The following is a 288,358-nucleotide window of genomic DNA, read 5'->3' on the forward strand; positions in this document are numbered from 1 at the left end:
AATGGAACACGAATTGCGCTAGAGTAAACTCACAAAATGTATCTGCTGCAGGGAACACAGTACAGGATTCATTAATCAGATCAGAACTTGGCAAGAACAAGCAGGCTCAGAGCCTCAGCAGTGCACTATACAACATTATATGTTATTTATACTTTGCAAACAAAGAGCCACTGACTTCTTTGCATCAGGCAGTCATGTCAAAGCCTCTCCCAATATGGAGGGGTGGGGCATGTGCCCCTTTCAGCACACAGCCTACAGCAAGATATCTCGAAGATCTGTGTGAAGAGCATGGGCAAACTAGAGAGGTGGGTCCAGCCAAGCTGGTCTAGACATTGAGGGCCTAGTAGTAACATGACACCTAGCACAGTGATTATCACCCTATCCCACACGGGGATAGTAACGGGACTACTCGCATGATCCACACTCTGATATCTCTGTGAATATTGGCCTGCGTGGCACCATTAGAGAGTTGTTAAGATGGCTTTTAAACCACACCTAGAGGGTACCACATCGGGACAGCTCTGAATATTAGCCCTGCCGCGCCGAGATGGTACTGTGATCATGGATACAAAAAAGGTAGCAGGCGCCCCTCTTGAGAATAACACAGCATGATAACCTGTTCAGTGGTTTTTAACCACTTTGAGAGTTCACAGTCATCTGCTTTTTGCTCACTGCACCTTTCACAGATGGGAAATATCCATTTGCATATCAGTCTTTGTCCCGCCCACAATGTGATCATTGACCCTGACATTCAGGGACGGTGCTGTGAACAGCACCACGCGTCGCACCACACAGATTTGTTTGTTTCTGTAAGTCTCTTCCAGGGAGAGCCACATTAGGGACAACCACTGAAACACCATAGCGGTTTAACCCTAGTAGACCTACCAATCGGACATCCCCAAACTCGAGGCAGCGACTGAATCACCCAAGCGATATCACCATACTACACCACCCCAACAGACAGAGCCCAAGCTAGTACGCACAATCCCTCACACCCAGTCCAACCCCACAAGACAGCCGGACCAAAAGCACAAAAGACCGACTCTGCAACAAGGAACCAAACAAAACCTAACAGAAAAATGTTCAAAACTCAAAATGCTGCGAAAACGAATTGGACCAAAGGAAAGACAAAGAGCAGAAAGAACAAACCCGATTGAACACAACAGAAAACTCACAACTGCAGAACACACTCCCAAAGACAAGAACGATAACAGAACTGGCACAGAGAGAAAGAGAAATCTCTATACCTAACACCAAAACGCGCGAATAACCACTAACCAGAAAAAACCGACCCGACGTACAAATCAAGTACGACCAACAGCCAAACATAGCCACCCCGAAGAACGTACAAAACTAAAGATAACCAGAACATAATCAACGCCCTAACTCCTTAACATCACCAAAAAAAAGAGGACCCTCCGCTCGACAGCCACAAAATTTAGAAGAGGAGCCTGATGAAAACAAAAACCAAAGACTGAACCTCGAAGAGCTCTTCGATGACAGAGACACAACTTTACCAACACCTCAACTAGAGATCGACTTGGAAGGAAACCTAAACACTAGTCAGAAGACACTGTTGACAATAAGGCACAAACACAACTATACCTTAAAAATCCACTGCAACTCAATAAATGCAAGATCCATGTCAAAACACTCAACAGAGATCTTCGACCTTCTCTGCGATAACGGTATCAACATCCTATTCATCACAGAAAAATGGTTGAACGACAATTACAAAATCACACTCCAAATCTGCCTCCCTACCAACTTCAAATGAGTTAAGTTAAACAGAAAAAACAAAAAAGGTGGCCTCGCAATAGCATTCAAAGATCACTCGAAAGTAAAAACAGATGAACCTCATTATGAACTGCGAATCCATAGTCATACATCTATCGGCAAATCCAAAAACAAACCAAATGCATACTGGTTTACAGACCATCGACATACGACACAACCTTTGTCGACAACTTCATAGAAGCCATCACAACATAGCCATTCAACACAAACATCTGATAATCCTGGGGGACTTCAATTTGGTTTGAAGAAAAAGACGCCAACTCTCAAAACTCACTAATCAGGCAACTAAGAACCATGAAACTACAAGTACTGGTCAAAGGGGCAACACACTCGCCAGGACAAACCTTTGATGTAAATTTCGCCAAGAATAAAACTTACAACCACTGCTCCACCAATACAAATACTTTGGAGCGACCACCTCATCATTCCATTCGTGATCACACTATCAACCAAAGTCAGCACCCAGCCCCTCAAGCTCCCAACTAACACAAAAAGAAACTGCAAAACCGTCAAAGCAAGCAGCCGATTAGAACTGGAGAGGACTACACCTTCAACCGCAGAACTGGAGAAGGCAGACCTAGAGGGGAAAGTGGAGCTACTTCATAAATGGATTGCTGGTACAATCGAAAACATTTCCCTGGAAAAACCTTTTATCCTCTCAAGGAAAAGAGCAACAGCAAAATGGTTCACCCCACTACTTAGTACCATGAAAAAAAAACAAGAAGCTGGAATTAGAATGGAGCAAAGAATATGACCAAGAAAGGAAAACCCAGTTCCAGAGACAAATCCGATCGTATAAGAAGGAAATTCAAAAGGCAAAGAAAAGGCATTAGGATGACAGAATCACCAATGCCACCAACACACAGAAAGAAATGTTCAGCATCATAAACTAAATGAGAAACCCACCAGGTTGCAACAACACCCCAATACCCTCGTAGAAATTATGCAACAACTTGGCAGACCATTTCAAAAACAAAATCAAGGACATCCGACAAAGCATACAAAACAGACCAACCAACCCTAACACTCAACCAACTGGACCCGACGAGGAGCCACAGCACAAACTCCAAAACTTCCCGGAAATATCAGTAGAGACATTCGTCAAGCTGGTTAAACACAGCAAGAAAGCATCACCCATGGACCCCTACCCCGCTGACATCTACAAATCAATCCTCGCTCAAGGAACGCCATCAGAATACTACAGAAATCTCTTCAACCTATCGCTCACAAAAGGGAACATACCACGATCCTTCAAATCAGCATACTTTAAACCACTTCTAAAAAAACACAAGTAGGGACATGGAAGACCTCTCCACCTACAGACCAATTTCAAACATTCCCTACCCGGAAAAAACTCCTAGAAACATACATATACAAACTAACCCAATAACACGTAGAAAAGCACCAGTTGCTAGACCAAGCACAAGTTGGCTTCAGACCTGCAAGAGGAACAGAATCAACACTACTTTCCATCTGGGATGACCTAAAAACAAACGCAGACTCCAACACGACCTCAGCCCTGCTTCTGCTCAACATCTCGGCAGCTTTCCGCACAGTAAGGCATGACACCCTAATCAAAACATTACAAGATATAGGTATAACGGACATGGCACTACTCTGGACTAAATCCTTTCTAGCAGACAGAACAGAATGAGTACGGATAAAACCCTTCAAATCTACTCCACGAGTTAACGACTGAGAAGCACCACATGGATCCTCACTATCACCACTATATTTCAACATCTACCAGACGCCGTTAATCAGGATTTTAACAAATACAACATTACATGCTACAACTACGCAGATGACACTCAAATCATTTACAAAATGGAAGACACGCAAGCCGATCACTCAACTCTAGTAGAATGTCTAATAGAAATCTATGACTGGATGAATACCAACAACTTAAAAAATTTACCCAGGAAAAAAAACAAAAAAACGATTATAGCCAAAAACCAAGAGAACACCACCTACATTCCCTGCCCAACGGAACTGGGAACCGCGCCCCCCCATCTAAGGTAGTAAAAAAACCTGGGAGTCCTAATGGACAATGCTCTAACCTTAGAACCACAAGTAAACACGATAACTAAGAAATGCTTCTTCCTCCTCCATTCAACAAGAAGCCTATCTTTCCTCTCCACCCACAAAACACTGACCATCGTCGCTCTCGTCATGTCAAGAATTGACTATACAAACAGCCTCTACCTCGTGATGCCGGAGCACCTACTGAAGGAAATTACAAGGCATCCAAAATGCAGCAGCTAGACTCCTCCGCAAACTATTTAGTAGCAACCACATCACTTCAGCGCTAAAATTGCTACACTGGCTTCCAACCAAACATTGTATCAGGTTCTAAACAATGTGCATAACGCACAGGGCAATCAGCGGGCAGGGAGCAGAATTCCTACAAAAGAAAATAATCTACAGGCCAACCAGACACCTCAGATCAAGCAATGAAACCCTCCTGGAAGCAAAACCATACGCCAGGAAAAAACTAGGGGGCTCCTCTTTCTCCCACCTGGCTGCAAAAACCTAGAACAACCTCCCAAAAGAAAAACACCAAAGACCACCTAAAATTTAGAAAACCTCGAAAAACCTGGCTCTTCAACACTTTGGAACCAAACTGAAACGATGGAAACAATTAAACAGTAAACACAAAGAACAGAATGACAGAATATACAATACACCTAGGACCGACTAAGGGAAACTCCTAAAAGAACAAGAAAGACGATGCTAGGTGGAACACAACGCGAGTGACAACCCCATTAGGACAGAACAATAACAAACAACTCAGAAAGGGCGCAGGGTACAGGCGTAGGCCGCTAGTGAACCGATCCGAAAGGACTGGGTTGCAGCAACGACAAACTGGGATTAATGGGTGGCCAAACAAAAATCAAAACACAAAGAGTAGCTGACTTAGCATAATGATAGAGAGATGAAACAGCCTTATGCTGAAACCTAATCACAGAAAGGAAGACAACCTTGCTAAATCACGAAGGAGACCAAATAGGAGTGTGTATTTCTACTAACAATGCTACTAAACCCCAAAAACTACTAAAAACCCCACCACTCTTCACATACCTCTCACACTCTAACCAAACACAACCACACCTCTTAAAACCGCAGCAACCAGCACGCACTTCACCACACCGCAACAACCCCAATCACAACAGCACATGACAGACTCAGAACCAAATACCACACCAATATGCTCAGCGAACATTGTTAAACGAACTGAAGCCGCCAACAGTACTCGGGTACCTTGCTCTTCTCCAAACTTTGTCCTACTAACACGCATAATCCTAACTTACCCCCCCCCCCTTTGTTTCAGATCCGCCAGAGCGCCAGGGGACCACTCCTGTGGTGATGGTGCGTGGTAAATATATCCTTTAACATTGACAGGCCGGGGGGTCCTTGGGAACAACACTCATGATCTTAGCCACGGACAGCGTCCAGTGACAACACCATGCAATCCTATGCCCGCAACAGGAAAGCTTCAGTGCAATGTCAGTTTTAGCCCCTTGATGGAGAACTCGAGTTTTGTCCGACATCTATCCTCTGGGAACTTTCCACCGTTACCCCCGTTACAGGAAACAACTGTGTAACACGCTGCATTTATTTATTTATTGGACATTTGTATGGCACCTATACACAAGTGTTTCCAGGTACCACAAGATATGTTGGGGGTGGGGGGACAAGGAGGTAAGTGCAGGGGGCGGGTAGAGGGAGAAATGCAGGAGCTGGGTGTCCAAAAGGAAGGGGGAGGGCAAGTGCAGGGGGTGCCAAAATGGCAAGTGCCATGGGAAAGAGGGGGGAAGAGAGGATGAGTGCGGTGGACAGGGTGGACCAGGTTATGGCTAGTCTGGGGAATGGAGCCCGAGGGCAAGTGCTGGCAAGGGATGCTGGGGAGACTGGCAGGTGGGTGCTCTGGCCCCTGTATGACTCTGAAGGGACTATGCCCCACTTGCAGCAGTAGAGGGAGAGTTGGCACGGAGAGGGTAGAAAGCGGAGAAAAGGAAAGTCTCGAGAAGTTTCAGGATTTTAAGAAGATCCTGCTCGAGTCTGATGGGAGCAGGGTGGCTGTTCCAGAGGGAGGAACCACCGAGGAAAGGGCGCTACCTCCCACTCTCTGCTTGGTGAAACGTTTGACCTGCAGACAGTTGGAGCCAGAGGAACAAAGGACTCTGGCAGAGAGGTATTTACAGAGGGAAAGCTGGATGTAGAGAGGACACAGGCCCCAGACAGCTTTGTGGATGATGCAAAGGGTCTTGAATTTAATCCTTGCATCACTGGGAGCCAGTGGAGAGATTTTAGGGCTGGAGCGATGCGGTCTATGGGTTTCAGACCAAGGATAAGTCTTATTCTGTATTAGTTGAAGGGGCCACAGGGAGGAAAGAGGCAGATTGAGGAAGAGGCTATTGCTGTAGTCCAGCCTAAAGAGAACCAGGGCTCTGGAGACGTTGAGCTTTTTTTTTTAAAAAAAGAAAAAACAATGTTTTATTTATTTGTATTTGGTTTATGCAAAAACCTTTACAAACATATGTTTTGAAAAAACCACAAAGTCATAAAAAACCATATAAATATACATTAATATCACATTGTCTATAAAGGATATTATGAAAAGTGCATAATATTGCAGATACTCCTGCATTCTCACAACAATACAATTATTTCGAGAGAAAATGTGCTTGCTATTACAATTTTGCAGAGTAGAGAATTCGATAAAATGTTTCTCACATGCTCATTTACCAGTAAATGTCATCACAGTTTCCATCAACATTGCGTCCGCCATGAGTACATGCTACAAGGATTTCTCGAAGGGCAATTAAGATTTTGCAAAAAATCTTAAAACCAATGACGTGTCATAATATACCAGTTCAGAAGTGAGGAGCATCACAATTTTCATTGACATGCGCAACAGAGATTGTTCTCAGCTATTTCCTCTCGACAAGAAGTTAAATCTGCATTGATTGCGTTTAAAAGACGTAATAGAGAAAGAACAAGCACATTTTTTACCACCCACATACATCGTGTCCAAAGCAGTTCGCTGTAGAAATTAGATGTCCCAATATTAACTTTTCCCAGAGTTACAGTTCTAACATTTTCATAGTGTGGACAATAAATCACAAGATGTTTTAATGTTTCTATTTGTTCTTTATGCCCACAGAAACGACACGTTCCAGAGTTCAAAATGGCACCTAAATTCCAATGCCTGACGTGCTCGCTGGTGAAAAGTTGGTTAAATTTGAACCTCATAAACAGGGCTGAGCTTTATCACATGGAAAGCACAGGAGAAACGACAGTCTCAGCAACCTCTTTCTGGTAAAAAGGGCATATTCCTGATACATAATATAGCCTCCCAATGCCTCAATAGTGAAAGATCAATCAAGTTCATATAGTTTCCTTTTTGTATAAGCTGGATGTGCGATAAGATCATGTGAGGTGATAAGGATCTTATTCAAAAGCTGTTTCATTCTTGTATCAAACTTGAATATAGAAATTGAATAGGTATCAAGAAGCATCTTCGATAGATATTCATAAAGAGAATTGCAAGGTGGATTGAACATTCTCGTAGTTATTCAATTGTCTCCAATGAAACCGAGAAGACAAGCAATAAATGTCCAATTTGTGCCTTAAAACCGAGTTAGGCAAAGACTTGGCCATTCCCAGCGTAGGCTTCCAGATTTGTCCATGTACTGAATCCAATATGTGGTCTATATCAAGGAGGCACATATCTAGCCCATATAAAAGGATAGATTCTATCTTGAGAGTGTAAAATGTGATGGCCGGGCTAACTGAGTATTTACAATACTTTCCATAAATGATTTTTAGCTGTGAAATGAGAGGTCTTGTTTTTTGACTTGGGGAGTTTTTCAACATTGCAACTGATGAGACATTGCATAGATTGTATCCCAAAAAGCGTAATTCAAGAATAAGCTAGATTGTTGAGCCGTCCAATGTCCATTTGAAAGAGGTGTCATTTTCCTACCTGAAAAAAGTATGATTTTCGATTTGCCTGTGTTAGCGTGTAAATTATGTTGGTGGACATAGATGGAAAAAATGTTCAATTTATTATGCAGACCATACAGTGTCTTATCAAAGAATATAAGGTTTTCTGCAATGGCGAACCAATGAAGACGGAGCTGACCAAGCCTAATGGGAAAAGTAGTTGCATGTTGCTAGATTGTATCCAAGTCACATAGATAGAGATTAAAAAGAGTTGAAGCTAAATTGCACCCTTGCTTGACTCCTATATAGGACTGAATCTTATCTCTTAAAGTACCTTGTTGATTTATCCGAACCCTATAACAGGAGTGTCGATGCTACATAACAATCATGTTGGTAATAAAGGAAGGGATACCCATCTTTGCCATTTCTTTTTTACCAGAGATGGTAGCCTATAACGCAGTCAAAAGCGGAGGCCCGCCATTCGTTTTCTTAGCTGTTTCTAGAACATGTGCAAGCACAGTTGCATTTAGGGAAATCCCCACGTTCTTGCGGGACCCAGTTTGATAGTGGGAAAACAAATCATGAGCTTGAATAAACCTGTCAAGATCTTTAAGTAGCAAGATGGTAAATATCTTATATGATGCATCTATGAGCACCATGGGTCGGTAGTTGGATGGTTCGGACGGATTTCCTTTTTTGTAAATGGGAATTATTATGGAAGTAATCCAGGAGTCGGGAATACGGTTGGATTTGAAGATAGTTTCGAATTTAACTTTGGAGGATGCCGGACCAAAACACGGCATCTGATTTGGTTACACAAGAAGGTATCCTATTGGGACCTACCGCTTCTGAGAAGTTAAGTTTGTTAATGGTCCATTGGATGTCCTCCACTGACAACGTTCCAAAGTAGACCAAATCGGAATTTGGTAAGAAACTTGAGCATGTGATGAGGGTAGCCGTAAAGCCTGTGCCAAATGCTGTTGCCAAGCCTCGGCTGAAATAGATGAATTCATGGTTGCCGGAGAGTGAGTAGTGGTACTTTTTTTTATCAATGTCCAAATTGACTTTGAATTGAGCTTGCAAAGATGATAAATCATTGTCTGATTGTCGGCAATATACAATTTAAGCTTGAGATCCATCATTTTATTCTTGTATGTCTGATGTTTTTTTAAGTTTTCAATAACATTTGCGCGTATAGTGATCCATTTTTATCTCCCTCAAACGTTTGTTTTTGAGGTGTTAAGTTAGCCACCTCGACCAGGAAGTTATGTTTATGATGTGTACAGATCCTTCCTTGCTAGGATATTTCAATAAGCAGAGACTGAATTGTAAAATGGTTACAAGTCTCCATATGCTGAACGTCTGTAGCAGAGTACAGCACATATTCAACAGAAGATAATGTATCCTTTATCTGTGCAGCAAGTTGTCTGCACAACTTCATGTTCCAGTGAACAGATCGAAATGGTCGATCAAATTCCAGAATTGCTAGTTCAGGAACTATTCCTAAATGTTTACATTCAACTGACACCTGCAGTGAAATAACCACGTGATCACTCAATCCAACCTCAGTTGTTGTGATTGGTTTATGGGTATTGAGTAGATTTACAGATACAAAAAAGTAATCTATCACTGATGGGTGAACATCTCTTTGCCAAGTGAAAGAGGATTTTTTGTTGTCCATTTCAACTATTTGGCTATCCCAAGCCTTGAAATAATTGATCCAACTACAACCTCTATAAGAGGAAGAGTGTTCATATTGCGTAATTGTGTGATCAAGTTGGTTACTAAGCAAATCAAAATAAGTTGAGTTAAAGTCGCCACCTAGGATTATCTCATAATTGGGATTACGCATAAACGCATTCTCCAGTAATGTATCAAGATGGTCAAAGATCGCAATGATGGACATCTTAACAGGATTCCAGTACACACATATTAGTAGAAATATGATGATCATCAAACTGTGTGCAAAATTCAATGGCCAGCCGTTCTTCAGAGGATAGTATAGCTTAGAGTGAGCATTCAAGTTGTTGTTTACAGGCACTGCTAGGCCACCAAAAGGTTGCCCTGAAAGTCCTCTATTAGCCGATGCAGTATAGGTGGTATATCCATCTATGTAACAGTGTTGTAAACACGTGGTTTCCTGAATGAATATTATAGATGGTACTTCGAACAATTTATGTGCATCCAAACATGTAGATAATTTCTTAAATCCACATGAGTTCCAAGAATGGAAGGGGATGCCATTGTGGCTGTGGGTTAGAGTAGGAACTGTTTAAAGTCAACATTGTTTTAAGTAAGGATTCCGCCAGAGACCAATCCTTCATATTAGTAGCAATGGCCGCAACCTGAGAAATGAGCTCAGCACTAGGCAATGTCGAGTTATCATTAGTGCCAGACAAACTACTTCCTTCCTCAGCAGCAAGTGACTGAAAATATATGAAGGAGAGTGCCTCTTCCTTCGATTGAGATAGTGACAGGTGCAAACCCAGATGCGTCAGATCTACTTGGTGATCCCAAATCAATTTCAGAATGAGAAACAAATGAAGTTGACAAATCGTTCTATATTATTCTGTGACGACAAATCATTCTATATTATTCTGTAATCCATTCTATGTCATCTGAATTGAGGATCCTCAAAGAGGAGATCCGATTGAAAATATTGAGAATACATTAGCGATTTAGTCTTGAGGATCCATTGATTTTGGGATCACTGGACCATCCCATGATTGAGTTCATCTCTTCATTAGTGGAGGCTAACGTGGAGTCTATTGAAACAAGACTGGAACCGTCATTGACTGTTGAAATTGCTTCTTTCACAGGCTGTGATTTTGAGCATGAAGGAAGGTTGGACTCGGAGGGAGCGAGACTGTTAAGGGAAGGAGCAGCTATTTTTGGGGCTGATAAAAGGTTGACTTTTTAGATTGCCCATCACTGGAGTATCGTTTGAAGTTAGAGTTGCAAGATCCTCAGTCTAGTCTACATTTGGAGTATTTTGACTTTTTTTCTCTTTTTCTTGGACACAACAGTCGTTTTTGAAGCGGTAGAGGAGGAATCCTTTGGTACCTGTAAAAGAGATTTACTTTCTTCATTCAACTGCTGAAGATCAAGTAGCTCGTCATCAGTGGGGAGACTTCACAGCTTTTTCAGATTGGTATTATGGCCAGTAATCTTGTACATCACTTGATCTTTTTTCCTAAGGCTTCTTTGAAGTTAATTTTGTTATTTCTTCTCTTTATGGCTCTAAGCTCTAATCTTTTGATTTTCCGGGACAGATATTGAGAGGGAGGAGTGGGATCTTTCAACAAATGCATGTTATCTATACAAATCTGCACATCTGGATCTATTATGGTTTCAGAAGCGTTAATCAAGCGGGACAGACTATTTGGATCATCACTCACTGAGTCCGGTGCAACTATGTCACCAGCTTGATATACAAAGCCATTACTCTGTATAAGGATGTTGGGCACCTGAGGAGATTGCACATGATTTTGTAATTCAAAAATCTTTTTGGCATTGATATTTATACAATCCACTCTCAAGGTGCATGGACATATTGAATAAGACAAGGCTCCAGAGCAACAGAGGCATACAAGGGTTTTCCCGGAGGTGAAATTGTTTTGGAGGCCTGTGTCGCAAAATTATATGCCAGTTTTATTTCCATTAGACAAGCCAAAGAAGCGGGAGAGGTCGTTTTAGTTTCCAGCCTGGGAGTGGATTTTAGCAGCAAGAAAGTTTGAGTACATACAAATCCCACCAATCTATTTAACTTTGCCAAGATACCTGATAAAGTGGATTTCATATTCTGAATTTCGTAATGTGTTGTATCGAGTCCTTTGTCCAACCAATTCCAAATTTGTGTCAGGACTGGAAATTAGTAGGTTTGCGAGGTGTTATAGATTGGTCTGGACAGGAGGCGCATGGTCATAGGATACCCCTTGGTTATAATTCGGAAGGGCATTGATGTTAGAATGGGAAGCCTCCTCCAAGTTAATTCCCTTTAATTCATATGGAGAATTGTTTTAGCAAGGGTAGGGGAACTAGCCAATGGGGCAATCGGATCCCTTGTAAACAAAGTTAGCGAGGAAGGGTAATTCATGGCAGAGCGTTTCGTAACGTTCTTTCGATGGGATGTTCCAACAACGTATTCCACATCTATGACAGGTAATGACCACAGCTGTGCTGCTTCGGAAAATCTTCGGCAGAGGGCGTCCTGCGTCGATACGTTGTTCCTCGAGGGCCTCCGTCGAGGGTCGACGTCACTGGATGTTATATATAGGACGCACAGTCCCCGTAGCCTCAGTTGTAGTTTTTTCCCCCAGAACGTGTGGCACCAATCTCCTGCCAGTATGACTGCAGAAAGCCTTGCAGAAAAGGAAGCTGCAATCGCAAAAGAAATTCTTAGTAGCGGGGCAGCCTGGGAGGTTTCGATGTGGAATACGTCGGAGGAACATTCCATCGAAAGAATAGCAGATAAGCTAAGTAACTTTTTCTTCGAGGTGATTGTGTCCTCCGACGTATTCCACATCTATGACGGACTCCCAAAGCAGTACCAACGTCTGGAGGTGGGAAAAGAATGTACAATTTATCATTTTAGAATGCCCAATCAAATTGCTGAATAAAGGACTGCCTTACCAAAGGCCAAATCCTGCCTATGGATGGAGTCCAAGGAATAATGTCTCACAAAAGTATGGACAGAGGTCCATGTGGCTGCTTCGCAAATATTGCGAATCGGAACACCCCTCTGTAGGGCAGTGGAGACAGCCACATCCCTAGTAGAGTGAGACCGTAAGCCTACTGGAGGGTCCTTTCCCGCCAAACGGTAACGCTCAATGATCATCCAAATAATCCATCTAGAGAAGGTCTGCTTGGAAACAGCCTGAGCCAAGTGTCTTCCAGCATAACCAACAAAGAGATGATCGTCCACTCTGACCCGGGACATCCGTGAGAGATAGAAACTCAAAGCTCTTCTAGGATCCAACCTATGGAGCCTCTCCTCTTCCTTACCAGGATGTGGAGGAGGATAAAACACCAGAAGATCACCTTCTGGCCCAAATGGAATTCCGACACAACCTTCAGAAGAAAAGAAGGACGCACCCGCAGGACAACCCTGTCCCTATGGAACACAGTAAAGGGTGTCTTGGCAGAAAGGGCCTGCAACTCACTCACTCTGCGTGCGGAAGTAACCGCAACTAAAAGAACAAGTTACTCTCTTACCTGGCAACGTTCTTTCGATGGGATGGTCCGACGACGTATTCCATATCTATGACAGTAATCACCACAGCTGTGCTGCTTCGGAAAATCTTTCTGCGTCCTGTGTCGATGACGGCGATACGACGTCTTCGAGGACCTCCTCCGACAGCCGACATCACTGGATGTTATAAGTAGGACGCACGACGCCGGTAGCCTCAGTTGTAGTTTTTTCCCAGAACGTGTGGCACCAAACTACTGCCAGTATGACCACAAAAAGCCTTGCGGAAAACGTAAGCTGCAATTGCATAAGAAGTTCTGTAGCGGGGAAGGCAGGGAGGGAGCGATATGGAATACGTCGTTGGACCATCCCATCGAAAGAACGTTACCAGGTAAGAGAGTAACTTGTTCTTCGAGGGGATTGGGTCCTCCGACGTATTCCAAATCTATGACAGACTCCCAAAGCAGTACCAACGTAAGGAGGTGGGAAAAGAATTTAGAATATAGAAATTTAGAATGCCCAATCAAATTGCAGAGTAAAGGACCGCCTTGCCAAGAGCCAGATCCTGCCCACGGATAGAATCGAGGGAGTAGTGACGTACAAAAGTATGGACCAAAGCCCAGGTGGCTGCATCACAGATGTTACTAATAGGAACACCCCTCTGCAGGGCAGTAGAGGCAGCCATACCCCTGGTAGAATGGGCCCGCAAGCCTACCGGAGGGTCCTTACCCGCCAAGCGGTAACATTCAGAAATTGTCAAGATAATACATCGAGACAAAGTCTGCTTAGTAACAGCTTGTCCCAAACGCCTTCTAGCGTAACCAGAGTTGATCGTCCACTCTGACCCGGGACATGCGTGAAATATAAAAGCTTAAAGCACTCCTAGGATCCAGCCTATGGAGCCTCTCCTCTTTCTTACCAGGACGCGGAGGAGGATAAAATGCCGGAAGAATAACCTTATGACCTAAATGAAATTCCGACACCACCATCGAAAGAAAGGAAGGACGAACTCTAAGGACAATGCTGTCCTTATGAAACACAGTGAAGGGTGGCTTAACTGAAAGTGCCTGTAACTCACTCACTCTGCGAGTGGAAGTGACCGCAACTAAAAATACAGTTTTAAGGGTCAACAGTATCAAAGGACAAGAATGCAAAGGCTCAAAGGGAGCACCCATTAGAAACTTGAGAACAAGGTTCAGATCCCAACCGGGAACCTGGAACGGTGATGGAGGGAATACATTAGTGAGCCCTTTCAGAAACTGAGAAATTAAAGGGATTTTAAAATAAGAACACTCCTCAGACGAGCGCTTAAATATAGACAGCGCCGCCAGGTAACCTTTAACGGTACCCACTTGCAGGTCCTTGTGGGCCAAAGAAAGCAAAAAAGACAGAACCACAGGAATGTCACATGAAAAAGGATCCACATTCTTAACCCTGCACCAGTCACAGAACTTTCTCCAACGGCAACAGTACAGGGACTTTGTTGCCGGCCTTCTGGCCGAAAGCAACACCTCCAACACGTCTTCAGGGAGGTCCCAATCCTTATAGCTCAACCTTTCAGAAGCCAAGCGTGAAGGTTGAGTGATCTGACCTCTGGATGGAGAACCTGACCCCTCTCCCGTGAGAGCAGATCGTCTTGGTAGGGAAGACGACGTGGAGGGCAGATGGACAAGTAGAGAAGTACCGGGTACCACGTCCTCCTGGCCCATGCCGGAGCAATGAGGATCATCCGGGAACCGAACCTCCACAACTTCCGCAGCACTTGCGGGATGACGGGGACTGGAGGAAATGCATACAGCAGTGGGAATGACAACTCCACCACGAACGCGTCTCCTAAGGCTCCTCTTGGAAGAAATTCCCACGAGCAGAACCTTTCGCACTTCCGGTTGACACTGGAGGCGAAGAGATCCACTTGAGGGGTCCCCCAAAGGGCGAAGATCTCCAGGAGAATCTCCTGAGCCAACTCCCACTCATGAGAGATCGCGCTCTGCCTGCTCAGAGCATCCGCCGTCTCGTTTTCGTCTCTGGCCAGATGAACTGCCGAGACCGAAATCTCCTGCTGGATTGCCCAGAACCAGAGCTGCATCGCCTCCCTGCACAGAGGAAATTACCCTGCCCCCCCTTTTTGTTGAGGTAGTGCATGGCCACTGTGTGGTCTGTCAGGATCAGGACATTCTTTCCTCGCACAGTTGGCAGAAAAGCCTTCAGGGCAAGCCTGACGGCCCTCAGCTTCAACAGATTCATATGGAGTCTGGACTCCGACGGAGACCAACGACCGCTGACTGTCAACTCGTTGGCATGAGCTCCCCATCCTGTGAGGGATGCGTCCATCACGATCGTCACCTCCGGCCAGGTTAGCCAAAATGGAGCCCCCTTCATCAGATTGCCTTCGACGGCCCACCACAGAAGGTCCCGGGCGACTGACGGCGGAACTTGAACGGGGTCAGACATCCTGCCGGAGGACTGTGACCACTGGAGTTTGAAAGCCCATTGCAAAGATCTCATCCGCAAACTGGCCTCTGGCACCAGAAGAATGCAGGATGCCATGAGGCCGAGCAACCTCAAGAACTCGAACGCTGGGAGACTCTGGGCATGTTGAAACTTGTGCACTATCTGCTGAATATGAGCCCTCACCTGGGGAGGAAAACACTGCCCCAGGGATATGTCGAGCACTGCTCTGATGTACTTGAGCCGCTGTGTTGGCGTCAAATGGGACTTCTTTAAATTGAGGGAGAAGCCCAGCCTGTGAAGGGAGTGGCAGGTGACTGACAGATGATCCAGGACTTCGGGAGAGCGCGCCCTGATCAACCAATCGTGTAGGTAGGAGTAGACATTAATCCCCCCCTTTCCTGAGATACGCTGCCACCACCACCATGAGCTTGGTGAAGACCCTCGGTGCGGAGGTCAATCCGAACGGCAGAACCGGAAACTGAAAGTGCGAGTCGCCAACCGCGAACCTCAGGTGCTTGGGGTGGATTGGCACATGAAAATAAGCGTTCTTGAGGTCTAGAGACACCAACCAGTCCTGGAGTTGAAGGGCCTGGAGGGCTTGAGAAAGAGTAACCATCTTGAACTTGTCCTTCCGAAGGAGCTTGTTCAAACCGCGCAAGTCCATGATGGGTCTTAATCCCCGGTCTTTCTTTGAAATCAAAAAATAAGGGGAATACCATCCCTTGTTCCTCTCCGTTACAGGTACCAGTTCTATGGCACCTTTCTCCAGCAGGGATTGAATTTCCTGCGCAAGGAGCGGATCCGAACTCTTCAAAGAGAGGTTCCCTGGTGGATTGTCATGAGGCCTCTCCCGGAAAGGAAGACAGTAGCCGTGGGCTATGATCTCCAGAACCCACACATCTGAAGTAATGGCCCACCATTCTACCAGATGCTGCGCCAGACTTCCCCTCCCCCCCACCACTGGCGAAGCACGAGCCTCATGACTGAGCAGAAGCGGCTGCGGCGTTGCCCGAGGGCAAAGAGGCAACTGCCCAAGCGGCCTAGACACCTCGAGTACCTTGTTTTCCACCTCTGGCACTCCTACGGTGGCCCCTTTGACTAGCAGCTCCTCTCGCTTTACTAAAGGATGAGTAATAACGAAAGGAACCTCCCCTCCATTGCTGTCTCCTAGGATGAAAAGGGAGAGGTTGGCGAACTGCAGCGCTCAACAACTTCGCTGCAGCTTTTGAATTCTGCAACCTCTCAAGGCTCTCGTCAGCCTTGCTGTCAAACAGATGGACACCATCAAAGGGAATGTTGAGAAGCCGAGATTGCACATCAGGAGCAAACCCTGACTTCCGCAACCATGCAAACCTGCGTATCATGGTGCTCGCAGCCATGGACCGACTGACACAGTCTGCCGTGTCCAAACCCGACTGAACGGCTTCACACATGGCATCCTTGCCATCCTGCCCGAGGGCTAGCAAACCATCCCGTTCCTCCCCTTCAGGAATATGCTCAGCCCCCAAAGATGCACAATTCCACAGAGTGTGAGTGAATCTTGCCAAGGCAGAAACGGAGTTGGCTGCTTTCAAAGCCATACCCCTAGATGAAAATACCTTCTTCGCCCAACCATCAAAGCGCTTATCGTCCCTATCAGGAGGGATGATAGGGAACGCAGCCTGCTTTGCGGGGGCCGTAGCCGCCTGCACCACCAAACTCTCCAGAGTAGGGTGTGTCGACAAGTAGCAGGGGTCACTACTGGCTGGACGGTATTTTTTTGGAAGCAATTTATTCACTGCCGGGAGACTCTCCGGAGCAGCCCAACCCGCCGCCAGCCTTCTTTGCAAAGCGATATGAAATGGCAACACCGGTTCAGTGGGTGGACCTTGGTCCAGGATGTCCGTCAGATCATCCTGATCAAAATCAACTGGTAGAGCAGACCACCCCAAGTATTCAGTCACCCTCGACATGAGACGCCTATAAGAGGATTTGGCATGTGTCCACAGCTCAGGCCAACCAAACTCCATCTCCGGAGAGGTGTCAAGACCACTCGCATCATGCAGGGACTGACGGAGTTCCTCCAACTGACTGTGCACAGACAAGGTAATCAGGAACATCAGGAGGCACAACCGACTCCTGCTCAGACCCTTCCTCCACCTCTGAAATATAATCCAAAGGTTGGAACAAATCCAATCTGGGAGGAGGAACAGAATAGGGCTCAAGAACAGGCCTCAGAGATTTGCTGAGAGCCTTCCTCGGGATTTTCCACAGCCCTCCGGGGCACCTCCAGCAAACTCTCCACAAACAGCGTTGAGGCCGCCGATGGATTCGGGGTCGACGTCGACCGAGGCGTTGACAACCTCTTCGAGGCCGGAGCGTCGAGAATGTCCCTCGACGGACACTGCGCCGATGGCGTCAATGCCTTCCTCGAAGGCTTCACAGGTTCCGACGGTCTCGACGGTGTCGAGGACCGGGACCTGGCACGGCTATGGCTATCTCCCTTGTCCGAGTGGGACCTCGACGGCTCCCAATGATCGCACTGACCGCCCAAGCCTGTTCCTTTCCGGCTTCTTTCAAAGGCGCGGACGGAACTGTGCCTTGTGATTCGAAAATCGCTGAAATCTGCCGGCGGAATTAATCCTATTCGGCCGGCGACAAAGACTTGGTGGGACAAGTTATCCGTCTAGCTGAGTCCTTCTCCGACGAAGACAGGGAAGGCGACCGGTGACATCGCTTCCTAGAATGCCTTGACGAGGCAGAGGAATGGCGGGAACCACTCCTAGACCGAGCCCTGGACTTTCGCCGACGCGGAGAGTCACCCCTCGAGTCATCAGTCGAAAGCCCAGCAGACTTCGACTTATGGGGCTTAGACACCCTACCTACCCTCAATTTCTTCTTCCGTTCCCAATAGGCCTTAGATGTCAGGGACTGACACTCCTCGCAGTCGTCGGTGGCGTGGCTTTCGCTGAGACACCAAAGGCAGATGTCATGCGGGTCCGTGATGTACATCTTTGACCCGCAGTCCCGACACTTCTTAAAACCCTACTTCGGGGTAGTAGAAGACGACCAAGACCTATTCGCACAGACGAATCGAGCACGCCAAGATTCCAAAGCAAACACGTACGGGCTCACTCTACTAGGTGTGTGGCTGCCTCCACTGCCCTACAGAGGGGTGTTCTGATTCGCAATATTTGCAAAGAAGCCACACGGGCCTCTGTCCATACTTTTGTGAGACACTATTCCTTGGACTCCATCCATGGGCAGGATTTGGCCTTTGGTAAAGCAGTCCTTTATTCAGCAATTTGATTGGGCATTCTAAAATTATAAATTGTAAATTCTTTTCTCACCTCCAGACGTTGGCACTGCTTTGGGAGTCTGTCACAGATGTGGAATACGTCAGAGGACACAATCCCCTCGAAGAACAAGTTACTTACCTCATCTGGTAATGTTCTTTCGATGGGATATTCCTCCGACGTATTCCACATCAAACCCTCCCAGCCTGCCCCACTACAAAGAATTTCTTATGCGATTGCAGCTTCCGTTTCTGCAAGGCTTTCTGCAGTCATACTGGCAGGAGATTGGTGCCACACGTTCTGTGAAAAAACTACAACTGAGGCTACGGGTGCCCTGCATCCTATATATAACATCCGGTGATGTCGACCCTTGACGGAGGCCCTTGAGGAACAACGTATCGACGTCATCGACGCAGGACGCCCTCTGCCGAAGATTTTCTGAAGCAGCACAGCTGTGGTCATCACCTGTCATAGATGTGGAATATGTCAGAGGACACAATCCCCTCGAAATAGCTGTGTTATAAAGACGCACCTCATCAATATGGTCAGGAGGAAAAAGAGTGGGGGTGCAAGGCCCTAACGACAGTCTAACTCGCTTTCCTAGTTCTGCCATGACCGCTGGGGCTAACATGGAGCCATCCGAAAGCGAGTTGTTGAAACAATCATCCGGCTTTGGTACCTGAGAGAGGTTAATAGAGTTACCTGGGATGTGGCAGGCATGTCCTGTACCGGGAAGTCTACCTCACAGACCTCATGTAAAGAGCAAGTTAAGCATTCCTTTTGAATGACGAGGCATGAGGTACCTGAGCACAGGCAAAGCCGGATGCAGGGACAACACCACTGGAAAGCGATAGCGACTTTTTGGTTGTCACTGTCACCTCGCAGCTCGGTGTGTCAGCAGCACTGCCAGACTTGAACCTGGGTGTCAACGCCAAATCATTAGATAGACTGTCGAGGTGCACAGTGTCTTGGAGAACTAAAGAGTCTACTTTGGGTTCTGAAACAAGGTTTCTACCACTCCGTCCTCTGACCATGATGTACCAAGGAAGTGGGACTAGCTACAGAGACCCCTTTAAATAAAAAAATTGTGTTTTTCATTTTTTTATTATTAGAATCGAGTTGCAGTAGTTAACGTAGACACTATGCTTAGGTCCGTGTGAGGCCCTTAATCAAAATGACATTAGTAGAAACACGACTATATTCAGATGAAAAACTAAGGTCATTGATTTTCGTTGCTCGTGAAAAACTTGTGAACCACAAACGAAAGCTCCAAACGAGTAGTTGGTTGTTGTAACTAGGTTCCCACGGGGTCCTATTCCAAAATCAACTATAACAGTAGCACCACAAACTGGACACAAACAGCCTCACCAATACGTGTTATGAACCACCGTGCAACAAAAATGTAGTTGCTGCAGTTGGTTCGCATGACTGCAGAGTCAAACACTCATTTTTGTTGCAAAAAGACCGAGTAAACCGCAATGTAAAATAAAGTTCATGTTATAGTACAAAAGATTGACACAAGCAACTTTAAAGAGATGACCCCCACACCCAGAGATTCCATTGAGTCGTCTCACTGTTTAAGTATGCTGGGCAGGGGTTCAGTGCGGTACAAGTAACGCCCTGTGTTTGCTTTAGAAACTAGTTAGGTTTATTGAAAATCACAGTTGTTAAAGATACCACGAGACGTGGGGGCAAAGTAACAACATAATCAACAGCAGCTGGAACCAACAGCTGCTCTCACTTACAACCTTTGGTTGCTTACGAATCCCCAGCTGAGCAATGCAGCAGGAGTTTGAATGCTGTGATTCTTACCGTAACCATAGGCAGAGACTAAAGACTGACAGCAACTGTGTTGACAACTAGAGAGACGAAATAAAATACAATAAGAAGATCCCGCACACAGCCGACGCTGCATAACAGCCAAACAGGCACTACTGGGCACTTCCTCTGTGTGCGTGCGTGCCTGCCTCTTTGTAGTGCTGGCTACGGTAGGTGGGGCTGGTGCTAAAGTAAAAAACTAAAATAAACATACTTTAGCAAGAACTCCTTAAGTGTGGGTGATGTTATTTAGAAAGGGATTATTAAGAAGTCCAATAAAGTCATTCACTGCCAAAGAGGAGCTGAAATTCACTAAGAATACCATTCAAAGTCCACGAGGGAGAGATCACGGTGACAGCTCCCACAGCCAAACAGGCACTTCTGGGCACTTCCTCTGTGCGCACGCACGTGCCTCTTTGTAGTGCTGGCTACGGTGAGTGGGCAGAGCTGGTGCGCCAAAGAGGAGCTGAAATTCACTGAGAATATAATTCCACTAGGGAGAGATCACGGCGACAGCTCCCACAGCCAAAAAAAGCACTTCTGGGGAAGGTGAGGAAAGGTAGAATGCACCGGAGGAGGTGGCGATGATAGTTGGCAAAGTCTGTGATGTGTGGAGAGAAATAGAGAAGTCCGAGATGAACCCAAGATTGTTTGCCTCACAAGTGGGTGAGGGGAGGGGACCCAAGGGGGCTGGGCAGAGAGTGGGGGGGGAGAAGGAGCGGGTGTCCCAATGAGAAGGATCTCTATCTTATTGGCATTAAGGCAGAGATCACTGACAGAGCACCATGATTGAATAGCAGTCGGGTATGAGAAAGGAGGGGGAGGAAGTAGAGTATGGCAGCCTGAAGGAGAGCTGTGTGTCATCTGCATAACACTGAAAATGAGGGGAGAAGGTGGAGATCAAATGGGCAAATGGGCCAGGTAGATGTTGAAGAGTCATGGCAATAGGATAGAGCCCTGAGGGCAGCACTGGTAGAGGGTGAGGTGGAGGAGAGAAAAAGACCCATTTGCACTTGTGAGGGTCTGTCTGAAAGGAAGGAAGTCGACAGTGCCGGTCTGTAATGCCTAGGGTATCATGGAGCCGGTTTATGAGGATGGAGTGGTTGACTGTGTCAAAGGAAGAAGAAAGATTGAGGAAGATCAGAACAGATGGAGTGTTAAGAGTCCAGGTGTTCACTGGTGTTCAGGAGAGATGTTTCCGTGCCTCTGGATGCCCTGAAACCAGACTGGTGGTCACGGAGGCAGCCATCCGTTTCAGTGTAGAGGGTCAGTTGGGGGATGACCAGCTTCTCCATGACTTTTCCCAAAAAAGGGGTGATGGAGATAGGGCAGTAGTTAGCCGAGCAAGAAGGGTCAGCAGACTGCTTTTTTATGAGAGGGTGCACAAGAGACTGCTTAAGAGGTTGAGGGAAGGAGCCAGTGGCAGAGGAATGTTTGTAGAGGTCTGCCAAGGCTGGAGCAAGAGAGGCAATGTTGTCCTTGATGGTTCTGGAGGAGCGGGAGAGGAGACTTTCATAGAGCGGACAACTCTAGAGATCTTATCTGGTGCAATGGGTGGCCAAGAGAGGAGCGGGAGATGGCGGCCAAGGGAGGCAAGAGAAGGGGGCATTGGAGCAGATGACAGAGGACGGGATTTCCAGAATTCTGGAGGAGAAGTAGGCAGCCAGTGCAGTGCAGAGGGCCTGGGAGGAGGAGAAGGAGAGAAGTTCCTTGCAGATTTTAAAAAGTTCAGCTGTGTTATTGGTGACTCCAGAGTTGCAGGCTTGGACATGAGCCCTCTTCCTGGAGCAGATGGTGAGACAATAAAGCCTTTGGAGTAGGCAGGAGAACAGTTTCTCAGAGGATGAGCTAGATGCCTGCCACTTCATCTCTGCAGCTTTACACTTGCATTTCAGAGCTGCCAAGTCGAAGTTATACCAAGAGTTGCATTTGGAGGCAGGCTTCATGTGGATCCTCATGACGGAGGCAAGGATGTCCATGGTGTTAAGAGATAGGGAGACAGAGGTTAGTTAGAAGAGTCAGAAGGAGAGTCAAGTGAAGGGAGAGGAGGAGGGATGAAGGAAGAGGCAAATACAGCGACTGACACGCTTCATCAGTTGAATAACGGGGAAGGAGACTGGCAGTGCGGGCAGAGGCATCAAAAGACAGGGGAGGTCAAGGTGGGGAGAGAGGTCAGATCAGGAGAGCGGTAGTAAGAGGGTTAGAGAATGGGGTGTCTGTTGCGATTAGAACATCCAAGGTGTGTCCGGCAGAGTGAGCTGGGTCAGAGGGAAGGATATTGAGGGAAAGAGTCAGCAAGATTGTGAAAGCATACAGTAGCCACATCAGGAGAGTCGAGATGGATGTTGAAGTCCCCAATGAAGATACGTTTGGGGGAGGAGGCAAGAAGAGAGGAGGACAGGTCCGCCCATTCTCAGAGGAAGAGGAAGGTCGTTCCGGGGGGCCTGTAGATGGTGGCGAGAGTAAGAGAGAAGGTAGGCGATACAGATAGCCTGTGGTGATGTGGAGGAGTGCAGCAAAACAGGCCGCCAACCTCTCCAACAGATGAGTGTTCGCTGAGAGGGCCACAAGCAGCTGTCCCCAACAGCACTCCAGATGCAGGTGATGAGAATACGCTGCGGGAACCAGTCGCAGCTGGAGCCAGGGGAGAAACCCTATTTGAGATGGGACTACCAGCACCAGAGCTGTGAGAAGGCAGGAGGGAACTGGGAAAAGGAAAGGGAGGAACAAAAATCAAAAGGGGAAAAACAATGAACAAATCTAATTAACATGAAAAAGGCCTCAGTACGACCAGTGCAGAGAAAACACTGGCAGGCAAGGCTCATGGAAGTGCTGCATGTTAAATGGAAAATATTTTTGGCTAAACAAAAAGGTTACAGTGCCATTCTCCTGGTACGGAGCTCCCAAATGTATTAAAGAAAGTGCTTAGGATGTAGGAGGAAGACATCTGCTAACATCACTGACATACTGATGGGCAATAGAATACACAAAAAAACTGAAGGAAGCTGTGACTGGTTAAGAGCGATAACAAGGCACTGGGCCACTGACAACTTCCAGCCCTGAACAAAGCCGGCCACCTTGGCGCTTCAAAGTAAAGAACAGTGCAAGTGAGAGGGCACAAAAGAACGAAAACAGAAGTCACCCCTTCAAGCCCTATACGTCACCAGTAATCGAACCTTGAAAATACCAAGAATGTCACTCCGTATCTGCCATGCCTGGAGGGAAGCGCATAAACATATTGGCCGGAGAGCAAAACCAACACTAGCCCAACCCATATGGTACAACACACACCTCTCAGAAATACAGAGAATGGGCTGTTTCGAAAACTGGAAAAGCGAGGGATAACCACACTGGCACAAGTGATCCAAGAGGGACGCATACTAGAATTCAATACTCTCCACGACAGATTTGGTCTGAGACCGATGGACCGGTTCTGGCACGCACAGCTGGCTCAGGCCATACACACCCAATTCCCAGACATATCCACTATTCCCCTCTGCTCCCCCCAGAGACCAACACTCTTCTGCAACGTATCCCATCCAAAGTCACCTCTACGCTTTACCAAGCCCTCAACTCTTTCGGAACTAAAGAACTCACTAAGCTGAAAGGGATCTAGACTACCTTGTACCGGAAGATTGGGTGGACGCACGGATGTTCCCCCGAGAGATAGGTATCAAAGCCAAACTCAGACTGATACAACTCAGAATACTCAACCGCTCCTACTACCCTCGCACAGCCCTCGCCAGATGGGGAGGGACCGGAGATGTGACATGTCTCCGATGCAAACGGGAGACGGGCACCTTTTTTCACATGATATGGGACTGCAAGGTGCTACAAACCTTCTGGGAGAAATGCATCAATATAGTGTCCAACATACTAGGAGCACCAATTCCGAAGGACCCCAAAATGATACTCTTGGGAATCTGGGGGGAGGTCGACCTCACCAAACATGAAAAGTCGTTCCTAGCGATTGCACTGGGAGCAGGGAAACGGCTGACCGCTGCAACCTGGGGCTCGGCAGACTCTATATGCTTGAATCGCTGGATCAATGAACTGATCAGGTGTGCATCTATGGAACGCTGCATCTACAACGCGCAGGGCTTCCCCCGAAAATTTGAAAAGATATGGGGGAAATGGCTAGACATGTACTGAGAGATACCCCCTTCTCCCCACCCTCCCATCTCCCACTACCCCACTTTTCTCCCCCCTTTCCCCCTCTCCTCATCCAGGGACATACCACATTGCCAGAACTACCGCCCTTTTTCTGACCATCAGGTGTACTCAGGACACCCCTATGATTTTGTTTACCGCCATAATTTTTCTTTTCTGATGAATGCCTATGTTTATGATGTTTGTTGTTTAAACTCAAATAAACAGTTATAAAAAAAATATTAAAAAAAGACATACTGCTGAAAAAAAAATACAATTTATTTAAAGGCAAAAACCTCTTCCATACAAACATAGTGACTTGCCCCTGAAGACTTCCTTTGAACGTGGAAATCACTTTGGTATTTTTACAACATCTACATATTTCTTAAAGGGAGGAATTGGGGGGTGTTGTGTGTCCCCAAACTTCGACTACAACTGAAATTTAAATAAACACTCCCGGCACTGAATGAGTTAACTGTCCACTTTTTAGGAGGATACAAATATGGTGTACAGTCCTCTTCATAAAGCCTCAGGATGAAAAAGCTCCAGCACACGCTTCTCCTTCACTGTTACTTGTGTCAATCCTTTCCGAAATCTCTTTGAGTAATGAGCAGTAACATTTTGCAGCCTTTTTGCTAGAGGAAAAGGCAAATTCTGCATAGATGTCCCGTAGCGAAGGATGCAACTCTGGTCTTAGTAACTTAGGGAAGGTGGCAAGAAAGAATGCACCACATCTGATGTGGTCTTGACCTTGTGCTTCAGTTTTTACTCGATTTTCCCACTGCACAGTAAATCGTAACTCCACTCGTCTCACTGGCCGGCTGCGTCACACTCGCTTCTTCGCACGCTCATCCTGTGTACCACAAAAAAGATAAATCACACAAGAAGCTGAGAAATACTTCTGAGAGTTTCTTTCACCAAGCAACTGGGATAATGGTTCGCTTGAACGACAGTTTGATCATTACAGAAGTGGGGAGAATTAGCTCACATGCAATACCAACAGGTTTATTATAGCTTTCAATTCTCAGTGTCTACAATAAACATTTGATGGTCTATGCCAAAACATATATAAAAAGGTACAAACTTGTCCCCTGTTGAACAACAGCCCACCCTGCTATTCACCATCATATGAACATCAAATATCCCCAAGGAACAAAAAAACATTCTTTAGATCACAGTATTTTCCAAGATATAATTAACATTTTGAAAAATACACACTATATATTACAAAAGCATTATTAATGAGGACCTTATGATTGCTTAGCACTGGACATATTAGGTGCTCAACATCAATGTTATTTATTTTTGTAATTGTTTTATGGATTATATAATCTAAAATAAATGTATCGACTCCATGCCTTTCATCTATTTTTTTTTAAATTGTATTGTGCATTGGTAAGGCGCTTATACAGCAAGAAATTGTGTTTCAAAGCGCGCACAGGGCGAGGGGAGGGAACATGGGACAAAGGCAATGGGATACAATAATGGACATGATAGAGGTGGTCCTACTAGGCCTTGTGAGCATTTGGATTGTGCAAGTGCAAAGAGAGGGAGGGGAAGGGGGTGGAGGGGTAAGTGCTAGGAAATTCCCCAAAGGGGGAAGTGCCAGGGAGTGAGTTGGCCGGAACTGGTAAGTGCTTGGCAGAGGTCACATAGTAAAGAGTGGTCATCTGCGGATACAGTAAGTGCAGTCCTGTGAGGGAACACAGGACAGTGGGTGCCCAACAGCAAGTGTTGGGAGCAGGAGGGGCTGACGGCAATTGTGAGGAAGGCCCGGACCCAGAAGGATACATAAGGGCCAGGGCCACCAATCTCAGCGACTGAGGGGTTTAGCACGGGGGGGGGTTAGGGGAAGGAAGAGCAAAGTCTTGAGGTGGTTCAGGAATTTGAGGAGATCCGGCTAAAGATGAAGGGGGAGGCTGTTCCAGAGGAGCGAGCCAGCCGAGGAAAGCGATCGGCCTCCAGTTCTCTGCTTAGAGAAGTGCTTGACACACAGAGTTGGAGCCGGAAGAACGTAAAGATCCGTGGGGAGAGTAAGTATCTGGCGAGAGCAAGTTGTATGGCCATGGCCCCAGACAGGCTTATGGATGATGCAGAGAGATTTGAATTCGATCCTTGAAGCAAGTGGGGAGCCAGTGGAGAGATTTTAGGGCTGGAAAGATACCGTCCCTGGGGCTTGAGGCCAAGGATAAGTTTTGCAGTCCTATTCTGGATAAGCTGGAGGGGCAGAGAGAGGAAGAGGGTAGATTAAGGAAGAGGCTGTTGCATTAGTCCAGCCTAGGAGTACCAGGGCTCTAGAGAGATTGAGCTTCTGGGGAGGTGGAGTTGTAAGTGGGCCTTCTTGGCAAGGTTCATGATGTGAGGGTGGGAGGAAAGGAAAGAGGAGTTGAAGAGGACTCTGAGGTGGCCAAAGAGCAGGGAGGAAAGTGGGAGCGGCAATCCCGATAGGAAGAATCTCAGTCTTGCTGACATTGGGGATGAGATTGTTAGAGGCACACCAAGACTCAATATCAGAAAGGCAGTCAGGAATGCTAGAGGAAGTAGCAAGAGTGTCAGAGGGAAGTTTGAAGAAGAGTTGGGTGTCATCTGCATAACACTGGAAGTGGGGGGAGAAGGTGGAGCGTGACAGACATTAAAGCGCCAGGGTGAGAGTTTGGAACCCTGGGGGACGCTAAAGGTGTGGGATAGAGGTGGGAGAGGAGAAAGAGCCCAAGAGAACCTGGGAGGGACGGTCGGTGAGGAAAGAGGTTAACCAATCCAGTGCCCGCTCTGAGATACCAAGGGTATCATGGAGCTGTTTTATGAGGATGGATTGGTTGACCGGATCAAATGCAGAGGAGAGATCAAGTAGAATGAGAACAGTGGGTGAGTTAGAGTACAGCGGTGTGACCAGCCCACAGGTGGTGATGGTCCTGCAGGCAACCAAACAGCTCAGTATGCTGAGTCAGTTGTGGGAGGACCAATTTCTCCAGGTGTTTCCCAAGGAAGGGGGTGATAGAGATGGGGCAATAGTTTGCCAGACATGAGGAGTCGGCAGAAGGCTTTTTTAGGAGGAAGTGCACAAGAGTGCTTCAGGGAAGAGGGGAAAGATACAGTAGTAAGAGTGATTGCAGAAGTCAGCAAGTGCAGGGGCAAGGGAGCCGATGATGTCCTAAATGGTTCTGGAAGAACAGGTGGTGGGGGGCCGGTTTGGAGAAGACCTTCATAGAGAGGACAACCCTAGAGACCTCATCCGATGTGATAGGAAAGAAGGAGGAGAGGGAGGATGGGAGGAAAGGGGTGGCAGGGGGATTGGACGGGGTAAGCAGGAAAGGGGGGGGGTGAGTGCTCAGGATGTCCTGAGTTTTGCAGTGAAGTGGGCGGCCAGTGTAGTGCAGAGGGCCAGAGAGGGAAGAAGCGTGGTGGAGACTGCGGAGGGATTGGCTAGTACCTTGCAGATTTTAAAGAGTTCAGCCGTGTTGTTGGATGCACCAGAGATGCAAGCCTGGATGTGGGCCCTCTTCTTGGAGTGAATGGAGAAATGATATTGCCTTTGGAAAAGGGGATAGGTCAGTTTGTCAGATGATTAGCATGAGGTCTGCCACTTCGGTTCTGCAGCTCTGCATTTGCGCTTCTAGATCAGAATTGTACCAAGTGTTATGCTTGGTGGCAAGCTTCAGGCGAATCCTGGGGCAAGGATATCGAGAGTGATGGTGAGGTGGAGTTTGCTGACAGCATCGTCAGCGGTAGAGTCTGCAGCGGGAATGAGAATGGCAGAGCTGGGGGAGGTGAGGTTAGGGAGCCGAGAGGGCCAAGATGAGAGAGTAGTCTGACCAGGAGAGAGGGGTGATGTGACGGGGAAGAGCAGAGATCAGTGTAGATTAAGGCATCGAGAATGTGTCCAGACGAGTGGGTAGGACCAGAGGGGAGAATAAGGAGGGAGAGCGAGGTGCCAAGGTCACGGATGAGGGGTTGCTGTAATTGAGGAGTCAAGGTGGATGCTGAAGTCACCTAGTAGAAGAAGTTTAGAGGTAGATGACAGAAGAGAGGAGGAGAAATCTGCCCATTATGAGAGGAACAATGTGATGGAGCCAGGTTGTCGATAGATGGTAGCAATGGTCAAGGAGGAGGTAAGAGAGATGACCAGCTTGCAGACCGGGCTCTCAAAGGAGGAGTATGGCTGGGTGGGTATAAGGGAAGAAGGAACCCACTCAGGGAAGATCAGGGCAGCCCCACCGCCATCCCGGTTGGGGTGCGGTCTAGAGATGATTTGTAGCCATCAGAGAGAAGGGAGTCAAAAGCAGTGACTGAGCTGGCCTTGAACCATGTCTCAGTAAGAGCGAGGATGTCTAGGTCAAGCTCTTCAAAGAAGAGGCAGAGTGTTTGATTGCAAAGCAGGTATTTAGCATAGCCAGATGAAGTAGGTCTGTCGTTTAAGGTTTTCCTGTGAGGGGTACTGCGGCGTGGTACCCCAAGCGGAGGAGGGGGGGGCAGAGAGAGAGGAAGGAGTAGCAGGCGCAGGAAGGAAGTTGATGAGATGGCAAGCATTGGTCAAAGAGGAGGAGGTTGGGTTGAGGACATTAATGATACATCTGGATGATTAGAAGCCCGCCAAGAGTACTTCCCATCTAGTTCAACCATTAATGGGTGAGGATAGGACAGGAGAGAGAGTAGAAATAAGATGACGAGTCCAGAGATCTGGAGAGGGAACAGAAAAGAGGATATTGGTGACAATCGGTCTGGAAGTTGCAGTGACTTAGGTATCTGTGATGGGTAGTTCAGGGTTAATGGTCAAGAAATCTTTTTTAAACGTTTTCCTTCCAAACTTTGTGGGAGAAGGGGGATAGGTGATAGTATAGCAGTTAGAATAGATAGAGGAGATGGTGAGTGCCATAGGGGTGGCAGAGAGATGGAGGATAGAATAGGAGGCTGTATCTACAGTTCAATCTGGAGTTTGGGCCAAGAAAGAATCGCATCAAGATGAATTAGTTAGGCGAAAAATAATGTATGAAGCAAACTTAAAATTGAGGCAGGGACATGGTGTTCTCCCATGATGGTAGACCCCAACACACCTAACCCACAACCACCCCCACCCCACACCACCCACACCTTTACCTGTAAATACAAGGACAATATCTGACTGGGGTGCAGCAGTGCTCTTCTAAATGAATCACCTCCACCCACTTCCCAACAGTAATCTAAAAATACAGCGCATTCTGATTCCACATACTACTTCCCCACCCGTGCCAATTCACCTCCATGCATTTTTGGCAATTCCTAACTCCTTGACCTGCCTTCCTCTGAGTGTATACCTGTTTTCCAGCTTCATCCTATCCCTACAATTGCTGCACTTTCTCAACTAACATTTCCTACCTATCTTGAACTGCACCTTTATCAATACGCCTTCCTCATCTTGCTCCTAACCATGTTCACATCATCTTCTCTACCTTCCACAATGCACTTAAGTCACCTCCAACCCTTGTTGTCAGGTTTACATGGGATTTGGAACATAGAACCATGAGAACGGCTAACCCACCTCCCTCACTCCCCCAGGACATTATGGCAGAAACTGAAGATTGGTGCATACAGATAGAGTAGTTGGGGCAGGGCATGTAGGGTGGGAAGGCAAACAGTTGGCACACAAGTTGTAGTGCTCCCTTATAAGATTGATGAGTTGTGTAGAGTATGCTTCTTAAAATGAGACTGCACAAATTAATCTGCACCTGGCAAGGGTGTGTTTAATGACCCCTCTTGCTTTTACATTTACCACCCTGCTTCACTACTGAGTCCATGCACTTTTCATCCTCAACCGCTGCTTCTGTCCTTCAGCCTCGCAGATTGTGTATTTTGGTCTTCCCTCCATGTGTACATACTTTTGGGGTGATTGGAACCCCCTCATTGACCCCCTCTCCTTTCCCTTCCCTACCTCTCCAGGGGTTTCTAGAGTCCCTCCTGTTTCACAAACCCAGCTTGTGCTGGCACAACTGGATTGTTTCTGGCTGCCTCCTAAGACTATGCACCCTGCGGTGTCGGACAGGCTAAGACATATGCCGCAATCTGGGTGGGGCGGAAGGAGGGAGACCAGCTGCCTTACTGCACTATAACCATTCAGGCACTTATTCTCCCTCTCTCATTGCAGAGAGCCTATGCCTACAACCATAGATTGATGCACTGGTCCCACTCCCCCTCCCCTGAAAACCTAGTAGGGATGAGTTGGACTCCCACCTCGCGATTTAAGTGGAAAGAAAACCACTTATCTTCTGGGCACCTCTGAACCCGACTCAGATCCTAGCACCCATGTCATCATTAAAATTCCAAATTCGAAAGTCACTTTCAAACATCATTAGTGTTCATCTCTACCTTCTATACCTGCCACACAAGTTACTCCTCCACATTCTTCCTACCTTACCTCCCACCCACACTAATCTAACAACCTCACTGTTACATTGGTTTTTGTACTACCTTCTGTGGAGGAACTACAACAATTATTGACCTTAAGGTAGGCAAACATATATGAAAAGAAAGAGAATTCAAACCTCTCAAAGGTAGGTAACATGGACAGGGCAAGAAGGCAGAAGTAGCAGGTCAACACAAAGGTACAAAAATTCACCACTACACTGAAAAATATACACATTGTCACACATACAAATCTATCGGGTGAAAGTAGTACTTAAGGTATAATATACAGTATTACAAATATTCTTAGTATATTTTCTTTAAAAACAGCAATGGTCTTAAGGGACTCTCCTTATCCCACCGCCTACGTGGGGGTCCACTACCACAAGCAAGTACCCAACGTAATTTAAAATGGGATGAGGGGAGAACAAGGAAAGCACATAACAAACAGCTAATGCCCCCTCTGGGCCTGCACAATAATGTAGTGTCCCAAAGACAAGCCACCCCCTATTATATATGGTAGGGCCTAGACCAGGGGGCTTAGGACCTACATAGGTAAAGGGTAAGCAGGAAAGCAACCTAGAGACGTTTAACCAGCTGTCATACAGTGTAGAGAAGGAGCCAAGTGCCCCCACCTCAAGCATCACTCCCATGTTGCCTATATGTTGGGAACCAGAGTGTGGAATATGTGCAGTGCCAGTGTAGATGCCAATACCAAGGTGAATCCTGGAAGCAAGGTTCCCACTGAGAAAACCATACCTGCATACACGACAATATGATGGATATTTGAATGAAATCCCAGAGGAAGTGGGAAAAGTGAGCAAAAGGGAAGATTGGTGACATCACACGAAGCAGGGCTGACGCACCCAGAAGAGATGAAGAGGCAAGAGAAAAAGCATTCTATAGGTGTTAAGAAAATGTCTAAGATAAGCAACAGTATGAGATCGAGATGAAGATGTTTATGCTACAGAAACTATGAAAATATCAAGTCCTTTCACACTTGTACAGATGCAAGAAACCCAAGCAGACAAAGGCCCTCATTACAAGTCAGGCGTTAAGGGGTTAACGGCGCCGTCGGCGCTGTTAAACCCTTAACGCCCGATTCACACTTTAACGCCTGCTTTTTGCAGGCGTTAAAGTCCAAGGCGCTAAGCGACCTTGGTGCTAATTACAGCACTGTAATTTACGGTGCCGTAATTAGCGCCTTCCCCATCCCCATTATGCCCAATGGGGCAAAAATGGGAATGGGGAAGGGCAAATGGTGAATGGGGAATTACCGCCCCACTCACCTTGGAATGGGGCGGTAATTCCGCCATCCACCATGGCGGAATCCGGCATGGACCATGGTGCTAATAGCACCATGGTCTACCGCCTGACTTGTAATGAGGCCCAAAGTATTAAGGCTAGCTATGTAGTGAATAGATTGCGGCATACGTCAAATATATATGTATAGAAGTGAATGAAGTATGGACAATTCCACTATGCATTTTAGCAGAGCTGGACCCAGAGAAAGAAAGGCTTTTCCAGGGTGTCGCAGTTGAAAAGCAATTGAATTACAGAGGTGAATCAAAAAGGCGAGGCTGGGCCAGTACCAAGAAGCCAATGCCGCTCTCGGCCTGAAGGATCAGACAGTGGATACAAGTGTGCAAAAAGAACAAACTCCTGTTCAGAAGACAGGCACGAGAACAATGAAGACGTCAGAGGTCCATTAAATAAGAGTATTTTAAATGCAGCAGAACTCTAAAACATGTCACGTTGAGTGAAAATAGATTATCATGACATGCTACGGCAACTCCAGTAGACAGAGTATGCTATACTCCCTCTTTGTGTAACCAATGGGACGTCATGTATTTGCTGACGTTCGTAGTGACCTGCTCTAGAGGAGGGCTTAGTTGTCCCACCTGAGGTTAGAGACGAAATCACTTTCCCAACAAGTATGGAACGTATACCTAGATGTTCCCTCTAACCCCATCATTTTCTCAAATAGGTTTTTATAGTGTACTACGTAGGATGACGTTAGTAATGACAAGTTTTTACTATATAACCTGCTTTTTTTTAATGAAACTTGCTGAGCGAGAAGATCGAGAGAATTGTCTATGTTCGTTATAACTCCCCGTTTAAGACAATTGCAAATAAAACAGATGCGATTTGCCAACTTCCTGAGTTAGTTTGATTATGGATGTTTGAGTATCTTCTGCACCCCCATCCATCTCAAAGTATTGCTACCACGTTTTGACACTCTCCTCCATGCGGGATCACCTCAGACATCCCCCTCTCTAAACCTCTCACAACTTCTCTCACTTGGACTGACCACTTTCTTCTCTCCTCTCATTTGAAACTCTCTATCCCTCAGGCAAAGCCACTCCCACCCAGCACTGCCTCTTACCTTCTCGGGTCATTCGGCCCATGAAGCGTGTGCCAGCGGATGCCTTTGCCTCTACTTTCTCTGCTCCTCTTACTCCTCTGGCCGACTCACACCCTGACACAGCCCTTTCTAATCTGCATCTTTCTATTTCCAACACCCTGGACATCCTTGCCCCTGTCATGAGAATCCGGCTGAATCCTCCCTCTAAGTGCAACTCTTGGTACGATTCCAACCTCGCCGTCCTGAAATGCAAGTGCAGGGTGGCTTAGAAGAAGTGGAGGGCTTTGGGCGCATCCTCTGACAAACTGGCCTGCGGCCTGCTCCAAAGGCAATACAGATTCTGTCCCGACCAATAAGAGAACACACATTCAACCCCGCTCCTCTGCGGGCCTTTAACCATACGGACAAACTCTTAAAATATGCAAGAAACTGGCCAATCCTGTTGCAGTCCCTACCTCTCCTTTTTCCTCCGAGGCCCTCAGTACGGCTCTGGTCACTCACCTCTCTGCTAAAACTCAGGACATGCTGTCCTCCATTTCCTCTTCCTCTCTCTGCCCCCCTTTGGTCATCTCTCCCTCTCCTCCTCCATTCTCCTCTTTCTCTCCGACAACACCGGACGAGGTTTCTAGACAAGTCCGATCTATGAAAGTGTGGTGCAAACAGATGCTCCCCTGCTCCAACAGAACTTTCTAAGACCCGATTGACACCCTCGCTCCAGCCTTGGTGGATTTCTGTAATCACTCTCTCGCCACTGGACCTTTCCCCCTCTCCCCTTAAGCACTCCCTTGAGCACCCCCTCAAGAAGCAATCTGTCGATCCTACCTGGCCGGCAAACTATCGCCCAACCTCCATCACCCCTTTCCTGGGCAAACGCTTGGAAAGGCTGGCCATCTCCCAGCTTACTCTCCACACTGAATCTGCTGGTTGTCACCATGACCATCAGTCTGTCTTCAGAACACGGAAACTGCTCTCCTGAACACCTTTTAAAATCTGCTCTCCAACCTTGATTCCAGCATTCCTTCTGTCCTCATCCTCCTTGATCTTTCCTCTGCTTTCGACATGGTCAACCACGGCATCCTGATCAATTGACTCTGTGAGAACCTGGGCATCACGGATCAGGCCCTGTAGTGGTTGACCTCCTTCCTCTTGGACCGCCCCTCCCAGGTCCAACTTGGTCCCTTTCTCTCTGCCTCCCCTCTCTCTACCTGTGGCGTTCCCCAGGGCTCTATCCTCTCACTCTGATTTTTCAACCTCTACTTGGCCCCTTTGGCCCACCTGCTCTCTACATTCTCCTCTAACTTCAGGCTCCCCTCAGCCTCGCCTCCTCTCCTGCTCATTTTTGTTTATTCACAATTCAGAACTGATGCGCCGCCAATGATCTCTGCCTTAATGCCAGTAAAACAGAGAGCCTTCTCATTGGACCCCTGCCCCTGCTTTCCCTCTCTCACTTTGGCCGCCTGCCTTGGGCCCACTTCCTTCACTTTCCCGCGAGGCAAGAAACCTTGGTGTCATCTTCAACTTCACTCTCTCTCTCTCTCTGCTCACATCTCGGACATCGCCAACAAGTCCCACTACCAGCTGCACCTCCTCAAAGGGACTCTTGCCTTTCTCACTTTCCCCCAGAAGCTCGTTGTCTCAGAGCCTTGGTTCTATATGCTGGACTACTGCAACAGCCTCTTTCACAGTCTGCCTTCCTCTACTCTGCGCCCTCTGCAACTAATCCAGAACAGGAATGCGAGACTTATCGTGGGCCTCAAGCCCATGGACCATATCTCTCCAGCCCTGAAATCTCTCCGGTGGCTGCAAGGATCAAGTTCAAGTCCCTTTGCATTGCTAACAAGGCATTCTGGGTCCACGGACCACACTACATCCAACGCTCTCTTCCAAAATACCTTCCTTCTCGAGCCCTTCACACAGCTACCTCCAACTCTCTAATGGTTAGGCGCTTTTCCAGGCATGCATCCCTCTGGAATGTCCTACCTGGTACTCTCAAACTTGAGCCAGACCACCTGAAGTTCCGCAAACAGCTCAAAACCTTTCTCTTCTCCTCTGCTTTCTCTCTCTCCCTCCGCTGCTGACCTATCGGTCTGCCATACTGAGTGGTTGCTTGGCTACCCAGAGTTTCACTGGATCCAGGCTCTTCACTTGCACGATCTGAATGACATAAGTCCTAGTAAGATCGTTTGACTTGTCCTCCCTCTGTCTTCCCTCTTTTGTCTTGTCGCGCCTAGAAACACTTTTGTATAGGCACGTTACAAATTACTTATATCATATTATAGCTGGAAATAGTCATAAAAAATCCCTAAGCCCTACATCAGCACTCCACATTAATTTCTACCATCTGGGTCATGGTAAACAAAAACACAAATGGATGCATGAAAATCAATCATAGCCCAACCTAGAGGGAAGGAAACACTTGCAAACCATAGGCAAAGACGTCCAGAAATTAATATATTTTAGCAACAGTTATCTTAGCAATTCACTTCATGGAAAAATACTTACAAAGCCAGCAAAAGTTGGTTGCAATGTCAAAATACATTCACCATTAAGAAATGCAAAGCATGGCTTTAATAATGCATTAAAACACACAGGTAAAAACTAACATTCTAATTCTTGGTCCAGAGCTCACTGAACCCCCTGTGGGTAAAGGAAACATGCCCAGAGGCAGGCGAGACCACCCAGAGACACTTAAGGAGAGTCCCAAGACAGGTTGAAAGTTCCCTAAGAACCAATGGGAATAGTGTCATCGGGCCATCCGCTTTAGTGGAGGTAAATCAGTTCTACCCAATAGGTACGGATTCTGTGGCAAACAACCTAAGTGAGGACCCAAAGAAGAGATCCAAATGTTGACGGTCTAACCAGAAGCCCCAGAGGAAAATGCAGCAGAGCAGGCGGCCTCTCCAGTATATCTGTATGGGAAATGCAGTTGAGACTTGCCTTAAAAGCACCTAGACCACGAACAAGTTACTAGACCAGAGGATGAGTATCACAAATAACACAGCCCAAACAGTGAATAATCACACACCCCAATAACCAAAAGGTATGTACCCATTTCAGCAGTTCCGACAAACACAGTTCCATCACAGCGAATGCCGTACATGGCTCAGCTTCTAGATGCCGTTCCCAGGACCCGGTGCCCAGGGGCTTGCACCCTGGGCCAGCAACGACCCAGACAACCCAGAAAAGGAACAAAGGACCTTCTTATGGCATCGACGTTTAAGCCTTTAAGCCTGGAGCAAAGATTACAGCAAGGAAGACAAATGGAAGGTGAGGGAACCTGCCCAAATTACTCTAGGGAGCTTACTCAACAAAGAAAGCAGGCAGCGCAGCAGAAAGCTGTTAAATTGGATGGTGGTATACTGTCACATCAGACTCAAGGGATTTTAGTATTGCACATCTCCTGTTCAGGCGAGACCAGATTTTGATTTTTCGCATTAAAACACATCTCTCTGGGCTTAATGATGATAATACATTGGGCATCTTTATAGTCTGTGTGTGGCTACTGTGGCCTTGTATACTCTAGGTGGAGTCTCATGTCAGAATCCATTTTCAGAATGTCTCTTGCATATAGGGAAAAAAAACACTTGTTTCGTTTTCCATCTTGTGTGGATTAAGGTGCTGTTTTGACTTGGTTTCTGCACTCCTCCCAAATAATCACTGTGATTAGGTGACGGATTTGTCTACTTTTCCATATACATTTATATTGCTTGTGATGTGGGAGATTCCTGTGAAAATGGCCGCTGCCATAGCGCTACAGACCTGCAATTGCTTTTGAGGCTGTATGAGTTGAGTCATGTGATCGCGTGTTCACATGATTGCTCGTACCCTTTCAAAATGGATTTTCCGGCATACTTCTGCATTCTGCCGGGACGCTGTGAAGCTGGAGTTTTTTCAAATGGATTTGGTACATACTTTGATCTGGTAAAGACTTTCTGCACGTTGGAATGCTGTTTGGATGTTCTTTTGAAGATTAGAAGTATTCGCTATTGAGTGCGGCACTGATATATGTTTGGCTTCCTATCTAGACGGAAGTGGGCCGGCACATGCACTATATTGAACACTTGCTGAATAGACAGACCTTAGAGGTTCGCTTTATGCCATTCAGATTTGTTTCTTGTTTGCATCTGTGATGAGAATTTGATATTGAGGACTTTTGTGTCCATTATAGACTCCCGCAGGTAGAGGGGACGCCAGACATAGCCTGGATGGCTGTGTTTTTCCCCTCCAGAAAATGATGTTTTCACAATAACATGAGTAGTGACAATATTTTAAATACAAAAGCATTTAAAAAACTGGTATGATCTATTGTTATAGTTTGCCTTTGTTACGCTTTCATGTAGGTTTGTCAATGTACTTGTTTTAGTCAAAGATTGATGTTTGACATTTGCATTGTAGGGGGGCCACTTGTTCACTGCTTCTCTGCTACCAAGTTAGTTTTCTTGCACTGAAGAAGGCTGGGCCATGGGTACAGTTGATGGCCTCATAACAGCCGAAACTCGAGTAGGCATCTGTCTTTGAAGACGTGTTGTCAATTGGAAAAACTGTTCCCCTTTTTGTTTGCAATCCTATGGCAATAATTAAGCATTTGTTGCTTAGACTTTTACAAATAAGGATGGTAGTCATTTGTATTGCACACTTTGGACCTCATATGGGTGCGCGAGTTGATACACAAGTACAAATAGAGGTGTTCATTGAGAATGTCTGATCTTTTGACATGTAGCTGGGGTGGTTTTTGGTTGTTCGACTTTGTTAATCTCTGTCACTTTCTGGGGAAGGTTGTAGTTTCTTTCAATTATATTTGGATCATGTGAGTTTCTTTCTGCATTGTGCATATTCATTTGTACGGTTGGTTATGTGTATTAATATGTAATTCTATGTGTTTTAATGACTTTCTTCTACATGATTTTGATCTGCACATAAAAATAAAAAAATGAATTTTTCTTCATCTGTTGCAATATTGTTGTACTACCTTCTGTGAAGGGATCATGATGCAAGACAGAACAGATACAAAGTTCATAACAAAACGGTTTATGAACTCAAATGTCAGGCCCAACTTGCCCTATGCTCGGGTAGGATTTCCCTACCTGAACGAAACTACGTAAAGTCTGCGTCTAAGAGTACAACATAAAAGTCTGTGTCCAAAACCTATCCGTGCCCTCACAACTAAAGCTAAACAATGTGTAGGGATGGCAATCATAAAAGAAATGGTGTTCAACACCAAGTTCCGAGCTTCTTCCAGCTCTTAACTTCCTCCTCAGCTCCCATTCCCCAAGTTCAAGAAAGTTCCACAAAGGTCTTGAGGTTACCTTTCCCAAGTTCAAACACTACAGTGCAACACAACCCTCAGGGTTCCAATAACCAAGTTCAAATGAAAAGGGTCTTGAGGTCCCATCCTCAAGACAGCATTTGCAGTTCATGAAGTCTCAGGGTTCCCTTCCCCAAGACTTCAATGTAGCAACAAAGTGTATTTCAGTCTTTCACAGTTCAACTTAACTAGGTCAACCTGACCTTCCTCCTGGTTTGCGGCAACAGCTCACTTACAGTGCTCCTTCTTGGTTTGTTTCACAATGTTTTTGTCTTTCACCATGCAGGTCTCATTGGTCTAGGTGCAGTTGTCAGACCACACGATCCACCCATTACAGGTCACGCAAATAAGACCCCATGGCTCTTCAGCCCACGCAGATTCCTATTTATTCCCTCCTGTGTACAGATTCACACTTTCTTGGCTTCTCCTTGCAAGCCTCTTGGCTTTATGTGTAGACTCACACTCCCTTGCCTTCTGCTGGTCAGCCTCTTTGCTTTGCCACAGTGGGTCACATCCTCTGCCAGTCTTTGGCCTTGCCGTACTATAGTCCTGCATTGAGTTCATATGTGTGGTGGTGTTCTTTCTTCCCCCACCTTTCTCTGCACAACCACTTGAGTATGCAAGCAACATTTCCCCAACAGTTCTTTAAACAGTTCCCAACACGCTTCGCTTTGGCAATGCGCAGGTGAGGTTGGCTCTCTTATTCCGGGTCGTTTTAGCTTTGTATTTTTGGGATACAATGATACAGTCATTCGATATAAGTAAAGCATACGTGCAAGGAGCTTTCTTCTCGCCGAAGGTCTTAATGAGTTTAACAATGGCTTGCTACTTTGCTGCTGGTCGCGCCTACATTTTCCACACACAGATTGATTCAACTATGTTTCTGAACCGCGTGATTCTGTTTTACAGGATATTCGCATTCGCGTGCAGAGAGGTCCAGCGTTTTTCCATCCACAGAAACTCACCGGCGTTGCAGCTTGGCTCTGCTGTGAATTCCAATCAGTGTTCAAATCCCTGCTGATCCAGTTACTACAGAGACTTTGCCTGCTTCTCAGATACTCCAGTGTTCAGTTAACCCCCATAGGTAACAAGCATCTTCTACCTTTTTGGGAACGGCCCAGCTTGGCACCAGTTCCCGCTGTGCGAGTACTGCAGAAGGGAGCTTCTGCTCCAACGCCAGTCACAGGACTCGATCCCAGCCTCAAGAGGGTGTTAGCAAAAGCGCACTGTAAGCCTCTCCTGCCGTGTAGCTTCACCTGTGTGTTTTCCCAACCCCCCCACCCCCCCTCCGTTACACAGCACACCTTCTTATACGGGATATACTGATTAAGTGACACCAGGTGTGGGCCCTTGAATTTAGTTTCCCAACTTTGATAAGAGTAGTTAGTTGGACATGCCTGACCTTCACGGTCATCTTCCTCGCCCCAGTACTAGAGTGGTGAAAGGAGTTACCGCTGTTAACTACGCCTCCTTGTCTCAGTACTATAATGGGAAATGGGTGGGAAAATGAGGGGAGATGTTTGACGAAAGCCCACAAAGGCCTAGGGAAGGACAGTTTCATTGGAATAGGAAAAAGGGGAATTACACATCTCACCTGTCTCCCCCTTGAACCTTCCTTTCTTCACCCTCTTTCTGGTGCTTCTAGATTGGTGATTTTCTTGTCTATTCCTTGGTATGTGGGGCAGGGATAACAATACCTCATAATTGCCCCTGGGATAGGAGGTTCTTCCTGGAATGGGAATGCAGAATACTGCGTCTCGCCTGGGGCATCCCACCATCCATCCCCAAGGACCCTCCACCCAGGTGATCATCCCTGGCTTCTCTTCCCCCAGGGTCAGGATCCAAAAGTGATGGCATTTCCATGGCCACCTGAGAAGAGGACACAAGGGAGCAGTGCGTATTAGAACAAGTTTTGGTGGGTTGCATCCAATTTTCTGTTGCTGTGAGAACCGTTCCAGGACAGGGACAACGGCTGGAGGCACCCTCGGACATCCTAATATGGTGGAGTGTTTTAGTCTTGGAACCCGTAATGACAATATAAGTGACCTACAGCCAAGTGGAAGCTCCTGTCGGAATTGGTGGGATGCAGTGGTAAATGTTCCCTAAAAACTGTGCTAGAGCGGAAGGCTCAATCCAGCAGATATGGGTAGGCAGCAGGAGTCTTCAGAAAGCCTGAACTGGACTTCCAGAAGCAAGAAATCAAGAAAGGGAAGCAGGGACCAGGCAAGTGCTTGCGCACAGAGCAAAAAGAGGATGACCAGAGGCCAGGCCATCAATCACTAGAGGGGGTTTGAGGCAAAGGATGAGGTCGCTAACACCACTGGTTGGTCAGTACAACTGCCACAGTCTAGTCCAGTCAAACAGGAAGTGAGAAGGAAAGCTTAAGGACTTATGACTGGCCAGAACCACTTCAAGCCGATATGGAGACTGCCATTGTGGGTTCACAAAGAGCCCACATGGTCAGAATGGCCTTTGTAAGGCCACCTTGAGGTTGCTCTGAACAAAGGGAGCCCTAAACTACAAAATGAGAGAGAACAGGATTTAAAAATATGTGCTAGTCCCCCAAAGGCTACCAAAAAGGCACTCTGGGCTACCAATACAGTAATAAAACTTGCACCCTTGCTGAAGCCAAAGTATAGCTGCCACAACCTACTCCCTAAAACCAATATAATCATATTATCACCTCAGGGCAAAGATTTGGTGCATGAAAGATACCCCCGGGAACGGGTGCCTTATGGTTGACCAAATACCATACACCTTAAGTGATGTAAAAAGGGTGTCAAAGGCAGGGGGAATTCAGGATAAGTTCCTCTAGCCACCAACCTCTGGCCACCAAAAAGAAGTCCCTAATCCTGGAAAAAACAAAAAAAGTTGAGACCGAACAAGTGATTTGGGGTTGAATGCCCAAAGCGGAAATTTTCGAGGAAGAAACGACTTCGAAAAAATAATCTTCAGTCGTTTCTTCCTCGAACATTTCCGAGTTACCCAAACCCCTACCCACACCCCCGCCCCCAACACACCCCTACCCACCCCCCACTTACCTTGCATTCCGTCTCCCCGTGTCCCTGCAACGCCTGTTCCCTTTCACTTGCGTGATCGGGAATCAGTGCCGGAGGGTCCTTTCCTTTTTTTGTCATGTCAGCTGCAACCCCCACTCACTATACCGTATAGGGGTAGCGTGGGACACCCCTGCAGCCTTTTCATTTTTTTTGGGGCTGGCTGCGGAGGACACCCCTGCAACCCCCGCTCACAATATAGTGAGCAAGGGTACGGGGACACCCCCGCAACCGCAAATGCGTGATCTGGTCGAACCTTTCAGCCATTCAGAATTTTTGAACGTCCGAAAATTGGCCAAACACGTATTCAGACATTTGTTTTGCTCATTTTGGCCTAAATGTTAAAAGTGGACCAAGAAATTTCAAAAATAGGAATCATGTCTTAACACTCAACTGCACACCATCTATTCCACTGGCATTCGCCTACAGTGCTTTGTACCAACGAAACCACTCAACTATCTACTGTCTCTACTCACCCCTCCCCTTCTTTGCCAACCCCCTCCTACAACACAGTCATCCACTATCTGGACCCAAACTGGCTTTCCAAACTCACCAGATCACTTCTTACCAAAAGGCTCTACACATCTGAGCACCTAACCCTACACTTCTCCTATTCTACACCAACTCAAATTCTACCACTATATTCACCCCACATCCTTACCAATTTTCCACTGACCCATACTGCCACATTAACCATGGAGCTCTAATCCCAGTCATTAACACCACATCCCTTCCAATCCAATCATTACAAACTCACCCAACTATAGCCTCACCAAAATGTGCTCCTATATCTAGAGTACTGCAAACTTTCCCCAAGAGAAAGCACTCACCAATACTATCCTCTGCAGCTCACTTAAGGCTTCCTCGTATCGCCCCACCAAAGATGGCTTCAGGTGCTCTCTTTTTACTGTTTGTCTCTGGAGCTCCGAGATGCCAGCATTCCTCATCATCTTCAAGAAGGACGCCTCCTGTTCAGTACAGACACAATACAAGGAAAAAGATCAGGCAAAGAATGTGTCCATAGGTCATCGTAAGAACACACACATACATACATATATACGACACCTGTAAACATCTTTCTGTTGCTTGTATCTGCTTGGATTCACATGCTTTGCATAGGCCGCCATCTAGTGGTTGGTGCGCGTATTACATGATTTATTTTTGATTTCGAAAAGGGAGGTAGATGGGGCGGGTTTGTAATAATATCTCTATTGTGACGTGTACTGTACCCATGATCCTTCAAGCGCCAAGGTCCTTGGATTGTTTCATTTCGGCCTGAGGTTGCGTGAAGTGTATAGTGAAACATAAATGAGAAGAGGTTCACATTAAAAAGAAGTTACTTTCTTACCTGGTAACGTTCTTTCGATGGGATGTTCCTCCGACGTATTCCAAATCTTTGACATTGATTACCACAGCTGTGCTGCTTCGGAAAACTTTTTTGGCTTAGGCATCCTGCGACTATGACGTCGATACGCTCCCTCGAGGACCTCCTCTGACGTTCAACGTCACCGGATGTTATACGTAGGACACAGGACGCCCGTAGCCTCAGTTGTAGTTTTTTCCCCCAGAACGTGTGGCACCAATCTCCTGCCAGTATTACTACAGAAAGCCTTGCGGAAACGGAAGCTGCAATCGCATAAGAAATTCTGTAGAGGAGCAGGTAGAGAGGGTACGATGTGGAATATGTCGGAGGAACATCCCATCGAAAGAACGTTACCAGGTAAGAAAGTAACTTGTTCTTCGAGGGAATTGTGTCCTCTGACGTATTCCACATCTTTGACAGACTCCCAAAGCAGTACCAACATACGGAGGTGGGAAAAGAATTTTGGATTTTTTTTCTTCGAATGCCCAATCAAATTGCAGAATATAGGACTGCCTTACCAAAGGCCAAATCTTGCCCATGGATGGAGTCCAGGGAATAGTGTCTCACAAAAGTATGGACAGAGGCCCATGTGGCTGCTTCACAAGACTACGAATGGGAACACCCCTCTGCAGAGCAGTGGAGGCAGCCACACCCCTAGTAGAGCCTGTAAACCGACTGGAGGGTCCCTGCCCGCCAAACGGTAGCATTCACAGATTGTCAAAATGATCCACCTGGAGAAGGTCTGCTTGGAAAAAGCTTGACCTAAACGCCTACCAGCGTATCCAACCAAGAGCGGATCGTCCACTCTGACCCGGGACATCCGTGAGAGATAGAAACTTAAAGCTCTCCTAGGGTCCAACCTATGGAGCCTCTCCTCTTCCTACCAGGGTGTGGAGGAGGATAGAACACCGGAAGAATTACCCTCTGACTCAGATGGAATTCCGACACAATCTTCGGAAGAAAGGAAGGCCGTACCCTAAGGACAACCCTGTCCTTAAGGAACACAGTGAAGGGTGGTTTGGCGGAAAGTGCCTGCAACTCACTCACTCTGCGTGCAGAAGTAACCGCAACTAAAAATACAATTTTAAAGGACAACAGTCTCAAGGGACAAGAATGGAAGGGCTCAAACGGAGCTCCCATTAGGAACTTTAAAACAAAATTCAAATCCCATCCCGGAACCTGAAAGGCGACGGTGGAAACACATTAGTTAGCCCTTTTAGAAACTGAGATATCAAAGGGATTTTAAAATAAGAACATTCCTCAGACGAGCGCTTAAATATGGACAGCGCCGCCAGGTACCCCTTAATGGTACCCACATGCAGGCCCTTGTGGGCTAATGAAAGCAAAAAAGACAAAACCAAAGGAATGGAACATTGGAAAGGATTCACATTCAGTACCCTACACCAGTCACAGAACTTTCTCCAACGGTACAGGGATTTCGTTGAGGGCCTTCTGGCCGAAAGCAACATCTCCAGCACATCTTCAGGGAGGTCCCAATGCTTATATGTCAGCCTTTCAGATACCAAGCATGAAGGCTGAGAGAATGGACCTCTGGATGGAGAACTCAACGCCCCCCCCTCCTGTGAGAGCAGATCGTCTCGGTAGGGAAGACGACGTGGAGGTCAGATGGACATGTCTAGAAGGTCCGGGAACCACGCTCTCCTGGCCCATGCCGGAGCAATGAGGATCATCCGGGAACAGAACCACCGCAGCCGCCGCAACACCTGCAGAATGACAGGGAGTGGAGGGAACGCATACAGCAGTGGGAAGGACCACTTCACTACGAAAGCGTCCCCTAAGGCTCCTCTTGGAGGAAATTCCCGCGAGCAGAATCTTTCGCACTTCCGGTTGACAATGGTGGCGTAAAAAGATCCACTTGTGGGGTTCCCCAAAGGGCGAAGATCGCCAAAAGAACTTCCTGAGCCACCTCCCACTCGTGAGAGACCGTGCTCTGCCTGCTCAGAGCGTCCGCTGCCGCATTTTCGTCTCTGGACAGATGAACTGCAGAGATCGAAATTTCCTGCTGGATGGGTCAGAACCAGAGCTGCATCGCCTCCCTGCACAGTGGGAGTGACCCCGCCCCCACTTTATGTTGAGGTAGTGCATGGCCACTGTATTGTCTGTCATAATCAGGACATTCTTCCCCCACACAGCCGGCAGAAAAGCCTTCAGGACTAGCCTGACAGCCCACAGCTGTAACAGATTGATGTGGAGTCTGGACTCCGATGGAGACCAACGACCGCTGGCTGTCAGCTTGTTAGCATTAGCTCCTAAACCCGTGAGGGATGTGTCCGTCACAATCAACACCTCCGGCCATGGTTGCCAAAACGGAGCCCCTTTGAACAGATTTCGTTCGACAGCCCACCACAGAAGGTCCTGGGCGACCGAGGACGGAATCTGAACAGGGTCCGACATCCTGCCGGAGAACTGCGACCACTGCATCTTGAGTGCCCACTGCAGAGATCTCATCCGCAGCCTGCCCTGCAGGATGCCATGAGGCCGAACAATTTCAAGAAACCGAACGCCGGGAGACTCTGGGCACGTTGAAATTTGTCCACCATCTGCAGAATGTGGTGAGCCCTCACCTGGGAGGCAAACACTGCCCCAGGGAGGTGTCTAGCACTGCCCCGATGTACTGGAGCTGCTGGGTAGGTGTCACATGAGACTTCATGTGAGGGAGAAGCCCAGCTTGTGAAGGGAGTGGCAGGTGACGTACAGATGATCCAGGACTTGCTCGGGACAGCGCACCCTGATCAACCAAGTGTCCAGGTAGGGGTAGACGTGAATCCCCCCTTTCCTGAGATGCGCTGCCACCACCACCATCAGCTTGACGAAGACCCTCGCGGCGGAGGTCAATCCGAACGGCAGGACCCGAAACTGAAAATGCGAGTGCCAGCCACGAACCTCAGGCACTTCCTGTGCTTGGGATGAATCGGCACATGAAAGTAAGCATCCTTGAGGTCGAGTGACACCAACCAATCCTGAAGTTGAAGGGCCTGGAGGACTTGAGAAAGAGTAACCATCTTGAACTTGTCCTTCCTGAGGAGCTTGTTCAAACCACACAAGTCCATGATGGGTCTCAATCCTCCATCTTTTTTCGGGATCAAAAAATAAGGGGGAATACCATCCCTTGTTCATCTCCGCTACAGGTACCAGTTCTATGGCACCTTTCTCCAGCAGGGATAGGATTTCCTGCGCAAGGAGCGGATCTGGACGCTTCAAATAGAGCTTCCCCGGTGGATTGTCGCAAGGCCTCTGCCGAAAAGGAAGACAGTAGCCGTGGGCTATGATCTCCAGAATCCACACATCTGAAGTAATGGCACGCCATTCTACAAGATGCTGCGCCAGCCTTCCCCCAACCAGTGAACCATGGGACACGGCCTCATGACTGAGCTGACGTGTCTGCGGCAGTGCCTGAGGGCAAAGAGGCAACTGCCCGAGCGGCTTTGGCACCTCGAGTACCTTGCTTTCCACCTCTGGTACTCCTACATTGGCCCCTTTGACTGGCAGCTCCCCTCGATCTACCAAAGGAAGAGTATTATCAAAAGGAACTCCCCTCCATTGCTGTCCCCTAGGACGAAAAGACAGAGGTTGACATACTGCAGCGCTCAATGACTTCGCTGCAGCTTTGGAGGTCTGCAACCTCTCAAGGCTCCCATCACCCTTGCTGCAAAAAAAAGACGGACACCATAAAAAGCACTGTTCAGAAGCCGGGACTGTACATCAGGAGCAAACCCCGACTTCCGCAACCACGCAAACCTGCGCATCACGGTGCTCGCCGCCATGGACCGGCTGACACAGTCTGCCACGTCCAGACCCGACTGAACGGTTTCACACATGGCATCCTTGCCATCCCGAACGAGGGCAAGAAAACCATCCCGTTCCTCCCCTTCGGGAATATGTTCAGGCGCCAACGACACACAATTCCATAGAGTGTGCGTGAATCTTGCAAGGGCACAAAACGGAGTTGGCTGCCTTTAAAGCCATACCCCCAGAACAAAATACCTTCTTCGCCCAGCCATCAAAGCGTTTGTCGTCCCTATCAGGAGGGATTGTAGGGTATGCAGCCTGCTTTGCTGGGGCCGTAGTCGCCCGCACCACCAAACTCTCCGGAGTAGGGTGAGTAGACAAGTAGCAGCGGTCACCCGTGCGTAGACAAGTAGCAGGGGTCACCACTGGCTGGGTGGTATTTTTTTGGCAACGACTTATTCACTGCTGGGAGACTCTCCGGAGCAGTCCAAGCCGCTGCCACCCTTCTTTGTAAGGCCATATGAAATGGCAACACCGCGTGGACTTTGGTCCAAGATATCGGTCAGGTCATCCTGCAGAAAATCCACACGTGGAGCAGACCACACCAGATACTCAGTCACCCTCGACATGAGGCGCCTGTATGAGGAGTCAGCATGTGTACCAGGCTCAGGCCTGCCAAACTCAACCTCAGGGGAGGTATCAAGACCACTGGTCTCATGTAAAGATTGACAAAGGTCTTCCAGTTGCCTATGACCAGACAACAGGTCATCTGGAACCTAAGAAGGCACAACCCCCTCTTCATCAGACCCTTCCTCCACCTTTGAAATGTACTCCAAGGGTTTGAACAAGTCCACCCTGGGAGGAGGAACGGAGTATGGGTCAAACATAGGCCACACAGACTTGCTGAGTGCCTTCCTCAGAGCTTCCACAGGTCTCCGGGGCACCTCTGGAAAATTTTCCTCAAAAGTTGCTCTATGGCGGCGATGGAAGAGGCATCGATGTCGACCGTGTCGCCGACGAGTTCGACAACGGCTTGGAGGCCAGAGCACTGAGTGTGTCCCTCAACGGCCTCTGCGCCGATGACTTCCTCGGAGCCGGAGCCTTGAGCAAGTCCCTCGACGGACATGGCGCTGATGCCTTCTTCAAAGGCCTCACAGGCTCCAACGATCTCGATGGCGGCGAGCACCGGGACCTTGAGCGGGCATGGTGGCGATCAGCCTTGTCCGATCGGGATTGTGACGGTTCCTGATGATCACGCCGAAGGTGGCCCTAGCGCGTTCCTTGCCGGCTTCTCTCGAAGGCGTGGACGGAACAGTGCCCTGCGGTTCAAAAAATCACCATCATCTGCCAGCGGAATTCCGCCCATTCGGCCGGCGATGAGCGTTTCGTGGGACAAGCCACCCGCCGTCTGGCAGAGTCCTCTGATGAGGATGGCGACTGGTGACGGCGCTTCCGTGAATGCCTCGTAGAGGCAGAGGAATGGCGGGACCCACTCCTGGACCGAGACCCCCTGAACTTACGCCGACGCAGAGAGTCGCCCCTCGAATCATCAGTCGAAAGTCCAGCGGATTTCAATTTACGGGGCTTGGAAACCCTACCTACCGACAGCTGCTGCTTCTGCTCCCGCAAGGCCTTTGACGTCAAAGACTGGCATTCATCGCAGTCATCGGTGGCGTGGCTCTCGCCGAGGCACCAGAGGCAGACGTCATGCGGGTCCATACGAGACATCTTGGAACCGCAGTCCCGACACTTCTTGAAGCCCGACTTCGGGGTAGCAGAAGACAGACATATTTCACGAACAACAATAGAAGAACCGAGGCGCACCGAGATTTCGAAGCGAACATGTTCATGGAAAAAAACAAACTGAGGGTATGGGTGTCGTGCGTCCTATGTATAACATCCAGTGACGTTGACCGTCAGAGGAGATCCTCGAGGGAGCGTATGGACGTCATCAACGCAGGACGCCTATGCCAAAAAAGTTTGCCGAAGCAGCACAGCTGTGGTAATCAATATCAAAGATGTGGAATAGTAGGGGCGTGGCTAACTGCGGGATGAGGTAGACGTGCTTCTGCTCGGCTCCCGCGGCCGCACTACAACATCCTGTCAAAAAGCCTGATTTTTGAACACTACATAAGCTGAAACCATCTCCATGCCCAAGCGAACACCCTTGGGCACACTCGGACCGAAGATCGGGGGAAACCGCAGTGCGACCTGCTGCAGACGTCCGAGTAAAACTTGCTGGCGAGCGGAGCCCGGCCTGTCTTTAAAATGGCCGCGGGCGGGCTGGACTGTACGCGCTGAGCGTATGAAATGAGGCTGTGATGAGGAGAAATCCAGGAATCCAGCCCGCGGCAGCCCCGCTATTCGTGGCGGAGGGAGAGTGCAAACCCGGCTGGGCTCCGGGAGTCCCGATCGGCGAGGATGCATCTTGCGTACCGACACGGACGGAGGCGCTGCGAGGGAGTCCACGGAGGAGTGGAGTCCGGATCTCCCTACGCCTGCACCCACCTCCTGGGGACCCCGGAGGGAGCAGAGGTCCGGAACGGTGCCGGCTGGGAAGCCAGGAGGGCCGGCCAAGGCGAGGTAGGCTGAGCCCCCCACGCGGGCCCTGCCCCCTGACAACAACGGCGGCAGCTGGCAAGGTGGCCCAGAGAGAGGCAGGGGCCGTGGAGGAGCTGCTCCAGACAACGCGGCTCTCCCCTGTCCAGTCCCGCGGGTGCCGCTTGCTCAGTGACACACACGCAGACCTGCGGGCTGGAGCAGGAGCCTGTATCCCTGCGGCGGAAGAGACCTTGATATAGAAGTGAACCGCGGCCCGGCAGCGGGTGGCTGCAGGGCACGGAAGAAGGCCACCTGGAGACCTGGGCCCAAGAGCAGAGGAGGAAAAAAAAGGGCCTGGCACACCGAGGAGGTTAAGGGGACGGGAGGCACATGTGGAGGGGTGGCGCCAAGCCAAACAACGCCCCACACAGCGCAAATGGCATTTTGAATGAGATAGCGTGCAACACCCTCAGTCGACCAGCTGCCCCAAAATGGGGCAGAGTTAGTGGCGGTCTCAGTGGGACAAGACACTGCACTTATCAGCAGGCCCCCCCAACATCAGGACACACTGGCCTGCCTTTGGGGGATAGACTGAACCTGGTGCTTGTTATGTCAAAGTCTAAACTGCAACCCCCGCGCGTGTGAATTCGTAGTGCAACACCCATTACAGGGGGGCCAATGCAACGAAACGCTCAATACCCAATGGCACTATGGGGAAGGATAAACCGAGGAAGCTTCCTACACAGAGCAGAATGGACCAGTACACCATTCCCCCACCCCAACCCACTGAACACCACCTGCTATCATCGGAAGAGATGGAGGCAGACCAGGGTATCTCGCTGAAAGACATCATGGCCGCCATAGCTGACTCTCGCACGTCCATGGAGCAAAAAATGGACGGTATAAGTATGGATGTTTCCCTCCTCAGGCATGACCTGCAAAAACTAACGGCATGCACAGGAGAGGCGGAGCAGCGCATATCCACCACGGAGGACAGGGTGAACAGCATGCAACAACAGCTCCATAACCCGACAGCCAAGCTGAAGGTGTTGGAGGACAGAATGGAAGAGGGAGAGGGTAGGGTCCAGACGCAACAATGTGCGCATCCTCGGTATACCCGAAAAGGCGGAGGGCGCCTGCATGGAACTATTTCTAGAACAATGGCTTTCTGACCTGTACGAGCCCGACGCCTTCTCCAAGTTTTTCTCCATAGAGAGGGCGCACAGAGTACCCACGAACAGACCACCGCCTGGGGCCCCCCCACGAACTGTAAAAGCGAGATTCTTAAACTTCAGAGATCGCGACGCCCTACTGCAACATGCGCGTGCCAAAGGAACTGTCACGTTCAATGGCTCCAAAATCGCCTTCTTCCCAGATTATACACGGGAAGTCCAAAGAGCAAGACAACTCTTCGACCCCTTGAAAAGACAACTGCATACGAGGGGAGTTAAGTACGGACTGCTCTTCTCCGCACAACTCAAGATTTACCACAAAGGGACAACAGTCCATTTCAGTGACCCCAGGGAAGCTTGGCGCTGGGCTGAGCAGAACATAGATGGAGATTGGTCGGCCCCCCGCAAAAACAGGGGGAGAAATCGCAGACCTCCGCCAACCAACAGCCAGAACCCCGACGACCACCAGCGCAGGATCTGCCGGAAGACCCGGGGGGATGAACCCCCTCCCAGAAGGGCCCCCCCCCTACAATGCCTGCCAATATTCCATGGCCATACTACGATACCCAAAGCAGGCAATAGATCCTCTCTACAGCACACACATATATGTAATAATAGGCAGCATACACCCACCTGTAGCAGCCGCGGTGAGCCCCGAGCCCTACAGTAGAAGGAGAGTGCAATAAACCCCAAGTGTTGCACACCGGTAACTCCCCGCGGGGACCACCTTTAGAGGAGTAACGCCCTCCCTTTAGGCCCCACCCATCCAGGGGAAGATCACTTTCACCTGACATTCAGTTTAGTGCATGTTAAGTGTCCGGTTGACACCATAGTTTCGTTGTTTGGGCGACCGATGCTTCTAGTTGGGAGGAGTATGGGGTGTGGGGTTAGGGGTTTGTTAAGGACAGCTTCAATAGGGACCAATCGAAATCATAGGGGCATGTGGCTGGAATGGATGTCAGGACCCCATGGGCATGGCTCCAACAGGCGTATATCGCCACCGGAGGCAATGAGGGCCAATACCAATACATGCTCACATGGCAGATGACAATAGTAAGGCGGACGCCCTCAGAACACTAAAGCTCATGTCTTGGAACGTAAATGGCCTGGGCAATGCCAACAAGCGTCGCTTGGTGCGCCAATTCCTGAATAGACGGGGGCTGATATAGTGTTCCTATCTGAGACACACCTCGCAGGCACTGAATGTACCCTATTCAGACGTACGAATTACAAGCTAGCATTCCACTCGGGCTTCACGATGGGATCAAGAGGCGTCATGTTCTTGGCACACAAAAATCTTCCGCCCCACCTTTACACGGTGACCCATGATACAGGCGGCAGATACATATATGTGACGGGTGAGTTGTGGGGACAATCCGTGGCACTAATAGCAATCTATGCACCACCAACCCTCCTACAGCCACTACTCACCGACATTACCCTGCTAATCGCTAATGATACCTCCAACTGCATGATAGTAGGTGGCGATTTTAATGAAGTCATGAATGTTACCCTGGATAGATCACACATACGTAACAGGAATCCCAACATCCCCACCAGGCTGGCCACATTTGCCAACGCACTCGGCCTTTGCGACATGTGGAGAGAACTCCACCCAGACACTAGAGCGTACTCCTTCCATTCGGGAGCACATGCTTCGCTCTCCAGATTGGATTACTTCTTCACTCCCGCAACTGACCTATACAGAGCACGGGAAATAAACATACTGCCTAGAGGCATCTCCGACCATTCTCCGATTTAAATGTTACTCACGACATCCCGGAAGATCCCACTGCAGTGCTGGCGCCTGAACAGCTACCATCTGGGAGACCCTGAGCTGGTTGATAAACTGCAGGAAACTACTAAAAATTATTTCGAGCTGAACACACAGGCGGGAACAAACCCTGAAACGCTGTGGGAAGCCTATAAAACGGTCCTAAGAGGCGAGTTAATATCTTGGACAGCGGCCAAAAAGAGGCAGCATTTGAGCAATATCCTTGAAGCAGAGACTCAAGTCAAACAAGCAGAGGAAGGTCACAAACGAAAATACGCCAGCCACTAACCGGGCACTGCTACTAGCACAAAAAAGATTGCAAAGCATTGCGATGGATGATGCTAGACAGGCACACACTGCGGTGAGAGCAAGGATCTATGACACAGGCGATAAGGCAGGCAAGATGCTGGCGTGGCTGGAAAGGAAGGAGCGGGGACGCAGCCATGTCCAGAGACTCGAAGCAAAAGGATTGAATACAGGAGTAACAGATCAGAAAATAACCCAAGGCTTCGCGGAATACTACACTGAGTTATAAAGTGAACCCACAACTCCGATGGACGCTACGGTCATGGATCACATTGAAACCCCTGCCTTAAATGAGGCACAACGGCAACAGCTGGAGCGGGAGATCACAGAGGATGAGATCTTGAGTGCCATCTCCGGTCTCCAGTCCGGCAAGACCCCTGGCCCAAATGGCTTCCCGGTGGAGATATGGCTTAAGGTAGGCACTAATGTGATAGCGCCCCAATTACTGCGAATGTACCTCCATGCACGAGAAAAGGGCATTCTCCCTCCATATCTGCGGGAAGTAACAATAGTAGTGATACCCAAGCCAGACAAGCCCCCAGAGAGATGCAGCTCGTACAGGCCCATTTCACTCATTAACTCTGAGACCAAAATACTCGCAAAACTGCTAGCAGACCGATTACAAAAGGTAATCCCCGCCCCGATACACCCGGACTAATGCGGCTTCATGCTACAAAGATCAACTCGCATGAACCTCCGCAGGCTATTTTCAGCGCTGGAAAGGGCCAACAACATACAGGGGCCACTAGCCCTGTTAGCAATTGACTTTGAAAAGGCCTTCGACGCGGTGAGATGGGAGGCCGTCTGGACCATAATGCGCCCTATGGGCTTCGGTGAAACCTTCATGAGTTGGGTGCGACTGCTGTATGAATCACCGGTTGCTAGGACCAGGGTCAACGGCTGGCAATCAGAACTCTTCAGGCTCGGAAGAGTACAAGGCAGGGCTGCCCACTACCGGCCATGATCTTCGCCATTGGCATCGAACCCCTCGCGATCCTACTGCGAAACACTCAAACCTGGGAGGGCTTCCGATGGTCCGAGAGCTGGGAAGACAGAATATCTCTTTATGCGGATGACCTACTCATCTACTTAAAGGACCCAAACGCCTTGTGTCCCAAGGTTGTGCAACTACTGAGGCAATATGAGGTATTTTGCGGATTACGCGTGAACTGGTCCAAATCCATTCTTTTCCCTATAAGGGGCACCCCGGTGGTGGACCTAGCGCCGGGCCCCTACCAGATCGAGAAGGAGCAGTTCAAATACCTGGGTGTACATGTCACGACGCAACTCACGGAGTACACAACATTGAACCTCTCCCCCTTGATAACAAGATTTGCGGATGACACTCGCCACTGGATCTCCTTGCCGCTGACGCTGCTGGGAAAATGATTTCCCGTCCCAAGTTCCTATACATCCTGCAAAACGCACCTTTGTACATTCACCACCAGGACTTCCATAAAATTGAATGCATCCTCCGAAAACTGCTCTGGAAAGGAGGACACCCGAGAATCGCTCTTGCCACTCTTCAGAGGTCTATCTGGGAAGGGGGGATTGGGTTGCCCAGACTGCAATCATACTACTGGGCCGGCCAGATAGAAGTGGTGAATGATATGCTTCATGGTCGACAGGGGCCTACCACACATCAGGGGCCTCCATTGTAACACCACGGCGAAACCAATAGAGCTCCTCTACAGGGACCTGGACCGACCTCCGAAACCAGACATGGCGTCCCACATAATGAGAGTTTGGAAGGAAGCGCATGATACTTGGGCTGGGGAGGGAAAATAACTAGGGCCCAACCGTTGTGGAACAACTGCAACCTCCCTGAAGTACGAAAGCTGCCAAGATGGCCCGAGTGGACCCAACGCGGTGTTTCCAATGTCGGAGATGTCGTGCATGAGGACAACCTAGCGAAGTTCGAGACATTGCAAGAGAAATTCTCCCTGCCAGACACAGAAAGGTTCCATCATATGCAACTGAGCCATGCTTGGACGGCCCATACAAGACCTGCCGGAAAGCTCCCCTCTAGAACGCAACATAGTCCTAGACAGGGTGGAGCGGAAGGTTACCTCCACAATGTACAATGTAATAACCTCCTTCGCGACATCGGAACTTTCCAGTCTCAAAGCAAAGTGGGAACGCGATGTAGGCCAGCTTCTGCCAGAGGATTGGGTGGAGGCCCTGATGTACCCGCGAGAAACAACTATCTCCTCAAAGCTCTGATTGGTCCAGCTGAAGATCCTGCACCGCACCTACTACCCGAGAGTGGCTCTCTTCCGCTGGGGCAGGGCCTCGGATGCAAGATGCCTGCGCTGCAAGCGAGAGGAAGGTACCTTTTTCATATACTATGGGAGTGTGGTAATATCCAGCAGCTCTGGCAGAAATGCTGTGACAAACTATCCAGAGTTTTGGGTAAACCGATACAGAAGTGCCCGAAGCAATTGCTTTTAGGGATCTCCGGTGAATCTGACCTCTCCCGCTATGAGAAGCTGCTATGGTCCACTGCGATGGCGATCCTCAGGCGAAACATTGCACAATTGTGGGGCTCGGAACGCACACCCAGTTACGATCAATGGGTTACGGATGTGGACATATGTGCAGTAATGGAGCACCGTGTGTACAAAGCAAGAGGTTGCCCGCAAAAAGCAGAGAAAATATGGAAAAGGTGGGAGGAAGATGACTGAGGGTCATGGGCAAGTACTGTAGTCGATGAGTCTGTGGGAGGCCCACTAAAGGGGAAATATTGAATCTGTTAAGTGCACCCTATGTCACAAGGACATCCAATGTCAATTCCGACGTAATGTTGTACCATGGTCCCTGAAGCTGAATTGTTAATGTTATTGTTTTCTTGTCTGCCTCGCTCTTCCCCTGCTATCCCTCCTCCTCTCCCCTCCCCCCCCTTCTCCCTCCCATGTCCCCTACCTGGAGCGTAGAGAGATGAATGTAATGTTTAAATTTGAAAATGAATAAAATCTTTGATTAAAAAAAAAAAAGATGTGGAATACGTCAGAGGACCCAATCCCCTCAAAACATGTTGTCTATGGTACCTTCTAATCTCAAAAACAGGAGGAATGGTGAGCGCATGTGAATCGAAGTAGATATAAGCATCAGAAAGACGATAACAGGCATTTAATGTTTGTTTTCTGAGGCATGTGCGCTTGCTTAGAATCACATGCTTTGCATAGACTAGCAGGCAGTGCCAGGTGAAAGTGGTGAGTTCATATTTATTTATTGGTCATTTGTAATGCGCCTATACACAAGCGTTTCGAGGCGCAGGAGGAACAGAGGCATTTACCCTTCTAATAGAAGTGATGGCTATAAGGAGTGCGGTTTAGAAAGTGATATCTGTGAGGCTTGCTTTATGCATAGGCTCAAAGAGAGGGCCAAAGAGCTTACTTAAGACAATATTTAAATCCCAACCATGGGGTGGGTTTGCACTAGGAGGATAAAACCTTTTAACCCGCTCAATGAAGGCTTTAACGACTGGAATCTTCCACCAAGAAAGCTTGCTTTTGCATATGCAGACAGTGCAGCTAAATGGACTTTTAATGGATTAAAGACCAGACCCGAGCCTAACAAAGTGAAGTAGATAGTGCATTATATGTGAATGCGAGCAGTCAATTGGGACATTGGACTTTCTACGCTAAACTACACATCTTTTCCATTTGTTAAAGTAGCAGTGCCTAGTGTATGGTTTACGGGCTTCTTGAAATATTTCCATGCATTCTTTAGGCAAATTAAGGTGACCGAACTCTATGACTTTAGTATGAGCCAAGATGGTAGTCCGAGGGTGCAGATGTAGGGTTAACCTTTGATTCTGTGACATGTTGTAAGGGCATGCTCGCTTAGCAATGGTGGGCAAGTGAACATTTTGAGAAGGTGGCAATACCACGTCTGACGTGCCCACATTGGAGCATCTAGAATCATTGTTAAGTGCTCCCCATGCATTCTGTGGATTACTTTGTTCAAGAGTGGTGTTGGTGGAAAAGCATATGCAAATATCTCTGACCATCTCATCTACAGTGCGTTCCCCCTGGATCCTTTCTGCGGGAACCTGGATGCGTAACTTTGGCATTTTGCGTTTTTCTTTTTTGTCGAACAGATCTATGTTTGGATGCCCCCAACGTGAGAAAATGCTGTTAATGTTTGAATGTAACTCCCAACTTGTGTGCTGAAGGTGGATCTGCGTTCCTGCTTAGTGTGTCTGCTAGGCAGTTGTGTTCCCCTGAACATTTTGAGATAGGAGGTAAATTCATCTCTGGAGGCTCCTCATCAAAATCTTCTGTGCTAGTGTGAACAGATTCAGGGAGTAAGTACCGCCCTGTTTGTTGATGCAAAACATGGAGGTTGTGCTGTGTCATAATAAGTGCATTCTTCCCAATTATGTGTTATTTGAAAGCTTGTATTGCATTGTACACTGCCAGCAATTCCAGAATATTGTACTGTTTTTTGGCAAGTGAATGTGTCCGCATGACTTGCGCTGTGAGGTGGAGGCAATGGGCTCCCCATCCTGAGAGAGATGAGTCGGTTGTGATGTGTTTTGGGGGGCTGACAAAGGGTTTTCCATTTAACAAGTTTTCCTTTGTCCACCACTGAAGTGCTAACGCCACTGTTTGTGGAACCTCCACTAGAATGTCCTAATTGCCTTTCGTCTGCAACCATTGCTTGGCTAACCACCTTTGCACTGGACGCATGCGTAGCCTTGCATGTGGCATGATGAAGATGCATAATGCCATCATGATGAGAAGGCACATTTCAAAACAAGGAATCTGCCTTAGTACGCTTTGGAGCTTCTCGTTGGAGGGGAAGAATAAAGTGTCTTTTGTCTGAATTATAGCCCTAGGAACTGTTTTTCCTGACTGGGTACTAAGCTCTGCTTTTTTTCCATTGATAGAGAAGTCCAGTTGATGCAGAAGATTTATTATTTTCTGCGTATTTTGTTAGCACTTTTTTAAATACTCGGGTGGGCTGATGCGATCCCAAAGGGAAGCACCTTGAATTGGTTTTGCGCAGACCATACTTTGAACCTTAGTTTTGGTGTGCTGGCAGGAATGAAATATGAAAGTATGCATCTTTCATATCCAGTTTTGCCATGGAGTCTCCCCTTTTGAGCAAAGGGCCGACTTCCTGCAATATTGTCAGCCTGAAGTTGAAGTCTGACATATGGGATACATTGCTCACCGTAATCGTATTTCTGATGCTTGTTTCTGCTGGAGTCACATGCTCTGCATAGGCCGACATCTAGTGGAAGCTGCAGAGTATTGCACATCAAGTTTTCAAAGTTTGAAAGGGGACGTCGACAGGGCGTGACTAATATCCCTATTGTGACATACCCGGTAGCCATGATCCTTCACGCATCAAGGTCCCTCAGATTATTTGTTTCTGACAAGCGGGAGTGAAAATGTAAGCGTGAACTGAAAGGAGAGACCATGAGGTGTGAAAGATCTATGCTTCTTTCACAAGCATCTTATACTCCATGCAGGTATGAAGGGCAGGCGCAAGTTAATCTAAGCAGATACAAGCATCAGAAATACGTCTATGGTGAGTAATGTACCCCTTCTGAGGCTTGTGGATCTGTTAAATGCTCTGCATAGATGAGCAAGTAGTTTTAGTAGAAGGAGGTGGGTTATTAGAAGGTAGCGCTGCAAAGAGATGTTTCAGCACCGCTTCTCCCACCTGTGTATTACCCCTATAATGTGTGTCCAGACAGTAATGTTTGTAGAGAACTCAAGTGGCAGCCTTGCAAATGGCATCTAGAGGCACCTTTGCTATGAAGGCTAAAGTTGCCCCAGTTCCTCGTGTTGAGTGTGCTCTGGGCTTAAAGGGCAATGTTCTCTTGGCAAGAGAGTAACAGAGTTGGATGCAGCTGACAATCCATTTAGAAATCGCTGCTTTAGAGACAGGGTCCCCTTCTCTTCCAGAGGCTACAGATACAAAGGAACAATCTGTTTTCCTGATCAACTGTCTTCTGAAGGTAGAACATGACAGCTCTGCGTACAGTGTATGTAGACGTCTTTCTGCTGCGTTTGTTGTGTTCTGAAAAACGCAGGAAGCTCTATAGTTTGTTTGACATGGAATTTTGATATGAACTTGGGTGAGACGCGAGGTTGTGTGCATAGCACCACCTTGGCTTTGTGTACAACTACAAAGGGGTGTTGTTCTGACAGAGCTTGTAGTTAGCTAACCCTTCTGATAGAGGTAACTGCTATGAGGAATTTGTCTTGTATGTTAGATGTTTAAGGCTGGCCTTGTGCATAGGCACGAAGGGGGCCCCCCATGAGCCTTCTGAGCACGACATTAAGGTCCCAGCCAGGAGTAGGATTAGAGATGGGAGTGTACATCTTTTTGACACCCTCCATAAAGTGATGTACAAAAAATGGACCTCGGTGGTGAGATTGGAAAGATACAACTAACAAATTATTTTAATATAAAAATAAATGCATTACAAAATACACCAAGATACAAAACCATGCAATTTATAAAAATAAATCACAATTTTGACATCCCATTCATTCCACCTTTCATACCCATACTCACAATCGCACAACCAATGTAAACTTGGACAATACTAAAGGTCAACCCTTGCGTAGAACCCTTTTTATATATCCACACAGTATTTAGTTTTTCCACATCCGTATCCCCTAATGCCGTGTTTCTCTGTACAATAGCAACCCAGGCTTATTGGCAAAGTCTTCATATGTTTTAGTCGGCAATTAGGGCTTTCAAATTCAGCCTGATGTGGTTTCAACCTTCTTCAGGACGTATGTAAGGCATAAGTCTTCCCTCACACTCATAACACACTCTGGTGGAAGATGTCTTCCAACATTAACTCTAAAAAAAAAAAACGAACAAAATCCAATTACAATCCAACCTCTTTTCATTACAACTTACGCATATTTCAATTATGCATATAAATCTTTCGTAGTTATATGTGTTTGCACTCACCTCCAATATAGACTAATGGGGGTACCGCAAACTCAGGACCTAATCCACAGTGCTCCAGGAGTAGGCACAGAGTAAATCAATGGCTCTAAAAACAAGTATAATCTGTATAAATGTAAAGACTGGCTACATTTACATCTAGCAATGCATCAGTGATGTTAGGCATCCACCTTCTCGGTAGGCACTTAATCAGATATCCCAATCGTATATGTGGAGTCAGTCAACGAATCTTGAGACCAAATAGCCTGCAGATGGGTCAGACATGGTAAATTATATCCAATTGTCCGCCTTCCTTATAGGGCCGGTCACAGAGCACCAGCAAACAAAGACACTTAGTTCTAGCTTAGCTGTCTCTAGAACAGAGCTATCAAGACGGCATGTCGAAAGATGACGTGAAAATGAATAGGACAGTCACCTTTCTGTTTGTAATAGGGCATTTTATATTGGGGCAGAGTGTTATGCGACCACCGACTGGGAGGGAACGTGGATCGGTCCGTCATTTCGAGGCGGGGAGGCTGCAGCTCTGCCTCATCCTTTGCTGTGTCAAAACGCATGCTGTTGGTACTGGTTGGATGTCTGTACATGCAGGCTGTAGAAGGAGGCACCAGACATGCTTGCTCCAGCTTGGCCTTGTTTTCCAGAGCATTGTGCCCAAAAGCTGCAGCGTGTTTTGAACGCTCCCCTTGGAACAAAGGGCCTGTTGGAAATCTGACCAAGAGTCTTGATTGTTTCATGCTCCAGTTTCAGCAGATCGTCAACAGCTTTGCCAAAGAGGAGACCCTTCTTGACGGGCAAGTTCATTACTGCCGCCTGTGTCTCCGGCTTAAATCCTGAGTCTCTAACCCAGGAATGTCTTTTCAGAAGAGTACCCTCTGCAATGACCCTTCCCAAGGTGTCTGTGGAATCCAAGACATTTTTAAGGATGGGGAGACCTCTTTACCGTCGGTAGTGATCTTAGGAAGGTTTGAGCGAGCTGTTCCGGTATTGAGTCCAGATGCCGTGAGACCTCATCCCACCGGGTGCTGCTGTAACTGGCAAACACAGTGGTGTTTCTTATTCTGCTGAGGTATGCAGCAGATATCGTGATACGCTTACCCAGTATATAAAGTCTTTTGCACTCTTTGTTGGGAGGTGCCTCAGAGGTTGAGAGTGGAATAACAGTTCTCTTTCTTGTAGTGGTCACCACCGAAATGACCTCTAACGTAGAGGGTATCTGAAAGAGAGAGCCTGAAAGATTTTTCCACCCTTGTGTTAACCGGTCCAGTAAGGGACGGGATAGACTGGGATGGAGAGACCCTTTTCTTGATGGACTCCAGGAGTGGAATAGCCTGGCTAACAATCTTTTTCTCGTTGAGAATATCTTCAGTGAAGTTGGTTCCCACAGGACTGGATTTTTCAGTGTTGATGCCTAAATGATGAGCAGCTTTTTCAACAGCTTATTGTAGAGAGGTTGGTCTGCAATAGGGGAAGAGTGACCACCATCTCGCTATGGAGGGTCAACATGGATGAGGTCTGGGTCGTCCTGGTCCTGAAAGTAAGTGTCCTGACCATCTTGGCTGGGGCCACCTTGAATATCCACCCACATGTCCTGTCTTCTTGTGTGGACTGCATGTCGCCATAAGGAGATCCTTACAAAGGCTCCCTGGGTGGTAGGGCTGGGGCAGGGAGAGAGGGTGTTGACGACACTGGAGGAGGTATGGGAGGTTGCTCATGAGGTCTACATAGAATGACATTTTACCCATGGTGTCCTCAAATTAAGAAAATTGGGTCCAGGGGATAGCAGACACAATAGATCTTGCTGGCTCTGGAGTGACCTTTGGGGTTGGCATCACGTAATAATGTCCCCATACATAATGTCGCCGGGAAAAGCCATTGGTGACATACAAGGAACGGGCTGCGGGGATGCCCCCTGCTCCAATTTACAACAAAAGAAAAAGAAGAAAACAGGGGTTGCAGGGGTCTCCCCTGCATATTAAATGCAATAAGGGCTCTGCAAAAAACTGCAACTTTTTTGTCTGCCAACATTTTTTGAGGGGACATTATTACATGGAACCTTTGGGGTTACAGGAGGTGCTTCTACTGGGCAAACAGTAATAGGGGTGTCCTCCAGGCTCTCCCTAGGGTGCTTTTTGTTGAGGACAGAGGCGAGGGCCTTAGTGTACAGAGGCCTGCTTACCCTAAGCAGAAGGCTCCTTGCGATATTTTTCTGGGCGTGAAGGTAATTTGTGTTTTTTCAACAGCTGTTTCGGCATCTCCGCCACAGCAATCGAACAGTGTTTATGCAAGCCCTTCGACGGAGAGTCTGCATGATCACCTTGTGGTAAGCGAGTACGCGGAACCACAGCGGGCAAGATCGGCATTGAGTCAGTGGGCCGAGAGGTGGCAATCGATGGCGTGCGGCCTTCCATCTACGGGACAGCTGGGCGTATGTGTCTAAGGGAGGAAGTGTGTGTGTAAATGCCAGCATCGACAGAGGCCTTCCTCATAGCAGCGCTAAGCGACTGCTTGTCGAGGCTGGGGCCAGGCGGGAGCGGGTCTATTCCACAGTGGTGTCCTCAAGCTCCAAATCGGTGTCTCATTAGAAAATGCTGTCAGCCGTTTCCGACTCAGCCGACATGGCGTATGCCACCCATTGTTTGGACCACACTTATCGCTAGCCATCCCGGACAAATACTCTACCCTCAGAGCTGATAGACCCAACGCTAGGGGAGGAGGCATAGCGATCATCTCCAAATCTTCCTTAGACTTCAGATCAGCCTCCTCAGTGTCATTCACAACCTGCGAGATACTCACAGCCAAATTGCAAACTTCCCCCACAAGTACAATCACCTTCCACCTCATTTATAGACCCCCAGGAAGAAGACTTCACATCTTTCAATGCTGAAAACTCCAAACCCTCAGCACAAATTATTATCCTCGGGAACTTTAACCTTGGTTACCAGGACCTGAACGACGCACATGCTGCATCCCTACCTAATGTCCTAACAGACCATGACTTCGCACAACTCTATGTCCACCCCACCCACCAAAAGGGCAGAATCCTTGACTGGGTAGCGACTTACAACTGCAACACAACCTGTAAGAACCCCCAACCCCTGACATGGACAGATCATCACCTGATCCCTCTTGAGGTCAACATTAATCATGTACTCCCTAAAAAGTGCCCCCTGGCACCAGCCTGTCCTACCAGGAACAAACGCAACATTACTGCCTAAGCCCTACTACCCTTGGTCCTACCTACCCTCAACGCTCTCCCAGCCAACGCTGATTTAAACCTACTGATTGACACCTTCAATGACTGCATGGCTAATGTGATGGACACCATTGCCCCCCGAAACTGCGTAAAGATAAACCAAAAGCTCATCTGAACTCGTGGTACACCCCCGAACTTAAATTACTCAGAAAAAAGAAAGCTAAAGCACAACTCACATGGAAAACCAACCCCTCTGCAGAAAACAAATCTAATCTCACGTATATATCGTCTCTATACAAAAGTGAGATAATTTGCACCAAAAAAGATGCATACAACACCAGGATTGATCAGGCAGGGTCCTCCACTAAGGAATGATTTAAAATTCTAAAAGAACTAGAAAACCCCAACTCACCACCAGACACCTGCTTGAAAGACAAACCCTGGTGCACCAGCATTCAAAACGCCCTCAACAACAAAATCACAGGACTCCAAACCAAAATTGAGGACAAACGCCAACAACTCTCCAATAACAAGGTCACCAACCCTGGCTTACCTACGCCCAACACCACCAGATCAGGCTTCACGTTTAATAAAGTTACCACTATGGAAGTTCAAAAAATCATCACCTCCTTAAAACCATCGAATTGCAAAGGGGACAGCTGTCCCGCCCAGATCATAAAGGACGCAGCTAGAGAGCTTTCCCCCTTCATCACCAAACTTATTCACCTATCTTTCATCATCAATAACTCAGTCCCCAGCCACCTTAAACAATCATGGGTTCTCCCACTCTTGAAAAAACAATCCCTAAACCCAGCCATACCCACCAACTACAGACCTATCACCACAGTCCCATTCTTATTTTTAAATCCTGGACAGTCACCTACATCGAAATTCAGGAATACCTGGAATCCAACCAACTGGAATACGTCAATCTGGCTTCAGACCTCAACACAGAACAGAAACTGCCCTTGTTGATCTCAAAAGTCAGATTGATGAAATTAAAGACAAAGGCAATGCCGCAATCCTACTCCTCCTAGACCTCTCAGCGGCCTTCGACTTGGTCGACCACAAACTTTTTTGCAGCCACCTAGCCACCGCAGCTCACTTCTCCTCCTCTGCCATCACATGGAAACAATCCTTTCTGGCAAATAGAACCATGCGGGTTTTCTCAACAACAGCTGCAGCAGACCCCATCCCCATTTCATGCGGGGTCCCACAGGGCTCCTGTGTATTCCCCACTTTGTATAACATATTTACAAAGCCTCTATTTGACCAACTGGACCGTCTGGGTGTCACCTACACGAACTATGCAGATGACACCCAGATACTCCTCACTATCACAGGCAACTAGCAAGCAGATGACAGCCGGATCAACAAAATATTCTCCATCATTCACGCATGGATGGCCTCTGCCAGAATGATGAGAAGACAGAGCTCCTCATTGTCGGCTCCCCCAGCAACCTAACTAAACTTAATCCCAACTACAATAACGTCACACCATCCCCATTGCCAAAAGCCTGAAAACCCTCGGCTTCTACCTTGATGCCAATACTAACCTCTCCAAACAAACCAATATGATCGCCTCAGCCTTGGCCTACACTGGCAAGCTCACTAGGGCTCGTAGACCTTTCCTCAAACTGGACTATTGCAACAGCCTGTACCTAGGTGCTAACCAATCCATAATTAACAAATTACAGGTACTTCAAAATAACGCACTGCGCGTAGCCCTCAACATTCCCAGGCGAGAGCATATCTCCACTGCTAGGAAATCTTGAAAATGGCTCTCCATATGCCAGAAAATTGATTTGAAAACCATCTGCCTCACGTACAAGTCCCTTAATCACCTAGCCCCACCATATCTAACTAATAAATTCACCATGAAACTAGCCACCAGAACCACTAGATCTTCCAACACTCTATGCTTGACGGTGCCCAGATTCCACTTAAAAAGAGCTGGAGGGGATAGCTTCACAGTACTTGCCTCCCAACTCTGGAACACCCTACCATTCAACATCAAAACTATCGAGTCCTCCCAGATCTTTAGGAAGCATGTTATCAGCTGGCTCCTGAACAAAGAGTAGCACCACTGACACCTGGCTTCTCTTCCCTCTGCTCGGTAAACTGCTGTATGTGATACTAAAGTACCACCCAGACATACGCGTTCACCTCCCACTGCTTAACTAAGTCTGTACATTCTGTAAATGGCTGTATGTTGAAATTGTATATTGCAAATTGTTTATTGTTTAAACATATAACTGTAAATTGTATATTTCACAATTATGTAACCGTCTTCTTTAAGCCCCCTTCTACCTGTGGGTTTGGAGCGCTATACAAATAAATAAAAACAAACAAAACAAACACCTGGAAGGCAGTGGTTACAAATTGTTAACCCACGGAAATGTTCTGTTGCACCTGGGACAGGACTTAAAAGGGGTGTGATCCATAGTGGAGGGGGACACTGAGGAAGCAGGACAAATGTACTAGGGGCAGGAAATGGGGGTCTGCATTCTTCATCAAAGAAGGATACATCTGTCCGCCCCACTCGCCCTACCGGGTAGGCCAAAGCCCATTGTTGGAACAGAATGTCTATTTCGAATGCCGGGATCAACCATCGAGATGTTTGGGGAAACAGCCGTTGAATTAGTGTGTCAAGAGGTTTGTGTACATTTTAACTCTTAAAGTAGCTAAAGCCACAGACTCTGAAATAACTTGCCATCATGGTGGAAAAAAATAATCTGAGGGACCTCGACGAGTGAGGGATCATGGGTACAGGGTACGTCACACTAGGGATAATATTACAGTCACGCCCTGTCAATATCCTTTTTACAATTTTGAAAACGTCATGTGCAATGCTCCGCAGCTTACACTAGATGGCGTATGCAGAGCATGTGATTCTAAGCAGATCCACAAGCCTCAGAAATATATGTTTGCTGGTCTCAGATCGCATACTGGCTTTTCGGTCTATTCTTTCTTTGAAACAAGAAAGTACACACAAAAAACACACTTTTGTTTACCTCTGATGGTGGGATGAGCACTATGGATCCCTTCTCTAGAAGTGCTTCTATTTTGGCTTGTAGAATTTGCTGCTGCTCCAAAGGTATTCTCATGAGTCTTGGTGGATGATCGGGAGGTAGTTCATTGAATTCGACGCAATGCCCATTTCTTAGTGTTGACAACACCCACTTGTCCAATGTGATCCCCTCCCATACTTGGGCGATTAGTGCAATACAACCACCTACCAGGGTGCTATGGGAGGGGACCTGAAGCGGGGAGTCGCTGTTTGGTAGAAGGCGGTCAAACCTCGAGTGGCTTGGCCTCTACTTCTGCTACACCCTCTTCTGAACTGTCTGGGGAATTAAGATTTGGATCTAGACAATTGACCCTGGTTGTTATACCAACGAGCTGAAGCCTGCACCCGAGATAGCCAGACTGGCCGAGGATCTTGTGTAACCTTAACTACAAAACTATTGCGGTTGGAAAAGGAACCTCTTTGTTGAAAGGATTTATTAGAAATGTGTCCCAAAATGTAAACATCTCATGCTCTTTTTTGCGGTTTCTAGAGCATTATCTACCAAACATGACACTCATCTACAAACATGTTTAGCACTGTGTCCTGCTTTTCTGGTCTAAAACCAGAATTCCTTAGCCACGCATGGCTAGGATTAGTGTAACCTCTGCCACTATCCTACCAGCAGTCTAAGCGGAATCAAGTGTGTACTTGATAATGGTGGTTGTCGTTTGTTGTCCCTTCGTTACTGTCTTTAGTATTTTAGACTTATGTGGCCCATGGATGCCGCTAACAATGTCATCTACATGGTCACATTCTGTTAAAACTTGCATAAGAGTAGTATTATTTGCAATATGCATCTGGAAAGCAGCTGATGTAGCTACCTTCTTCCCAACAGCGTAAATCCTTTTACTCTCTTTATCAGAAGGCGCCTTAGGTGTCGATAAGGGGTCTGAGCTCTCTTATGGATAGTAGTAGCTACCAGAGAATCCATCCTGTTTGATAAAATAAAAGGAGGTCAGTAGGTGCTGCATTAAACCGCTTCGCAATACATGAGTCAACAGCTCTGGTTTGGGCTGGAGTTGAAAGGGACAGCATTACTCTCCTTTTAAGAGATTTCAATAATGGAATATATTGAATTATCTGCTTCTTCTCATGGAGAATATCATGAATGAATGAATTCAGGGTCCTCTTCCAACTCATGGGTGTCAATTTTGAAATAATCAGCAGACTTTTAAAGAAGATTATTGTAGAAAATGTGATCATCAATGGGTGATGAAGATACAGGACCATCAATGTCTGGGGATGGGGTACTATAATCATCTGGTTCAGTGCACGGATCCTCACCTACAAAAAGCTCATCCTCCTCATCTGCATCCAGTTCAATTATGGACTCCTCATGATTGGGGTATATTGAAGCTCCTTTAAATGGAACTTCCTCCTCCGGTACCACATGTTTACTTTTTATGGGATGTTTATCTAAAAAGTCCATGAAGGAAAATTTTGTCTAGTATTTTTTTCAAACGTATCTTAGTCCAAGCACCACTAGTAGGAGTGGCTTGCAATGAAAAAAAAAATCACACATTCCTACTGACTTTCTTGGGATTGTTTCTTTTTCTTTAGTGTATCTACTAAAGTAAAGGTGCTACTTGTGCATCCTGACTTGGGTGTTTCTGTCTGTTTCGGCACATGCTTTTATGCAGGTTTAGCTATTTTCGGCGAGGAACTAGGCATACACGGCATGTGTGTAGTTTAAGCAATATGCTTAAAGAGAATCAATTGAGGTTTTAGAAGCCACCGAGCCACTTGCTGAATATGTGTTCCACTTACACCCATTAATGAAACAGTCATTGTCGGCATTGTGCGTTGGTGAGGGAGAAAAAGTATGCTTCTGTTTGCTTGGCGCCGGTGTACTATGCACCGAGCCGAACCCCTGAGTGGTCTTTAATGTTTGCGCTGATCGCCAGCGTAAGTCTCCATAACAGAGCGGGATTCCTGCCGTTCGGAGCTGGGGCTGGCACTTGGGAATCTTCTGAATCCCTATCCACATTCCCTCAGCGTCACTAATGAAACCGGGACTGTCTTGCTCACCCTCAGACTCCTCTGCGCCAGTGGGGTATTCCATAGATGCCTCCACTTGCATCACATAGGCTGCCCAGCAATTTGATCATCGATCCTTAAGCGTCTCCAGTTGACGAGCTTACACAGAAGACTATGGGTACACAACGGTGTATCCTTCCAGGGAATTTTCTGGTTACAAGAGGGACACAATTTAAAAGGAGTCTTCTCCATGGTCAACGCTGGAGGACATTGAGGCACTATAATATGGGGGAAATGTGTGGAGACATTCTTCTGCAATATGTTAAGTGTCTCCCCCTCCCCCCACCACTTTCCCTACTGTGTAGGCTGTCACTGATGCTCTAGAACACTCGTAAGCTGCAAATTTGCTGTCTAAAGTCATCAGGTACGGCTGAGCGTGCTTGGCAAAGAAGGTGATTCGAAGTAGAATAATGTATATTATTAGTTAACTTTAAATGCTCGATCACATGCAATGAACTCTGAAATACTAAAACTCTGAAATGTGACCAACCCAAACCATTTAGGACCGCGACAGGTGAAGGATCATGGGTACAGTACACGTCACAATAGGGATAGTATTACCATCATGCCCAGTTTACGTCCCTTTTTTCAAAATGAAAATAATTCATGTAATATTCTGCAACAACCACTAGATGTCGGCCTATGCGAAGCATGTGATTCTAATCAGAGCCACAAGCCTCAATAATTACATACAAAATATTTGCTAAGGGTGTCTGCCCAGTCGCCCATGTACACACGCACAGCTCGCTCTCAGCCCCTCTTCTTCAAAGGTTTTGGGGCCAATTGGGACCCTCTATCCCATAATTGAATAATATACACTACATGCCACATTAAAATAATCAGGCTGTCTGAATGGGTATATTTTGTTAACTGTTACACTTTAAAAATTAAATATGTATTGATCACATTGTGCATGCTGTTCTTCAAGCATCAACCTTTCTGATCACAGACATGTTTGTCAAATATAAAGAAATGTGAAAAAAAACGTATTTTCCAAAATACTGGATTTAATGCAAAGCCACCAGGAACCCTCATTAGTGCTATTTGTCTCCCCCTCTTTCCGCAAAGTGGTATTTCAAAAGAGTACAACAGGAGTGTACTAATCTGTCCATCTTGAAATGTTAAACTTTCAGAAAATAATGTGTATGTTTCTTCCAGGTTTGGATAATGTGCTTGGCTCAGTAAGATCAGTGTAATACTATTATAAGAACTAAAAGATATAGTGGTAGTGATAACCAGCAATGAACATTGTAAATTAAAAAAAAAAAAAACAACATGGTTAGTACAAATAAAAATGTAATTTACTTTTTTATTTTATTTAAATTGCGCTTGGTTTCATCAAACCTTTGCAATATAACCATTTACAAACAATTCCATCATAATCCAATTATCATTCAAATTAATACAATAATTCCCTTAAGAAAAACAATAAAATGTAAAATTAGGCAACAAAATAAAACCATAACTACCCAATTTCAGTTTATAAAATTCACAGATTGTAACTATTACTATTAGATGACACATTTTCAAAAACCTAACAGCTACTTATTCATTCTTTTTTGAGAATGCAAACCATTTCTTCTCTTAAAATATCCCTTTCTAAGAAGGCGGGACATGCTCAGATTAAAAACAATGATCTGTTTGTTCTGTGAGAACCAAGGCAATCTTTAAATGTATGTGCTGGCCACTGAATGCATAAACAATTATTAATAAAAATAGAACATAAAAAGTATAGTGGTAGACTGTGCTGTATGAGCCTCTGGAAACTTATGTGGTCTTTCAGAACCCCAGCCCCACCTGAAGAAACTATTCATGTCACCCTCAACTCCCCTGGATGGAAAAATGCACCTTCAGTATGGTTAGTAAAGATTTTCTTTTTGGTTCTTTCCCTCCATGTTTTTTTTTTTAATTGTGTTATAGTCAACAGTGTTACTTTTCACAAAAACAGCATACAGTCATAAATTAAGAAACAAATTACTACATTTACAATACAAGAGCAATTTAAAAAGGAAAAGCAACAATAATACATTTTTTAAATTACAAGAGCAAGCATAGACCCAACCAATCCTCGGGTCATAGTTCACATTTTTTAGTTATGTAACGGCCAGGCATGAGATCAGGAAATGTAACGTCTGACAATTTCGCCACATAGCGAGCAATCGGCGCCTACATTAGTGCCCCTGTTCTGCACTCCCAGGATTTCCCCTGTGGGTATAAGATTCAGGCAGATCCGTAGGAATTCTGCTCTCCATATTCAGTTGGGTAACTGCTTTATATAGGTTGGCAATATACCTCTGGGTGATCAGTTCTGAAAATCAATTGTGTACCTTATAAATGCGCATTCTATCTATTGCTATTATCCAATCCCTTCGGATTAAGGCCCTCATAACCCACAGGGTTGACCATCAGATCGGATGAGGTTCTTGAGCACACAGGGTTGACCATCAGATCGGATGAGGTTCTTGAGCAGCTATGTAGGGTGTTCAAAACCAAGCCTTCTAAAATGGTCAGGAATTGGGTGTTACTTTCCAATAGCATTCACAAGGTCTTTGCACATCAAGCGTTTGTGGGGTGTCATTATTGCCCTGTATAAGGACACCAACTTCCAGTCCAAGTTAGATTTAACAGAACTTAGCCCCAGTTTGTAATGGAGGATAGCGATTGGGAGGGATTGAGGGAGTTGAAGTACTTTCTTCCACAACCTACCCTCAAGTCTGTCCCAACTGAGCTTCCAGGATTGGGACGCTACATCCATCCCATAAAATAAGTCCGGTATAACTTTGCCTTTGCTGAAAATTAAGGGAAGGACAGTGAATCTACAATGGTTGGTCATCAATTTCCTCATCTGGCAACTCAGTTGCTCCACCTTTCCTTCCAGACCCTTCTCCACAAATGAAACACTGGGATGAGACATAAATTTAATCCCTAGATACATTACCTTCCTAGAACAAACCACATCCTGCCCAAGATGGGACCATTTGTAGCAGGGTGTTTTTTTTGTGCGATTACTGAATCGAATAATGTTCGATTTAGCCGGGTTGATGAAAGGTTGTTTTAGCATATGTCTCTAGGCTGGTGAGCAGGCATTGAAAGCCCCGCAGAGTGTGGTCCAAGAGCAGGATATCGCTCAAGTAGGTGATCCAACATGATTTTAACCTCCCCAGCTGAGACTAGCAAGAGGTTGAAGAGGCAGGGGGCAAGAACGCACCCATGCCTCACACCTCTCTGTGATTGGACTGCTCAGGTGTCCCTTACCATACATTTTTCTGTGTTTGGTAATGTACTGTGCGCTCCTTGAGTGTTTTTTTAACTCAAATTTATTGTATTTGTACTCTCTTGAGTTGTATTGTTATTCCATACAATCTTTATAGTTAAGTCATCCATTTAGTACATTGATTGTCTCTCAACACGTGTTTCCAAACAGTGTTATCTGTGGTTCATCAGGAGAGATACTATATTTAATCGCGAAGTCCTTATTTAATAGTTGGATGGTTATATTTCTCCATGCGCTTTTCAATTTTTGCTGAATGAAAATTGTGTGATTGGGTGCCTGCTAGGGCAAATCATTTTTAGTAGGAGTATGTGGAACAGGGTCCGATTGTCTTGTGATCAGCGCCAAGATCTGCGTTGTCATTTTTCTTTGTTTTTTTACCATCCAGCCTGATTTGAATTTCTGAGTTAGCATGTAGTTGTACTATATGGATAACAAGTTTGGGGGCAGTCTCCACGTGTTCCATAAGCGCCCACTGTTGACAGTATTGAAGGCTTTCGATAGATCTACCAAAGACCCGTACAATGGTAAGCTGTCCTTAGTCCAAGCCTTTTCTCGAAAAATAATAATCATGCCATTGAAAGAGGTCGACATACCCTGTCGAAAGCAGATTTGTGCTTTATTCAGGATGCCATGTTCCTCAGCCCAGTTTTCCAATTCGTTCCAGAGAGCCCTGCAAACTGTTTACTGTCCGCATTGAGGAGGGTAGTAGGATGGTAGCTCGCTGTCCTCCAGCTCGAAGACAGCTTTGGAAACGTACCATGGCCTTAAACATGGCAAGGAACCAAAGATCTATGATTTGAAAATTAAGTTCATCAAATCATTGGGCCCTGCTGTGGTTGCCTTCTTTAGCAGCAGGATTAAGTCTTCTTTCGTTAGTTCTAACTTCCAGGGAGTTTGTTACATGTATTCATTTTGAGTTTGTAGGTAATAAGATGTGAACAAGGGGTTGGGTGGGTTTCTGTGACTTTGTATATCCATTTTCTGTAAATATGTTCTTGTATTATGATATTTTCTATTTCTGCATTGAAAATAAATTTTAAAAAAAATAAAAATTGTTCCATGGCCTTACCTCTCCAACTGGGTTCCTATAGAGATCTTTAAAATGCAAGAACTAAACGGTCTCAGAGACCAAATTGCTTTGGGAACAGAGTTGCCGACCTTCGTCCTCATTCACTGAAGTCCAGAAATTACGACTTTTTTGGATTACCAACGTTTCCAACACAAGTTCTCCACGTCTTTGGGCTTTTAGCAGGTGATCGGATCTTGCCCGGTTTCTATAAGTTGAGGTAAGCCTCTTTTTCTACTGAATTTAAATTATAGAAGGGCAGATGTATTTCAGGGCGCAGATGTTTTTCCTTGGGTCTTGTCTATGCAGCCAAGTATCCAAATCGAAACCATGCTTATGGGCCTTATTGGTTTTGCTCCCCGTATGTATTAGTCTGTCCAAGTCCCATTTGAAATCTTGGAACTTTAGTAGGGCACATGCCCGTTCTAGGCCAACACCTGTCAGAGTTAACCAAATCACCCAATTTTTTCAATAGGCTCTCCAAGAAAGATTCCAAGCTGGAAATCGTGGGATTACAATACAAATGTAATACTGCCCAAATCATTGAGATCCCTTCCACTTCAAGATGTAGCCTGGCAGCTAGGATGCCTTGATGGCTTTAAGAGACCAATTAGAGTTTCTTAATTCAGTTACGGGGGGCAATTATTAGACCTCCTGATGCATGGCCCCCCTGTTACAATTTTTTGCATCCTGTTCCATTATAGAGAAGCCATCTACTTTGAGACCCGACGTCACCCATGTCTCCTGTAGTAAGATCAGGTCATAATTGGCCAGTAAATCAGTATTCGTGATATCATTTGTAAAGCTCCTGTAGCCCCTGGAGTTCCAGCTTTTAAATATGGAGGTCCTGGGCAGCTAAAGAGATATATTGCTATCTCCCAGTTTTGTGGAAAACCTGGGAGAGGATCTCCGGCAACAAGGTACAGAATTTGTTACTGCAGTTGGTTTAGTCTCGGGAGGATAGCTATGGGGCAACACGGTTGCATTGGAAGCAAGACGACGTGGAGCAAAAAAGGTTCGATTCCCATGTCTGCGCTTAGAAACCTCTGGGTATTAAGCGTTTTACGATCCAGTGAGGCAGAGTTCTGATTTACTTGAACCTCCCCCACAGTTTTTGGTTCTTTGACAGTTTTTTTTCCCCTCAGGCTACAACGATGGGTCGCCCTTACTCTTCCACACCGAGTTTGGTTGATCCATTGAACCATACTCTGAAATTTGGGCTCATTAGTCAAAATAGCATAGCTCAGGTCCAGGAATTGCTCGTGCACCTTTATGAGAGCGTTTACTCAGAGTCTATTATTGTCAGTGGGCTCTTCATGAGGAAAGTGAATGTAATCTATTTTGTATATTGAGAATAACAACAGATCTGGGATTTCTTTAGTAATCTGCAGAATTGTATTTCTATTCAGTGGTCTACGATCAAATGCTGTGGATAATTGCTCAATCCACAGTCTTGGTGCAGCCAATAGCTTTGAGCTTTTCTCAGTTCTTTTCTCAGCTGGGCCCTGATCCGGGAGTTATGATACTTGGGCCAAAAGAACTGGGCACAATGTCTGATCAGGCGCAGGGGAGGATGGTGTCAATTTATGTTTGGACGTATTTCTTGCTTCCAGGATCTCATATTCAGCTACAGAAAGGACCTCCGTCTGCATTTGTGCAGACAAGGTTTTGGTTTTAATATGACCTGCTGCCATCTTCTTTGGGAGTCGCATCCTATCCCGGTGTTTAGCCAACTGATCAAATTGCAAGTGATATGAGATGTGAATAGTATCCACATTTGGGTTTGGTTTTTCACTTCATTTCAGTTATCCTTTGACAAATTGGTCCTGGCAGCATCTGGATTATCCGTTTGCTGGGCAGAATCTTTCATTCTTGGGTCTGTCGTTTTCTGTTTTACAGGGATCAGGTATATGTTAGTTTCCCTCTAAATAGGTTGTTGCTCATGAAGACTTGCCTGACCGTTTCCAGAACAATCCATGTTTTGAGAGTTTATCTCGACCACCCTTGTTTGAGTTGAGCTGTCTTGCTTTCCTTGCAAAGTGACAATGGGCATACCTTCAGCAAGCACCCACACCTGTACATGCTCCTTAGGTTTACGAGTTAGTTCCCGTGGACTGGGATCTCCTCCTACACCACATTCAAAAGTGGTATGTTTGTTCTTGCAGATGGTACCCAAGCTTCAAAATGTAAGATTTCTTCCATAATTACGATGAGAGACCTGCACCGAAGAATGGATGTCAGCTGTCCTTTCATGATATCTAGGAGGGGGTGCTAGTGCAGACTGACAGTGGGCATGTCCTGCATTTTATTTACGATACCCTGGGTTGAGGGTACGTCCCTAGACTTGATCATCTCGTCGTTCTTTTTCCCCACTTTCTCTTTCAGCAAAAACAATGAGATTCTGATCTTGTTTAGTTGGGAGAGTTAGTAGGCAAAGGGGTATTTCAAAAGAATGCAACATGAGTGTACTATTCTGTCCATCTTGAAATGTTAAACTTTCAGAAAATAATGTGTAGGTTTAATCCAGGTTTGGATAATGTGCTTAGCTCAGTAATGCAAGTGCAATGCTCTCATTAGAACTCAAATATATAGTCATAGTGATAACCAGAAATTAACATTGTAAACTCTTTAAAAAAAACACCAATTCACAAGGTTACTACAAATATAAAGTGTAATATACTTATCCATAGACATTTCATGTATTTTATTTATTAAATAGCTATGATGAGCAAAAAGGCAGAGGCGGTCCTACTCTGCCTTGTGAATTTTCGGAACGTTCAAGTTCAGAGAGAGAGATGGAGAAGGGAGAGGCAAGGTGGGTAAGTGCTAGAGGGTCCACATAGGTGGGTGGGGCGGGGTGGGGGTTCGGGAGGTGGGAGGAGTGGGGGGAAAGAGTACCCAAAAAAAAAAAAAAAGGGACATACAACATGTTGCTGCTGTTCTGAACTGGTCCTAACTTTTGGGAGCATGTGAAGTATTTCTCCTTCACTTGCCTTGCTAAGCTCATCTGTTTTGGGGTATGTGAGAAACCTGAAGGTGTCTCACTTACTAGTCCCCGGGGATCTGTCGTCCAGGTGGCCAGGACACGCCCATCACTATTGGATCGAGTGCCAGGGGGTGGACCAGTGAGATAACCTGAATGGGGGTCCTCAGGGAGTGGAAGTGGGATGCCAATGGTGAGATGCAGTAACCCCCTTCTTAGAACACCTTTTCCCCATTCTACCATGTAGGATGCGCAAACACTCAAGCCCACCCCCTTTTCCGACATGAACACTCGCATACCACGAAAGATGACGGACAAACACCAGAGCTGTTTAACCGTCATGTCCCACCATAAGGGTCAGGCAAAGTCGGGCAACTGACCAGAATCACACACCGCTGACAGCCCTTTCCCTTCCCCACAGAGATAAAAGGTGGAGCACGAGAGAATACGAGCAAGGCAGACCACAAGATGAGAGAGATAACTCAGCATGGAAGTTCAAGAGGAGGAGAAAGACGGCGCGAACCGAGAGTGTAACAAGGAGAGAAGCAACCTTGCCCTTTCCGGCCCAGGCCCGTGAAACCTCCACAGAAGGAATCTTAAACCCGCGAATAGCCAGCGTGTGTTGCAGCAGATGTCAACAGTACACAGGGCCTTCCTCCGCCGATAACCAAGCCAGGGAGAGACGCTTGTCACTGTGGTACTGGCCTTGACTCCAGAGATAAGAAAAGCCAAGCAGTTCACAGCCGGTGAGTCGAGGGGAGAGCAGATAAGAAACCGAACTGTGCTGAACAAAAGTAGCAAGCGGCTAATTGAAGAAAGTACAAAGAACTGTTAATATCAGAGGGGAAAACCAGCAACAGAGGAGTCGGGCACTACGTGGGTGTTAAATTGAGAAACTCTGGGTGATTACCCTAGTGTTGAAACTACTGTTATCAGAAGTCCTTGGGAACGGTACGAGAAGAGGGTCAAAGTAGTCATATGGGTGTCTAGCAAAATCCTACATACAGTCGAAAGTCTTTGACCGGCAAATGAAGGTAAAGCTAAGGGAAGTGAATCCCGCACAGTGTGAATTGCAAAAAAAGCTGAAGAGGAAATAAGATACTTGTCTTGGAATACGACGGGTTCCAACTCGTTTTACAATGTTGTACAAAGACAGCTTACTTTTGGCAATTTTGATCTAATCTAATTTCAGGAAACTTGGCTAATTGAAAAAATTTGGATTGAGGGTTTCTCTATATCTGAACAGAAGGCGATACAGAATTCTAGGAGCTGACCAAGTGGTGGCCTGATACTGGCCTGTAGGGATTCTGTGTTCTCCGATTGCTCTTTGATCTCTGATAGTATCCAAGGTTTGTTGGCAGTCAGAATAAAGCTGAGGGAACAAAGACTAATTCTATACTGGGTTGTTATAATATACTGGAACCCGACATCTAGTGAATTATTAGCATACTTGCATTCCTTATCGGATTTATTGGTGCTAATCTCAACTCAATTCTCAGTAGATCAACTGTTGATTCTGGGCGAGTTTAATGCACAATGCGTTCCCTCGTATTTGCCTCCTTATCAGACGAAGGCTATAACAAAAAATGGTCACAGGTGGGTGAATTTTTTGAGAGAATGGAATCTGTTAATGTTGAATTATAATGTGAAGGGTGAGGCAGTATGCACTCCCACTTGGGGTAGAGGGCTGCGTTCTCTACAATTGATTATGTGTGTGCTTTGAGTGATCTGTTTGAAAAATGCATAAAACTGAAACTCCTTCAAACTGATGAGTGATCATAAAATGTTGGATTTTGTATTTGTTGTAAGGAATGGAAAAAGAGCCCCAAGGTATACCCAGGCTTTAACTACTAATATGGCGGGTAACAAAGTGGTAAAATGTAAGCAAGGGGGACAAGCATTAACTCATAGTATGGAAGAGGCGCTAAACTTCCTCTCTAAAGATCAACTGAGTGATTATCGCCATCCAAACAACTATATTAATTTTCTGTGGGGCCTTAATACCCCTATAGTGGGAAAGCTAGATCCCCCTAAGAGACAAACACTCTTGATTCTGTAATATATAAAAAAAAGAAATCACTTAGAGCCGAGACATATAGGATTAGAAGAGGTGTAAAGTATGAAGAAAAGTGCAGTGTCAAACTATAGCAAGTATAAAAACTAGGTGAGATCGTATAAGTTCCTACTTTCTCATAGAGATGGGGAAGAAATGTTAAAAGCAGTGTCCAAAAGGAACTAGAGGAACTTTTGGACTATTGTGAATTCGGCTCAATCCGGGTTGGAGAATGCTCAAACATCACGCATAGAGGAAAAGATCTGGGTGGAATATTTTACCAAGATCTACGCCCAGGTCGGTTCTTCAGATTGTTACACTCCTTCAAAAAAAAAAAACAAGTGGCAGTTGGGGGTCCTGGAGGATGATATTGTGCACCTAATAGGGAAATCCTCAAGCTCGAGAGCACCTGGCCCAAATGACCTCTCAAATTCAATTTTGAAGAAGAACCCTATGTTATGGGCGTCTTTTTTCTCAAATCCCTTTTTGATAATATAATAGAGTCACAAACCATTCCCGATTCATGGAGAAGAGTAATTGTGATCCCAATTTACAAAAAGGGAGACCGCCTCTTAGCAGGGAGTTATCGCTCTATCTTTTTGTTGGACACGGATGGAAAAATCTTTAGTGGTTTACTCCTGCGGGAGTTGGAGGCTTGGGCAATTCTGAAGGACATTCTCCCTAAGGATCAGACTGGCTTCAGAAAAGGAATCTCTACGATTTTAAATATTTTGACTCTTGGCTGTATAACTGTAACTTCCCGTGGACTGGCTGGCTCACCTCTTTTTTGTGCTTGGGTGGACTTATCTCAAGCTTTTGACACCATTAATAGATCTAAACTATGGTGCAAATTAAAGAAATGAGGCCTTCCGGATGGTCTATTGAATATTCTGATCCATCTGTATCAAGGATCAGGGCTTAGAGTGTAAGGCTTGGGAATTCGGGCTTACTTTCTAGTCCAGTTGGCACTAAGGTGGGGGCTCGTCAAGGCTGTCTACTGGCCCCTTTTCTCTTTATTTTGTTCATGGCAGATTTGGGAGAGTGGTTTACAGGAAAGGGTTTGGTGGCTCCAAAGATAGGCTGAGATAGAGTGAACTGGCTGGCCTATGCCGATGATATTGTGGTCATGGACCACCCTCAAGTCGGTTTACAGAGACCATTAAATGCCTTGGCCGAATATGCACAATTCAATTGACTTGATAATTAACCCAAATAAATCAAATATGATTATTTTCAAACAGCCACAGAAACAAATTAAATCCTATGGCTGGTCCTTACAAAACTTGACCATCCCGATTGTTAAGGAAGTTATATATCTGGGTACCCAGATTGTGGTCTACTCGGCTAAGGGGCTGTTTTTGACCATGGTGGAAGTCAGACTAAGAACAGGGGGAGCTCAATTGAAGGGAATACACTCTAAATACTGTCGGTTCTCAATCCTGCCCCTAATAAAATACTATGTGGGTAAGGTGCTTCCGTCCCGGACATATGGCTTGGAAACAGACCTGCAGGCCTTTGAGGCCAACTGGGATAGACTAGAAGGTAAACTTTGGAAGGATGTATTGGCCCTACCGTCCTCAATACCTATTGCATGTGTGAAATATGAACTTGTTGGCTACTTTAGAATGGAAGTGGTTAACTCAATATAGGCTCACTTTAGAGGCTCCTAAAAAGAGATTGTAGATGTACGAAGATCTAGCACTCATTTTGAAACGGAACAACAACATATTTGTAAAGCAGCTATCAGAAAAATGTATCAAAATTTTGGAACTATCTGAATGTTCAGTTGACTCTCTCATCCAAAATAAAAGCAAAAGATCCTCTGAAACGAATGGACTGGATTAGAACTATAGCAAAGATGAGAGAATCCAAAATATCCTCGTCCTGGTCGGAGCTGGATAAGCTAAGAGCAATGGTTCCTGCTTATTCGCGGAAAGGGATTAACCTGAGGACCAGAATGGACTTCTTGAGATTTCGGCTAAACTTGATATTAACATTGGAAATCAAGCATATTAGAGACCCAATTTCCTTTCCATCTAATATTTGTGACCTCTGTGAAGAGGGGTATAAACAGATCATAGTTCAGCTTCTATCTGAATGTGAACGATCTTGGCATATTAGATAGAAGAGACTATTAAGATTTGTGCATGATGGTGCAATGTTAAACACAAAACTGTTCTGGCAACAGTTAAGCCAGGACATGAAAAATTTTTAACAGCAGAAGTGATAGCTGTCCTGAAAGAATTGAAATTAATTGAAATGCGATCTTAGCATTTGTGAATGGTAATAGTCTGATTGTGAAAAGGAGAAGAGGGAAGTAAGCTGTGTTCTTGTTTTCTTGTATTAATTTCTATTTATTTCTTGATTTACGGTATTAATATTTCCTTGTCAGCTCTTTTCTCCTTTTAACGTTTGACTTTATTTTCTTGTTGTATGTTATCTCATCTATATGAGGTGTGTTTTTTTTTCTATATGCTTTGTGTAAAAATAGTCATAACGTTGACTAAAATGCACAATAAAATTTAAAAAATTGAAATAAATTACAAAAGTTGGCAAGAGTGAACCCGACGGAGGGATGCCGATGAAAAGGGGGCAGAGTCTGAAGTCCCAGTGTATAGAGTGTTGACGAGAGTGAACCCGGCAGAGGGATGTTCACAGTTAACTGTTCAAAAAGACATTAAGATTTGTGAATCTCATAGATGAGATTGTGTTTTGAAGCCATAGTGAACCCGACGGTGGAAGGCTGACCTCCGAGAGGGGTCTAAGCCCAGAAGAGGTAGACCCTCTAAATACAATCAGAAAAGAACTTGTGTTGGTAATTTTGAATATATCAGGCCCTCAGAAGTAAGAGATTTAAACACTGAAGATCCCGATATTGTAAGCACATTTTTTGTGGATCTAAGCCCGGAAGAAGGGGATCCAGGGGCGAGAAATCATCACCCAGCAAGCATATGGAAAGGAACTCTTTGTTTATTAGTTTGGATACATCAGGTCCTCGGAGGCAAGAGACTTGTTTTGTAGAAAAGAAACTTAACCCCGAAGGCCCTGATGCCGAGAGTGGAACTGTTGGCTCATGCTGGGAAAGCTCGAGCATGTGCTGTGCGCCGGAATCCCACCTTCGCCCGTGCTCAAAACATGGGCATGGGAGACCCAGACTACTGCATCCAGACGTATTATTTGTCAACACTTCTTTCTTTCTTTCTTGTGAACCCTATCCCACAATCTTTGTATTTAGCTTAAGTATTGGCAATAGGTTTTTCTTCGCGAAGGCCCTTTCATTTGACAAAACGCCACTAGGGCTGCCTTATTATTATTTGATGGTCGTAGCTTGCTCCCACCTTAGATTTAGATTAGGCGTTTTTCCATCAAGCATATACAGTTTAATAAACACCCTTGAACTGTGATCACTTGTGTCTATCTTTACTGTTGCCACCATGAATTCCTTACACAACACTGATCAGTCTCTACGGCTATAAGTGCAGGAGAACCCCATTATAAAATTCCATGTCTGTTTTACACGGCACTCTTCACCTTACAGTGAGGTGTGACAGGGTTTCTTTGTGCCTGTATTACTTTGTGGTTACTTGTATGATGTCTCGAAGACCGAATGGTAGCAGCAAAGATTTCCCTACTGAGTTTTGTAATATTCTTGCGCATTACTTTTTTATTTTAGTACTTAATGCCTTTTTGAGTGCCATATACTCAAGTGGCCGCGCCACGAGAATTTTTGCCTGACCTTTGGCCATCTTGTATTTTGCCTTCTTCCTTCCCTCTCAGGGCTGGATTTGTGAAATATGGTAAGCCCTTACCCAGGCAAAGAAGCAATATGTGTTTGTGGCCGGATGTGGTGGATGGGACCATCTGGTCCCAATTCACATCTTGGCCAAAGTGTGTTTGTTGCAAGTAGTGGATGGAGGCTGTCCATCATTTGACAGCACCTGCCAATTTGAATGGTGCATATCTTTCCCACTGGTGAGCTGGGGGGAAGATTCCAGCTCAAATCCAAGATAATAGTAGTACTTCTGCAGCCATTCATCAGATCGTTGTTGGAGTCAAGATCCTGATGAAGAGGAGCATCTCGCCTACGACCCAGAACTTGCAGTTGCAGCTAAACTGCATCGTCTTCTTCAACCATCCCAGAGAAGCCCAGCTCCTTTGCCGATCTCTAGAAGTCCTTAATCTGTGCTTCGACCCATGGACCTCTGGAAACTACTGGTTTCAACCCCTGCTTCAATATCCTACAATTAGAAGTCTTCATAGATGGCCCGGAAACATCCTGTGGGTAGACCAGCTTGCTCATGGGCTACATCACTGCATCGGTCGACATCCAGTGTTCAGACCTGGGACTCTGCAGACCTTCAACATGTGAAACAAGACAGCTCCCAATGCAGTTGTAGCTTCCAACACAAAGAGGGGATTTGCAGGACCAAATGTTTCCGCAACAAAGGTCGACCTGCCATTTTTTCCAGACTGGCCATCACATTGCCACCACTAGTTTAGCCTACCGTAAAGATTCCTAGCCTCCTCTAAACCCCTCTACTGGGATCTGTGACTCGAAGGGCACTAGGCCCCATTTCCTTTAGCAAGGGAAAGACTTTCCTTCCTTACATATTACTTCTCAAAATTGGTGATTACTTGCCTTGTTCTTTCTTCACTTGCTATGCTACATTACAATGTTCTAATATTGATATGTTAGAAAGAGTTGGTGCTCTGTACCCAGAGCACACCAAAGATGAATATCCATATTATATAAGTGTATGTTTAATGTAATACTTACATGTGAGAGGAGTTGTCCAAGGACTAAATACATATTTGTATACATTCTGCCCAGCATGTACTGTGCAGAGCGTTTTACGTGTGTTTAACAGAAACTGTTCGACTCTCTGAAGTCTAAGCCCCATTGCTCAGTCACACTACCTTGGGTAGATTGACTAGGCATTAGTGTATTTATTTCCCTGTTCACCAAAATAGGGTGGCATCTCAAAATGTGCAGAGGGCCGGTTCTGATGGCAACATTCCAGCAGGACACATGCAAACAAAATGTATGTCTTCAAATATCAGGCCGGTCCCCATCACAGGGATACTTTTTTCACTGCTGCCCTCATTCAAGTTTTAATTAAGAAAAAAGAGCACCGCCTCTGAATCCCTTCATTTAAAATATTTGTGTTTTTTCCTTTGGTTGTGTCGCTGTAGGCAATGGCTAGAGCTTCTCTAGCAATGCACGTCTGACAAAGTGCCTCTCGCCCACTGAGATACAGGGTGCTAGATCAACATAGGATAATCTGGGTAGACCGCTTTAATTACGTTTGCGGTGTACACCACCACATCCCAAAAATGACCACATCTTCAGACATACATGAGATCCTTGAGTGCAGTATGCAGTGCAATAGAATGTTAATAAATGACTTAAATCACTGCCAATGGGAGTGATGGTGCCTTCGTTTGTGCACATAAACATGGCTTGATCTACAGCCTCACAATTGATTTCTACAGAGTCAATGTCTCCAAATCCCTCTATGTTTGATTATAACAAAGATTACATATGTATCCAGCATTGGAAGGGCAACAAGCTACCCATGCAAATTCCCTTGTTTTCATACATCGCTGACCATGAACTCCCTCAGCTCTGAACGTTCTCGAGTCCTTTTACAGCAGCAAGGCCACACGCTCACTGTATGTCTCCATGTTCTGTCATTAAATGAAAGCCACTTGGAACTCTTGGAAGTTCCTGGATCCAGGCAGTGAGGCTACTCAGCTATTGATTGTAGGGAAATGGTGGGGGCTATACAGATCTGGTTTGTATTCAAAGGCATGGATGATGGTGCTTACAGCACATTTATCTCCTCTTTTTATTCATACTCACATATTACTTCTAGGAGTAGGGATTGAGCAATGTGACAATGATGCATAAAGAAGCATCTGCAAGGCACATGCTGAGAGGCGTGCCAGCAAATTCATGCTCACTACAGGTCTTGGGAGCTCAAAGAAATGACGCCCATTTGATGGATGTTGAGCGTGATTCATGGAAAAAGTGTTTTCCGAGGGTGTACTGTGCGTAGGACAGAGGATGAGTGAATTTGATTTTCATGCAACACAACACTCAAATACATACCTGTACGTTCAGGAGCATAGTGAATGCTAAGCCAGATTTGCCCGCTCGTGCTGTCCTTCCAACTCTGTATCAAATAAAGAACATCACAGTAAAGGAAAGCCAGATATTCCTCTGCACTACCTAGCATTTTCTCCCTCACCAGAGGTGAGCACTTTGAGGGGGAAATGCAAATGGGTAGAGTAAATGAGAAATGGAAACAATCAAGTGAGAATCTGGGTAAAAGCAAAATAAAGACATAAGAGTTGAGAGACAGCTACGGTGAAGATGAACAGCACAAGAACAAGAAGAGAGCAGAGACGAGCAGGACAGTCAGAGGAACAAAATGAAAAAAAAGGAGTACATAGACACCTCACCTGTGGATGTACACCCGGATAAACTGAGGGGCATCGTAGTTGATCACACACCTGACTCCTTTGATGTCAATCCCACGAGAGGTGGCATCTGTGCTGATCAAACTTGGGGTAGAAAACAAAGTGGAATGAAGCATTGCACTAAGCACTGCACTCACATGTCATCGTCCTACCAGTGGGACTACTCAAACTTCTCCTTCTCCTTTAAAGATCACATCACTAGTCACATCACAGTTCACAGGTTTCCCCTTTGGATTTACCCCGGCTTACACACTACGCCTCTTTTTGCTTTTATAACATTTCCATTGGTATAATCGGACCTCTTTTTGTACTTTCCTTGTTTGTCTATACCAGCCTTCTTTACCAGTGTGCAAACTGAATATTTTATTGTGGTATCAATGTTCTAAGCTATACACTGCATTCCCGTAACCTTGGGATAGCTCCTCCAATCTTTGTACTATAACTCTCTTCTTTCATGCTTCCTTGATGTATATCCAACACCACTCAATTTATTTGAAACCACTTGTAACAGGCTTGTGTAATCCCTCCTTTCTTACCTCTGCGGCATCCTCCATTACCAACATCCCCCAAAACCCACATTGTCAGACTGTCAGTCAGTCTGCTCTATGTATTTTCAACCACAGCCTACTTCATTACTCCTCTACCAGCTGCACAAGACCCTTTCTATTCCAACGGTGTATCTTAACTTTCTTCAGATCCAGTGGCTGCTCAATTCAGAGACCAGGGTCAGTGACCCACTTGTTAGCTCCGTGCATCCCTCAGATGCAATTCACAATTCCAATGAACTAAAGCGCTTGATATGGTCCACTCTCAAACTCTTCCAACATTTAGAGCTGGTCTGCGCTGCATTGTCACTCACATCTGAATCTTCTCTTGTTCAAATTCCTTCAACGTTTTCCGACGCTCACCAGGGCTCAGTAGAGATGAGAATTCAGCTACGCTCACTCCGCCAAAGGCACGCAGTAGTAGGAACAGTCTTAAAGAAGAATAAAGGCCATGTAAGTACTATGAGGAGGACAGGTGTGTACAGACAGGAGCATTCACCTTCTGAACTAGGGAGTTGGAAAAGGCCCACTAAAAATGAACTTAATATGTAGACAGATGCAGGACAGGTGTTGCCGCATAAACCCCATAGCAATATTTTGAATGACTTCTTGCTCTGTAGGATTTATTTTTAGAATTGATGCTGTCCTATATCATCATCATCATCATCCATCCATCCATCCGACGTTTCCCAAAACTCTCATTCATTGGCTTCATTTTTTGTTTGAGGAGAATTCAGAGTTTCTCCTCCAGGCTGAAGTTAGACCAAAACACTGAATGGGAAACACAGCAGAGCAGTCGGGCTCCACTCTTAGGAGGATATGAGCTGGTACAGTTAGTGCGAACACACGATAAAATATATCATATTTTTAAAATATATATACACTGCTTTATTTAATTGCATCTGGCGGGAGGGGTGGCCTCTCAGCCAATGAGGAGGCTCGGAACGGCGGAGGGGGGGGAATTACCAGACTCTAATCCCCCCTGATCCGAGATGCTTCACAGCCGCCATCTTCCCCCGCCAGGGAATGAGGTAAGTGTCCCCCCCCACCACTGCCAGTCCAGATTTCCCTTCCCCCTATCCCCTTCCCTCCAAATAGCTATTTTTTTGCTCCTCATCGGGAGCGGACGAGCTGGAAACATTTCTGTCTACAGCGCGTCTGCTCCCAATCTGCGACACGCCGCCAGCCATTTTGTTGTTTCTTTTTTTGGGCTACCTCCTACCTTAAGTGCTTGAACCAGATGGATGTTACCAGCGGTCCTGCAACTGCAGGAGAGGAATAGTCCTGCATGGCCCGTCAGTCCAACCTGCAAGGTGGACAGCAAAAAGCAAAGGAAGAGCCATGGATGCAATCCCACAAAACAAGGATGAACATGGTGCACTGCAGATAGGAGTCATGGCTAGGGCAGTATGGTCAAAGCAGCTCATCTCTGAGCAGTCTTCAAGTAAGAAGCAGGAACGGATCTGAAGAATGCACAGGGTCTCCTTCACCCAGGGGCTTGTATCAGCTAGCCTACCAAACACTACAGGAAGCACACGTTTTGGCAGCCAATCACTCTAGGCCTACAAAGAGCCAAATACAGAGGCACTCCCACACCGGATGCAGGCTTGGATATCTGGAGGAGTTTGAACCAGTCTAGACTAGTTTAAAACACACACACTGGCAGTTTCATGTGGTCCACACAGACAAAGCTATGACTAAAAAATGAATGGCTGGGAGTAAAGCTTAACAAATAAATGAGAACCCAATAGCAACCATACAGGTGCATTGAGCTGCTAATGTCGTAAATTCTGGAGTGGTTAAAACTAAATCACAACTCCACCGTTCTACTCCATAACACACTTTTAGGGTGCTAGAATCATCCTTTGACCAATATGGGGTTCTTAAAAAGCATGCCTCCCCTTGTAGCCATATGGAATATGGAGGGCAGAACACCAATTAAGGGTTCCAGTGATATGGGGCTTCAGTAGAAGTCCCTGCTAGTCACAAAAGAAAAGTTGAAAACCCATGAAGGCCATACAAATTTTGGAGGCTGAAGTACAAGAATTAAATTCTGCATTACCAGATGCAGCGCAGTGACAGTCCTCAGGGACAGGAAGGTATGCTGTATAAGGATTCCAAACACTTGCAATAAAATCTTGTTATCCCTCTGTAGCATTATAGTGATTTCTAAAGCATGCTTGGAAGCATATCTGGTTCAATTAGAAGATTATTACAGATGGCTTACCCATCAGCTCAGGCCCTGAGAACAAGCACGCATTAAAAGACAATATTGTCAGCCTTTGTGGGAAACGCGTGTATTCCAGCATTTAGCAATCAGTGTTGCATGTAATCCATGCAGGTTTTCAAATTGAGGGGAGCTTGGAGCCATTTAGCTCCTGCTTGCAGCCTAGAAGAGTCTTGTCACCTTGAAACCAACAGCTATCAGGAGCTACTTTTGGCTCCCCATGTCAACGGATGCCGAACAAACACACCTATGTGAATTTAACTGTGTGTGTTTGGGACAATCTGTAAAAATACATGAATACATCTATACAACACGTAAAGCATATGGGGTCATTAATAATGGATACAATTATATTTGTGCCTATAATGTGAAAGTTAGTTTTGTGGAATGTGATGTACCAGCTCCTCGCCCCCCCCCCCCCTGTGGTAGCTCCTGGTCACTGGTTAATGATGGATACTGTGGGGGGTCAGAAATGTGAGGCAGACAACTTTATGAAGGTTTTTGAAAAGATGCCATTTTATTACTCAAAAGGTTGGATAAACGCCTCATATCCCTACCCTTACAAGGATTTCCCTGCCTATCAAAATAAACTACAGGAAACACTCCAACAAAAGGTTTCTGCCCCTCACATATAACAAGCTTAACAAGGCAACATATGGCAGTTCCAATATAACAGAAATAAAAGTTATGTTCACAACCAATTAGCTGTTTCTCCTTATAACCTGGGCGAGTTCCTCTTCCCCAGATTGCAACAGGATCGTATTCAACAGTTCCAAAAGGATAAGGACATCCTGTCTTGAACCAAAGTTCCAGTAGATTTCTTTTTGTTCCAACTTCATCTCTGCCAACAGTTCACAATGTTCAACAGGTTTTCACTTGTGATAAAGAGCTCAATACAACTGCTCATAAAACAAGAATATTTCCCCAGTTATTTAGGAACGTAAATGTCTTTGTCAGGATGATTCTGCAACTATTCACAAAAATACAATAGCGGTTCTGCCACCACTTTGTCAATACTTTTAACCACACCACAGTACTTCAATGACTTACACGTGGTCCACTCACATGCCAGGTATGCCACTCACAACAAGTTTATTTGCCTTGGTGCACTCTCCTGCCAGTGCCTTGCTGCATTCTCCTGCCAGAACGGATAACACTACTAATACAAGTACTTCTCTGGTAAACGTTAGCTTCAAACAATTTAGCAATGTCTTTTGTTTTTTCACGATGTCAAGTTTGACTACTTATATTGGGAAGACAAGAAACACATTGGTGCTGTTTGTTACACCCTTGTGTTTGCCCTATTCAATTCCGGTTATTCTTCACTCCTCCTGAATATCTTCTGTCGGAAGGGCAGCTTTTTTGCCACTCTTGTTTCCCCACTCCTGTATTAACCAAATGCTGATGAAGTTTTTCTCTCACTCTTGCACTTTTTTGGCTTTGGCAATGTGGGTTTAGACTAGTTCCTCATATACCTTCTTTTACACACTGGCAGTAGGATTAACTAAAACATGGATTCTTGACTGCCCCCTCTTGCCTTTGGCAATGTTGGTTCTTTTCAACCTGACTTACTCTCTTTTGGCTTTGGCAATAGTTGTTAGTATTGGTTACTCGTAGTATTGCCCTATCTTGTTGCTGGCAATTATTCTGACCCACAATCACACCTTTCTAGTCAGCTTGGAAGGTTCTTATTCTGCCACTTTCTCCTCTGTGTCACCTTGGTTTCCAAAATGATAATTTTTCTGCTTTACATAAGGTCGGTATTCAAAATACTATTTGTTTTGCCACTTCACTTTCTTTATAGATCAGTTGTGTGTGTAATGCACCTAAACTTGACCTGCAAGCGAGCACGGGGTGCTCCGGTGTCACAATACACCACTATAGCTCACTTGGTGTGGCTTGCGCGTCCGCTTGCCTTCCACTGCCTCCAGGTCTTCTGCTGCTCTGCATGGCCCGGCAAACTGCTTCTCTTGGTTTTCCGCACCCCATGCCAGTCGGAAAAGGAGTGCTCCTCGCTCCAAAGGATCTCCGGTGTTCGCCTGCCACACGAGCCTAACTTACTATGAGGAAGCTTTTAAACTTCATGCTTCACGCCACATGACCGCTGCAGCTATGGTCTTCTGGGGAAAGTTGTCATACCCAACGTTTCCTGCTGTGCAACCTCTGCAATCAAGGTCTCAGAAGGAAGAGAGCCTCTCAGGACCAGCATCCGTTCGCCACACAACGGTGGTCCCAGCGTCTCTGCTCTCCTCCAGCTTCTGCTTCCACTGCAACGTGACTGTATAAAGATCACTTTATTTGCACAATGAGAAAGAGTGCGATTTAAACATCCATGTTTATTGAAATTCAGTGTACTGATATACTGTGGTTTCATATTGTATGATCTCTGGATACATCAGTGCATCATATTATGGTTTTACCCATTATATGTAATGTTTTGTGGAAATTGATAAAACAATATATTTGTGTATGCTAAAAAAAAGTGTGCCCTGTTCAATGGTCCACGTAATGATTGTTACCAAACCAAGTTCCTGATGAGATCAGACTTTGACACATGCATTGTAACACCTTCCTTTGGTGTATTTTCTGTTGATTACACTCGGGGTAAGAAGGCTGCGATTCCCCCACTGTGGGGCTGAGCTGTTGTGAGAGGACGGTACAAAGATCACTCCACCTCCTGCGACTGCTCTCTATGGCCTGCACCAGAGGGGCCTTTTATGCCTTCCAGTCTCCCTCAGGTGTGGGTCATTAACACTTTAAGGCTGCAACTTGCAGTCTCAAGCCTCTGCAGCCCTCTTCTTCGTTCCAGTACTGTGGGCCTTATGGGACTTGAAGATCCCAATGTTCAAATCATCTTTTCTCACAGCATCAATTTTACAATAAGCCATTAGGATAGTAGGGTCTCTGGGAAAGGTATAAAAGGGGTATTCCCATTCCTCCTGACCTCCTCCCCCCACACCCACCATTTGATCCACCTGCAAAAAACCTCCAGGGACAGGATCAGGTAACTCCCGCCTTTGCCTGGCCACATGAGAAGAGTCTCAGGCCAGCTTTCTTGGTGGGGGTGGGGGAGGACATTCGGGGGGGGGGGCTTGAAGGGAAATCATCGCAGATTCATCACAATAAACGAGAGCTACTTTTAGCTCCTGCTTATCCAATCTTAATTTCGATCCTGCCATGAAATTATCAATCCAATCAAACAGGACGTGAGAGAGAATCTAATGTATATGATGAGCACACAATCCTAAAGATATGATTTTTCATTAAAGTTTTAGCACTCTGAATACACACAGGTTTTACTTCATAACCATCAATAAGAACATTACTGCCCCCTAAAGAGTAACAATGACATTAAACGGCATAAGAATGTCCAAATAGATGAGCAAAAGTCCTCGATCAGAATGTGCAATTGTGCCCAGTAGGCAAGTATCAATGTGTCTGACCTGACCTCTCACTCACCAAACCCCCAACGTGCAAATTCACTCCCATTTTGCATTTCCCAAAACTACGGTTTAAAATGCCTTTTAACCAAACCCATTTTTCCGATGCAGCTCAAGGTGCCCCTACACAGCTGACTTTTCTTCCCTTTTTAATACACTGGGTCCCCATACACCTAACTCTGCTGCATCCTTGCAATTGCCTATTCAAGCAGGTTTGAGCTCCTTTTCGGCCGCTCCACAAAACCCTTCTGCACCACTTGCCCACCTAGAAAGAAATCAGTGCCCCTAATAACGTTGGCCACTTTCAATTCGGGAATTATGGTCGATTGTTTTCAGGATTCGACGAGTCAGGGATCTCCTAAGCAGGGTAAACCCGTCAGGCAAGGAATGTGCACGATTGCCCTTGTTGTAGTAATACCGACCATCAGGTGTTTTAACAATACAGCTGACAATGTAGTGAATTATAAGGATTGTCAGTGGTTTACTAATGAAAGCAGGCAGAGGATTAGCAATTTTAAGCACACAAGATTACCCAGGCTAATAGACAGCTCGGACATTGGGTTGAGTTGGATATACTAGCAATCCAAATGCCCTACAAGCAAATTGCCCCATTCCAACCATTTAACCCCCTACACTAAACCTGCCCCCAATAACCACGCACACAGAGCTCTGAACTACCTCCTCCTCATCCCCCTCACTGGCACATCCCCCACCCTCCAACAGCTCCACATGGACATCCCCTAACCCAAACCACCAAGGTTTCCCACTCCATTAATTTACCCCCACACAGTTTAAACCCTGAATAAACCCTTTGCCCACAAAGACAAAGCACCACTCCCTAGAACCACCACCCCCGGAACATACCCTCCTACCACATATATGCATGTATTTTAAACACTTTATAGGCACACCCATCTAGTCCCCAATTAACCAGCCACGTGCATATGTCTAAATAAAAGAGAGCAGGGTTAGAGGGAATTGAAGATGGGAAAAGAAGGCTTGGGGAAATGTAGGGGTCTCGTGGATAATTTAGAGACTTTACAACGTGATGTTATGAATACTAACCCTGGCTTCATCGCCTACAGGAAATGTGTCAACTTTGGCAAAACAACATCTTACTGTCCTATCTTACTGTCCTCCTATTTGCTTATCTGATAATTGTTGGAGTTCTTGAAAGATAAAGTGCTTTATTTAAGCCATAACCACCTGTTCCATGGGCTGGAACGGGAGGGAACGGGTCGGGTCCTGAGTTAATAGACCCGAGTGTAGCAAGAGCCTTTAACGCGGGACCGGTGCCGTTACCACCCGTTCCAGCATGTGGAACGTGTGGTTATGGCCATTAGTACCCCAGGTTTGCAATCCGGAAACCCGGGGTTCTATGACCAATGTATTTTGTGTCAATGAACAGGATGCCTCGTGACGTCCCGTTCATTGAAATAAAATACTTTAAAATGGCTGCCATGGTTCAGGAAGGAGGGGCTCCATAGGGAGCCTCTCTTCCATTTCCATGGTGGCCATGAGGGACACTGAGGGGAGGGAGTGTTGGGGAGGGGGGGGTGGTTGGGAGGGAGAAGCAGCAATTGGGTTTCTTGGAACGCAGGCTCGGATTAGTCAGTTCAGCACATGATCCAAACAACCTGATTGGATGCGTTCACCGCCCCGGGTGCTAATAAATCAAAGAGACTGACCAAGAGAGGAAGAATGTGGTTTTGTGGCTAAACTTTGGCTCCAGAACATGTAGATTCCACACTTGGGATTCCCCTCCTGGACAACATTGTCAAATGTGGGACACAAGTATAATGTGCAACATTAAAGCAAACGGATTGAACGAGAGCAAAGAGGGCAGGTGCAGCCAAGTAGTGGAATTGCGTACTTGGAACGAGAAAAATCCAGGTTCCAATCCAGGCTTCCTCCATTGAATAAAATAATGTTTCACCTTCGGAAATTCACTAAATGCCAGTATAAACAGTGCTCCAGGTAAGATTTTAAAGTGGGAGTATTTTACTCCTTAGTTAAGGTTTGGATCCAAATTATTTTTTAGGGAGTAAAAAGGTAAGTCCTATTCCCAATAGCATCATTTTATAAGCGAGTAAAAGTATGTTTTAACTTTAAAACAGAAATGATTGTGCAATAAATATGACTTTGCACCTAGTTATTGGTGAACACAAGAGATTAATGTTTACACCTCTTCATATCAGGGAGAAATAATAGCACTGTGTGTACTACTGGTCAAAACATATCCATGGCGGTCTTATGTGCGTTTTCTGTTTGTTGTTATAAGTATGTTTACGCTTTTTTTAAATTTAATTTTTAGAAGTATTCACCTATTTTCATAGAGTAAAAATGGCTAATACACCCTTGATCTTTAGGACTAAGTACAAACTACACGAAAATAATTAATGCTGAGAAAAGGTATAGTCCAATGACTAAATTAGATATTAAAACTATAAATTGTGGATCATAATCATAGGGATGGCATTATTGTGGTATAGCAAATGCTACTTGTTTTTGCTTTCAAACTTTGTGGACAGCTTTGCACCCCGTCCCTCCAATTTTAATATCAGATTACTGATCTGTTAAAGGTCAGTGAGTATTTAGACAGGGTGAAAAATATGCATTCAACCCTACCACTTGGCTAGTGATTATTGACTCCTGACCAGTTAGAAATCGTGTGCTGGGTGTATCTGTACAACTGTGGTGGTGTGACTCTTTATGAAGGACTATTGTCTTATAACTTGAAATGTGTTAGCCTGATTTAGATGCTGGTATTTTTAACAGTTATTGGTGCCGGAAATAGGTTTAATCGAATCTGCTTCATTGATGAAAAAAAATCCAATTTCGAAATTGCAAAAAAGGGCCCAAAATAGATATGGGAGCAGGTATAAACAGAGTGGGTGTGGTCGTCAAGGGCGATATGGAAGGGAAAGTACCAATAAAGAATAAGGGGAGAAAAAACAGGGCAGATTCGAATAACTGGGTTAGAAGAAAAAGCACATTTGATGAAACATAGGTCAGTTAATGCATGTTGCCAATCACATTGGTCCCGGGTTTCCAATAAATACTGATTCAAAAAATTACACTGTCAATGGTATGCAGCGCAGGATGATTTCTTCCTGTGATCTTACTGAGGGGACAAGGGTTATGTTATGTCTCTCTCGCAATGCTTCCGGATATGGTGGAATAATCTCACTGATCCCAATCCCAGTTTCCCCATTTGCCAAAAACCTTCCGATTTTGGGCAACAAAATTTGAGAAAAAGGTAAAGCAGATTGAGAGAGATACCATATGTGAGAATGCTGCTTCGAAATAAACTGCTTTATCAAATACTAAAGAAAATCACTGAGGCAAAAGAGAAGAGATGAAGTGGAGTGCCAAATTGCTGATTCTGGATCCTAATCCGGGTTTTCCCTTCATACTTAAAGTGGCTTTATCATGGGGAAAATTAGTAGCTCTGGGTTTTTTGACGAATGGAGTGCCAGCTTTGCCGAGCCACTCTGCCCCGCGGCCGAGGGCCCATGCCAATATAGCACACTAAGTGGATGAACTGGCCCATAAAAGTCCCCCGGAGAGGTGAGGGACACCCAAGGCACCCATGGACGAAGATTCCAGGGACTGTCCACTTCAGGAAGTGAAGCAACGGGTTGGGAGAGCAAGGAGGCTCCATGAGGGGGACAGAATGAAAATGGCACCCGCCTAAGAGAGCTGCTGAGGCGATGTGGGGAGTGGCGGCCCAAGACGGAGGCAGATGACTAGGACTTGGTGCGTCGGGCCACAGTGGGGAGAGGGGTTGGGGTTGCTATACAGGGGAGGAGACCATATCACTCTGCAAAACCAAATTGGGACTTGCTGCCCGACCCATGGGGTCTCTTTCCCCCCACCCCTGGTCTGGCTCTCCCCTCTCTGGAGTGAAAGTGGGAGGGCGAGCATAGAACAGCAGGGAACATCAGCCGGAGCACAACAAAGTTCGACTGAGGGAGTGGGCAGACCATCCGCGTAACAGGGAGCCGAGGAAGAGAAGATGGTCACACGAGGCTTGGCAGGCCGGATCGTGAGAGAGAAAGGCTTAATGGCGGCAAGGAGGAGGGGGAAAGGACACATTCTAAAGCCCACCCGGGGGCACAGACCCTGACCCCCGGTCTCTCCCCCTGGCCTCCCCTCCCCAATACTGAGCCTTACTTCTCCCTTGGGGGAATAGGGGTGAACTTGAGGCCGCAGAAAGCACCCAACGACCTACACACTATACTGGAGAGAGGGAGTGCTTGCTGCCAGGGGGGCAATGCAACATAATAGGACATGTCAAACAGCAGGAGGGAAGAAAGGTCGTCACTGGCACCTGCAAAGTGGCAGCGATGCGCCCGACTTTGACAAAGGGTTTAGGGGTATGCCAAGCCACAATCAAATGTGAGCAGGGATAAAGAAAAAACAAAAACTGAACAGCCAAAACAAAATGGAGGCATACACAACTGGAGAGGCAAAGGGGCAGACGCAAGCAGATGCAGAACGAACGAAGGAGCCTGAGGAGAGAAGGGATAGTGAATCAGGGTGACTCAGGACATATTAAGAACGATTCATAAGGCCAAGACGTAGCTGAAGATGAGAATACACACAGTTGGCTTGAACATAGGGCTCCTGAGACAAGATCTACTTAATGCTCCTCGAGGGCCAGAGAGGCAATAGATGGTATATCAGCAATGGAAGACACCTTGGCCCCTTTACAATGAGATACTAGCTCTTCTGCAGAGAACTGAACTGAACTGGACAGCAGGATGTAGGATGGAGGATGCAGAAGGAAGGTCAAGACTAAATTACCTGCAGCCAAGCGACCTACTCGAAAATACAGAGTCCCCCTCCATGGAACTGTTCCTAGAAGAATGGCTTCAGGGTTGGATGGGACTACATGGTTTATCAACATTTTTCTCTATCGAGAACTGCCTGCAGGGACCCCACCTAGGCAAGTTATTGCCAAGATACTGAACTACTGGGACAGAGATGTTATCTTGCAAGCGGCAAAATAAAATGGCCTACTGGAGTACAATGGTGCCAAGATTGCCATATACCTGAACTTCACCAAACCAGTTCAAAAGGCGAGGCAATCTTTTGATGCAGTGCAAGAGGTTCACGGAAAGAATGATAAAAATACGCCGCAGTCTACCCAGCGACAGTCAGCGTATGCAGACCTCTGAGGGTTTGCTTCTTTACACGCCCAGCAGAAGCATGGGATTGGGCCGAATTAGTTAAATAACCAGCATGTAAACGGTCCAACAAAAATTGAAGCAGAGATGGGCACAGATACAGAACCAAGGAGGAGGACAGTGAAAGGAAAAGAAAGTAAAGGCTGATTAGAGTTCTCTGTTCTGGCAGGATACAGTGAAGAATCAGAAAAGCGGTATCATGGTGGAGACCAGTCTAAAAGGGTGACGAGCAGGCATGGGAAGGGACTTGGAAATTAGGCAGGGAGGCCATATCGCGCAGCTCCGACTGCAGTGCCCGAGAGCGGGGATGAACAATAGTACTTTGTGGGATCGACAGATGCTTTATTTTGGGGAAGTATAGTTGGGGGAGGGGGATTAACTTGGGGGAAGTGTGGTAGATGTAGGGGCAGGGAGGGGGAGTTGTGGGTTAACAAGGTTTACAATGTTACAAACACACAATCAAGGGTCATAGACAGCATAGGGAATCATCAGCACATATACAGTACACAAGATAAATGGACGGAACATGGAGGGTCTGATTGGGGAACATACAACAGTACATGATATGGAATGTCAATGGCCTCAATGATAAAAATCGAAATGGGTTGGTGACGAAGTATATCTGGGGACAGAAAGTGGAAGTGATACAACTGCAAGAAACGCACCTAATGGGGTTGATTGGGAAAGTTCCTGAGAAAAGGTCACTACACATTGATGGAACATGCAGGCTATCGTAGGGGATCAAGGGGAGTGGTGATTTTAACCCACAAGTCAATCCCATTCCAGTTAAACTGATTAGTTAGGGACAGGGGAGGGCACAATTTAGTGGTAACAGGGGAGTTATGGGGCCAGACAGCCTTGATCAGTAATATGTACGCACCCCCACTACTGCAGTCTGAAATACTGACTGAGGTACAGGAACTATTGGCAAAACATGGGGCGGCCCCAACTATAGTAGGAGGGGTTTTTAATGGTGTCCTAGAGGGACAGATGTTCACAGGGGGCACGTAAACAATGGGGGTGGGTGCGCGTACAAAGATAGCAACGTTTTAAGATGCAATGGGAGTAAGAGACCCCTGAAGAGACCTGCACCCCGGGAAACAAAAGTACTCATTCCACTGTGGGTTCATAACTCGATGTCCTGGCTAGATTACTTGTTGGTACTCTGTATACTCACTGGGAGGGTGATTGAAGCAGGATACCGGTTACATGTGATTTTATCAAATCCAAAATAACGAATCCCATTACAACGAATTCCATAATAACAAATTCCTTTTTTTGTTGCTTGAGGGGGGCGGTTCCTTCCCCCTCAAAACCTCCAAACCCATTTTTTATTTTCCTAATTCTTTGCCTCACCCCCAAAAAACCCTATTCCCACTCCCAAGCGCTTTTTTAGTTTTTTTCCAAATTCGTTATTTTGGAATTCATTATTTTCGGTCCGTTGCATTGGGATTAGTTATTTTGTGATTCGTTATAATCACTGCATACCTGGATACCTTGCCAGGAATCTATCGGATCATGCCCCGTTATATTGCAAGATCAGTGGGGAAGGAAGGGTTGGCCATGGGGAATGGAGACTTAATGCATACTACATAGGGATCGATAAGATACGGAAAGAGCTGTTAGACTGCACATATGTATACTTTGAACTGAACAAGGGCACGGTCGACAGTAATTGTACACTATGGGAAGTGTACACAACCACAATTAGGGAAAAGGTACAGGCAGTAATAGGGTTGCATGGAGAGAGAACAGAAAAAAATAGAAGTTTTAGAAGAACAGGTGGCCGAGGCAGAAAGAAGGCACGTAGACCAGCAAACTGCAGAGTGTATGAACTACTAGGGGACAAAGGGGGTTGTATGTTGGCATGGTTAGAGTGAAGAAATATCGGTGAGGGGTATAAGCAATGGAAGGGTGGGAGGCAGGGGTGAACAGTACATTCGGTAGTGGATAAAATAGCTCAAGCATTTTGCTAAATATTACCAGGAAGCATATAAAAAGAGGGGCTCTATAGGATTACTGCACCATTTTTACTGCAACCCCCAAAAGGTCGACTTTTTTTTTTTATTTCCACCACCTTTTCACCCTACATATATGCAGGGGGAAAGCCTGCGCCGCACCGCATATTCATTATATACTATACCCATCCCCCCACATATATGAGGTGAAAAGGTGGTCGAATTATTTTAAAAAGGGAACATTTGGGGGGCGCTGGGTGGTCGCAATAAAAACAGCCCAGTAATCCCATAAAGAGGTATCCACCCCCTTGACGATGGAGGCAGAGATACTTGGAGGGAATTACCTTGCCAATGTTGGATGAACAATCGAGTCAGAACATAGAAAAGGAAATAACTCTGAAGGAAATACAAGAGACGATATACAGCCGGCAAACAGGGAAGACCGTGGGCCGAACGGGATTCCGGTGGAATTCTGAAAATGCATAGGAGAAAAGGTGGGAGAACCAATGCTGGACATGTTTAAGGAAAGCCGGGATGGAACAAGTTACTTACCTGTAACTGTTCTCCAGCATGGGTCTGGCATGGATTCAAGTGCTCATGAATATTCCCTGTCATCAGGCTGGGAATCCTCAGTAAAGAAAAAAACTGTTTCAGTTTCGTTTCCGAACTGTCTTTCTCCTAATAATCAATCACTTGTCTCTGGGTCATACTGCCCCCAGCCAATGACTGCCCTCTACCTAAGCCCCTCCTCTGGCAGCCATCTTCAGATTTGGTAGCACGTAAAGTGGCAGTAAGACCAAGAAGAGAGCGGCAGAGGGGTAGGAGGGAGGGTTCGCATGTGAATCTATTCCAGACCCATGCTGGAGAACAACAGTTACAGGTAAGTAACTTGTTCCTTCTCCAGCATGGGGTCTGGCATGGATTCACATGCTCATGAATACAAGAATATATAGCAGTACACACATGCACAACCACCGGAGGTTGCAAGGCTCAACATTAAGCATTTCATCAACTCAACATTAAGCATCTCTTCACCAGGCCCACCTTCAGGCGAACAGGTTGCGCAGCACTGCCTAGCTGACTCTGGACTCCTCCCTGGAATCCCGGTTGATGCAATAGAATCTCGTGAAGGTGTGTGTCGACCTCCACGTAGCAGCCCTGCAGATGTCCAGCAAGGGCACACCAGACAGGAACGCTGTGGTAGCGGTGATCGCTCTGGTTGAATGAGCTTTCGGACGGCCGGGCAACGGTCGGTTTGCCAACCGGTGACAGTGCATGATGCGGCCGGAGAGCCATCTGGAAATGGAAGCCTTCGAGAGGGCCTACCCTTGGTTCACAGGTCCAAAGTTCACAAATAGCTGTGATGTCTTCCGAAGGGTCTTCGTGCGGTCCACGTAGAACTTCAGCGCTCTAGCCACATCCAGCGAGTGCAAAGTCCTCTCGGCCGGCGACGGGAAGAAAACAGGTAACACCAAGGGCTCGTTAAGATGGAAGTCTGACGCCACCTTGGGCATGAAGGAGGGGTGTGTCCTCAGCACTTCCCTCATCTCGTGGAATGTCAGGTATGGAGGTTTACAGGAGAGGGCCTGGATCTCTCCCACTCGTCGTGCGGAGGTGATGGCCACAAGAAACGCTGTCTTCCACAATAGGAATTTCAACGGTGCCGAATGCAGCGGCTCGAATGGCGGTCCCGTGAGCCTGCTCAGCACCACGCTGAACTCCCATGCCGGGGCCAGAGCCTTCACCGGCGGGAATGACCGGAACAGTCCTTTCATGAACTCCTTCACCAGGCGATGGGACCACAGAGATGATCGCCCCGGAGTTCTGGTGTAGCGGGAAATCGCAGCTAGATGGATTTTGATGGAGGCATGAGCTAGCCCCGCCTTGGCCAGCGACCATAGGTACGGCAGCACTTGAGGGACCGTAATCCGCAGAGGGTTAATCTTCTGTGCACGGCACCAGACAGAGAACCTCTTCGATTTGTGTCCGTAGCACTTCAGGGTCGAGGATACCCTGGTCTTGCCAAGCACCCCGTTGCAGTCTGCCGGGATATCGTACCCGACAAACACTAGTGCTGCAGGAGCCAGGCCTGCAAGTTCAGCGACCCCGGGTCATGGTGGAGGATGGCGCCTCCTTCTCTGGCGAGAAGATCCACGTCCACTGGCAGTTTGACTGGGGGGGCGCTGACATGTCCAGAAGGTCCAGGAACCAGATCTGCTTCGGCCACGCCGGTGCGACGAGGATCATGCTGCACCGGGACAGTCTGAGTTGACTGATGAGTCGCAGCAGCAACGGCAACGGTGGGAACGCATACAGGAATAGGCCGTCCCAGGGGAATGAGAAGGCATCGCCCATGCTCCCCAGCTGGGGAAACCTGCTGGCGAACCTACGGCACTTGGCGTTCGTCGTGGCACGAGCACAGCTCCCTGCTGAGTGAGTCGGCAATGATGTTCTTTATTCCTGCCAGATGGAATGGTACCAGAAACATCCCTTTGGCAACAGCCCAGTGCCACAGATCCTGGGCTTCTTTGGATAGGGCTGGGGATCTGGTGCCTCCCTGCTTCCGGATGTAAAACATTGTGGTGGTGTTGTCGGTGAAGATCCTTATCACCTTGCCCTTGAGGGACGGAAGGAATGACCTGAGGGCCCAGAACATGGCTCGGAGCTCCAGGACATAGATGTGTAGCGACCTCTTCTCAGGGAGCCAAAGGCCTCTTGCATGGAGATCTCCGGTGTGCGCTCCCCACCCCTCCAGGGAGGCGTCTGTCATCACCGTTTCCTGATGTGCCGGGGTCTGGAAGTCCATACCCGCCGCCTGATGCGCGCGGGTGCCCCACCACCGGATCGCTTGGCAGAAGGCCTGGTTGAGTGGTATCCTGTCTTCAAAGCTGCCCGCCGCTTGCATGCAACGGGCGTGGAGGAACTCCTGCAGTGGACGCATCCGAAGCCTGCACAGGCGCACAAGGTAGATGCACGAGGACATCATGCCGAGCAGGGATTTGATGGACCTCACCCTGGACACGTCCAGGGCAGACAGCCGTTGCATCTTGCCCAGGATGGCCTTCGTCCTTTCCTCTGACAGAGAAGCCAATCGCGCCACTGTGTCGAGCCTGGCTCCCAGGAAGAGGGCGACTTGCAACGGTACAAAGTGGGATTTCGCGAAGATGATCGAGAATCCCAGATCCGTGAGCAGTTGAACGGTCTTTGCTGTGTGAACAACGGCAAGTTCTCTTGACCTTGCTCGGATGAGCCAATCGTCCAGGTAGGGGTAGACGTGGATCCCCTGTAGGCGCATCCGCGCCGCCACTGGTGCCGCTGGATCGTCCGCTGGGGCTAAGGGCAACCTTGTCCTTATCTCCGTATACAAGGCCTGAATCGCCATCAAGATTGCTCCTCAGTTGTCTTGTTGCATAGGCACTGGCTGCGACGGGAGCGACGGTTGGGGAGTAGGCCCCGTCCCCTCTACGGCTCGCAGCTCCTCGTCGGCACTGCCATCGCTTTCTTCGTCCACCTTGTCAGGATCCTTCCCGTGGGACAGGACCTCCTCGAACTTCTTGTTCAGGAACTTTGCGACGCCAGGCAGCTCCTCTTCAGAGGTGGTATGTGTGTCTAATGGCCACTGGCACCCCCCCTCTTTTTCCGCCTGGGGTTTCACGTCGGTCTTATCGATGGGCTGAAAAGAGGATTCCCTCTGCGGCGGCAGGGACACTCTAGGCCCAGAGGCCGCCTCCACTGGGGTAGCCTCCGTAGACTTCGCCAGGGCCGCCACGACTCCCTCGATTGAGGCCTTAGCCGGGTGAATCAGGGCCTTCGCGACTTTGGGTGCACCAGAGGCCTTCACCTTGGGGGTTGGTCACCGCCTCGCTCCTGCTCGGCTGTCTCCGTCGGGATCGACCGGGGCTTCTCCCGAAGCTTACCCGGGTTCTCGGATTTCCTCTTCCCCGAGCCAGAGCGTTGGCTCGTGGTTGATGACGTCAGTGATAATGCGCCCTGCCTGCAGCTGACCAATCGGCGCTCCCGGTGTCCGCGAACTCACAGTGCTTAGCCTTTTGTTGGGCCCCCATCGCCAGGGCGCCCTCAAAGGTCTTAGAAGGCCGCTCGGACTTCCTCTTCTTCTCACCTGCTGCTGGGCTCTTCCCTTCCAGCCAGGTGGCGAGTCAGATATGTCCTTGCGAAACACACAGTCCTTCACGTGCGTTTTGTCTTCGTGAAGGCAGCAAAGGCATCGAAAATGCTCATCCTCCTCGAAGACATTCTGTAATCTGCATCCAGGGCAGCTCCTGAACAACTTGGATCCGGGCGTCGTGTTTCCTTTGTCCTGGGCCATGTCCACGCGGGGTAGGCCTCGAAGATCTTCCAGAATCTTCCAAGAAGCGAAACTCGACGAAAACTTCATCCTTCGGGGGCGTAGACCATTCCGAAATGGGGCCCCGTTGATCGGAAGTAGAAACAGTGGAGCTTGAGGCTCGATTGACCGAAAAATTAGGTTAAACTCTTTGAAAAAACGCAAGACGCAGCAAAAGCTCGAGAGCTATGAGGACTCCCAACACTTGAACATGCGGTAAAAATCTGAAGATGGCTGCCAGAGGAGGGGCTTAGGTAGAGGGCAGTCATTGGCTGGGGGTAGTATAACCCAGAGACCAGTGATTGGTTATTAGAAGAAAGACCTTTCAGAATTGAAACTGAAACTGATTTTTTCTTTACCGAGGATTCCCAGCCAGACAACGGGGAATATTCATGAGCATGTGAATCCATGCCAGACCCCATGCTGGAGAATAGAAGGTATTAGCGAACTGTGAGAAAGCAAAGGGTGTCTCGCCTACTAGTCCCCGAGGATCTCTCTCAAGTGGCCTGGGCACGGCCATCGTTATTTGGATCCAGATCTTAGGGATGGACCAGTGCGGGAGGATCACCTGTGTGAGGGGTCTACGGGTGTGAGGTGAGGAAACCGATGGTGAGACGTGGTATTCCCCCCCTTTCCCGTACCCATGCCCCATCCTATTTTATAGGTTTCTCCAATGTCCCATCCTCCCCACCCCCTTTCTGCACAAACACTGGGCAGAGGAAGAGGGCGGCAGGGTAAAGAGTCTAACCCTTACATATCTCAATGGACATGTCCTGCTATTCGGGTCAGGCACTTGACTTAATCACATACACATTAGCTCCCCCCCCACACAGATAAGAGGCGGAACATAGAGACACACTGAGTAAGGTGGAACACGAGAAGGAGCAGATCATCCGGGGTGAAGGCAAACCCACTGGAGCAGAATGACTGATTGAGGGACGAGAGAAAGGGGTAGAGAAACCCAGAAGGCCCCAGCAGGAGGTCTTTGCCTCCAAAGAGCCGTGAGAGATACGCGGAGAAAGCCAAATCGCAGACAAGAAGAAACCTGCATTGTGTTTCAAGGACACCAGCGACCCTCCTGGGCGAACGACAGAGTTGGGGAGTCGAGGCCAAGCCTGTGGTATTAACCTTGACTCGTGAATCAAAGCCGCAGAGACAAGAAAGGAACGTGCACAACCAGCGAGTTAATGAAAGACATGAACGGTCTGTTTGTGTCAAGGTAAGACTGACGCTGCAACAGTATATCTCATAAGTGAAGGTTGCACACATGCTGATGAGAAGCGAAAGAAAGCTAACCAGTGGCTGATAACTGTGAAGCCAGTGATACAGAGTAGCAGAGTGGTTACGAAAGGAAGTAGCCCACTCAAAGGTTTCCGCAAAATGTGATATGTTTTGTTATAAAGCAGCAAAGTGAAAAACCTCTAAAATGCATAATGGTCAAGATTAACCCCGGGAAAAGGGGAAGTGAAAAGATGAATGCTGGAAGAGAAAGATTTCTTTTAACTTTTGTGCTTATGGTACTGAACTACCAAGACACACTGGGGCAAATAACAAAATAGTGTGAGCTGAGAAGAAAGTCAAAGTGGTCCCGTGGCGGTCTATAGTAAAAGCCTGGCACATTCGAAAGTCTTCGACATCAGGTAAAGTTTCCGAGCCTGAATGAGGGGGACGGGAAGTGTGATAATTTAGGGGAAGGGAGCCCCTAACGAATGTGAATTAAGCTTGGGGAAGGGAACCCCTGTAACTGCGAGGTCCAAGCCCGGCTGAGGGTAATCTGTGTGGAATCAGGTACTTGTTGATTGAGAGGTCCTGCCCATCTGAGGGAGACCTAAGTGAACTTTTTGTTGAACTTTTGGAACGCTGGATTAAGTGACTTTAACGTTGCCAGGTGAGCCTTGATCCACGTTTTGAACTGCCTTTGTTTTGAGAACCTCAGCCAGAGTGTGTCATCATGTCCACGGGGCTGCCTTTCTCTGTGCTGTCCAATGTGGGGAGGAGATCTGACTCAGTCACGTTGATCCTTTATGTTATAACACTAATTTTCCTCTGCATACATATTCCCCTTTACACACTTTTCATAGAAGAGATGGGGCAGGCATTAGGTTTTGTTAGTATAAGCCTTTTTGATTTGACTGGGGCTGTGTTTTCTTTATTATTTGATGGTAGAGACTACTCCCATCATAGCTTTAGGGCAAAGCTGGAGTTTTACCAAACCCCGAAAATTGAAAAGGTTTTGAAACGTGTACCTCTTGTGTCAGTGTCATACTTGTGATAACATGCCTCCCTTACAGAACAGAATGGTGGGGGTCATCGGCAAACTAATACACTAGGATCAGTATGGCTTTGTGCATGGGATAGCCACAAGATTGAAACTACAAAGGCTCTTTAATGCTTTAGCACTGTCAAAAAACACTTACAAGGCCTCATGCAGTCATGGCATTAAACTCAGAAAAAGCCTTTGACTCCTGGGATGGACATTCTTCTGGGCAGCGATGGCCAAGGAGGGCCTGGGTCCCAACTTCCTCAGGTGGGTATAACTTCTTTACATGCAGCCACTGGCCTGGGCGAGAGTCAACGGCCTCATTTCCCATGCATTCCCACTGCAGAGGGGTACCTGACGGGGTTGCCCACTGTTGCCACTAAGGTTCCTCATAACGATAGAGCTTCTATCCCTTAAACTACAACTAAAGAATAATATAATCCAAAAGAAAGTTCCTTCTCCTTGTGTATGGGTGGTGTTCCCTAAATGTTCTCTTGCCAAAAAGGTGCCAGGGGTAATGACTCCCTTCCCCTGGCTTGTAGTTCCAACACCTTGTACACTCAACTTTCAGGACCAGTAGAATGCACTCTTCATTCAATATAGTTCACAACAAAGGCCAAGGGTAATGACTTCCGTCCCCTGGCATCGCTTCAGTTTACTTGAAAGGATTAGGTTTCCCAGCCACAAGACTGCCTCAATTATCTTGGTGTTTGAGAGTTCTTTTTCAATGTGGGTCTTCTCTTGGCACTCTCTCACTATATAAGCAAAATCGCAAGCCCTTCTCTGGATCCCAGTGGACTTGGCTCCGACTGTGTGATGTGGAAGATTGCCTCTGATGCCTTTTCCACTTGCGTTAGGGTCCCAGAGCCTTCTTTAATCGCCAGTGGCCTTAACCCTGCCACTACTGTGAGGATAGTTTCCTCCTGTGCTTGTTTCAGGTATGTTGGGGTCCCAGACCCTTCTCTGGTCTTCATTGGGCTTATTTCTGCCACTGATACGAGGGAACACTCCTCGGATGCACCCTTCGCTCTATTTTGGGTCCCCGAACCTTGATGGCCCTCCAATAGGCATTACGCTTGCCCCAGCATGAAGCAGAGCCCTCTACTCCCCCACGTCCCCAACGGGCCACCTGAGCTTCCCATTTTTTTTTTTTTTTTTGTATCTGGTTTAAACACAGTTAAACCTTTACAAAATTTTAGAATAAAAATGTTCACAGTGTTACAACAGAAGAAGAGCTTCCTGTTACCATCTGGGCCCTACTTGCATAGCACTGATCTCTCTAGGGACTGGGGTCAGTCACCTTCCCGCTTCCTGCAGCCGTCCGCTTGGTTAGGGGTTCTGCAGCGATTTCGCGTATTGTGGCTCCTTGCAATCTCTGCACTGTTAGAGGACCGTGCAATCCACCTCCTACTGGAGGTCATGCCGTTGGCTCGCTTGTTTTCAGCGGGGTTTGGTCCTGCTGACACATGAAACGTCACATACTTCCTCAGCCACTCGCCGGCGTCCTCTGCAGAACCCTTGCTTCGGGTCGAGTGCGGATTCTCCGGCGAGGAAGGAAGACCTTGAGTCTTCCTTCTGTTTCCACTTTATAGGACTTGCTCTGCCCCAACATAACGTCAACACCTGTTGTCAATGGCTCCTTAGTACTCATCATGCCTCCTGTGAGACACCTCGTACTAGTACACTCAGTAATCCGCATGTATTCTGTGCTCTTCATCCTAGTATTTGATGTCTTGGCTGTACTAAAGAAATACATTGGTCTACTTTCAATATAGTGGTTTGAAATGGAGGGGAAACTGAGGAATGTGTGGGGTGACGTTCAACGGGTTGTAACCCAGATGGTCGTTACTATCCCCAGAAGGGGAGTCTGTCCCCATGAGGTCCTCCCACATTAAACCGCCCGTAGGGGGACCATTGCGTAGTGGGTTCCCCCCTTAGAAGTGAAGACACCTGGTGAATAGTCACACAAGGCATAATGGTGCATAAACGGTGATGGGGAGAGTCAACCTGCTAAAGATTTTGGCGTGTCCTAGGCTATTGTACGCCCTACAATGCACCCCAGTGAGAAAATGGTTGGCAGGAATTGATGCAATAATTAGGGAGATCTTATGGGGCTGTGGATCGCAATGAAGTTGTTGACAAGGTTGGTGTGGGAAGGGTGTGTAGGCACCGCCGGACATTCGGAAGTACTACTGAACTGCCATGCATGGCAGGGAGAGACTGGTGCAGATAAGGGAAGAAGTCATGAGGAGCATGGGGTAGAAGGGGAAAGCCAACAGGCAATACCCACTATGGAAAAACCCTGGCATCAAAGAACTAAGTTAACTATGGAGTCAAACACAATGGTGAGGGAAAGGAATAAGCAGACTGGGAGATGTAGTGGATGATAAGGGGATACTGTGGTTTCACGCCCAGGGAGACAAATACGGACAGGCACAGGATGACTCTTACACGTATGAGGTTGAAGCATGCCATGACGGCTCAATTTGGTGGGGATGAGTTCCTTCTTTCGGGAACAGAGCCCTTGGAGGTTAACTTCTCCAAGGGCTCTGTACTGGAGAAAGGGATATTCACACTATATCATGTCATCAACACATCTCCCCCACCATGACGCAATTGAAAAAGTGGGGAAAGGGACAGGAATGGATGGGGGCATTGGTGGCAGCAAGAGAAGTAAACATATCCTCGAAGATGAAACTGATCCAATATAAAACCCTACAAAGATTATATAATATACCAGGGACAGGCTAAACAAGATGGACAGAGCGGAAACTGAGGTGCCTCAAGTGTGGTGGGGGTGCCAGAGGGGGACAGGCACCTTCTTTCACCTCCTGCTTTGGGATTGCCCGAAGGTCTCTGACCTTTGGGATAATGTACTGCATAAACTTTCGAGGTTACTGGGCCACACGATTCCAATAGACCCCAAAGTATTGATACGGCATATAAGGGGAGGAGTATGAGGGGAACAGATGGGAGAAAAAAAACACTATCTATATTTCAACGATTGTGATTAAAAGGAATTTGCCTGCAAAATGGGGGTCCCAGGAGATGCCCATGTACGGGAACTTGAAGATGGGTGTGGAATACTGCGAAAGCATGGAAGAGATCCCTTTCGGGAACAGAAGATCTGCATAGAAATACCAGAAGATATGGGGGTAAATGGGGTGAGGCTCTGAGGGATAGGACTGTGATTGAAACACCATTCAAAAGGGGTAGGTTATCGGAATGTGAGGGGAGAGGAGAGCTTAGGAAGAAGAGTACAAGATCTGAAATTGATGGGCAGTGTAATGTTAACCTTAATTGTGTATTGGAGCAATGTTAGGATGCATCTTATAATGCAAAACTTACCAGCAAACATAACCCCAACAAGGCATCGCAGCATATCTCCCACGTGTGACGCTCCATCAACTGGCTCGCCATAAATGACAGAATTAAGTTCAAATCACTTAACATTACCCACAAATGTCTTACCAACAAGGCACCCATATACCAGACGGATAGATTCACCAAACACACGTCAGAACGACGCATCAGAAAGGCGCAATCTAATAGCCTTAGAATACCCAACTTCAAACTAAAAAAAAACAGGAGTCTCTAGCTTTCCAGTCATGGCGGCTCAACTCTGGATGGAACTCCTGACACCTTAAGAGCCTTACCCTCTTTCCACTCCTTTAAGATTAATGTTAAGAGATGGCTGCACTCCCGCCACCGGGTATTGTATCTGACTTACGAACCCAAGATGATCTAGAACACTATCACATGACTCTGTATAGTGTACACTGTGTATGTATAATACTGTATATATTCTGTAACAAGTTATATAAGTATGTAAATGCCTTTGTAAATATTTTTTGTTGTCCCCATCACCTGTTACCCTGAAACTTTTAAGCGCACTGATGCCTGTGGGCCCGGTGCGCTCTATAAATAAAGAATACAATACAATAAAATGGTTTATAAAAAAAAAGACATGTGTTGCTCTGTCTTTGCTTCGATTCCCTTATCAGCTAAATGTTTTTGTGTTTTCCATGTAAACAAAATGTCTTCAGTGCATATTCCGGTTTGAAATTGGTACAGGGGAAATAGCCTGCCTCTCTTTTCTTTTTTTTTTAAACTTTATTTTATACCGGCATCTTACAATAAAAAGAGTATCACAATTAGCATTGGGTATTCACAACATGGATAATTCAATCGGACTTGCATAATCTACATTGCATTACTGAAGTATTAAAGGAGAGGAGGGAGGGTAAAAGGGATAGGCTTTACATAACATTTCGGATTTGTTTCTAGGCAGTTCATTCATCAGCTGAGTCTTCTGTGCTTCGCAGGTTCTCCCTGAGGGGGCCCCAAATGTCTTTCGTTCTGGACGTGGTTTGAATACCTCGGATATAGGATTCTTCGCTGTCTTGAATGTTTATGAGATCTCAGCCAGTTTCCATGTGTGGGAGGGGTTTTGGATTTCCATTTCCTGAGGATGTGTCGTTTGGCCACTGCTCCTCCTACTGCGAATAGTCTGCGGGTCTTTGTGGAGGCCTTCCCAATGTCTCCCAGTAAGTATTTCAGTGGCGTGGCCGGGATGTGCATGTTCAGTATTTCGCTCATGGTTTCTGCCATCTCATCCCAGAAGCGTCTGATTGGCAGGCACTCCCAATACATGTGGATCGCATTTGCAGCAACTGCGCTGCATTTGGGGCATACGGCTTGTTTAGCGGGGTCACATTTGGAGAGCTTGCTTGGAGTAATGTTTAGGTGGTTTAGGAATTTTTAGCTGTATAAGCCTAAATTTAACGCAGAGTGAGATGGATTTGGTGTATCTACAGCAGTTTACCCACTGCAGTTCGTTGATCGTCATGTTCAGATCTCTCTCCCATTTGCTTTTCATCTCATTTTTGGATGGAGTGTTGTGTTGTATTACTTTGTACAGAGTGGAGACGTTGCTGGTGAATCCTTGTTTCAGGATGTCAGATAGGAATTTATGCACAGGGGGTGCATTCGGGAAGGATGGCCATTTTTTCATGCAGGCTGCTTTCATGCGTTGATATTGTAGGATTGTGAATAGGCCAAGGCCCGTTATATTTTGGATTTCTGCAGCAGTAAGAAATCGTCCCTCAGGAAAGAGATCTCCGATTTTGGCCTCGTTTCTCGGGTCCCATCTTCTTTGTATGGTACAGTCCATAGTGGGTTCAAGTGCAGGGTAATGCCACAGCGGTAGGTGCGGCCAGTACGGAGTATCACTCTCTTGAGTATCCATGACCATGCTCGCACTGTTGAAGATAGCAGATCTGCCAGTACTTTCTCCTCTGCGACCCTAGCGAATATCACTCTGCAGATTCAGGGTAGATGCCGCAAACTCGGCCAGGTATGAAACTGGATTGGTCTGGGTGTAATAATGTGGACACTTATGGGTTCAGTTTATTAGCTATGGCTTTGGCATAGATTTTGGTGTCCACTTTGATTAGGGATAATGGTCTATATGAGGAGGGATCTTGAGGAGATTTAAGAGGTTTAAATAGGACCATGATAATGGCTTCTCTCATTGATGCCGGCAGGGTTCCCCTCTCCATGGACTCCTCCCACACCTCCAGCAGTCTTGGAGCGAGTTCCTCTGTGAGGGTCTTGTAGAGATCTACAGGTATGCCATCCGACCCGGGTGCTTTACCCGCCCTGAGGTCCTTGATTGTTGGTTTTACTTCTTCCAGGCTCAGGGGGAGGTCAATGTTGGCTCTTTCGTCTGGGGCTAGTGTGGGAAGAGGGAAGGAGTTGAGGTATTGTTGCAACTCTTCCGTTGAAACTTGATCTGAATTTGTGTATAGCTCCATGTAGAACCTCTGGAATTCCTCGTTCACCCTCAATTGTCCACGTGTGTCACACCCACTTTGTTCGTTATGCTGGTGATCTGTGGGTGTCCGTATTCAATTTGGTTGGCTAGCATCCTACCAGCCTTATTTCCTTCCCCATATCTTCTGGCTTTGGAAGGTTGTGTCATATACTAGACCTTTCGTTCTGCCAGGGTTGCAAATTCAGCCAGGGCATCGTGTAATGGAGCTAGGGTTCTTGGGCCTGGTGATTCTGTGTATACCTTCTCTGTTTCCTTGATGTATTCCTCGGGTTCGGGCAGTTGGATTCGTATTTCTTTCAGTGTGCCATGGACTTTGGAGATCACGTGTCCCCTCAGCCACACTTTGAATGCCTCCCAGACCGTGGAGCGTGAACTGACTGATTCCGGTCAAAGTAGTCTGTCACGTCGATCCATAGTTGTTCTAGTAACGAGTCATCTCGTATGAGATTTGGGGGCATTCTCCAAGTGCAGTGGGCCTGCATGGGCGTTTCCATCTGGATCTCCAGGACGATCGGGGAGTGGTCTGACAATGTTCAGGGAAGAATTGTGCATTCTCTCGTGACTGGGATGCAGTCAGTGGAGCAGAGCCAGTAATCAATACGGGAGCTCGACCTGTGTACATGTGAATGAAATGTGTAGTCCCTGGTGAGGGGGGGCAATTCCCTCCATACATCTGAGAGTGGCAGCATGGTCATGGCTTGTTTGATGGTTAATGCAGCCTTGGAGTCCGCCCGTTGGGCTGTGGACGTCCTGTCTTGTGCAGGGTCGAGAATAGTGTTGAGATTGCCTCCCCATATCACCCTTGCTTCATCTGTTGGCATTATTAATGTAAATATTTGCTGGTAGAATTCCGGAGAGTCCATGTTGGGACCATAAGTATAGATGATAATTACATCTTGCCCTTGCAACGATCCCCATATTATTATGTAGCGACCCTCAGGGTCCATTTTGGACCTACAGACCAGGAATCCGAGTCTGTGGTAGAGCATTGTCAACATCCCCCTTGACTGCGATGAGTAATCAGTGGCATATATTTGCAGGCAACAGAAGCGGCCAAACGAGCCAGTTATTCGCTCTGTGGCACGAGTCTCCTGTATCAGTGGGATATCGATTCTATGTCTATTAGTGTAGGCCAACACTTTTCTGGCTTTGATTGGATTGACCAAACCCCTGACATTACAAGAGAGAAGTCGGTGCTTTTAGTTACTTTTTGTGATGCCATAAAGTGTAATCACTCGCAGGAGAACTGTGCCTTTGATGATGTAATGTTCTTCTTCCCAATGCAGTAATGCCAGGTTTTTCTCAGTATAACAAAAACAGTTAACTTCAAAAAAGCCCGCCCACCCCACCAACTTGTCTCATTGCTAACAGATATGAGTACAAACATATGGATCCAGGTGGACCCAGTTTCATGTAGGCAGATCATCTGCATCCCTTCCCACTCTCCACCCTCACCATCCTCCCAATCGGGTGGCGTATCCCAATGAACCAGCTGCAACTTTGCAAAGTGGGGCGGGGCGACCCGGCGCCCTCTCCGGAGTAGTAGCTTCAATAGACGATTGAGAATGGTGTACTATTATTACATTTCACTTAGTGCGTGAGTACTTGTTCTTTCATCGGGATTAATAGTATGGGCTCCAGAGCTCAGGTTTCGTTAGGTGTGGCCAGGATATGTTGTTCAATGTAAGTCAAAGCGTCCTCAGGAGTTTCGAAGAATTGCGTTCTACCGGCATGCTGGATGCGCAGTCTGGAGGGGAGGAACATTGCATGGATTATCTTCTTTTCCCGCAGTTTCTCCTTCATGTGGTCAAAGGATCGGCGCGCAGCCTGGACCCCCGTTGAGAAATCAGGGTATATATGAATACGGTTAGAATCATAGGACAGAGGGCACTGCACACGCGCCAGTCGTAGGATATGGACGCGATTTCGATAGTTGAGCAGCCTTGCAATGATTGTTCGAGGTGGGCCCCAGGTTTAGGCGGGAGGGCTAGTGCCCTGTGATCTCTCTCGACCAGAAATTGCTTCGAGAACTGCGCATCCGGGAAGAAGGATCGGAGTAGGTCTTCAAGGAAGTGTTCCATGGAAGTATCAGTTTTGCGTTCCGCCACCCCAACCACACTTTTGTTACGTCTCGAATGGGATTCCAGGTCCTCGCATTTATTCTGGAGTGATTTTACATCCTTCTGGATCTTTTCTATGGCTGTGCTCTGTGTAGCAGATGTGTCTTCCAGGGTGGACACTCTATTCTCAGCCTCAGAGACTCTGGTGTTGACCATCCTAATATCAGCTCAAATGGAAGTTATATTGTCACCAATATCATCTAGCTTCGTGTTGATTGCCACAAACCCCCTCTCCATGGCCGCCATGTAGGGGGCCATACACTGTTCGGAGGGCTCCGGTGCAGGGGCCCTGGAGGGCAATGCTGGATCAGCGCTGTGGTCTAAAGTAGCGGCATTAGCACATGCGTCCATGGGCCCCTTTTTGTTGGCCTTGTATTTTGCACCTCCCGCCATGGCCGTGTACTGGAAACCGCCTGTGCTGTACTACCGCAGGGCTTTGGAGTGTATTAGGAGAATCTGTCTCTCTGACAATGAGATATGTCTTCAGATCGGGTGAGGAATAGGGGATATTGTTGAGGGCTCAGTCCGCCCTGCCCTGAAACCGCAGTACCCAACAAGTGCACCCAATGTGGACTGAATATTAGTGCAGTGTTCCAGGCGGCCCCAGTATCTCCCTCCCACGACTCAAGGAGTGGGCAGGCAGTGTTGCCAGTAATCATCTTTTGGGGTATCGAGTATTGCCCCATGGAAGGAGTTATTTTATTCCACTAGCATGGGGATTCCTTGTTTATGGTCTGTAAGCTGCTGCCCACTGTCTTGAATTGTGCTCCTCCGATGCCTCAGATGCCACTCCAACTGACGTGGCCACGGATGATTATAGCGTTCTTTCAGAATGTGTGGGTGGGTATGGAAGGCCTGGAGACTGTTAGTTTAACCGCCGAGGCAGCAGATAAGAAGAAAGGAGGGGGGGGGGGGCGCAACCCCCTGGTGGGCCGCCAATGTCCACTCCCCCCAATGTACCTCTCGGAAGTTGGGTGGGCCGGGCAGCCAGGCCCGGTGAGACGATGTTGGTGCTCCTTTCTGCCACCAGGGAGCGGGGCAGCCCGAGCGCATCCGCCACGCACTGCTTCTTCCTGCCCCCGCTTCTACCCGGAGTGGGCCTCCGCCGTTCGTTCTCCAAGCGACAGCCCCCTTCAGGAGATGAGGTGTTGGGCCGCTCGTCCCTCCCGGACAGCCTGAATCTGGGTCAGAAGGCGCACTCCAGCCACCGGTGCACGCCGGCAGCGGGGGACCAGCCACCACGATCCCAGCCACCCCGCCACGAACAGCACCGGCGGCGAGCAGAATCTTGATGGGCCACGTCGCTCGGGCCCCGTCAGCAGCAGGATCGACTGTGCTCCCCTGCCAGCTCAGGGACGTCACCTATGGGGTGATTTTGGCGTGCAGGAGCCAGCAGTTTGTTGGAGCCTCGGTGATCCGGGCGATGATTCACAGGAGCAGAGATCCGGTTTTGCCTGAGGACCGCCTGTATGTGTTCCTGGGAGGTTCAGCCACACATCTATGTTCGTATGTTGAGTGCCAGTTAAACCATTCCACAGGATTTATAAGTGCAGGATATTTCTAGCTACAGAGCTCTCGGGTCAGGCGGCCATCTTCTCCAGCGCACAACAGCGCCCCCATAGCCTGCCTTTCTAATCTGACAGGGCTTTGGAGCTGGGGTTTAAACATGCAGAGTGAGCCCAATCATTGATACCAGTGATGGCTATCCTGCCTGTCATTTTGTTTTCTTCATTAAACTTCAGCGATTTTTCTCATGCTAGACATTTGTTCAATGGAACCTATTCTAATCCAAAGGTAGTCGGGCCAGAAATATTCTACACACATGTGAAATTTCCTGTGAAGGTGGTTGCCTGGCTGTAGCGCATTTTGCCTCCTGACTTCACCCAACCTTAAAAAAGGGATGAATGCACCTGGGTGTGGGGCAACATACCTAGAAAGTTTTTATAAATTGAACAGAATGCAAATCACTACAGTGTCAAAACAGCTGATGAGACTTTTGGAATATTTGCCCGTCTAAAAGCCAACTCAATCGGAGATCCACTTTAGCCTCATCATACAGCGGAACCTTACTGGAGTTCTGCAACATCGTATGGATCCCCGAATGCAAACGAGATGCAACTTTGCTGCTGCGATACTCAGTCTTCTGCCATCGTGACTGCAACCAGCCCATACATTAGACTATCTAGTTAGTCCACCTGGCAGACCCACTGAACCGTTTCCACAGTATGCAAAACAAACTCAGATCTCAAACTCACACAGCCCCAAAATTACAAAGGTGGGGGAACTCTGGCAGTCCAATGGACCATACAGTGGGACACCCATCTGCCGAACAATGATTGAAAATGATCAAGAGATCACAACTAAGCACAATGAGAGATGGAACGCAGTCTTGAGAGTGTTTCACAGTAGTAAATACTTACAGGATACTTTTAGAAAATAACTTGCACACTTAGGGACTACAGCAAACAGTCTGCTGTTCCTTTACTTTGAGAATGCAACACCAAAGAACTCAAAAACATAAGCAGTATCACAAATATACAAGCTCCCAGAGAGCTTGGATAGGATATGAAGTTGACCATCGGTCCAAGAGTCAGAACGTGCAATTTAAGTCATTTAGACAAACAAAAACTCTGTTTTTTTTGCCTTCACATAGTGCAATTAATTATTGATAAAGCAGTCCCCAAACAAAGTGTAGCATGCACTATACCAAATTAAACATGTATTATTCTTTGGAATTATAAAAAGAAGTCATTTAACATTTATTTAAATCGCATTTTTTATCTACTAGTAGCTTTTATGATTTGACTCTCTAACTTTATAAGAAGTGATCATTGTATCCATTATTACTTTTGTGATGTATTACTTGTATTGCTTTTGGTGAAGAAGGTTTTACTGACTGAATAACTAGAAAGTCAGAGCAGCTGCGGCAGGCCATGGCACACACCCTTTCTCCTTGATTTGACCATGAATCTCTGTCTAGGAAGGATATAACTAATGCCAGCCCATAATCGTGAAATATATTTTGATATATAAAATACCATGGTCTTTGCATAAATGTCAGAATGCTGTCTGGAAAAACATTTTGATTAAATTGTAGCACTAGAAAATCAGATTATGTATTGGCAAGTATGATTAGAAGCTTTACCCCATCCATTTGTATTGAGAAAGTTGGCCTTTGATGTAGATGCGTGATAAAAATGTCAATAGACGGAAATTCATGTTCTCTTTTGTTGGCCTTCCGATGAACCCACACAGGTAGATTTACTGCACAGGTGTAGATTTCATTTGAAATCCCTTTTTTTTTTATAAAAGCAAGTTTGTCATTACTTTTTACAATGATTATCAAGTTATTAAATGCTATTAGATGAAACACGTTTTAATTTGCACGCATTGTGTGTTTAAATATTTTCAATGGGTCAGGGGTGCAGAAGTGGATGCAGTGAATGGTACATGTCAGATTGCACTTTCAGGAAAGCCCATTCTCCCATTTTCATTAATAAACCCTCATACCCTTTTCAGACCTGCAGCGGTGACTAGTAATAGGGGAGGAAAAAAGGATGCACCCATGGTACAGATATAAAACATTAAATAAATAAGCTCAAGATTGCCAGAAATGTTAGGAGATGGCTATCTAGAAGACATCCGTTTCTCCAAACAGACCCCTAAACCACTCTTCACAAAATATCATCACAGCTACTGCAGTGCCCGAAACATCTCACAGTCCAAACCTCCCCCCTCAGCAACAACCTCCATCTCCCACTTTCCCCCAGCACTGCTCCATGTCCCTTTGCATTACTCTGTCTTTCACCACATCACATAAACCTGCCCTAGACACAAATTCCAATTTACAGTCTTCACTCAGGTACTCTTACCCTTTTTCTCAGAACTAATCCTTCAGTCACCCCCACCGCTTTTTCAACACTTGCAAAGGTGGTGAGGGATTTCTAAGGATGACAGAGTCCACCTGAGACAACACATTGGCACAAGGAACACATTTCAAGAGCCACCCAGCTACAGTGGTGAAAGAGGCCTGCCCTACAACACTACTCACCTGTGTGATGCTTGCCTGGAATTGGTGAAGCACAACACCCTCGTGAACTTCATGGTGACCAGGAGGTGCAGTAATATGAGGGGCTTTAAGTTGAGGTTGCATGGCAGGTAGAATTGCTGCAAAAGAAAAAAGGTATTGAGGGAGAAGGTATTGGCACCAGCAGTGAGTGAGCACCCTCCACCAATACAAGAAAAATGGAGAACGTTGGCACGAGTGCATCTACAAATAACAGGCTTACATTTGTGAAGGTCTAAAAGCAGCCAGTCTTTGACACTAGGATTGAAATAAATAATTTGTCTGATGCACATGGGTACGTATAACATTTCATATATCCATCAGCATACAGCAAAGGGCTTATGAAAGCTTTTTAAAACAAATAGCGTAGAAGTGACCTTGGGATCCATTCCTTAGACACATTTAAACACCAAATGCTCCATTTAAACACACCAGGAAGGCGGGAGCAAATCCCCGTCAAGTTAACCGGACTGTAAATTGTTATAAAACTGTCTCGTTACCAAATTATAGAGCACAGGCAAGAATTATGCAACTGAATGGTTATATACTTACAAAGTGCTAGTTATTATGTTTATGTTTAAGAACCTGTAACGCACCTCAGGCCCAAGGGCAAACGGGCACACTTATAAGAAACGAGAACAAAAACATGCAACATGAACTCTAAAACACATAATAAAATAAGTAATGAAATACAATCAAAACAAAACTAGCACATGGATCGAGCAAGAGTAGCACAGTTCTCCATGGTCATAAATGGCCTAATACAGCAGAGCAGCTTTGAGCAATAACCGGAGGACGAGATGACTGCATTTACTTGGTCCTTCATGGACTAATTAGAGTCAAAAAGAACACCTAAAGTCTTACAGCGTGGAGAGTATTTGCAGGGAGCCCACCAACAAGAGCTCAGTCTTGGCATCATTTAATGATAGGCAATTATAAGCCATCCAACCTTACATCGAATAAAAAAAGCCCTTCACTCACACAGAATCTATGGAGTAATTGCCCGTACACTGAATCAAGATCTGTTTCATCAGCATAGTTTGTATATACAATATCCTGGTCATCTAGGAGACCAAACAAGGACTTCATAAAAATATTAAACAATGTAGGCGACCAGCAAGACGCCTGCTGTACACCATACAGAAGCTCAGCAGGGCTGGCTGGCGTGCATAAAAGAGTTATTAAAATCTCTTGCTGATCTACCCGATTAAAATGATTAAACACAATCGACACATTTTTGGGAAAAATAAGCAGTGGTCTGAACTCGGTTATATAAAATGCTACAATCAACAAGGTCGAATGCAGCAGAAACGTCTAAGAGAACAAGAAAAGCAACCTTTCCATTATCCATCATTTGGGACATGCTAGCTTTCAAATCTGAAAGTGCAGATTCAGTCCCATTGTCGGCTCTAAATCCTGACTGCCCCAAAGAGACATCTCGTCTAGGAGGGTGGGGGGGCTACCTGTATATTAACATGAACTGTATAAAAGTGGAGCAAGGTAGCAGTATGCTGAAACTGATGTGCGAAATGGACAAGGAGGCGTGTGTTTGTATATTCACTGAATACCAGACCAGGGTGTTGATTTATCTGGGTAGTAGTATTGCCCAGTGCAAGTTGTCATTTAGACCTGTGTTACGCATATCTAGTCGATGTATCCAATGTTGTTCCTGGTGGTATAGCCGATTGGCTACAGAGAAGTTACTTGGATCAGGACGTAACGACTTGATGAGCCATTCGGCTCAAGAACATAGGCTCATGGAACATAAGCTAATCAGGACTTGACAGAATGAGGGTCAGGAGAAAAATTAGCCCTTATTGTTCACAGATAATCAAGCTCATGCTTGGAACCAACTTCTGCAGTCAAGCATGGGCAAGATCAGGTAAAAAGTCAAACATGAGTGAAAAACCACAGGAATTAATATTTGAGTAAGAGTAAAAGGCATAGCTGTGGACTTAAATAATGGTACAAGAGTGAGGAAATGGAAGGTTAGATTGACCTGGTGGCCTTGTATGCCATCAATATCTGTGTATATTTATGCAAGTAAATATGAAGGGGTGGCTGCATCCTCTTGGAACAGATTACAAATCCCTTTTAGGGTAGGATTACTTCTGTGGGGTACACAGAAAAGCCATCAAACGTGTTGTCTTATACACCCCAACACTACATGCTGGTTTGACACTTCTTATTGTGCATTTGAGCCTACAATTTGATAATGTAGGTTCTGAATGTAGAAGGATTTCCCTTAGATAAGTTGGATGCTTTGAATTACAACAAAGCAGTATAAAATGTAAAAGAATAATTAGACACCATGCTGCCAACGACTCACCGACAGTCCCTCTGGTAAGGTGTAGTTCATTTCAGAGTCGTCTCCCGTCTCGGTAGAGTCAGCGTTCTTGTCGTACCTGGATGAGAAGAGACGTGGAAGGTACAGGCCCAATTGCTGCAGTTTTTCTGGGTTCTGCGTCAGTGTGGCCGAGAAAAGCAACTTCTGCAAGGGCATCTGGGGGAAACATGTGCTAAAAGACAGAAGACCATGTCAATTGGTGTCACACCAGGGGTGGGTGAGACCAACAATGCAAATTGAGCCACGTCAAGGTACTTTATTTTCTTTAGATTACCCTCCGCTATCAGTCATGGTGGGTTTCACTTGAGTAATTCAAGTTTGGTCTATCAGATGCAATCTAGGTTAGAACTCTGATACGCTAGAATAATTACAAGGCAATGCACCAAACACTATTCGTTCATCCTTGGCATACCCTATTCTATATTGGGCAATTAAGGTTATAGTGTGTAGATGGGTGGGCCCCCTCTGATCCCTTATTGTTCATCCTTAATGTTTCTTGCCACACTCTGCTTTCACAAAGTCAACTTGACCACATCTGGCAGTTGGGCTTACCAGTCCCATAATTCCGCTCCTTCGGTTTGTTTCGGGATGGTAAAAAGTAACCTTGACAAATATGCTTCCGCACTTGAAGGGTCCACTTGGGAACATCACAAGCCCATCATGCAGCCAAACGCTACTATTAGTACTACACCTACTGAGTACTATGAAAGTTCGCCCAAGCACACCATAGAATTACCTTCCAGAATGCCATGCACCTTTCTGATATACAATGGCTGTTGTCCGGACAAACCTCAGTGCTACGAGGTCACTATTGTGGTGATTTGGCATATTATAAAAGCTTAACATAACATGTGTAATGCAGCACGCTAGGTGGAAAGTCATCTTTTTAGTTGATGTGGTGGCCCACCATATTCTTTGCTGTATTTTCTGCTTTCGGACATCATTTTTTCCTCCCAGTCAGACTTACATAAAGCCTCTCCAGGAGAGTGTCTCTCTACTTTAGGTGTTCTGCCTTAATACCCTAAGAGAAGAGTACCCAAAAGGTGTCCCATTAAAGATCGATTGTCCCTGTTAATCATGGGGCTAGGTTGGTGGTAGCTGTGATTTGTGCAAAATGGCTTTCACCAGGTGGAATAATTATCCGTAGCTGGGGTCCCCGCCTACCTGGTACTAAAAAATGGAGGTTGTCATTGTCCTTTTTGAAGTCCTGAGGGGTCACATGAAGTGAACCTGTCCCTTTGTGTGCGTGTTTTTGGAGAAGTGGCCATATAGGGCCACAGGATCCTGGACTGCTTGAGCTGGGGACTGTAGCAGACAGAACCAGTTCTGACTGGCATATACAGAAACCTTGCTGCAACCGAAGGAAATGTTCGCAAAGGTGAGATGTTTTACACAAAGAACACAACTTCTCCATAAGCCCCTTTCCCCAGTTAACTAACTTTTCCCTCCCTTTCTAAAAAGATAGAAAAAGCCCTACTTACTTTTTAAAAATTCTCACAATCCGCTAAAAAGAAAAAGAAAAAAAAGACTTTATACCTGCCAAGAACTCCTTTGAGACTGGAAACCATTGTTGCTTGATTCACGTTCATCTTACAAAGTTTCACTTGTCCATTGTGGCAATGATTGTTCAATTTTTCCTAATCCATACAAAGATATTTTCCTAAGAATACATGTTGTGGACAATCTTTTTTGGTTGTCTATTAAGGTTTTCTGTACCTCTGTTCTCCCTGCTCACCTCCTGAGAGTTAGGGTGGGGCTGCTTTGCCACCCAACCCATTTGGAGATCCTGGTGTACTCACAAGTAAAGCCAGTAAATGTACCTGGGCCCTGGAATCCGTGCCTAAGGAAAATCCTCTGAATACACCACATGCTAAACGTCACTTCCTCCAAGTAGAAATAGGGAAGAGAGAAACAGGAGGGCGATGAGGAGAATGTGTGCAAAATAGGCCTTTCACAGTCGTAAAACGTACCACCTTCCAGGTGCTAAACAGTCTAGGTACAATACAAAACATGGAAAGAGGAGTATGGTGGACTTAGGCTTACCTTCTCTATAAGCACTGATAAAATCCTAGTCACGGAATTAATCAACCGCCATAGAGTATTTTCATTGGAAAACCGGAGTAAATAAAAGGTATGTACTGCAGGGTGGCTTGAACGTGACACACTGGGGCCTTACTGAAGACCTAAATAAATAGGTTATACCAAACACACTGTAGCCTCTACTGTGCTGCAATTTGTAGACGTGAAGAGCCCTCCTAGGGGAGGCAGCAAGAGCGTACCTGGCTGCTGTAATGGGCCCTGGTTCCTTCCTGGTGAAGAGGGAGCTGGGGTCATCCCCTTCTTCATGTCGGTACACTGCTTTGGTGACCCGGTGCAGCCAGTCCTGGCTCATGCTGTCAATCATGCGGTCAGCCTCATCAATTATCTGTATGAACATACAGGGGATAAGGTTCAGTGGCTTAAGTAGATTTAAATGCAGAGTAAGTGAAAAGTAGCGGCTAGTGAGTGCCACTTTGCTTCAAAATTCGATTCAAATGGTGAAAGGAAGAAAAGTATGAACACAGTGAACTCTGCAGACCATTCATGAGCTTTGCTGCGGCTGCACATTGGCAACAGGGTGGATCTGGAACTGCCGTGCGTATGCTTTTGGGCACAGAAAACAGTCAATCAGCTCTGCATCTCCTTTAGCATGAAATAGGTCTCCTTAAAATATCTCTCATGCAAAGGCTATGTTGGTCTCTCACTTGTAACAAGTGGGAAGGGTGATGGCATTCACAGCTCGTATGCGCTGCCTGCACACCCCTTTCACTGTCTTTGTTCCAAAAATGGGCGAAACTGAAGAAACCCCTCCTCCCACTTTTTCAAACGCTTAGAAGGGTCAATGTAATACAAAGTGTGTCAACATTCAACATCTAAGCACGATGTCAACAATGCACACCTAAGCATGATGCAAGTCAATAGAATGCTGCATGTTCCCGAGCCATCCTGCAGGATGTTTGTGCAGCATGGCGTGACAACCATATCTATGAACAACAACTGACTGCTGTCTAACTCCTAGATAAATATGTATTAAGTCAAAGGAAGCCATCTACTGCTAATCATCTCACACGTATTCACTGACAAAGATATACATTGCAACGTAATTCAACACATTATTTCTTGCTTCTTCACATTAAATGTATACAATGTTTCTATGTTGTACACTTTTGACTGATCATACCGATTTAAAATACAAAATACACCGTTTTGGGGGTGTAGGTCCCGTTACAGAGATGGCTTGCAGACACATAAGATCTGCGTTTATGTGCCCTGCCTTAAGGCAGAGGTACTTCAAAAAGGTACCCCTTAATCTGCCAGAGAGGGCACCCTCTGGCTATAGTCATGGGGCTTGGCTAGCTCTGTTTTATAACCTGTGTAAAAGGTTTCCATTTTACTTGGCTGGCTCCTTTTCTGACCCCTCCTCTATCAATCAAAATTGAGGTGGCAGCTGCTTGCCTAGAAGACAGGAGAGGTCACAGGCCTATCCCTTGTCCCTCTGTGTGCATGTGCGAGGAGGTCACGTGTGTGTCTGTGTGTCCCAGGACTGGCGGCTGCAGTTGCCTGAAGAGAGTTCTGACTGGCATATGCAGATGCCTGTCTGGGACAGGTTGGATTCATTTCTTTGTGAGGAGACCTTGCCAGCCAGCCTGGGGATGCCTCAAGGGATGGTCTGCCAATGGCTGCCCACCCCTCTGAATGTGGTGTGTGTGATTGGGTGTGGTGTTGACTCACTGGTTCCAAAGGAGGACAAAAGCAGACCCCCTTGCCAACTCACCTTGTGCAGTTGGATCTCTGAACCTGCACTCTGGAAGGCCAGCTGCTTGAGGAAGGCCTGAAGCTCTGCACCAGCACCCTTTGACATTCCAAACAATCTAACAGTGAAGCTCTACCTCTCCAAAGAAGACCTGAAGGAACCCAGAGTGGTGCTTCTTACCCCTTATCTGGTGAGGACAACTGATCACAGCTCCTGCTCGAAGACCTAATCTCCCTGAAGCACCTAGCCATGCCTACATCAACAGACCGAGAAGCGAGTGCCCCTTCGCTGCCATGACTTTGAAGACTCTCCAAGATGAACAAACCTGAACATCTTCACTACAGAACATTCAAAACATTCTCCTCTCAGTACTCACCCCTCTCCACTCTGGATTTTATAGTCTTGTTGATCTTCCCTTTGGGTGGTGTTTTGAGACATGGATTACACCAGTAGTACGGGTTGGACTGCGACTGAATCATGTGCCTGTGGTCGGGAGCACTGAATGGGGGCTGGCCTGAGCTTATAGGGAGGCCTACCGCCACCTTGGATCTTAAAACTGTCCTAGAGATGTGTGAGGTCTCCTCCTACCCCACACCTTTTTGGAAACCTGCTGAAATTGGGCTTCAGTACGAGTTTGGGTGGTGTGGCTAAAATCGGCGGTAATGCAGCAGTAAAAGAGTTATCGCCACATTACAGTACAACTATGGTTTTGGCGGTGGGTGAAGGAAATACCTCCAGCAAAATGCTACAGGAAACACTGCCACCTTTCCACCAAAATGCAGCCATTTTGGCAGAATTACTGCAAGTGTTAATTCTGCCGGTATCCCCATGGAGTCCTATGGACTCCATAAATGAGGACTTACACTGCAATACTGCCACTTGTAATCCAACGGTAATGCCACTGGGCCAAGTGGCGGTAATGGTAATACAGTTTGGTGGTAAATCCACCAGAATACCGCCAAACTTGTAATGAGGCCCTTATCCCGCACTGAAATGGGACCCCTATAGTCCCGGAATGTAAATCAAAAGTTAGAAAAGCCTTTGATAAGCAAGGGAAGCAGTTGGTGTGTATTTAACATCTTTTCGTGGGAAATGGTAATTTTGTAATCCCTGCAATGTTAGTGGGAAAACAACATTTGTTTGTTACGTTCTTCTTCTTTATGTTTTGTTTCATTCTGTTTGCAGATCAAACGCAACTTTGTATCTGTGGAACTCAGGCGGTCTGTACTAGTCTAGACTCACAACTGTTTCCTTCAGCAGCCGTGCCGAAGAAAGAAATAAATGTACAGACTGGCTTGTGAATTCAGAAAGTGGTAACCATTTCCTTATAGGGACAGGCATTAATTCCTAAACTGGGGCATTTGTGTCTGGCTACATTGGTGGACGCCTCTCTAGGAGTACCAATACTGGACAAGAAGTATCCTTAAGCTGTGCTCCTGTGACGGCCCCTTGCCTTAGTGCAGGGGGAGGGGACCCAGTGGGGATGGTCCGCGGATCCTACGTATACCTCCACCAGGTCCGCATCCAGAAGCCCATGGCAACTTGGACACTCCCAATGTTGTTCCACAAGGTTAGGTAGGGTACTTTGTCACACTGCCTAAACTACATATAATCAGATTATACTCCAAAACAACTTGTCACAGTCCTAGCAGCTACTCCTTAAAGAGACTAACCTAGTTCAGGTTGGCTTTATGTCTCTGCTTTGGTCAGGATCTGAACCTGTGCTCAGATTATAAGCATTTAAATGAACTACTTGGAGGTCTAGTTGTAATTCTGTGATAAGGTAATGTATTTCAATGGCATGAGCTCCCAGAGAACGGGCATTAAGGAGGGTATCTGCCGTCGTGGAGGTCTCTGGTTACGAGGTCGAAGGAACTAGTTTAGTATTGGTTTTGGACTTATGGTGACAGTGCTGCCCCAAAGGCGTTGTCTGCCTGGAAGATTTGTGGCCAGGTATAACGCAGTGAGCGCGATACATAGGTCGTGATATTAAACAATAGCGTCTAGTCTTGCCCAGAATGGGAAGAGTGGGTTTTTTCGAGGATGTTGTGCATCTGGGGGTGCTCCAATGTTTGGGGGCGGTGAGCAGTTTAGTGCCGTAACGGCGTTGGGGCTCGCGACGTATGGTGCTGGGTGGAAAAGGTGGCAGAGAAGGCAGGAATGGAGTGGGGCGTGGGATGGGGTGATGCTGGGGGCAGGCCTTTTGGAGAGGCCATTTTTGTATCCGACATAGTGACTCCCAGAACAGAGTAGTATGTTGTTCTGGATAATACAGTAAGGGACCATGAGAATGGTTAACCAGCCTAGCATGGTTGAATGAGGCTGTTGAGGTGGGGGGCGTCTAGCGTGGTGAGCAACAGCAGCGGCGTGGTACTAGATGTAAATTGAGTGAAGGCTGTTCTAGATGGCCTATACAGTCTAAGGTGGACTGTGGGTGGCTGATTCCTAAATGGCGTGGTCACTAGTGCAATGACTTACTGTAGCAAGAGCAGTTGAAAAGGCACTATACCAACACTTCAAAAGCACAACACAGGCACATAAGAATGTGAAAAATTAGAGTCGCTAAGGTGTAGCATACCGACATTTCTATGTGCAACATAGGCCAGAAAGCAAATAATTCAGTTATACAACTTTCAGTTCATTCAATTACAGAGCATATAATTCGGTTGAAGAGGGCACTATACCAACATATCAAAAGTGCAACACTTAGAGAACACAGTCACAGGCATGTGTAAGTGTGAATCGATTTGAGTTGCTATAGTGTGGTAGACCGACATTTCTATGTAGATTCAGTTATGCAATTCGAGATAAAGGGCAGACAATGCTACACATAATGCAGACGGACGGTGACCCTGAATGCGGAGGGGGAGGGGGGGGAGGAGGGGGGTGGGTGTGTGTGTGTGTGGGTATGTGTGTGTGTGTGTGTGTGTGTGTAGAAATAACATGTGTAATAGGAACCTTAGTGAGTAACTAAGGCTATATTAATAAGGCGGCAGCGTCAAGAACAACATGTACGGCAGGTTCGGTTTGACAATTAGGCAGTATGAGTTTATTCTTGTCTTATGGCACCTGGAAACACTTTCTGATGTATAGGCGCCATGCAAATTGTTCAATAAATAAATACTATTCTAAATGGTTCTAGATGTTAGGTTTGCTCGCCTGCTGCTTTCGTGTTCATACCCTCCAACTGCGCCGATAGCAGAACCAACGTACATTACATAACTACTGCACCAGTGTGTTCTGTGGCTGTGGATCAGACTTTGAAGCAACGTTTCCTTTATAGCGATAACAATCTGGTTTGTTCGTCCACTTTCCACTTCTGACGCGCCCTACCATTTGCTCGCAATCACAGATTTTAACAGGTGTTATATACCTTTTCCGAAACTGCAAATGAGCATAAATGCACAACTAACGAAGCATTATCATAATGAAATACAACAATGTCTGAGATGGTGTGACATATCAGAAGAGCTTTTTATCTGTAAACAAACAGCTCCTCTAACATCCAAGAGGCCCCTGCCGCCTGGACGGATTTAAAAGAATGTCATGCAAGTCCAAGACAAGTATGGGACTTAGCTTGAAAAGAATAGATATTGAAGTGCCAACCACTTTTCAATGCTTAAGAAGGGCCCAACTTGAGAGAGAAGAGCGCACTGGGCAATCACAAACCAACATTCACAGTTCTTCAAAACACCTGCTGCATGGAACTAAAAAGGTTATAAGCAGGTGTCATTCAAATAAAGGCGCTTACCAAAAAACGCAATTGTTTAAGACTGAATCCCGGGGTCTGCTCGATATGATCCACGAGTCTTCCAGGAGTGGCCACAACAATGTCGGCCAAGCTACGATAGCCCATCACTCTAGAGGAAGGAGGAGAAGATGACTGCAGCGGAAAAGGTTTGACAATGAAAACACATTCGCTAAAGAAATGTAGGTTTACTAGTGAGAGAATGCAAAGAAAAAAAACACGACTCCATAAGCCTGATATTTCCCAACTTGAGGACCCCAATTTAGTGTCTTTACAACCTTGTGCACTACAACCTGTGGTGGTAAGCAACAGCATATGAGTTACAGTGGCTCACTGCTCCGGACATGCTAGTGCCTCCTATCCTCCCACCCCTCTCCACGCAGACATGGTTCGCGACAAGAAAAGACATTTGCAATTTACATTTTAGATCAAATATATCCTGGAAGATTAGCTAGCTGTTAAAATGAGAATTTAGAAGAGGGCGTCAGGAGGGACCTCATTGGTTGATTCTGCTGTTCCAGTATACACCACTTGGAGGCGCTGCATCAGTCTCTCAGTCTCTACGAAAGGCACAACAAGGAGAGCTCAAGGTCAGAGGCAATGTGTGCACTGTTGGTTTTTGTACAACCCTTTGTTGAGGGCTCCACAACCACTAACCTTAAGGTGGGGCAAGTACACCCAGCCGAAAAGGGAACCCAAACTTGTATTAAAGTAAGTAGGATGGCAAAGCAGTCCGGATCAACTCACGGGAGGGGAAGTAGGATGAACAAAGGTAAAATAGTCCACCTGTATACATAGAAAGAACAAGTTACTTACCAACTGGTAACGTTCTTTCGACTGGATGTTCCTCCAACGTATTACACATCTTTGACATGTAATGTCTACAGCTGTGCACTTCGGAAACTTTCGGCACAGGGCGTCGTGTGTCGATGGCGCCGGGTCAATGTCCCTCGAAGGCCTCCATCGAGGACGACGTCACAGGATGTTATAAATAGGACGCACAGCGCCCGTAGCCTCAGTTTAAGTGTTTTCCCTCAGAACGTGTGGCACCAGTCTCATGCCTGCTTGACTGCACTTAGCCTCGTGGAAAAGGAAGCTGCAATCGCATAGGAAATTCTCCTGAGGGGCAGGCTGGGAGGACGATGTAGAATGCGTTGGAGGAACATCCAGTCAAAAGAACGTTACCAGTTGGTAAGTAACTTGTTCTTCGAATTGATTGTGTCCTCCAACGTATTCCACATCTTTGACAGACTCCCAAAGCAGTACCAGTAAATGTAGGAGGGAAAATAATTTAGAGTACCCAATTAGATTGCGGAATAAAGAACTGCCTTCCCAAAGGCCATATCCTGACCATGGATTGTATCCAGGTAATAATGTTTTACAAAGGTGTGGATGGAAGCCCATGTAGCAGCATCAAATATTCCTAATAGGAACACCCTGCTGGAGGGCAGTGGAAGTAGCCATGCCCCTAGTGGAATGAGCTCAACCCTTCAGGATGGTCCTTACCCGCCAATCAATAACATTCCGTAATGGTGAGATTAATCCACCTGGACAAGGTCTGTTTGGTAACAGTCTGCCCCAATCGGTGTCCACCATATCCAACAAAGAGTTGATCGTCCACTCTGACCCTGCACATCCTAGAAATGTAAAAGCTCAGAGCTCTCATTGGATCCAACCGATGGAGTCGCTCCTCTTCCTTACCAGGATGAGGAGGAGGGTAGAAAGGTGGAAGAACCACCTTTTGACTCAAATGATATTCAGAAACACCTTATGAAGAAAGGAGGGACATACTCGCAGTACAACACTGTCCTTGTGAAACACAGTAAAGGGTGGCTTCGATGAAAGTGCCTGCAATTCACTCACTCTGCAAGCGGAAGTAACCGCAACGAAGAACACAGTCTTGAACAGTAATCTCAAAGGACAAGAGTGCAAAAGGTTCAAACGGAGCACCCATGAGAAATTTCAAAACCAAATTCAAATCCCAAACCGGCACCCGGAAAAGGGACAGTGGGAATACATTAGTCAGTCCTTTAAGAAACTGAGAAATCAAGGGAATCTTAAAGTAAGTACATTCTTCAGACGAATGCTTAAAGATAGACAGCGCCGCCAGGTAACCTTTAATGGTACCCACTTGAAGGTCCCTGTGGGCCAAAGAAAGTAAGAAAGACAAAACCATAGGAATGGAGCACTGAAATGGATCAAAATTGTGATCTCTGCACCAGTCGCAGAACTTACAGCAACGGTACAGGGATTTCGTTGCAGTCCGCCTGGCCGAAAGCAACACCTCTATCACATCATCTGGGAGATCCCAATCCTTATACCTCAAACTTTCAGATACCATGCGTGAAGGTTGAGAGTCTTGACCTCTGCATGGAGAACCTGCACCCCCAGGACGCTGTGGAGGAAAGATGGACATTTCTAGAAGGTCCGGGTACCAAGCTCTCCTGGCCCAATCCGGAGCAATGAAGATCATGTGGGAACCGAACCTCCGTAACCTCCGCAACACTTGAGGAATGACGGGGACTGGAGGAAACGCGTATACCAGTGGGAATGACCAATCCACCACGAACGCGTCTCCTAAGGCTCCGCTTGGAGGAAAATCCCTTGAGCAGAATCTCTTGCACTTTCAGTTGACACTGGTGGCGAATAGATCCACTTGCGGGGTTCCACAAAGGGCGAAAATCTCCTGAAGGACTTCCTGGGCCAACTCCCACTTGTGGGAGACTGCGCTCTGCCTGCTCAGAGCGTCCGCCACCGCATTTTCGACTCCGCCAGATGAACCGTTGAGATCAAAATTTCCTGCTGGATGCCCCAGAGCCGGAGCTGCATTGCCTCTCTGCACAACGGAAGTGACCCTACCCCGCCCCCTTTTTGTTGAGGTAATGCATGACCACTGTGTTGTCCGTCATGATCAGGACACTCCTCCCCCCGTACAGAGGACAGAAAAGCCTTCAGGGCTAGCCTGACTGCCCTCAGCTCTAACAGATTGATGTGGAATCAGAGCCCAACGACCGCTGGCGGTCAAGTCGTTGGCATGAGCGCCCCATCCTGTGAGGGAAGCATCCGTCACTACCGTCACCTCCGGCCACGGTTGCAAAAACTGTTCCCCCTTCATCAGTTTCCCTTCGTTGGCCACCGACAGAAGATCCCGAGAGACCGAGAGTGGAATCAGAACGGGATCCGACATCTTGCCGGAGAACTGTGACCACTGCATCTTGAGAGCCCACTGCAGGGATCTCATCTGCAGCCGGGCCTCTGGCACCAGAAAAATGCAGGAGGACATGAGGACGAGCAACCTTAAGAATTCGAAAGCCGGGAGAGACTGGGCACGTTGAAACTTGTCCACCATCTGCACAATGTGATGAGCCCTTGCCCTGGGAGATGAACACTTCCCCAAGGACGTGTCTAAAACAGCCCTGATGTACTGGAGCTGTTGGGAAGGTGTCAGATGTGACTTCTTGAAATTCAGGGATAAGCCCAGCCTGTGGAGGTTGAGGCAGGTGACACCGAGATGATCCAATGCCAGCTCGGGAGAGCGCGCCCGCATCAGCCAGTCATCCACGTTGGGGTAGACGTGAATCCCATCCTCGCCTCAGGTACGCTGCCACCACCACCATGAGCTTGGTGAAGACCCTTCTGGGCGGAGGTCAATCCGAACGGCAGAACCCAAAACTGAAAGTGAGAGTCGCCAGCCGCAAACCCACCTCACAGACTTAGACGTAGCCTTCCTCGGAGGATCCACGATAGCTGGGTACTCCAATGGCAAATTTCGAGAAAAAATCCCCGAAGGCACCGATAGCGCTGAAGGCTTCGACGTCGAGAGCATCAGTGTCCTTGGCCCTTATGCATCTTCAGGGCCTTGACCTCCCACACCAATTCTTCCCAGCTCCTGTCTTTCCACAGCACTTGTATCTGCACACACTCCGCTCGTCGCACGTACACCTCCTGCGGCCCAGGCTGTGTAGCACTCTACATTCCTAGCACTTTGTCCATGGCTCACCCACTTACCCGCTCTTCCCTCTTCCTTTCTGCACTCACACGTTCTAAATACTCACAAGGCATAGTAGGTTTGTCCCTTCCCTCTTCTTAAATATTGTGTTGTAGTGTTGTAATGTATTTCCAACTTCCCCCTCCCTCCCTGCCCTGTGGGCGCTTATCTGGCACTGCGAGTGTGCCCAAACGAAGGTCTCTGAGGTATCCAGCCAAGAAGGAATGCCCTGAGCGCGAGCCAAATAGCCATAATTTCCATCCATTCGATATGATTCTGCTGGTCGTCCCTCGACTATAGAACATGCACAGCATGTCCGCTCAGGGTGCCCCCCCCCCAACCCTGGAAGGACGAGTCTGTCGTAATGGTGTGGTCCACCTTGGGCGGTCTGAAGGGTCTGCCCGCCACGACATTTTACTCCTGCCTCCACCACTCCAGGTCCCCATGCAGGTGCGCGGGTATGGTAATCGCTGCCCCCTGAGCTCTCGATTCCTGATCCCAGGTGGGCGAAACATTTTGCTGCAGCCTCCTCATTCGTATCCTGGTTTAGGGAACCGCCAGAACACAGGCCGCCATCACACAATGCCGTGGTTACAGTACTGCAGAGGAAATGACCCACAGAAGCCTTGAAAGTTGCCACCTTTTCCCTTGTGGGGGACACCATTTGCCTCTGCGTGTCTCACTGAAGACCCAAGAATACCAGCGTTTGTGTCAGTTGTAGCTGCGACTTATGGAAGTGGAGTGAGAACCCCAGCTCGTAGAGTGTGCTCATGAGCCAGGCGGCTGAATACCAGACTTGCTCCGGAGACCCTGTCCGGACTAGCCAGTCGTTGGCCCTCTGACCGGAGCAGAGCCGCAATGGCTGGGCGCTGAATTCAGGCCGAATGGTAGTACCTTGTATTGGAAATGCAGACCCATGACTCGAAACCTGAGGAAGGGTTGATGCAACGGCGGTATGGGGATGTGTAAATATGCATCTTTCTGATCCAGGAAGCACGTCCAGACTCCCCCACACAGTCGCTGCGCTTTCAGAGCTGGAGTCACCATTTTGAATTTCTGTCGAGGCAGTTACAGGTTTTAGAAGGAAAGCTCTAGGACCACTCACAGGCCAGCCCCGTTCTTCTTCTGAATAGCAAAGATGCAGGAATAAAATCCCAACCCCTGCTGGGGGATTGGAACCTGCTCTACTGCCTCATTTGCAAAAAGGGAGCGAATCTCTGCTAGGAGTGACGGTGTCCCGATTTGTGGAAGGGGGGCTGACAAGGAAGAGGAGATGGGAGAGGTAGCCGGAAGCCCTGTTCGATTACAGAAATCACTCAGGCGTCTGCAAACCATGCCCTCCAAGCCAGACTGTGGAGAGCCAACCTGCCCGACAGGTGTGCTGTGAATCGGAAACGTCTCGCCATTACTTCTTTGGTTGAGGCTGGTGCCCGGAAATGGGATGGAAAGAACCTGTTATGAGAAGACTTTTGGTGCTTACGCTTGTGCTGGCTGGGAGATCGGTCCGGCTGCCTGGCCTGGCGGTCTTGGAAGCCGCCGGATCCCGCCGAAGTTCCAGCCTTTGTCTAACCGAGACTGGCCCTGCCCAAAATCTTTAGCTGCCGGCTTGGTAAGAATAGCCTGTGATTTGGCTGTCTGTGAGCTGATGTTTTTTGTCCAGCTCCTCATCTGTGGTGGAGTGGAACAAGTCGCCTCCCTCGAACGGGAGATCTAAGATTCTCTCTTGGACGTCAGGATTTAACCTGGTTGCCCTCAGCCAGGCAGTCCTTCTCATGTCTGTGGCCACATAGACGACTACTTGCCGTATCAATGTGGGTGACAGTAGCCTCCATGAGGTCTTCTGCCTCCAACTTCGCTTCTGCAAGGTCAGCCTTGAAGGATGCCCGCTTGTGGGTAGGGAGGTCCGGGAGGAAGTCGGCAATCTCCCTCCACAGTATTCGGTTTGCCACGGCCAATATGGCGTTGGCCTGTCTGAGATGGAGATCTGCGTTGGAATACACTTTCTTACCGGACCTTTTCCTCCTTGCCTACGAGCGCAGAAGTGGACATGCATACCGATGACATCTGCGGTTTGGCGTACATAGACGCTGTCATGACGATGGATGAAAGTGGCTGAGGGTGAATCGATAAGAGCAGAGAGTGGCCCTCTACTTGCCTAAATTCTGCATTCATGCTGTGTGGAGTGAGGTTTTAACCACCCCTTTTTAGCCAGGGTCTCCACATGTTTTTGCAGTGGAATCCCAGATCTGGACTCTGCCCTGATGGTGAGGACTTTAGCCAAGGCCCCTTCCTCCTCCATCTCTGGCTGTTCCTTTTGTGGCTGTGGGATGCAGCGGTACTCCGCGCTAAGCCCACGATTCTGTCGTGAAATGCCCTTGCCGACGAAGGTGTGCCCTGCTCCTCGTCATCGGTGTCCTGCTGATCCCCTGTGTTTTTAAGAACCATTGGGTCAACCGCCATAGAATGTGTCGGCGGCTGTGAGGGTGCTGCTGGCGGAGGCGGGGCTGCGGCTACCAGACCACCAGTGTCATGGATTGCGGCAGTGGCGTGGGTTGCACCGGCGCTGGCTGCTGAGAAAGCATGGAGGTATCATGTCTTGTATGATGCCCTTAAGGATGTTTCCCATATGCAGGGACCACAGGAGCGTTAAAAATGTATCAAAGAAAAGCTCCTTGCAGGCTGGCTGGGAGCGGTCCTTGACCTGCGCCAGCCGTGGGGATATGAACTGCTGCCTGCACACGCATTGTGAGAACAACGCTTCTGTGCAGCGTGCTTGTCCCGTGATGGTTGGGTAAGTTGTGCACCAACAACCTGAGGCATAGGCACCCATTCTGATCTTGCAGTGGTTTACAGTCTTGTAGATTCACCGGATGGGCGGGCTTCTGGCCTGGCATCAGAGGTTTCCTGCCTTTGGGGATCGTTGGATTGGCGGGTCTCTTGTCTGGCCGCCATCTTGTCCCAGTGAGCAGCCATTCTTTCTGCGCCTTCTGCATGTGAATCAGTGGATGACATGGGCCTGGGTTCAGCCTGTTTGCTGGTATACATCGGCTCTGTCCCTCCCTGCACCTCAGGCGTATGCCTGGTAGGCTGTTGGCTCTCGGCCACGAAGCTGGTAGTGCTGTCTGCACTGCGTTTAGGTGTCCTCTCAGGCGTATGCTTGGTAATAGGGAAAAGCCCCTCTGGACGGGTCCCGGTGTGTGAGCCTCTGGGCTCCTTGACGGTGGGTCTGGGAGGATCATTGGACCCATCAGCCAATAGGCCAGTAGCTGCTGCAACCTCAGTGCCCTTCTTGTTGCTGATAGGGCCTGACTGGTTCCTCCCATTGGTAGGCTTCCCTGGGAAGGAGTCGCCATTAGGGGGTGCTTGCTGAATATACTTGCTTTCTTGGTCTTCCTCCACACGTACTCCTTAATGTACTGCGGCGGCAGCCTGGACACCATCCGTGGTCTTCTCCCAGGCACCAGAGGCAGAGGGCATGCGGGTCCGGTGAGGGAAACGAACCGTCAACCGACGGGCACCTACTGAAGCCTGCCGCAGACGACAGGCGCCGGGGGACAGGCTGGGGCACCGGTAGACGGTGTATCCCTGAAAGTATTTGAAGTATCTGAGAAAGATTTAATAGAATTATTAGACTCTAAACAAGACTATGGGAAAGCATGTGGAATTACAGGCCCAGAAGTGCTTGACCACGAATGCTGGTGAAACCGGTATGCTCCCATCGAGGCTGGAAAAGACGGATGGGGTGTGGCGCCGGTGGGTGGGGTTAAGGGAGTGCATGCTCCCAAAGCCGGCCCCCGTGTGTGTATGAATTTAAAAGGGAAAGTGCTATTTTTCTGGTGAAAAAGGTTGCGTTCCTGTCCATTGGGAAGGATGCCCATGCAGGATGGAGGAAAGGGGACAGGACGTAGGAGTAAGGGTGAAGCACAGGGATTGGGGAATTTGGGCAGTAGACTGGTGGATAATCTCTGAATATCATCAGCACATTGATATGTGGGGAGTTGGGGGCATTTTATCAGCTTTCAGTCAGGAACTGCAGTTAGCAATCTGGCGTGGTCTCTTTCATGTAATAGAAATTAGCCAACACCTTATTCCTCACGTGCTGCTCATCACCCACCACTTAATCTAACTTTCTTTCACTCTAAAATATGAAATCAGTGCACCATCGAGTAATTCCTGCCCGGGGAGGGGGTTTATGTGGGGATAAGAGGGGTATAATCTACTGTTCACTGTTGAATTTCATATATATACACAATATAATTTGTGCAGGCATTGCCAGCTTGCCGAGTGTGGTTTTTTGGCATTGACTCTCGGCTCCTTAATAGGCAGTGCTTGGCCTTGTACTAGTGGCATTGTTCATACTTTTTCTTCATACTGACAACGTGTTCAAAGGTCATATTTCTTCTGGAAAGACTGTGGTATGTTATATTACTGGCTGGGATTACACTACCAACCGCTACCATTTACACGGTCTCCAGACATGTCCTGATTCTCTGCAAAGTGCTGGGGTGTCTTTAGTGAGCAGATGTATTGGACCATGAGGCCAAGCCAAGGAAATCTTACAGCATGTTCCCATCCACCGGCACATGAACGCGAATTCATTTAAAAGAGCGGGACCTAGACCTAGAAAAATCCACTAGAAAACCAGAGACCACAGACTCCTGCACACCTCACGCATGGAGGGTACAACTGGGCACTGAGATGCACGTGGGCGGCGGAGCTAGCCGTTGACTGCCATGGGGGCAACAGAAATGGACATTGAGAGCCACATGGGGTTCATAACTGCACACCGAGTCACACAGGGCCGCAGACCGCATGACCATATAGGTTTCACAATGGCAATGCTGGTACATATTGTTGAGGCAGGCTTTATGATTTTCTTCGGGTGCAGCCAGGATTAATATGTGCTGCAAAACGGTCATGTGTAATGTTGATGGTCTAGAATCTATCGCAGTATTGAAAACTCAATGCCCCGCCCCCGAGAACCAACTTTAATGCTATGGCTTCTTAACGTATTTTCTCTAAACTGTGTGCTGTAAAATGTACCATTAGACCCAATATTTCTAAATTGTTTTTGGGCTCACTCCCTGTATTACTTCAGAAAAACAGTTACACCCCACTGCTTGATAACATTCCTCAGACACGGCTAGAAATTACAAACTGAATCCTACGTTTTTTCAACGAGCGTTTCTTGTTCCTTGGCGAAAGATTTCTGCCCCGTCACCAGGACGATCTTTAGGCTTGTCCCATCGGCGTAGATGCTGAATACTTTACACACCTGTCGGAGAGAGGCAAAAAAGAAGATTTTACAAATACCAAGACTGAGCGCGCTGCATGAGCAATAACCCCGGCATCTGTCCATTTTTTATTCAACACATACACATAGCACATAGCTCATTCCCCTTTCCCCCCAGAGAACTGTAGAACGAGTCCCGTTTGTTTTTTTGCATAAAAAGGCTGCAGATTTATTCCACAACACCACAAGTAAACTGCACACATTTGTGGAAAATTACTCATAAGATGCAGCGACTGCTCCATGTCCAAAAGAACCTGCTTCCCCCTTTCTTTCCCCAAAAGTCCAGAATAGGCCCAACTCTCCCAACCTTGCATCAGAGCCCCTGCTGCCCCTGCAGGCGCTCCTGGGCAGGGAGAGTGCCGTTTCCTTGGGGGGAAGCTGAGCCTTAGTTGTTGCTCCCAGACGCCCCTGCCGCTTAGGCTCCCAAGGGCACTGGGTCTGAGAAGAGCGAAGACCCTTCCTGCTTTCTCCTGGCTCATCCAGAGTCTGTCTCATGTGTTTGTTCGCTCAAACACAGCCACACCGCCTTGTCGTCCTGCGACGCCGACGACCAGGTGCTTCTGCTTGCTCTGCTCGTAGGGTTGGTGGGTGGGTGGGAAAACGAAAATCTTCTTCTCTTGGTAGCAGGCGGGCGTCCTACGGCAGCGGCTGGATGCTGTCTTGCGACGGACCCCTGCTTGTTATAAAGGGGAAGCCCCTCCCCTTTCTTTTGTCCGCCCTTTGCGGGCTTTTCCTTGCTTTTGCCACGTGTTCTTTCTTCGCTGGCTTTCCTTCCCTTCTGCCGCGCTGAGGCCGTCGCCTCCCCTTCTTCCCAGGAGGGGGAGGCCAGAAGGAGGACACTGCCCTGGTTATCGGGGGTGCCTCCTCCATTTTGCTTTGGGCTATGTGTCCGTCGTCACTTGCATAACCCCGTCATCGGTCCATTTATATTCAACACATATACATAGCACATAGCTCATTCCCCTTTCCCCCCAGAGAAATGTAGAAAGAGTCCTGTTTGTTTTTTGGCATAAAAAGGCAGCAGATTTATTCTACAACAACACAAGTAAACTGCACACATTTGTGGAAAATTACTCATAAAATGCGGCGACTGTGTCCAAAAGAACCTGCTTCCCCTTCCTTTCCCCAAAAGTCCAGAATAGGCCCAACTCTCCCAACCTTACGTCCGAGCCCCTCCTGCCCCTGCAGGCGCTCCTGGGCAGGGAGAGTGCCGTTTCCTTGGGGGAAGCTGAGCCTTAGTTGTTGCTCCCAGACGCCCCTGCCGCTTAGGCTCCCAAGGGGCGCTGGATCTGAGAAGAGCGAAGACCCTTCCTGCTTTCTCCTGGCTCATCCGGAGTCTGTCTCGTGTTTGTTCGTCCAAACACCGCCACGCCACGATTGGGTTACCGCCCACTGTGGCTCCCTCCTTGCTCCTCTCCTTACATTTCCTAGCTCCTTGTGCCGATATTCCATAAAGACAACTTCATGCCTAATGCTGACAGGTGCACCCCTCCATTAAGGCAATATTCAGGAGCTTTCAAGCTGACCAGGCCGTGCCTGCTCTGGCCAAGGCCTCTGCAGAATTTGGCCATAGCGCAATTGAGCTTGCGCCAGGACTTCTCCTCTGCTGTGTGCCTATCGGCACCTCTCCATTCCACCCTAGGTATAATCTCAGACCAAGTTATCTCAGGCTCCCCCAATTGCCCTGCCAGCTCCTGTACTGAAAACACCATTTCCCGCATCAAGGTCCCTCTCCTTTCACGTCTTTACCCCCCGGTAAATGACCAATGAGTCTGGTTTCTGCTTCGTGCTCAACACTGACCTTAAAATTGTGCATGTCACCCACTCTTAGACCCAAATCGGCTTTGATTAAGGAATGTTCATGGAAAATAGATGGTGAATGGCATACCTCAATAAGGATTGCAAACTGGCACCAGCGCTGGCCTGCCGGAACTATCAAAGACTATAAGCCCACCTACTTCGAGAAGGCCAGTAATCAGACAGACAAAACCCAATTCTTGTAAGCCGAAAAGCAGAGTTACCCGTTCCTGACCCTGTATTAATTCGGGAGTGAGAAAAAGTATTTAAAATTTTGGAACAGATGACTGCACAATTCCACTATTGAGTTGTTCGCTTTGCCACTTACAGGGGGTGAAACCAAACTGGATTGGGCGCTGCTCCACTTTTCTTTGTGCTTCTACTAGTTGCTGAGGGCAGACATAATTAACACAATGGAATTGCTCCCTTAGTAGCCGGCAACCTGCTCCATATTAGAAAAGGAACCCTCTCCATACCTTAACACTCTACCGCGTATGTCCCATAACATTGACTGAGGGTACTGACCAGTTGCCCTATTGCGTCTCTGACCTCCGGCAAGCTGCTCCTACGCCTAATGTTGGGCCTGTGCCCAGCCTCAGTTAACCCAAGCCGGGTGCACCTCCCACTGTGAATATCTCTACCTCCCAATAGCTATTCCGGACAGTATTTATGTGCACAACCATGAAGCCCGTCCATAAATTAAACCTAATGCCCTCTGTGCAGCACTCTGTTCACTAAGCCTCGACCCTCTTCAAGCTAGTAGCCCTTCCATTCTATCCTTCTAGCTTTCGCCCCCTTTTTGTACTAAACCCACCGCGGTAAGGGACCGGCGAGTGCTTGACCAAACCCAGCTGATGATATGCCCGCTCTGGTAACTGACTGTTCCCCTTGGCCTCATCCGCCTTCCATTCTTTTCCATGGCCTCTCGCACAGATTTGTGCGCCATTGTGCGACTGTGGACGAGACCCCATTATACCCCTGTGGTTGCTGCAAAACATTTATTTTAGCTGTGTTTTTTGTATACTTTTTAGAAGCCCATCACTTGACCCTGATCCTCTTTTCCCATTTTCAGAACTGGTGATTGGTTATTTGTAACATGCTTAATCCCAGAGGCTTCTAAGTGCGAACCCGGTGATCAAACCTGTGTTGCTCCGCGTCGTCTTGCTTTCAAGGCGAGCGTGTTGCCCCTGGGCTATCCCCCGAGAATTCTGGGTGGGTCATGCAATTATATGGGAGGTCATTCCACACTGCTCCCTTTTCAAAGCCTAATGGAATGACGGGGAAGAAGTAACTTAATCAAATGATTGATCCTTAAATGCCACAACTATAACATTAGATTTAAAGGCTTGCCATCTACGGATTAGTGGGCGTTCTCTGATTAGTTTGCCATGCCGTATATAAACCGGTAAAAGAAAGGCACGTTTTACCTCCCTGCTCCACTCTGTCCCGGCAATGGCACCCCTGTCTCTTCTTTCCGCTTCCCTGTACCTTCCGGAGGGTTTATTTCATCCGGCCTCCAACTACCCAGTACATGGGTTCAAGGACAACAGTGCGCTAGGAGACATGAGGTCCCAGATCATCATGGCCTCCTTAATCAACAGAATTATTCTGTGAAAATGCCGCCTTAAGTGCTGATGGTTCCCAATAATCCCCCCATCAGGCATTAGCCAGCTGTGGGACCCCAACACAAAATGCATTCCCCCAGTCATGTTCTTCCCACCCTGGGACTCCCAATCTTTGAATTGCAACCGCTGAATAGGCACATAAAAACTACCCCATAACAGGGGTGAGTGGGGGGGCATGCCGCCCTCCGCTGGGTACCGTAACAGCATTGTACACATGGCCCCTCAGTAGCCTAACCTAGTTAACATGGTATTAATTTGGAGGGACCCTCGTGCTCAGCCACCTGTAATCCAGCTGCAGATAGTCGTATATTTCAAGGGCATGGCCCCTCCTCTCCTCACCTGCATGAGGACAGATATCACTTTGGCCATGACTCCCCTCGCGTTTTTCCTTCCCAAAAAACGCCCAGTGTTGGGGCCGGAGCAGCAGCCCCAAAGCAAATTGGCCCCACAGTTGCAATTTGGCTATCCATTCCCTCGCACCAGGTCTGAGTGGGCCCTAGTTTATCTTGTCCATCAATGACAAATGAAGTGCGTTCAACTTGCGTGCAGCACATACAACTGCTTCACCCACTGCTTCAGTGACATCCCTCCTTTCCCAGTTTCTAATAGGAGTTACTGGACCGGCTGGCAACCATCAATGTATGGGGGGCAATGCACCCGCATGCGCCATCTTACTAATATCGCACCCTTGTCCCCAAGGAAAGCCTAGCAAAGCGCACCAACGCGAGGGAATGTAAACCATTCCGTACTCCCCCAATCCTCCTCCGTTCCTCATGCAACTCGAGGAATGTACCTAAAACGCGTAATGTTGGGGAATCCTTTCCCCGTTGCCCCTGGTCCGTGGTGCCTAGCCTAGGGGCTCGCCTGAGCCCTTCCGCCGTCCTCGAATACCGCCGCAAAAGTGCAACAGCCACTCTTGGGAGCGCCAGGGGACCAATCTGGTGGTGCTAGTGCGAGGTACAATTATGTTTTACATTAACATGAACATAGCGCTTTGCGTCATGTGGGCCAACTTCTAAGCGCTTTGGAGGAGGCTGGCGTATGGGCTGGTCACTTCTATAAACCATGCTCGCCACGTGGGGATCCGAGACCTGCACAGGATCAATTGCTGATACTTACCAGCCCATGTCATAACCCATAGCGGTCCCCTGGAAATGTGGCTGCTTACAAGAAACGTCTCGTCCGCCATAACACAAATGTGGCGCTAAGCCATACCTCTGTCCTTGGTCGCTATTCACCTCCGCTATTACCCGTCCCAGAATGGGCCGTGACCGGTTTCACCCAATCGCCATGAGTAATGTTGCCACAACTGTGCTCATCTATTCAATTGTCACCATTCTGACAGGACCTGTCGCCACATGAGACGTGAACCCGGGGAAACGCAGAACCGGATTTCGCTCTTGGTATGCACCGAAACATAAAACAGCCGCCGCTGGTGCAGCAAACCGCAGCCCCACCCCAGCTCTGGTTCCCTAATGCAACACTCTGTATTTATCGCAGGTGGTGCGACTGTGCCCCACAAGGGTTTCAACCACGGAAACCAAAACAACATTATTTATTTATTTGCATTTTTAACGCGCTCAGACAGTCCGCGGGCATCGAGGCGCTGTTACCAGATTTTTTTTTTTCTTTTCTTAGTTGCGTATTTATAACGCGCTTAAACACCCAGAGGTTTCCACGCGCGGACCCGGAGATCGAACCTGTGTTGCTCCATGTCGTCTTGCTCCCAAGGCGCGCACGTTGCTGCTGAGCTATCCTCCCATTGTTTCTAATTTGCCCCCGGGCATAGAGCCGCGAGGGTTCGGGGCAGCCCGTGCCCTGCTCCCCTAGGATGCCCCTTTGATCCTCATTAAAGTACCCTCTCCAGTCCCTGCAATTATCTACCTCACCCTTTCTTTGAGCGCCTATTACATTTCCCGCAGTGTTTATTGTACGACGGATTGAGAGCTTGACTGGCTGTGTTAGTTCACCATGCACAGCCCTCGCTACTCACCACTGCTATGCTTTATATTAATAATAAATTATTATTTGGCTCAAAGGGTTCCCAATATTAGTCCCACGGTCACCGACACCCCAGCAGCTCCAGGGATTCGACCCCCCTAGCAACTCTCCAATGACATTGCTTGAGGCACGTGTGTTAATAACAGGATCGTTAAAGCCATTATCTGGCGCCTGCCAGTCTGACCCCTTGGGTATACAAAGCCGATTCATGCTGCGACCCCGTGGACCCCTTAAACATTGTGCTATCGCTCCGCTGTTCCACCAGCGTTAAAATACAAACATATCCACATCGAAACGAAAAGGTTTTGTACCTCAATCTGACATCGCATTTGGCACCCCAATGGACTCCTGCCTGGAACTTGCTGCCCCCTCAACCAAATGCAGAGAAAAACCAAACGCCGAGTTTGTAACATAGCTCCAAAACCCCCTGCTAGCAGCCGTAGCGTCGCTCTTTGCCCTTTTACATCATTGCACCCACACCCAAATAGGCATAAACTAGGTGTGAAAACCAATGCCATAGAGCTTCCTGGAACTCCTAGCCCCAAGCATTGTGGTCAGCAGCACTTCCATTGCGCTACTGCTCTGTACAACGCACCGGGGTGCGATCCCTTACAATGGCAATGCTCGGCATGCAAAGTAGCACCTTAACCAGTGCTTTATATTAAATGACCCCCAGCAAACATGGTGCGCTGCCACCGCCTACAGATGTTACACACAACGCTCACGGTAACTTACACCTTCCTTACCTCTAGAACATGTCAAAGCGCTCCTTAAACTAGAATTATATGCAACAGCGCTTCAACAACTTAGCATTACCCTGTAACAGCGTTTATCAACAATTGTATCTGCTCGAACGGCCTTATTCCATCCCCAACAGCATTGAACATTCCCTTGTTTTCATCGCGCACCTAGCTAAGCTGAGAACACACCAAACTCCAGTTGCCTTCTTCTTGTACAACACTCAGGAGCCGCATTCACTGAAAGCTCATATCTGCACTGGAAACCATGCCCACCTGCTCCAAACACCACGGGTCCTTGCCTTGGACATGAGCGCCAGCAGTGCTGCGACCCTGAGCTTGCCGCCGGCCTCACTAACCTTCCCCTGCTCACACGGCAATCAAAGAAAAATTAATCCGTGCTCTGAACCTGCATACTCAGTCTGCCCCTGTAATCGGCACTGCAACAACCTTGCGACTGCCTGCTATCCACTTACCCATAACTTCACACCGCACCGCACAAAAAAGACCCCAACTCCGGTGGCCGAGCCCCTTTTGCGAGAGCGCCGCAAGCTGCCACCTCGCCTACGCCAGAACACCTCCTCCACTGGAACATGCCTTTTCCTTCCCAATACAGGCACTTGCTCAGGAGCACCCGAACTTTCCACAGCACACGAACGAGCAGGAAAATGAAAAAGTCCTCCTCGAAAACGAAAACCTTCTTCTCTGGATAGCGGGCGGGCGTCCTATGGCAGCGGCTGGATGCTGTCTTCCGACAGACCCATGCTCGTTATAAAGGGGAAGCCCCTCCCCTTTCTTTTGTCTGCCCTTTGCAGGCTTTTCCTTGCTTTTGCCACGCTTTCTTTCTTCGCAGGCTTTCCTTCCCTTTTGCCGCGCTGAGGCCGGCGTCTCCCCTTCTTCCCAGGAGGGGGAGGCCACTGCCCTGGTTATCGGGGTGCCTCCTCCATTTTGCTTTGGGCTATGTGTTCGTCGTCACTTGCAGAGACGAGGTTTTCTGCACGTTTACAGAAAGGGCATCCCCTTAAGATTACCTAAGGCAGGCGTCCGCAACCTGTGGATCTCCACATGTTTTGCACTACAACTCACATGATCCCTCACCACTGACTATACTGAATAGATACGATGGGAGCTGTAGTCCAAAACATTCGGAGAGCCAAAGTGCTGGAAACCCCTGACCTAGCGCACATGGTTTGATTTTCATCCCTTTATAGAGGTCAAGAAGGAACAAGTTACTTACCTGTAACTGTTGTTCTCCAGCATGGGTCTGGCATGGAAGAAGACCATCCTGTCGGGAGGGACCCCGACGTGGGAGACGACGAGAACGTCGAGGGTGCCGACGGGGCTCCTGATTGCCCGTCGGAACCCCCTCAACCAGTGCCGCAAGACAACTCGGTGGCCATTTTGTTGGCTCTACAGTCCTTATGCTCGGAGATAAGGACGAGACTGCCGTTACCACCAACGGAGGAACCGCTCCCGACGGGGGACCCGGAGCCGACGAGACTGCCGTTACCACCAACGGAGGAACCGCTCCCGACGGGGGACCCGGAGCCAGGCCCTTCTGGGAGCCCTCCTCTTAAGAGAAGAAGGATTCATCCTCCACCTCCTTTTCAACCTTTGCGCCCTGTTCAGCCCTCCTCCCCGTCCACGACACGTGGGGATGATACGGGGACTGACACGGCCGCGACGGGTACTGACGACAAGGTTTACGACGAGGATCTCCCGTCGTCACCTCCCACCCGGGCTTCCCCTCCCGACGAGATTGGATCGTTTCACACCATGATCGCCAGGGCATCCGGAAGAGAAGAAGAAGGAAGGTTTCCTTTATCAACGGCGCGAGACCAAGAGGAAGACGGTCCTCGCTGTACCTCTACTGGACGATATCTGGGATGAGGGTCTCGCCCTCCTCAAGAACCCATCCATAACGCCAGCTAGAAGGGATCGGTACGAGAAGTACCGGGTCCCGGACGCGGCCCCCTTGTGCCTTCGGGCACAGCCGACCCCGGACTCTGTCGTCTCTGCGGCGGCCAGGAAGAAAGCGGGGGGGGGGGGTGCGGCCTCTACATCAATCTCCCCGCCGGACGGCGAGGGAAAGAAATTGGACACGATGGGACGCAGAGTCATCTCATCGGCAGCGTCGACGATTAAGACTGCCAACGCCCTGGCTATCGTAGCCCGCTACGACAGGGAGTTGTGGTACAAACTTGCCCCCCTGCTGGAGTTCCTACCAGATGACAAGAGGGCGGAGGCCCTAGAGATCTTGCAGGAAGGAGAAGTGGCGTCGGACCACACCATTACGATAGCGACGGACATCGCGGACACTGGATTTCGCCAGTTGGGCAACGACGTGTGCCTTAGGCGGCGTGGATGGCTCAAGGCTACTGACTTCCGTCAGGACGTGCAGACCAGAGTCTTGGACATGCCCTTCGACGGGAGCAACCCGTTTGTGGACGATTCCCTACAGGCCATCAAGGCGGACAAGTAGACGGCCCGGGCTCTTGGTGTTCTCCAGCAACGACGGCCGCCCTTTCGGAGCGGTGGAGGCAAACAGGGTGCCTCCAAAGGTTCCAGCGGTGGATTTTCCACCTATCGTCAAGCGGCCCGTTCGTCGTCACAGGAAGCCTACAGGGGACGAGGCAAGTAGGGGGGACCCCGCCGTCGTCGCCAAGGAGGACAAGGCGGCAAAGCCTCGTCGAAGCAGGACTGAACTGGCCATGGTCGGGCCCCCACCGAAGCACCCCGGTGGGAGGCCGGCTGGCGAGCTTCGTCAGCGTGTGGGAGTCCATCTCCACCGACCGTTGGGTGCTGGACGCCCTGGCTCAGGGTCACGCGCTCGAGTTTCTAAAGAGGTGCCCGCGCGTCCCCCCTGTGGCCAGGAAGGAACATCACGTCCCTCAACTTCTCTTGGAGGTAAGGGCGATGCTCAGGAAGGGCGCCATCGAGCTCGTCCCAAAGAGGCATCGGGGCTCCGGAGTTTACTCAAGATACTTCCTCGTGAAGAAGAAGACGGGAGGACGGCGTCCCATCCTGGACCTACGACGACTGAACAAATTCATCAAGGCACAGAAGTTCAGGATGGTCACCCTCCAACACGTCCTGGGTCAACTGGAGAAGGGCGATTTCCTGTCGTCGTTGGATTTGGAGGATGCCTACTTCCATATCCCCATCCTAAAGGGACACCGAATGTTTCTCAGATTCGTGGTCAAGGGCGTCACTACCAGTTCAGAGCCCTACCCTTCGGATTGAGGTCGGCACCCAGGGTGTTCACCAAGTGCCTCGCACCTGTGGCGGCGCGGCTGCGCCTAGAGGGGATCCACGTCTACCCCTACCTGGACGACTGGCTCATCCGGGCGAAGACGAAGGGGCTCGCCGTGGAGCACACAGCAAGGACCGTCCAACTACTCACGGACCTGGGATTCTCCATAAACTACACCAAGTCCCACCTGGTGCCCGCGCAAGACGCGCTGTTTCTGGGAGCGAAGCTCGACAGTGTCGCTTCTGGCCTCTCCGTCGGAGGAAAGGACGAGGGCCATCCTGGGCAAGGTGCAGCGGATGCTGGTTGCGGACGCGGCCAGGGTGAGGTCCATCAAGTCCCTCCTCGGAATGATGTCTTCTTGCATTTATCTCATCCGCCTGTGCAGGCTCCGGATGCGCCCGTTGCAGGAGTTCCTGGACGCGCGCTAGATCCAGACGACGGGCAGCTTCGAGGAGAGGATCACACTCGACGAGAGTTTCCGACGAGCGATCCGGTGGTGGGGCACCCGCGCGCATCTGACGGCGGGCATGGACTTCCAGACCCCCGGCCACCAGGAGACAGTGACCACGGATGCCTCCCTGGAAGGGTGGGGAGCGCACACCGAAAATCTGCACGCGAGAGGCCTTTGGCTTCCGACGGAGAAGTCCCTCCATATCAACGTCCTGGAGCTCGTGCAGTGTTTTGGGCCCTCAGGTCCTTTCCTCCGTCCTTCAAGGGCAAGGTGGTGAGGATCTTCACCGACAACACCACTACCATGTTCTACATCAGGAAGCAGGGCGGTTCCAGATCCCCAGCCCTGTCCAAGGAGGCGCAGGATCTGTGGCATTGGGCCGTCGCCCAAGGGATGTTTCTGGTGCCGTTTCACCTGGCAGGGATAAAAAACACCATCGCCGACTCGCCCAGCAGAGAGCTGCGCTCGTGCCACGAGTGGGAACTACGGCAGGATCTAGTGGACCGCCTGTTCCGACGGTGGGGCACACCCCAGATCGATCTGTTCGCGACGGCGACGAACTCCAAGTGCCGGAGGTTCGCCAGCAGGTTTCCCCAGCCGAGGAGCATGGGCGATGCTTTCTCGTTCCCCTGGGAGGGCCTGTTTCTATACGCGTTCCCTCCATTGCCGCTGCTGATCCGGCTCATCAACCAGCTCAAGAGGTCACGGTGCAGGATGATCCTCGTCGCACCTGCGTGGCCGAGGCAGATATGGTTCCCGGACCTTCTGGACTTGTCAGTGTCCTCGTCAATCAAGCTGCCAGTGGATGCGGATCTTCTCTCCAGAGAAGGAGGCGCCATCCTCCATCACGACCCGAAGTCGCTGAACTTGCAGGCCTGGCTCCTGCAGCGTTAGAGTTTGGAGGCTACGACATACCGGCCGACCGCAGAGAGGTTCTTGCAAAGGCCAGGGCGTCCTCAACTCTTAAACGCTACGGACACAAATGGAAAAGGTTCTCTGTCTGGTGCCACGCACAGAAGATTAACCCTCTACGGATTACGGCTCCCCAGGTACTGCCGTACCTACTGACGCTGGCCAAGGCTGGACTGGCGCACGCGTCCATCAAGATTCATCTTGCTGCGATCTCCCGATACACCAGAACCACGGGGCGGACGTCTTTGTGGTCTCATCGTCTGGTGAAAGAATTCATGAAGGGACTGTTCAGATCGTTCCTGCCGGTGAAGGCTCTGGCCCCGGCGTGGGAGCTCAACGTGGTGCTGACCAAGCTCATGGGACCTCCGTTTGAGCCTCTGCACTCGGCTCCGTTGAAGTTCTTGTCGTGGAAAACAGCGTTTCTTGTGGCCATCACCTCCGCACAACGGGTGGGAGAGATCCAGGCCCTTTCCTGCAAGCCCCCGTACTTGGCTTTTCACGACACGAGGGTAGTGCTCAGGACGCACCCCTCCTTCATGCCCAAGGTGCCGCCGGACTTCCACCTCAACGAACCCTTGGTGTTGCCCGTTTTCTTTCTGTCGCCGGCTGAAAGGACTTGGCACTCGCTGGATGTGGCTAGAGCGCTGAAGTTCTACGTGGACCGCACGAAGTGTTTTCGGAAGACGTCACAACTGTTTGTGAACTTTGGACCTGTCAATCAGGGGAAGGCTCTCTCGAAGGCTTCCATTTCCAGATGGCTCTCCGGCTGTATCATGTACTGTCATCGGTTGGCAAACCGACCGCTGCCTGGCCGTCCGAGAGCCCATTCCGCCAGAGCGATCGCAGCTACCACGGCGTTCCTATCTGGTGTGCCCTTGCTGGACATCTGCAGGGCAGCCACGTGGAGGTCGACGCACACTTTCACAAAATTCTACTGCGTCGATCGGGATTCCAGGGAGGAGTCCAGGGTCGGCCAAGCAGTGCTGCGCAACCTGTTCGCCTAAGGTGAGCCTGGTGAGGAGGTAAGAATTGCTTAATGTTGAGTTTTGGATATAATGCTTAATGTTGAGCCTTTGCCACCCCCCGTGGTTGTGCATGTGTGTGCTGCTGTGTATTCTTTTATTCATGAGCAGGTGAATCCATGCCAGACCCCATGCTGGAGAAGGAACAAGTTACTTACCTGTAACTGTTGTTCTCCAGCATGGGTCTGGCATGGATTCACATGCGAACCCTCCCGCCTACCCCTCTGCGGCTCTTCATTTGGTCAGACTGCCACTTCACGTGCTACCAAATCTGAAGATGGCTGCCAGAGGCGGGGCTTAGGTAGAGGGCAGTCATTGGCTGTGGTCAGTACGACGCAGAGATCAGTGATTGGTTACTACTACGAAAGACAGATCAGAAACGAAACTGATACTGATTTTTTCTTTACCGATGATTCCCAGCCTGACGACGGGGAATATTCATGAGCATGTGAATCCATGCCAGACCCCATGCTGGAGAAACAGACATTCTTTCCATTGTAGTCATGCGAATGACATTTTCAGGTTCAAAATGTCACTGGCCCAAGTACGACCTGGACTGCCTTCCTGGGGGTCCTAAAAATCCATTGCTGCAGGGTCACACCAAACAACTGGAGGGTGCGGAAATTATAGGTTCCTGGGTTGCCCATTTGCTCGCTCATCAAGTTTGGAAAGGGTTACTTTCCAACTCCCAGCATCCCTTAAAAACCCATAAAATGCCCGTTTTCTGGGATTTTGCCAAATCACAGGGGACTTAAGGGAAACTCAGGGGGTCCTGACAAGCCGGTGTCTCTAAAACACCAGAGGGCAGAGTCAAACGGGCCCATTTCTAGGAGTGGGCAAACCGGGCAACAGTCCGCAGCACAATTGGGGAGAAGCGGCGCAGCAGGCAGCGTGTAATCTCCCCCTGGGAGAGCAGGCAGCACTCGAATGTAGCATTACTGAGCTCTACAGGGAGAGAGGCATGGTAGCAAGGTCTGCTCGGGCCATAGCCGTGCACGCCCCATGATGCAGCCAATGGCTTCATGCTCTGCTGAGAGGTTAGCAGGCTCCCGACTTCCAAACTAGCATGTCTTTGGGAAACCAATCCTGCTTAAACGGTGTGATCATTTCTGCAAAGCATGCTAGCCAGAATGGAGGGTGGAGAGCTCATGGCAGACTCAAAGGGCCAGGGAAAGCCTGTAGGAGTAGCTGGGTGTGGGGGCAGGAGTGGGGGACCAAAGTAGATGGCCAAAGGAAGGAGTAATATCAGAAGCGAAGAACTAGCATTCATTTATGGTATTTTTTAGCAGATGGCTAGGCTCATTTACTTATTTGTGGGATGTTTTAGGGCAATCAAATAAGTGACTGCATGTCATCCGAACACCACAATGTTTTCTGGTATGGTAATCTAGTTGAAACAAAAGAATACAACTCCCAGAAAGCATTCATCTGTTATACGAAAGTCCGGGACTGGAAAAACAGGCTCTGGTCATATGGAATCACCCTGGCAAACTATGCTCATTACTGGGAGGGAAAGCCAGTTTGAGTACGTGTGGAGAAAAAAAAAGCAATATTTCTTTTAGTCACTTTTATTTAATAAAATAACCTCAATAGTACTGTAAAAAAAGTGAAAAAATAAAAAGGCACTTAAAAGCGACAACAAAATGCACGCTTGGCAATAATGCAATGATCCATGGCATCTAAACCTACAAGACTTGGTGCCATCAATCGCATGTCGCCAAAAGGGACAAGAATGTAAATTTACAACTGCAAGAAGAAGGGATAAACCAGAGTTGTGCGAAAAACTTCACCAAGAACAATGTTAAAAACAGAATGGAGACGGGAGTTCACATTCTGTGCTTATCACTGCCCTTTGAGTTTTAGCACATGGGTCAGGAGTGGAAGGGTTGAAGGCTTGAGGGGACTGCACTTATTTCATTTGTTTGGTGGTGGAGGGGTGGGGAGAGTCTGCGTGTATGTTTGATTGGCTGAAAAGCTAGAACACAATTATTGTAGCAACAGTCAAAGACAAAGCCAGCAGGTCTGAAATGCGTCTAGTGAAAAGGTTTTCTTGCTTGCCACTTTAGGTATTGAGATCACATGCCCAGGTACATTCACGATTTGCCTAGAATTACAATTTCATGACCAAGTTAGCATCATTTGTTGATTTATTGGATAGTTGCAAGGCACCTATACAACAAATAGTTGTTTTAAGGCGCTTCAAGGTGTTTCATAGGTTTTGCCAGGATATGTTCATACAAAACCTATCACAGGTATGGTCATCTTACAGTAAGGAGCTCGCATCATTTCCAGGTATTCACACAATTAGCCTAATTTACCAGGACTCTCAATATATTGGCATTGTACTTGCAGGTTATAATTATACTTCTTGGTGATTTTCATTGAGGTTCATGTAGATGGACCACCTCTAAGCTCTGTATTAATCAGTGTTATTATTACCCACTGATGGTCCTCGATTCATCGCCCTAAGTCTGGGGCCTAGTCAGTGCCACCAGGGTTTCAATCTTGTCTCATGGCATTGTCCCATTCCCAAAGCCAGCAGGTTGCACATGAGCTATCCATCCGGCATGCAACTAATTTGCAGAAGGTAACATCGTATGCCCAGGAATTCACCCCACTGGGAATCTGTTGCCATCACATGCATAAGTACTCATGGCATGCTCGGGTAATTGACCATATACCAGATTCCCACATTAAATGCTCATGCACTCACAGCATAGGGCAAGTTTCTTATACTTTCTCTAGGTGCGGCGATGCTACGGCAGCATGACTGCTTCACCAGATACCCTACCTACTTCTCTGGTCTTTCCCTGTAGCGCTTTGAAGTAGTTGCAAGGCATTCTTTAGAACCCAACCTAACCTAATCTAGCCGGGAACTGCATTCTTTTCTACCGCCGCCTATCTCCTTCCCTTTATGTCACACCCATCTTCCAATCTTCTGCTGTAGAGCTTGGAACGGCTTCTGAGCGCAGAGTTCACGACAGGAGAGGGATACTGGGCTCCTGCTACACTTTCAATTGAGAGAACAACTGATCAGGCAGCAGCAATAGATGCTTTTGCACAAGCAACATCTAGGCGAGTGCCCTTTATTTGCGAGTCAGAACATTAATTGCTGTTAAAAATATTGTTTTATATGTTGTCTTGTTAATTTTAAGTATAAGTCAATACAAATATTTAAATTGCAATGATTACATTATTTTGGAGAGGGAGTGCAGTGCGGTGTAGCAGCAGAGGAGCAACATGGGGGGCATAATATTGTGTAGAGACTGCTCTGGGGTCAGATAAGCACCAGACTAACGCTTGACATGCGACCACCATTCATAATAGACCATTCATGCTTGAGCATTCTCCTCTTCAGAGCCAGTGCCCTGGGCCATTAGCACAGCCACCATGTGGCTATGAACATTGGGCCAGAGAGGCTCCTGGCAGTGGGGGTTTGAGCGAGGCTTGGATGGAAACAAATGGCACTAGACTGACGATAGAACAGCAGATGACTAGGCGAGGGTCACACTCGTTGAAGCGCCTGAATGAGCGACACTGTTCAACAACGTCACGTGACTGTCACACGGGTTTGCAAAAACAGGAGGTGAAAGTGCAGTGCGCCCGTGGAGCATGGCGAAATAGAAACGGGCATCTTACCTGCTGTGCCAATTCTTTGGTTGGCAGCACCACGAGAGCTCGCACGTGACACGCCACCCGTTCCAACAGAGCCTGTTAGAAGCAAGAAGCACATTAGTTAATCGTTTACGGCCAGTGGCAACCAAAAAACAACCCGGTTTCCCCAGTGATAGAAGTTTACCCAAAAAAAGTAGTGGAATTGTGACCCCGGCGGAGAACAGAGTAGGCAGGAAGGGAGCAACGTGCAACACATTGTTCAAGAGTTGCAGCCACGCTGGTTGACATCCAATTGAGTTGAAACAGGATTTCAGTTCAGTTGTAATTGCTATTGGGCAGTAAAGGTAAAGTGGAGAATTGTGCTTTAACTTCACAAAGAACAGTTCTGCAATGGTGGAAATGGTTGCATAAAGTAGTGGAACTGCTAACAGTAAAAAAAACAGTAGAACACTGCTACCGACCGTTCCTGCTCATTTCGGCCACTGGGTTTCCCTCAAACGAATACCGCCGGCTGCAACACAACTCGCTGGGTCAGGCCTACACTACAGCCTGCAGTCTGCCCGTTTCCCTGTATAAAGGCTGTGCAGTTCACACCTTCCCTTCTGGCACTTTGAGTCTGGACACCACCTTTGCCAGATCCTTAAGCAAGCCAGCCTCCAGGTCCCTGCACACACCTGAACCAGAAGAACAGTGTGGGAGGACCGCAGTATGCTGGAGCAGACCAGGGGAAGAGCTCTTCCAACTTCACTGGGAGATGATACGTTCTGCAACATCCTGAACGGCACGTGAGCTTCTAATCACCCAGAGCAGTAACTCCTGTACAGAATATTCAATGCCAAGAAACTCGGAGGCTACAGGGTCAGACGAAAAGCAGAGTCTTAAGGGATGACACGTTAATTAAGGGAAATAGTGTAAGTGAATAACTAGGGTAGGACGAAAAGGACACACTAAAAGTGATATGGTAGGTTATGATATGGCATTTATAACGCGCCCATACACAAGTGTTTCAAGGCGCGACGAGGCGGGGGGGTGCAAGGGAAGACAGACAGCGATCTTACTAGGCCAGGTGTCATTCAGATCACGCAAGTGCATGTGAAGAGGGGAAGGGAAAGTGCAAGGGGAAAGGGAGAGGGGAAAGTGCAGTACATGGGATAAAAGAATAAATAAGATAAATAATAAGGGCCAGCTGGTGGCAAGTGCAAGGTAAGTGCAGACAAGTGCTGGGAGGGGGGCTATAGGGATACAGAGACAGTCCCGCAAGTGCAGGGGTTGCCAAGGAGGCAGAGCAGGGGGCAAGTGGCTGGGCCAGGGACCGAGATCAGTGAGAGTGGCCCAGCGCAGTTTCAATCAGGAATTTAGCAGGGGGAGAGAAAGCAGAAGCAAAGAGGAAGGTTTTGAGGTACTTCCGGAACCGGAGATGGTTCTCCTCAAGTTTCAGGGCGGCAGGAAGGCTGTTTCAGAGGGAGGCCCCAGCCGAGGAGAGAGATCTACCCCCAACTCGTTGCTTGGAGAAGCGGCTGACCCTGAGGGAGTTGGAGGCGAATGAGTGAAGAGCTCGAGAAGGAAGATATTTAGGAAGAGAGAGTTGAAGGTATTTCGGCCCCAGAAGGCCTTGTGGACAGTGCAGAGGGTTTTGAACTTAATCCTCGCAGCCACTGGGAGCCAGTGCAGAGATTTCAGTCCTGGAGAGATACGGTCCCTGGGCTTGAGGCTAAGGACAAGTCTCACAGTCCTATTCTGGATGAGTTGCAGAGGGCGGAGAGTAGAGGCAGGCAGATTTAGATAGAGGCTGTTACAGTAGTCCAGCTTAGAGAGAACCAGGGCTCTGGAGATAGTGAGCTTCTGGGGGAAGGAGAGGAAAGGAAGAATATCTCTGAGGAGGTGCAGCTGGTAGTGTGACTTCTTTGAGACGTCAGAAATGTGAGGAGAGAAGGAGAGTGTGGAGTTGAAGATGACCCTGAGGTTTTTTGCCTTGCAGGTAGGAGCAGGAAGAGGGCCAAGAGAGGCCGGCCGGAGAGCTGCAGGGAAGGAGGTAGTGGGTTTGCCGATGAGTAGAATCTCGGTCTTACTGGCATTAAGGCAGAGGTCACACCACTCTGGATAGCAGACAGACAGTCAGAAATGAGGGAGGGAGAGGAGCAGGCCGAGGGTAGCCTGAAAATGAGCTAGCTATCATCCGCATAGCACTGAAAGTTGGGGCAGAGAGCGGCGATGCGGTGGGCAAGGAGTACCAGATATTGGTTGAACAGCCAGGGAGAGAGGTTGGATCCCTGGGGGACACCGCAGGTAGAGAAAAAGATGTCAGAGAGGAAGGACTCAAGTTGAACCTGGGGGGGTCGATTGGAGAGGAAGCACAGTTTCCGTGCTTCTGGCAGCTCTGAAGCCAGACTGATGGTCATGAAGACAACCCACAGATTCAGCATGGAGATTAAGCTCGGAGATGGCCAGTTTCTCCAGGAGCTTGCCCAGGAAGGGAGTGATGGAGATTGGGCGATAGTTAGCCAGGCAGGAGGGGTCGGAAGAGGGTTTCTTAAGAGGAGGGTGCACAAGGGAGTGCTTAAGGGTGGAAGGGAAGACTCCAGTGGCGAAAGAGTGATCGCAGAAGTCAGCCAGGACAGGAGCCAGGGAGTCGATGTGGTCCTTGATAGTTTTGGAGGAACAGGGGTGAACCTGTTTCGACGAGACTTTCATAGATCGGACTTGTCTGGAAACCTTGTCAGCAGAGAAAAGGGGAAAGGCAGAGAAGGAGGCAGGAGGGGTGGCTGCAGAAGGGCCAGAGGAAGAGCAGGGAATAGAGGGAGGGAGGTGATAGGAGGAGAGTGAGGACAGATGTCCTGAGTTTTTGAAATGAAGTGAGAAGCCAGTGCCGTGCAGAGGGCCTGGGAGGGGACAGGAGAGGTAGAGACTGCGGCAGGATTGGCCAGTTCCTTGCAGATTTTAAAGGGTTTGGCCGAATTGTTAGATGCCTCAGAGATGCAGGATTGGATAAGGACTCTCTTCTTGGTGAGAACGGAGAGCCGGTATTGCCTTTGCAGCAGGCGGCAGGCCAGTTTGTCGGAGGATGAACATGAAGCACACCATTTCCTCTCGGCCAGCCTGCACTGGGGTTGGTTGGTTGGGGGCTAGACAGTATTAGTGGTGTGCAGGCAGTGGACTAGGTGGGTTTGAGTCATTTTTCTTAAGACCGGGTGCTAACCACACTGACTCACAGCGGGACATGTACGAGTAGGATATGGGAAAGGTTTAGAAGAAACTTTCCTCACCCCCTCCCTTCTCTTCATATTTCCCGACAGAACTATTCACCTCACCAAGCACCCAGAGACACACCATGACTGGTAGGAAAGAAGAGAACCTGTAAACCCGCTAAAGACACTCGTCTCAACTCTTGCCGGACCAGCAGAAATTAGGAGCAAGAACCTTGCAGATGCTCATATGTATATGCACTGCACTGATCACTGGGCATTAGGGAGGCAATTGAGTTCTACAAGGACCTCTCTCCCATCAACCCTCTGCCAACTACCACTATTAACAGCAGGAGACTGGAGAGGCCCACAGATTCACCATCCGCCCCCTCAATCAAACAGTAAGAATCACATTCTGATCACACAACCAGACAGGACGAGATACATAAAAGGTAGAAGATGGGAGAGAGTCCAAATATACTAGCCATCTACTCCAAAACCCTGTCCCCTTGACACAAGCAGCTCTCTAGCCCACGCCACAAACTTAGATTAGGGCAACCAAATGCAGGTTACCATATTTCTGGCCACGCAAAAATAGCGCAAGTGCCACCAGGTCATGTGGATGGCAGAACATCAGTTTACACACACCACATAAGAGAACACCCTATCAATAAGCTTAACAACATTTTTGACCAACAATCGATATTTGGAGCTCTGTAAGAAATACATGTGTAACTGTTCGAGACAGAAGACAACTGCATGGCAGATACATTAATCTGGCACTTGCTCCTGTACCTCCATCATAACCTACACATCTTTACGCTCTCCAAGCTTTCTCTGCATACACAGATCCCATAGACAATGCTGCCCAGTGCCTGCAAGAACCGGCTCCACCAGCCTTAGAGGACCAACTCTGCTTCATTCTGCAATACCTCTTTCTGTACCACACATGCACCCTTAATCTTCCAGACCAGTCACTCTCTTTTTAGCAGCAGAACCTCGGTGCACTACACAGGGATATGTTGCGATTGTAGGCGTTACTGCTGCAGGGATCAACAAGGTGGTGTCGGCATTTCTCAGCACTCAGGATGCAGCTGCTGTGGTAGCGCAGAATACTGGGGGACTTCATGAGTCATTTGAAATGCTATCTTTTCTGTCTCTCATAATTGGGGGCTAAGTGGCTCAATTGGTTTACTCTGCACTGCATACCCCTGATCTGTTACTCTGCTGATCACCGTGCCTTAACACAGCATGCACCCCGCCACTCTGCATGCCTGCTCATTACTATTACTCATGCTCTCAATAAACCAAGTGCCTGCATGAACACCTTATAAATTCCCCAAAATAAAAATGCAGTAGCAATTTAAGTCAATGCAGTAATTATTATTTATTGTTTTTATTCGTTCGGCTTTTTACAAAACATTCATAATAGCACGTATATAAACCTATAAACCACTAAAATTCAATCACATATACTATCACGACGACCCTTTAAATAATCTTGATTTTCTTTCTATTTCTTTTAGAGATGTTCTGTCAATTCAGTAACAATTCTTAAAATGACTGTTAACCCATTAGGACCCTGCAAATGGCCATACGCGTTTCTGAGTTCTAGTTCTATTGCTCCTTAAGTGCTTAGCAATGTATGGGGGGAGATGTACTGCCACAGTTCTCTTCCTATCAGCGCGAGTCACATCAAGTGGGACATCGCCAAGAAGCAAACGCTTAACTACAGTCAACTTCAAAACAGGCTACCCACGGAATTGTTTGGGTTGGAGAGAACATATTAGCACGCATAAAAAGCAGCATAATTGTTTGAGGAAGACTGGTTTCCGATGTTTATGATCACTGACAAACCATGGTTGGATAGCCATGGTAGCACATTGCTATGAACATATTTTTTACTGGGAGAACCCAAAGCCCACAAGAGCTTTTCATTTTCAAAGACTGTAGACCATAGGAAGAGTGCAGTGTTAAGATGGATTTCTAGAATCTGGCATGGTAGACATATTTTAGGAGGCCACCCTAGTTAGAGTGAACAGGGAACTATGAGAGGTTTCGGTTATTGATAACAGAAATGTGAATAGGCATATCTGCAAAAAGTTTGAACAAGGGAAATCTTTTGGGTTGATAGATTACCAAGTATCATACCCTATGGGATGAATGAAGAGAAACTTTGCTCGCAACTTATGAACACGAAGCATTCATCTGTTGCTTAGGACTAGGGGTCTGTGTATCCTTGATTTCTGTTAGCTCTGATTTCTTGGATTTTATTACAATTCTGTATATGACACAAACACATTTTTCTTACATATATAGATCCTGATTTATAATTCTTTCATTATCAAGATGTTTGAAATGTACCATGTGTGATATTAATTTAGTAAGTCTCAATAGATTGGACTGACACTCGCTGATTCAATGTACAGGATATCTTTTAACTGGTATTACCCAATTTGTTCGAATTTAATTGATCATAAGGTAAATCTGGACGCATTCGGCCAGTACCATTTGATCGATTAAATTCAAACAAATTTGGTAATCAATACCCAACATGAGTCCCACGCTTCCTGAGGACAGGAGGCGGGGGATGTGAAAAACAACAAGTTACTTACCCATGGTAACGTTCTTTCGACTGGATGTTCCTCCCACGTATTCCTTATCTTTGATATTCCCATATCCAGCTGCCTGCTTCGGAAAAATGTTTTCAGTAGATGGCGCTGCGCATCGATGCCTATCGCATCGATGCCTATCGAGTCGATGTCTCTCGGAGGCTTCCGTCTCGATAACGTCATCACAGTTATAAGTTGTCGCACGCAGCGTCCGTTGCACAGTTCCATTTTGAAGTGTTAGATGTTGTCTGGAATGAGACGGCGAATACCCTTGAGAGAGCGCAGACTGCAATTGGAAGGCAAGTTTTACTGCAGAAGGATGGGAGGGGCGATAAGGAATACGTGGGAGGAACATCCAGTCGAAAGAACGTTACCATGGGTAAGTAACATGTTCTTCAAATGGATTGTGTCCTCCCACGTATTCCTTATCTTTGATAGACTCCCAAAGCAGTAATGAATATAGGAGTGTGTAGGGAGCATTCTCAAAAATGTGTTAATTCACTCCACCTTAGAGACCCCCCCCCAACAACTTTGCTGGATTTTGAGGACTTGATTTTTTTTTACCTGGCGAGAGTGAGACCCTTTTTTCCCACTCTCTCAAGTATTTCAATGTGATTTTATACACTTTCTTTTTGGTTATGGAGTCTAACAAACTCCATAGGCATCATCATTTACAATTGTGTCACAAAGCACCTTCAGTGCAGTGCCACAGGGAAGTCTACTGTTTCTCAGAGCAGTAAAGTGAAATTGACTTTACTTAGCACTGTACTTGCTAGACCCAGCACACCCTATCTTACAATAGAGTACTAGAGGGGTTACTTAGTATCCCCTGTGTCTAAATGCTCATTTAACGTTTTTTATGTTACCCTTCCTCAATTGACTGGCTGGTGGCAGTGGTTTAGTTTTGAACTACCATGGTTTGCATTAACCGCGACCGTTCGCCGACTCGGTAACGTTAACCGCGGGAGCCATCTTTTTCAAAATGGCGTCCAGCCATCTTTGCTAAAATGGTGCCCGGTCTTCTTTTTTCACCAGGTCTTTGTGGAAAGGTCCTTCTAGAGAGTTTCTATGCGCGCCAAACCAGGTTTGGCCTCTTTGTTCATTTGCCTTTTGCTGGAATCAACCCACCTCTGGCTCCAGAGTGTCTGAGGTAGGCAGGAAGTGAGGGAGGTGCCCGAAACCCCCTGTGCTTAGTCTCATAGGAGACCCAAATGCACTCTGTGGTGATTGGCTGGCTGACTGTCCGGCAAGGACAGCCACCCTGCTGGGTGAGTGACAGCTAGGCTGGAATGAATGGGAGAGAACTGAATAAAAGGCGAGTCTTTTGGCTTGGAAGGGAGAGTCGACCACTTGATGAAAGAACCGAAGAAGAGCTTGAAGAGGACGGCTGCTGCAAGTCCTGGACCATTGGTTTGCCTGGTGAAGCCCTGCTGCAGGTCCGAATCGCCAAGTTCGCATCGACAGAGAAGGCCCTGCAAGGGCAACTTCTCCCTTTGAGTTGGTGGGACCAATCAACTCCCTAGTAAGCCACCTGTACACCCATCTCGGAGCTGGTTAAATTTCCTCAGAGTTGCTGCAGGAAACCGTAGAGCCAGGGGGAGGAACTCCCATGAAGCAGGACTGACCAAGCCTGACGCCCCTCAGTCGAGTGCGGGACCTCAGATGTGAGTAAAGTCCACCTTGACAGCCAGGAAGCCACTGCAAGTAAAGTCTGCCGATTGCCAGTTTTGACAGTGCAGGAGTCCCCCCACGTCCTCCCTCTTGTCCCCACGACTGAGGCCCAGGAACAGTGACATCTGCAGAGCTGCACAGGAACAGAAGTCTTCAGCTGCATCTTTTCTGTACTGTACAAGGTACTGTAAAACAAGTCTAAGAGAACTTACCTCTTACTGTGGAAGTGCTTGTGACTTCTGCAACTCACAAGTCTAATCAGCTTTTGGCCCTACATTTGATTCTTCTTTTTATCAAAGACTCCTAAGAACTTGTGCAAAGACTTTTCCATTTGCTTACCTGAAGTGATGCATCCTATACAAAGACCTTTGTCCATTGAATTGACTTTGGCTTAGCCTATTTGAATTGCATGACTCTTCTAAGTGCTATCTGAAAGTATTTGCCCTGCTTATGAATATTTCTAATTTCTTGTGTTCTAATAACCTTTGCCTTTTACCAACTTTTTAAGCGTGTCCTGAATGCCAACAGTAAAATATTAATGTCCCCAGCACCCCTGTTACTGAAGTCACCTGTGGGTGTAGGTTGTGTCTGTGGGCCATCCCAAAAGGGTCTGGTCTGATTCAGAAACTCAGAGTGTACAGTATTGAAGTATATTTGTGTGTTACTATTCTATTGCTCCCCTCTGAAGAAGGCTTTATAATGGACAGATACATTATTAATAGTTTATGCAAGAAACCTTGAGTGTAAGAATTTATTTGAATATCTTTAACTGTGAATCTTTGTGTAACTCCACTACAGCTCACATTTCCCCTCTTGAGAAAAGCCTGGCTGCTCAACACACTACCAAAACTGTGTAGTATAAGCTTATACCAAAGGCTGGGTTGCCTTTACCTGTAGTCATAGTTGCTTGTAGTGTTCCAAGAGGGTACTGCATTCACACTTTTCCTAACAAGGAGGAGGGAGTAAAAACTTTAAGTATGCACAGAATGCAACGCTACCTTCCCAAATTTAGTTTCTTGGCTAGTGGAGGAATCCAAGCTATATAATCTTGTAAAGTTGTGTGCAGACGACCATGTGGCAGCTGCACAGATGTCTTTTAATGGAACTCCCCTTTGAAGAGCTGTGGAGGGTCTTTACCAGCCAACTTGTAACATTGTACAATAGTTAGAATAATCCATCTAGAAATGGTTTGCTTGGTGATGGCTAGGCACAGCTTATGGCCGAAAGCAAAACCTCCATCACGTTGTCCGGGAGGTCCCAATCTTTGTATCTCAGCCTCTCAGAAACCATGCGTGAAGGCTGAGAGTCCTGATATCCGGATGGAGAACCTGACCCTCATCTCGCAAGAGAAGATCTCTATGTGGAAGACGAATCAGAGGACAGATGGACCTGTCTAGAAGGTTGGGGTACCAAGTTCTCCTGTCCCAATCCAGAGCAATTAGGATCATGGTTTTCCTGATCCTCCTCATTACATGAGGAATGACGGGGACTGGAGGAAACACGTAGAGGAGTGGAAATTCCCAGTATACCACAAACGCGTCTTCTAGAGCTCCTCTCGGGGGGAATTCCCTTGAGCAGAATAGTTTGCACTTCCTGTTGACACTGGTTGCGAACAGGTCCACTTGAGGGGTTCTCCAAAGTGCAAAGATCTGTTGAAGGACTTCCTGAGCTAGTTCCCACTCATGGGAAACTGTGCTCTGCCTACTCAGTGCGTCCGCCGCCGTGTTCTTCTCTCCGGCTAAGTGAACTGCAGACAGAGAGATTCCTTCTTGTATTGCCCAGAACCACAGCTGCATTGCCTCTCTGCACAGTGGTAGTGACCCTACACCTCTTTTGTTGAGGTAGTAAATGGCCACTGTGTTGTCCGTCATTATCAGGACATTCTTTCCCCATACAGAGAGCAGAAAGGCTTTCAGGGTTAGTCTGATTGCCCTCAGCTCTAAAAGGTGTATGTGTAGTTTGGACTCTGATGGAGACCAACGACCGCTGATGGTGAAATCGTTGGTATGGGCTCCCCGCCCCTAGAGTGAGGCATCTGTCACTACTGTTATCTCCGGCCATGGTTGCCAAAAAGGTTCTCCCCTTTCAAGATGTTCTCCCGACAGGCCCACCACTGAAGATCCAGTGAGACTCTGTTTGGGATTTGTAGGAGATCTGACATTCTTCCTGAGAAGTGTGGCCACTGGGTCTTGAGAGCCCACTGGAGAGATCTCATTCTCAGGCGAGCCTCTGGCACCAGAAAAATGCAGGACGAGTCAAAGGCTGGGAGATGTTGGGCATTCGGGAATTTTGTCACCATCTGTAGAATGTTTTGAGCCCTCACCTCTGGTGGCAAGGCTTTTGCCAGGGATGCATCTAGGACTGCTCCCATAAATTAGAGTCTTTCTAATGGTATCATGTGGGACTTCTTGAAGTTGAAGTCCAGCATGTGGAGGGAGTGGTAGGTATAGTTTATATGTTCTAAGGCTTGTTCCGGGGAACTGGCCGTGATCAACCAATCATCCAGGTAGGGGTAGACACGAATCCCCCCTCTCCTGAGACTTGCTGCTACAACCGCCATTAGCTTGGTGAAAACCCTCGGTTAGCCCAAATGGCAGAACCCAAAACTGATGGTGAGAGTTGCCAATGGCAAACCTCAGCTACAGTCTGTGCTTTTGATGGATTGGCACATGAAAGTAAGCATCCTGAAGGTCCAGAGATACCAACCAATCCTGAAGCTGAAGGGCCTGAAGGATCTGAGAAAGGGTAACCATCTTGAACTTGTCCTTCCTCAGGAATTTGTTCAATTTGTATTTCTTTATTTATATAGCGCGCCTGGCCCCAAGGCATCTGGGCGCATATCTTGCGTTACATAGGCAGGAATTCCAATAGGACAAATTCTGGTAAGTCCAAGATGGGTTTCATTCCTTCGTTCTTTTTTTCGGAATTAGAAAATAAGGGGAGTACCAACCGGTTCTATGGCACAGAGGCTTTATCTTGACTTGAGGGTTTGTTTTGCCGAGGTGGTAGACTCACTGCTCTTATGTTTACCAGGTTTTTCTCCTGGCGTATCGCCTCTAGGTGTCTCTCAGGGGAGCAAGACCGGGTTGTCAAACACCTTTAGCATTCTTTTACGAAAATCCTCCCACTGAGCCGTGATGCTGTACTTAGTGGGACATTTGCCTCTCTCTGGTGAACTGGAAGATGAGGTGGAAGGCGATCTAGGACGCCTTTTCTTACGATGCCTTGAAGCAGATGAATGGTGCCATCCGCTCCGAGGTCGTGAACAAGAGTGTTTTTATACGTCAAATAAACTGTTGGGGGTCTTGACCCACGTTCAAGTTATTATGCTGCAACATTTGGTGCTGTGGGTTTAGGAAATCCAAGATGGTAGAAAAGCCCACATTTGCGCCAGAATCCAGAATAACCGCGCAGTTTTGCGCACACCAAAATGGTCCCCTGACCTGCCACCCACCAGTGCAAAGAAAGATGGTTCTGTTCAAAATCCGTTTTATTAATGTCAAAAATTGCTAAGATCATGGGCCGAAACCACCAAACAAAAATCCAACTATGGTTGAGTGTTTTACTTTACTCTACTGCAGATCCACATCAATGCCATGTCAAGCAAGGATCATATACTATCAAGTAAAATCCTTTCTTTTTGAAATGTATTAATTCAAGACAGCTGTCAAAAATAGGTGCAGTACCTGCATTGGACACTGACCAACGTTGGCGCTCTATAAATCCTCACAGGAGAGCTGTCTTGAAGAACTGTGCAGTGAACAGAAGGGGGTCTTATGTAATTAAAAGTTCAAAAGACTTGCTTTTCCTGAGAACCATTAACACCTCAGACGCACACAACAGCCCAGGATATCACATGGCTCTGTTGATTGAGAGGGAGGCGTTTCCCCTGCAGCTTGCAGGACCCACCACAATAGACCCTTTCAATTGAATAGAAATGCAGATTAGGGTGTAGCTGGCAACAGCTGCCCTGCCAAGAAGGAGAGGCCTGTGAACTCTGACTCACCAAGCTTCTGGGGGCGGGCCAGACTGGATTGTGGATTCATATTGCAGCAAATATATATTAAGTTAAATTGCTTATAAAATCTTGTATTAAGCTCACAGAAATGTACAATTTGGGGGTCCTCAATATGGAAAATGCCCTCACGATCTGAGACCAAACTCCACTTTGTGCGGTGTTCTGGGACCGAACCCCGCTATTTATTAATATTGCAGACACTGTGTTTAGGATAGAGACATAGTAATTTCCAGTAATATGGTCAGGGAAGGGGTGCAGGTCTGTGTAAATTTTGAGGAAAAACCAAAATGGCGAAAGTCACTAAAAAAGCACAAAATGTTGCAATTTTTTAACCCAGGCTCTGAGGGGGATCAGAGTTGGGCGAGAGTGTATCTTAAATTAATCTGTGAAATGTGTATGTAATTTCAACGACATGTGTATCTGGGAAACCTGTTAGTTATGAAAAATTCATTTTCTAAGTAAATGCAAAGGGGAGTGTTCTTTCTGTATGCCATAAAATTAATGCCTGATGACACTCCATTCCTTCCCCCAATCAAGGGAGAGAGGAGGACTTGGCCAATGATAAGTTGTGAGGGGCAGGCTTAGTTATGCCCACGCACACACCCACTTGCAGAACACATAAAAAGAGACTGCTTGGACAGGCAAGACATTCATTTTCCATTTTCTTGCGGAGAATTTTGCCGGACCACACAACATCTAGAAGGAACATCCAGAACTTAGACTCCAGATAGACTATAGAACTTAAAGCAGAGGCCTAACCCACAAGCTGAGAACTCTTCTCAGCAGGCCTTCAGAATCCAGCAATCCAACCAAAGTATTCTACAGCCGGGCGAGCTGTTGCATTCTTTGCCAAGAACTTTTGCCAGAAACGGTAGCAGACCCAGAAAGCAGTGCTGTATCCAGTATCCACTTGATCCAGACCAACAGAACCACAGACCAGACCGCTGTGAAGTGCCAACAGCAGAACCACAGACCAGACCAGAACCAGAGATCCAGAACCAGAGAACCAGTACCAGAATCTGCCCAGGGTCCAGTCCAAACCTGCTGACCAGACCCTGACGGCCTATTTCAAATTCATAGTGTGAGTACTCAGCCAGAACTGTGCAAAACCAATCTCTTAGTTTAAAATAATCTAATTCAAACTATTTTAACCTATTTAGAACTGCATCATAAGAAATCGTGTGTCCATTCTGCAAAACTGTCATCTGTCATTCTGAGCTTTACTTTTATTTTGAGAATCTACCTCCATTAAATCGTCCGTATCTTTTGAACCGCGTGTGCTAGGAACGTGGTTTAACTTTCATTTTACGATTCTAAGCTTTCCAACAAGCCTAAAACCGACTTGCTACTCTGTAATCGCGATCGACGCACTCGGAAAAAAGTGCCGCAAATTGACAGTTTGCTTCATTTCAACCACGTGTAAAAATATCTGTCTTTTGCTTCCATTACTGAATCCCGTTTTCAACCCGATAACCATCCCTGAATCATTGGTAGGGCTGACCTGAACTGATTTAAAGTATCTCACACTCACCCTGAACCTCTAGAGGGAATTAAAAGCATTTTCAGCATACTTTTCACTTCATTACCACCACATTTAAAAGGATCTTGCCTGCTTTAAAATCATACCTGTTTTCCTCTAACCTCGCTGGGGGGGAACTGGAAATTTGTATTGCATTTTGTATTCCCGAGAATTGTGTGCTCTCCTTCCATCTCCTTATCTTGCATAGGGGGGAGGGAATTGTCAAAGAAAAAGTGATCATATTATCTTTTGTTGAAATCATTTCAAGTTTATTTCTGTGCTGCATTTTTCCCTCATTGCTTTTCCTTGAAACCATAAAAGTATTTTCTGCTACCTTATCCTTCCTATACTAACTCCTCATTGATTGTAAAGAAGTGTGCTAGTGTCAGATTATCTATTGTTGATCAACATTATATTCATAAGGGTGCTATCAAATATTAATTTATTATAAAAGTGTGACATATATTTTGTTTAATTTTTCCAATAAATCTTTCAAATTGCAAAACAAACCTACTTCTTGGCTCAGTGAGGTCAGGGGGATTCAAAGAGAGGGGCGTTATATAAGGGTTTATCATCCAGAGTATAACTTGTCATAAAAATAAATAAATAAGGGCTTCCCTTGAGCAATCCCAGACAAGGCACTGACTTAGTGGGAGTGCTTGATTGGATGGTCGAGACTCGTCTGAGGTATGTTTAGTCGGGGTAATGGATTTTTGGGACTTACCTCTCAAACTTCCCAGTGCGCTTTCTTCAGGCTTTGGCCGTCATTGATAAACACTCTTCACATTCCGAACATGGATGCTCTGCCCCAAGGCACCACAGACAGACTTTGTGTGGGTCTGCAAAGGACATCTTTGCCCCGAAACCTCTGCATTTTTTAAAGCCAGATCGGAGCGTAGATGGAGCCGATGACTAGGCCATTTCGATTGAAGGATTTTAGATGAAAAAACTCAGATTCTCGATTTCTTCACAGAACCGAGCGTTACGTTCCCGAAGCTCATGAAACACGGGAAAACAAAACTGAACAACAGACGGTGCGAGCGACTACTTATACCATGTAATGTGGCCTATTATAAGACTCAAAGAAAAGGTTAATGTTGTAGGGTGAGGAAAGGGTTAAGCTGTTTTCCATTGCTTAAGCTTGGCTCTCCATTTTGTTTTTGGTTGATAGGAAACGCCAGACGGGGAGTTCGGAAAAGACGTCCGTTACTCTTGGGCGTACTGAGAGAGTTGAATATGAAGAAGAAAAGTGCGCTGTTGCGCTTGTTCCGTTAATTATTGTTGGTTATAATTAAAAAGTTGATAAGGGCCAGAGAAAGCAGTCTGCAAGGGCTTACTTGATTGAGAGGTCGGGCTGAGTGGAAGAATCGGAGAGAAGGAGCCGGAGGGTGAGAGTCCGCACAGTTGAGTATGCATCGTTTGATCGCGGAGACTGGCATAAGCGAAGGGGCTGGATCCAGCAGCTGAACCAATCCGCCCCCTTTACACGATCATCTGGCGCTCATCACGTAGAGGGAGCGAAGGGGCGGTGATATCAGCCAATATGATCCGCCCCTCCATACATCCAGCCTGCACGCAGCTGATCCTCATGAACGCAACTAAGGGGAGGCAACAACAGCCGATCCGAACCGCCCCTTCACCGTTCAGCCTACGCTCAGCTGATCCGGTCCGCCCAGCAAGCCTACAGAGTATAAGTTGCGAGGCGTTCAACAACCTCAGGGTGAGAAGGGGGAAGGAGCCAGGGAGGCGGAGATATAACGAGACTGTAAACAAATGAGCAGTTGATAAGCCCTTAAAGACGTATCCTCCCCGTGCCTGTGGAGAGGGAGGCTGGGGAATAGAAGAAAGAGGCGTTGCTTTATTTAAAAAGGACAAAAGATGCTCAGAAAGGAATGTTAAGGAAAAAATGCACCTAAAGATTCAAGTTAGAGGAGAGACTTGGGCATTAAGTTCTTTCATAAAGAGACAGCCTATACAACAGAGGAGCTTCTAGTTTCAGTCAGGTCATACAGGCTGGAAGCTCTATATCCTTTTGAGAGATTTTGAACAGAAGCAAGACTTTACTAAAATACAAAGACCAACCCAGAATGCAAAGTTCCCATAAAAATGTTCGCAAAGGACAGTCTTTTGCCACACTGCAGTGAATAGAAGAGCTGGTGTAGTGTTTTGGCCAGTGAAGTCAAGGTTCCCGGCTACAGTATTCTTTTTTTCTGGTTCATACTCAGTTACACACCTTTATTCCTTACCTACCTTCTTGGTTAAATAAAGTTGTCTGACCCTCCAATTTGTAGTCTGCGTGTCTCTTATACCGCACAAAACATAACATACCCATGATGACGTCGTTGTCGAGACGGAAGCCTCCGAGGGACATTGACAGGCATCGATACGCAGCGCCCTCTACTGAAAAATAAATTCCGAAGCAGCAAGCTTAATATGGGAATATCAAAGATAAGGAATACATGGGAGGACACAATCCATTTGAATAAATAAATAGAAAAGCGGACCCAGCGCAATCAGATCCGACCCGCTTAAGAGAGAGAACTGACACCGCAGGGTCAGAAGGAAGCAGAGAAGCAAATGTGGGGGGATCAAAGTTCTGCCGGATATGAGCGCAGCGAAATTGACCACGGTCATTTCCGCCGCAAAGACTTCTGCCACCGTCAAATTACGTACATCCTTTTAACTACATGGTGCTAGGCACTGGAGTGCCTTAAGATGTTGTGTAAGTAGCCATGTTACTCTATCTTTAATAGACACGTTCAACTTTATCTCTGTCGTTCCCCTTCACCTTGGGACCGGCACCCTGGATCCCCCTAGATGCGGCTCTCCCGGCGACCACATTGCAGCCTCTATGACACAAAACCGCGTTAAGCTGGCTGCCAGCCCTTTGGAGTTTCCACCCTGCTCTCAGACGGCCTGCGCTTTGGAGGTTTGTGACTGGCTGCTGCCCGCCTCATTTCCGGCATTGCCATCAAGCCGGGAGGGGCAGCCGGCCTTAAAACCAGGCCAAAAGTGCATTCATCTCTGCCTGTCTCAGTCTGCGATGCCGCTTGATGCCAGATCACCCTCTGCCGCTATGGAGCTCCTGTCTCATTGCTAGCACTCCACATAATGAATCTAAGCCATTCCTGCCGCAAGCGGCTCATGGGCCCGATTATCTATGTCTTAGTCAAATCTCACAAACTTGTGCCTGCCTCACAGACCACTTCGGTTCACCTCCATCTGTCCCTCTCCTCCCCAACCCCGCAAAAGCTATACCAGCCCCCCCCACACCTATCCAGCCTCCCTCACTATGTATCTGCCAACATCCTTCCTCCCCCTAATCCCTTCCTGTGCCCTTGCATAGGCTTTGGCAGAGCCACCAGAACGCAGCTCCCATCCCAGGCACCTGCACCAGCCCTCGCCAGTGCTGCCTTGTGCAACGCTACCCCTACCAGTGACCTCTTCGCACCTGCATTGCCATGCCGAATCGCAGCCAAACAGGAACCCAGTTCCACACTACCCACCTGGACCTCCATGTTAGGCCCTTGCAGCGCGCCCTATGCGAACATTAACAGGCCTGCCCCCACTGCCCTCTTTCCTCTCCTCCCACCGCTCTTACCTTGGCCCTCCACCATGCCGACCAAAATGAGCCCTACTTCCGAAAGCCAACGGACCTTGCCTCCTCCTCATGCCAGTGCGCACCTCGCCGGCTCTGAAACCAACAATGCACCATCCAAGCCACCAAACATTCATGGTCGCACCATGCCGTGCATCCCACATTTTGCCTTCATTCTCCTCTCAGGAGACGAATCCAAAGCCGCTCCGGCCACACTTGCAAGCACCAGACACTGACTCTACAATGCAACCCTGGATTTCCAGGAACTCGTGCCTCTCCCTCCCCACTGCAGGTAAGGACTCTGCCTCCCAGCAGTCCCAAGCTCCAAACTCAACTACTCACATCCACGACATCCACTGGTTACCTGCTAGCAGCTCGCCTAACCAAGCCAGATGCACCCCTTGCCCACTCTGCGACCGTATCACACACCTCACTTAACGCACCACCAGCCCCACCAACTTCTCTCTCCCCCACCCCATACCAGAGCACAACAACTACCTGAAATACTGCACCTCACACCTGCCGAGATTCCACCTAGCCACATCTCCTCCTCCAACACCACCACCACCACTACCACCACTACAGGCAGTCATACCCAGGCCAATGACCCCTCTCCCAATGCAGCTCACCCCTGCACTGCACCCTACTCAACACCAGATCTCTGGTGGCACATGGACACGACATCCATGACCTGATCAACAACAATCTACACATCCTCGCTCTCACCGAAACTTGGCTCACCCCCTCTTCTGGCCCAGCGCTCTCCCTAGCCATCTCTTTTGGCTACACCGTACTGCACTGCGACAGATCCCAGATAAAAGGGGGCGGTGTTGCCCCGATTTATAAAGACAGAATTTCTCTACACCCCTTGAAAACTACCCCTCTCCCAAAGTGTGAAATCACCTCAGCTAAAATTAAATGCTCCGCCAATGCCTCTGTCACCCTCCACCTCATCTACCGGCCCCCCTGACACGCTCGCCAGCCTCAAGGCAGACCTCTCTCAGCTAGCCCTCAGCAACCTGAAACCCACTACCCAGCTCCTCATTCTCGGTGACCTCAACCTTGGCTATAATGACCCTCTTGACAGAGACGCCACCACGCTGGCAAATTGTATTGCAGCTCTATGTTACACCCAACTCAGCTGTGGACCCCACCGATACTAAGGGCCGCACGCTGGACTGGATCCTGGACCACGAAAGCAACACACATCATCCTTGCCAACCGCCCCTGGCCTGGCCATGGTTCGACTGCCACACCATATTCTTCTCCATCCCCATCCCCCACGGCTACCCAGCCCCCCTAACCACCTCCATACCCGCCACCATCCTAGCATGCAGCACCTGCAACCTTACAAGCAACCACATCATCCCCCTCCTTAGGCAGCTTCTGCCCAACTCCAACGACACCACCACTCTGGTGCAGCATTACAATGACCTGCTCACCCACACGAGCGTACAACACCTCAACTCCTGGTTCACACCGAACTAAGAAAAGAGCAGCAGAAACCACCTGACACAAAGATCCCAGCCCTAACCAAAAAAGCTCTCTTCATTAATCTCCCACCACTATAGACAATCCATTCACAAGGCCAAGTTATCTACACACAATGAAAGAATCGCCAAAGCATACTCCAGCTCGCAACTCTTTGCCATCTTCCTACCACCATCCACAAAGATAACACATGGTGCAAGGTCGTCCAAGACACCCTCATCAACAAAATCGCCCTCTTAAAGCATAATATTGCAAGTCAACACCACAGCCCCCCTTGCTACCCTGCCTGCAGAACCTAGGCACTTCCCTCCCTTCGCATTCCAACCCCTCAGTAACATCAAAGGGCTCAAACTCTCAAGCTGCAAAGGGGACTCCTGCCCAGCCACCATCGTGAAGGACTGCGCTGAACCCCATTTCCACCTCATCACTGCCATCATCAACTTCTCCTGCCTCCTTTGTCTCCCTGGCACTCAAAGAATCCCGGGTATCACCCCTCAAGAAACCCTCTCTTGAGCCCTCCAGCCGCACCAACTGCTATCCCATCACCACAGTGCCTTTCTTGTTAAAGATCATTGACCGGGTAGCTAATCTGCAAATCCAGGACTTCCTCGAGTCTCACCATATTCTAGGCTCCCGACAGTCAGAATTCCAGCCTACTAGACCTAAAAAATCAGCTTGACGATGCCAATGACTGAGGCAACATCTCCCCAACTCCTAGACCTCTCTGCAGCGTTTGACCTGGTCAACCACAACCCAGTCTGCCACCACCTCACATCCTCAGCACACTTCTCACCTAATGCAGCTAAATAGGTCATGTGTCTCCCCAACACTATATAACATATACACCAATCCTCCCTTCGACCACCTCAACTCACTAGGTGTCTCATACACCAACTATGTGGACGACACCCAGATCCTCATCTTCCTTTCAGGCAACCACACATTGGACTCGCTCAAGGTCACCGTCTGCTATGAAACAACCCAAACCTGGATGGCCACACACTGCCTCTGTCTCAACGACAAGAAGACAGAGCTTCTTCTCATGGGACCCTCCCAGCAAGTCTAGAAAAGCTGCATCAGGACTACAAATCCTTCACTATCGATGGCCACAACATCCCTGTCGCTGCCGCTGTAAAATCCCTCAGGGGCTACCTGGAATCCACCCTCAATATGACACGTCAAACCAACCACATTGCCTCAACATCAGGCTGTGCCACCAAGGTCATCACCTCCAGCAGGCCTTTTTTGTCCTAAAAAAACAGCTTGAAGGTGCTTGAGCATTCATTTGTTCAAAACCTGACTGACTATTGTGCACACTGTTCTGCGGCACCTCTGCCAAAAACCCTATGCAAACTTCAATCAATCCAAAACAATGCACTGAGAGCAGCACTTGACATCGGAAAGCTTGACCACAAATCCGTACCCAGGAGATACGCTCATTGGCTTCCGGCTAAGGATAGGATAAACTTCAAGATCTTATCCATCACACACCGCTGCCTCTCCCACAACACCCCCGTATACCTGGAAACAAAAATCTCAAGATACAATACAACAAGCCACAACGCAGGGCCTACAAACACTGCCTCGACATCCCCAGATTCAACTGCAAAAGTGGGGTGAGGGCAGCTTCCCAGCCTGTGCCAAACACCACTCTGGAATGATACCCCTGGCCATCTTTGTGACGAACCACCCTGTGGCAGCTTCAGAAAGAAGCTCAAAACCTACCTCTTTACCAAGACTCTTTTCCCCCACCCCTTGTGTCCGCTCCCCCTTTTTCTCGTCTCTCCTTTCGGATTGTAACCAGCGCCCAGATGCCCTCATGCTTGGCGCTTATATATAAATGCTGAAACAAATACACAAATACATTATGCATATTCAGCATTGTTCTGCTGTTTACACTATGAAATGGTTTGTTCAGCCTTATTATTTTGTTGTCATTCACAAACATGCACTTGCGTGGTTTGCATATTAATTTACCTTTATGTGTTTCCTTCATGTATCATTTCTTAGTTGTTTTTGCTACATTGGAGCGTAGTGACATCATCACATTTAATTACGTCACTTGTATGGGTTAAGGACTTGCAGATGGGACATCACAGCATCCGTTCAGATTTTCTAGCAGTGAACTTGGGCCCATGAAGGACTCCCCACTGCAAGAACGGAGGACTCAGCCATGGGGCAAAGTATACTGTCTTTATTATCAAAAACAGACAAGGATCATATAGGACAAATAATTCTCCAGTATTCTCAGCTCCCGAGCCTGTGTCATACGTTTTTATGCACATATGATGTTGCAAAAATTTGATCCACCCCAAAAACCTGTGACCTAGCAGTTCGGGCTGGACTTCCCCTTTTGGGGTGGGGCCAAGCCTGATTTGCATATGGTTTTACCCCTTCTGTAATGGCTTGGCAGGCGAAGAACGATGGTCTGGAGGGTTGCCCCGAGCAATGCCAGTGGTTAAGATTCAGTCTAAACCTTCCAGCCATCACCTCTTTGTTTTTGCTTTGTCACCCCGAGTGGGACGGGTATGCCCAGACATGGGTCCCGTGCCTGCTGGGCCTAGAGACCCAAGATACTCCTCACTGATGAGCCCCAACAAGGGTGAAACATGTTTGGGGATGCTTGTGGTCTCGTGCAGAAGGGATGTGACCTAGCAGTTCTGGCTGGACTTCCCCTTTTGGGGTGGGGCCAAGCCTGATTTGCATATGGTCTTACCCCTTCTGTAATGGCTTGGCAGGTGAAGAACGATGGTCTGGAGGGTTGCCCCGAGCAATGCCAGTGGTTAAGATTCAGTCTAAACCTTCCAGCCATCACCTCTTTGTTTTTGCTTTGTCACCCCGAGTGGGACGGGTATGCCCAGACATGGGTCCCGTGCCTGCTGGGCCTAGAGACCCAAGATACTCCTCACTGATGAGCCCCAACAAGGGTGAAACATGTTTGGGGATGCTTGTGGTCTTGTGCAGAAGGGATGTGACCTAGCAGTTCGGGCTGGACTTCCCCTTTTGGGGTGGGGCCAAGCCTGATTTGCATATGGTCTTACCCCTTCTGTAATGGCTTGGCAGGCGAAGAACGATGGTCTGGAGGGTTGCCCCGAGCAATGCCAGTGGTTAAGATTCAGTCTAAACCTTCCAGCCATCACCTCTTTGTTTTTGCTTTGTCACCCCGAGTGGGACGGGTATGCCCAGACGTGGGTCCCGTGCCTGCTGGGCCTAGAGACCCAAGATACTCCTCACTGATGAGCCCCAACAAGGGTGAAACATGTTTGGGGATGCTTGTGGTCTCGTGCAGAAGGGATGTGACCTAGCAGTTCGGGCTGGACTTCCCCTTTTGGGGTGGGGCCAAGCCTGATTTGCATATGGTCTTACCCCTTCTGTAATGGCTTGGCAGGCGAAGAACGATGGTCTGGAGGGTTGCCCCGAGCAATGCCAGTGGTTAAGATTCAGTCTGAACCTTCCAGCCATCACCTCTTTGTTTTTGCTTTGCCACCCCAAAAACCTACCGGGTGTCCTCATAGGTCAGTTTGGGCTAACTACATATATGAAAACTATACATCAGGATGTTTATTGTTCCCCCATATCAGGTGGCTCCGCTTGAGACTTCTCCTAAATGTTACAAACTACACTGTTGCAGGGTCGCAGTAAACCATTGGCCTGTGCAACATTTTATACCACCTCACAAATGGAGCTTATGGCTTGGCTAGAGCGTGTCGTCCCAGGCCTGGGACTCTGGTCACAGAGCTGAGTGCACCTTTTCAAAGGTGATGGGAAGGAACATGGAGGATTGTGTGTTCCATATTGTTACCACTGTCTGATAACCTAAGCCTGAGAGTGCGCCTGCAGGTTGCAGTTTTGGTGGGCAACACTTGTAACATTCCACTCCGTCTTGCTGGGAACAGCTTCTCTTCCCACGAGTAAATGAGCATTGTTCTGATCTGCTGGGTCACATGCGAGAGCCCTTCTGTCTACAATTAGGAGGATTTTATTCTGAATTCTTGCAGGTGGCTTGATGCCTCGGGAACCAGGAATTTTCCACCTGCCTCATTCCTTAGCTGTGAACACCAGCCCTGTGCCTCATGCTGCAGGGATCATGTCTCCCCTTCCATGTATCTGAGGCCTATCCTTCCACACTGATTCACTTTAGTCACTGTACAGTTTCCCCATATTTCTTTATGGCTTCTTATGGTTGGTTGCAATAAAGCATATGCAACTTTGGTCCACGTATATTCTGCATCTTGCGGTTTCGCTTTGGCAAAAAAAGGAAAGGTTCTTAGCATTGTGTAAATCTATCCGTCCTATACCTACAGGAGATGAGCATATTTTTCATGTCTACAAGCAATGAACTACTGCATGTTTGTGTAGCTTCATGCATGGATGCATATTTGCTTTATGGCTAACGTAGCTATGTCGTGATGTCCTTAATGACGACATTGATACATGGCTTTATTGTCAGTCGACCTGATCCATTGATGAGACCTCAGTCTCCTCGAAACCATCAACTGGATACAGTTTAAATGGCTGTCTGAGAGAATAGCTCATGTCATATCTGTGATACATCGGTGCAGTCGATGACTGGCCAAAGAGCGAGTTACACCTTTCATTCTTGAATTCTGCAGGTTGACATTCGCATAGGGGTCAGAAGGACCATTCCTGGGACTTGCTCTTCAATCCCCCTCTGGTCGACTTGTCAACCACACCTCCAGCCTTAATCAGCTTCGACTTTGGGAGCCAGATCTTTGTCACTACCCTAAGTGTCCATAGAATCACGCCTGATCATCCAAACTCCATGTCACGTAACTGCAGTCTCCTCCAGGGTTGTACCAAACCCATTTTCCCCAGTCTTTGGCGTTATAGGGATACTCGAACAATACTCCATCCGGTAACAGAGGACAGGACGTTATTTAGGCCCTCAACGTGTCTCGAGCCTTTATTATGTGGTTGTCCACTTCCAAATCTACTAGTACTTTCATCCCTATACTCTTTTCAGTCGTCTTTTAGCATTGTGTGATGCATATTCTGATAACACAGAAAGTCAGTAATGCTAATACTAGCGCTGCTGCTAACACCCTCAGTCCGTTGGCCATCCATGTTGGTACCCATGAGAAAATAGAGGCCAGCCAACCTTCACCTTTTCCTGCAGTGTTTATCTTTGCCTCCATTTTAACATGCATCTCTGATAACCACCTCACTGAGTGTGCCGTTTTCTTCATCATTTGCTGGAACTAATGTACAGCAAGATGACACGATTTTGTCGCAAATGCCTCCTTCCATAGCCGTTAGTAGATCTAAAACATATCTATTCTGTAGCGCCATTAACCTCACTGTTGAACCCCTTGACAGTCAAATGTATTGTCTGCATCAGCTCCCACCTCAAAACCTGGAGCCATTTTGCGTTTGTGCTGCCCTGCACTGCTGGAATGATGGATGCAAAGAATATTTCTGTTCTGCTAAACAGTCTATGCTCTGGTGGTATTGCATCCAGGAACTCACCCACTTTTGATGATGCAAACCCCCTCTCCCCTTATTCTGGTCAGTTCTACAGGTCTCTTCTTTCTCTTGCTAGAGTCCATCTTGCGGAATGCATTTATTTTGATGTCCTTCTGGGGAACTACTAGCGCTGGTATGTTCAGCTGCACCAGGGAGGATGTCCCTCCCCAGTAAGTGGTAGTTTCACGTATGATTTTGATCTGCAGGCCCAATAGTGATCCATTAATATTGCTGTTCGAACCTTCATACCTGGAACTCACATTCCTTGTTTTCTCCAACCTTTACTGGACCATCATTTTGAAAGTATATGTCATGCTCACCTGAATCTCCGCAAGAGCGATGGATTCCTTCGACCTCTGCTCTGCTCTCCCCTCACCCGGAAACCAGCTCTTTCTCCCTTCACCTGGGGTTCTATCTGTGAGACAAAGAATGGGTTTAGAATAGTGCCCAGACCCAGAGACTCTCCCTTGAGACTCCCCGTTGGTTCAAGCGCTGTGTCTAAGGGGGGGGGTCACCTCTTGTTTTAGGAAGGTGGGCTCTCCGTCCTGGCTCTGCAGAGGCGCTATGGTGCGGGCCGGATGGTTGCCGTGCTGGCTAGAAGCGGTTCTCCTTGCTTGTTTTGGTGATGCTGCTGAGTAGAATGGCACAGCCGTTCCCCTATTGGTGGATGGAAAACGTTCAAAAGTCCCGAATAAAGTTCCAGGGCCAGTTACTTCACTGACCCTTAGTGCGTATAATGTCCAATGTCCGCGGATTCCCCAGTTGCTTCACTGGGTTCGAAAGGAAGATGTGCAGGTTTGTATTGCCTTCGTGGATCTTGCTCACCAAGTGTCTATAAAGACTAACCTGTCTTTCTCTTGTGTTTTCTTTTAATTGCAGATTGCCAAAAGGAAGCTTCAATGGGCGGTGAAGATCAGAAGACCCGTAACTCGGACGGGCGGTGAAGATCAGAAGGACCACAAGTGAAGAATGAAGCTGCCGACGCCGCCAGAAAGCCGCAGAAAGGAGAGTAGAGACTGGCGCTGCAATAATGCTTTTGTTCTTTTCTCTTTCAGATGCGGAGCTCGTAGTAGCGAAGATGGAGGTAAGCCGTAGAAGACTCCGAGGATTGGGATCATGTAAGCGCGTGATCGCTGCAATCAGAGGAATACACGAAGCAAGTCTTGTTCTTTGGGCGTGGCTTTTATAGAGAGCTTCACCCAAAGACTAGAGCGTTGCATTAGTTCTGGATTGGCCAAAAAGTGGAACAGGAAGTCTCATGTTATTCTATGGCCGCGGGGGATTTCATTGGCTGACATGGATATTAACCCTGTTTTTGCTCTCCATGCTTTCACCCACAATGCACCTGCCTGTCTTCCCTTCTGCCTACCATGAACTGGATGAGGGCGACTTGATAATGTCTCCTAGTCTAGTGCCCATGACAGTATAATGCTGCTCCTTTGATCAGTTTCGCAGGCATTGGCCCAGCTTCGTTCTCTAGCCATGTTAGTAACCTCACGCTTGCTTTCCATTCTTTCAGGCATTTGTCATTTTACTCTTGTACTACTTGAACTGGAACTGTTAGGAGTGCATGTGCCTTGATCCCCACCACTTCTCCTTTCTATCCATCAGTTGTGTATACTTGTCCATACACCAGCATCAGTGGTCTTTCCCAGCTTCCTGGTTCTCCTATCTCTACTGGTCCTCTTTTGGGACATGGCAACTCCTTTTGTGTCACTACCCTGGTTTCTCCTTTTTGTGGACCTTCAGTTATGTATTCTATGGCCTGATCTTTCTTCCAGTAATCACACATTTCTTGAATCTTCATATGGGGAAGTATTTTTGGACATCCATTTTAAGGTAGCCCTATTCCCTTGAAATCTTCCTCTTCTAGTGCAAAATGATAACTGCATAAAGCATTTTGCTCTAGTTGCTGGGATTTCAGTTGGCACAAATGTTCTCGAGGCACTCGTGGCATAGGGGATGAGAGAGCAGACATAACAGCTCTCTCCAGTAGTTTATCTACTTTAGTCATGTGCTTATACCACATGTTATTAGATATCCGGGCTGAATCAGTGAGATATGAACCAACCTCACTTAAATCTAAGTCTGCACTGCACCTACTTCTCTTTGCTGGTCTTGCAGTGCTGATTGCCTGACCTGATATGGCGGCCATGCCTGTCTGGATGGGGGTTACATTAATAGGGGCCACAGCTTGTGCATCTACCAAATATTATGCTTTTACGAGGATGAAGGTAAAGAGGTAGAGACAACAGAAGGCACATAATATCACAATTGCACTTTCAATAATGGTACCAATGACTTACTTCACTTCGATATCTTGTGTTGCTCCGAATATGATGAAAACCCACCTGAAATTCCTCAATAATGCGCGATTATGTTGTTAATATATGTTGGATTAAACTCTATAGGTGTAGTATTGTGCAAGTGTGACGAAGAATAGTCTCGCCCACACAATACAGATTCTGTTGCCACTGAGCACTTCAATGACAGATGGGTCTCCGCAGTTAAGTCGGGGATAAGTTTGGGCCAATAAAGCAAAAAATCATTAAAGAATAAACCAGTAGGCGCCCTTCTCTCCGATTCAGACTGTATAATGAATGGCAAAAAGTAATTCTGAAATGTCGGTGGCCTCTGGGAATTAATTGAATACAGAAATAAGAATTGCTACTTTCACGACAAATATCTTTGTGTAAGAAAAAGACAATATGCCTAAGCCTAATCTAGGTGCACGAGAAGTCCTTGTCCTAGTTCTCTGCCTCTAGAGCATGCAAGCCTTGGTTGCAAGTCTTCTGCCTGTCTTTGTCTTGGTTTGGTATTTGGTTCTTCCCCTTGCCTCAAATCGCCCTTTTCTGCATGGCTAGGAGGTTTCTGCCTGACAGGATTTCATGTCTCCAATGTAGTTCCATGCCCCATTTCCCCTTGTATTTTTACTAATCAATTGGTTGCTTCCTCCACGCTGTAGGGACCACTAAACCTAGGCTTACAAAGTCCATGTAAAATTTCTTAATGAGACCCCAGGGTAGAGTAGTGGTGGTGCTAGGTGATTTCCATCGGCCTCTGGAATGTTGTGCTCTGCTTTTCTTTGACCCGTCCCTCCGTGCTTGCAGTTGGCGAGAAATAAAAAGACGCACTAGCCATCCAAGTCACATACTCGTACATCTCTTACTGAAAAGAAAAAAAAATTGATACCGAATTGGCATCGGTCAACACCCCATTGGGAGGAGCTAGAGGGAGTCACATGCACCGTCCAGTTACCACCTCATGTGGCGTTAAATGGTGGTTGGACCCAGGCTGGTTGTGCAATGCAAACAGGGCTAAGGGCAAACCGTGTAGCCAACTCTTATTTATAGTTGCGTTGATTTTAGCCTTTTTTTCTTTTAACAGACTGTTTAGGCGTTCACACACCCCATTCGCCTGTAGGCAATAAGCACAGGAAAACCTGCTCTGTATCCCCAGTAAAGTTATGTGCTAAAATACTACATTAGCAAAGGTAGGGCCATTGTCAGACTGCAGGACCTCACACACCCCCCAGCGTGGAAAATCCTCTCTAACAGGAACCTTGCAGCTCTATGAGCATCAGGGTGTGTACAGGGACCGGCCTCGATCATCAAGAGAATGGCCACACAACCACTATTATATAGCAGTAAGTTGTACTTAATGAATGACTTTCCTTAGTTTTGGTTTGGTAGGGAAATCCCGCCATATTATAGGGCAAAATAGGCATTTGTCCATCCAGGCATTTAAATTAAGTATTTATTTGTTTTAAACTTTGAATGGTGTTGTCTGTGTCATACTCCAAGGTGCCCTCACAAGATCTAAAACAGTCTTGAAGTTAATACTGGTCTTATGAATTGCTTGAAGCCCCTCTTAAAAGTACGTGGTTTTACTTACCTTGAATAGCTGATGCTCTTCTGAACCTGTAACACAGGGTTGTGCATTCCCTGGAACCGCTTACAACATTTCTAAAATAGTCAAAGGGTCAATTACTTACCTTGAAATACATTGTGCATGTCTTAAAGTGTAATTGGGTTTTGTTTTCCTTTAATTGCTTAGTGCATTCTAAAATAGTTATTGTGGGTTCATACTCATCATAGATTAGCTTAAGGTCCCTCCAGAAAGTATAGGAGAGGGGAAAAAGATTCCCACTCACCTAGGGACTGGTAAAATCATTACGAAGCCCAAGCAAAAGATTCTGGGGTTGACACCTCGGGAAGATTTATCATAATTATGAAAATCTTACTAACCGTCCACAGTACAATAATCCCCCTGAGGGTAGTGCACCGAGGATTGCGGAAGGAAGACCCTTATGGGTTTGGGGATGACTATTCTCAGAAGACGCGGCATGCCCCGGCTTCAGTACAGTCAACCCCTTCGTCAGTAGTAAGTCCTCCTACCCCACCCAGCCAGAGCCAATATGTTCTAATGTCAAAGAACATATTCCCCATCCTGTGAGGGAAGGGTCCGTCACTACAGTCAGACTAATATATTTGACATGAATGAAATACCAACTAAGTACTTTGCATCTGGTTTTAAAAGAAGTACTGTGAAGAAGAAAATGACACTTTGGAAGATCAGTGTGAGCGGTCTAGCTTCTCACGGAATGCCATTGGCCGAAACAAAAGCAACAAACCGGCACAGGAGTTCAAAATGAGATCAGCTGGGACACAGGGGGGCGAGGGAGGGGGGGGAGAGAACGATCCTCCGAGGAGGAACTGCGGGAGCCAAGCACTGGGTGAGTGGAAAAGAGCTGAATGGGAAGCCCGTGAACGGAGGAAAAGGAGAAGGAGAACCTGGTCTGTGCTGGAAGGGTCACTCGCTTCGCAGCCAAAACCTATCTCTGGGCACCACAGGCTCTGGCGAAGCACTTGCGAAGAGGGACGCACAGCCAGGCAGAGTCGGACGTCCGCAGAGCTGCTGCAGGCCCAGCCGCTCACCCCAACTCTACTGGAGCTTCGAGAAGCAATGCAGCTGCTCAGTAAACATCGGTAACTACAGTGAAGAAGCCAACAGGATGAAGGTTACCCGATAAGCGTTGGAGGTCCGGGGAAACAAGGGGGTTAAACATTGGAGCAAGCAACCCACACCCATATGTAAGTGAAAGTTTAAGTGGGTCCGGGACCCCGAGGAATAAGTGTCTGCGACCCTGAAGGGACATTGGAGACTGGGACCTGCATCCATTTGAAAATCAAAGAATAAGAGTCTGGGACCCGGAGAATAACCGAGAGAAAGGAATCGTATGTTTGGCAGGATTGTGACCCAAAGAGATACAACAACAAATTGCGAGTCTGGGACCTGCACCCGTATGAGAAACCAAGAATAAGAGGGTCTGGGACCCTAATTGAAGAAGGAGCAAACAAGGGAAAGTTGTAGGCTTGGCAGGGGAGTAACCCAAGCAAGTACAGCCCTACATTGCGAATCTGGGTCTCACACCCATGTGAAAGTCAAAGGCCTGAAGGAACAAGAGGGTCTGGGATCCTGTAAGACAAAGAGAGAGCCATTAACAACCACTTGCCAGGAGAGTAAACCAATCTGTTCACATCTTTACGAATCTGGGACCCCGCCCCCACATAAGTTGAGAACAAGAGGTTCAAGGTCCCTGGAAGTGGAAAGGACATCCTATGCATGGTAGGGAAGTGTGCCAAGTTGATGGGATAAAAGAACTGTGAAGCTGAGAAGAATATCCTGGTTAATTACCCAGTGAAATTTACCTAAAAGAATACGGGGCTCAGAAGCCCAAAAGCAATGAAAGTAGAAGAGGTTTAGGGGAAAGGAACACAACCATAGCCTTGGAGTCATATACTTATGGACATTGTTTATTTCATCACTTTTGACTGCCCGAAAGAAAGGGAATTTTTCTGTTCATTGGAACTACCATGAACGCTTTCGTAAGAGATCATGCTTGCACAGTAGGTTTAAGTTGGTAGTGTTAGGGACAGATGAACAAGTTACTTGCCAACTAGTAACGTTCTTTCGATTGGATGTTCCTCCAATGTATTCCACATCTTTGACATGTAATGTCCACAGCTGTGTACTACGGAAACTTTTTCGGCACAGGGCGTCCTGCGTCGATGGCATCGGGTCGATGTGCCTCAAAGGCCTCCGTTGAGGGCGACATCACCGGATGTTATAAAAAGTACGCACAGCGCCCGTAGCCTCAGTTTATGTTTTTCCCTCCATAACGTGTGGCACCTATCCAATGCCTGCTTGACTACACATATCCTTGCGGAAACGTAAGCTGCAATCGCATAGGAAATTCTCCAGAGGGGCAGGCTGGGAGGGCGAAGTGGAATACGTTGGAGGAACATCCAATCCAAAGAACGTTACCACTTGGTAAGTAACTTGTTTTTCGAATGGATTGTGTCCTCCAACGTATTCCACATCTTTGACAGACTCCCAAAGCAGTACCAGAAAATGGAGGGAAAAGAATTTAGAGTACCCATTCAGATGGCGGAATAAAGAACCGCCTTACCAAAGGCCATATCTTGACCATGGATTGTCTCCAGGGAATAATGTTTAACAAAGGTGTGGATAGAAGCCCATGTGGCTGCATCACAAATATTCCAAATAGGGCTGTTGTAGGGCTGTGAAAGTAGCCACGCCCCTGTGGAATGAGCTTGCAACCCTTCAGGAGGGTCCTTACCCGCCAATAGGTAATATTCAGGAATGGTGAGGATAATCCACCTGGACATGGTCTGTTTGGTAACAGCCTGGACCAATCGGTTTCCAGCATATCCCACAAAGAGGTGATCGTCCACTCTGACCCTGGACATCCTAGAAATAAAAAAAAAAAACTCAGAGCTCTCCGAGGGTCCAACCTATGGAGTCGCTCCCCTTCTTTACCAAGATGAGGAGGAGCATAGAAAGACGGAAGAACCACGTTCTGGCTTAAATGAAATTCAGACACTACCTTAGGTAGAAAGGAAGGACGTACCCTCAGTACAACCCTATCCTTGTGAAACACAGTAAAGGGTGTCTTAGATGAAAGTGCCTGCAATTCACTCACTCTGTGAGCGGAAATAACCGCAACCAAGAACACAGTCTTGAAAGACAATCTCAAAGGACAAGAGTGCAAAGTTTCAAACCGAGCACCCATCAGGAATTTTGAAACCAAATTCAGATCCCAAACCGGTACCTGGAAAGGGGACGGTGGGAACACATTAGTGAGCCCTTTAAGAAATTGGGAAATCAAAGGAATCTTAAAGTAAGAACATTCTTCAGACGAGCGCTTTAAGATAGACCGCCCCGCCAGGTAACCTTTAATGGTACCCACTTGAAGGCCCCCGTGGGCCAAAGAAAGTAAGAAAGACAAAACCACAGGAATGGAACACTGAAATGGATCAACATTTTTTCCTCTGCACCAGTCGCAAAACTTACGCCGAAAGCAACACCTCCATCACATCATCCGGGAGGTCCCAATCCTTATACCTCAACCTTTCAAATAACAAGTGTGAAGGTTGAGAGTCCTGACCACTGGATGGAGAACCTGACACCCCCTCTCTTCAACCCCCACCCCTACCTCCAAACGGCCCCCCCCCATTGTGCGCGAGAGAGCAGCTCCTCTCGGTAGGGAAGACGGTGTGGAGGGCAGATGGACATTTCTAGAAGGTCCGGATACCACGCTCTCCTGGCCCAATCCGGAGCAATGAGGATCATGTGGGATCCAAAACTCTGTAACCTCCTTAACACTGGAGGAATGACGGGGACTGGAGGAAACGCGGACAGCAGTGGGAATGACCAATCCACTACGAATGCATCTCCTAAGGCTCCCATCGGAGGAAATTCCCTTGAGCAGAATCTCTCGCACTTCCGGTTGGCACTGGTGGTGAAGAGATCCACTTGTGCGGTTCCCCAAAGGTCGAAGATCTCCAGAAGGACTTCCTGAGCCAACTCCCACTCGTGAGAGATTGTGCTCTGCCGGAGAGCATCCACTGCCGAAATTCCTTGCTGGATTGCCCAGAACCCGAGTTGCATTGCCTCTCTGCACAACGGGAGTGACCCGACGCCCCCCTTTTTTGTTGAGGTAATGCATGGCCACTGTGTTGTCCGTCATGATCAGGACAGTCTTCCCCCGCACAGACGGTAGAAAAGCCTTCAGGGCCAGCCAGGTGGCCCTCAGCTCTAACAGGTTGATGTGGAGTTTGTGACGGAGACCACCGACCGCTGGCGGTCAAGTCTTCATCATGTGCTCCCCATCCTGTGAGGGAAGGGTCCGTCACTACAGTTGCCTCCGGCCACCGTTGCCAAAACGGCTCCCCCTTCATCAGATTCCCCTCGTTGGCCCATCACAGAAGATCCTGGGGGACCGAGATTGGAATCTGAACGGGATCCGACATCTTGCCTGAGAACTGCGACCACTGCATCTTGAGAACCCATTGCAGGGATCTCATCCTCAGCCTGGCCTCTGGCAACAGAAAAATGCAGGATGCCATGAGGCAGAGCAATCTTAAGAATTCGAAACCCGGGGGACTCTGGGCATTTTGAAACTTGTCCACCATCTGCACAATGTGATGAGCCCTCACCTCGGGAGGAGAGCACTTCCCCCAAGGACGTGTCCAACACAGTCCCGATGTACTGGAGCTATTGGGAAGGTATCAGATGCGACTTCTTGAAATTGAGGGAGAAGCCCAGCTTGTGGAGAGAGCGTTAGGTGAGACCGAGGTGATCCAATGCTTGCTCGGTAAAATGCGCACGGATCAGCCAGTGAATCCCCCCCTCGTCTGAGATACGGTGCCACCACCACCATGAGCTGGGTGAAGACCCTCGGGCGGAGGTCAATCCGAATGGCAGGATCCGAAACTGAAAGTGCGAGTCGCCAGCCGCAAACCCCAGCTACTTTCTGTGCTTGGGATGAATCGGCACATGAAAGTAAGCATCCTGTAGGTCCAGAGACACCAACCAATCCTGAAGTTGAAGGGCCTGAAGGACTTTAGAAAGAGTGACCATCTTGAACTTGTCCTTCCTGAGACGTTTGTTCAACCAACGCAAGGACGGTTCTCAATCCCCCCCGTCTTTCTTTGGGATCAAAAAATAAGGGGAATACCATCCCTTGTTCCTCTCCGCTACAGGCACCAGTTCTATAGTGCCTTTCTCTAGCAGGGTCACGCTTTCCTGCACAAGGAGCGGATCTGGAGGCTTCAAAGAGATTCCCTGGTGGATTGTTGTGAGGCCGCTTTAGGAAGGGAAGGCAGTAGCAGTGGGCGATTGTATCCAGAACCCATGCATCTAAAGTAATGGCTCGCCATTCTTCGAGATGCTGGGACAGCCTTCTCCCAACCGGCGAACCATGGGACATGGCCTCATGACTCTTTTGGAGCGGCTGCTGCATCACCTGAAGGCAGAGGCAGTTGCCTGAGCGGCTTTGGCACCTCTATTTCCCCCCCGAGCACCACGTGTACTTTTACGCTGACCCCCTTTGACTGGCGGCTCCTCTCATTCTACCAAAGGAGGAGTAGTAGTAACGAAAAGATTCTCCCCTCCACTGCTGTCCCCTAGGACGAACAGGCAGAGGTTGACGCACAGGTGCGCTTAAACATTTTGCCGCAGCTTTTGAAGTCTGCAACCTCACAAGGCTCTCATCAGCCTTGCTGCCAAACAAATGCACGCCATCAAAGGGCATGTTCAGAAGACGGGTTTGCACATCCGGAGCAAAACCAGACTTTCCGCAACCACGCAAATCTGCGTATAACGGTGCTCGCAGCCATCCGGCTAACACTGTCGGTCGTGTCCAAACCCGATTGATGGGATTCACACATGGCATCCTTGCCATCTTGCACGACAGCCAGGAACCCATCCCTTTCTTCCCCCTCGGGAATATGCTCAGCGGCAAGAGAAGAAGTTCCACAGAGTGTGTGAAAATCTTGCCATGGCACAAGTGGAGTTGGCGGAATTTAGCGTCATACTCCCTGCAGAAAACACCTTGCATGCCTAACCATCGAAGCATTTGTCGTCCCTATCAGGAGGGATGGTAGGATACGCCGCCTGCCTCGAGGTGGTCGTAGCCACCTGAACCACCAAACTCTCGGGAGTGGGGTGAAATGAAAGGTAACTGGGGTCGCTAGCGGAAGGGCAGTATTTTTTAGTTAACGATTTGTTAACTGCCTGAAGAGATTACGGGGCCTGCCAAGCAGCCGTCACCCTTTTTTAAAAGGTCAAATGAAATGGCAACACCGGGTCAGAGGACGGACCTTGATCCAAAATGTCAGTTAAGTCATCCTGAATAAAAGCTTCAGGAGGACTGGACCAACCAAGGTATTCAGTTACTCTAGCCATAAGTCTCCTGCATGACGACACAGCATGAGCCCCAGGATCAGGCCTGCCAAATTAAGTGTCCAGGCCACTAGCGTCATGAAAAGATTGTCTCAAGTCTTCCAATTGGCTATCCCCTGAAAAGACAGGAGCCACATCAGACTCAACATGGTCAAGATCTAAATCTGACCTTTCCTCCTCCTCATAGATGGCATCCAGAGGGAGGTAAAAGTCCTGTCTCGGAACAGCCAAGGGTCTGGAGTCCATAACAGGCCTAACAGACTTGGAAGTAGCCTTCCTTGGAGGATCCACAGTACGAGGGATCTCCAAAGGTAGATTTCGGACAAAAGGCCCCAAAGGCATCGAGGATGCTGATGGCTTCGGCATCAAGGGCTTCGATGTCGACAAGGGCGCCAACGGCGCTGAAGGCTGATACGAAGGCAAAGCTTCGACGTCCGTATCTGACGGAGTCGACACCGACCTCAAGCCCTTAGCAGGTTTCTGCGGTCTCGCTGGGGGCGAGGGCCCAGACCTGGAAGCACGTCTCTTGCGCCCATCCTGAGCCTTGTCCGAACGGGACCTCAAAGGTTCCCAATGAGGATCGTGCCGAGGACCCGAGCCCGAAGGCGCACGAGCCATGGATCGAGACCGTTCCTTGCCAGCTTCATCATAAGGCGCGGACGGAACTGTGCCCTGCGATTGAAAAATCGGCAACATCTGCTCCCTGAAGGCAGCCCATTCCTCTGGAGTTGAGGACTTAGTTGGACAAGCGACCTTCCTCGCGGCTCCATCCTCAGAGGACGACGGGGAAGGCGACTGGTGACAGCGCTTCCTAGAATGCAGAGACAAGTAGGACGAATGGCGGAAACCACTCCGGGACCGAGATCCCGGGGACTCCTTCCGATGCGGAGAGTCACCCCTCGATTCGCCGGTGGACTTACCCTTGGACTTAGATTTACGGGACTTAATGGGCTTAAAACCCCGACCGCAAGGCCTTAGCAGTTAGCAACTGGCATTTGGAACAGTCGTCAGTGTCGTGACTCCCACCCAAGCACTACAAACAAATGCGATGTGGGTCGGTAATCAACATTTTCGACTTGACTTGCAGTCCCGGCAAGTCTTGAAGCCAGACCGCGGAGTCAGAGGGGTTGAAGAAGAAGACATTCACGAGGAATACACAAGGCACGCAGAGTCTCCGAAGCAAACACGTTTGCGGAAAAAACGGAACTGAGGCTACGGGCGCAGTGCGTCCTATTTATAACATCCAGCGACGTCGCCCTTGACGGAGGCCTTCGAGGGACATCGACCCGACGCCATTGACGCAGGATGTCCTCTGCCGAAAAAGATTCCGAAGTACACAGCTGTGGACATTACATGTCAAAGATGTGGAATACGTTGGAGGACACAATCCATTCGAAGTAGCCTTTTGAGACACAACAGTAACAGACTTTTTGGTTTTGAACATCCTGTCAATTTCACTACTTTGCTTTGAGGCAGGGAATCCCCTCTTAGCTTTAGGGATAGAGAAGCTTTTTTCCAACCATTTCTCTTTAAATAAAAGTCTGTACCCAAAAATATGCCACCATTGTGTCCGAGGCTTACTTCCGCACCCTTACAGAGGTAAGTGTCAACACTCAAGAGGGTTCCCCACGCATTTGTCCTAGTTTTGAGGGATTTACAAAAGCATCCTTTCGTGTAAAGGAAAACAGGGTTTTATGATGCTGGAGGGATGTTACATTTTATTACCTCCACCATTTTGGTGAAAGTTCGAGAAATCCCATTCAGATTTCCAGCTCATCTTCATGCAGCATTTCCCACATGGCAATAGGTGAAACCAGGTGGCATTTGAAATACAAGGAATTTTTGGCACAAAATCTCTAACCTCTGCATCGGATTTCAATGATGGGTTACTGAGAGGAAGTTTAGCTTTTGCAGGTTTATTTTACAGTTTAGCACTTGCCAAAGAAGCATTTCAGAAACATGCTGTGCATGAATCAATTGCTTCAATAATCTGAATTCATGAATTAATAAACACTCCAATAATCTTAATCTTTACATTATGAGAAGTGTGCCTGCTCTACAGGTCTAAGTGCAGGGGCGGCGCTGACACCCACTGTCCTCATTTCCGTTTGGTAGGTGAAATGCTGACTGTTTTTACCATTCACACCAAACTCTAATTCAGGCTGCGCGTTTTCCATTTTTACACAAATACAGATGGCAATCAATCCAAACTGATGGTTTTGCTCCCCATAGTATCACTTCTGCATTGCAGACCAATGGCTGTGCAAACACAGATCATGCAAAGTGCAACAAACTATGGATTGCCCTTTGAAGCCGGAGCTGCAGAGAGGTTTCGGGTCAGCAGTAATCAGAATACAATGTTTTAGTTTTTTTAAGAAGCATCCATTTATTTTAAAGTGAATATTTCTGGTTAAAGCACAAAGTTTGGAATCCGTATGTGTTTTTTGGTAAGGTCGATAAGAAACCACCAAGGAAACGTCACCTGGCAAAGATATCACCTGCAACAGTCAGAAGCAGGAAGCCGCAGGGGAACACATAAGTGTGTGAAGGGATGGGGAAGAGAACAAGGTTGATAGCGAAGGGGGAAATGAAGAAAAAAATAAAGAAAATCAGGCGGGACAGACTGTTTGAGGGCGGGGAGTGCGGGCACTATTAAAATGTGATGTGGCGGAGTAGGGAAGCACCGTACAGTGGGTTTCGGTGGTCTCACCCCGCCCCCCCCCCAATGGAGCCCCAGCCCACCGGTGGAGTGGAAGGTGGAGGGAGGGTTTCAGGACAGAGACATATGCATGGTTCGAAATGATGTAGATGAGCAGTAGCTAAAACCAGCTCCTGGGTGTCAGGCATCACCCAGGAAGCAGGAGCTACCACTGGGGAACCAGGAACAAGTACATATCGCACTGCAAATCTCACTTCTACGTGAGATGCAAACTTTAGCTTTTTGCCCATTATTTTTAAATGTGTACTAGATGTGCCATAATTCTTCTTTATTAATGCTCAACGTTAATGGCATGCATGCATGCATGCATGCATGCTTGTAAGGCAACCGTTGGCCCGAGGAACCAAAAGTAGCTCCTGGTAACTCTTAGTTTCAAGCTAACAAGGCCAACCTAGGCTAGAATCAGGAGCGAAGTAGCTCCCAGCAGTTTCGAACCATGCATATTATATTCAGTGGTTTGACAGTTGATCTTCCCCACCACAACTGGCAGCACAATACTGCCCATTGGAGCTCCAACACTGCCTTAAAAGGCAGCCTTTTTTGGAGCGCTCTCCAATTGGTGGTTTTAAAATATAGGACCGTATTTATAGCAAATACACTTGTGTGTTTTTTATAAAAAGGTGAAAAAGATGTAGATTGGCTTGTTGCAGTCCATCCCCAGGTCTGCTTCAGTTTTTAAACAAAATAAAGCAACTGCTATCGAGCTAGTATGCATCATACATTTGCATGGGCCCAGTTTTGTGTTGGCCCCATATGTTTTAAGCAAATAGTGCCTAATTTGTACTGAGTGGCAGGCCTTGCAAATTATTTACCATCCTGCTACACCTGAAGGTTGAGTAACTTAGTTTGCATACTCGAAATAAGAGAAACACCATCGACCCAGGACAATCGGTGACAAACATTTTACCAGCACTTTCTGTAAAATGGTACATGTGACGATAAGTCCACTTGATGTTTGGTGCACCGCTGCCATCCAAAGTCCAGTCACGCACAGTGACACCTTTATTTCACATTTACTATAAACTAAGTTTGTTCGCAGTAAATGTGATATAAAAGTTTCCAACATCCCCGGATTTCATGGTACTCACCAGCAAGGTAGACGACCATGCAAATGGTATCAAAACATGACATGTATATAACAGGTACTGGAATCTTGTTATATTGCATTCTGTAGAATGAACTCACCTGTATGACCGGAACAACAAAGGCCAGGGTTTTTCCACTGCCAGTGGGAGCAGAGACACAGATATCGCTGGGACGATAACCACCTCTTCCAACCAAAAGGCCATGACACGTGCTCTCCATAATTGCTGGGATCACCTCTGCCTGTACTGAATGAAAGCAGAGCAGCAAGACAGGTGTATGACAACTACTTAATAAGCAAGAGGGAGTGGGTCAGGGTGGGTGAAGATATTCAGTGGACTGGATTAGTGACACACTGACACTGCTTCAGTAGCTAAGATATAAGGATTTAAAGAGCACATGTCCAATGTATCCCTTGATAGCCGCTGACTGACTTATAAAAGGTAATAGTTACAATTCTTGAGGACAGAGTTACTCAGAAGGTGGACATGAAAAGCCCTTTTCCCCCGCCCAGTTTGAAAATCCCCAGATTTATTTTTATCCAGTCCTCATTGTACCCACGAAGGGTGTCTATTATATGTAAACCATACAAGCAGGATACATAGAATGGAAACAAGCCCAAGGGTGACCCATTTGTATCAAACAGGAAGACCATACCTGATTTTGAAACCAATTAAATACCTGGGAAAAATGATTGGATTTGGTTTGCTTGCAGTTTCTTCAGCAGTTTTGGGTGAATTCCTGGGACATCATGGATTGGAACCAAGTGTTGTTTGATGTCCTTCTGGATAAGGCTAGGATGGGACAGCCAGTGAGGTAAAACACGCTGCACCTGTGAGAAAAATGGCAATGGTTTAGCGACACAGAAACAGGAATGTCTAAGAAGCAGGAGGACAAGGAGGGTCACAAGTAAAAAAAGAGAAAACAACAAAAAAAGGGAGTGACTCTACAAGTTTGCACAAGAGAAAGTAGAGGACAAGGTACCCCAAAAGGGAAGGTAACTGAAAAGGCGGCTGGTATGGAGATTCGTCTCATCCTCTTGTGAATGGTGTGAATCCATCCAGCTTATCCATCCATCTTAAGGACAAGATAAATTACAACAAAAAGACAGGCCACACTCACTCTGCGGGAAAGAATGGCATAACAGTCACACTTCACTCAAGGGAGTGGAGAAGGCTGGTGGCTTGGTACAGTTAGTCCCAACAAATAGCACAAAAGAGGTTATGGGGTTCCGAGAGGCCAGCGTAGTGGACTGGGGCGGGATAAAGTCTGATTTGCATATGGTCTTTTACCTTGCTGGAACAGCTTGGCAGGCAAAGAATGATGGTCTGGAGGGTTGCCCAGGTGCTGTCAGAGGTTAAGATTAATTCTAAACCTTCTAGACCATCACCTCTTTTGTTTTGCAGTACTGAATGAGAAAGGGCTTTTCATATCGCAGTCTTAGCAAACTCTATTTGGTTAACATAAGGGTGATCAGTAAGCAATACATAGGAGATCAGGGATTTGGTATGTAAATACAATTAACTAGAGATGTTATCAATTAAGCAAGGCAAGAGTGGAACGGTTTCCAGTCAATTAGGGAAGTGAAAAATAAGTTAACCAATAATAAACAATATACCTTACAATTTTAAGGCAGTTAATTAAATAAACTTAAGAGGTCCCTCCCTAGCTAGGTAAGTAAGAGTCCCAATGTCCTAACAAGTAGAGTTCACTGGTAATACCTAGCTACTGGTTAGCAAGTCTCAAAGGTCCACCTGAAACAAGACTTGGCCTAATCCAAGTTCTGTACAAAATAAATAGCGCATCAGGTAGTGCAGTTACTGTAAAAGATGGGGTACACTCCCAAATCCTACACTCTGAGGGCTCCCCAAGGAGGAATCCTAGTCCAGTACTCCAGTACAATTGGCCAGGCTAGGGTAGTGTTAGGAAGTGCACTTTGAGCCCATGTAATCCTATAGGATGGGGAAACAGGAGTGGTATGTACACTGAGCCCCAAATTTCAGTTCTTACAAAAACACCTCCAGTTAAGTCAAAATCACTAGGGCAATTACACCGTTGGTCCTTATAGAGGTGCTGCGGCTGAAATAGATGTTGGCGTTTGATTCCACCTAGGCAGAGGCTCCAATCTCTGAAGCAGACCCTGTACAAGAGTTTCTGCTAGACAGGAGAGACTACTTTTGAAAACAACCACTGCTATTCACACAACAAAGGAGGCCCCTTAGGACACTGCAGGTGAAGAGAACTGGTGAATAAACCCTGGTTGAGTTCATTCTGTGGCAACGGAGAAACACATGCTTCAGCCAGGCCCCTGAGGTATAAAGCAGCTGCTGCAGGCAACAAGGTTCCTGGGCTACAAGCTGAACATCTAGCAAATCCCTAAGCCCCAACCTAGAACTGTTTTCAGTGCAGTGGAGGCCTTGTCAAAGGATGGTGCTAGTTATTAAGCCCACTTTTTATTTGATGATAACCCCCTGTATCTTTTGTAGCTGGCTCAGTTTGTATGTGCTTTGCCTTAAGAGACCTAACTTCTAAAGCAGGGGTACCTTGTAGTATCCCAGGGAGAGAACCACCCCCTGTTAGTCATGTTGCCAGGCCAGTAGTAGCTTTTTCATATGTTTAATACGTTTTCACAGGATGGAATCTATTTTATGTGGCAGGGTCATTTTTGACTCCCCTCTTTTTTCCCCTCCTCCGTTGCACAACAGTGAGGTTTCCTTTGCAAGGCTCCAAGACCTGATAGGTCACATGGCTATGTCTTGTCCTTCTGTGTGTGGGAGAGGAGGGGGCCATCTTTGCAATGAATTTCTGTGACCCAGAACTGGGGGCTGAAGTCAGTACTGACTGGCATATATGCAGGGGCTTGTCTGGGGTAGTGTGGTTTCACCCTCTTTGTGCGAGAGCCTTTCCTGAGTGCATTGGTGTGTTTGGAGACATAGTCTGCCATCAGATGACCACTCCTTGGTTTGAATTATGCTTGGTGTGCAATTGGGTTTTGTGTTAATTCGCTTCTTCGAGGGCGATACAAGCAAACCTTTTACCCACTCACTTTGTCTACTGCTGAAACTCTGCACCTGCAATCCTGGAAGAGAAGGACCGAAGCTCAGCGCCAGCATCCTTTGCCACATCACCAAATACACAAGTATCACCTTTCCATGTCGAGATGGATTGCATTCGAATTTTTCATTATTCTGGGCTGTGCACCAGTGCCCTGAAACTAGGTACACTGTACTCTGCTTAAATAAACATCCCCATTAATCGCTCTTTGGCTCTCTTCCCGGACAGAGTCTAATGTTCTCAGACTGCTGTAGTTCTATTGCATAGGTTAAACAGACCACCCAGCTTATGGCGATTTTGCGATTTGCAAAAAAAACGCAAAATTTGCCTTTTCCCGCTATGGCCGCTATAAATCATTAAATGAGCGCAAAAAAGACACATTAGCTTTATGTATCTTTTTCACGCTCATTTAATGATTTATAGCATCCACAGAGGGGTTGCCAATTGCAGCAGCTCAAAGGTTAACAACTCCACTGAGCAAAAAGCAAATAAACCGAGGGGCTTCAGTTCAAAGGTGTGAACCAGGGTTGACACCTTTGAATTCAAGCCCCTCCATGGAGCTGATCGAGCTGTAGCCCTCTCCACCCTCCACAACCCAAAATGTTAGGCTGTGGTGACTCAGCCTGGCTGTCCTAAAGAGCGTGGCCAGACAGAACGGGACACAAATGACAAAGGCCTTGCAATTAATTACCATAGCAGCAGCTGGCAATTCCTATACACAGTTATGTTAAAATCAAGTCAATACTGTTGGATTTGCAAATGCTTGTTTTTAGCAGGACTTCAGTGAAGGACACTCATAGAAACTATCTTGGGGAAGGAACCCACGTTTTGTGTTTGGCAGAGGTACTGGACCTGATTAAGTGTAACAGAGTTATTCTAGGGAGGGTCTGCACCAACACCAAGCTTGCCGAGACCAAGCTTCGGCAACAGCAGTATCCCATATCCTCTTCACATGGCAGCAAGCTCCTGTAAAGCGCATTGCTGCCACAGCTGTGCTGTGACCCTCACCAGTGATGTGGCCTGTCCACCGCACTAAATGACTTAAAGGATTTAAGGTGCCAGGAAACCTGGCAGGATTACTGGCAAGAACGCTTACTGGATCCCTTGAGCTTAAGAAGCATCTCGAGGGACCCCTTCCCCAAATAACACAGTGTTGCTGTGGAGGATTAAGGCTTTGGGAGCAACTCACAGAACACTAGTAGCGATGGACCGACTGTGGGAGCACCTCAGAGTGTTATGCGGTTTCGAGAGTGCTTCCAGAGGAGCAGGCAGTGAATCTGGTAGAAAGCTGGAATAGGAACTGGGAAGGAGGTGATTTTCAGACGCAGGTGACCCACAGTGAAGACTAAGAGCTAAAGGAATTACATAAATGCCCTGATTTATGCAAAACAATTCTAGCAGTGCGCAGCAACGGACTGGGAGTATAGATCTGGGGGACGAATGCTGGCGAGGGAAGTGCCTTCAGCCTTGGAGGCAAGCCAGATGGCCTGCAGAGGATGCTCCTGTCCTCCGCTGAAGAGAGGATTCTCATGGCTCATTTGGATGGGAGACTGAGTCTTTTTGAGATTATCGTATCGACGTGGTCATCTTTAACTAAGATACACCTTCCATTTACTTTTATAGGGATCCCACCACCCCCATGCCATCTTTGGATTTCCTCTTTCTTCACTGCACTCATCCACTATCTATACCCAACGCTTCACTCCCCAGTCTTTTAAAATTTTCGATTTTGGTACTTATCTGCCAATTTAGGCTTTGAGGGTGTTTAGCTCCACTTCAATGTCATTGTTTTGAAATGTGTGGACCTAACCCCGGAGGACTGCCCGTACACATTGGGTTCACATGCGATGACTAAAGAGTGGTAGTGAAGCAGTGATGGGCTTCCAGAAATGGACCATAAGGGTTACCTTAACTAGGGACAGGTGTGCCTGGACGCACCTGTGTGAGAGGATCTCAGTAGGGGGATAGCAGAAGGGGCGCATTTTAGAATTTAGGTAGATCAGCAGAGCTGTGTGCGTGTGTGCCTGTATGTGTCTACATCCCAGTACTGAAAATGCAGGGGTTATAGCTGGGCAGCATTATGAAGGTACCAAAGCAGGAGTTACATAGAGTGCTGAAAGTCAGGACTGAGGTCGACTGGTAGAGCTATATTTAGGAACCCACAGAATAAAAGAGGAGCTACAAGTCAGGACTGATGTGATTAGGGGAGATGGGATTGAGACCAAGTACTGAAACTTATGTAGCTCAGGAATGGACGGGGGTGCTCAGAAAGCTATGCAATCAGTGCCATTATAGTGCTTATAAATCAAGTGGCAGAAGGCATTAACTCAGAAGACTGCTTTGAAAAAACAATGACGGGCATTTCAGGCTCACAGTTTGATGCTATTGCTCGATAAAGTTAGCTCAAAGGTTTGTTAAAAGTTCTCCACATCGCCTCAAACATTCCTGTTTCAATGTGCAACACTCTGTACTGTTCAAGTCCTCTGTTTTTAGATAAAAAAGATGTTAAATGATGTATTTTTCGACAATAAATAATGCCGCAACAAAATGCAGTTGTGTGCCGCAATTTTTTCTTTTTTGTGCCGCAAAATTTTCCATTTCATGCCGCAATATCCTGGAGGGTCTGGTTAAACGGGTAACTGTAGTACACTGGCAAGATCGCCATGCTGTGCACGTGACAGCGCAGTGATCTGAAATGCAATCTTTGGCAAAATTCCTAGGGCTTACTGAAGGACAGGACCATGTCCTTGCAAGAGAAAGATGTTGTTGTCTGAAATGTAATTGTTGGCAAAATCCCCAGGGCTTAATGAAGGACAGGACCATGTCTTTGCAAGAGAAAGATGTTGTTGACTGAATTGTAATTGTTGGCTAAATTCCTAGGGTTCTCTGAAGGACAGGCAGTAGGCATGGAGGGCACATAGGGTATGTAACAGAGTAAACTCAGACCCTGGAAGAGGTTGTTCGGGGCAAGGGAGCTGGCATGAAGACAGGGGAACGCAGATGACTGGACGGAGATGAATAGCAGAAAAAATTTCCCCTGATGGGAGGAGTTTTATGTTCTTAGATCGATGGGCTTTTTTTGCAGAGATTTTTGCAGAAAATTTTCGGCTGTAAAAAACTAAGCAGTTATTTATTTTTTTATATTTGGGGTTCCCGCCCAAACCCCCTTCCCTATTTTGTAGTCCCTTTACCCCCACACCCTCCTACAACTTATATGCCCTTACCCACCCACCTCCTATATTTTCAGCCGAATATGTTTGGCAAAAAACGCCACGAAAAAAAGCCTGCCGATGTAATAACAATTTACCATGGGAGGGGTGATTCCACACCTAAATCTGTTTCTTGATTTATGAAGCCTTAAACTAGGTTTTGGCTATTTTGAGCAGAACTGTACATTCTTTTGTGCTGTTTGGTGAACGATTTCCACTTCTCCTCAAGGCACCTTAATCAGCTCACAGTCTAGGAGCAGACACCTTATCCTGGATTGGCTATATGCTGGCACCAATAAGTCCAAAGGACATTTAAGTCTTTTTGAATAAATTACATTGTTCTTTAAGCATTTAATCCTATTTTTATGCATTTGTGATGAAAAGCCCAAGATGCAGCAACAGGAGTATTTTGGGATTTTTTCAAACTTTTTCATTTTTCCATTTTAATTTGAATTGTGGATTTTCCAGGCATCCAGTTTTCTCCGCTCTCTTCAGCTCCCTACCTTAGTGAGTATGAAGAGGCTTTATTTACTCTGCATTTGATATCACATTGAGAACGGTATTGAGGTATTGATTAAGGCAGATGCCTCTATGAGAACGCCCATCATGCTTTGGTGAGGCAGGCGACAGATTGCCTAGCATGATTTGTGAGGTTGCCTATAGGTGAGGCAGGTAGTTGGATTTTAAGGTGATTTTGATTTCTTGGAGAAGGTTGATCCGTCTTAGTCTTGATTTGAGGTAGAGGCAAATAACAATGGTTCAGCTTTTCCATTAATCGCTGATCGCATTCTAAGCATGTTGTGTATAGTGATGATAATAATGATGATTATGCTTCTTTATTACATATTTCTCATGATTAAAAAGATTTATTTTTATATGAGAGTGTAAGATACATTAATTGAGTGTTCACTACTGAGTGATATCTGATGAAATTGAACATGAATATTAAATGTGGGGAATCTATTTGAACTACTGTGTATTGATGTGTTATACAAGGTACATGTCTTAATACACACCAATGATTAATGGATGGTGTGAGCAGTGGACAATCAATATACATTTATGTGACATTGGTATACCTCTCCTGTGTTAGCAACTGAGAACGCCTACTGCAGGGGTTGTTGCCTCCTCCCATCTCTGTTGCACAGTGACAGGTACATGCTTTTCCCAACACCTACCACAGCCCCTGCTGGAGTGGTCATTGACACTCCACTGGGGGTGGCGGCAAGGCTCTTGAGGTAGCAGTGATAAAAATTACGTCAAGAGACCCAAGCTATTCAGCAAGGCCGAAACCTGTTTCGGGATACTTGTGGTCTTGTGCCGAAGGGATGTGACCAAGCAGTTCAGGCTAGATTGCCTCTTTTGGGGGTAGGACCAAGCTTGATTCGCATATGGTCTTTCCCCTTTTGTAATGGCTTGGCAGGCTAGGAACAATGGCCTGGCAGGTTTCCCAGAGCAATGCCAGAGGTTAGGATTAATTCCAAACCTTCTAGACATCACCTCTTGTTTTGTTTCGAGCAAACAAGCCAGGATGTTGATCGAATAAGGGTTATACCAGTCTCCGGAATCCCTGACGAAATTCCAACCGAAGCGGATACACAAAATGATCCTCAACTCGATTCTTGTCCCATTAAGCAAAAAGTAAACTTGTAGCAATCAAATGGAAAAATAAAAAAAGGGAGAAAGAAGTAGATGAAAAACTCTAGAAATTTCCTGAGAAACTTATATTTAGCCGAGGACATATCATCCTGCAGAAATCAGGCACAGGAATTGCTGGCAGATGATAACAGATTGGTAAAGTCAAGGTGTTACAGTAATGTAATTCAACTGCAAAAAAAAAAAAAAGGCCAGTGACACCCAGACTAGTAGCCCGGGGAGAACTGTGATTAAATCAGGACCCGGAGTGCCCAGACGAGTTGACCAACTGAAATTAACAGAAGTTGGTACTGGTAAAGAGATGATAGACCCAGACAATGTAAATGTAGTAAATAAACCGAGACTGATAGATGCTGATCAACAAACAGACATATTGGAGACACGTAAAGAACCGAATGTCTCCCAGAAAAGGAATATAGTGGCTCAAACACTGACGGATGAAATATCTCAGAAAGATGCGATTACAACAAAGCAAAAGCAGGAAAGCTGGGACCCATATTTTAGTGTGGTAAAAACATTCATAAAAAAATAGCCGAGTCTCAAAGCACAGAGGTTGTGCAAATACAAAAAAGGACTAATACACTGGAAGGTCCTACGCCTATAGAGTCGATAAAACAACCCAGATTTGATTCAGTTAATACAAACTCAGGAAGTGACACAAAAGCTGCTCTGATTACTAAAGAACTGAGCCCTCGGAATATGGAAGCAAAAAAAGGACATGCCATTTGTACGCCCTAGAGTATGGCTGGAACAATTGGCAGAGGGAAGAGACCAACTGGTGTTGAATAGACAGACAATACTGACCATCACAAAAGAAATCTCAGAATTCTACTTGCTTTCTACCAACGACATTGACTACATTCACTTTCCATATGATTGCACCAACATTGTTGACAAATCTCAAATGGGGGCCAATGCATTGTTGGCGGCCCAGCAGGATTTTCTGAATTTGGGCTACGGAAAATCAAGTACGAAACCCACTGAAAAAAGAAGGACTAAAAGAAGGACTTTAAAAGGAGGGCAGTAACAGAGGGGGAGAGGAAGTTAATCGGGTCCAAAATCCATTTTATGAGAAAGACGTGGGTACAAGTAGTAGAAGAGAGCGGGCGGTGTTAAGTCAACTGGTGCTCTGCTTGATGCAAAAAGCAAAGGTCCATACTACCTGATATTCTGTCACAGGTGTTCCATTAACTGGGGAGACAAATGTGTTGCTTTAGCCAATGGATATATGACTATGTTGAGCTGGAAGACGAGGGGAGCTTCTGAAATGACCAGTACGAACAGTAATATTTGGAAAATTCGATTAGATTCCGCTGCAGGAGACCTGGCTAACTGGTGCAGTAAAAATAGATGGTTTCTCTATATTAGAACAATGTGCAACACATATTAAAAGGAGGACACCCCTCAGGGGGACTGCTAATATTATCAAGGGACTGGATAATTACATCTGAAAGATTGAGTAATAACGGTATCCTTGCAGCAAAACTATATTATCAGATCGGGGAAATCAAAGTGAATCTCTATTGAAACCAGTGTTGAGGCTAAGAAACATTTTTGAAAAGTATTTTTGAAAATATTGTTTGGTGCCTATTCCCCAGGGAGGTCCACAGGTGTAATAATGGCTGGTGACCATTGTTTATGAACAAAACCATCTACATATAAATACTCACAGGCCTCAGAAAATGGGAAAACTGGCGGCTTCTTTTAGTGCGTGGGACATGGTCCTGGGAAATGGAAGCATTACAGGGGACCTAGACCCAGTCCAAAAATGGAAAAGTGGTTAGTCATCCTCCATCATAGATTACATAATATTATCGAAGAATATGTTTGAGCAATGTGGAAGCATGAATGTTAGCACAACCACAAACAGTTATCACAATATGATCACTACCAATGTTTCCTTGGGGGAATCAAGAGCAGTGATTGGTGGACAGAAGGAACTGGTTTTGAATCGGAGAGGGGGGTGGGGCGGAGAGACTGACAAAGATTTAAGGGGGGCTTAATACTAAATAAAAATGTGATTAAGTTGGTGAAATCCTGTCTTGGTCCCAATTAGATTCAATCGTCTCCCCAGAAAATGTTTAAGACTTTCTCTGGGACCTAAATTTACATTTGCCCATTGGACATAAAACTAATACTACCCACAAATATCCCTTTGACCATGATACATGGATATGGAAAAGAGAGCTGCAGAAGACCATCAGATGTCTTAAGGGCATGGGAACGAAAAGGAAGTTCCTAAGGCATAAGAAGAAATGTGTGTCGCAATATAGGACCTGGAACAGAGCAAATAAATTCCTAAAACAAAGACAAGGCGCAGTAACGTTAAGTACCTGAGGATCAAATAATGCACAAACCTTTTGGGCATTAAGAAACAATGAAAGTGGGAGTCAAATTCAGAGTCAAAGTAACATCGTGACAGAGGATGCTTGGTCAAAACATTTGAGAGTTACATAAAACCTGGAAGGGGGGGGGGCGAGGCAAAAGGATTTGCCCCGAGAGGGCATGGGACAGCTAATAAAGAATTCCTCTAATTCAAGAGCAGCATGGCCGAATGGCCTATCAAAATGATCTTTAAATCAGATATAGCTTTATGGTCCCATGTCCTCCTGGCTTTGTTCAAAAACGTGATTTGTTTCAAATGCTGCCTGATGAGCTGGAGAACTGTAATAATAATTCCAGTATATAAGAAGGGCAATCGGGCAGATCCAGCAAATTATTGCCCGATCGCCCTTCTAGATGCAGACAGTAAACTGTTCGCTGGTGCTGTTCTCCATGAATTAGAACGGCGGGCTGAGACCCATGGTAAATTGTATAAAGAACAGATTGGCTTTTGGAAAGGCAGGTCGACGTGTCTGAATGGCCCAATTGTAAACATCTTACAAGACAAAGCATGGAAAGTAGGTAATTTGCTATGGTGCCCTGGTTGATCTACCTAAAGCATTTGACAGCATTAATAGAGGCTGCCTTTGGAACAAATTAAGATCTTGAGGGATTTCATCGGGCATGCTAGCAATAATAATCCATCTTCATAATAACTCACATATAAAGTTAGATTAGATGGACAGGGCCATTTAACAAAAGCCCATAGAGACGGAGAAAGGTGTGAGGCAAGGGGTGCATGCTTGCCCCCTGCCTCTTTAACCTCTATCTGGCAGACTTGAGTAAGGCTCTACAGGATCAGGCCTTAGCGAGTCCTAAAGTGGGAAATCGAATAGTATGCTGGATCGCATATGCAGATGACATCATGCTGTTGGATTACACGCTGCGGGGCCTCCAACGCCTATTAACTGCACTGGGGACATATGCAGAAAAGAACACCTTACTCATTAATCCATCAAAGTGAAATATTTTGCAGTTCTGCAATCCTACTGTAGAGGAGCAGACGTGTACATTATTGATAGACTCCGCCCCCCCCCCCACCTTCATACTGGAAGACACTGTGCATGACACCAGGTATCATCCTAATATCGCATGGAATGTATGAGAGATGTTATGCACTACAACCGTACGGAATGTACCCTTGTACTGAGATTGTAGCAGGAGTTTTGCAAGCACCACTGAATATCGACGAGCTGTAAAGAAAATCTGACAAGTGCAAAACTATGTCATAAGGAGAAGATACACTGACGCACCCAAAACAACATAAGAATTCTTAAAGAATGAAGATATAATTGAAGACGCAAAGTAACACACACAAGTAAGAAGAAATCATTTATATACAAAGATCATAAGTAACAAGATGAGTAACAAATGCATATACGCAGATAAGCAAGGTAGAAGAATCATAGTGAAACTTGCTGCAGTATAAAACATAACATGGATAAAGCGGCCATGCTGAAAAGCTGGGACGCCGGCTCTCATTAATATAAGCGTAGAGGTAGAAGGAGAAAGAGCTGCAGAGCAGACAGAGGCTGGATATAAGAAGTTGTGCATGGACAAAGAAAAGCTGCTGGCCAGAGATCAAGGATGCCACAGCGAGATTAAGTAAATGAGTGAACAATTATGAGTGCCAAGTATTGACAATAACAGATGCAGAAAATTCGATGTGAGCCAGAGCAACCAAGTCCCTAGAGGCCGAAGAGGGTAATGACACATGGAATAATTGAATCAAATATCACTAAATAAAAGGCGAAATTGACAAAATCGTGGTCTCTTCAAACGTGGTGACAAGAAAACAAGACCTATTCATAAAGCCCTGGCCGAAGAGAACGATGTACCTTAACTCCCCTTAAAGTTCCAGAGAAGAGAATATCCAGCAAGGTCAAGTACAAAGATGAAGCCTTGGCTGGAGGCTTGGCTGATGAGAGATGATAGAACTAATTGTGCAAGTGGGCAGTGGTCTTACGTTGTTCTCCATACCAGAGTTTCGTTTTGCTTAAGTGCTGCTAGTGAGCCAAGTATCCAAGGTTGGGAGAGGATACCAACCTATCATATGATATTTATAACACGCTTAATACCCAGAGGTTTCAAAGCGCTGACCCAGGGATCGAACCTGTGGTGCTCCGTGTCGTCTTGTCTCGAAGGCGAGCATGTTCCCCCTGAGCTATCCAACGATGAGCATCTGCTACTGTTATACTGCTATAATCTGGGGGAGGTTCGAGGCTTGCCTGCCAGAGAAGGGGCAGCCAATAAAGTTACTAACACTTATAGACTCTGAGTAGACATGTTGCCCTAACCAATCCCTAAACCCAATAGGTTTTATTATTTGCTACTTAGGATATCATAACTGACGCACATTGAGGTATAAAGCCTTTGTGTAGTTGTAATGTAACCGTGAGTGTGTGGACTACAATTCGTTGTTTGCCAGATTGCCCTACTTTTTTGAACTGATATAGTAGTACTGTGCCAGAGTCTGAGTCTGGCCAGTAATTTGGGTCCAAGATTGTTTATTATGGTAATCCCATTCTGTGCATATACATGCCCAAAAAGTGTTACTGCACAATTAGTAGCAGTGCGGAAGGTTTCCGATCTGGACCCTCGGATTCGCAACGTCTTCCACCATTAGCCGGAAGACCACAGAGTTTCCCGCGGAGAGCAGTGCTACAAACATGTGACCAGAGACGGTTGGCAGGTGCCCCTTTGAAGAAATTCCTGTCCAGTCCCTGCAGGCGCCCTGTGGAATGAAGGCGAACTGGTCGATTTGTGGAAGAGTTGATACCGAAGGCCTCAAGCTGATTAACTTATGTAAGCAGAAACATCGAAAGTGGCAAATGAAAAGGCAGGGGCTGTAATGCAATTATATATGTATAGTGGGAGAACGTAACAGGATTTGTTAGGGAAAAGGAGATACCTGTCCTCAAGGAGGGAGAAGGGACTGTACTAAAAACTCTGGGATTGAGTATTATTTAAGGGATTCCTGCAGCTACGATTGTAGAAAATGTTTTGGGGGATTTTGAAAAATCAGTGTAAAACATTTATTTACATGTTTTGTATGGATGGTGACAAAATAGGTTGAAAGCTTAAAAATTATAAAAACAATAGCAATAAAATCCAACAAATTATTAGGCCCTAGAAAAGCAAGCGGTTAGCGCCAATCAAACCTAGGAGGGATCATATCTGGAAAAAGTAGGATAAGAAGGATTCTTAAAATTATCAAAAATAACAGGATAATACAAATTAATAAACTATAAATGAAGAGAAAAATAGCTATTGTTTGGGCTTGAAAGATATTTGAAGAAATTGGTGTGTTGGCGATGGGCGGCGATTGATGGTGCTGGCCAAAGTGATTTTTGAAGAGTGATTAAATAAATAATAAACAAGGGAAATAAAAAAACTGTTAAGTATTGACAGTTAAAAATGACACTCCCCTTTTACATCTATGCAGGACATTTGTATTTGTATTTATTGATTTACAAAGCGCCTTATACCAAAGCACTGTACAGTGGAACAACGTGATACATAAAAAAAACAATATAACGGTGGAAGCAATTACAATATGAATCAATCAACAAAACAGTGAGAAGAGCAATTAACTGAAGGGGATAGGAAGAAAAGCGGAGTGGGACTGGGTGGTGGGGGAGAGGGGTGGAGATGAGTAGGAGGAGGGAAGGGTGAGAGAGGAGAGGCAGGAGAGGGGAGGGAGATAGTTAAGGGGGCAGAATAAGGAGGGAGGGGATGCAGAAGGGGGAAGGGGTTTCAAGGAGGAGAATGGAGGAAAAGAGACATTACCAAGATACACACCTAAAATCAGGAAGTACCAAGCAAAGTAGGTGAAGGGCACAACTAATAAAACACTTATGCCGTGGCCTCAAGGTGGTTAGTTATCAAAGGCAGAGTTGCAACACATGACAACATATTTGTATCCTACATACACTAGGAATAAGCTACAGAAACGGTTAGCTGTTTTAGAACTCTGGAAGATGTACCATAGTTATATAGAAGGCCCACCAGAGAAGGAGTAGATTCTTAATCAGCATAAGGAGGACACGTAATGCCCTCAGCTCCTCTTTCTCCTCCTAAAAATGACAGTACGATAGAAGACAAACATGGGATTTATCCTCTAAAGGCATTAAAAGCAGTGCAGCTGCCAACATTCGCATCTCCCGCTTATAACAGCGAAAACAGTATGGAAGAAAGTAAGAATAAGGAACGTAAATATATTCTCATACGCGACAAACAGAAGCAGCGTGATGAGAGAAAGGACAGACAGATAGAAGAGGAAGCAGAAGACAAAAAAGAGAGAAAGATTGCTTCTTGGCCGCCGCGGAGACCACTGAATGTGGGGATGGCTGCGCTCTGAGGCACATAGGAGCAGAGTCTGGAACCCAGTACTTCTTCTCGTACCGGTCTCTCTTCACCGGGGCCGAGGATGGGTTCTTCAGGAGGGACAGCCCTTCATCCCAGATGTCGTCCAACAGCGGGACTGAGAGAATGGTCTTCTTTGGCCTCTCGTCGCTGATAAAGGAATCCCTCCTCCTTCTGCTCTTCGGGGCATATCTGCTCTTCGGGGCATAGCTGAAAGAACTCTGAGGCCCTGGTGATCATGGCATGAAACGAGACAATTTTGTCTGGAGGAGAAGCCTGGGGTGGGGGCGATGGGAGATCTGTTCCGTCGTCCATCCCCGCCGTCTCAGTCTCATCCCTCGGCAGAGGGGATGGAGGTGAAGGATGGAAGGGTGGGGGTGGATGGACTCGCCTCCGCTTGGATGGAGGACTTCCCAACGGTCCAGGCACCGCTGGATCGTCCGCAGGAGGCAAGGGCATCCTTGTCCTTATCTCTGTACACAGGGTGTGCAGGGCTAGCAAGATGTCCTCCGACCTGTCCGTCAGTGGTTGTGACGGGAGCGTCAGCAGTGGCGTGGTGTCCTCCGGTTCCTTGTCGACCTGCCGTTCCTCGTCGGGTCCCCCTGTCGCTCTCCACGTCCGTTTCGTCTGGGCCCTTCCCGTAGGACCTGACCTCAACAAACTTCTTGTCAAGGACTGACTTGAGGACTGACAGCTCGTCCTTGGAGGAGATATCCGAGTCCAGCAGGACTATCATGCCCCCCCTCTTCTCGGCAGCGGCTTCACGGGGGTCTTTTCAATGGGCTGGAAAGACGATTCCCTCCGGGATGGCAGGGAAACTCTTGGCTTGGAGGTCGTCTCCACTGGGGCCGCATCTGCGGCTTCACCAGGGACGCTGCCACTCCCTCAATCGAAGCCTTAGCCAGGTGAATCTGGGCCTTCACAACCTTCACCGTGGGGGGAGGGTCACCGCCTTGCTCCCCCTTGGCTTTCTCCGTGGGGGTCGACCAGGGCTTCTCCCGAAGCTTACCCGGGTTTTCCTTTTCGTCGACCCGGAGCGTTGGCTCGTGGTTGACGGCGTCGGCGATGCTGCGCCCAGCCTGGCAGCCGAGGAGCCGGTACCAACGGCGCTCCTGGTGCCCACGGTCCTTTTCTCCTGCAGGTATGGCCTGGCGAAGTCAGACGAGGAGCAGCTATCCGAAGATCTGCCGGCGGGTGATGGATGGCTGGACCCACGAGGATACTGGCCGAGAAGAGCTCCCGCGTAAGTGTTGGAAATGCGGAACAGGTAAGGATGCACTCCGACTCCGGTGACTGCTAGGACCAGGTAAGAAGCGCTGCAGGCAATGGTATTGCTGCAGTCAGGTAAGGTACGCTTTAGGCGATGATAGATGGTATTGTTGGAATCAGGTAAGATGTGCTTTAGGCGATAATAGATGGTATTGCTGGAATCAGGTAAGATGCGCTTCTGCCAATGGCATTGCTGTAATCCGGTAAGATGCGCTTCTGGCAATGGCATTGCTGTAATCAGGTAAGAAGCGATTCAGGCGGCGGTGAGCGTTACGCTGTATGAGCAGACTAACGCGAAGCGCTGGCATGCGGGCAGGGCAGGCTTAAATAGCCTGGACCCAGCCACGCCCCTTTGCTCTGCTTGATGGCTCCACCCTGCCACTTCCAGAAGATGCTGCATGTGTAGCCCTATGCATTCCTATGGCAACGCATGCATTCCTATTCCTATGGCCTGGATGCACGTGGGGGCCCTGCAGGGGATGAAATAACATGTGCACGTGCATTGGAAATAAAGTGTGCAGAGCCAAAGGTGCCAGGACTGGGTCCAACTGGACCCTTTAAGTGATGCAGATTGTGGTCCTTGCTCTGTGGCCATGACAACTTCTGATCTTGTGGATCACAAGGTCTTATGCATCCATCTAGACTCGGCCGCACACTTCCTAAGGAAGCCATAGTCTGGATCGAGTCATTCTTCAGTGATAGGACCATGAGGGTCTTCTCCCCCTCAGCAGCCGCTGACCCTATTCCCATTACTTGCGGGGTGCACCAGGGTCCCTGTGTCTCCCCCACTTTGTATAACATTTTCACTAAGCCCCTTTTTCGATGATCTGGACCATCTTGGTATCACCTACACCAACTATGCAGTTTATACTGAGATTCTCCTCCCACTTTCTGGGGATTACAGCAAGGATTTGGCCTTGGTGAATAGAGTTTACCTCATCATCCAGGCATGGATGGCTATACACGGTCTATGCCTGAATGGTGACAAAACAGAGCTCATCATACTTGGTACCCCCACCAATCTCAAAAAACTAGGCCATGAATATACCTCCTTCATAATTGACGGCAACTTCATCAAAGTTGCTAACGAGGTAAAAACTCTAGGCTTTTACCTCGACTCCACTCTCACCTTCACCAAACAAGTTAATTCCATGGCCTCTGCTACCGCTTACACTTGTAAACCCATCAGAGCCGGAAAAACATTTCTCTCTAATAATGCTGCATCATTCTGGCCAGAGCCCTCATCTTGTCCAGGCTGGACTATTGCAACGCCCTCTACATTGGTTCCAATAAATATATCAGGAGAATCCAAACCCTCCAAAATAACGCCCTCAGAGTGGCCCCCGGAGTAACTAGGAGAGAACATATATCTGAGATTAGGCGACAAAATAATTGGCTTTCTACCAATGACAAAATCCTACTTAAAACCGCTTAGCTCATTCAAAAATCATTGAATAATGCTGCTCCTATCTATCTCTCAGAGAGATTCCACAGAAGGACCTCCACTAGACCTTCCAGACTCATCAACACCAACTGCCCCTCTATCCCCAGGTTCCAAACTATCGACGGTTGGGGGTAGCAGCTTCCCTGTCAAAGTTGCCCAGTTCTGGAACTCCTTGACAACATCACTCGGAGCGGATCAAACATAGCAGAACTTTAGATGCAACTTTATCAACTGGCTTAAGACAACAGACCACTAAGGCCTGACACCCTCACCACCTTGTACATAGAACCTCTGCGTGTGTTCCTATCTTTGTTTATAATGACATGTATTTGCTACCTTCTGCCTTACTGTGTTCCATATTTGTCACGTGTAACTTTTTGTTCCCATCTCTGTTTATGATATGTATTTGCAACCCTCTGCCTTACTGGGTTCCATATTTGTCATGTGTCATTTATTTTCTGTAACATAAGCCTTGAACTTCCTTGTAACTTCTGCTCCCCGATACCTCAGGGTCTGGGTGGCAATACAAATAAACAAACAAACAAACTTAAACACAACTTAATCAGTGAATGAACTCCAGTGAATGATTTCAAACACCTTAAGAATTACAGATTTGAACAGCATACCATTAAAGTTGGCTAAATGTGCACGGAATGACACCAGAACCATGTCTGAAGGACATAAAATGGCCCCAATTTCATGTGTTACAATAATCGTTAAATAAAAATGTTACACAAAATGGTCCCTTATGATTTCATATTATAGGACAGATGTAAAGTCTGTGATGCAAGGAGCCACCAGTACACTCACAAACAAATTAAAGCACAAGGTGAGGGCAATTCTAGGTAATTGCTCAAAAACAGTAGAGGAACCAATTGATGATCCGGGGATGTGAAGAGAGCAATTATGAGATCGACTGGATAACGACAATCGATACTATGAGAGGCTATAAAGTTCATAGCTGCTTCTCGGTCTTGAACAAACCATTGGGATCTTTGCCCCATACCTGAAGAAATTCACCGATTCTAGAGGGAGATGCGAGCTCCTGAGATTCCGCCTTAATGTAATACCAACGGGTGAAATCTTATTGTTCCTTATGTAAGCAGGAAACTAGAAACTAGTCAGACATTAAACTATATTCCGATTAAATGCCCAGCTGTCCAAGAGAGGAGGGTCCTCCATTTATAACGATTTGTACACAAAACAGAATTGTTGAATACAGGTAACCATTGGCATAGACTGTCCTCGGGTCAGGAAGCCTTTAGTATGAAAATTCTGAAATTGCTGAATGGTTTAGGTTTATGTTGAACAAATGTAAAAAATAGGATGATCCGAGGACTGCCTAGGATGATTGATAAATGTTGACATTTCATATTGATTTCTTTTTATGTATGTGAAAAGTCATGTTTGACTGTAGCACATTGATGAAAAAAAAGAAAAATACAAAAAACATTATGGCATTATGGAAAACAATCACAAACAGAATCATGTCATTTGTTAACATATATGTGCAAATCTCATTTAATATACACAGTCATCCCAAGTATTCATCTACCTAATGAGCTATCCTGCTCACATACATGATTAATAGATACATTCGTCTTGGAGATTTACCACTTTGGAAATCTATCAGTTTTAATCAATCTGATGAAAGACTTTGCATTAATCAGCTTCATTCTTCGAAACTGGTCGATGGGTGCTGGCAAAGACTAAAGTTGGTGAAAAACAAATTGTGTGGTGGCTATAGGACAAGGACCAGACAGAAGAAAGTGGTGAAAATGTAGCCTTCAACTTATGTGAATGTAATAGCCAATTAGGTGGATGAATACATAGTATGGCTATGTATATTAAATGGGATTTGAGCATACGAGTATATACATTTAATGATTAAATTGTCAGTTGCTAGTTACATGTCTTTCTATGCGATTGTTTTCCACTTTGTGGTTTTGGATTATGTATAAGGTGACATTGCACTGCTGCTTATTAGAGATAAATTAATGAAGTAGCACATAGTTTTAGAATCAATTGATCTCATGTTAACATTGCTCTGCATGCTCTATAAGGTTCCCGGTTTCCACATGGCTTAAGTGATAGCTACTCATTCTGAATCTATATGTAATGTAAAGGTTAATCACCTCCTGTGGGTTAGGCCTGGGCTGCTCTTGCACACAACCACTTGGAGTTATCAGAGATTCCCCTCTAGCTTACTCGGCTCTCTAGGTTGCGCCAACATATCTCAAGACCCTGACCACAGGACATAAGAAAAATATCCCCAAAAATGGTCATCCCCATGCTGGTCCAGGAACACTGCCCAAGTCCATCGAACAGCAGGACAGCATTGCAGGACATGAGACGGGCTAGGGTCACCAATGTAGGAAAGGATGGCACAGACAAAGGTCTTTCCTGGTCTCTGGAGAGGAAGCAGAGTATCCCCGGTGGATGGCTTGAGCAATGCAATTTCTTTCAGCCACAGTTCTTTGGGTCTTGTCTACACAGTCTTCTCTCTTAGAAAGCTTGGGATGGCCGGGCTCCTGCAGCCCACTAATGGCAATGCACCATTCTAATAGGTAGTGGCTAGCACAGTAACAAACATCCACTAGGAGAAATGTGGATTGGGACCATACAGTCCCAATCCCAGTTTCAAGTAGTTCCAGTTACACACAGCAATGGCTGAGAATCCACGGCTGCTTCAGTTTCCAGCCGGTGAGGGCAGAAAGACTACTAAACAGCAAGATGAGCAAATATAGTTCTTAAAAATGAGGAGCAGCTCTTGAGTACATGGAACTGAAAATGGCATTAATGCAGTGGAAAAGGCTGTAAAAGACGGTTCACTGCCACCGGCCCATGCAAGGCAGATAAGAATGGCATTAATATGTTGCCAGATAAAACGAAAACGGGACAGCGTCCCTGCACTCTACTGAAGATGGTGTGTTACAAGGAGAAAAATTAGAATCTATCCCTTCATCGACATCCTTAGGGACCAACCAGCACCCCCAAAACATGTCAGTTGAGCTAGTGAGGCTAACAAGGCCTTCCTCACACAAAAAGCAGCCAGGTTACCAAAAACACACATGCTTGGGGGTTTCATTGAAATCAATGCAAGGAAAGTTGTAAAAAAAAAAAAGAAGAGGTTTTTATTACTATCAGTCAGACTTCCTTGTTTTTTTGTTGTTGCTTAAATGCTAGCGTCCCTCCACTTTTTGCTGGATTCCATGGTTTAGGACTCCCTTTTGACTCAGATCTCTCTTAATCTAAAGACTCTCTGGGCGCATGCCTGTATTTTTTATGCTCTCCCTTAAGAGTCTTTAAAACTCATAAGAAAGGTGCTCCATAATGTCACATGTTGGATTTGTCCTCCCCGTTAGTCATGTGGGTAGGCAGGTGGCCACTGTCATTTTAACAAAATGGCCTCCACCATTTCGTATAGCTGGGGTTCTCTTTGGCCCCCTACTCCAGGTACCTAAAATGGAAGTTGTCTTTATCCTCGAACACCAGAGGGGGAGTGTTAGAAGAGGTTTCCAGATACATCACTGGTATGTGGTTCCGAGAGATCAACCTGGTGGATACGCAAGGATTATTTACACTTCGTCTGACCAAAGTTTCTCTGGTTAGTATAGGCTGAACAGTAAAGTTTAGACTTAGAGATCAGGAGTTTGGTAAGTAGGCACAATTAACAACCTACATACTGCCAAGTATTAGAGACACACATTTGTAAAGAAATGTACGAATAGCCAAAAACACATTCTGATAATTATATATACTACACAAACAATTCTGGTTCGATGTGTTAATATCCCAGCAAAAATATAGCCATACAAAAATATCGCCATATTTTTGTGGCGATATTAAGCCATGGAACCTGCAGGGGGCACCCTCACAACCCCCGGTCCCAATAACCCCATAAATTATCCCCACTAATATCATCACCTATGGCCTTACCCCACAACCATATATATGGTGATATTATTCGTGGGGATAATATTACCCAATACCACAATTCTCTGTGCCATATGCACAGAGCAGGTAGCCCCAAAAGGGGTCTACACAATTTGCATTAGTGCTTATAACTGTTTAATTGTAACGCAATGATGGGTCTATTCTAAGTAAATAGGTTGTTAGGAGGGTTATCCAAAGTTACTACCTGTGGTAGGACTTAAGAGAATCAACCTGGCGCAATGACATTGTCCCAACCAAACATCAATGTAACCACTCCTTTTAAGGTGGCAAGGCTAAGAAGTCAGTCTGAACTAAAGAGGGAGTGGGGACTATTCAGTACAGTTAACACAAACAAATATAATGAGGTGATATACACTGAGGCAGTGGGCCGAACCTGCCGGTAACAGCCCGCCACCCAAGTTAAGGGCCATTCCAAACATCATGTCTTAAGTGACAAAAACAATTATTGGGTTAATTTAACACAAAGAATACCTATTTTGAATATATGGTAATCCCAAATGCATTATCCCAGTAAAACAGTCAACATATAGTGCAACTGTCTAAACGGTGAAACAGCATACATAGAGGAGGTGCATAGAATAGAAAATACCATTAACATAGAAAAGGGAACACTAAGTGTCCCCAAAGCACTCTATGGAAGATTGCTTGTGCTGCAATAGTAGAATTGCACACACCATAAAAAAAGGGGAGGACATCCCCCTGCACTTGCAAGTACATGGGATACACAGTGCATCTCAACCGATGGAGGAGGAACCCAAAGGGACCTGGTTGCACTCCACATAAGGTGTGAGGGTGCAGTGATGAATCGGCAGTGATTTCCCCCCAAACCTTTGACCTGGGACCTTCCTCATGTGGCCAGGGGAAGGCAGATGCTTCCTGATCCAGACCGTGGGGGTGGCATGGTGGAGGAAACAGGCCAGGAGGATGGGGTAATTCCCTGTAACTTCCCCCGAAATCCTAGTCTTTTGATGGCATATTGCAAAGTAGACACAGCTAGAAATTCGAACTTTGTTATTTGGGACTTCAAGTCCCACAATTCCCCCAGTACTGAGACAAGGAAGAGGGATGCAGAGGAACAAAACTGTAGTAGTCAGCTGATAACCTAAAGGACACTCACCTTAGGGAGACTGAGGGGCTTAAATGGCCCCCTCAGGTGCAAGCTGCAGAGAAACTAGAGAAGCCAAAGAAGCATTGTATGCTGTGTGGACCATTGAGGTTTGAGGCGGAGCGAGAAGGCGCCAGGACCACTGTGGGTCTTGAGGGTCTACGCCTCTCGTTATCCCCCTTGCAGAGGTTGTGCAGAAGGAAGCGTGAGAGAACTTCACCCCAGAAAGTGCGCTGTGCAGAGCTTGCGCAGCAGAAGTGGTGAGAGCAGTCGAGAAGTCCCTTTTGGATAGATTGCACCTGGGACGCTCAGATGTGAAGGTGGCTCTAACTTGGCGTGGCAAAACCGAAGGCAACCTAAGAAAGTTCTGGCGCCTGGTCGGTAGAAGCCACGAGTGTCGAGGTTCTGCAAACACCCAGCGGAGCACGGAGAAATGACTTAACCAGTAATCAGACAAGCGAGTGACTACAGGGCACTCCGGTGCTATCTCTGTGTGTGCCGCGGAGAACTTTTCACTCGCTTATGAGTGAAAGACGTGGAGATAAGCTGTAGGAGTGCCAAACTGTCAAAAACCAATGCAAGAGGCATTCTATAAGCTTAAAAGGCTCCAACCCATAGTCTGTAAAGTCTTGGAAACTCTAACCACCCCGTGGGGAAGCCTCTGAACTCTGAAGGTCACAATCAATACCCAAGCCCAAAGAGTTGGAACAGGCAATATCAATCTATCAACTATTGCTAGAGGCAAGAGAGGAACAGCGAGAGGTCCAAAGGTTCTAATGTTGCCTGCTCATGCTTTGGGAGATTTATAGATGTGGTTGATACAAACACACATTGCCAAAACCAAGAGAGGGCAAAGTAAAAGCTTACACATGTCACTGTTTGGTTGTTGATATAAAACGGGTAACAAGGTGGTAAATAGGCTACCCTTCTGGAAGAAGCTATGCAGAGGGAGATGAGCATTTTGTAGAAAAGTCCTGATATAGACCAAAGTGAATGTTCTATTCCGCGAAAGCTACTAACATTGTGATACCAAAGAAAACATCAGACATTGATGTTATTCCAATTTTAAAGTGACCATTGAAGCACTTTTCTGTTTTGGTGTTAAAGAATTAGATGGGCAGGCGAGTATACCTGTAGGGCAAGAACTGATTGCACAGAAGAAACCTGGTGAAAGAATAAGCCAGGTAGTGGAAGGTGCAAGTTCTAAAGAGTGGTACTAATAGAAAGCAACATGTTGAGTTTTGACATTTGGGGAAGAATTGTGAATGCTAGTTGAAGAAAAGTTACAATTCTTTTTGCAGTTGAAATTGTGCCACAAATGCAGGACCGTTCTTATTCCAGGAGGAGTGAGAGCTTATGACATGTTCAAGGTACTTTATTGAAGCAACAAAACTTTGTGAATTTGACTACAAGTACTTAAAAAATGTTTAGAACTTTGTGTTGAATTGGATTTCGTTGTTTTTCCTTTTTGTGGAGAAAACTCTTGTTTGGATCTGGGGAAGGGAAGTTTTCCCAGACCATAAGAGACATTGATCATATTGTGAACCAGGTCATATGTTATATAATCCTATTGAATTGAACTGCCATATATTTATTTCTTTTTTACTTTGATTGTTGTAGAAGTGTGAGGGTTAGATATCACGTGATTAAAGTATTCCCTTTAGTTTATTTTAGGCAGGAAAATCCTCGTCAGGGTGGGGATAGTGAGGCGTTTATTCAACCCGTTAATTTAATAAAATGTCAAAAGTTGAAAACTCCCTAGAAATGTTTCCATCTCACATTTATGGACCCTCAAAGCAGCCATACAAACACCCAAATGCTGTAAACAAAGGGAGATGTCTCAGCGCTTAACAGCAGCACCAATTAATGCAGCAGGGGAGTGAGGCTGAAAACCCCTATTCACCCTAAAAGTCATTGAAACCCCAGAAAAGTCCAGCGGTGCTGGCGGCCTCAAAGGAAGTAAGAGATCAAAGGAACAAATTAGTAAACTCTCCCTGTCGTGGAAAGAAAAATGGTGGAGCAAGTTTAAAAAACGATTCCTTTTAAGTATTTAGAATTATAACTATATAGCCATACTATATATAACCAGGCCGATACTTTAGAAGACGCTGACACAGTCCTTCCCTACCCCGGTAATTTAAAACGCAGGGCTCTGAAGGAATAATCAACAAGTACTTGAATAGGAGTTTAGGAAGAGAAAGTGCCATTGCAACACGGCTTGGTTAAAAACAACAAGTACGTTTTAAAGTGCAGAAAAAACTAAAGTAAGCAGTATTTTCCAATCTCTGCGTTACTCCTGGGTGTGAGGAGTAACTCCTGGTAAGAGGCAAATCATGACAACCAGGAGCCAATTCCAGCTACTGCTCCAAGAGAACCAATTTTGACCCCTGAACTCTTAATCTACTACACAATTCATTCATGTTTCAGCCTTAATGGAGCATCGTGCATCCAAACTACATTGCCGGTCTCCATTTTACCAACTAGATTAGGTCTTCGTGCATTACCCCTTTTACTCCTCCTCCACTCCTGTCCCTGTGACCTTTCAAAAGACACTATAGTCTGAAAACCCCTTTTAGGAGCAGAACCACTAGCCTATGTGCTCTGCGACTACCACCATGGTGGCATTTTGGTGCACTGTAAAAACGATGCAACATACCATGTTCATGTTGCCTGTGACCAATCTATACAAGCACAATACTCCACGAACACATTTTCAAATAGTCTGTGCACAAACTATGGAAATACTGCCACTAAAAGGCCACAGTCTGCTATGCCATTTTACATGATGGCCGTACCCTATAACATGGTCGAATGCCACGGCAAGAACACATTTTCATGTTGTCTGCAATGTGCCCAATGGATGCCATCATATACATTATACACATGCCACTCCCCCTGTATGCCAATGTATTCAAGCCTTTACCCCTGCCTATAATGGTATCCTGATCTCCCCACCCGTACATGCTACAATGCCCAGAACCCCTTTACTCCACAATATAATAATTCACCTAACCCTGCATATAACCATATCCAAATTCCCTCATCCCAAGCATTTGACTTCATCCAAATACACTAACCCCTATATAAGACTAGCTATACAGACCAGCCTGAATAAGACTTTGATCTCTTCATTCATCCTCTCTACACAACTGCACCCAGATTCTCCTGCTAACTCTAGATACTATCCACAGCCATCTACTGCCTGTATGCACCAATCTCCAGAGCCCCCAGTCCAGTGTGCACAATGATTCCTAGTGCACCGTATTCCTGAACACAATCCCATTTTCCATTGGCCCTCTATACAGGGCTACAATCAGTTTAGGATATGTACATGATACTACGACTACAAATAAAACATCATAATATATATATATATATAACAGGATTCCCCATTACATGAATCACTCAGCTTCCGTATATGCACTGTATAGAATATCCAAAATCCCTTTATGATCTGTATCCGTCTGTACACATAATCCACTCTACCCCTGCATAGAACTGTATATGAATCCCTTTTCCCCAGTAGATAACGGTACTCTGATTCACTTTAAACTGTAGAAATTCCCCTCTTGCTCGATGCCAACCCGATTCATGACTGTGTCTAGAGTGCCTTTTCCCTTGCACACATATGTAAAGACTCCCTTTATCCCCTGCAATTCAACTTCATCCAAATTACCCAAAATCCCTGAATGTAATGCTTGCATGATCCTCATGCATATAACTGCACCTGAGCTCCCCTTCATCCTCCCACCACTTTGAGATTGCCCTCTGCCATGCATATGACCGTCAACTCTTCTCTTGCAAACATACAAATGTACCGAGATTCACCATTACCTGTCGTGGCTGTATCAAGTTTCCCTTCTCTAACAAACACCTGTAGTGAATTGTTTCTTCTGTGTACATTAACAGGCACTCGGGTCTCTTGGCATATTGCTCACAAGCGTCTCTTCAGCTTGCATATATTTGCAAGAGCCCTGCTCCCACTTGCATCCAAACAACACACCTGAAAATCCTGTTACATATCCCCAACTGTTTGGCAACTCTTCATCCCAATTACCTTCTGAAACGCTTTTTTCTTAAAGCCACCAAGTACAAGGGAGCTGGTCTCAGGATCAGTTTCCGCAACAACCTCCTCTTCCGATTCATCCAGGCTTCCACTGCTATTGTCTGTATCCAGATCAATTTCTTCAGAGTTCTCTTTTCCAGGTTCACCCTCTTCCTCCGCTATGGAATCTACATCCTCTTTAGTTATGGTCTCTTCATCCTCCCTTCCAGCTTCGCCTTCCTCTACATGTTGAGATTTTCTTTTTCTTATTTTCTTTTTCACTTCATCCGTTCTTCCTTCTTCATCTCCTTCCATCACTTGCGACTCCTTTTGCCTTCTTTTCTTTCTCCCTTTCTTCTCTCGTCCCAGTAGCTCCTCTTCTACCGAGTTTTCTTTTCCAGGTTCACCCTCTTCCTCCGCTATGGAATCTGCACCCTCTTTAGTTATGGTCACTTCATCCTCCCTTCCAGCTTTGCCTTCCTCTCCATGTTCAGATTTTCTTTTTCTCCTTTTCTTTTTCACTTCATCTGCTCTTCCTTCTTCATCTTCCATCACTTGCAACTCCTTCATCCTTCTTTTCTTTGTCTCTTTCTTCTCTCGTCCCAGTAGATCCTCTTCTTCCGGTTGAGATTTGGTCTTCCTTGCCACCGCCTCGTCTTTACCGGGCTCATCGTTTTCTGCCAGCGCAGGGCCTCTTTTTGAACTCTTTCTTTTTCCTTCTTTCTTCTTGGTCTGGCTGTGGCCAGACAGCTCAGACTGTTTCAGGGCGTGTGGCTCTTCATCCTCCTCTGCCACTTGTTTTGTCTTCTTCGTTGCTATGGGGGTACTTCCCAAACTCTGTGCCTCCTTTCTCACTTTGCTCTTAGACAAGCTTGTAGACTTGCTCACAGGATCTTCTTTTTGTCCGATGACTGAAGCATTTTGCTTTTCCAACTGTCTGGCCTTTGCCCGCTGGCAGAGCTTGTCCAGCAGTGCCTTTGAACGGTCCTCACTGGCATCTTTCACATCAGCCTCATCAAGGAACCTGTGAAAGTTTAACAAATAAAAATAATTTGAAATGTATACAAACATTTTATTCAAAGTGCTGCATAGTTTTTATACACATTAAAAGAAAAAATAATTTAAATTGATGATCGTTTTAAAGACTTGTAATGATGAAAGGCTGAGTGAATTCTGCCAGGATTTTCATCTGGGACTTGAAGTTCTCAACAGTGAACCTAGAAACACCATTTTACAATAATGGTTATTCTGAAGGTGCCGTTTTTGCTTACCTTTTTTATGGGGTCATTAAAAGGTGGGACCACCTGCATCAGTTATGCAATCTATTGCTGACAATAGTACAAGGCGAAGCCACATGTGGCTTAACTTGCACCAAAGCACGGCCATAAGGTATACTTTCTGCAAAGGAGCTTGAATTTGTTATCAATGTCTTCTGGGATTGCATCAAGCCACAGTGAAAAGGTTGCTTGCGCAGAGGGAAAGAATGTGTACCTCTACGATACCATAGATTTAACGGAACGCAATTGACCTAATGAAAAGTGACTGAATATATTTAACCGAAAATGGTAGGTAAAGTTGTATATGTGCAGTGCATCATAGCTGGTGGGGGTGGAATAAGGGTAAAAGATAGGCTAGGGAGGGGTAAGGGATAATGCGGGGCGTCTCCCCCCATATCAAAAAAAAGTTTACAAAGTAAAAAGTTAATTTCGATTTACGGTAAAATAGATTCGGTCACTTCTCGATTATGGAAAAATGATTTCGATCAAATCTACCCCATCCATACAATAATGGGTTTTCTAGCTCTTTCTTTTCTTTGCTCCATTTCCCTAAGGATATGCACAGTATCCTCTTGTTCCCTGCATGAACCATAAACACTTGCCAATTTATTTTATTTGTAAGGCTTTCCCTTCCTTGCAATAGGACACTGAGAAGTATGTTGCATAAGGGAATATTCATAACGTCTTAATGAAAGAAGGGTAAACCAATACAAACCGTAGGTTGAGAACACGTTTTTAGATATAATGCATTGAAGACAACATCCTAGAAAGAATGGTAACCTGTGCCCATAAAGGCAATATTGTAAACATCAGGTGTCCTTCCAATACAAGTCTTACTTTACTCTAATAAATGCAGCACACACAACAACTTGAATCCGAAGAAACTCTGCGGTAACCACTTGGTGTGGCAATTCTTGGTGCAGTGCTGCTGCCACTTTGAAAGGGTATGCCGCATTAATGCGGCCCTCATGGCCGTTTCAGTGGCCGATTAGTCAGTGTAGTAACCTGGACTTCCGCCAGAGGTATTTAATCAACACAGCAACCCCAATACTAAGAAGAACCTTTTTAAATGATTAGGTTCTCCCAATTGGCCATGCTAAAGATCAAGAGGACTTAAAATAATGTAACAGACTAGTCCCAAAACTGCACCCAAGACGGTCACCAATTCGACTGCTTTTAGTGACCACATTTTGCAGACTCTCTACCAAGCTAGTGCATTAGTCAAAGTAAAAAGACACTTGTCCACAATGGCTTGTTTATGATCTCGTATTTATTATTCCCAAAAGTGTCCCGAGTACAAGCCATCAAAATACTTTATTTCTCTGCATTGGCTCATCTTGGTAACTGCGGGACATTAATACTCAAGTTGGGGATTACTTATTATTCATACTCCTTATGCTCCCAGTGAACTGTATAGAATTATTCTGCAACTGCTAGACATTATTTATTTGGGTAAAACACCTTTTAAATATAGGTTACCCTTAAAAAGGAGTTCTCTATTATTGTTAATTGTTGTCAAATCAAATCCTATATATGATATTTAACCATCGTTGTTCATGCATCTATGTTTGATATGAACTAAATGCTCATAAAAATCATTTATGAGTTCTCTGTTACTTTTATTTATATATCGCCAGTCAGTTTAAAACTACAGGAAGCCACATCCAAAGGATCAAAACATGGATCTTGCCCATTTTAAGGTGATACAGCTTTACAACAAAGGAACAGTGTCTGTATCCAAAAGATCGTCCGTGCTTTTGAGGAAAAAAGTCTCAATTTTATTGGACTGTGGATTAATTAGCAAAAAACACAGAAACCCTCAACACGAGTGTCTAGTTACGCACGAATTATGGGCAGGAAAAAGAAAATCAGAGATGAACACTCGCAAAAACAAAGGGTATTGTGTTTGGGTGGAGAGGCACATTTAGAAATTGTTGCACTGTGCTTTAAACACTCGAAAGGACCCAGAGATATGACTACTTTGACATCCACTAATCCCAAGAACTCTTTGGCCAAATTCTCCAGCAGCGAAGAACAATCGAGGGAAGTTTTGACCCGAGAGGGAGCGCAATAAATGACAGCTAGTTTCAAGACAAAGCTACAAATTGAGTTGGACCAGACCAAAGCGCGAGTCTCCCTATAGTAGTTTCTTTGTATTCCCGTCACTGATACAAATGTATTTACTCGCGTTTTTGTAATGGCTCATTTGACATAAATACAAAATGATGGCTATGGGTACAGTTCTATTTAATGATAGCATTTTTCAATTTTCAAAATGTTACTTGTTTATAAAATGAGGGTAGATTAATTTGGAAACATTTTGTGTATGTTGTTTTAATGTGTTGCTGTTTATTTTTTAGAAACATGTTTGTTGCTATATGTAAATAGACAATGTAACAAGGGATCATTCATATTTCCAATAGGAAAAATAGATCAACATTAAACAAGAAAGGCAGTAGACAGGTCTGTTAATAGATCCATACCCAGAGTACCAGAACCAGGCACCTTAAATTCAAGAGATCTGAACGTGTTCAATGATCAGCAATTAGGCAAACTCAAAAAAGAAAAAAAAGAAAGATTATCTAAACCTCCTGTGGCCATCTTGGGTGAACTCCATCTCCAGCTGAAGGTCAAAAGAGGACAATATTAGAGAGACCAAGCACTGATGGACTAGGCAATCAAGTAACAAGAGTGTGTCATCCCTTCTGGTTTTTGGCTCCACTTTCTGTCTGGGGCTTCACTCGGATTGGTAACATACTTCCTATTGCCATCTGGGAAATCACTTCCAGTGGCCACCTTGGATCAAACCCATCTCCAACTGAAGGTCACAAGAGGCTCCTCTGAGAACACCAATCAGGAAGAAATCGCCTCATCGCAGCAACAGCAAGGACAATATCAGAGAGCCCAAAAACTGATGGACTAGGCCAAGGTTGGCCAACCTACGGCACGCGGGCCACAATGCAGCCCTCCAAGCCGTTTTATGTGGCCCGCGAGGTTGAAGACTAAAGGGGGGGAAAAAAAAAGAGAAACTGCGAACTGGGGTCATCAGAGGAAGTTATAGTCCTCGGCAATGACACGGTTAATTTAACAGGTCGTGGCTGAGGACTAAAACGCCACAACCTGGTTAATTTATTTATTTATGCAATGTTCGTCGGAAAAAGGTATCCGACAATCATTGCATGAATAAATAAACTGGGTCGTGGCGTTCCAGTCCTCAGCCAAGACCCGGTTACTTTATTTAATATTTCAGAATAAAGCATTGGGCAGAAGATGGAGAATCAGGCAAGCCATCAATAGGTGCTCGGTAGGCGGGGGTGGGCAACAGGAAGAAAGGCTCTGTGACACTGAGCATGGGCACATGGCTGGGGAAAAACGTAACTGGAATGACAGTCGACATCTGCAGGCTTCCTCTGCAGAAACACTCAGCCACAAGGTGAAGCACAATAGCACAGGCCCAGGGGGCTTTATCTTCACATAAATGTCTTTATTCTGGGACCTGTTCTGCCCCCTGTGCACATTTTTATTTAAAATCAGAGCATGGAAAGGGGCATTTTTTCAAATTTGAACGTGCATTTCAGATTGCTGTTATGATATGGCAGTTATGATATGGCATTCATAACACGCCTATACATATGCGTTTCAAGGCACGACGAGGCAAGGGAGGGGAACAAGGGATGACGGACAACAATCCTACTAGACCAGGTGTCATTCAGATTGCGCAAGTGCGTGGGAGGGGGGTAGGGACAGTGCAGTACAAGGGAATAAATAATAACAATAAGTAAGTGCCAGCATGTGGCAAGTGCATGGGTAAGTGCAGATATCAGATGTCAGGAGCTGGAAGGGGGACTGTAGGGATACAGAAACAGTCCCCAAGTGCGGGGGTTGCCAGTGCAGGTGTGTGCCGCTTGGCAGGGGAGGGACCTGGGCCCGCGATCAGATGGTGTCCAGGTAGCCAGTGCAAGACCGGTTACAGCCAGATGGTCAGCGGCGGAGAAAAAGCAGCTTGAGAAGGAAGATATTTGGGAAGAGAGAGTTGAAGGTATTGAGGCCCAAGGCCCCAGAAGGCCTTGTGGACGATGCACAGGGTTTTGAACTTAATCCTCGCAGCCACTGGAAGCCAGTGCAGAGATATCAGTCCAGGAGAGATCTGATCCCTGGGCTTGAGGCCAAGGACAAGTCTCGCAATCCTGTTCTGGATAAGTTGCAGAGGGCGGAGAGTAGAAGCAGGCAGATTTAGAAAGAGGCTGTTGCAATAGTCCAGCCTAGAGAGAAAGGCTGGAAAGAGAACAAGCAGGATGAGGATGCCAATGCATGGCCATGTGCTGAATGCACCATTTCAACCCCATATTTGAGAAAAAATTCTGGGGGTTGCCCCTCCCAAACCCTCCCTAGAGCCTTATAGATCCCTCGCTGCGCTCGGTCGCCCCCACTATTTTGGAAAAATATTAACACATACACACTGAAAGAAATCACAAGGAACTGACCTTTGATCACTGCCCCTGACACCAAAAGCTATATTTGTGACAGCATTCCTATCATGTGCCCCTTTAGAACTGATTGTAAACTTATGGCTTTTTGGTCACTTTTTCTGCTGTAAAATGCACCATTTCAACCCCATATTTGAAAAAACATTCTTCAGGGGGGGCCTCCCCAAACCCTCCCTAGATCCTTAAAGCTCACTCGCTACAATCGGTCGCCCCCACTATTTTCTGAAAAATATTAACACATACACACTGAAAGAAATCACGATCACGTAACCTTTGATCACTGCCCATGACACCAAAAGCTATCTTTGGGACTGCATGGCTATCATTGCCTGTGATTGTCTCGGGAGAATATCTCAGGGGCCACGTGCTCGCCTTGGAAGCAAGACGACATGGAGCACCACAGGTTCGATCCTCGGGTGCGCGCTTAAGACACCTCTGGGTATTAAGCACGTTATAAATAACCTATCATATCATTTATTGTGTCAAAGGTCACACAATATCGCTTGTTAATATACTGCTTTGGGTGAGGTTGTTGACTTTTGGCTCGCCAGCCCACTGGGTGACAAACAGTTAATGCTTTGGCCCCACATTCAAAAAGGTTGGACAAGCCTGGACTAGACGATCAAGTCACAAGAGCGTGTCATCCCTTCTGAACGCCATAAGGGCGTTCAGCCAGGGGTCTACCAGTGAAGGGCGAAGACCAGCTGTTGACCACCCTCTTTGCCTCTTCGAGCCTTTGCTTTTGTCTTTCTCCCTGTTGAACATGGGAGTACCCCAAGCTTCCTAATTACTGTGTTATGTTATGAACATTTATTAAGCCCTACCTTCACCATCTAGGGCATCATGGCACTCAAAGGTTAAACTATACAGAAGCAGCCCGGAGACCGCAAGAACTACAGCTAAAAACAGAAAGGTCTTCAGGGCACACCAATAAGAAAGGTGGTCAGTAATCTCCTACAGGGACAGAGGAAAGAAATTCCATAACTGTGCCGCGACCACAGCGAAAGTTTAAAACGGGGAATTTAAATCCGCAACGCGGAAGAGGAGTACAAAGAACATGAGGGAACATAATGATGAATTGCGTTTGCAGATATTCTCGCCCTGTTTTATAGTAAGCACGGTGGATGATACAAAAGGGATGATAGAGAGGACAGATGCCATCAGACTTCTTGGCGCTGCCTGCTTTTAGAAAACGCTTGCTTGCAGAAAAGACATATTACCATAGGGATGTATGTACATCATTTGACACTATAACCGTGAGCATGCTTTCAGCAGAATTAGAATTAGATCGGATTCAGATGGAGAGCAGATAAGGTTGGAGAGCAATTTGGAATGCAGAGCAGATCGGTGTGGCAGAGCAGATTGGGAGCAGTGCGAGAGACCAGCCTGATAGATGCATATCGAGCTTGGGGGAGCGCAGTCCGAGAGCCGTTGGCAGGAGACCAGATTGGTGGGGGCCAAGTAAACAGGCCCTGGCTGAGGGAAAAGAAAGAGGCCTGATTCGCACACATGCTGAGGGAAGAGTTTCACATCACACGAAGGGGAGCAATGTTGATCGAGTTGATTGAGGCCTACTAATTAGGAAGCTGTTTTGTAAGATTTGCACACACATGCGCAGAAGTTTGGGGCTGATGGAAGGGGAGATCATCAGGCAGGGATCGTCTCATTAGAGAGTTCCAATGTGTGTGGGAAGAGTGATGGAAATGCTGACGATGGAGCTTGCTGACAAATAGCTTGCCACATGTTGCTATCAGTCAGACATTGTTACTAGGCCGCATTGTTGCTATTAGGCATGCATTGATACTAGCATTGTTATTAGGCTAATTGCATAGAAGCCAGAAGAGAGGCAATTGTAAATTGCATCCAATGTAGATTGCATTGTAGATTGAACCCATGCTATGGGGTTACAAATTCGTTTTGCTAGTAGTGTTTTTATCATGCATGCTATGCATGAATAAAGTGTTTTATTGTTGAATCGATTTGTTTGTATTTTCTTGGTCTGATGTTATTGTTATCTCATTTCGTGTCATTTCCTAGTGTTTGGTTTGCTGTGTGTGTGTGTCGCATAGCAATTTGGCAGTAAAACGGTTTGCACCACCCCCCTGAGAGATTTGGCAGACTAACAATTGTCGCAACAAAGTGGGGCCAGATAAGCGCCCCCCCCCCTGGTGTTGTATTTTCGTTTAAAACGGGTGCAAGTGGATCTAGGTCAACTGGCCTAAGCCCCGCCCACCTGGCGCCTTCCAGGTTGCTGCTCTTTTTCCCTACTTAAAGAGCCCTCCAGCCTCTTTTCCTTTACACATGGGGAGCAGGTGCAAGTGGATCCAAGTCACCTGGCCTAAGCCCCGCCCACCTGCACCTGGCACCTTCCAGGTTGCAGCTCTTTTTCCCCCAACTTAGCAAGCCCCGCCCCCCTGGTGCCTTCCTGATTGCTGCTCTTTTTCCCCTACTTAAGGAGCCCTCCAGCCTCTTTTCCTTTGCAGATGGGGATCAGGTGCAAGTGGATCTAGGTCACCTGGCCTAAGCCCCGCCTATCTGACACCGTCCAGGTTGCCGCTCTTTTTCCCCACTTAGCAAGCCCCGCCCACCTGGTGCCTTCCTGGTTGCTGCTCTTTTTCCCTACTTAAGGAGCCCTCCAGCCTTTTTCACTTTGCAGATGGGGAGCAGGTGCAAGTGGATCTAGGTCGCCTGGCCTAAGCACCACCCACCTTCTTAGCCCTGACTCTTCCTTCCTGCTCTTAACTCTTAGATCAAGGGCAAAGGGCTGACGAAGAAAAGGGCAATTCCTCTTTGGACCTGTTTGGACCAAGAGGACCCAGAGCCCAACAACCCCCTGCTCAGACAGCAGGTAAGCACGCACCAACATGTGTTTATTCCCTCTGTCCCCCCAGGCCATCTCGATCTCCTGTAGTCCCCCCTCCCTTCTCGCACACAGGTGTTGCCTGTTTGCTCGATTCTTCTACCCTGCTCTTCCCCCCCCTTCCAGCCTACTTCTGCAGGAGCCTGTCCTGATACATTCTGGTTTCACCATCACTGTCTTGTGGCCAATGTTGGATTTGACTTTTATGGACTTCACTGATTCAAGTTGCGTCACCCTTTCTAAACTCTCATGCTGGACTTCCTTTGCATCTTGTACTCATGGTGGCCCTCAATCATGCTCTTCCCATCTTCATGTTGTATCCTGGCCTGCAACGTTATGTGTTACTACTGACTTCTGCAATTTTATTCGCTCTCCCCTCTTGTTTCTCCACTCTTTTTGACTGCTTACTCAGTTCTCTCCTCCTCTCCCTTTCTTCTTTTTCCTATCCCCTCCCCTTACTTTCTTCTATGCACTTACTCTATCAGAATTGTCCCTGGACCTAGTATGATAGCAACCTCGTCTGCCTCCTCCTCCCTCCCCTTACTCGTCCCCTCCAGCTCCCCCAGCACTATCTGAAATGTCATCAGGCCTAGTACGATAGTCGCTTGTTTTGTTCCTCCCCTCCCTTTCTGCACCCCTCTCCCTCACCTATTGGTTTTCTCTGGCTCTACCAGAAATGTCGTCAGGCATAGTACGGTAGTCGCCTGTCTGTTTATTTTTTCTCTCCCCCTCCCTTATCTATGTCTTAGCTCTTGCACTGACATCTGAAATGTCATCAGGCCGAGTATGATAGTTAATTTCACATCCTTACTGTTCAAGGTCCGTAAGATTGTCATTGTATTTTCCCTTGTTCCCTCCCTTAAAACACATTGTGTATAGGCGCTATATAAATAGACTATCATATCATATCGTTTCATATCATGGTAAAAGGCGATATATAAATGACAAGTACAATACAATAGCAGAGCCCTACTACAAAAGCACGACCACCAGCCGAACATTTTAAAAAATAAAAATACATCAAAAAATAAAAAAGTAGGTGCACTTTAAAAAATCACAAAAGCTAACCCAAGAACAACGCATTGCTGGGGTTCGTGTTAACATGAGGCAACAGTCGAAACCAAGTGTCGTCCCTATATCGACTAATTCAAACTCACTCAGATGTGGTACATCACAAAGTACGAGCCAAATGGGCGGAAGACATTCAACTAGAAATAACCGATGATCTTTGCTCCAATATGTGCACGCAGACCGACAAAGTATTATTTAACTCCTGCTTTCGGCCGATACAACTTAAAGTGTTTCACCGGTACCACTACACTCCGGATATAGTATGCATGTTCTCCAATGAAGGTACGGGGGCATGCCCACGCTGAAGCCTTGCCCATGCGAGATACTTCCATATGTTGAGGGACTGTCCGCGACTCTCGGGGTGGGGTGTGTGCAACGCTGTCCGAAATTACTGATACAGACGCTCCCGCCCCTCCATTGCTATGTCTGTTTCATATTTTGATTTCATCAACTGGCACTGAGTAAATGTGTATGGCTGTGCCTCCTTCTAGCCAAACACTGTATTCTTTTGCGCTGGACAAGTGCTCATGCTCCCAACAGAGACCATTGGCTGAAGGATATAACCTGGGCTAACGACATGGAAGAGCAATGGGCACATATGCAGCCACCCGGGTCACGTCCAAGGGACATTTGGAACCCTCTCAGAATTACCCTCTCCCGCATTGCGACAATAACAGACAGATCCCTGAATCTGCAATTGACTTGAATTGCCCTGCCTCCAAGTCAAAAGGCTATACCTCCTGAATTGGAATCATGTCGAACCATCTCCCCTATGTTCATGTTCATCCTACTGTACTGTTTAATACTCGCTCCTGTACTCTGTTGCCCTCTCATCTGTACCGACTTTGTAGACGTTATCATACTGTATTGTGTTGTGTAACGTCAAGTGCTTTAATAAAGAATGTAATGCTGGAGCAACCTCCTCATAACAGTGAGTGGTCGCTTACATTACTTTCAACACTTGTTGCCTACCACAGGGAACATGTCAAATGAGTAACATCCCTCATCCTGCGTAGAGATTTGGTTCACTGCGTCAAGCCCACGACACATATCAGGCATCACCCACAACAGGCTTCCCAATAAGGCCCCAGAGCCAGTGCTCCAACCCAGAAGTCCCACCTAGCGTTAATGCAACATTTCTTGCAGCATGAGGGGGAAGCATCTCTGACAGAACATCAACATAATCTGAGAAGGGCTCCTCCCCCTGCTTGGATTAATAGAAAAACAAAGGAAATCGGGTGGGTGAAAATCACCAATCCTGTAACCAGCACCCCTGCTTCATCTATTTCGTGGATGGTTGTCAGGGTGTAGTACATCATGTGCACCCCCTTGCCTACATTCCCTGAGCTGCATGGTGCCTAGGGTGGACATTCGTCTCATATTTTGCAGGACTGTCCAGAAATGACCGGTTGGGTCCCACATCCAGCACACGCCCTCTCCAGGATGGTGAAATTCCCAAGTTTGCTTATGGCCTGATTTAAGCCTTTCCAGCTTTCGTTTACACTTTTGTGTGAAGGTTGAAGCAGCAGAGCAGCCCTCCCAGGGGTCTTTGGAGCAACTTCACACGTTGCTCTGAGTTAACGGAGCATTATAACGGGAACAGTTAGACAATGAAGGGAGGGACAAGATGTGAGGATTACCATCTGGCAAGGGGGTAATGCCCTGGCTTTTTAGATTTTTAAAAAATGTACGTATTTCCATCTCTGAAAGGGTAATCTGCTGATCAGATTACCCTTTCATAAACTCCATGCCAAAAGCATAGTGTACATCTGTGTACGTCTGCATCGGTATCTAGATTTGCAGCGCCTGCTCCTCCAGTGGCGAAGAGCCAGTTCACAGGTCACAGTTCTCCATTTGACAGCTGCAGTGACAGCCAAGTCGCAGAGACCCTGATGCTCATAAGTAGCCCATAATGGTGGCAAGATAAAGTCTAAAATAAAGCTATGCCAGAGTTAAGGCATTGTGCATGACACTATATATATTCTTTGCAGCCACATCCAATTTTATATCACATGTGTCAGCTCAGCTGTGGAAGGTGGTGGGTATTCTGACCATGCCTCTTTTTTGATCTCTTTGTGAGGGTAGGCAAAACCCTCTAAACCCTTGGACCACTAAGGCAGGCTAGCTTGAGTCCAAACACCCATGGACTTTTACTTTTAAAAGAAGGCGTCTCCCACCACTTGATTCACTCTGGAACAACATCTGAGAAGGATTCACTAGACATCTTTTGGGAGAGCTCTCCCCCCCTACCAACTACCAGGACCCATTGGGTTGTAAACACCTGCCATTCTGAACCAGAATTTCCGTGGGCTCTGAGAGCAGACCCTGAAAGTACTCACCCTGTCCTTGAGCGCCTGAATTGGGTGTAACAGCACCTGGAGGACCAGATCTGCTAAGGCTCCCTATTCCGCCACCTTAAAACCGTTTGGACAGCCATTGAAGTGAACTCGATGCCATTGAAGCAGAGGGTTCTCGCAGGTAGTTCTTTCTGGTACTCCTACAGACCTTGAATAGCTTGCATTTTTACCCTCTCAATGCTGCATCGTGCCCTTACTGGACCTGTCACATACTAGGCTCTAATCGACTGCTCGACACCAGGTACCACTCGAACCGCTGGAGAGTCACTTGCTGACTCAGACCAGGGGTTATACACCACGACTCGACCCTCGAAACTGCTGCTTCACCAAACTACATACAGAACAACAGGATCACCATTTCGACCCAGATGGAGCATCAACATCAACTACTCCCAGCGGTTACAACCCAACTCAACCTCAAAGAGATCCAGGTGAACGTCATGACCCGCACCACTGAAAGCTACCTTCCAGTCTCACAGAGCTACCACATTTGAACTTGGTCAACCCTCGCTTGCTGCTTGGATCCACATGATCCACCATGCCAGAATTGAGCTTGTTCTGCTTGAATCACTGACTGAGCCGGTTTCGACATCTACCCACAACGAGGTACTGTCAACTAATAAGTGTCCCATTTAAGATCTAGCGACTGGTTAGGTCACTTTTGCTCCTTTTTTCACCCAAAGACAAATCCTTTTTGTGGTTAACGATTTGCCTAGTCATAGAGTGCTACTTTCTTCTATATGTTGCATTTTATCTGTTCTTTCCACAGGGGTGGGTTTTATTATAGTGTTTTCTAGATAGTTCTCTTGAATTATATTACTGTGTTGTTGAGTCACTAGTGGGTCACATTCACACCACCTCTTAACAGCGCAGCCTTCCCTCACCCCCACATTACCACAAAAGAAAATAAAGGAGATCCATCTCTTAACTGTCCCCGGTTTAACTTTATGAGTACGTTGGCTCTTGCTAAGTAGAAGCAAGGGCCAAGTGGGCATTTTCATCCCTACTCGTTCTTTTACTCCTGCAGATCAGAATCCAATTAGTCTCAGGGGGACTAATAGTAGTCTTTTGTCCCTTAAAAAATGTGAATGGTTGGTGATGAAAAATGCTATGGGTGCATAATGCAGCATGCTGTGTGAAATAAGGAGTATGGTTTTTGTAGGCTCACATTACATACCTTAATAAATATAACCAAACCTGGAAAAATATATGGCACATCCCGGTTTTACCACTTATCCAAAGTGTGTGACCTTGGGCAAATAATGTTATCTCACTGCCCAGAGTCCGACCCTATCACCGCATACATCACAAGAACAGAAGGACACCCCCAACACCCGCGCCATACCGGACATAACGACGACGAAGATCTTATAACCAACAACCCAAACATGAACCTAACTGACCAATTCAATGAAGAAGAAGCCTTCATGGACCTTTACCAAACTAGCACAAACGTAGAAGCAACACCACTGAACAGCCAAGCTTTCAATCTAGCAGACCGTCTCAATGAAGATGCAGCCTCCGCTGATCCTCATATGCCCTCCTACAATGAAGATACAACCCCAATCAACGCCAACAATGATGCACCGCAGCCAAACAACCACAAACCAAAACAAGGTACAACCAAAACCACACCAATAAGATCCACTGCAACCTCATCAACGCAAGATCAATGTCGAAACATGCCACTGAGATATACGATCTGCTCTGCGACGGAGGGATCGACATCCTATTTGTAACAGAAACCTGGCTAGACGACAATTACAAGATTACCCTCAACAACTGCTTACCTGAATACTTCAAATGGGTCCAATCAAACAGAAAAACCAAATGAGGGGGAGGACTGGCAATCATTCACAAGGAACACCTAGATATCAAACTGGAAGACCCACTAATCATCAATAAATGTGAATCCCCAATCATACGTCTAGCAGTAACATCCAAAACAAACTTGAAATTCGTACTAATATATAGACCACCAACCTACGATGCAACCTTCGTAGATTCCTTTACAGAAGCAATTACCATCCTAGCCATCAAACACAATCACCTGATAGTCCTAGGAGATTGCAACATCCGATTTGAAGGAGAAAGCACAACCATACAAAAATCGCTAACCAGCCAACTAGCAGCAATGAACCTACAACTAGTCAAAGGAGCAACCCACTCGGCAGGGCATACACTTGATGCAATCTTCGCTAACAAACTTCTCACCACGGCACCCCCAATTCAAATACCCTGGAGCGACCACCTCATCATCCCCTTCGTAATCAAAATGTCCAGGCTAACAAACAATCAACCGGACAAAACAACGAAAACCATGAGAAGAAATTGGAGAACCATCAAAAACTCCAACCTGCATGAACTCCTGGAGCTAAACAAACCACACCCAACATTCATGGAAGAAGATGACCTGGACAAAAAGGTAACCCTGCTGCATTCCTGGATTATAACTACTATAGACAACATCGCCAAAGAAAAACCCTTCGCTTCTTCTAATAAACAGTCTATGGCAAAATGGTTCACCCCACTACTTTGCACCATGAAAAGAAAAAAACGAAAATTAGAACTTGATTGGAGAAAACAAAACAACGCGGCGAACAAAATTCCTACAACACAACCGGGCTTACAAAAAGGAAATACAAAAAGCAAAGGGGAAACACTACGACAACCGAATCTTCGAAGCACCAAACACCCAAAAGAGCTCTTCAAAATCATAAACGAAATCAAAAACCCTCCAGGATTAATAACACACCAACTCCGTCCGCGAAACTCTGCAATGACCTTGCAGACCACTTCAAAAACAAAATCACCAACATCCAACAAACCATTCAAAGCGGACCGTCTGATCTGACCACAACCCCAACCTACAACTGGGAGGAGCACCCAAACAAACTACGAAGCTTTCCAGAAATATCAGTGGAGACATTTGTCAAACTGGTGAATGAAAGCAACCACTCAGGGTCCCCCGAAGACCCATGCCCACCAGACATATACAAATCAATTCTTAAACAAGGAATGCCAATGGAATATCACAGGAACATCCTCAACCATTCCATCGCAACTGGGAAAGTGCCACAAGCCTTCACAACTGCATACATCAGGCCACTACTCAAAGATACAGTGGGAGACGTAGAGGACCTCTCCAACTACAGACCTATCTCCAACATCCCGTATACAGCCAAGCTGCTCGAAACGTACATATACAAAACGACCCAAGAGTTTATAGAAGAGCACGGCCTACTAGACCAGGCACAAGTTGGCTTCAGATCACTGAGAGGAACGGAATCAGCTCTACTCTCAATATGGGATGATCTAAAAATCAACGCAGACTCGGACAACAGCACTGCCTTGATACTCCTAGACCTATCGGCAGCATTTGACAAAGTCGACCACGACACCCTCATAACGAGATTAGAAGCACTTGGAATAACAGACACTGCCCTATTATGGATCAAATCTTTCCTAACAAACAGAACGGAAAGTGTATGGATGAAACCCTTCAAATCCAGCCCGAGAGATTCCACTTGTAGAGTACCACAAGGATCTTCCTTCTCCCCGCTACTATTCAACATCTACCTGGATCTACTCATCAGAATCATCAAAAGCCACGGCCTCACCTGCTACAACTACGCTGACGAACACAAATCTTCAAAATACAAGACAACCCGGAAAGAAACTCAACGCTAGAAAACTGCCTCCGCAAGGTATTCTTCTGGATGAAATCCAAATCCCTCAAAATCAACCCAGGCAAAACTGAAATAATGATTGTCACAAAAAATGGAGAAAACCAACTCATCCCTTGGCCAAGGGAACTCGGGACTACCCCAGCACCCCTGGCGATTGTAAAAAACCTGGGGGTTCTGATGGACAATAATGTCACGCTAGAGCCACAAGTAAACGCTCTCCTCAAGAAATGTTTCTTCCTCCTGCGAGCGGCAAAGGGAATCTTACTGTTCTTATTGATCTCCAACAAAACGACCACCATCATCGCCCTCGTCATGTCCAAAGTAGACTACGCCAATAGCCTATACCTAGGCATGCCTGAACGACTCCTAAAAAAACTACAACGCATTCAAAACGCGGCAGCCAGACTACTTCTGAAACTACCCCGAAGAGAACACACGCACCGGTGCTGAAAACACTACATTGGCTATCAATAAAACAACGAATAATATTCAAAACAATGTGCATTACACACAGAGCAGTACACAACGAAAGCGCTGAGTTCCTAAGAGACAAACTGCGCCTATACGCACCGATCAATCAATGGAAAAAGCTGAGATAAATATCCCACGGCATACTAAAGGACCAAACGGGAGACAGTCGCAATACGACCAAAGACAGTAAACATAGCAAACTAAGACAGAAAGACTAGAACAAATCATCAGGAGGACCAGGACCCAACTATGACCTTCCCCAACAGCCCTTAGAACAAACATAGAGAGGGAAAGGAAGCACTGCATCACGAGCCCAATGCAATGGGTGAGAAACAGAAAGTTTCATCACTACACACGGTCCACCAATGCAAAGCAGGAAGCACAATGCCCCACCACACAAAACTACAACTAAACAACAGTCCCAAGGATGTTCACCCCACGGAAATCAAAGAACCAGTCAGGACAGAAGGATACGAACGTCTGAATACACACGCTCACCGAGACGGATCCACTAGGACAACACTTCAACACGATCCCGACCCTGAACCACTCAAAGCCTTAACCGACCAGGGTCACACTAGATCACCTGAGAATAGATATCACCCACCCAGTCCCACACCTAAGATTAGGTTCTGACGCACCCAACAATCCAAACTATACTCAATCAGATACAGTTGGATCAGCGTAACACCACCAAATCGAGTCGGCCCACGAGGAACCAGCAACATCCGAACCCACAGGTATACAACTAACGGAATCATAAGTACCTGAACCAGGATACAGACCCCACTAACCCAACCCTCAATCTTCTGCATACCTAAACCCACACAACCATCTCTCTCCCAGCAATCCACACGCACTTTACAACACTGCATCAACAACACATACTTCACCCACAGCACTCGAGGCCTTCATCCGATCCGATACTAGCACAAAAGCCAAGCACTCGGTGTTTACCGAGCTGAAGCTGCCAACAGCACACCACTTCTCTCACTCTCCTTCTCCCCTCCTCCCGACTAACCCTCCCCCCACCCTTCTTGCTTACAGATCCAACAGGGCACCAATTCCGTTGGTGACGGTGCGCTATACAAGTACCGCTAACATATCATAACACTATGTCTTATTTGACGAACTTACGAGTGATTTAGTACATAGCTTGTTGTTACATTATACCCAAAAGATATGGTCCACTCAAGGTTTACCTGAGTGTTTCGTTACTGTATATTCAACTCCATATCAAATGGCAGGAGGTGCTATACATATATAAGATAACATGTATAATATTGACCATAATAGTGACTAGGCATGTATTTCACTCCACAAAGTTATCTGTATCTCGGCATATTTATGGCAACTTCTTGTAATATCACTTTGCATGATGCCCTCGAGTGTCAAAGACTGATGATACTCCTTACAGTGCCTTGTTCTGTGAAGTCACGTTTGTTGGTGTATACAATATGCAAATTAGGAGTTCTCCATGCCTTACACTGCCTACACAGACCTCCAAGAGGAGCTAGTCCTGCATGCATAACAGCCCTACAGTTTTGATATGTTCTTGTGCTGTGCATGCCTTAAAATGGCACCTTCCACTAATGTTACCAACAAAGATGATGGGTGGGAAAATGTGGGTGTGAATGACACCCTATGGACCAGCACACACTTCAGGCTGATGCGGATGTGCTACCACGTCTACAGTGACCAGAAAAAACAGTATGTAAAGGTGCCCAACCTAATGGGGGAAGAATCTACTTAACCAAGCACCCAGGACCAAGCAAGGGGCTTAGGAAGGTTCTCTGGTTTCCGAAAGTGCTCTATAAAATCAATAAATACAAATACAAAACCTAGGGTTCCCCAACCGGTGCCCCTCAAAGCCAGGCGAGAATGTTAATGTCTGTCTTCTAGAGGATAGGAAAATGTTCAATGTGGGTTGAGGGGGGCATTGTGTACACCTCCAGTATGGGGCGGGGGGCAAAACCTTTAATTGATAGAGAAGGGTGTCGTCACTAAGGCTGGTGCCTGAAATATAATTACTTGGTCGAGGAAGCAGGACGTGGGGGTATTGTGCAGTGCCCTTCAAAAAAGTAAAATGCCTTGTCCTATCATAATACTTGGCAAATCCATGTGGTCGCCCCATGCAGAAACAAAGTGTTGATATGGTCAGGCCAGCATGTTTTAGGCGTACATGCTGAGGCTTAGCACAACCACGAAAGTCAATTAATTACTCTTGCAGCTGCTGTTTTTTGCTTGTCAGATACATGCAGCACCTAGGTGTTTCTGTTTTTCACCTCAGGGGAGCACAAAATCTTAGACCTCACGTTTCAACATCTTTCAATGCCCAACTCATATTCTGTACTGTGATGAAAAATCTGCAACTCCCCTCCCCCCCAATGAAAAGTTGTTTAGCTAGCTCAGTGTGTAACGGACACAACTAGAGAAGCTGCCTTTCATGCTACCGGGCAAGTTCATAAACTGGCTGGCTTTTTTTCTGAGTAACATGTCATGTTACATACCTGTTAATAACAAACAGAGCCATGACCAGCGGAGACCGCTACAGGTCCGGGTGCTCTCCTTTACACTATGTGTTCCTTCCTCTTAACAAGTTGCCGTTATTAGTGATGTATCCCCCGTACTGGCGCCCTAGTCTGCTCCATATGTCCCTCGTTTTTTATCTCTTTTCCTTGTATATACACCGTACTCCCTTCCGTGGCTCCTGTTGGTCTGCAGAAGCAGAGCAGCATGGCACAGGGCAGGAGCAGCGGTGAGATGACGTTCGGTGCAAACAAGCGGCATAGACAGAGGACTAGAGAGGCCAGAGGTTGTGTGTACAAACCAGCGGCCACATTGGAAGGGGATATTTTCCCTTGGCGACGAGTAGTTGCCATGAAAAACGGACTTAGGAAGACAGCTACATCTCGTCGTGACACACGTACGTATCAAGCAAATACCAAAAACGTCACACGTTACGCGGTGAAAGCGAATGTTTATAGGGACAGGCTAATGTTCTATCAAAGAATATCTGTCCTCCATTGCATACAAGTGCTAACCCTCCCGATTTAGGAGGAGACTCCCGATTTTTCAGGGAAAAATAAGGGATCCCGATATGTTCATGGCTCTCAAGGGCTTTGGGCGGGTGTATATTATGGTCACATCGGTAATTTATGCACATGAAGTGTCTTCTTAGTAAACTGTATATCTTGGTATAAAACACCAAACAATCCTTTAGAATATACTGCGTTTTGAAATAACTGCAGTGTTGTAATGTCCTACCTCTATGGTAATTGTTTTATTTGTTTAGAGGAGGAGTCCTGTTGCGTAGTAATACGCCACTGTGCGCATCCGTGAGCGGGAACGAGGCTCGCGCATGCGCTGTAGAAAATAAATACGGCCTGCCGGCAGTTCGCGCTGGGGACCTGACTGGCAACACGTCTCTGGCGTGTCTCCTTGTGTGAGTGCGGCGTGCATGAGTGCATGACAGCGTGGGGCCCACCAACGCCCCCACGCCTCTCAACAAGTCCTCTGTTTGTTGCTGTTAGTTAGTGGGCTGCGACCCACGTGTGCAAGGGGGCGGGGTTACCACTCAGGAGTTCAGTTCGTGATTAATAAATCAGAGTTCAGACGTGCATTCCTGTCTCTGCGATTCATTGCTTCATATTTGAGTTGATTGCATGCATGCTTCATTGACACACAGCGCTTCATGCAAGCGCTTTCGAAACACAACATTGGCGACGAGGCATAAGCAGCATCGAGGCCGGTAACATTGCGTGTCACAGCACCAGCCCGATCCTGCACCTGAGACGGACCGACCGGACTTTGGCACCAGAGCGGCCCACCACCCACGCGGTCTCAACACCGAAACCAAGTAAGATAACCGGCAGCCCCAACGGGAGACTCCGTGAAGCAAATCACGACAAAAGCATGCCCTGCGCACATCGCGGATGACACGAGGAGTGAACGTATCATTACACGCAGCGCCATCTGCAAAGACACGTGGAACAAGTCTCCATCTACGCACACGCGTATCATCAGAAATCAGCCAAGAAAACACCCGAGGTACATAAACGACCACACGTGCATGTGTTTCTCAACGTGGCATTCCATTTCCATGTCTCATGAAGTTATTTACAAAAATATCAACAGCAGCATTATACTTGCAGAAACACTCGCAGTTTAAAAGAAACCATCAAAACGCACATGTTTCATTCAAAGGCCAGCATTTCTCACCAATCGAAATGTACATCACTGTAACAGCTAACCACTGCATGCTATCCAGCACGATCCAAGCACAAATTTGCAACGCCCGAACACAAGTGCGTGAGCGGCTACCACAAATCACAGAAAAATGTCTGAAACCAACACAGACAGTGGCATCATGAGCCCTGCAGCCAGCTCTACTCCACGCCACCCTGCACCCATGGAAGAGAGTGCATCCGAGTCACTCCAACTACAGGCCATGCAGCCATTTGACATGGCAGATACCAGCAGTCTGGCACCTAGATGGATCAGGTGGCTCAAGGAACTCAATATTTACATTGATGCGTCAGGAGTAAGAGAGGAACACAGACTTAAAGGCATCCTACACTCACTTGGACCAGTGGTGCGAGACATCGTCTTTGAATTGCCTGAATCCAGCACAGACACCTTCCAAGGCATTATTGACTCATTAAACACCTACTTTGCACCACTGAGAAATGTGGACTATGAAAGACACATATTTCACACATCCACACAAGAAAAGGGATAGACCATGGATAATTTCGTAATGAGACTCAGGAAAAGAGCGAAATATTGCGATTTTGACAAATATTCAACAGAGGAAGCATTGAAGTCACAAACTATTGCTGGGTGCGAATCGCATGATTTTAGAAAAAAACGACTGCAAAAGAGCAGCACGCTGGATGAAATCCTGCAGCTGGCACGAGCTGACAACGCCCTAGCACTACAGACAGAATCCTTGGGCAACATCAAGATCACACAATCTGCCTCGACCACAACCATCTGCCCCATCAGATCAACAAGAGACTCATCTGAACAAAAGAAATGCTACAGATGCGGTTTCAAATTCCCACATGTAGGCCCATGTCCGGCCATTGGACATAATTGCGACAAATGTGGTGGAGAAAACCATTTTCAATCTGTCTGCAAGAATAATAACTTCTTTCAACCCTCTGAATCAAACAGAGACACGCGGAGGCACGAGAGCCACAATGCCAGGAAGGAAAGCCCAAGATCCCGTACACACCACTCGCCAAAACATACCGGGCGGCAGCCTCACAGCATGTCCCGAGCGGAACCTCGAGAGGAGAGAAGACGTGAAGAAAAAAGAGAATATTCCAGCCACTATAGGAGCAGACATGATTCGCAAAGAAGACATTCCAGACAAAAAATTAGATACTTGGATTACTCCCCTCGCAGAGGACACGAGTTACGCTCGTCCTCATCCAGCGTAGACCGGAAACAGGGATATGTCCATGCTATTGGCAACAGCACAGCCACAGAGTACATCCCCACCCTATTATTACAGCTCAATGGACAAAATAGAGAATTCCTAATTGACACTGGAGCCACTGTAAATGTGATTAACGATGAAATCTACGAGTCGCTCACCTACAAAAAAAACGTTAAAGGAAGCTGACACGCTGATATACCCGTATGGATCAAACAAGCCCCTCAACTGCCAAGGGATGTTCATGGCGAACTGCCAATACAAGGACAAGAGCCAGAAGATCAAAATCTACGTCATAAAAGGTGAAGTGCCAGGAGGCAGCATCCTGAGTTTCAAGGCGTCAATACAAATGGGACTCATTCAAATAATGTACCAAATAATGTCGGCATACACCACCAGTCCGAAGGACATGGTGCAGAAAATGTTTCCGGCCTAGTCACAGGACTAGGGAAATTAAAGGGCAAACAGATAAAACTACACATCAATCCACATATACCGCCAACCGCACAACATTACCGGGGCATACCTCTAAACATACAACGACATGTGGAAGATGAAATTCAAGCACTATTGCAACAGGATAAAATTGAACCGGCATCAGGACCGACACCCTGGGTTTCTCCTATTGTACCGGTACCCAAAAAAGACAATAAAGACTGCATTAGAATATGTGTGGACATGAGGGCTCCCAATGTAGACATCGAACGAGAACGCCATCTCGCTCCAAGAATGACCGATATGATGCACCTACTACACGGATCTAAAGTGTTTTCGAAATTGGACCTAAACAAAGGCTACCATCAGCTGGAGTTGCATCCTGATTCGAGATATATTACCACTTTCTCAACACATCTGGGCCTATTCAGATATAAAAGACTCAGCTTCGGGGTATCTTTGGCAGCCGAAATCTTTCAAAACGAGATACACCAAATCATCAAACATATCCCGAACTGTTTAAACTACTCTGATGACATCTTAATATTCTCAAGATAGCCACGACGACACGCTTCGGAGAGTATGCATGGCTCTGGAAAACGCACAGCTAACCCTCAACCCTGAAAAATGCGAAATTAGTAAGTCCACACTGAAATTCTTTGGACATATTTTCTCGAGTGAGGGCCTAAAACCCGATCCTGAGAAAGTTCAAGCTCTAGTAGAAACTCCCACGCCCACGTCAGTATCCTCAGTACGCTCATTCCTTGGCATGGCGAGCTACTGCACAAGGTACATACAGGACTTCGCGTCGGTGAGCACACCTCTTCGATTACTCACTGGGAAGCACCACGAGTTCCAATGGTCCGACGCATGCGAACAGGCATTCCAAGAAATCAAAAAACAAATTGCAGCTTCCTCGTGTATGGCATACTATGACCCTGAGCTCAACACGGAGTTAACAGTAGATGCCAGCCCAGTAGGTCTAGGAGCAATACTAGCGCAATCCAAGCCTGCTGCAAGCCCGGACTCACCAAGACGAATCGTGGCATACGCAAGCCGCAGCTTATCCACCACGGAATGTGCATACTCCCAGCCTGAAAAGGAAAGTCTAGCGGTAGTATGGGCAAGCGAGCACTACCACTTGTTCCTATACGGTTGACCATTTACCATAATCACTGACCACCAAGCCCTCACTACCATCTGCGGCAAACCGACAGCCAAAATGCCACCACGCATGGCCCGATGGGGGCTACGGTTGCAGGAATATTCTTTCAAAATCGTTCATCACCAGGGAAAGGACAACAACCCGGCGGATTTTCTAACAAGATATCCCCTGCCATCACAAGATGAACGACAATCTGACAAAGCCAACCAATATCTGAACTACTTAGTTAGCAGCGCGCTACCGAAATCCATCACCACAGCACAACTGCTGGAAGAGACATGCAAGGACAAACTAATCCAGAGAGTACAGGCATGCCTAAGGTTAGATCGGTGGCAGAGCAGCCGAAGGAGTGACCATGAAATACCTCACGGTGAACAACAACACTTTCGCACGTTCAAGCTCATCCGGCACACCCTGTCCACTTCTCCAGAGGGCCTGTTGCTTAAGGAAAACAGATTCGTCATTCCATCCACACTACAAAAGCAAATATTGGACATCGCTCACACAGGTCATAGAGGCATAGTATCAACTAAGCGCCAACTCAGGACCAAGGTGTGGTTCCCTGCAATGGATGAGCGTGTGGAACGACTTCTAGGACAATGCTACCATGTCAGGCAGTCGCCAAGCGAACATTCCCGGAGCCCATCAGGTGCTCCACAATGCCTCTACAGGTGTGGGATGAGGTGGCGGTGGATATGTTTGGACCTCTAGCAAATGGCAAATACGTGCTAGTAATCATTGATGAAATGTCACGCTTCCCAACGGGAGACTCCTTGAAGCAAATCACGACAAAAGCATGCCCTGCGCACATCGCGGATGACACGAGGAGTGAACGTATCATTACACGCAGCGCCATCTGCAAAGACACGTGGAACAAGTCTCCATCTACGCACACGCGTATCATCAGAAATCAGCCAAGAAAACACCCGAGGTACATAAACGACCACACGTGCATGTGTTTCTCAACGTGGCATTCCATTTCCATGTCTCATGAAGTTATTTACAAAAATATCAACAGCAGCATTATACTTGCAGAAACACTCGCAGTTTAAAAGAAACCATCAAAACGCACATGTTTCATTCAAAGGCCAGCATTTCTCACCAATCGAAATGTACATCACTGTAACAGCTAACCACTGCATGCTATCCAGCACGATCCAAGCACAAATTTGCAACGCCCGAACACAAGTGCGTGAGCGGCTACCACAAATCACAGAAAAATGTCTGAAACCAACACAGACAGTGGCATCATGAGCCCTGCAGCCAGCTCTACTCCACGCCACCCTGCACCCATGGAAGAGAGTGCATCCGAGTCACTCCAACTACAGGCCATGCAGCCATTTGACATGGCAGATACCAGCAGTCTGGCACCTAGATGGATCAGGTGGCTCAAGGAACTCAATATTTACATTGATGCGTCAGGAGTAAGAGAGGAACACAGACTTAAAGGCATCCTACACTCACTTGGACCAGTGGTGCGAGACATCGTCTTTGAATTGCCTGAATCCAGCACAGACACCTTCCAAGGCATTATTGACTCATTAAACACCTACTTTGCACCACTGAGAAATGTGGACTATGAAAGACACATATTTCACACATCCACACAAGAAAAGGGATAGACCATGGATAATTTCGTAATGAGACTCAGGAAAAGAGCGAAATATTGCGATTTTGACAAATATTCAACAGAGGAAGCATTGAAGTCACAAACTATTGCTGGGTGCGAATCGCATGATTTTAGAAAAAAACGACTGCAAAAGAGCAGCACGCTGGATGAAATCCTGCAGCTGGCACGAGCTGACAACGCCCTAGCACTACAGACAGAATCCTTGGGCAACATCAAGATCACACAATCTGCCTCGACCACAACCATCTGCCCCATCAGATCAACAAGAGACTCATCTGAACAAAAGAAATGCTACAGATGCGGTTTCAAATTCCCACATGTAGGCCCATGTCCGGCCATTGGACATAATTGCGACAAATGTGGTGGAGAAAACCATTTTCAATCTGTCTGCAAGAATAATAACTTCTTTCAACCCTCTGAATCAAACAGAGACACGCGGAGGCACGAGAGCCACAATGCCAGGAAGGAAAGCCCAAGATCCCGTACACACCACTCGCCAAAACATACCGGGCGGCAGCCTCACAGCATGTCCCGAGCGGAACCTCGAGAGGAGAGAAGACGTGAAGAAAAAAGAGAATATTCCAGCCACTATAGGAGCAGACATGATTCGCAAAGAAGACATTCCAGACAAAAAATTAGATACTTGGATTACTCCCCTCGCAGAGGACACGAGTTACGCTCGTCCTCATCCAGCGTAGACCGGAAACAAACCGACAGCCAATATGCCACCACGCATGGCCCGATGGGGGCTACGGTTGCAGGAATATTCTTTCAAAATCGTTCATCACCAGGGAAAGGACAACAACCCGGCGGATTTTCTAACAAGATATCCCCTGCCATCACAAGATGAACGACAATCTGACAAAGCCAACCAATATCTGAACTACTTAGTTAGCAGCGCGCTACCGAAATCCATCACCACAGCACAACTGCTGGAAGAGACATGCAAGGACAAACTAATCCAGAGAGTACAGGCATGCCTAAGGTTAGATCGGTGGCAGAGCAGCCGAAGGAGTGACCATGAAATACCTCACGGTGAACAACAACACTTTCGCACGTTCAAGCTCATCCGGCACACCCTGTCCACTTCTCCAGAGGGCCTGTTGCTTAAGGAAAACAGATTCGTCATTCCATCCACACTACAAAAGCAAATATTGGACATCGCTCACACAGGTCATAGAGGCATAGTATCAACTAAGCGCCAACTCAGGACCAAGGTGTGGTTCCCTGCAATGGATGAGCGTGTGGAACGACTTCTAGGACAATGCCTACCATGTCAGGCAGTCGCCAAGCGAACATTCCCGGAGCCCATCAGGTGCTCCACAATGCCTCTACAGGTGTGGGATGAGGTGGCGGTGGATATGTTTGGACCTCTAGCAAATGGCAAATACGTGCTAGTAATCATTGATGAAATGTCACGCTTCCCAGATGTTCACCTCATCAGATCCACCAGTGCTCAAGAAGTGATACCAGCACTCGACAAAACATTTGCCGATTATGGCATTCCATCTACAGTCAAATCGGACAACGGCCCACCATTCAGTGGACATGACTTTGCCATGTTCGCAGAGCACCTAGGATTCCAACATCACAAGATCACCCCATTATGGCCCCAAGCCAATGGAATGGTAGAAGGGTTTATGGGAAATCTCAAACGTACCCTCCAAATATGCTCCATCACTAATGGTTCATTCATGCAGGCCATCTGCACACTACTGAGGGAATACAGGAACACGCCACACAGCTCGACAGGAGAATGCCCGTCAGCCCTAATGTTCGGGCGCGTCATCAGAACAAGACTACCACACTATCTGCAAGCCACTCCAAACTCCAACCAAGAGGAAGCCGCACGAAAGAAAGACAGAGAAAGCAAAGCAAGGATGAAGGAATACGCTGATGCCAGAAGACAAGCAAAACCGAGCTCAGTACAAATAGGTGATCTAGTTTTGGTGCGGAAAAATCAATCCACCAAGGACACCCCCGCTTTCAAGCCGGAACCCATGACAGTAACCCATGTTCAGGGTTCTATGATAACCGCAGCAAGTCCCCAGGGCACCGTTACCAGGAATTTGTCCTTCTTCAGAACATTCAGAGGTGACTAGACCAGTGGTAGCACCTCAAGGACTGTGGCAAAAGAATCATCGGACATAGACTCTGAGTATCAAGAGGAAGAAAGAGATGCCGACGACAGTGACAGCGATGAAACACACCAGAGAACCGTCATACCAACTCGCAGCCCATCCAAGAGAGTCATACGAAAACCCTCCAGATGGATTGAAGAAAGCTAAGTGAACCATCCTAAATATTTGTTTAAGTGAAGGGGAGATGTAATGTCCTACCTCTATGGTCATTGTTTTATTTGTTTAGAGGATGAGTCCTCTGTTTGTTGCTGTTAGTTAGTGGGCTGCGACCCACGTGTGCAAGGGGGCGGGGTTACCGCCCAGGAGTTCAGTTCAAGATTAATAAATCAGAGTTCAGACGTGCATTCCTGTCTCTGCAATTCATTGCTTCGTATTTGAGTTGATTGCATGCATGCTTCATTGACACACGGCGTCAGGCGAAGCGCAGTCGAAACACAACAAGTGGTACTGCGTACCTCCCAAGTTTATAGGATCCCTATGCAGGTGAAAGCAAACAATTTTATTTTGGGCGCTTGAGAGCCCATTTAATTATATTGGTGGATAGGAGGCTTAAGCAGGTTATTTAGCTATTTCCAATGCCCCCCCTGCAGCCCTGGGCGTTCCCCCATGCATGCCACCCACAGGGCTGGCGCTCAGTCAGGACACAGTCATGGCCCATCTTAAAGGGGCAATACACGTGGGAGGGACACATCCCCTTAAAGGAGCCATGCACATGGGAGGGTCACCCATCACACTCCTCCTTTTTCATAACAAACAAACAAACGTGGCTAAAACATACATGCATCCCGCCTGTTACAGAACGACAAACTACTTCTCACTTCAGACCTTTCGGAATAACCAAATACTAAAATATAACACTAGCACATACCTAGCTAGCTCAAAATAGTTACAAGTCTACCACACGCTAACCACTTATCAACATACTCCGCGGGTGACAGTCGCGGTTGGTGAGCTACCAGTGGAACGTCGGCAGTTTTCCCACATTTTACAAAACCCTTTATTCACCTGGGGTTCGGAACTGCAACTACTGACAAAGCGCCAAGGTCGTCGGCTGGCCCTACGCACACCTCACAACTGCGGGGCCACCGCTTCACCTTATTGTTCTTTACTGAGACCACTCTAAGCATGTGACTAATATGCAGGTTCACAGCAGCAAACACACAGGATTACAGAGTCCTCTTTAAGCAATTGCAGGGCGGCAGGATACCAGTTCTTCTTCCACCAGCGTCTGCTCAGGAGTCACTTCCCGGGTCCAGGTCCAACGAAGGTACCATACATGGCCGGCAAAGCCACACCTGGCGGATGCCAGGGGCCACCTCGGCCACCACGGCATAGTTCCCTGCTGTTCAGAGCAGAGGGACACCGGTCACCGGGCGTCCACGCTTCTCCACGTGCTGTTGGTGGGGCACGGTGCTGTTAATCGGGCATGGGGTTGCAGGACATTACTTGCCCCCTCTCCGGTGATGTTCCCCAGTCCGGAATGTCTCTTTCCATCCGGAGCGCAAGAGGGCGCACAAGCACTGATGCTGAGCTGCAACCCATTTCTAGCCTGATGCACTGATTCTAGGGATTGGGGTCCAGGGCTGCCTGGTCTTTCAATGGCGTGGTATACAGGGTGTCCTTGGTGATCCGCAGTTGGGGGCCACCAGTTTGGCAGGCAGGGTGGCTCGTGTTCTGCTGGCACTAGGCCGGGAGAGGACTACCTCTCTGCTGGTTGGCCTTCCATTTTTCTTTGCTGTTGCAGTGCACCGTCCTTGTCTGGCTGCCAACGCTGGGCTGGATTGGTCTCACCGGTGGGTGGTGGAAGCCACCCTCCTGGATCATCGGACAGCACCCAGCGCCCCCTCCTCGGAGTTGGGGCACCACACTTTGTTCAGCCCTGCGGTACCCAGAACGCCAGATGTCCCGGCACCCATGACTGTGACCCGTGCGGGGCGTGAGGTGAGAGTCCCACTTTGGCCATGGTGAGGCCATGGTTGGTGCTGGGTCGGTGCCATACCTCAATTTTACAGGGCAGTCATTGGTGCACAGAGTCATTCGTCCATTCCGGGCAGCACTCTGGGCACTGCACCAGTGATGAGGTACATGACGCGCAGAGTGCAGCACTCCCAGGTGCACTGTGCCTGGAGCAACACTCCGGCATGGTGGGTCAATTCTGCCCTGCAGCCAGTGTCGACATGGCGTATGTGATCACTCCCGTTCCTCTGCATTGAATGGACTCATCCCGAACTGCCCAGTGCACCGCTTCTTCATGGGAATGTCGGGGTCACCCGTGTTCGCTGGTCAGACCCCATGGTGGTTGGACTCAAGGGGGCCGGTAGGTATCTCCCCAAGCCCACGTTGGCCTGGTCCTTTGGCCTGATGGCACTCTGGATGATGTTGGCAGGCAGGGCCACCAACTCCATGGTCCTCAGATGGTCTGGTAGGGGACCTTCGTGGCAGGGTGTCGAGGCCACCTGCAGGGCCGGCAAGGAGTCTTCCCTGTTGGGGGTGTCCTGTTTCTCGATGGCAGTGTTATTCAGGTGTACAGTGCACAGGGCGTAGGATGCTGAAATGTTCCGGCTCGGGGTTCTGATGAGCATGAGGGTGGAAGTCCCCTGTTGAACACAACATGCCGCCCCCGATCACCAAATTACTACCTATTGTGCGCCGCGGCTATCCCTCATTCAGGCAGGGGCGCGTGCCTGTGGTAGTGGGACACTCGTGACAGGGCGATGCTGGTAATGAGGCGCTGAGAGTGGAGTGGGCAGCCACATGTTTATTGTTCAGCTCCTCTCGCATGGAGGCATGGAGCACTTCCTTGTTGGCTCCACTAGGCTGGGCTCATTAAAAAGGACCTTTTATTTTCCAGGGCTCCCGCGCTGGGGCGCTTCTGCGAGTCACCGCCTCCAGGCCTGGGTTCTCTTGAGCTTCCTGCAGTGCCGGTTGCAGCCTGGGTGTTGGAGCTCGCCTCCTGCACTGCTATAGGCCCCGGGATGGTGCCGGGGAGCTTCGGCGGTGTCACGTCACCTGACAGTGTCACCGTGAGCCGGGGAACCCACCTCCCAAATTCTGCTCCCAAACGGAGCACCTCGTACAGTTCACCGCCGGGCCCAGGATTTGTAGAGGGCCCTGCACACCGTCATTGATACTCTGACATGGGGCAAAATGTCACTGCACCTTCTCTTCTCCAGGCAAGAGTGCGCACCCATGGTAGTGGGTCACTTGTAATAGGGCAGTGCTGGTAGTGTGGCGCTGGGAGTGGTGTGTGCAGCCACATGTCTGTTATTCAGCTCTCTCATGCAGGAACAATATCCACACTGCTGGCCCCAGGATGTGAGACCCCTGCCCCTCTCACCATTACTGGTGTCTTGGATTGCTTATCAGGCAAGGCAAACAACTTTCCAGCAGTCACCCGTTTCTTGTTGTGCAATGGCCGTGGGTGACCCAGCACAGTGTGGAGGGCGGGGGCAAGTGTCATGCGTGCTGGACGTGGTTCTACCTCTTACGCTCATAGAACATCTAGACCGTTCTATTCCAAATGGCGGTTGTTCGATACGTTGCCGGGAAAACGACGTCTGCACTTTTCACGCCGCTAACTTCACGTGTATTCTGCTTCGTCACGTGAACTACGGCATTACGTATATAAGCAGCGTGGAAACTTCACTCGCTGCTTCTGATCGAATCATTTGGCGTTGTGTAGCTGAACCTCCGATCTGCGTCCTTGCAGTTTTCCTCAGCTGCTTCTTGGGCCTTCTATAGCGTGTTTTCCGCCACACGCTGATTCCTGGAGCTGTTTGTTCGCGTGTACTTCCACACGCGCATGTTGTCTTCAAACGCGGCTGTCCTGGGCTGCGTGAATCCTGTTCGCGTGCAAATCCACAAGCGCACGCTGTCTTCAAGCGCGGCTGTCCTGGGCTGCGTGAATCCTGTTCGCGTGTAAATCCACACGCACACGTTGTCTTCAAACGCGGCTGGCCTGGGCTGCGTGAATCCTGTTCGCGTGCAAATCCACAAGCGCACGCTATCTTCAAGCGCGGCTGGCCTGGACTGCGTGAATCCTGTTCGCGTGTAAATCCACACGCACACGTTGTCTTCAAACGCGGCTGGCCTGGGCTGCGTGAATCCTGTTCACGTGCAAATCCACAAGCGCACGCTATCTTCAAGCGCGGCTGGCCTGGACTGCGTGAATCCTGTTCGCGTGTAAATCCACACGCACACGTTGTCTTCAAGCGCTGCTGGCCTGGGCTGCATGAATCCTGTTCGCGTGCAAATCCACAAGCGCACGCTATCTTCAAGCGCGGCTGGCCTGGACTGCGTGAATCCTGTTCGCGTGCATATCCACAAGCGCACGCTATCTTCAAGCGCGGCTGGCTTGGACTGCGTGAATCCTGTTCGCGTGTAATTCCACACGCACACGTTGTCTTCAAGCGCGGGTTCAAGACTGCGTGAATCCTATTCGCGTGTAATTCCACACGCGCACGCTATTTTCTTCGCGGCTGTTCAGAACCGCGTGTACTTTGTTTATACCATAAAAGGGCGCTATTTCCAACTCCTGCACCTGTGATATTAACAGGGGGATTGATTCATTTCTATACTTTTCTCTACGTGGGAAGGAAGCTTTTCAAGGATTATTGGAAGGTGACAGTGAACAGTACTTTGGACGCTATCCTGTGGTGCATCAACCCGGTATCTTCCCTTCCTTGTCGTTTGTTCTACTTCTGGATTTTCCTCAAGAAACTTCTGCTGGATTCTTCTGCCCTAGACATAAGGTCAGTGTGTGCATTAATGTCAAATTCTGTTCTATCATAGTCAATTTGGGGCAGTTTCTTATGATACTTTATTTTGTTCTAGGCTGACTTCCTATACCTTACCCACGCCCTTTCCAGTGATCCATCTCTCTGCCTGTTTTATCAGTCAGAGAGTTGTATCATTTGGAAGGTCTAAACTTGACTTCACAACTATCAAATCGTGTGAACAGGGATCCGGAAGACCCTACCATCTGTATCCTTTTGAGTACTGTATCCTTTTCAGTCAATACTTTGGTACTTTATGACAGAATCAGAAGCCATGGAGGGTACGGATCCTTTAGCTGTTTTGACTCAGTTGATCAGCGATTTGAGAAATGAAATGGTTACGGCACAGGACATGTTACGGCAACGTATGGACGTTATGCAAGACGCCATGCACGCTAGTCCTCAGGGAGCACAGGTTCCAATGGCCACTGCATATGGATCTGGGACTATGACACCCCAACAGGAAACTATTAATGTGGTTATGCCCACTCAGTTTCCCTTGGCCCCCCCGGAACGGTTCACTGGTGATCCCAAAACCTATAGAACCTTCGTTAATCAGTGCCGACTCCATTTTCTTTGTTGTCCTACATCATTTCCTGACCTAAGCACAAAAGCAGCATTCGTGCTTTCCCATTTAGGGGGTACAGCTGCTGCTTGGGCTAACCCTTTGTTGGAAACAAATAGCCCTTTGTTATATGACTGTGACGATCTCTTGGCTGCTATGAGTAAAGTCTTTGACATGCGTTATGCTACTCAAGCCATGGATCTGGAGTTGCTTAATCTACAACAAGGCAGTCAACCTCTTTTGCCTTACATTGCCCGATTCAATCAACTAACAGCCGAAACTCAATGGCCTGAAGGCAAGAAAACGGCAGTTTTCTACAAGGGTCTTTCAGAAGAACTGAAAGATGCCTTATCTACGGTTCCGGTGGTTCCTACGGGATTCACAGAGTTGCTCGATTTGGTTCTACAAATCGATGCCCGAAGAAACGCTCAGAAAGGAGAGAAAAAACCCTTCTTACAAGCCTCGGTTCGTTCAGAGACACCGGCAGTCCCCTCGAACGACCCTGAACCAATGCAGATTGGCGCCGTGAGAGGCCGGTTGTCCAATGCAGAAAGAGAGAACCGAAGAAAGAACCATTTATGAATGTATTGCGGTTCATCCGAGCATTTACTAGCGACATGTCCTAAGAAACCCGTCAAACGTTCGGGAAACGCCAAAACTCGACAGTAGCAGGAGTCCCTGTGTCGAGTGTTTCCTCGGACTCCAGTACCATTCCTAATCACGCACCCATAGCTGTTGAGGTGACGTTACGTTGTGATGACCGAGAATTGGTTTCCAAGGCCATGGTTGATTCCGGAGCCACCAACAATTACATAGACATCACATATGCCAAGAATTGTTCCATACCCCTTGTAAACAAGAACAAACCTGAAACGGTTAATACCGTGGACGGATCTGTTTTGACTTCTGGTATGGTAACCCAGGAGACGGTACCTGTTCAGATGACATTATCGAATAATCATTCGGAAGAAATCGTCTTCGATGTCATAGCTGCTCCACAGTACGAAATCATACTTGTTCTTGCCTGGTTAACCCTTCATAATCCCGCCATTGACTGGGTTTCGGGATTGCTCCAGTATCCTTCAATTTATTGCAATGAACATTGCTTTACCAGTCAGGAGGTGTCAAACAATCAACATATATTGGCCTCTATGGGGGGAGTTTCAACTATTAGCGTGGTACATCAAAGCGATACTACCATACCATGCGAATACGCTGAGTACGCTGATGTCTTTGATAAAGGCCAGGCAGAACAATTGCCTCCACATCGACAGTATGACTGTCCGATTGAATTGATTCCTGGAGCTAAAATTCCTACAGGTCGTTTATATTCACTGACTCCAAAAGAAGACGTTGTGTTGAAAGAATACATTGACAAAGCTTTAGCGATGGGATTCATACGGCCATCGCAATCACCTGCTGCGTCTCCTCTATTCTTTGTTCCGAAGAAAGAGGGAGATCTAAGGCCTTTCATTGATTACAGGGCACTTAACGACATCACCATAAAAAATCAATATCCTTTACCGCTGATAAACGTTCTATTGGATCAATTAGGTACTTCCAGGTACTTCACCAAATTGGACTTGCGAGGAGCATACAATTTAGTTCGCATTCGTGAGGGCGATGAATGGAAGACCGCCTTCAAGACACGGTATGGTCTATACAATTATTTGGTGATGCCTTTTGGTCTATGCAACGCTCCCGCTACCTTTCAGTTCTTCATGAACGATATATTCAGGGATATAATGGACCAGTTCGTGGTGATTTATTTGGATGATATTCTGATCTATTCATCCTCTTTTTCGGAACACGTCAAACACGTTTCTACAGTCTTACAAAGACTCAGGGAGAACCTTCTTTTTGTGAAAGCCGAGAAATGCGTCTTTCATTCACAGGAAGTGGAATTCCTGGGTTACGACATTACCAATCTAGGTGCTCAAATGAGTCGTTCCAAAGTGAAGGCCATATTGAATTGGCCGATCCCGCACAATGTCAAGTCATTACAGTCTTTCCTAGGCTTTGCGAATTTTTATCGCAGATTTATTCGTTCCTTCTCCAAAACAGTGGCTCCTTTGACGGCTTTAACTAGTTCCAAAGTTCCTTTCTGTTGGAACCAGAATGCCCAAGCATCATTCGAAATGTTAAAGGAAGCATTTACCACTGCACCCGTGCTTCAACATCCATATCCAGATCGCCAGTTTATCGTTGAAGCGGATGCATCCAGTGTCGCTACTGGAGCGGTACTCTCACAAGTTTGCACAGAAACCAAGGAGGAGCACCCAGTGGCTTTCTTCTCTCGCAAACTTACCCCATATGAACGAAATTACACCGTCACTGAGCGGGAATTGCTGGTTATCAAGGATGCTTTCCGCGAATGGCGTCATCATCTTCTTGGGGCCAAAGATCAGGTGTTGGTGTACTCTGACCATAGAAATCTTCAAGCATTCAAATCCATGAAATGCCTTACGGCTCGACAGGCCAGATGGCATGTCTTTTTTGCCCAATACGATTTCCAGGTCACATATCGTCCTGCCAGAGAACACGTTAAGTCGGACGCGTTGTCTCGTATTGGTGAGGAGACGAAGGAAGAAGCACAAGTGCAAAATCAGTTGTTGGCAGATCATGTAATATGTAGTTGTTCTGTTCAACCATCCTTAAAAACCGAAGTACAAGAGTGGGTGAAAGATCATCCACAAGTTATCCAGGAGATGAATCTGGACGTACATAACGGTTTACCTTTCACAGAAGGAGTGCTCTACTTACCAACGTCTTCGATGCGAAATAAGGCCCTCAAGTGGAATCATGATTCCTTGATCGCAGCCCATCCTGGACGGAAGAAAACACTAGAGCTGCTCAAAAGATGGTGCTGGTGGCCATCCATGGCAAAAGATGTCATAAATCATGTATCAACTTGTTCTATATGCATCCAATGCAAAAACACTCCTGGTAAACCAGTGGGCTTACTCCAGTCCCTACCTGTCCCTAACAAACCATGGGACATGATATCTATGGACTTTGTGGTAGAACTCCCACAAAACCAGGAGTACGATACCATATGGGTTGTAGTGGATTACTTCACTAAATTGGTTCTTTATATTCCCTGTATTGGTTTACCAACCGCTGCTGTTCTGGCTGTCCTTTTCATTCAACATGTATTCCGTTTCTTTGGTCTACAGTCAGTAATAATTACGGACAGGGGCTCACAGTTTGCGTCACGCTTTTGGAGAGCACTAACATCAGCATTGCTGATTGATGACAGAATGTCCAGTGCTTATCACCCTCAAACTGATGGGCAGACCGAAAGAGTCAATAGCACTATGGAACAATATCTGCGGTGTTTGTGTCTGCAGTTCCAATCAGATTGGCTTAAGGTCCTGCCAGCAGCAGAATTCGCCTATAACAACTCCTATCATAGTGCCATAGGCACTTCACCGTTCTATGCTCTTTATGGACAACACCCCCGATCAATACCTTTGGATTCCAGCTTGTCTTTGGATACTCCTGCCGCAGGCCATACTTTTCGTGATCTGAAGAATCTACAGAGGAAAGTGAAGCAGCAATTGGAGCAAGCTAAAAGACGCGACAAGTTCTATGCCGATGCTCATAGAGTACCCGCACCTGTCTACAAGGCTGGTATGAAAGTATGGTTGTCCACTAAGAACTTGAGGATACCAGGCTAAAAGAAATTATTACCTAAATACATTGGTCCGTATGCAGTACTCCAAGTAATTAATCCGTCTGCTGTCCGTCTGGCTTTACCACAACGATGGCGAGTGCATCCCGTATTCCACGTGTCACTCATTAAGCCGTGTTCTGAAGCTACCAGATTGCCTGTACGGCCTGTTGCTATTTCTGTGAGGGGTTCAGATGAATACGAGGTACAGGACATACTGGATATGAGACTACGTTCTGGTAGGCCGTTTTATCTGGTGGATTGGAAGGGCTATGGTCCCGAAGATAGGTCCTGGGAACCTCTTTCCAATTTACATGCTCCTGCTTTATTGAAGCGTTTCCACACGAGAAGGGGAGAGGTTGCCCCTTTGGGGGATGGCACTGTCATGCATGCTGGACGTGGTTCTACCTCTTACACTCATAGAACAGCTAGACCGTTCTATTCCAAATGGCGGTTGTTCGATACGTTGCCGGGAAAACGACGTCTGCACTTTTCACATCGCTAACTTCACGTGTATTCTGCTTCGTCACGTGAACTACGGCATTACGTATATAAGCAGCGTGGAAACTTCATTCGCTGCTTCTGATCGAATCATTTGGCGTTGTGTAGCTGAACCTCCGATCTGCGTCCTTGCAGTTTTCCTCAGCTGCTTCTTGGGCCTTCTATAGCGTGTTTTCCGCCACACGCTGATTCCTAGAGCTGTTTGTTCGCGTGTACTTCCACACACGCACGTTGTCTTCAAACGCGGCTGTCCTGGGCTGCGTGAATCCTGTTCGCGTGCAAATCCACAAGCGCACGCTGTCTTCAAGCGCAGCTGTCCTGGGCTGCGTGAATCCTGTTCGCGTGTAAATCCACACGCACACGTTGTCTTCAAACGCGGCTGGCCTGGGCTGCGTGAATCCTGTTTGCGTGCAAATCCACAAGCGCACGCTATCTTCAAGCGCGGCTGGCCTGGACTGTGTGAATCCTGTTCGCGTGTAAATCCACACGCACACGTTGTCTTCAAACGCGGCTGGCCTGGGCTGCGTGAATCCTGTTCGCGTGCAAATCCACAAGCGTACACTATCTTCAAGTGCGGCTGGCCTGGACTGCGTGAATCCTGTTCGCGTGTAAATCCACACGCACACGTTGTCTTCAAGCGCTGCTGGACTGGGCTGCGTGAATCCTGTTCGCGTGCATATCCACAAGCGCACGCCATCTTCAAGCGCGGCTGGCCTGGACTGCGTGAATCCTGTTCGCGTGTAATTCCACACGCACACGTTGTCTTCAAGCGCGGGTTCAAGACTGCGTGAATCCTATTCGCGTGTAATTCCACACGCGCACGCTATTTTCTTCGCGGCTGTTCAGAACCGCGTGTACTTTGTTTATACCATAAAAGGGCGCTATTTCCAACTCCTGCACCTGTGATATTAACAGGGGGATTGATTCATTTCTATACTTTTCTCTACGTGGGAAGGAAGCTTTTCAAGGATTATTGGAAGGTGACAGTGAACAGTACTTTGGACGCTATCCTGTGGTGCATCAACCCGGTATCTAGCGTGAGCCTCGTTCCCTTCGGGATAAGTCTCCCTTACTAATCTTCCCTTCCTTGTCGTTTGTTCTACTTCTGGATTTTCCTCAAGAGACTTCTGCTGGATTCTTCTGCCCTAGACATAAGGTCAGTGTGTGCATTAATGTCAAATTCTGTTCTATCATAGTCAATTTGGGGCAGTTTCTTATGATACTTTATTTTGTTCTAGGCTGACGTCCTATACCTTACCCACGCCCTTTCCAGTGATCCATCTCTCTGCCTGTTTTATCAGTCAGAGAGTTGTATCATTTGGAAGGTCTAAACTTGACTTCACAACTATCAAATAGTGTGAACAGGGATCCGGAAGACCCTACCATCTGTATCCTTTTGAGTACCGTATCCTTTTCAGTCAATACTTTGGTACTTTATGACAGCAAGCTCCTCCTCATTTTCCTCGCTCCGACGAGGAGTACTTGGTTTTTCGCCCAGAGGGCTGCAGGTCAAATGGCCGCCGCTTCTTCTCGGAGCACCGCAGCAATGCTCCCGACAGGAGCAGTTTATTTATTTATTTATTTATTTATTTTTAATGTGACCGCCGGGCCCGGGATTCTTGTGGGGGGTCCGGCAGCTGCACCACACGAGGCAGCACCGCCGCCCGCAGGGCGGTGACCCATCCGGCATTAGCCCTAGGCGAGAGCAGGCGATCCTGCTGCCCGGCAGCCCGGGACCTCGATGAGGGCTGCCAGCGCAGCTCACCCGCCGTGTCGGGCCCTTCTTCTCCCCCGCGGGAGATTGCCACTGTCGCGGCCTGGGTCTTGCAGGCCCTCCCTCTCCGCAGCACGGCGGGGCTTGAATGTCCCCTCTTCCTCGCGGCAGCCGTCGGGCATTTCCTTTTGTGGCGGCGGGCGCCGTAGCGGTTGGGCTGGCTCCCCCCCCATCAGCATGCCAGATGCCACAGGGGCAGGATGGCTCCCCCCCTGGCCGCACGAGCACCCTCCTCCCAGTGGGCCAGGGCAGCACAACCCGACGGTTTTCGGCGAGATGCCGCAGGGGCTCCGTCGGCTGTTGTTTTCGGTGCGGCATCATGCCGCGGGGCGGGATGTGGGCTGGCTCCTCCCCTTTCGGGGCCACACCAACCTTGTCTTTGCGGTGGGTGTGTGGGCCTCACCACGGAGTGGCCCGGGCCCACATTGCCCACGCTGCGGCGGTGAGGCGCATGCCAAACTGGACCCGTGGTGGGGTCGGACGCTCTTCTTCCCCCCCACCACTCACTGGTAGAGGGGCGGGCACGTGGACTTGTTGTCCTCGTCGTCATTGTTGGGGGTCGCCTGCCATGGACATCCGGCAGGCGCCCCTGGGTGCTGTGATATTCTGCACCCGACAGGACCAGTACCTGTGGGTGTTGGGGCCTGCCATGGACATCCGGCTGGCGCCCCTGGTGCTATGGGACATCAGCACCATGAGGTGGGGTCACAGCCTGCCAGGCCCCTGACCGTGCGGACCTCGGCTGCCATCCTGGCATGCGGGTCCCACGGCATCAGGGCATGCAGGCCTGTGCCTCCACGTGTAGGCCTGTGGCCTACATCAATAATGAGACACGGACTCAGTCGTTCCTCTTTGGGAGTCTGCAGCCGTTCTGCCTCACGTGCCTGCAGGAGCTCCTTTTATTAGCTTGGGGCATGACACAGTCATCGCCCATCTTAAAAGGGCAATACACGTGGGAGGGACACATCCCCTTAAAGGAGCCATGCACATGGGAGGGTCACCCATCACACCCCCTATCCTTGCGGCCCCGCCGGAGCGTGGACCAGGAGCAGGTCTGACATCTATCATTTTCAATACTTCGGCCCTGCCTGTCCTTGGGGCCATGGGCAAGTCCTGCATTATGTGGGCCTGCCAAAGAGATACTGGTAAGAAGGCCGGATGGGGGAGCGGAGTCTGGCGGGCCCCATCCTGTTTGCCCTGTGGAGGCCCTCATTGCCTCCCCCGGTGTGCTGCCATGACATCGATGCTGTCCGTGTGCTGCCACTGGCCATCTCCAAAACCTTGCTAGAACTGGGTGGACCGGACCACCGACATTCAAGGACTTGTACCGCAGAGGAGATGTGGCCCCCGTTAACAGGGGCGTGGCTTTGCCTGCATGAGGGCCAGGGAACCTTTGCCTAATGGACAATGACGTGCCCTTGCTGCGCTCCTGCCCGTCCAGTGGGTTTAAACTGGTACCAGAGAAAGCAAACGTCAATGTCCACCTCCATGTAAAGAAAGATGTAACCCTATAATATACTGCGTCTTCCATTGGAAAATGCTAGATCTTGGTGTAGTGCCCCCACACATCTAGTGGACTTAAATTGTCCAGAGTCAAAATGACCATGTCCTCATCCATGTAAATCTATAAATGCATGTGTCGTGTGAGTGACATCCTGTGGCCCCTTGCCTGGTCTTAATGTTATTTGCAAGCATACCGAGTGTAAATTATGTTGGTTGAACATGTACCCCTGGTATGGGATGTTGTGATTTAAGCCCCTCCCGAGCTCGTTTGAAAATCACCTGTACAATAACACGTGGCATACGTGCCACTGTATCAATAAAATGATATGGCATTTATAATGAGCCTGTACACAAGTGTTTCTAGGCGTGACAAGACAAGGAGGGGGAAACATATGGAGGACAAAACAACGATCTTACTAGGCCCTGTGTCATTCAGTTCGCACAAGGGCAGGGAAGTGGAAAGGTAGAAGTGCCGAGGGGGTTGGGGGGATGGTGGAGGGAGAAGTGCAGGTAATTCAAAAGTGCAGCCAGCATGTGGCTCAGTGCAGGTAGCTCAAGAAGTGCAGCCAACGGGTGGCTCATAAGTGCAGAGAGAAGGTTCTGTAGGGTTGCAGATACAGACCACGAGTGCTAGGAGAGCTGGAAAACAGTGCAAAGTGCAGCTGGACATGCAGGAGCCTGGGCCAAAGAGGGTAGCCAGGTGACCAGTGCATGGAGCAGTCGGACAATCAGCAGGGGAGAGTAAGAGAGAAAACAGAAGCAACGAGGAAGTTCTTGAGTTGCTTCCGGAACCGGAGGTGGTTCTGCTCAAGTGTGAGAGAGGCAGGGAGGCTGTTCAGAGGGAGGCCCCAGCCAAAGATAGAGATCTGCCCCCAACTCTCTGCTTGGAAAAGCGACTGACCCTCAGAGAATTGAAGGGGGATGAGAGGAGAGCTCGAGAGGAGAGATTTTTAGGAAGAGAGAGTTGACGGTAGTGCAGTCTCTGGCCCCAGAAAGCCTTGTGGATGATGCAGTGGGTCTTGGACCTGATTCTTGCTGTCATTGGGAGCCAATGTAGAGATTTCAGAGCTGGAGAGATATGCTCTCTGGGTTTGAGGGCAAGGACAAATCTTGCAGTCCTGTTCTGGATAAGTTGAAGAGGTCAGAGAGTAGAGGCAGGAAGATTATGAAAGAGGCTGTTGCAGTAGTCCAGGCTAGAGAGGACCAGAGCTCTGGAGACAGTGAGCTTCTGGGGGAAAGTGAGGAAAGGAAGAGTACCTCTGAGGAGGTGCAGCTGATAGTTTGACTTCTCAGAGATGTGAGGAGAGAAGGAGGGCCCAAAGTGGGCGGCCAGAGAGAGAGAGAGAGGAAAGGAGGGAGCTGGTGTTCCGATGAGGAAGATCTCAGTCTTACTGGCATTAAGGCAGAGATCATTGGCAGCACACTATTCCTGAATTGCGGTCAGACAGTCTGGAATGAGAGAAGGAGAAGAAGCGGCCGAGGGGAGCCTGAAGGAAAGCTGGGTGTCATCCGCATAACACTGAAAGTTGGAGCAAAAGAAGCGATGCAGTGGACATGAGGTTCCAGATATTGGTTAAAAAGCCAGGGAGAGAGGCTAGACGCCTGGGGAACACCACACGTATAGGGAGAGATAGAAGAGAGGAAAGACCCCTGTTGGACATGAGAAAAGAGGTCAGCCAGGCCAGGGCATGATCATTGATACCCAGGTTATCACAGAGGCGATTGAGCCGGATGGCACAGTTGACCGTATAAAAGGCAGAAGAAAGATTGAGGAGAATGAGGACAGAAGGAAGGTTAGAATCTGTTACGCTCACCTGGTCTCTGCGGAGGCGTTGGGGCACGGTTGCAGCCCTCCCATGGGTGAGGTTGCACGGGTCCAACTCCGCCCTCTGCGCTTATGTGGTGACTGGTGGTAATAGGTGCTGCTGCTCAGGACTGCTCCTGTGTGGAGAATAGGGGGCGTGAGTATGCCAGCTTGTGTGCCTGATCCCCTTCCAGACCCCTTCTCCCAAACCATGGTACCCGTGGGAGGCGCTGTCCATGGAAAGCTCACCTGTTGATTAGTTTTGGCAAGCACTCCGTCCTGCTGCTTCTGGCAGGGGCGCTTGTATGATCTGGACCGAGTTCCTTCACTGGTCCCTTGCACGTGGTAATCCAGTCCTACTGCGACTAAGCCACTATACTTCAGGTAAAAGTTCCTGTTTGCCTTTGTCTTTCCTCATCTGTTTTTGTTGTATTGTAAAGTGTGTTGCCTTGTATTGCTGTCCGTCCCACTTTTGATGTTTGTTCTTTTGCTTTCTTCCATTGCAGGTGATGTTGCCAGCCCGGCAGAAGCTGCGGAGCTCGAGGCAGCAGCCGGAGGGAATGAGGAACGAAGCTGCAGCGGTACACTAGCTGGTAAATTGTTAACTAGGGGGCACGTGGGGTTCAAATGCGGCGCAGCCCTTGGACCGATGTTCTAACCTTGTCTTTCTTCTTCTTCACAGGGTCCGAGTTTGTGGATGCAGAGTGCAGTGCTGCGGCGTCGGGATCAAGATCACTGGATGTCAGGAGATGAGTCTGCAGATGAAGGGATGAAACACCGCTTTCCTGGAGTGAGTATACAGGAGAACACCTGGTTTCAAAGGTAAGGTAAGTAAACTGGTCCAAGCGGCGGTGAGTGTCACATTGCAGGCGAGTGCACAGTAATGCGAAGCACCGGCCTTAAGGATGGAGCAGCTTATATAGCTGAGCTTCTGAAGCCATGCCCACTAAGTTCAGCCTGCCTGCCACACCGTGCCACACCCGATGAGGTCAGCCAGGCCAGGGCATGATCATTGATACCCAGGTTATCACAGAGGCGATTGAGCCGGATGGCACAGTTGACCGTATAAAAGGCAGAAGAAAGATTGATGAGAATGAGGACAGAAGGAAGGTTAGAATCTGTTACGCTCACCTGGTCTCTGCGGAGGCGTTGGGGCACGGTTGCAGCCCTCCCATGGGTGAGGTTGCATGGGTCCAACTCCGCCCTCTGCGCTTATGTGGTGACTGGTGGTAATAGGTGCTGCTGCTCAGGACTGCTCCTGTGTGGAGAATAGGGGGCGTGAGTATGCCAGCTTGTGTGCCTGATCACCTTCCAGACCCCTTCTCCCAAACCATGGTACCCGTGGGATGCGCTGCCCATGGAAAGCTCACCTGTTGATTAGTTTTGGCAAGCACTCCGTCCTGCTGCTTCTGGCAGGGGCGCTTGAATGATCTGGACCGAGTTCCTTCACTGGTCCCTTGCACGTGGTAATCCAGTCCTACTGCGACTAAGCCACTATACTTCAGGTAAAAGTTCCTGTTTGCCTTTGTCTTTCCTCATCTGTTTTTGTTGTATTGTAAAGTGTGTTGCCTTGTATTGCTGTCCGTCCCACTTTTGATGTTTGTTCTTTTGCTTTCTTCCATTGCAGGTGATGTTGCCAGCCCGGCAGAAGCTGCGGAGCTCGAGGCGGCAGCCGGAGGGAATGAGGAACGAAGCTGCAGCGGTACACTAGCTGGTAAATTGTTAACTAGGGGGCACGTGGGGTTCAAATACGGCGCAGCCCTTGGACCGATGTTCTAACCTTGTCTTTCTTCTTCTTCACAGGGTCCGAGTTTGTGGATGCAGAGTGCAGTGCTGCGGCGTCGGGATCAAGATCACTGGATGTCAGGAGATGAGTCTGCAGATGAAGGGATGAAACACCGGTTTCCTGGAGTGAGTATACAGGAGAACACCTGGTTTCAAAGGTAAGGTAAGTAAACTGGTCCAAGCGGCGGTGAGTGTCACATTGCAGGCGAGTGCACAGTAACGCGAAGCACCGGCCTTAAGGATGGAGCAGCTTATATAGCTGAGCTTCTGAAGCCACGCCCACTAAGTTCAGCCTGCCTGCCACACCGTGCCACACCCGATGAGTCAGCACATGAAGACGAGGCCTAGGGAGCAACAGCCGATGAGTCAGCACATGATGATGTTCTCTGGAATAAAGGCTTTCAGCTCCTGGAAAGTTTTTGTAAAATAAAAGCACTCCTAAACTGAAATAAAGTAAAAGCACTCCTGCATGAAATAAAGTGTTCCTGCTCACATCTCTATATGAGCCTGGCGCCAAAGGCGCCAAGACTGAGTCCAGCCAGGGCCCCTGTGTTTATGGGTCCCAAAAGGACATAAGTGAGTCAAGTGACCCATTGCCCCCATCACTAGATGGTGTGGTTTTTGTGTTCTGGGGCCTGTGGCCATGACAGCATTCCCCCTCAAGGCCCCTCTCATGGGTGGTTTGCCCCCTGGCCCTGGTTTAGTGGGGTTATTGCGGTGTTACTGTCTGTTTAATCGTGGGGCGTGGACATGCTCACTGGGTTCCCAGGTCCGATCTTGGGGTCCATAACCTTTCCAGTCTATAAGGTAGTATAACTTGCACCGGACCATCTTAGAGTCTAGGATCCTTTTAATTCATATTCTGGTTCTCCTTCAACTATTTCGGGATCCGGTGGAGTATCGATCCACGTACCTGGTCTCAATGGTTTTAGGAGGGAGACATGAAGCACCGGGTGGATCCGCATGTGAGCCGGTAATTCTAATTTCATTGCCGCAGGGTTGATCACAGCCTTGATAGTGTAGGGTCCCAGGTATCTGGGACAGAACACCTGTGGTCCTTTCAGGGGAATGTTTTTGGATGCTAACCAAACCTTGTCTCCGACTTGGTAGTTGGAAGCTTCCCTTTGGTGTTGTTCCGTGAACTGCTTCTGTTTCTCTTTGGCTCTGGCAAGATGCTCTGCTGCTTCCTTAAAAACCTGGGCGATGGTTTTGTCTAAGGCGTTACAGTGGGCATTTCTAATGATTTGAGTGGGTCAAAAATGGATGTCCGTGTAGGTCGACCGTACACTATGTAGAATGGGCTTTGTCCCGTACTGGTGTGAATGGAGTTGTTATATGCATATTCTGCTAACCAAAGTATGTCCATCCAGGTATCCTCGATTTGTTGCAGCATACATCTTATGTATTACTCGAGGGTCTGGTTAGTCCGTTCGGTCTGGCCGTTGGTTTGGGGTGATGGCTTGTAGATAACCGGAGGCCGATTTTGGCAATTTTACAACACCTTTTCCAGAATGCAGAGACAAACTGAGTTCCTCGGTCTGATATCAATATTGATGGGAACCCGTGTAGCCGGATGATCTGTTCCAAAAACATGGCAGCCAGAGTAGAAGCAGTTGGGAGACTTTTCAGGGGAATAAAGTGGGCCATTTTGGAAAACAGATCTACGATGAGTAGGATGGTATTGTATCCATTACAGGAGGGAAGATCTGTAATAAAATTAGTTGATAGCATATGCCAAGGTGCTGGGGTACTTCTAAAGGACGTAGCAGAACTGCAGGGCTTTGTTTTTGGGACTTGTGTTGTGCACAGGTGCCACAGGTTGCGATGAACTGGACCATGTCCTTTCACCAAGTTGGCCACCAGTAATTTTTCTTTATTTTCGCTTGGGTTTTGGCTATTCCCGGATGCCCTTCTACTAATGAATCATGATAGTTGGCGATGATTTGCTTCTGTAATTTCTTATCCGGGATGTACAATCGTCCTTGGTAGTATGGTAGGTTGTCCACGATCGTATACCGGTCTCCCTTCCCTAGCCATTCCTGTTGCGCTGGTCGACTCATCAAGTGTTGCAGGTCAGATTTTAAGTTGTTTAGAGTGGTGGTTGCGACAATAATGCCTTGGATTCATCCTTCAAGGATGATGGCCACAGGGTCTGGTGTAGTGAATGCCTTTTCTCCCTCACTCATGCGAGACAGGGCGTCCGCTTTTCCATTGCGTACTCCGGGTCTGTAGGTGATGACAAAGTCGTATTCCACAAAGAAGAGAGCCCAGGAGAGTTGGCATGATGATTGAGCTTTAGCGGTCTTCAGATATTGTAGATTGCGATGATCCGTGACAACGGTCACTGTAAGTCTAGCTCCAAGAAGATAATGTCTCCAGGCTTTGAACACTGCCTTAATTGCTTGCAGTTGTTTATCAGTGATTGCATAATTCAATTCAGGGGCTGAAAACTTGCGAGACCAGAATGCCACGGGATGCAATTGACCTGTTTCGGGGTCTCATTGTGACAGGACTGCCCCCTTTGCTATGTTATAAGCATCAGTTTCGACCACATGTGGTAGTTCTGGTCGAGAATGCCGTAGAATTGGTGCTGTGGTAAATGCTTGTTTTAGTACCTGGAAGGCTTTCTCTGCCTGTGCGGACCAATTTAATTGTTTATTTTTCCATAGTGAAGAGGTGATTGGGAATGAACCGGCGATATAAGTTGGCGAACTCAAGTACATTCTGTACTCCCTTTATGGATGTCGGTGAGGGCCAGTTAAGGATAGCGTCTACCTTGTGCTTGTCCATGCGTACACCCCGTGGTGTGAGAATAAAGCAGAGGAATTCTACCTCTGTCACATGAAGGAAGCATTTCTGCAATTTGGCATATAGCCGGTGTTGCCGTAGTTTCTCCAAAATTGCCCGTACATGACTGACGTGGTCCTCCTTGGTGGTCGAATAGATAAGAACGTCATCAATACAGACAAGAGCGCAGATGTCCAACATTTTGCTGAGCACGTCATTCGTGAAAAATTGGAACGCCGCCGGGGCATTACATAGTCCAAAGGACATAACCTGATATTCATAAAGGCCATATTTCATGCGAAAGGCTGTCTTCCACTCGTTTCCTTTTTTGACTCTTACTAGATGGTAGGCCCCTCTTAAGTCTAGTTTTGTATATATCTGAGTGTTTTTGACCTGATCCTAGAGCTCGGGGATAAGCGGTAACGGGTACCGTTTTTTTACCGTGATCTGGTTAAGTGCTCTGTAATCAATGCAAGTTCTCAGGTCTCCCTCCTTTTTAGGCACAAAAAAGAGGGGCGACTTGGACGGACGAATGAAGCCATTTGCCAGATACTGATTAAGGTAGGTTTTTAGATGCTGGTTTTCCTTTTCTGTTAGGGCATACATCCTTCTGCAGGGAACCTGAGCTCCAGGTACCAGATCAATTTGGCAGTCATACAGTCTGTGCGGAGGTAGGGTGTTTGCTTGCTCTTTTTGAAAGACATCTTGGTAATCCAGGTATTCAGGTGGTAGTGAACTGGTGAGGCCCAGTATAGTTTCTTTCTTTGACGATCCTGGGTTGGTAAGACCTTTAAATGAGAATCCCTTGCTATAACAGGCGTCGGCACAGTCTTGGGGAAAGGTCAGAACTCGTTTACGCCAGTCAATCATGGGCTTGTCGGTCTCCAGCCAGGTCATTCCCAATATCATCTGGAACTGAGGAGCACCGATGAGAACGCAGGTGATGTCTTCTTGGTGACCGTCCGAACACACAGAGAAGCGTAACCTTCTCTGTGTAATGGGTCACTGGGCTGGATGATAGCTGGGATCCATCAACTGCTGTGATGTTTTCCGAAACCTGCTTCTGTGAGAGAGGAAGGCCTATCCAGGTAGCCAGATCTTGGTCCATGTAATTTCCCACAGCCCCACTGTCAATGTATGCCTCCAAGGCATGTATTTTCAATGGTTGCTTGTGCTTTACCAGGAGCACAGGGATGACTACATGTGAGGTCTGTATAGGTTCCTTTTCACCACTCGACAAGTGGACCCCTACGCTTCCTGGGCATTGGAGTTTCCCCGAGTCCTGTTCTTCTTCTTCATCCTTGTCAGTTGCTCCAACTGCTTTCCTGGGTAGTTTCACCGGGCATTCTCGGAGATAGTGACCTGCCTTACCACAGTTCAAACAAAGCTGCTGCTGTCTACTTTTCTCCCTTTCTGCCTTGGTTAGTGGGCTCCGCAAGCCTCCGATTTGCATTGGTTCGGACGGATCTTGTGATTTGGTTTGATTCTCATGGGGTCGCACGTAGACCGCCCGCCCCTCGGCCTTGGCCCGATCCATCTTCCGATCCTGCAATCTGTGATTGAGCTGCACTGTCAGGTCGATGTATTCAGCACATCTTTCCAGGAATTTACTACTTGGGCTAATACGTCCTTAAGTTCCCCTCACAAGCCTCGGTAAAAGAGCATAGTCCTTTTCTCCTCTGGCCAGTTAGTTTGTGCTAGCAGACGATTGAAGGAAGTAATATATGTTAGTAAATCTTGATTACCCTGCCGTAGTGATGACAGTTAATCGTCCAGAGCCCACCCTGGAGTATGCCGTGCAAATAGTTTCTCCATTTCACGCTGAAAACCTCAGAAGTCTCGAAGCAAAGGATCACCTCGGGGATCACCAAGGGTATTGACCAGTCCGCTAGACTACCTCCCAATTATGAGAGTACAAATGCCACTCTCGCTTGATCATTGGGGAATGCCCCAGGTCTGCACAAGAAATGGAGGCGAAATTGATTCATAAAGATGGCGTACTTATTCGGAATGCCTGTAAAGCGTTCTGGCGGGGCCAGGGGAACCCCCCCTGGAAGAACCACCTGTACTGGCATGGGCTTTGGAGGCATGGCAGGAGGGGCATACCCCAGCAGTGGGACCTACCTGGCCTGCCTGTGCCTGGAGCATTTGCCTTGCTAGTTCATCTGTCCGCTCCTGGTTCACAATTAGATCCCTCCTTAGGGCATTGGTTTCCTGTCTTGAGGCATGAACTTCAGCCCATAACTCTACCAGTAATCGGGCCAACTGGTCCATTTCAGATGTTTCCATAATGCCCAGGCAGAGATTCGAAGAGGCTTTGCGTTCTGTTATACTCACCTGATCTCTGCGGATGCGTTGGGGCACGGTTGCAGCCCTCCCGGGGGTGAGGTCACTCAGGTTTGACTTCACCCTCTGCGCTTATGTGGTGACTGGTGGTAATAGGTGATGCTGCTCGGGACTGCTCCTGCGTGGAGAATAGGGGGCGCGAGTAGGTGTCAAACTCCGCTGTAACCGGCTGTATATCAGTTATGTCCAAGTCCACCTCCCCTTCCTCCTCACCTGTTTCTTCAGAGGAGCTTCCGCGTTGACGAGGCTTTCTTTTGGTCTTCTTTTTTTTTTTTGTGAAGTGGAATGGTCTTCCGCGGTAGGAAGCCACCCTGATTCCCTGATAAACAGGGAAGCCGGGGACCCCTCCTCCGCAGAGACCACAAGAAGAGGAAAAAAACCAACAGTTTAAAAAAAACCTCTTCTAGCGGATCTGTATCAGTGCGATACCGGTAGGCAGGATTCGTTCCAGTTCTGATGATCGATGGGATGGATGGAGTGGCAAGGTGTCCCAGGACGGAATGACCCGAGAGGCGTGGATGCAGCTGAGAGTACACTGAAGACGAGGAAGCCTGGAGAGTGTAGCAGACGGGCGAATCCAGAACAGCAGCGTGGAGTAAACAACCCGTTAGGGAAGGCACTCAGACTTCACCCTGCAGCGCGGCCTGAGCAGCGGGAACGCTACAGAGTAACTGGTGAATCAGACAACGGAGAGAAGAGGGAAACGGAAAGGCTGTAACAGGGAAAGTCGAGAAGGAGACAAAGGGTGAGAGGGATCAATGAGGAGAAGAGAAGGGAGGAAATGGAGGAGCGAGCGGAAAGGGAACACCGCCACAGAGTCCACTGAGAACGGGAAAGAGCGAGAAGGGCTCAGTCCCGGGAGAAAGGCAAGAGGAAACAATGTAGTAGGAAGCGGAGCGGAGCACGGCAACCAACCGAAAGGCAAAGTTGCAACGCCCCGGACCGGAAACGGAGGCGGGGCTAAATAGGAATACAAGACAGATCAGAAAAGACTAGACCGTTAACCAGGAAGTAAGAGGGTTAAAACGGAACATTCTAATAGTGGCGCCAGCGCCAAACATTCCAAAGACGCCAGTGGGACCTGCGGACTGGCGGAGGCGTGACAGTAGGCCAGCTTGTGCGCCTGATCCCTTTCCAGACCCCTTCTCCCAAACCGTGGTACCCGTGGGATGCGCTGTCCCTGGAAAGCTCACCTGTTGATTAGTTTTGGCGAGCACTCCATCCTGCTGCTTCTGGCAGGGGCCCTTGTATGATCTGGACCGAGTTCCTTCACTGGTCCCTTGCACGTGGTAGTCCAGGCCTGCTACAACTAAGCCACTGTACTTCAGGTAGGTGTTCCTGTTTGCCTTTGTCTTTCCTTGTCTGTTTTTGTTGTATTGTAAAGTTTGTTGTCTTGTATTGCTGTCCGTTCCACTTTTGATGTTTGCTCTTTTGCTTTCTTCCCTTGCAGGTGATGTTGTCGACCCGGCAGATGCTGCAGAGCTCGAAGCGGCAGCCGAAGGGAATGAGGAATGAAGCTGCAGCTGTACAGTAGCTGGTAAGTTGTTAACTAGGGGTCGCACGGGGTTCAAATGCGGTGCGGCCCTAGGACGGATGTTCTAACCTTGTTTTTCTTCTTCTACACAGGGTCCGAGTTCGTCTATGCAGAGTGCAGTGCTGCGGGGTCGGGCTCAAGATCACTGGATGTCAGGAGATGAGTCTGCAGATGAAGTGATGAAGCACCGATTTCTTGGAGGTGAGTATGCAGCAGAATGCCTGGTTTCAAAGGTAAGTAAACTGGTCCAAGCGGCGGTGAGCGTCACGTTGCACGCGAGTTCACAGTAACGCAAAGCACCGGCCTTAAGGATGGAGCAGTTATATAGCTGAGCTTCTGAAGCCACGCCCACCAGGTTCAGCCTGCCTGCCACACCCTGCCACACCCGATGAGTCAGCACATGAAGACCAGGCCTAGGGAGCCACACCCTATGAGTCAGCACATGAGGATGTTCTCTGGAATAAAGGCTTTCAGCTCCTGGAAAGTTCCTGTAAAGTAAAAACACTTCTGCACTGAAATGAAGTAAAAGCACTCCTGCAATGAAATAAAGTGTTCCTGCTCACATCTCTATATGAGCCTGGTTCCAAAGGCGCCAGGACTGAGTCTAGCCAGGGACCCTGTGTTTATGGGTCCCAAAGGGACATAAGTGAGTCAAGTGACCCATTGCCCCCATCACTAGATGGTGTGGTTTTTGTGTTCTGGGGCCTGTGGCCATGACAGAATCAAGGTTTGAAAACATATCTTCACGGGTGTTTAGGAGAGCAGTTTCCGTGCTTCTGGCAGCTCTGAAGCCAGACTGGTGGTCATGGAGACAACAAACAGATTCAGTGTGCAGATTAAGCTGGGAGATAGCCAGATTTTCCAAGATTATGCCCAGGAAAGAGGTGATGGAGACCTGCTGATAGTTAGCGGGAGGATCGGAAAAGGGCTTCTTTAGCAGGAGGTGCACAAGGGAGTGCTTAAGGGGGGAAAGGAAGGTTTCACTGGCAAAGGAGTGATCGCAGAAATAGGCCAAGGCTTGAGCGAGGGTGTCGATGTGGTCCTTGATGGTTCTGGATGAACAATGGAGAACCTGTTTTGACGAGACTTTCATAGATCGGTCTCGTCTAGAAACATTGTCAGTGGTTAACAATGGAAAGGAAGAGAAGGGAGGAAGAGATACGGCCACAGGCGGGCCATGTGTGGAGAAGGTGGAGGAAGAGAGAGTGGATAGGATGTCCTTAGTTTTAGTGATGAAGTGAGAAACCAAAGGTGCGCAAGCCGCCATGCGCCAGTCAGTTACTATCTATGACCCTGCTTCTGTGTGACATTGCGCACTGCACCCGCATGAGCACCGTAGCAGAGGGCCTGCCACCTGAGTCCTTCACAAGAGTGGGCTGCCCGCAATAACACTCTGGGAGCTTCCTATAAGACGTTACCTGTCCACTCTCAATTTACGTAATTCTTTCAATTGCTTGTAATTATGCCTGGCCTTTTCGCATGGCCTGATTGAAACGATTCTAGATCCTGGCATAGCACCTTTATTTTATTCATAAATGGGTTAGCATCATTTATTGGGGCAGTTATCACAGCCAAATCTCTTTGGCGACAGCTGTTCGGAAAGAGAGGACGCTGCCTTTTCGTTTGGTCATTTTTTGCCAAAAAGGTAATGGAGTGATCAAGAAAGTGACCATATCTTTCCATTCAAGGCAATCATCAAATGTGGGGAACAAAAGAGATATATATCACCTGGGAAGTGGATCCTTGGAGACAGTGGGAGGAACGCGCTCGGGCAAGACATGGTATCCCCCCGTTCCAATACATCCCTACCCGACATTCCCTCTGTCATCATGGGATATTATGGCCCAAAACCAATTCACCCAAACCAATATATCCGCGCCCTTCACCTTGACAAAAATCCACATGGTTTTTCCATTATCCCTAAGAAAAACTACAACTCCCACAATCCCTTGATCCACTATAAAATCCCAAAGACTGAGACTAAGAAGATTGCCTATAATGATATGCAATGGCCCTCTCCCACTAGTAAGACCAAGCAGAGTCAGGCGCTGAGTCACCATCACGCCCACTCTGCCTTTGGGAAATATGTGCAGTGCCATTACCTGTTCCCCTCGCCCCCATTTTTGAACAATACTAAGCAGAAGCACCAATGCAGTAGGGATTCCTATGGGCAGTCGCCATTTTGTCCCAACAATGAGGCCAGGTAAGGTCAGGCCTCCTCCACAAACATTTCCACCTGAAATCTGTTCAGCCTCCCAGTCAGTATAAAAGGCAGAGCACACAGGCACACTTTGAGTTAGCTGGGGATGCTGGATGGTGCACAGAGGCCGGGACAAAGAAACAGCAGCAGAAGAAACGGTGGAGGGCCTCGAAGGAGAAAGACTGCCTGGCCACTGAGCCTGTGAGTACAGGGGAGATTATGGTGTGGCGAGGGAGCTGTGACTACAGGAGGCCAAACCAGGGGAAGCTGGGGCTACGTGGCAGCACCAAAGCCAGAGCTCCTCCCCTGGGTCAGATAAGAAGGCTCAGGCCTTTGAGGAGCAGGTGGAGAGAACTGACCTCAGAGACATCCTATTAAGACCCTCAGCAGCTCCCAGAACCGCCTGGATGCCATTAAGGGGAGCTGGCAAAGTCGGAGCAAAATAAGAAAGCTGCATTCTGAGACCTGAAGACAAGAGCATTTTTGTTTTATTGAACTTTTGGGCAAAGTGAGACCTGTATGTGAAACAAAGGAGGGGTCTGAGCCTGACTGAGGGAGTCCCATGTGAGAAGCTAAAGCAGGGGTCTGGGCCCGACTGAGGGAGACCCATGAGAATTGGAGCAGGGTGGAACATGAGAAGGAGCAGAACTTCTGGGGCAAAGGCAAACCCACTGGAGCAGAACGATCAATCGAGGGACCAGAGCAAAGGGTTGGGAAACCCTGAAGTTCCCTACAGGAGATCGTTGTCTCCGAAAAACTGGGAGAGGTTGACAGACAAGAAGACTGCATTGTGTTTCAAGGACGCCAGCGACCCTGCCGTGAACGACACAGTTGGGGAGGCAAGGCCAAGCCTGTGGTATTAACCTTGACTCCTGAATTGAAGTTGCAAAGTGAATGAACTCTGAAATACATAATGGTCAAGATTAAAGTGGAAGTTTGCTCAAAAATATTATTGTCCCGATCGTTCGAGCATGTATTTTTAAACATACCGTAATCTTAAAAAATGTTCCTATGCATCTTACCATAGCTTTCGTCACTTTTACACATGTGAAAACAACGGGTTGGGCGCAGCCATCTTGTGCTAATATTATCCGTTGATGCATCACCTAAGTTCAAGAGTTCAAGTCCCCTTGCGGCAAGAATACAGATCGCCCGCCCCTCTAACTAACATCACAAGACGCTTAGGCCCTTTTCACAACGCCAATGCACGTCTCCTGTCAACGTTCTCTGAGCGCAAACTATTGACGTGTCTCCAGGGAAATGCCAGGACACCTCTTTCCTCAACAAGTATATACAGACCCTTTCTGAGCAGACAACATTGCAGTTGCTTTTTCAATCATCTCACTGTATTTAGTTTTGATCGCCTGTGACTTGTTTCTGCTCTGTTGAACTATCTTCCTAGTACGACGCCTCACAAACACGTACTTATAATAGCAGAACTGATTTAACGCGGTACTTGCGTTCTTTGTGCCGATTGTGCATTTATCTGCTCTATGGGTATTTTTAACATTGCAATGTATTTTCTTCTTCTTTACCAGTAGTTGCTACATACTAACAAAAACGTTTTTATTTTTCTGACTGTGGATTTTGTACTTATTCAATTTTCAGGAACTATGGCAACAATACAGTCCTACCAGTCCGAACCAGAATGTTCCGAAGAGGAACTAATTGAAAGAGTAAGAGAAAGAAGCAGAAACAATGAGAAATCAGACGATAGTTGGGAAGAAGAATCACCTGAGCTTGAGCCTAGTCACATGGAAGACGTTTCAAATTGGTGTACATGCAATCATTGCGGGGTCATGCCAACCGAGGTGGAGAACTGCTGCTGCCAAGAAAACTCTGGATGCTTGGCCTACATAGCCGAAGAAGGCACACCACCGCTATGCGTTACCGAGCTGCATGACTTCAGGGCAGTCTGCCTCACAAGGTCCATGTTGAGGATTTTGATGGTGCTTATGCACGAACTTCGTGCAACAGTTCGCCCTCGGAATCCAAGTAACGAGTAAGTATACGCTAGATGTGATGTCATTTTCACCACTGAGACGACTAACATTTCATGTTGTTATACATTGTCGTAACTTAGATTGATCACTGATGAATGAATTTAGTCTGTAAATTGAATACATTTCTGGTATTTATTGCAAATCAGAGTGTTCATCGCTTACGTGTTTTTCACTTTCGACTAAAAAACAATATTTCTCTATGACCCAAACCACTCTGGCTTGAATGGGTGTTCACGTTTGTAATGTGTCGATACTTCAAAGCACAAGTACATTTTTTCAGAAAGCTACTTTTCTAAGGGCAACTATGCCATCAAATTTAGGATGCATTTTAAAGTAAGGTGGTACACTTATCTGGTTCCTTCGATTCAAATATTTCTGTTTCTTTTTCACAGGTGGTACAGGCAGGTGGCCTACCGTTTATTTACATGGTGGTGTCCTGGGAGGCTTGGATTCCGCGTTCGACAAGTAATACCCGCCTCTGTCGTTCGAGCCATTTGTGCCAAATTCCCCAATGACACCGAACAGTACAGGGGATTTTTAAACATTGTGCCACAACCTCAAGTATACAATTTGTAGTTTGTTTGTGTCATCAACATCACCAAATGAAATAGAATACAAGTGAGCATATACAAATAGTTGTTTCAATTTTACAGCGAGCCAAGAACATGACCAGTCGTCTATGAGGGTCATGAAAGAATGGTTGTTGCTTTTTTACGGGCGCCTAATGCCCATCCATCCCCCCTTCAGTATCAATTGAAGTTCACACCTCTGACCGTGCGCTCCCGAGGGGGCTGGGTGGGTGGGAACACTCAAGTTGCTGAACAACATGTACAACTTAAAGGGATCTTCTGCACAGTGACCATTGTCCACATGGCCTCCCCAGACCCAGTGTCTCCAGACTCCCGTTTCAAGACTCCGGCCCCAGCAATCAACATAACTTTATGTCCCATATATTACATATATCAGAGGGAATTCTGATTCCCCACTATTAGTCATGCCTGGAAACTCGAACAGATGTCAATGGACAGTACATTCTCTGGCAAAGGTCTTAGGCTAGCTGGCGATGGACAGTGTGACAGTCCAGGATTTCGGTAATCGTGCAGGTGTCTGAATGTACATCGTCTGTGGCCATGGAGAAACATGGTTTCATTAAATCCATCCAACATCTGGAATCCAGGGCAATGCAAATCGTCACTGACAGGCACGTTGGAATTGTAAAGGCCATACTAGAGCAGTTTCCACACATTCAGCACCAATTTGATGTATGGCATGTTGCCAAATCAATCAAAACAAATATTACAGCTGCTGCTAAAAAAAAGGTTTCGGAAAACCTTTTAAAGTGGTCTCAGTCTATCAGCAACCATCTTTGGTGGAGCTCCAAAACTTGTGATGGAACTGTAAAAATTCAACTGGAAAATGGCGTTAATTGATGCACCATTGTTCCGAGGTACACTCATGGAGAGTAAACGAACATTTCCACAAATATGCACATGGACCTTTATCGAAGGAGCAGGAACGCAAGAAGAAGTGGTTGGTGCAATGTTCCCCTCCACACACAGCACTTGAGAGGGTTGTGTACGATAAAACGCTTTCTTGAGACCTGAAGGGACACACCGAATTCTGCCATACTGGAGATTTGGAGGTGTTCCCTAATATGTGCCTAAAGTACAGGTACAAAAGGCAGCAATTTCGGCATAGACAGTATGGAGGCCAGAACAAGACTAGCTGTACTTGCGCACAATGAGAACGTTAGGAGGGAAAAAGCAAAAACTGCAGGAACTTTCGGGATGCTTCATTACCTCATGGGCTTTACAAAACAAAGCAAACAATTGGTGTCCAAGCCAATATAACAGAAAATTGATTTTGAATTTGTGAAAGATCTGAAATGGATTGTGTTGGCCATGCATACTCATGGAATGGCTCCTGATTTTGTTCCCAGGACACATACAATGCCACAGAACATTGCAAACAAGCCTTGTCGTCCAAAATTGGAACTTGCTGAGAGGTTGACGTCCAGATTTAAATGATTTGTATATGTCTTCAAAATCTGATCACAATCAGATTTTCGATATGTTCCCCAGTGTTTGGACATTGTACAGAAACAGTCTAATGGTATTACACCTGCAATTTCCAGGCTAGATAATATGTTAAAAAGTATGTATTCAAGCAGATTTAAACAGGTTTATGATGCATTTTACCTTTCCTTCATTTATATTGATTATCCTCTGTCTAGAAGACACGTGTATGGGGTTGCTGTTGGTACTCTTGTTCAGAAGAGAATTGTCCTAGCACTTCGGTGCTGGACTGCCCATGTGGGAGGGAGAAAGACTGATATGCAAATGGTTATTTCCCATCTGTGAAAGCTACACTGAGGCTTGGGGTCTGTCAAACCCTCTGCTAGACCCAAACCCCATGCACACGTGCAATCCATGGCACTTGCGCAGATGACCTCCCCTTAGCAGATGCAATAAATCTTTCCAATAAGGGATATGTTTTTTATGTGGAGAAAGTGGAGGTGCGTCCCGTCGACACTATAAGTTTGCTGAAAGGGCAATTGAAAGGAGTAAAAGAAATGTCATCTCAGACATAAAATCTATCATATGGCTGCAGTCGGCTATATGGATCAAATACAAGACCCTCGGCAACAATCACAAACCGTTCTGGGTCCTGAGTTCACACAATCTCCTAGTTTCCTTTCCTAAATAGTACCCTCCTACAGCCGTACGCTCCTCTAATTCCGACTCCATGGCAGTCAAATACTTTCTGAGAGTGGGAGGCAGGTCTCCCTACCACGCAGGTGCCTACCTTCCCAACAGGATCCATACCCCTGTCAGACTTCTGAAGCACCCTCTACAGTTCTGCAAACTGGTAAAAACGGTACCCTTTTACATCGCTTTCCCTTCACCGGAAAAGACCCAACTGCCGCAGTTACTGCTGGTCTGATCCTCATGATTCACACAGGTTCCCTGTCCCATCTCTGAGCCAGTTCTACTCAAACCTACTATGGAAAAGTTTGGTCTGGACTGTGCATCACTTGCCACTTCCCCCTGGCACAACCGATCCCTTTTACGCACAAACATCCCATAAAGGTATTTGATTTTGGCTGGGTTAGACGGCACTCCCGAGCTATTCTCACCTTTTGAAAACTGTTCTGCCACCAAGGGCACATCCTACTCAACTAGTGGGAACCAATTCTGCATCGCCTCAAGTCCCTTCCTGATTGGCTACAGCCTTCCCAAGAAGACCCGCTTTTTGCTTCACCTGCGCGATTGTGCGCCTTTACGCACAACTGGACTGTTGAGCACAAGGCTCCACACTTCTTAGTGCTGGACTAGAAAGTTAGGGAACGACTCCGAAGAATTGTCCAATGCTCCTAGTACGTTAACCAACCCTTCTCTTTACAGTTTGTGGGTATTTCTCCCTCATTTGTCGCATTAGGACACTTATTGTATGTATGCTATATAGTAGAGTATTGTGTGTGGTAACTGTTTTTGCATAACTAAAGTTCACTTGTGTCTATTGGTCTGTCGACAATAAATGTATAGATATCTTTCATATACACTAGAAATTTGTGGTTTGTTGCTGTGCGTGCTCATTGTGGGCTTCCGATCACTCTCAACGCTCCTGAGACTTAGTCTTGACCACCTGCCAAGCTACCTAGATTGGTCTGGCTTGTACAGAAAGTTCCCCTGTTTCACTAAACCGAGGGTGGCCTCCTAAACATCTGCCCGTCAGGTCAGAGTTTAGAATACCAGCTTAACACCCTCCTCTAGTACTTGTACACCTATAGACTCCTCCTTCCATCCCCTATGCACTAACACAGCTGATTGGCACAAGGCCTAGTCAGAGCATGAATGTAACTTAACGTTTCGGAATTATTTTTCACCAACCTGCTTTCCCATTTCGGCTTGTGGCGCTTTGAAATTGAATTTTGTTGTAGAATGCCGAGACCTATTATGGCATGATGGTAGAGAGGGCTGCATCAAATGCACAAGGGAGCACAAACAGACATGCATGAATTAGTAAGAGCCGTGCAATATATGCCAGAAGTGTAAGTAGCAAACAAATGATTCAAGAGTGGAATAGGGACATAGTATGCTTTGTGCCATGAAACAGTGCTGGATGAGGGAGAGGTGGGGTTTCGATTTAATTTCCTTACAGAGATTATATATCCCCTGAGGTAACAGCAAACATAATTTTCTGGATTGTTCTTACGTTCCTATCGCGAAACATATTTTAGATAGCTGTTTGTAACTGTCCTTGGTTTTCTGAACCACTTGCCCAATGCAGCATCTTGTCCATTTTTTATGACATTCTTTCACACAATCAAAACCTACCCGTGTCTGGCTGCTATCACTGTAAGCAGGCTGCTATTGTTATTTGGCCTTAAGCGAAAGTCAGCAACTGTTCGAAGTACACAATGTGTTGAATACCCACATAAAATGATAACATTCATTTACTATATTGAAAGTGGACATACAAACATTTTGTTTCCATATCTGCGATCTGTTGGTCGGAGTGGTTAGTCAACATGACATCAAGAGAATGGAACTTACATGAAATCATGTAAGCTCAACTATAAATAATCTTTGTACGATTAAAAATGGCATGCGTGCTGTATGCATCATGACTAATTCAGCGACATGCAAATGTGCGATTTGACCAATAGAATGGACACGGTACGTTATGTTATGTTGAATGATATTTATACTGTGCACTATAAGAAACCGAGAGCATAACTCACGGTTTATCTGTCTAGTAATGATTGTTATTTGTGTATACTTTAAAGAGCAGTGAATATAGGTATGATTTTTGGGACGTATTGCGTACTGGCCTTGCACACCATTATATTCTGTGCAGAGTTATGGGTCGTTAGATGGACCGTATTGTGATGATTATTCCTCGAAGACCCGCAACCACAACCTGTATGTAGGGTAATTATATCTACACCACTTTGTCCCGTGGGATATCCTGGTGTGCTGTCACTGTTGCATCCTTGTGCACCATAAATTGGGGGTTGGGGTGAGGGGCAGGGGCTCAACCTTTTCCGTGGGCACTTGGTTCTCTTTTCGATTACTAATCTTACCACTTCCATTATAATCCCATCTGTCTGTGGTTCAACAGAAAATGTTACTATCTCTGTCCTTATTTTCTGGTAGGGCCCGCCCTGTGAAGCGGGTGCATCTGGTTCTGCATCCTATTGGGAGCTATACTGTAATCACAGCGTTAATCTTTCATGCACCTTGTGGTCTCAACTACTCCCCCATGTTGTCATGTCTGTGTTCATTCTGTGTGTTGTTTGTTTATGATTAGGTTTCATCTGGTTCTGTATTATATGGTAACTTATTATATTCGATTACAGAACGGCTACTAAAATATATTCTTTTATTCTGTTATCTACACAGTTATATGTACTGTTCTGTGCCTGCCATAGTTTCGAGCTACCGTCGAATGTATTATTCAATCAACATTGGCGGATAATCATAAACGGTGCTTATTTGATAACCGTTATGTGGAACGGCCGACAGGGACCAATCTGCCCTTTGCCGGTACCAGCAATAAGAAGCAACATGTCAGCGTTTATGAAGTAAAAACATGCTGAAGTGAAAGCGTTGCGCTTGAAAGTGAAAATAATCCATATCTTCTCACGAACGGAACACCAGGTGCGTCATTAGAAGGTTTTGCTGGTGTAACATAAGGACACACAAGAATTGACCAACAGGGATTGATCGATCGCTGATTGCAATCAGCGTATCATGAGGAAGTAATAAAGAACATTCGAAGCATGCAATGTTCGCTAGCTATAACTTGTATTACAAAAACAAATAGTTCATTTCATGGACTTAATCTTCTCCTGTCGGTGTTCTTTGCAAAATAAAAGCACTTTTACATTACAGACTATTGATGTTTTCTTAAAAATAAATGTGTTGCTCTCCTATTTGGGACAATAAAGTAAAGCTATGTGCTGTCAGAGGATGTGTGTTTATCTTCCTGGTTCTGTGGTAAGTGCCGTAATGGCGTGGGTGATGACAGGGCAAGGTTTGGCTACACTGGCCACGAATGTCATGAAAATGGGTGTAGCATATCATTAGGACTAGTGTTGTCAGTTTGAGGGGAGAGCAATCTGTATTCTTGCTGCAAGGGCACTTAAACCTAGGGCGATGCATCAACGGATAAGATTAGCGCAAGATGGCTGCACCAAACACGTTGTTTTCGCATGTGTAAAAGTGAGAAAAACGAAGGTAAGATGCATATGAAAAAATGTTAAGATCCATTACAGCAGAATAGCTCATTGCACCCTCAACTCCCCACACCCTTTCCTGCAGACTCATCCATAATGGGCAACAGGGCACCAACCTGACACCCATCACAGAGAATGTAATCGGCCTAAGCATTAGGCCCAGTGAAAACCCTGAGCTCTCCTTCAGTTGCAGAAACAGTTGAGGAAGCCCTACTGCGCCATATTGAAGGGAAAACCAGGTTTCCCTGTGGCTTTCTGTATCTCAGCTGCCATGCAAGGCCAGTAGCATCTGGCTTCACAAGTTTTATGTGGCCATCAGACATACTACCTAGGGTACTGCAGGCCATTCTGGCGTAGGGAGTGCTCCTGATCATCTGTGTCCGAAGAACCTGCAAGCAGTGTTACAAATCCTGGCACTCAGCCACATTGCAGCAATCAGGACTCGGGGAGAGGTGTGATATACACCTGCCCTTGCTTCCTGATGCCTGCACAGGCAGAGCCATCTGGTGGAACGGCAGCCTCTGTAAAACTGAGCCAAGAGCTGAAGTGGCGGCGGGAGCCTAGATAAGCTTAAAACAAATGTGTATGTATGCAAGGGTTTGTGGGTCTGTACTTGTGTGTTCGAATGTATGGGCATGCAACTGGATCTGTGAGTGTGCCGGTGGAGGCATGTGAAGGTGGGAGCAGAGGCATATCCAGGCACGTACTCTGCCTGGAATCTTGATTGGCCACTGCAGGTGTTACCCCATCATGCTAAACTATGCTCAAGATCTGTGTGTGTGCTCACACTTCATGCCACACCTGCATAACTCAGTGCCACACTTGTGCCCCAACCCCATTCAAAAGAGTTTGGACGCGCCACTGAGTGGGAGACATACAGGTGGTGGAGAAAGAAGTGTCCTTGGATGCCCAGTAGCAAATGATTTTATTTATTTTGATGGCAGTCTACTTTTGAAGAGGACTTTTACAGGCACAGACAACATGACAGTGTTTCCTTAACGTGACATACTGCCATTATTGGGCAGATGCTAACATGAGTGTGCACTTATAGTAGTAGTACTGAGTTATTAATCGGGATGCTAGGTCAGAGACAATACGTCTGTCTTTGTAGAAACACAGGTTTGAATCCCAGTTCTGCACTTATAGACTGGTCTCCAGTATTAAGCGTGTTATAAAAGATTAAAGGGAGGTTCACTCAGAAATGTTATTGTCCCAATCAATCGGGCATACTGTAATCGTTCTTAATTTCCTATGCATCTTACCTTAGTTTCCTTCATATTTACACATGCAAAAACAACGGGTTGGGTGCCGCCATCTTGTGCTAATCTTATCCGTTGATGCATCGCCCTAAGTTCAAGTGCCCTCACAGCAAGAATATAGATTGTCTGCCCCTCAATTTGACATCGCTAGACGCTTATGCCCCTTTTCACAACACCAATGCACGTCTCATGTCAACGTCCTCTATGTCCTCTTTGTGCCAGTGTGTTTCGTTTCGAGCCTCTGTGACTTGTTTCTGCTCTGTTCAGCTATCTTTCTAGTTCAATGCCCTGCGAACAGATACTTACACTATCTGAACTGGTTGAACTCAGTAGGCGCCTTTTATTTAAACATTTCTTATATAATGTGCAAATGTCTTTGCCAAACCATATTTAACTTGTACTTTTACAAGGCTTATTTCGTCCATGTGTGAATGCGAAATGTCATAGTTTGGGTCTATTGTTTATGTCTTTGCACTATGGGTTTTTGTAACATGGCAGTATGTTCTCTTCTCCTTCTTAAACAGTAGTTCTTGTATACAAACAAACACATTCTTATTTTTCTGACTTTTGATTTTGTACTTATTCAATATTCAGGAACTATGGCAACAATAAAGCCTTACCAGCAGAAGCTGAATATCCAGAGGAGAAATTAATTGAAAGAGAAATAAGCGGAAACAATGGGTAAATCGGATGAGAGTCGTGATGATAAATCACCGGAGCCTGAACCCAGTCGCATTGGAAGACGTTTCAACCTGTGCGCCTGCAATGGTTTCAGGGTTATGTCAACCAAGGTGGAGAACTGCTGATGCTGAGAAAACTCTGGATGCTTGGCATACATAGCCGAAGAAGATACACCACTGCTATGCATTACAGAGCTGCATGACTTCATGTCAGCCTGCCTCATAAATTCTGTGTTGCGGATGATGATGGTTCGTATGCATGGACTTTGAGCTACAGTTGGCCCTTGTAATCCAAGTAATGAGTAGGTTTACTCTAGAATTGATGTATGTTTGACAACTGATTAGCACATTTAATTGCAGAGCATTGCATCAGAATGTAATATTTCATAGTCCACGGTTTTAACAGATGTTTACTTTTGGTGGCTCAAAGTTTATTGAATGGACTAGTAATATGTTACAATATGCGGTATAACAATGATTCTGACTAATTTGATCGCTGTGATAATTAGACACGTTTTTTAAAATTTGAAACAAAATTTACAAACAAAGCTATGTGGTTGTTGCTTTGCTCCCAGTGATGCTTTATTAATTTGATTATTTATATTTCTTTAACAGATCTTACAGACATTTAAAGAATGCCTTCATATAGTTTTTGATTGCCCTACTGTGAGCCATGACAAAACTCCTGGTAGAGTCCTGCTTGCATTCCCAAAGGATTTAGATTTAATAAGAATATGGCTTTCAAATTGGGGATTTCCATTCTTCGAGATTGAAAGGCTAGCCAAGGATGTCTTGGAAGACGTAAGGGGCAATCGATTCCACGTCTGCAGCATGCACTTCTCAGACGATATGTACAAAGCATCCCACTACACTAAAAAGCGTTGCCCCAGATGCCTTTGCAAATTACTTCCCAATGTAGTTCTAACTAAATTTCAGCACACGCTGGCTATGGTGAGTAGTGGACGAAATAATTTGTTATGTATGTTGGTATATAAAAAGAGTGCTCTCTATACATATGTCTTCTAAATGATCTCGCAATCTAATGAATTAGTGTGAGGAAAAGGTAACATGATTACAATTTTTGACTTTTTTGGGGGGAATATTTACATTGATGTTATATTACACAAGTTGCGATCACGACTCAAAGCCCTGTACTATTAAAAGTGTTCACTTTAGACTACTTTGTGTATTTCGACTTTTGCTTATATTAAAACATTTGTTGGTTGTTGTCTTTCTTTACGTAGACCTCACTCATCGAAGTACCCTCCATCACCAATGAAGAAATCACAGACACGTAGATTATCCCAATGCTGAGGCCAAGCCACATGCACGTAGTAATGTTTTTGAGGATTGGATGTGGTCAAATTTATAATACTAATGTACCTTTTCAATTGGACTCTTTTCTGATTATAAACCTAATATAAAGGAACAAGATTCATCATCGATCACTATTCAGGAGTCCGCAGCAACATCGCTCACCTATCAAGTAATTATTTTATACTAATCCTTTATATGCGACTGAGCAATACATGCATGTGACCTACTTCGAATTGAAACATATTAAAGATTATGAATAATATAGGTTATTGACAAGAAATGTCTTGTAGAAGTGTGTCTCAATACGGACAATCACCTGCATCTTATGATTTCTTTTTAATTTTGATTTAACATCCATATTAAGACAATTATGTTGTTATAGGGGGATGCTGGAACTTCAACGACGGACCTTGCTCATTTGAAACCGTTCCGGAGTATGAAGTATGCGTAGTTAGAATTTTCATTACATTGATAGTTGTGGGTCTACTTTATTTGGTTTGATATCAAGGTAAGTGTATTACTTTAACATTTGTTTACAATACTGTTAGAAACGTGCACAAAAATCAATCAACAACCTTGTTGTATTTATTGCCCATAGGCATGCAACAATGAAAGTAAAACCTCCCCAAAACATACTATGAAACTGAAATGCATGTAACCTTTCACTGTATGAAAGTGTTCTGTTATTTTTAATAACATTTAACTTTCTACACAAAGCAGAATACATTAAAATGAAAATATTAAAGCACAAACTAATTTGAGAGGCAACATTTTTATCACTATATTTTGGAGGATATCACATCACATTCGAGAAGTACTTTGTGAGATCAAAGATTGTACAATTAAATGTGCTTGACAATTAACTTTTTCAATCTATGTTTTCTCTAAGGAATGTACCACTGAAGCGGTCGAAATGGAAGAGGCACATAGAACAGGGGTATACATAACAATCTGAACTAACATTTATCATCACATCTAATTGGCATTGAATATGTTCCAATGTTTTACGTACATAAAGTAGGTTCTATTTGTAGATGTGTACATATGTTTCTTTGAGTGGAAAAGAAATTTGCTGGGTTTATAGACTGTATAAAGGCTTTTTTTCAGCGTGGTCTTGTGGTCGGCACATCGAAGTCCACTGTTTCAAAGAAAGTAAAGAAAACAAAGGTAAAGAACAAGTTTGCCTAGGAGACATTTTAAGCAGATATTTTGCTGATATTATGTTTTTTAGTTGTTTAATCAGATCTTCTGCATGTGTGCTATAAATTTGAGCATGGTTTTATTTCAATCTGTTGGAGCCCCAGGAGGCAGAGGAGCATAAAGACACACAACAGAAACTAATGATGTTGCTTGCCAAACGGATGTCACTATGGAGAAACTACCTTTTGAGGCACAGCATGGTCTAGTCAAAGTTCAGAGTCATGGGGAGCTGTCTAGTGGTGGGAATATGAATGCAATGTCACCAGCGAGCCATGGAAAGTAACAACAGATCATTGCTACATTGCAAATGTTGCCTTGATGAAACCGAAGACACAGAAGATATATCAGAAATGTGAAGGCAAGCCCCTGAACACTCACACCAGAGAGAATACAACCCGCTAGGGAAGAAAGGCCCAAGTCGGTCTTGTAAGCATAACAAGTTTTAATCTCACACGCAGATGAGAGCAACAGCAAAGAATTCTGCTGCTAAGAACATTCTGCCAAAAAGAGGTACAAGCAGAAACTTTTAAAGGTACACAGCGTCATGATGACACAACAACATACTGTAAAAACCTGCACAGCTGATTTAATTGACCCTATACAGGTACCACGTTTATCGATAAGGGATGGCAGTTTATTAGTCCCAGTCCAGTCCGTCCGTCTTCCATCACGTGAGTGCTGCGGGACTCATCTTCTCACGTCGAAGGTTAGGAAACAAATAATTATACTCCTGAGAAGAAACAGCTTGTTTTTATCACTCATACTGTGCACTTGGCAGGCCTTAAGATGGACACAAAGGAGGTTATGGGTCACTCGAACCTTCATACACACATTTCACTCATTCCCTCCATGTCATCTGGCTCCACGGTATCCACCCTAGTTTTGATCTATAGTTCACCCCACCCAGCACCCCGCAATACAAATTACAGGATGGACACTTTGCCGATATCCCATGTCCGTCCTCTTTGAACATTTCAGGATTTTTTACTTTGGGGTTGGCAATCAAAGGGCTCCTGGTGCCATGGAATTCAGGGTTTTAGGGTTTAGTCAATTACATGGGCTATAATTCATGGTCACCCCGGAGTGAGCCAGGTCATGCTTTGGCTAGTGTGAGATAGCATGCACACCAGGTGCTGGTCTGTAACGGTGGCCTTGTAGGGCACATTCCTCTTGAGTGAGAAAACTCATCTTTGTAAAACATTTGGAACAATGAATAGACGTTGCAGAGATTGGTGGTGTGAACTGTCCTTCTGGGAGCTCGGGCATGGCTGGGGATTTCTGTGGTCTCGTGAATTTGGGCCTAGTGCATGCAATGCCACATTTACCGCGCAGGCCTTCCCTTCTACCTATAATTACTAATATCTACACAAAATAGCGATGCCGTTCATCGCTATTTTGTGCAGATATTAGCACCTTATACTGTACTATTTGGTTACAATATATTTGGTTATACTGAGGTGGGGCCCTGTTCAATGGGAAAGCGTCCCTCTCCCCATCCCCCCATCTCCCTGGCCCATCATAGTGCTTTGAATGCATCTTGATTCTCTCTAAAGCACCTGGGGGGTGGGACGGGTCTGCCAACATTCCCCCCTTTTCTTACTTCTATAGGTGTTAATTCTGGAATGCTTTTGCGCTCCCGCATCTCTGCATTCACATATGGCTGAGTCCCCTTTGTTGGCACCCAGACCCTACACACTGATTGCAAACCAAACTCCACCCCTCCTCCTTCCTTTTCAGGAACTTGCCACAGCATTTCTTCAGCTCCTATCAGCAGCAGTTGTATGCCTGGCAAACATGCATGGTTCCCTACAGCTGCGAGTAACTCCACCTTGGTGCCACCTTGCCCCAATCCCGCCACCTGCCGGTCTCAGCTCGCCCATACAGTCTCAATTTCTTTCTTTTTTTTAAACTTTTATTTAATACTGGCATCTTACAATAAAAAGAGAATCACAATTAACATTGGGGATTCACAAAATAGATAAGTCAATCAGGCATGCATAGTCTACATTGCATTACTTGAGTATTAAGGGAGAGGAAGGAGGGTTAAAGGGATAGGCGTTAGATAACATTACAGATTTGTTTCTAGGCAGTTCATTCATCAGCTGGGTGTTCTGTGATTCGTAGGTTCTCCCTGAGGGGGCCCCACATGTCTTTCGGTCTGGAAGTGGTTTGAATACCTCGGATATAGGATTCTTTGCTGTCTTAAACTTTTAGGAGGTCTCTGAGCCAGTTTCCGTGTGTGGGAGGGGTTTTGGATTTCCATTCCCAGAGGATGTTTCGTTTGGCCACTGCCCCTCCCACTGCGAATAGTCTTCGGGTCTTTGTGGAGGCCTTCCCAATGTCTCCCAGGAAGTATTTCAGGCGCGTGGCCAAGATATGCATGTTCAGAATTTCGCTCATGGTTTCTGCCATCTCATCCCAAAAGCACCTGATTGGCGGGCAATCCAAATACATGTGGATCGCATTTGCAGCAACTGCGCCGCACTTGGGGCATACGGCTTGTTTAGCGGGGTCAAATTTGGAGACATTGCTTTGAGAAATGTCTAGGTGGTTTAGGATTTTTAGCTGTATAAGCCTAAAGTTAGCACAGAGTGAGATGAATTTGGTGTATCTGCAGTAGTTTACCCACTATTGTTTGTTCATTGTCGTGTTCAGATCTCTCTCCCACTTGCTTTTCATCTTATTTTTGGAGTGTTGTGTTGTATTACTTTGTACATTGTGGAGACGTTGCTGGTGAATCCTTCTTGTGTCAGGATGTCCGATAGGAATTTATGTATAGGGGGTGCATTCGGGAAGGATGGCCATTTTTTCATGCAGGCTGCTTTCATGCATTGATATTGTAGGATTGTGAATAGGCCAGGGTCCGTTCTATTTTAGATTTCTGCGGCAGTAAGAAATTGTCCCTCAGGATAGAGATCTCTGATTTTGGCCGCTTTTTCCAAGTCCCATCTTCTTTGTATGGTATGGTCCATAGTGGGTTCAAGTGCAGGGTAGGGCTACAGCGGTAGGTGCGGCCAGTACAGAGTATCTACTCTCTTGAGTATCCATGACCATGCTCACACTGTTGAAGATAGCGGATCTGCCCAGTACTTTCTCCTCTGTGACCCTAGCGAATATCATACTCCGCAGATTCAGGGGAGATGCCGCAAACTCTTCAGCATGTATATGTGTGAACTGTTCTGCAGTATTATTCCAGTATTTGGCAAAGTGTACCTGTGCGGAGTAGTAATATAGGAGAAAGTCAGGGGCCGCCAGCCCTCCGGTGTCGTAACCCTCGTATAGCTTTGGCCAACTTATTCTGGGGGTACCTCCTCCCCAGACGAAACTGGACACCATTTTTCGTAGTGTATCAAAAGATTTACCGCCTGGCCATATTGGGATGCCACTGAACAGGTATAATAGCTTCGCCACCACCACCATTTTGAGCAAGGATATGCAACCGTACAAGGACAGTGGCAGCCTAACCCATGAGGTGAGCTTATATTCCAGCTGTGTCAGGAACGGCGCATAGTTGTTGGTGTACAGGGTACGCTTATCTGTTGCCATTATAATGCCCAGATAACGTACGCTGGTAGGGGGACCACCGGAAGCCCTCCATGGTTGCGGATCTGATTGTAGAGCTGGACATAGGCATTATTTACAATTTAGCCTGGCTTATCCTGTATCCAGAATATTTTGTGAAGTCTTCAATGTCACGCATGGTGGTAGATTAGTTTCAGGATTTCTGAAGTATAACATAGTGTCTTCTGCAGAGGGAAATGAACTGGGGTGTCCCCATAATTCGGATCCCTCTCCAGGAGTGCCTGTAACGTAGGTATGCTGCCATTCCTTCGATTGTTAATGCAAAAATGAGAGGGGAGAGGGGACAGCCTTGTCTGGTGCCCCTTTGTAGATCGAAGCTAGGTGACCGCATCTTATTGGTCCTTACTCTGGCGGTGGGCCTACAGTACAGCAATTTTATGGATCTGAGAAATTCTAAGCCGAAACCCATTTTTTGTAGTATGGCGTGCATGAACTTCCCCGATATAGAGTCAAACACTTTCTCCGCATCTAGTGTAACCGCCACTGTCTTCGCTTGAGGGTCCTTCTGGGAGGCAATGGTGAAGAATCTCCGCAGGCTTAGAGCAGTAGATCAGCCAGGTATGAAACCGGATTGGTCCGGGTGTACTAATTTGGACATATATGGGTTCGGTTTATTAGCTATGGCTTTGGCATAGATTTTGGTGTCCACATTGATTAGGGATAGTGGTCTATACGAGGAGGGATCTTGAGGAGGTTTAAGAGGTTTCAATAAGACCGTGATAATGGCTTCTCTCATTGATGCCGGCAGGGTTCCCCTCTCCATGGACTCCTTCCACACCTCCAGCAGTCTTGGAGCGAGTTCCTCGGTGAGGGTCTTGTAGAGATCTGCAGGTATGCCGTCCGACCCAGGCGATTTACCCGCCCTGAGGTCCTTGATTAGTTGTTTTACATCTTCCAGGTTCGTGGGGAGGTCAATGTTGGCTCTTTCGTCTGGGGCCAGTGTGGGAAGGGGGAAGGAGTTCGGGTATTGTTGCAACTCTTCCATTGAAACTTGGTCAAAGTTTGTGTATAGCTCTATGTAGAACTTCTGGAATTCCTCGTTCACCCTCAGATGGTCCACGTGTGTCACACCCATTTTGTCCGTTATGCTGGTGATCTGTCGGTGTCCGTATTCAGTTTTTATTAGGTTAGCTAGCATCCTACCAGACTTATTTCCTTCCCCATATCTTCTGGCTTTGGTAGGTTGTGTCATATGCCAGGGTCGCAAATTCAGCTAGGGCATCGTGTAACGGGGCTAGGGTTCTTGGACCTGGCGATTTTTTCTATGCTTTCTCCGTTTTCTTGATGTATTCCTCGGTTTGGGACAGTTGGATTCGTATTTCTTTCAGTGTGCCATGGACTTTGGAGATCAGGAGTCCCCTCAGCCACACTTTGAAGGCCTCCCAGACCGTGGAGCATGAACTGGCCAATTCCTGATTGCGTTCAAAGAAGCCCGTCACGTCGATCCGTAGTTGTTCTAGTAACGAGTCGTCTCGTGGGAGATCTGGGGGCATTCTCCATGTGCGGTGGGCCTGTATGGGTGCTCCTATCTGGATCTCCAGGATGATCGGGGAGTGGTCTGACAATGTTCGGGCAGTATTGTGCATTCTCTCCTGTCTGGGATGCAGTCAGTGGAGCAGAGCCAGTAATCAATACAGGAGCTTGACCCGTGTACATGTGAATGAAATGTGTAGTCCCTGGTGAGTGGGGGCAATTCACTCCATACATCTGAGAGTGGCAGCATGGTCATGGCTTGTTTGATGGTTAATGCAGCCTTTCAGTCTGCCGTTGGGCTGTGGACGTCCTATCTTGTGAAGGGTCGAGAATAGTGTTGAGATCGCCTCCCCATATCACTCCCGCTTCATCTGTTGTCATTATTAATGTAAATATTTGCTGGTAGAATTCCGGAGAGTCTATGTTGGGCCCAACGTATTGATGATAATTACACCTTGCCCCTGCAATGATCCCCATATTATTATGTATCGACCATCAGTGTTCGCTTTGGACCTAGAGACCAGGAATCAGAGTCTGTAGTGGATCATTGTCAACCCCCCCCCTTGAGCCACTTATCGCTCTGTGGTGTGCGTCTCCTGTATCAGTAGGATATCGATTTTATGTCTATTAGCGTAGGCCAACACTTTTCTGGCTTCGATTGGATTGACCAAAACCCTGACGTTCCAAGAGAGGAGTCCGGTGCTTTTAGTTACTTTTTGTGATGCCATAAAGTGTAATCACTAGCAGGAGAACTTTGCCTTTGGTAAGCTAATGTTCTTCTTCCCAATGCAGTAATGGCAGGTTTTTCTCAGTATCACAAAAACAGTTAACTTCAAGAGAGAACTCCCCCCCCCCCCAAAGTGCCTCATTGCTAACAGACATGTGTACAAACATACGGATCCCAGTGGACCCACTTTCATGAAGGCAGATCATCTGTATCCCTTCCCACCCTCCACACTCACCATCCCCCCCAATCGGGAGGTGTATCCAATGACCCAGCTGCAACTTTGCAAAGTGGGGTGGGACGGCCCAGCACCCTCTCCGGAGTTGTAACTTCAATAGACGATTGAGAATGGTGTACTATTATTACATTTCAGACTTGGTGCGTGGAGTACTCGTTCCTTCTTCGGGATTAATTGTATGGGCTGCAGAGCTCAGGTTTCGTTAGGTGCGGCCGGGATATGTTGTTCAATGTAAGTCAAAGTCCTCAGGAGTTTCGAAGAATTGCGTTCTACCGGCATGCTGGATGCGCAGTCTGGAGGGGAACAGCATTGCATACATTATCTTCTTTTCCCCGCAGTTTCTTCTTCACGTGGTCAAAGGATCAGTGCACAGCCTGGACCCCCGTTGAGAAATCAGGGTATATATGAATATGGTTAGAATCATAGGACAGAGGGCCCTGCTCACGCTCCAGGCGTAGGATATGGTGGCAATCTCGATAGTTGAGCAGCCTTGCAATGATTGATTGAGGCGGGGCCCCAGGTTTAGGCGGGGGGGGGGGCTTGTGCCTTGTGCGCTCTGGACCAGAAATTGCTTTGAGAACTGCGCATCCAGGAATAAGAATCGGAGTAGGTCTTCAAGGAAGTGTTCCATGGAAGTGTCAGTTTTGCGTACCGCCACCCCGACCACCTTTATGTTGTTACATCTCGAACGGGATTCCAGGTTCTCGCATTTATTCTGGAGTGATTTTACATTATTCTGGATCTTTCCTATGGCTACGCTCTGTGTAGCAGATGTGTCTTCCAAGGTGGACACTATTCTCAACCTCAGAGACTCTGGTGTTGACCTTCCTAGTATCAGCTCGAATGGAAGTTTTTTGCACCTCCTGCCATGGCCGCGTTCTCGAAATGGCCTGTGTTGTACTACCACAGGGCTTTGGAGTGTATTCGGAGAATCTGTCTCTCTGACAACAAAATATGTCTTCAGATCGGGTGAGGAATAGGGGATCTTGGTGAGGGCTCAGTCTGCCCTGCCCTGAGGCCGCAGTACCCAACAAGTGCACGCAATGTGGGCTGAATATTAGTGCAGTGTTCCAGGCGGCCCCTGTATCTCCCTCCCACGACTCAAGGAGAGTGCAGGCAGTGTTGCCAGTAATAAACTTTTGGGGTATTGAGCATTGCCCCAGGGAAGGAGTTATTTCAATATCAAGGGGATTCCTTGTTTTATGGTCCGTAAACTGCTGCCCACTGTCTTGAATTGTGCCCCTCCGACGCCTCAGATGCCAATCCAACCGACATAGCCACAGATGATTACTGCATCGTTGCAGGATGTGTGGGTGGATAGGGAAGTCCCAGAGACTGTTAATTTAACCTCTGAGGCAGCAGATAAGAATAAAGGAGGGGGGAGGGTGAGGGCCACAACACCCGATGGGCCGCCAATGTCCACTCCCCCCAACGTACCCCTCAGATGTCAGGCAGGCCAGACAGCCAAGCCCAGTGGGACGCCGATGTTGGTGCTCCTCTCTGCTACCGGGGAGCAGGGCAGCCCAGGGGCAGCCCGAGCGCAGCCGCCCCACTCTGCCTCTTCCTGCCCCTGCTTCTACCCAGATCGGGCCTCCGCCGTTCAGTCTCCGGGCGTCAGTACCCATCAGGAGATGAGATGTCGGGCTGCTCGTCCCTCCCCGGCAGCCTGAATCCAGGTCACAAGGCGCACTCCAACCACCGGTGCACGCCAGCCGCGGGGGAGCAGCCACCACAATCCCAGCCCCCCCACCACGAACAGCACCGGCGGCGAGCAGTATCTCGATCGGCCACATCGCTCGGGCCCCGTCAGCAGCAGAATCGGCTGTGCTCCCTCGCCTGCCCAGCTCAGGGACGATGCCTGCGGGGTTATTTTGGCGTGCAGGTGCCAGCCGTTTGTTGAGGCTTCAGTGATCCGGACGAGGTTTCACAGGAGCGGAGGTCCGGTTTTGCATGAGGACCACCTGTACGTGTTCCTGGGAGCTTCAGCCACGCATCTGCGCTTGTAGGTTGAGTGCCAGTTACACCATTCCACAGGATTTATAAGTGCAGCATATTTCTAGCTACAGAGCTCTCGGGTCAGGCAGCCTACTTCCTCAGCGCACCACAGCGCCCCCATACATCCTCAATTTCTGATTTACTTGCATTTCTTGTTCTCTCTGCATTTTAGTGACCTATTCCATTTTGGGACACTCCATTCCATGTACCCATCCCGTCTCTTTCTACCCTACCCCCATCCACCAGAGGGCGTAAACTCAGGGACACATAATCAAGCCCAGTGTAAAACTGGACGTGTGCTTTCCATATGTAATTTTATTATGCTTGTTCCTTTGTTCTGCTTTGTATCTATATACACTGCTATGTAACCAAGCTTTCCATAGTCCAATCCACTCACCCTCATTCTTATATGTCCCTCATTTAGGGAGACCTTTCCCGAGCCCTAGAAGAAGGCTTCTATCACTTCAAGCCAAAACGTCTATGGACGCTGCACCCCAGGTGCCCTCATAGTCCACCACAAGAACATTAACCCATGATTCAACATACAGATGTCGACCTACCAATAGGTCACCCCTCTGCCCGGCACTGGTAGACCTCTCCAAGGCTTCCACCTAGAATTGTGATACTACACCTATCCTGTAGGACTTGAATTTGTGTTGCATGTTTTGGGCTCTGCACTGCTCTTAAGCCCTACTTTTGTCCTAAAGGTTGCATTATAGTGTTTGCTTTGTCTGCCTAATGTATGTCATAGAAAGAAATATTTGCTACAGACAACTCTAATTCATGCACTTAGCCAAGTTGGTAACCATATGTTTAAATATGCTCTCAATGTAGTGAATTCCTTGTCTTTACACTGTGGGATATAACCTCGGAAGATTTGTTTGTGGACCATAAAAAAATCCTGTTTTTATGTTGTTTTGTATTTTACAAAAAGA

The 288,358-nt window shown here is 47.1% G+C and overlaps 1 protein-coding gene across 1 annotated transcript; it reads right to left on the reverse strand.

Annotated features, from left to right (window-relative positions):
- Positions 1-24,888: 24,888 nt before the first annotated feature.
- DDX51 (DEAD-box helicase 51) lies at positions 24,889-233,479 on the reverse strand. Its single transcript, XM_069619898.1, has 15 exons — positions 233,161-233,479; positions 214,451-215,462; positions 188,634-188,784; positions 188,055-188,200; positions 150,331-150,402; positions 134,769-134,875; positions 125,616-125,724; positions 120,351-120,496; positions 118,054-118,243; positions 115,710-115,825; positions 84,595-84,711; positions 83,718-83,819; positions 83,365-83,428; positions 42,559-42,696; positions 24,889-25,480 (listed from the first exon to the last, which is right to left on the reverse strand). The coding sequence occupies exons 1-15, from the start codon at positions 233,181-233,183 to the stop codon at positions 25,454-25,456; spliced, it is 2,520 nt and encodes an 839-aa protein (XP_069475999.1). The 5' UTR covers positions 233,184-233,479; the 3' UTR covers positions 24,889-25,453.
- Between the last annotated feature and the right edge of the window lie 54,879 nt (positions 233,480-288,358).

This window comes from Ambystoma mexicanum, chromosome 10 (genome assembly GCF_040938575.1).
Source record: "Ambystoma mexicanum isolate Mex_15411 chromosome 10, UKY_AmexF1_1, whole genome shotgun sequence".
Classification (NCBI taxonomy): domain Eukaryota; kingdom Metazoa; phylum Chordata; class Amphibia; order Caudata; family Ambystomatidae; genus Ambystoma; species Ambystoma mexicanum.

Excerpts from the sequence above, each read along its gene's own strand:
- DDX51 (XM_069619898.1), bottom strand. The coding sequence starts at position 233,183 with ATGGCTCTGTTTGTTATTAACAG. Across the intron at positions 150,403-188,054 it reads TTGTTGTTCCGGTCATACAG|GCTCTGTTGGAACGGGTGGC; the intron begins GTGAGTTCATTC and ends TGCTTCTAACAG. Across the intron at positions 83,820-84,594 it reads GAACAAGAGAAGATTCAGAT|TTTGATCAGCACAGATGCCA; the intron begins GTGAGTGACAAT and ends TTCTACCCCAAG.